Genomic DNA, 225,316 nt, shown 5'->3' with positions numbered 1-225,316 from the left:
AAAACCCTAATTTATACACATAGGTTGGTATATTCTAAAATTTACATTCATAATTTAAATTTCCAGTTTTCCAATTCCTCTCCCAGTTCACTCAGTCCTTCTCCAGATCATCAAGATGCTCCTAGTTCTTCAGCCTCAACTCCCTCCCATTTTATCCAGACCTCCCACCCAACCAACAATTGACAACAGACCCATCTGATATCAATTGCGCAAACTAACTAGCAGGTGAAAAATTGCACAAATAAGTTACCTCATGTATTCACGCAAGTCTCTTATAAAATAGCAATTTATGCATGTAAATTTTGGCCACGCCCTGGAACACCCCTAGACATATACATGTGCGCACAAAAGTGAAAATAAGCCCATTTGTTTGAGGTTTATAAAATAACGAGTACATGAGTACAGGCTATTTGCGTCATACATGCTAATTTTTAAGCAAGAAACTCTTTGGAAATTCAACCATCTTCTGACAAAATATTAATGTGCTTCTGTTTGAGCAGCGATAAAAGGTGCACTCGTAAACATGGCCAGCAGTACGACTCAGTACTGCTGGCCATGTTTACGAGTTCTGCTGCACCATAGTGCCACTTTTCCTCTCCCCTCTAATACGAAGCAGATCGGATTTCAACATATCTAACAATAAATGAGAATGTGTGATGACAAATAGATGGTTATGGATATTAAAACAGAAAGCTGGTAGATTTTCCCACACCTCTAGGTATTAGTAATGGTCATTCTAATCTAAGCACATGAGGAAACGCATCAATGCTTTAATGCCATTTTTGTACAGTACTGTACTTTACATAAAGTTGCTCACTATGCCGGCAACTTTAAAACAAGTGCATGCATCCATATACGCGTCGATGTGGGCGCAAGCACACAAGTGCATTAATTATATATTGTCCGCACAATGGCACGCACATTACATAAAATACCCCTATTGCGTGCAAATGTGTGCTCCTAATTTTAAGCATTTGTATGAGGAAATGTTATTCAGGTATTTTCCTTAGCACTTTTCCTTCATGTGCTGACTTGCATGTGTAAAAGTGACATGACCAGTTTTACCAATTAGTCCACCAGTTTACCCAGTCTATCTTTAAGTCAGCAAGACCCCTCTAGTTATTCAGCCTGCATTTCCCCCAGTTTCCCCTGATCCTTCACCCAGTCAGTATTTGGCTATAAACAGTTTTATTCTGACTTACACCTGATAATTACTAGAAGTAAATATACACAGGTAGCAGTCCGATGCGCACTGCATTCGGTTATAAAATCGCAACATATGTGAGTAAATGTTGGCTCTGCCCATAACCCACCTCATTTTTACCTGAGTAAATGTATTCACACATAAGTACCAGCACGTATATATGTGAGGTTTACGAAATAGCACTTGCGCAAATATGTGCTATTTACACACACATCTGCTATTTTGTGCAAATGCATCTCTTTTAAACTTCACCTTATTATGCACAATAGCAAGTAAATCCAGATTCTAGCCATTGCTCCAATATTTATTATGCTTCAAAACAGCCTTTTGGAGGCAAGTGCATCAAAAAGCAATGTCTGTTACACATTTACAAAATCCTTTACATTTAAAAGGGTCATTTTCAGAGCCCACATAAGGCTAAAGTCTGAGGGTTCTACAGAACGTTATCCCGAGTTTTCAAAGTGTGCTTTGACATATAACTCTGCTTTTGAAAATTCACAAGTTGGCTTTCCCTGTTTACTGACATACATACACAAAAATACACCTGCTCAGCAGCAGGTGCAACTTTGTGCTTGAAGATTTACAAGCGGGTTTTCAACCATCAAAAGTATGCATGGAAATGCTTTTCCATTTCCAGCTCCACATGCAGAACGCCTCTTGAGATTGCACGCAACAGTAGGCGTGAAATTGGGTTTCTCGTGGATTATTCTGTGTGTAGGCCTCCGGTTGATATTCAGGAAGTAGTTTTCAAATCCGTTTATGTGCATGAATGGCTGTTCTAACATTGATCCAAGCTCAGGGCACAAAAGTACATGCAAAAAAAAAAAACAACAAAACAAAAAAAATAGATGTGGTCCTACGTTAAACATTTATTTTCAATCAAATTTAGAAGGCTAAATTTTCAGCTACAAATTTGCAGAGAGAGCGCCTCTGTACAGAGTCAATATGACATACTATATACGTACCACTGTAAGAGGGGACACTGAACTCGGGGTGGGTTACATATACAGTCAGTGGAATTAACTGCAAATTTGATATGACTGATGAATTTCTATCAATTGGTATATTTGATTCAATTCATCAGTCATATCAAATTTGCAGTTAATTCCACTGACTGTATATGTAAAACCACCCCAAGTTGAAAGTGTCCTCTCTTACAGTCGTGCCTGTATAGCATGTCCTACTGACTCTATGCAGAGGCTCTCTCTCTCTCATAAAAACATTTTCCCCACTAATGCGAGTAGAATGCATAGAAAAAAAAGGTGTAGTTAAATCCCAAGTTAGTGTGCGTTACTCTACTGCATTCCCTGCTAGCAGACCCTCATTTCCATGCTAGTTAGGTGCCTAGTGCTGAAAATCAGTGCTAAGCTCCTAACTGTTTTCCCTACCCTCACTCTTACCCTATAGCCACCAACTTTTAGGACCCTAAACTTAGGAGCATAGGGAAGCTAGGCGCCTAAATTTAAGTACTTTGCCTTGGTAAATTTTTAGACGAGGCAATTTAAGAGCCTAACTCCCAAAGCTAGGCCCCTAAACCCTGTGAACCCTCATACACGAGGAGAGGTATTGGGGAAAGGGGTTAGGCAGGATCAGCACTGATATATAGAAGTCACACTCTCTTCAGAGAAGTTGTAACTTTACACAAGTCCACATGCAAGCATAATAGGCCAGGTGCCAGAGTATTTTCCAAACTTCTGCGTGTAAGTTTGCTTTGAAAATACTCAGCAACATCTGCGCAGACTTTACTACTATGCAAGCTGTTTGAAAAGTACCTTTCCTAAAAGCAAAATTCATGCATAAAACAGAGGGGGGGGGGGGGTTTGTGCATAAATCCTTTTGAAAAATCAACCCCTAAAATGCCCAGCCAGAGGTTAGTACCACTATTTCATCACTCTTCTGAGATAAAAAAGATGGGGTTTTTCCCATGACATTAGTACCCCCTGAACTGACTGGGTTTCCCTTTCCCCACAGCGGGCTTTTGATGCTCTACAGGCCCCTCCTCAGGACGACCACTGGAAAAGCGTGGATGCAAAATCATTTCAAGTGTGGTCTCTAACTTATCCATTTTTCCTACATCTCCTGGCACTGCTTTGTTTCGGGGGGTGGGGGGTGGGAAAGGGGGACCAGAGAGGGGTTCGGTCTCCCCCTTCCAGATTTTAATGACTAGTAGTAGGATTGTGTTGTTATTCATCCCAGTTTTATTCTGCTATGCCTCCCTACCTGTCCTCCTCTGAAAATATTCAGGGGGTGACGCTGCTTTATTTACTTGTTTTTCCCTTTGGAAATTTCATAGTAGGTGTTGATGGCCTAAGGCTGTCTGTCCTCATGGAAGTTCAGTAGACCAACAAGGAGGAGAATCCCCAGCTGTGAGGAAACAGAGTAAACCCCAGGTCTGAAGCCACAGTATTCCATAAAAACATGAACAGAAATTAGTTTAAATAAAACCACACAAATTGTAATGATATTGTTACTTCATTGTCCAGTGGCCCTGGAAAAGCTTATAGGTTCTGGCAAGAGTTGAGAGAACCCTTGGCCAGGGAAGTCACTAATAGCACACATTACTAAAATATGTTACTGAAGGAATAACCTTTGTATTATAAATTAGATATGAATTTGAAGCAAAACTGTATTTACAGTTGGCAGTGTTCCTATACTGGTTTACTATTTTTAGTAAAAATATTAGACAAAAACATACAAGAATCTCATATTACAGCAATATAAAGTGGAGCTGAGACAATCTGAAACTAGTGCCCAGAGGATTATGCTTTGCAATCCTTCTTCCACAGGATCTATAATTTGAATGAATGGCACATCCTTCCCCCACCTGCAAAGCGAGAAGATTCTTCTTTCCATGTAGCCAGGGGGATTCCTACATCGCAAGAAATGCAAATCGAACCATGAGTGTGACTCACCCTTTGCATTTCTTGCAATGTCCTGGCTCCAGCTCAAATCTAGAGCACATTAAATTCAATACCTCTTTGGTTGAAGGAGATAGTTGCAACTTCTTTTAATGAATCAATTTCTCTTATTAATTTTACAATAATACTGTTACAGCAGGATAATCTTTCATCGGTCCTCATATGTAAACATATACTATACATATTAATACATATGTTTTTCCATATGCATGTGTCTTTTCATATACATATGTCTTTTCAGGGGGGGGCTGCTAACCCCATCTACCACTGGCAATCATAATCCTTCCAAAACTTGAAGCAATGAGTGAATTCTTGTACTTCCCCCAAGCACCAAAGGGTATCACCATGGTGGTTACATTATCTTGTGATCCATACTGCAGTGCCTAAAATATGAGAGAAATGACATTTCATTACAACAATCAACGTGTAGTCAATTCAGACTTTACATATGTTGTAGTACAATATAAAATGAGTTTCAATAAAAACAAAGGTTTTGCTAAAAATGCTGTACTATAATTGATGATCCACGTAGAAGACCACCTTAAAATTAAATCATTTAATTTTGGATTCTTTCTGAACCCAAAAGGTATAGATGCTGCAGAGGGGGAGGGGATGGAGAGCAGTGTAACTCACACATCTTGTTCCAGTTAGCCAGTAACTGTGCAATATAACTAGTCAGAATGAACTGTTAACTATGCTCGTGGAGTATTTCAGTTAAGTGCCATTAAAGGAAAGATGAAGGTGTGTTGATACCAGAAATTTAATCATCTTTAATGAATGAACACAAATTACCATTAAATAAGGGGGGCTGTTCACTCTGGGCACACAGGGCCTATACCCAGAGCCTATTTTTTAATACCTGCATCTCTGGTGGCGGTAAGGCAGCGAAGAAAAGAAGAGGCCCCGGCAGGGGTCACAACCACAGCCAAAGAAGAGGCAGGGCCACCACAGACCCCATCCTGTGGCAGCCTAAAAAGAGGACCATCGGGGCTGCAGTCAAATCCAAGGCAGCCCGCAGCCAAAGAATAGGCCTGGCAAGGTAGTCATGGCCAAAAAAGAGAGGCAGGGCAGCCATGAACTCCATCCTGTGGTGGCCCAAGAAGAGGTCCTAGGGGCTGCTGCGGACCCCGTCTCTTGGTGGCCCGAGATGAGGCCCAGCAAGGTTTGCCACGGAACCTGTCCTGCAGCGGCCCAAAAAGCAGCAAGTGTGAGAACATGAGTGTATGTGGGTGAAAGAGGGAGTGTGACACCATGTGTGTGTGTGTGTGACTGAGAGAGAGAAATGGAGTGTGAACATGTGTGTAAGAGGGAATGTTAGAGCATTTTTGTATATGTGTATGTAAGAGAGAGTGTCAGCATGTGTGTGTGAGAGAAGAAATGTGAGCTTGTGTATGAAAGGGAGACGTAGTGAGAGTGTGTGTCTGTATGAGAGATGAAATGTGAGTGTGTGTATGTGTGCAAGAGGGATTATGAGAGCATATGTGTACGTGAGAGCTTGTGTGTGTGTGTATGTGAAGGAATGTGAGAGTGTACGTGAGAGCAAATGTGTGTGCGCGCACTGTGTGAGAGATAGAGAAGATATGAATACATGTGTAATGTACTCTGTAAAGGTGATCCCCTAGCGCTATGGCGTGGTTGGTGCAGCCTAGCAGGTGAGCCCACTAAGCCCACACGACTGCTGGCGAATGTTCCCTGCAGCAGGACAGGCTAGAACTTCACCTATACCAGCTGCCTCCCCACAGGTTGAGCTCTTGGTTCTAGCGACTGGCAGGACTAAGGTGAGTCCCTAAGGCAATCCAGAGAACAAGAGCCCAAGGCCAGGCAAAGGTCGAGGCAGGAAGCAGACATGCCAGAGGCATGGCAAGCAGCAGGCAAGGCAAGATCAGGACCAAGGAGGCAACCACAGTGGTCAAGGTCCAAGCAAAGGTCAGAATCCAGAGAAGCAAGCCAAGGAAAGACAACATGAAGATCAGGACAATGACAAGACAACGACTAGGACAAGGCAGAGTGAAGCAAGCAAGGAGGGGGCTCAGGGACAGGAAGATGGGAATACAGGAACTCAGAAACAAAAACACACACTGAAGACCATGGACCTTCAGGAAACCTGTTGCTGAGGCATCTTCTGCCCCTCAGGAGAAGTCAAATAGTGAGAAGGTCATGAAGTCAAAGGGTGCCATGGGAGCTTTCCTTTAACTGTAGGGAGTCAGGGCGTGTGTCTAAGACAGCCATGGGCATGTGCAGCGTTCCCTGCTACTCTCAGCAGTGCTGATCAGCTGGTGGCATGGAGGCCATGAAGGACCTCTGGGTGCATCTGAGTGAGTGCAGCAGCTCACGGGGCCATCCTGCGAGCCACCAACCTTAATAGCATTTCTGTGTGTGTGAGAGAGCTAGAGGTGGTGTTAGAACGTATTTGTGTGTGTATGTGTGTGTAAGAGAAAGGGAGTATGAGAGTTTGCTTGTGTGTGAGAGGGGGAATATGAGAGCATGAGAATGTGAGAGAACAAAAGAAAGGGGGAGTGTCTGTGAAAGTGTATGTGAGACAGATGTGGGGGTGGGGGGAAGTGTATGACAGCATGTGTGTGTATATGACAGAGAATATATTTTGTATGGCCCACCCCCCAACTAATCCACAGTAATCTCAGGGTGACTAGAAATCAAAAGTTCCCAGGTATGGCAAACAAGGGATTTGTTTATCCTTATTAGTTTTAATTATTGGGTGTTACTTGGTGTCTGTTTTGAAATATTTTATTGGTGTTAAATACATTTTTAAAATATTTATGTTTTTAATTATTAAATGTGATTCTATTTGCCAGCTGTTTTGAAATATGTTTTCTTTAATAGTATGGTTTTACTATTGCCTGATGTTTTATATTTCTTGATTTTACTGTTTGATGAGGCATGGTAATGTTTCTGTTTTTCCATTCTTGCATTGCTTACAGAGTCTGACATTGAGATTTCTAGTTCAGTTTTTGGCTGCACATTTGTATTTCTATTTTATAGTCTCTTTATTCTATATTTAGTGAGGGTTTGTCTATGTTCTGCCTATGTGAGTGAGGTGAAGCATTCTGCTAGCATGTAGTTTCTGTGTAGAGCTCTATAATAGCCTCATTTGCTCTGTTTTCCTATTAGGAGATGTATTGATGTTTTAGGGTCTGGTGTAATACTTGCCTTTTAATAGGAAGGGTTGTTACTGTTGGAGTCTGGCAGTAAGTATGTTATGGTATGGCAGGTTTGCTATAGGTTCAGACTACATTTTTTGCTGAATTTTGATTTACTCCATTATTATACAATGAAGGAGTTTGTGTTGCTGTTACTGAGGTAACTCCAGAATTTGAATATTATTTTGCTATGGTGAGTGATAAGGGGAAATATACAAAATTATGCTCTGCACCCTTTATTGGGGGAGTTTCTGTGAAGGAACTTGAGGTACAGGGCTTATACTGGGATTCTGTCCTGTCTTGCATAGACCCCAGACTTCACTCCTATCTAGAATTTGTATTGACACTTTTGAATCATTTTAGTGGTAGTTCACCTGAAAGTTGAAAATGGCCAGAGTTTTCTTGGTTGCTCAGAAGGTACTTCTGTCTAGAGACGCCACTAACATGCATGTCCAGAGCATGATGACAATGGGGCAAAATGTTAGTATCACTGCCTCCTGCTCTGGATAGAAGTTGGTAAGAGGTGAGTGGGGGAGAGAGCCATTGGATCCCTGCCAGGATTGAACTAACAGAGTAGTTTCCCTGAACCAGGTTATATAGGATGACTCAACAATGATAGCTGCATGGGAAGGTAGAACAGTGATAGTGTATGATGTCCCATTATGTGTTTTTATAGGACTGTTCTTGTGCGGATGGGGAAGCTGCTAATCATGACTGAGTTAATTATCAACATCCTGGGGGTGGGGGGAAGGAAGATGAGGGCTTATGGGCCTTTGCCCCAGATCTTCTAGGTACCTAGCAATGTCTCTGCCATTTGATACAATAACCGAAAACAATCAGTGGTGTACCTGGTCAATTAAGAGAGCAGCCGCCTCTGTAGGATCCTGGGCTCGTTTCACATTGTCACATAGTTCTTGATTTTCCATTATCCCACTCACCCCGTCAGTTGTTAAAATAAGGAAACAGTCTTTTGTATGTTGCAGCTAATGAAATCAGGAATGAGACACCGTTAACTGGTTGAGCTTGCTGAAGAAGCATGTTCACAGCCTGAGGACACTACATGCACATGTACCTCAATTCTCCTTATTTCTGGCTGAGCTACTACTCCGAAGGGTTTCACCTGCACGTCACCGATGCTTCGGGTCATAGCCAGCTTGCCATTAACATATGGTTCGTTCGTGCTGTTCCATTCTATGAAACCACCACACTGCTCAATTCTGAAAAACACAAATGCAGAAGTTTCATTAAAGTCCTAAATAAAATTCATTCACCTAAGAAAATTACTTTTCAAAGCCAGCAGATTCATTCAATCCATTCTCCCTCAGAATCTACTTTATGCTTTTCCTAAGTTTAAAGCTGCTTTCTCACAGGACAAGCAGGATGGTAGTCCTCACATATGGGTGACATCACAGGATGGAGCCCAATCACGGAACACTTCTGTCAAAGTTTCCAGAACTTTGATTGGCCCCTACTGGGCATGCCCAGCATGGCACTAACCCTGCAGCCAGCAGGGGTCCCCCTTCAGTCTTCTTTTTTCCGCGCAGCAGTAGGCACGTGGTTAAGGAGCTCTGCAGAGATTCCTGACAGGAATTTTACTCACGGATTTACTAAAAATTAATTTACCCCACAAGGGTCCCTCCTTCAACTTTTTCAAGCCACGGTACTCCAGTAAGTTTTATCCATCGATTACCATCAAGTTTGGCCCTCGCGGCCTACTGCTGTCGACTGTACCGCGACTCAATTTTTTCATGGCCATAGCGTCAGGGTTCCGACGGTGCCCGGACTGTACTCGCACCATGTCCATCACAGACCCTCACAAAGTCTGTGTAAATGTGTCTCGGATGTGAGCACAGTGTCCTAACCTGCACCAAATGTGCCCTAATGACACCAAAAGGTCGCAAGGCTAGACTGGAGAAAGTGGAACTTCGCTTCCGTGCTCAAACCCCGACGCTGTCTATTGCATCGACGTTATCAGAACCGGCACCGTCAACTTCGCGCCAGCATCGACCTTCAGCCGGTGACTGTCTGACATAGACGACTTCTCGGCCTTCAACACCCTCTACTCCCCCTCAAGATCGTGGGGACTGTAGAGATAAGCATCGCCACCAGCATTGAAAGTCTCAGACCATCGAGGGAGCGAAATCATCGACCTCGCCATCGTCCAAGTCACCGTTGAAAAAACCCATCCAGAAAAGGACTGACCTTTTCAGCGACCGGGTCACCGAGGCAACCCTCACCCGACAGGGTATCGGGAGCCGCGACTCCGCCTTTAATGGTGGTCCCTCCGGCTATGCCTCTGCCTCCTTCTTCTGTTCCGGAGCCGGGGCTGCTTGCTCCAGGACTCAGAAGAACTAGACTGGATGGTTCAGGAGGCAGTCGACAAGGCTATGCATCGATTCCAGGTTCCTCCGGCACCGACACCAGTACCGATTGCTGAACCGAGGATGGAAGCGCTCATGGCTGCTTTTCCACCAATGGACCCCGGGTCATCGATGGCTCCAGTGCCCTCCCCACTTGCTTTGTCATCGGGAGGAGAAACACCATTCCGCATCCCTCCATTGGAAGTTCTGCCGATGCCTCAGCCATCAATGCCGATACATCCGTCGGCACCACCGAGCCATCCATCGATGTCTGTGCCTTCATTGGTGCCTCCACTCAGTCCTTCAGAGCCTAGACCAGGACCTTCAGGGATCCCACCACCCCATCCTCTAGCTTCTAGAGGAACAGGTGCTGATCCCTACGATACCTGGACTGATGAGTCTTCAGACAGAGGATTTGCCTTCACCACCTTCACCCTCCTGAAAGCAGAAAGCGTTCTCCTCCAGAGGACCTTTCCTTTATAAATTTGGTGAAGGAGATGTCTGAATTGGTTCCCTTCCAATTGCAGACTGAACAAGATGACAGGCATCAAATGATGGAGCTGTTACAATTCCTGGATGCTCCCAAGGAAATAACCTCCATCCTTATCCACCAGGTTCTTCTGGATCTCCTCAAAAAGAACTGGGAACATCCTGGCTCTGTGGCCCCAGTCCACAGGAAAGCTGAAACCAATGAGTCAGCTCCAGGTTTTCACAAACCTCAATTGGATCACCAATCTGTGGTTGTAGAATCTGCCCAGAAAAGAGCAAGGAGATCAAAACCTCACACTTCCTTCCCCCCAGGCAAGGAACAGAAATTTCTAGATGCCATTGGTCACCATGTCTTCCAGGGAGCAATGCTCATCTCTAGAATTGCCTCTTATCAGCTCTATATGACCCAATATAATAGGGTCATTTTTAAGCAGATACAGGACCTGACAGACTCCCTGCCTCAGCAATTTCAAGATCAGCTCCAAACCCTAGTTAACAAGGGTTTTGAGGCAGGCAAGCATGAGATCAGATCATCTTATGACATCTTTGACACTGCTACCAGGGTATCTGCAACTGCTATCTCTGCAAGACGATGGGTCTGGCTCAAGTCTTCTGACCTTCACCCTGAAGTACAAGACAGACTATCCAACCTGCCTTGTGTAGGAGATAATCTGATTGGCGAGCAGATTTAATGAACAGTGGCGGAACTCAAGGATCATCATGAGACCTTAAGACAGCTCTCTCTGATACCTTCTGAGTACTCGTCAAAACAACCCTTCTGGAAGGACTCTAAGAAGTCATTCTTCCGCCCGAAGAAATCCTACCCGCCACCATCTAGAACCCGTTCTACGAGACAGTTTCAAAAAGCCCAGTCTCGTCAGACACGAAAACAAAAACCGCAAGCAGCTCCTCAGCCGGGCCCTGCTTCCGGTTTTTGACTCCTGCATAGAGAGCAGCAGCCAGATTCCATTGCCCCACATACCAGTGGGAGGTCAATTGTGCCATTTCAACAGGTGGCACTCCATCACCTCAGACCAGTGGGTCCTAGCGATAATTTCTCAGGGTTATCATCTGAACTTTCTCTCCATTCCACCGGACTCTCCAACTCTACTGACGTGGAGAACATCCAATCACTCCATCCTTCTGGAACAGGTGGTCTCCCTCCTCCTCCAGTCCAAGGCAATAGAACAAGTACCCTACTCAGCATGGCCAAGGGTTCTATTCCTGGTACTTTCTAATCCCCAAAAAATTGGGAGGCGTTCGTCTAATTCTGGACCTACGAGCCCTCAACAAGTACCTCCAGCGAGAAAAGTTTAAAATGGTAACCTTAGGCTCTCTTCTTCCTCTTCTACAAAGAGGAGACTGGCTCCGCTCTCTAGAACTCCAGGACGCATACACTCATATCGCGATAATTCCATCTCATCGCAAATACCTGAGGTTTCTAGTAGGCCCCAAGCACTATCAGTACCGAGTGCTTCAATTCAGCCTCGCATCTGCATCACGAGTCTTCACAAAATGCCTCATTGTAGTTGTAGCCTTCCTCAGGACTCAAGGTGTTCACGTCTACCCCTATCTAGACGATTGGTTGATCAGGGCTCCCACTCAAACTGCTCTGTCGTCCCTGCATCTTACCTTACACACTCTAATCTCGCTATGATTTCTCGTCATTACGACAAATCCTACTTCGTCCCATCACAAACATTCTCGCTCATTGGGGCAGACTTGGACACCTTGCAGGTAAAGGCTTTTCTGCCTCAACAGTGAGCTCTCACTCTCATGTCTCTTGCACACCAGCACAGTCTCAGCACTCCACGACTGCACATCACTTTCTCATCCTACTGGGACACATGGCGTCCTCAGTTCAGGTCACCCCAATGGCCTGCTTGGCCATGAGAGTCATGCAGTGGACTCTAAGGTCACAATGGACTCAATCCATTCAGCCCCTGTCGACCATTGTCCACGTAACAGACTCACTTCATCAGTCTCTCGCCTGGTGGAGAAAATCAGGTCAATCTCCTCCAAGGCTTGCCCTTCCAGGCTCCAGATCCTCAAATAACTCTCACCACCGATGCTTCCAACCTCGGCTGGGGAGCCCACGTGGCCGATCTGCAGACATAAGGATCTTGGTCTCCAGAGGAAGCCAAACACCAAATCAATTTCCTGGAGCTTCGAGCAATCAGATATGCTCTCAGGGTATTTCAGGATCACCTTTCCAATCAATTCATCCTGATCCAGACGGACAGCCAGGTGGCCATGTGGTACATCAACAAACAGGAGGGACAGGCTCCTACCTTCTGTGTCAGGAAGCTGCACAGATATGGGCGGAGGCCCTCTCCCACTCGATGTACCTCCGGGCCACCTACTTACCGGGAGTGGACAATGTGTTGGCAGACAAGCTGAGTCGCACCTTTCAACCGCACGAGTGGTCTCTCAACCCCTCAGTAGCGAACTCCATCTTCCAACAATGGGGTTATCCTCAAATAGTCCTCTTTGCATCACCTCAAAATCACAAAGTAGACAACTTCTGCTCTTTCACTCGCAGCCAACACTATCAGCGAAGAGAAGCGTTCGCCGTATCATGGGCAACCGGTCTCCTATATGCATTCCCTCCACTTCCACTTCTCTCGAAGACTCTTGTGAAGTTACGTCGGGATAAGGGAACCATGATCCTGATAGCACCGCACTGGCCACGCCAAGTGTGGTTTCCAATACTTCAGGATCTCTCCATTCACAGGCCCATTCCCTTGAGAAAAGACCCGCTTCTAATCACTCAAAACGACAGGTGCCTACGCCACCCCAATCTTCAAGCCTTGTCCCTGATGGCATGGATGTTGAAAGGTTAATCCTTCAGCCACTTACCTTTCTGAACCAGTTTCCCCGTGTCCTGATTGCTTCATGGAAGCCTTCCACGAGAAAATCTTATTCTTACAAATGGACCAGGTTTACGTCATTGTGCTCTTCTCAGTCCCTTGACCCCTTTACCTGTCCAATCACGAAGTTTCTGGACTATCTCTGGAATTTGTCAGAGTCATGTCTAAAAACTTCCTCCATCAGGATGCATGTCAGTGTGGTAGCTGCCTTCCATAAAGGTATCGGGGATGTTTCCATATCAGTACAACCCCTTGTCACACGTTTATTTAAGGGCTTACTTCACCTCAAGCCCCCTCTGCGTCTTCCGGCCCCTTCTTGGGACCTCAACATAGTTTTGGGTCAGCTCATGAAACCACCATTCGAGCCTCTTCAATCCTGTGACCTTTGATATCTCATCTTTTGGCAATCACTTCCACTCACAGAGTTAGTGAATTACAGGCTCTAGTTACCTATCTGCTTTACACTAAACTTCTGCAAGACCGGGCAGTACTCCGCACTCACCCTAAATTCTTGCCTAATGTAGTTTCAGAGTTTCATCTCAATCAATCCATTATAGTACCTACCTTTTTCCCCAGCCCCATTCCATTCCAGGAGAGCAGGCTCTGCATACCCTTGACTGTAAACGGGCTCCAGTGTTCTACCTAGACCGTACAGCTGCCCACAGGAAGAGCACTCAATTATTTGTCTCTTTCCACCCTATCAAATTGGGGCAGCCTGTGCGTAAACAGACTCTCTCCTCCTGGTTGGCGGACTGCATATCCTTTTGCTATCAGCAAGCGGGCATTCCACTTCAAGACCGTGTTAAAGCACACTCTGTGAGGGCCATGGTGACTTCAGTAGTACACCTACGCTTGGTGCCGCTTCCTGACATTTGCAGGGCTGCAACCTGGAGTTCTCTCCATACCTTTACAGCCTATTATTGCTTAGATAAAGCCGGAAGACCAGATTCCATCTTCGGCCAGCCTGTCTTGCGCAACCTATTTACAACGTGACGTACCAACACCCTTCCGCCTGCCTGGTGGGGTTCAGGATGCCCTCGGCCAAATTTCATCCCAGGCCTAGTGCTTTTGCATGCCTGCGTACATTTGGTGCATACTTGGACATCCTCAGCTCGGTACTCACCCATATATGAGGACTACCATCCTGCTTGTCCTGTGAGAAAGCAAATGTTGTTTACCTGTAACAGCTGTTCTCACAGGACAGCAGGATGTTAGTCCTCACGAAACCTGCCCGCCGCCCCGCAGTGTTGGGTTCGTAACGTTTTCTTATTTTATTTTCGGCACTACCTGTAGCTTTTTAACAAGACTAAAAGGGGACCCCTGCTGGCTGCAGGGTTAGTGCCATGCTGGTCATGCCCAGTAGGGGGCCAGTCAAAGTTCTGGAAACTTTGAAAAAAGTGTTCCGTGTTTGGGCTCCATCCTGCGATGTCACCCATATGTGAGGACTAACATCCTGCTGTCCTGTCAGAACACCTGTTACAGGTAAGCAACATTTGCTTTCTCTAAGCTCAAAATTCCTCCTCGCTATAAAATAAAAGGTGCTGTACTTCCAGTAATTTCACATCTACCTGTGCTGGTGTACACTATCACACTGCTAGATGACAGCAATTACCAGGTTATGCCAAGTGCTTCAGCAAAGATACATTTTAGTAGATATAGGGAGGAAGCCAACGCAAAACCCTCAGATGAAAAACCATCTAACAAAAAAAGATTTTTAATCATTTCCATTTCACCCAGGCAACCTACAGCCATGAATATCAGCAATATGAATGTAGATTAAAGCAAATAAAAAAATTACAAAAAAAAAAAGTGTTACGCTCAGCGGTACGCAGGCTATTCCCGTGGACCGCTGGTTTCACCTCCACCTGGCCCGAAGAAATGCACCGCATCCCAGCGCGACAAGGGCATCCCTGTGCACCGCGTCACCACCCGCAGCAGGAACACTGTCTCCCGACTCAGCCTCAGGGCTCACGGCCGAGACACAACTGACAGGGCTCAAGGCGGCGCGTCCTCCTTGCGCACACGTGCACCCCGGTCTAAATTTAAAGGGACCCCAGCAGGAATAGCCCCGCGGCTCCTTCTGATGAGGTCATGGTTCTGGACCTTAAAAGGCCACTTCTATTGCCGAGGCATGGAGCAACGGGTCACCTTCTCCAAAGACTGCTTTGCCTCAGCATTCCTGTAACCCGGATCGTGCTCCTAACTCACGTTGTGCTCTTCTCAACTTGAGCGCTGGGATCTAGTCTCGGGATTTATGCACGGAAAATATGCTTCATGTGCACAAAATCCCGAGTACAAGTCCCGGCTGCATAACGCCAGTTTCTACCGGTAAACTAGCATTAGCTCTGGAATCTCTACTCCATCTGGGAGCAGGAATTACGTTTCCAGCACTAAGAAAACCTAGAGTTAAGCCTGGGCACTTCTCTGTATTGGCGGTTAATAGCTAATGACTTTATTAGCTTGGGACTTCCGTCCAGGGCATGGACTTAAAATGCACATTGCTGTGCACAAAACTAATTCTGCGCAAAATTAACTGCTGATATAGCAAGGAATGTGTGCACAACTGTGGTAAATCAGCCCCTTAAATTTCTAAAATTTTATTTCACAACATTTTATTTAAAACAGGACTGTCAAATGGTGATATTTAAACATTACATTTCAGACTTTTCTCATTTTTACATAGTGCATTTGAAACTTTTTCTTTCCTTTTAGTGACTTTGGCACACCTGCCTCCTCCACACCTGAGCTTCCAGCACTTTCAGAACCTGCCCCAGTCCTGTTCACCGACTTTTCCAATAGAGACATCTGAGCCTCAGCTGCCACAGGCTGGCAGGATTTGTCTCATTAGGCCCCTCCTCTTCTCGCTGTAAACCAGTCATTGTAGTGACAGTCCTCAATAGCGTCTGCAGACTCTTCAGAGTCCCGCACACATGTCCTCTAAGTCATACCCAACTGTCTCTCAAGGCAGTGTCCCCAAACGAGTTTGCTTTGTGTATTAACTTGACAGGAATGAACCTCCCTCATAAGCCAGAATATGTTTAGTATGATCTCAGTTAGGACTGTTCAGCTTGGAGAAGAGACGGCTGAGGGGGGGATATGATAGAGGTCTTTAAGATCATGAGATTTAAAACAGGTAAATGTGAAGCGGTTATTTACTCTTTCGGATAATAGAAGGACTAGGGGGCACTCCATGAAGTTAGCAAGTAGCACATTTAAAACAAATCGGAGAAAGTTCTTTTTCACTCAACGCACAATTAAACTCTGGAATTTGTTGCCAGGGGATGTGGTTAGTGCAGTTAGTATAGCTGGGTTTAAAAAATGATTGGATACGTTCTTGGAGGAGAAATCCATTACCTGCTATTAATCAAGTTGATTTAGAAAATAGCCACTGCTATTAATTGCATCAGTAGCATGGGATATACTTAGTTTTTGGGTACTTGCCAGGTACTTGTAGCCTGGATTGGCCACTGTTGGCACCAGGATCCTGGGCTTGATGGACCCTTGGTCTGACCCAGTATGGCATGTTATGTTATGTCTCTCCAATTCACTGCTAATGCCCATCTCACTACTTACATTGTGCCAAAGAGAGATTTTTTCTAGAGTTCATGTACAGGGAACATGTCTAGATGCTCCTGGAAGTTTGTTTTAATCAGGCCAGTGGCACCAAATACATTGGGACTATTTCTGCATCTTTCGGTCAAATTTTCTTGATCTCTAATCGTATCCCTAAGTTCTTAAGGATCTTCTTTCTCTCCATATGATCCACAGTAGCTTAGGATTCCCTAACACCAACGGTTATGAGCAAGGCTTCCTCTGCCAGTTCAGGGAATAAAAACACAATCTGGGTACCTAACCCACATGGCAGCACAGAGCACGCCAGGAATTTTGCACCTTCCAAAACACATCATAATCATGCCATTTATAACAAAAACGGATCACCTCTCTCTCTCATCCCAGCGCTTAGGCGTGTGATCATCAATCAGCTGCTCTGCCATTCCTTCTGTACATAGGATTGCTCGACTGTCCCCAACACTGGCGACCAAGAGTTCGGTCTCATTTTTCAGCAATGCAATGGTGGCTGTTGTCCCAGATGAGGGTATTTCTAAAGCAGGAGGCAATAACATCACATGTGACTATACCTGACAGAACAACATTACACAAGAGTGACTGCAGCGCACACACACACTTGCACATAAAATGTGTCTAATGTTTTGTAGAACATGTTGACTAAAGAACTGATCATTTGATGAATGCTGGGATAGGATTAATATAGATGTAGGCCTGGATGCAACCAGACCCCATCCTTATATTTATTTTTAGTTAAAAATGTTATACTTAACCTCTACTACTTGATCCCTACCAGGATTCACTATAGTAAATGGTTCTACAACACAGAGTGCTAATTAATTGCCTCTAAGTAACTATGTTTGGGAGAAATAACGTGTAGAAGTGGTGTGTACCATTGATAAGACAGATAGATCATAGTGAGTTTCTAGTGAGGAAACCATCCAGAAGATTCCAAGGAAGTTTCTTGGAGATTGCTATCCTGGTGTTAAAGTGAACAGGACCTATTTTTAGAGTCTCTTGTAATTTCCCTAAAGGCCTTTCTGATTTACCAGAATAGAAGTGGCCTTTTTGGACATTGCCATGGATATGGGAGTGTTTAAGGACAACTTGTAGGCATTGGGTTTATCTTTCCATTTCTGGACCTTGAAAGGCAGTATGGATACAACTATTTGCTGGAAATCCCTTTTCTTTCTCCGGAACATAACCTCCTCTTGATGAACTATTGTGCCAATGTGAGTACTGATAACATTTTCTTGGAGACGGACTGTCTTTTGCTTGTCAGGATTAGAGAGTTTGACTCTGTTGGTTTTCTCAGCTTAGTGAGCTATTATTTCTGCTCTGGAGCCTGTGAAAAGTTGATTTATTTTACTGCTGATTACCCCTAAAGAGTAAATAAATCCTTGCAAGTCAGAACCACTCAGCCAAGGTGTGAAATTTCTTTTATTGGATCCCAGGGGAGCTCATTGAAACAGAGACCACTAAAGTGAGGTGTGAAGAAAATATCAGTAAATGAGTCAGTTACAGTCAAGGAGGGGAACACATGAGGATTAGCCCCCACCTCCCTTCACTTACTCTCTCTGACCCCAAAAGCATGCCACTGCGCCTTTCTTTCCTTCCTTCTGGGAACACTGTGGGCAGGCCACCAAGAACACAACCACCATGGAATGCAGTGCAAAATTACATTCCTCATAAAACATCAAACAATAAAATCAAGAAATATAAATCATGAATCATAATAGCAAAACCATGCTAATAAAAAGAATAAATATTTCAGAATATCCAGTATAATTTAAAAATGTTATAAATTTCCCAAATACCAATACACTATTCCAAAATAGCACAAACACCACCTGAGAATTAAAACTAAGGATTTAAAAAATCTCTCCATATCTGGGATGTTTTCATTTCCAATCACACTGAGATTGTTGTTGCATTAGGGGAGAGGCAGGTAGAGGCACACAAACCTTAATCTCTCTCTGACACACTTATACATGTTTAATCTCTCATGCATTTCTCATACACACTCACAAGTTTTGCTCACTCCTGTACACATACTCGTGTGTGTGTGTGTATGTGTATGTGTGACACAGGCTCCCACACATACACACGCATTTACATATGTTCATAAGAAATTGCCATGCTGGGACAGACCAAGGGTCCATCAAGCCCAGCATCCTGTTTCCAACAGAGGCCAAAAACCAGGCCACAAGAACCTGGCAATTACCCAAACACTAAGAAGAACCCATGCTACTGATGCAATTAATAGCAGTGGCTATTCCCTAAATATAATTGATTAATAGCCATTAATGGACTTCACCTCCAAGAACTTATCCAAACCTTTTTTTTTTTTCTTTCATTCACACACACACACATACACACACACACGCTCTAAGGGCTTGCACATATTTTCGGGCCACATTGGGATGTGTCTGCTGCAGCCCCACCAGGCCTCTTTTCAGGCTGCAGCAGGATAGGTAATATTGGTGCTGCCCAGAGCGACTGCTCCGCATGTCCTACCCAAAGACCAATACTGCTTACTTCCAGTCAATGTCACCAACCCTCCCCACAGATCAGTCTCTTTCTCTTACCAGTCAATGTCACCCCCTCCCCACAGATCAGTCTCTCTCTCTCTTACCAGTCAATGTCACCCCCTCCCCACAGATCACTCTCACCATTCACTGCCATCCCCCTCCCCTGATCAGCCTCTTACTCTCACCAGTCAGTCACCCCTCTCTCTCCTGATCAGTCTTACTCTCACCAGTCAGTCACCCCCCTCTCCCCAGATCAGTCTTACTCTCACCAGTCACCCCCTCTCTCATGATCAGCCTCTTACTCTCACCAGTCACCCCCCTCTCTCCTGATCAGCCTCTTATTCTCAGTCAGTCACCCCTCTCTCTCTCTCCTGATCAGTCTCTTGCTCTCACCAGTTACCCCATCTCTCCTGATCAGCCTCTTATTCTCACCAGTCACCCTCTCTCTCCTAATCAGTCTCTTACTCTCACCAGTCACCCCCCTCTCTCCTGATCAGCCTCTTATTCTCACCAGTCAGTCACCCCTCTCTCTCTCTCCTAATCAGTCTCCCCTGTCTCCCCTAATCAGTCTCTTACTCTCACCAGTCACCCCTCTCTCCCCTGATCAGTCTCTTACTCTCACCAGTCACCCCTCTCTCCCCTGATCAGCCTCTTACTCTCACCAGTCACCCCCTCTCTCCTGATCAGCCTCTTACTCTCAGTCAGTCACCCCTCTCTCTCTCTCTCTCCTGATCAGCCTCTTATTCTCACCAGTCAGTCACCCCTCTCTCTCTCTCCTGATCAGCCTCTTATTCTCACCAGTCACCCCTTTCTCTCTCTCCTGATCAGTCTCTTGCACTCAGTCACCCCCTCTCTCCTGATCAGCCTCTTATTCTCACCAGTCACCCTCTCTCCTAATCAGTCTCTTACTCTCACCAGTCACCCCCCTCTCTCCTGATCAGCCTCTTATTCTCACCAGTCAGTCACTCCTCACTCTCTCCTGTTCAGTCTCTTACTCTCACCAGTCACCCCCTCTCTCCTGATCAGCCTCTTACTCTGTCACGCCCTCTCCCCAAATCAGTCTTACTCTCACCAGTCAGTCACCCCTCTCTCCCCTGATCAGTCTCTTACTCTCACCAGTCACCCCTCTCTCCCCTGATCAGTCACCCCTCTCTCTCCTGATCAGCCTCTTACTCTGTCACGCCCTCTCCCCAAATCAGTCTTACTCTCACCAGTCAGTCACCCCCTCATAAGAACATAAGAAATTGCCATGCTGGGTCAGAACAAGGGTCCATCAAGCCCAGCATCCTGTTTCCAACAGAGGCCAAACCAGCCCAGAAGAACCTGGCAATTACCCAAACACTAAGAAGATCCCATGCCACTGATGCAATTAATAGCAGTGGCTATTCCCTAAGTACATTTGATTAATAGCCATTAATGGACTTCTCCTCCAAGAACTTATCCAAACCTTTTTTGAACCTAGCTACACTAACTGCACTAATCACATCCTCTGGCAACAAATTCCAGAGCTTTATTGTTCGTTGAGTGAAAAAGAATTTTCTCCGATTAGTCTTAAATGTGCTACTTGCTAACTTCATGGAATTCCCCCTAGTCCTTCTATTATTCGAAAGTGTAAATAACAGATTCACATCTACTCGTTCAAGACCTCTCATGATCTTAAAGACCTCTATCATATCCCCCCTCAGCCATCTCTTCTCCAAGCTGAACAGCCCTAACCTCTTCAGCCTTTCTTCATAGGGGAGCTGTTCCATCCCCTTTATCATTTTGGTTGCCCTTCTCTGTGCCTTCTCCATCGCAACTATATCTTTTTTGAGATGCGATGACCAGAATTGTACACAATATTCCAGGTGCGGTCTCACCTCTCCCCAGATCATTCTCTTACTCTCACCAGTCAGTCAGTCACCCCCCCTCTCCCCAGATCAGTCTCTTGCTCTCCCCAGTCACCCCCTCTTCCCAGATCAGTCCTTGCTCTCACCAGTCACCCCCCTCTCCCCAGATCAGTCTCTTGCTCTCCCCAGTCACCCCCTCTCCCCAGATCAGTCTCTTGCTCTCCCCAGATCAGTCCTTGCTCTCACCAGATCAGTCCTTGCTCTCACCAGTCACTGTCACCCCTTCCCACAGATCAGCCTCTCTCTCGTTCACCAGTCACTGTCACCCTATTCCCCCTACCAGTCTCTCTCTTTCTTCAGTCACTTTTCTCCTGCCCCCATAAGTCTCTTCTCAATTATTGTCACTCCACTCCCTGCCCTATGTCCTTCTCACTCTCTCTATAGCTATCCAGATGTGGGGAGGAGCTGGAGTGCTGTTTGGTCAAATTCAGATGTTATCATGCTCCAGTTGGAATCTATCAGCTCTCCCCACTGCTGCTACTGAACAGCAAGGCCTGCAGATCAAAGCTGTGCTTATACCAGGTCTCCTATGGCTGTTCGCCTTGCTGCTGGCTGAAAGGAATCAGTAAGTTTTTTTCTTGGGACATTGTCTTTTTTTAAAAGTACTGGGGCAAAGTTAACTATTTGGTAATATTATTTAGTGTGTTTGTGCTTTTAATAGTCAGTAAGGCAGCAAATAAACAGAAGTTAGAGTGTTTGTATACAAAAGCAAATGTAGCCAGAAGCTAGAAATAAGCTAGGAGCAGTGTATACCTAAGTAAAAAGATTGAAAAGTTCAGTTCAGTTAGTCACCTTGGAAAAATGTTGAGGTAGTGTGATTTGGTACCAACATTTGTTAATCAAAAGCACAGTGAGTCACTCTGGCTGACTAACTGAAGTTAGACTGTTTGTATCTTTATGGGTAGAAATTCCTTGTGTGTCAGGGAAGACTATAGTGATAGGAATATACTTCCATCCACCTGGTCAAGATGGTGAGACCGATAGTGAAATGCTAAGAGAAATTAGGGAAGCTAACCAAATTGGTAGTGCGGCAATAATGGGAGACTTCAATATTGACTGGGTAAATGTAGCATCAGTAAATGCTAGAGATATAAAGTTCCTGGATGGAATAAATTACATTTTTATTGAGCAATTGGTCCAGGAACTGAAGAGAGGGAGCAATTTTAGATCTAATTCTCAGTGGAGGACAGGATTTGGTGAGAGAGGCAACGGTGGTGGGGCTGCTTGGCAATAGTGATCATAATATGATCAAATTTGATTTAATGACTGGAAGAGGAACAGTGTGCAAATCCAAGGCTCTCGTGTAAACTTTCAAAAGGGAAACTTTGATAAAATGAGAAAAATTGTAAGAAAAAAAACCTGAAAGGAGCAGCTACAAAGGTAAGTGTGCAAGAGGTGTGGTCATTGTTAAAAAATGCCATCCTAGAAGCACAGTCCAGATGTATTCCACACATTAAGAAAGGTGGAAAGAAGGCAAAACGATTACTGGCATGGTTAAAAGGGGAGGTGAAAGAAACTATTTTAGCCAAAAGATCTTCATTCAAAAATTGGAAGAAGGATCCAACAGAAGAAAATAGGATAATGCAAAAGTGCTGGCAAGTTAAATGTAAGACATTGATAAGACAGGCTAAGAGAATTTGAAAAGAAGTTGGCTGTAGAGGCAAAAACTCACATTAAAAACTTTTTAAAATATATCCGAAGCAGAAAGCCTGTGAGGGAGTCAGTTGGACCGTTAGATGATCGAGGGGTTAAAGGGGCACTTAGAGAAGATAAGACCATCGCAGAATGATCAAATGATTTCTTTGCTTCGGTGTTTACTAAAGAGTATGTTGGGGAGGTACCCATTCCGGAGAAGGTTTTCATGGGTAATGATTCAGATGGACTGAACCAAATCACGGTGAACCTAGAAGATGTGGTAGGCCTGATTGATAAACTGAAGAGTATTAAATCACCTGGACCGGATGGTATACACCCCAGGGTTCTGAAGGAACTAAAAAATGAAATTTCAGACCTATTAGTAAAAATTTGTAACCTATCATTAAAATCATCCATTGTACCTGAAGACTGGAGGATAGCTAATGTAACCCCAATATTTAAAAAGTGCCCCAGGGGCAATCTGAGAAACTACAGACCGGTTAGCCTGACTTCGGTGCCAGGAAAAATAGTGGAAAGTATTCTAAGCATCAAAATCACAAAACATATAGAAAGACATGGTTTAATGGAACAACGTCAACATGGCTTTACCCAAGGCAAGTCTTGCCTCACAAATCTGCTTCACTTTTTTGAAGGAGTTAATAAACATGTGGATAAAGGTGAACCAGTAGATGTAGTGTACTTGGATTTTCAGAAGGTGTTTCACAAAGTTCCTCATGAAAGGCTTCTAGGAAAAAGTAAAAAAAGTCATGGGATAGGTGGCGATGTCCTTTCTTGGATTACAAACTGGCTAAAAGACAGGAAACAGAGAGTAGGATTAAATGGACAATTTTCTCAGTGGAAGGGAGTGGGCAGTGGAGTGCCTCAGGGATCTGTATTGGGACCCTTACTTTTCAATATATTTATAAATGATCTGGAAAGAAATACAACGAGTGAGATAATCAAATTTGCAGATACAAAATTGTTCAGAGTAGTTAAATCACAAGCAGATTGTGATAAATTGCAGGAAGACCTTGTGAGACTGGAAAACTGGGCATCGAAATGGCAGATGAAATTTAATGTAGATAAGTGCAAGGTGATGCATATAGGGAAAAATAACCCATGCTATAGTTACACAGTGTTAGGTTCCATATTAGGTGCTACCACCCAAGAAAGAGATCTAGGCGTCAAAGTGGATAACACATTGAAATCGTCAGTTCAGTGTGCTGCGGCAGTCAAAAAAGCAAACAGAATATTGGGAATTATTAGGAAGGGAATGGTGAATAAAGCGGAAAATGTCATAATGCCTCTCTATCGCTCCATGGTGAGACCCCACCTTGAATATTGTGTACAATTCTGGTCGCCACATCTCAAAAAAGATATAATTGCGATGGAGAAGGTACAGAGAAGGGCGACCAAAATGACAAGGGGAATGGAAAGCTCCCTTATGAGGAAAGACTAAAGAGGTTAGGACTTTTCAGCTTGGAGAAGAGATGGTTGAGGGGGGATATGATAGAGGTGTTTAAAATCATGAGAGGTCTAGAACGGGTGGATGTGAATCAGTTAGTTAGTCTTTCAGATAATAGAAAGACTAGGGGGCACTCCATGAAGTTAGCATGTGGCACATTTAAAACTAATCGGAGAAAGTTCTTCTTCACTCAACTCACAATTAAACTCTGGAATTTGTTGCCAGAGGACATGGTTAGTTCAGTTAGTATAGCTGTGTTTAAAAAAGGATTGGATAAGTTCTTGGAGGAGAAGTCCATTACCTGCTATTAATTAAGTTGACTTAGAAAATAGCCACTGCTATTACTAGCAACGGTAACATGGAATAGACTTAGTTTTTGGGTACTTGCCAGGTTCTTGTGGCCTGGATTGGCCACTGTTGGAAACAGGATGATGGGCTTGATGGACCCTTGGTCTGACCCAGTATGGCATTTTCTTATGTTCTGGCCAAAGCCTTGCCCTGCCCCCAACCTCTGGTCCCTTTGTGCTGCCTGCCTGCCTCAGCTCTCCCAGTCCTCCGGTTGTATGACTATAGCCCTGCCTCCCTCCCTGTGCTCTTCCTCAGGCCCCCATCGAGCCATGCAGTGAAAAAAAAAAAAAAGAGGGAACTTCAATGGGGAAACCGCAGTTCAGCTAACCAATGACCTGCCTATGCTGCTCACCAACATTTTAAAAATAATAATAATGTAGCTGTCACCTTAACTAGTTTTTTCACTTACATCCCACAGGGACAGGCACTAGGGCAGAGCAGCATCAGCACACAGTACAGGCTACAAACAGCACGGCATAATTTGAGCAGAGCAAGACAAACTAGCAAGGCAAGGAGACACCAATTGCACCTTCACTTCAGCCCTGGTGCACGCTCAATGAAGCGGTACAGTACAAGGCAGAATAAAGTGGCGAGCTTGCAGGCCGCACCGATGTGGAACACTCAAGCTGCACCTCTGTTTTGAAACCTGTGCCGCTCTAATAACATGAGGCACTGAGGCAGTTGCTGCAGGGGCAGTTTTTTGGGTTGTTGTTTTTTGGAGGGGGTCATTTTTTTTTTTTTTTGCCACCTCAAAATGCTGCTACTTGAAGCGCAGCCTCTCTCTGCCTCATTATAGAACCCCTGGAGGGAATAGGAGCCATGAAGGAGCTGTAGTAGTTACATGTGGCAGCCAAGGTAACTAACTAAACTGACTGCCCATACCAGACCGACTTTTCCCTTACCCTGCTCTGTATATAGAGGGAACTGGTCCACCATGATAGGTTTAGGTGTGTTTCCACTCCCTCTCTCCCTTTGTTTTACATTTTGGAAGAGAGACTGGTGGGGCTTTCAGTGCTTCCCTAACCCTTTTGACTATACGAGTCCTCTTCATGTCGGCACTGCAAAAGATGATGCCACACATTTTTGTTAGTGAGAGACGTGCCTTGGGCTTGAAAAGGTTGGCAAGCACTGGTATAGAGCTATGCTGGAAATAAGTTATCTTACTAATTTTTCTCGTGCTGCTGCCACATGCTCAAATTAAGAGGGTAATTTTCAGCAGTCCGCATAGGGCTAAAGTCTTTATATGCAAAGTGCACTTCAAAGCAAACTTATATAAATAATGTCTGCTTTGAAAATTAGCAAATCCAGCCCCACCATACATGCACACCTGCTCATTAACACGGGTAAATGAGTATGTGTAGATATTACAGGCCCCGGAGTCCAGGAAACCCACCTGGGGAGCAGCACGGAACTGCAAGGCAGGACTCTGAGCAAGACAAGGGCCGGTCTTCCGCCTAGCCAGCCCCCTCCCCCACAGGTTGAGCCCTGGGTTCTGGGGGCCAGTAGGTCTCTGCAGCGGCAGTACATCATAGTGATGAGTCCACACAGGCAAGGCTTGGACAAGGCGGGCTGGAGACAAAGCTTGGACAAGGCAGACAAGGCAAGGCTGGATACTGAGCAGAACCTGGAACTAGACAAGACAAAGGTGAGACAAGGCAAGGACAGACCTCTGGAACAGGCAGGACAAGGCCAACAAGGCAGACTAGGGCAGGACTTAAACAAGGGAAACAAAGAACACAGAAGCCCAAAGGCAGAAAGGTTTGGAACAGACAGAATAGTCCCAAAGGCCCCAAGGAAGGCTACAAGAGAGAATAGGCCAAAGGCCTCAAGTCAGAGAACAAGGCAAGAGACTAAAAGGCTAGAAAGCCTGCAAGCCTCAAAACAAGTACAAGGGTCAGATCCCTGAGCAAGAAGTGACGCCATGAGAAACCAAGGAGCTTTTGGCAAGGCTGGTTTACATAGGGCTGGGGTCCGGGTGTGGCAAGGGCAGCGAGAAGGAGTTTAGCAAGGCTAGAGGTGAAGCATACTGAGGGCCTCTGCTGGTGGGGAGGCATCATTTCAGGAGTCCAGAAGGTAGGATAAGGTTGCATAGCAGACAAAATCCTAACAAAAGTTTAACCAGTTGGGTGTTTGGTGGGGGAACCATACACCAGCTCTAGTACACACCGTCAGATAGGGCAAGGCTAATAGGCACGTTGGCTTCATCATGAAATGCGGATAAACATATCGCTTCAGACTTCAAACAATGAAAAGCAGCATAATGAGACAATGCAAACAGCAGCTTGCTTATTTCTTGGCTCCAGTGTTTTTTTTTCTTTGGGTCACATTCCTTGGCTTCCTTTTGTTTTTGTCCTAATATACTAAATCAAGTATGTTCCTTTGATTCTGACCACACTTTTTGCTTTAAAATTCTCCTTTTTGGGGTCCTGCTATTTCTGCTCTATTGCAAGCTTAGGATGCTGAAGCAGCCCGCATTTGGAGTGACAGGTCTTCCCTTTGTTTCAAAAATAACCATTTTTCTCTGCTCTGTCCATTATTTTTTAAAAAAACGTAATTTGACCCCTTGCATTTCAGCGAGGTTTATGAGATGTCCATTCTTCCCACCACACATCTTCCAGGATGACTCTCAGTTTAACATCTGGAAGCTGATCACTAACTCAGTGACATCTGAAGGCAAGCTGGTACAAGGAGTACAGGCAAACCCAGTAGTATACCGAAGCCTCACCTCCCAGACTGTAAACACTTTGCAGAAAGAGCTCATCAATCTGGAGAAAGGACTTCATCAGCACAGACTCGAGATCAGGCTCGCATGTCAATCTTTGTCTGCAAAGCAAAGAGATCAAAACATATGGAAAAGGATGCTCACTTTTATAATTCCCATTTTAGACTTTTTGCTAAATTGCTGTCACTGGTGGAGCGGGAGCTATTCTGTCTTTGAGAGGCAGGCCGCCTCGGTGTGAACCCTTAGGTTGTCTGAGGTCCAGCCAAGAGGCCCATTTAAATACTCCGCCCCGTGCTTTCTGTACTTGGTAAATGTTGTATTTGTGTACAATTTAAACTTTGTTTAAAAATAATGTGAAGTGTTTTCAAATCAATAAAAAATTGACTTTTTTTCCCCACAGCGAGAGATGTGAATCTTTATGCAAAATTAAGCAAATCTGTCACACAACTGCCTCAGAATCTTGAAAAAACAGCCGCAGGAAACGGAGGGGGGGGGGGCTGTGGCTATAGTATACCATGTAGTCCCACAACTTTATTTATATATTTAAACAATTTATATGCTGCCTCTCTCTAGCCAAGATCCTCAGGATTTTAGTTTGCAGCTCTCTGACAACCCTTGCTGTGTTTACAGAAGAGTCCTATTTACTTCAGCCTGGTTGCTCATATCCATCCACCCTTTATCACTGTCACAAGGGATGAAATAATGAGGAAAAATCATTTTATATACTTCCATGAGTTTAATGCTAGTCTCTGCCTCATTTCCTATATGAAATAAGTTGGTCCTCTCGGTCCTTTTCCAGTGCATAGATGCAGAGATCACTATGAAGCTATCACAAAGGGCTTACATTTGCAGTCTCAGCAGAGGTGCCAACTAAAGGCTGAATAAGAACGGAAACTGAGTAACTCCCTCCTCAGCACTGGTGGGTCCTGAAGGACAGGGCAGGATAGGCTGGGGAAAGACTGTGCTGCCACGGCCCAAGCAATATCAGCACCTTATTCACTAAATCATTTCCAAATAATTAGGGGGTAGGTATTCAAATTGCATTCAGAACTATTTAGCCAATAAGCAGGACTCATGCAGCTAAATAGCAACCACTGAATATGTGCCTACACTCAGCAACCACCACTTAGCCATATAATTCCCTTATACGGCTAAAAGTTACAAGCATAAAAAGTGGGCGTGTTCAGGGCAGATCAGGGACAAATTATTCAGAGTTAGCCGTATCCGGCAAAGTGCACACATATACAACACACATATACACGTATCTTCAGCAGCTTTGCGGTGCTTTACCCTAGATAGGTATTTATATCTCTATGGGAGGCCCACCTAGAACTCGAGGTGAGGTTTAGGTATTAGTGTAGGGGTTAGGGGCCACTTTGACATTCAAAGTGAGACGTACGAACAGGACAGTGGTCTCTTGTGAAGATCTGATGACCCTCGGAGTGAGGAAACTCACCCAAAGATGAGATTTGTGCAATGTTCTCTCAACCTAGCTTGATGTTACCCAGGTAGAGAGTCCATCAAGCTAGGTTGAAAGAACATTGCACAAATCTCATCTTTGGGTGAGCTTCCTCACTCTGAGGCAGGGGCGGATTGACCTATCCGGGGATCGGGCTTCCCCCGGTGGGCCGGTCACTCCTGTCACATGATTTTTTTTTTTTTTTTTTGTATTATAAAGTTTCCAACTAATGTATTAGGGGGCGCCGCGAGCAGTGGTATCCCGAGGGGAGCCAATGCCCCCGGGCGCAAGGAGGCTCATGCGGCTGCTGAGCAGCGAAAGACAGATGGGCAGAGCCGTGGTGAGACTCACGTCACCACTGCCCGAAGAAAAAGAATGCGTTTAAACGCGCTGATGCTCCTCCTCCTTCCTGCCTGTGCGGCCCCGGAAGTAAACGTTGCCGGAGCCGCGTGGGCAGGAAGGAGGAGGAGCATCAGCGCGTGCAGAAGAGGAGCAGCGGCCCGAGAAGAGGAAGAGGCATAGTAGCAGGGCCGCCGCGGCCCGAGAAGTGGAAGAGGCCCGGTAGCAGGGCCGCTGCAGAGCCCATCCTGCGGCGACCCGCGAAGAGGAGGCACAGAGGTGAGAGAGAGGCTGAGGGTCTGTAGAGTGTGGGTGTGTGTATGAGATGAGTTGAGACATTGTGTGTGGGAGTGAGGATCTGAATGTTTGCAGAGACAGCATGTGAGAGCCTCTGTGTGTGTGAGAGAGACAGCATGTGAGAGTGAGAGCCTGTGTGTATGAATGATTGTATGAGAGAGAGCATGTGACAGTGAGCGCCTGTGCTTGAGCAAGACAGCATGTGGGAGTGAGAGAGAGCCTGTGTGTGTGAGAGTCAGACAGCATGTGCCAGTGAGAGACTGTGTGTATGAATGATTGTATGAGAGAGAGCCTGTGTGTATGAATGATTGTATGAGAGAGCATGTGACAGTGAGAGCCTGTGTGTATGAATGATTATATGAGAGAGCATGTGACAGTGAGAGCCTGTGTGTATGAATGATTATATGAGAGAGCATGTGACAGTGAGAGCCTGTGTGTATGAATGATTGTATGAGAGACAGCATGTGACAGTGAGAGGCTGTGTGTGTGTGTGTGTGAGAGAGAGAAAGCATGTGAGAATGAGAACCTGAGTGTGTGTTTGAGGGAAGAAGATGGAGAGAAAAGAAATAGAAAAAAAGACAATATAAAAGGAATTGGCAAAAAAATAAGAAAGGGAAGGTAGAAAATAAAAAGCCTGTGACCAACTGATTAGAAAACTAAGATCAGCCAGCAAAGGTAAAAAAAAAAATAAATTACTTTTTAGTGATTGGCACATGTAATCTTTGGGAATGTGCAAGAATAGCATTTTCTCTATGTGGATCTCACAATGTACGAGATCAGCATGGAGAAAGTGGAAGCCCATGGGGCCTGCACAAAGGAGGCAGCAGAATGGGCTTCAGTGTTAGTAGCAGCAATCGGCACCTCCCCAATAGCCATGTGGCAGCAGTGACAGTGGCAGCAAAGGAATGAGAGGGGTTCCGAGATTGTTGGCAAAAGAAAGAGAGGGGGGTCTGCCTTTAGTGTGTGCATGTGTATGAATGGGACTCTGCCTGGGGGTGTATGTGTGTGAATGCATACCGTGTTTCCCCGAAAATAAGACAGTGTCTTATATTAATTTTTGCTACCAAAGATGCACTAGGCCTTATTTTCAGGGGATGTCCCATTTTTCCATGAAGAAGAATTCACATATATTGTTGAACAAAAAAATGAACATTTATTATATTCTGAATAGTTGTCTGGTTATGCTGGTTTGTGATGACAACTAACTGTGACTCCTGCAGGGTAAAAAAATCACAGCTGCATGCTCTGGTGTTCTGTGCCACGGGCATGCTCCCAAATAAACACTTTGCTAGGTCTTACTTTCGGGGGAGGTCTTATATTTAGCAATTCAGCAAAACCTCTACTAGGTCTTATTTTCGGGGGATGTCTTATTTTCAGGGAAACAGGGTAGGTACCTGCCTGGGGGTCTGTGTGTGAGAATAAATGTGTGCATGCCTGGGGGAAGGGGAGGGAGTGGTGTGAAAATGAATGGGAACCTGCCTGGGGGTCAGTATGTGTGTATGTGAGTGTGAGAGCATGAGTGTGTATGAGAAAATCCAAGGGAGTAAGGGTGTGTGTGTGGAGGGGGAGTGTCTTAGAGCCTGAGAGTGTGTCAGTGTCAGTGAGAGCGAGAAGTTATGGTGGGTATAAGAGCATGAATGTGTATGTATGTGACAGTGTATGTGTGAGAGAGAATGGACATGCGAATATTTGTGAGAGAAAGAGGATAACCTCCTAATCCTCGACAATATCAGGGTGACTGGAAATAAAGAGCTCCCACAGAAGGGGATAGCAGGGGCTTTTTAAAATCCTTATTACGGTAGTTTTAATTATTGAATGTTTTTTGATATATGTGCTGTTTTGAAAAATGTTATTAGTGTTTGGAACATTGTAAAAAATGTATATGATTTTAATTAATAGAAATTCTATTTATCAGTAGTTTTAAAACATTCTTTTATTATGGTTTTACTATTATAACTGATGCTTTATGTTTCTTGATTTTATTTGTTTTATGAGGAATGGTGGTTCTATTTTTCTATTGTTAATACATGGAGTCCGGCTTCTTGGAGTTTCCATTTCAGTTTTTGTCATTTGTGCTACTTCATTTTGTATTCTGTATTTGGTGAGAGTTTGTGTTCTGCATGCAAAGACTGAGATGAAGCATTCTTTTAGCATGTGGTTTCTCTGTAGGGATCTGTAGTAGCTTGGCCTGTTCTGTTTTCCTGATAGGAGGTGTATTGATATTTTAGATTCTGGTGTAATATTTGTGGTATTCTTTTTCAAAGGTGGGGTTGTTATTCTTTGAGTGTTGGCAAATAGTACTGTGTTGATATGGGAGGACCATACCGAAATATAGGGGTGTGTACATATATATGTAAATTATATTGTATATGTAATTGGGTACCCATGGGCCAGTATGAAGAAAGATCCCCCGGGCCACTATTTTCCCACAATCCACCCCTGCTCTGAGGGTTATCAAATCTTCATAAGAGAGCACTGTTCTGTTCGTACATCTCACTTTGAATGTCAAAGTGGCCCCTAACCCCTACACTAATACCTAAACCTCACCTTGAGTTACTAGGTGGGCCTCCCATAGAGATATAAATACCTATCTAGGGTTAGGGCATTATGGCTAGTCTCTCTCTCTGTCTCTTTCTCTCTCTCTCTCTCTCATATAACACAGGCAATAGTTAGTGCATTTTGATAAATCCAGGCCTAAGTTACTTACACAGCCAGCTTTGAATATCTACCCCTAGATTTCTTTAAGAAAAAAAAAAGGTTCATATAATCTATTTAAAATCTAATTCTATATCCTGTGTGTAGTAACATTATCCAAGGAGAGTAGTGCTATTCTGTTCCTCTCCTTCCCACCAGGGAGAGCTCGCTAGGTCTAAGCATCTCACAGACCCACTTACTTAATAATATGACCAAAGTGTCTTGTGCAAAATTCAGCTGCAGCTGCACCACCATGACCATCAAAAATAGCAAAGAAAAAGGTGTCATCGGACAGTTTGGCAAAACTGTATCGATCCTCATTTTGTTTCCTTCTGCCGATCTCACTGGCACAACCAACATCATTAACAGAGAAGATGGAGCTTGCTGCAGTTCGGGGGGGTAGTACAACGGGTTCATCTAACCAAGTGCCAAAATGGTCCCAGCTCAGGGGATAGAAGCTGCTCGCAAGAGCCAATGGCCTCTTGCAGGAGAGAGAAGTGCTAAGTCCCCGGGAAATACAAGAGAGGTTTGGAAAGGCTCTGCCTCTGGATGATTTGATGGCAATGGGGGTGCTTCTGGAGAGAGCGATGGTGATGGCACGAGAAAGGCGACACATTTTTCACTGCTAAGCAAGCACCAAAAACCTGCAAAAGAATACAGTATAAATTGTCTGGGTTGTTGAAGTTCGGCTATCAAACTGCAAGCATAAGCATTTTTACATGCTAATAGAAGGGATGCATGTTAAAAGCAGTAGTTTTACATTCATTAATCTGCATGAGCTTTCTAGACCATACAGGTGCCCTTACCTTTGGGGGTCTCAAAATAGCATGCACTACAACATCTTTTTTAGGTCCCTTAAAAAGGTATCACAACCTAGGAATTCAGTTTTCTACAAGATCAATATTTTTTCTTCTTGGAATAGCCTTAGGTTGCACTACATTCTTCAAAATGTCTTGGATTTCGTCTTTATTTTTTTAAGTATTAGGACCTAATGTATTAAGCATTTTATATTTATTTATTAATGCACAGCTACTGGAGCTAATGCTGCACTCAACACGATTAGTGAAAACACGACAAGTGCAGATAAATTCTTATGGTCACAGTTCACAATATATTTTTTATTTTCAATATGGCAACTCCACTTTATAAAATACAGTTTCAAAGAAGAGTCCCCCGACACGGACCCCGAGTTTCACCAGTCTGGCTGCGTCGAGAGGGATGAAAATTTAGTAACAAGCGATCTATAAAAACAGAAAGGTATATATTGGACCAAAACACAGATACTGGGGAACAAACATAACATAATATACAGTCATGTAGTCAAAAACTAAAAAGACATACCTTTATGTCCAAATGTAAATGTTACCGGGAGCGCACTTGACCAACATTATAGAAGGGATTTAAACACTGACAAGAATAATGGCGCGAAAATCACACACCAATCAGGAGAGCAGATACATCAACCAATCACAGCATGTAGTCAGATGACGTCAACTAGCAGTCAAATGAAATGACTCCATTCAAGTTCCGCATTTAAACCCTTATTTTATTTTTATTTTTTTATTTTAATATGTTTTGTATACCATATATTCGGTTTTGCCATCATAATGGTTTACATTAGGAGAATGATAGAGTTTTAACAAATACAATTTAAAAATAAAGTTGGGTCGCAATGGAGGTAAAAAGGTTTAGAATATATAGGGAAAGGTTTTTAGTTGTCTGTTACAGAGTTCATGGTTTGGTTAGTCTGTCGTAGTTTATAGGATGATGTCTTTGTTTTCTTTGGAGTTGTCTGGTTGGGAGTTTGTTGGTGTTGATAGTTGAGATCTTCCGAAAAAGCTCTGGTAAAAAGCCAGGTTTTTAATTCATTTTTGAAAGTTTTGGTGTCAACTTGGGTTCTTAGATTTAGGGGTAAGGCATTCCTTAGCGATGGGCTGGCGATGGATATAGCTCTCTCTCGGATAGATATTAGGTGCGTGGTTTTAGCATGAGGAATTTTGAGGAGGCCTTTATTCATTGAGCGAAGATTCCTTTTTGGAGCATGTAATTCAATGTGTTCAGTTAGCCAATGGTTTTGTTGTCCTGTGATTAATTTATGGAGGATTGATAAGACTTTGTATTCTATTCTGTATTTAATTGGGAGCCAGTGCAAGGATATGAGAGTAGGTGTAATGTGATCTTGTTTCTTGGTTCCTGATAGAATCCTGGCAACTGCGTTCTGAAGAATTTGTAGTGGACGTATGGTGGTAAAAGGGAGGCCGAGGAGCAAGGCGTTGCAGTAGTCCAGGTTTGCAAAAAGTAGTAGTTGCAGAACTGTTCTAAAGTCATTTTGAGTGAGGAAGGGTTTGAGATGTCTGAGTGTCAATAGTTTGTGATAACCTTCTTTGATTTTATTTGTTATATGGGTTTTGTAGGATAATTCATTGTCAATTGTAATTCCGAGGTTTCTGGCATGGTTAACAGGAGAGATTATTGTTTTTGGGTTTTCTATTTTGCGTGATTGTCTGAGTGAGTCGTTGATTTTTTTTGTCGAGAATGATTAGTTCAGTTTTATCGATGTTGATTATGAGTTTTAGGTTGGAGAAACATTGCTTGATTTTTGAGAGATAAGAGGTTATTTTATTGTAGGTTTCTTCTAGCGTATTTTGGATTAGGAGTAATATTTGGATATTGTCAGCATACAGGAAGTGGGTCAAACCTAGATGTCAGTGTGTGACAGATAGGTAGGAGATAGATGTTAAAAAGTGTTGCTGACAGTGCAGATCCTTGTGGGACTCCTGTATTTAGGTCCACTTTATTTGATAGGTTGTTGTTAAATAATACTTGAAAACTTCTTTGGGATAAATATGAGGTGAACCATTTTAGAATAGTGCCTGATATTCCTATTTCTAAAAGTCTGTCAAGTAAAATGGCATGGTTGACCTTGTCAAAGGCGGCTGACAAATCCAGGAGAATTAAGATAAAACTTTGTCCTTTGTCGAATCCTCGAAGAACTGTGTGATTAAGAGAAAGGAGTAATGTTTCCGTGCTTAAGTTTTTTCTGAAACCAAATTGTGTGTGGTGACATATGTTATTTGTTTCTAAGCAGTCTGATAGTTGGGAGTGAACGATTTTTTCTATGATTTTTGCAATGAAAGGTAGGTTAGATATAGGTCTGTAGTTTTGGATGTTTTCAGAATCTAGGTTGCTCTTTTTTAATAGTGGTTTGATGATTGCAGATTTAAGGCATTCCGGATATATCCTTTCAGTGAGGGAGAGGTTTACTTTGTCTGTTAAAGATTTTATAATTGAGATATCAAGTAGTTTAATTTTTTGTATGGGGATGCTGTCAATGGGGTGGTTTGCTGGCTTCATTTTTCTGATTATTCTTTGGATTTCGAGTGTTGAAGCAAAGTCGAAATCATTCCAGATTGTTGCTATTTCCAGAGGAGGTGTAGTAGGTTGGAATTGTGAAGTGTTGTAGATATTAGAGTTGTTTAATAATTTTCTGATTTTTTTCAGTAAAGTATTCTGCAAAATCGTTGCTATTACATGTTTTTGGAGGTGTTCTTGTTTCATTGGGTGATTTGATGAGGTTTTTTACTATGGTGAAGAGCATTTTAGGGTTCTGTTGGTATTTGATTATTTTGGTTGATCGGTATGCATTGAGTGATGGAGAGGTTTTATTTTTTCGCCAGGATCTTTCTTTTCTTCTGAGTTCTCGTTTGGCTGATTTTATGGTATCATTGTACCATTGATTGTTATATTTAGGATTCTTTAACGTTTTTGTGATGATTGGGTTTGTTCTATCAGCTATGGATTTGTCAATGTTTAACCATGATGACATTGCTGTTTCAGTGTTTGAAAGATTAATATTCTTGAGTTCATCTTGGAGATTTTGTTGCAGTGTTTCGCTATCAAAGGGAGGGTGATATGAAATGGTTTTATTGTAATTTTCTGTTGAGGTGGGTATACAGTTCTTAGTAAGGGTGGTATGGATGAGATAGTGGTCTGACCATGGGATTTCGGTGATTTTTATATGATGAGATTCCAGATGTTGGTGTTGATGAAGATGAAGTCAAGAGTGTGACCTTTGTGTGTTGATCCGTTGAGTATTTGTTCTAGTCCCATTGTTGCAAGAGCATCTGTGATTGTTTTGCAGGTGTTTGATAGGAGGCTTATATCCATGTGTAAGTTAAAGTCGCCAAGGATAATAATTGGTTTATTGAGGGTTAGGTTAGCAATCATGAATTCAATAAACTGGGAGCAATTTTGTTCCAAAGTTGTGGGAGGATAGTATACTAGACAGATTTGTAGTTTTGCAGAGTCAAATAGTGCTATTTCGAAGGGGGCGCATGCCTTGGTTGTGGTAAGTTTCATTTGAAAGCTTTTCTTGATGATTAGCATTAGGCCACCGCCTTTTTTTCTTGGTCTGGGGATTGTGAATAATTTGTATGATGGGTCTTCTATTTGATTAATAAGGACATTGTCAGAGACTTTTATCCAGGTTTCAGTGATTGCTATGAAGTCTGGTTTGTTATCAGAGAGTAAGTCTGAGATGATAGGTGTTTTTTTAACTATTGATTGTACATTAATAAGGATGAATGATAGGAATAAGCATTTGGAGTATGTCTTTAGATTTCAGAATGTTGAATTTGAAAGATTGAAATTACTTGTTTGCTTGTGAATCCAAGTTTTTCTGCTCGAAGTATTTTTAGGAGGGAGCTTGGAGGTTTCCATTTTGTAAGGTGGAAGGTTGAGAAGAGGTGTATTGCTTGTAAGAGTTTCTGTTTTGTGAAGCCCTAAGGTTTGCACTAAGGGGTGCATAAAGGGGAGTGCCGCTTTGTTGCGCTCCTTAGTCACATGACGCCCGGCGCGCTATGCCTAGGTTTCACTCTTCTTTTAAATGGTGAGATTCTGGTGAGAGGCAGTGGTGATGATGTTGTTTGGGGGCGGGGCTTCGGGTCGGTGCTGGCCTGGCGCTCCTACCCCTCTCAAATCCCTTCCTTTCCTTTCCCTTCTTTTCACTTCTTTTTTATGGGAAAGGGTTCGGGTGCCTGCTGCTGACCTTTTCTTGCTGGAGTCACTGTTGGAAGAGCAACTCCTGCTGGTAGATGGAGTTCGCTGGTGGTGATGATGTCGGTGGGGGCGGGGCTTTGGGTCGGGTGCTGGCCTGGCGCTCCTGCCCCTCTCAAATCCCTTCCTTTCCTTTAGGAGTGACAGTATCCAAAACATAAATCCATCTTTGCTCTTTCTTAAGTAACATCTCAGAAAAAAGTTTCCTCCCCTCACGGGAGGCGTCACAACATCCAATACAACAAACTTTAAGTCAGATATCGTATGGGATAATTGGATCCAATGGTCTACTAGCGGTGCGTTTTCCCTGTGATTCTTAATATTGGATCTATGTTCAATTATACGGGTCTTTATCAAGCGTGAGGTTTTGCCCACGAATAATTTCTGGCAAGGGCAACTGATTACATATATCACACCCGATGAGTGACAATCTGATTCCCCAAATAATGAATAAATTCTTTTTGTAGTAGGATGGGTAAAAGCTGTAGTAGTGAATGTGTGAACACAAACAGAACAGTAACCACAAGGTTTATGGACACCGCTATTCACCGGAATAGCCTTAGCTAAACTAGTGGAATGTACTAGCCAATCCCAGACATTTCTTCCCCGACCATAAGTGAATCTCAATGTACTATGAAGATGCTTATCAAGCTCTAAGGCAGCCCAATGTTTTCGTATAATTTGTGAAATAGTACTGCTTCCTGTAGAAAAGGGCAAAATACAGTTTACACAAGCAGATGTAGACCGATCCTGTGGTAGAAAAAGGAGATCCCTATTTATATATAAGGCTCGTTTAAAAGCCTTTTTTAATATTTTATATGGGTATCCTCTCTCGTAAAACCTTGACATCTGCTTAGCTTGGATGACATATTCAGTCTTAGTAGAACACAGACGCTTCAATCTCAAAAACTGGCCTGTAGGAATGTTCTTTTTCAGATGTTGAGGATGAAAGCTATCAAATGCCAGTTTCTGAGATTGCGGCGTCTGTGTTCTACAAAGACTGAATATGTCATCCAAGCTAAGCAGATGCCGCCATCTGAGCTCCTCTTCAGTGGCACGGAGTCGCCGCCGTCTTCCTTCTTCGTGGCAGGAAGTCGCCCCTAGTGTGGCTCCTCTTCATGGCATGGATGCCGGATGATGCCTGCCTCTCCTGTGTCTCGGTGCTGCCTCCGGCCTGTTTCCTCTCTTCCTCCTCGTGGCAGGACACCGCCACAGGCCTCGGCTCCACTCTCCAGCCTCCGGGGTCCCTCTAGGCACAGGCGCACACCTCTCTTCCTGCCTTAAAGGGCCAGAAGCAGGAAGCACCCTTCGGCCCCTCTGGATGACGTCCTCAGGGCACTTCCTGGACCTGCCCTATATAAAGGCCCTGCTTCAGTTCCTCAGGGCCTTCAGATGGAGTTACAGACTGCATGGAGCTACTCCATCTTCCATGGAGTTTCACAGCTTCCATCGTGGTCCATCTAGCTGCTCCTGTCCGGATGACTTCATGTTCCATGTCTTCTCGTTCTCGATGTCTCCGTCTGATGTTCCGGGTCTCGTCCCTCGTCAGATCGTCCTCGTGGTATGATCCAGCCCTCGGCTTCCTTTCCTGTAAGCTTTGGGGTTCCTCTCGTCCAGATCTCCAGATGTCCAGGTGTCCAGACATCCTTCGTCCTGATGTCTGTTCATCCACTTGTCCAAGAGATCCAGTTATCTCTCGTCCAGAAGTACACTCATCTGGTTGTCCATCTATCCAGATGTCCTCTCGTTCAGAGATCCAGATGTCCAGATCTTTGCATCCTGAGGTATTATGCCCTTGGGTACCGATGCCCTTCACTCCTTATCTCGATCCTGAAGAATCCGCTAGCAGCCTTGCCGTTCACCAGACTTCATCTCCAGCTGACCATCTTAGGAGTAAATCCGTCTCATTCGGTGTCCGTCTTCAGGTGACTGGAATACCCTTCCGGCTGGATTTCTCTCAAGCACTGCCCGGACCCTCTTCTCTGTTCTCTGCATGTTCCGCTCTCTGGAAGATTTGTCATCATTTTGTTCAGACTAGAGAGGACATTTATATTTTATTTTGTTGAGGATTGCCTACTTCACAAAAGGCATTGGAAGTCATCACAGATTCCCCAATTATCTTGAAACAGCATTCATCATGTAACTAGACCGCAGAGAAACTCATCTCATCTAGAGTATTCGACAATCACATGAAGCTGAACTGAGAAATCATATGCTAATAATCTGGCCAGACTTTAAATCAGGGATGGGCAATTCCGGAGAGAGATTTGCATGCACTCTGCCTCAGTTGTATGCAAATCTATTTCATGCATATTCATTAGGGATATCCTGCAAACCCAACTGGTTTATGGTTCTTGAGGACAGGAATTGCCCACCCCTGCTTTAGATAGGAAGTTTTGGAACTCATTTTTAATTTGCTTGAAGTAAAACTGAGAGAAATGGTGGGGGCTGTGGTTTTTTTGTTCATAATTTACAAAAAGCTAATTTTGTTTTACTATGCTAATAAATTCTGTTTTATTATTTATTTTTATTTATTTGAGTTTTTTCTATACCGGCATTCACGGAGTTCGTATCATGTCGGTTTACATAAAACAAGGGGTGATCAATAAATTATAAACGTACTTAACTATAACATGAGTATACATTTACAAAATATAACAAATTATAACAAGTGTGCAGAAAAAGCAGTTACAATAAAACAAGGATGGTTCTAACTGGGAGTAGAAGAAGAGGATGATAGAAGTTTAACAAGAAGTTTAACAAGAAGTAGAACGTGCAGTGGTTGGTAAGTCTGTATCAGTTTATTGGGTGATAATCAGTCTTGCTGTATTTGGCGGTCGAGCATCAGTCAGGGTCCGGAAAGGCTTTCATGAACAGCCATGTCTTATAATGTCTTATAACATGTCTTATAACATTATAATGTTATGGGTTTCTATCTTCTATAGAATATAAATGGTATGTAAATGTTCATGCACCGATTTTTGTTATATTTCTTATAATATTAATATATTATGTTTATTTCACTTTTTTCTATTCCAGTCTCTGCTCCCCATTCCTGGGAGACCTTTAGTTGTGCTGGTGTGTTAGACATGCCCATTCTAAATCACACAGCTGAGAAGTTGAATTAATTATGTGGCCCCTCCCACAGGTGAAGGTTTACAGCTATTTTCCTGTGTTCTGCGAGAGTTAGCCTATGTGTGTGTGTGTGTAGCGAGAGGCTGAAATCCTGTCCTTGGCCATAACAGATTATTCAGAAGCTACAATACATAGCATTGGCCACAAGATGTCAGTAGCATTTTTTTCATTCATTCATACTATTAATCCTTCCTATTCACTGACGAGCTCTGATCCCCTGTCATGTTACCTCATCCTCCCCTCTGGTTTCTATATATTTCTCTCTTTACTCTCCTACCGATCCTCAACATTTAGCCCCCTCCTCCACATCATTTCCAGCTGGCAGGAGGAGACAGTGTGTACCTCATTTGCCTACTGGTTTCTATGCCTTATAGTCGTATAGAACCTGCTGGCAATGTGCAGTTCAAACTGCAAGACTGAAGTTGACCAGCAGAAGAGGCAGACACCGATATCATATACCGCTCTCTTCCTGCTGGTAGAGGAAAGGCAGACATAGAGAACCTGGGGAAGTAGGGAAGATAAGGACTCACAATTCCATATTCCGGATTAGGGAGAAATAATACATGGCTCCCCGTCACTAAGGCCGATTGTTTTAAACAATATGGGTGCTATTCATAGGTTTGTATAAATAGCAGCTGTATGAACATTTTCAAACATATCCTTCCCCAAGTCCACTCATCTGTTCATGCACGGTCATACATATATCATCAGTGTTCTATCTGCTGAAGGTCCTAACAAGGATCAGAACAGTGCCCTAGTTTATTCAGATGCACATCGTGGGAAAATGTTGAATATAACACTAATATGGCACAGGGAATACAATAAAACTCAAAAGGAAAAAGAAAGTGTATTTATTTATTTTGTTTTATTTAGGCGTTTTATATACCGTCCTTCCAGGGCAAGATCACAACGATTTACAAAATCATCATTCATGTTCTTGTTTAGCAATCACATTCTGAGCTAGCATTCATAATCTAGATTTTAAAAAAAACGGCAGATAAATATTCTTATTCATAATCTAGTTCAGGATTAAGGCAGTAGAGTTCTTTATTTTTCACAGCAAAGTGAATTATTGAAAAAAAATACTTGGCAGTCATGCTGCTTTAATCATTTCACGTTTTGGATTTGCTGAATCAGTTTCTAACTAGCTATAACATTTCTATAGCTTCTTTAAAAAAAAATTCATGTATGTACCCTTTTCTGACATTCCTTATCAAAATGCGTATAAAAAAATATTATAAAAATCATCAACTCTCTTTTAAGAGCAGCATTTTGGGTTTCGGTACTGTTTTGCAGAAGACTGATGGAATATGTTGCAGTTTTATTATGCTCTTTAGTACTATTCCTTGAACAATTCCTAAAGAGAACAATCAAACATTAATAAGAAAATACAGTTAATTAGTCCTTGGCTTTCTATTTTTTTTATTTTTTTTTTTATAAATCAGCAGATTTCTTTATGGCACGTATATTAAGTCTTTTCTCAAGGACAGTTAGCGAACTTCTAAATATTATTAAATATAATCCCTGTTACACTATACTCATTATCTATCTTTAGAAAGTCAGGGGAAGCGATTCACTGCCAATTGAGGAGTGTTTGCCACACAATCAACCAATGAGCAGACTCCGTAAGATCACACCCCCAGCAATGCCACCACAGTCCTCGATAGAAGTGGGAGGAGCTTAACTGTCTCTACTAGAATTGCATAGACCTCTATTCATAATTTCCTTTATCCAAATACCAAAGAAAAATCTCAAGATGAAACTCTGTCTTTTTAAAGTAGATTTCTATTAGCTGAGAAAAAAATGGGAAAAAATGAAAGCTTTTACCTCAGACTGACAGTAGATAATGCAGCAACTATTTTATTATGGCAGTCACAAGAAGACAGCGTGTCGCCCTCCGATCGCTCTCTGAGGGGCGTGTGAGAGAGCTTGAAGGGTAATAAACCCAGGGGCGGAGGGATACATCACCCTACTGAGCAGAGTAAGACGAGGGTTCTGTTGGCGGGGGTTCAGGCCATCCATATCGGAATCGCTTCACCAGACTGTGACGATTCCGCTTTAGAATTTCTTTTCTGTAGAAATTGAAATGTTTTTGTCTTGGTTTAGGGTTGTTCTTTTGCTGATGTCATCTAAAACTAGGAAAATCGTGAACTGTAAAGAAGAGATTTTAAAACGTTTTGTAAAAGTGGCAGGATCGGCGTCGGTGCCGAGTTAGACTTGGGACCGGCGGAGAGCAGTAGATGTTACAAGCAAACCAGCCGTCACAGTAGCCGAGTAAAGCTGATACTTTTAGGGAGTGGGGATGTTATGTTTTCGGGCATACTAAAGTGCATTCCTCAGATAAATGCCACATTCTTCTAACGTTTTCTTTTCTGTTTTATGAGCTCTTGCTCGTTCTTGCATCATTTTTTTGGATTTTATGAGAGATGTTTTTTGTATTTTTATATTTCTCTTTCTCGGCTTATTCTTTACAATTTTTTTAAAATGTGCATGAAACTGGGTTTGATAAAGTTGTACCAAAACAATAGGAAAAATTGAAAGCCAATCAGAAGGAACGCAACCCATGTGTAAACAAGTCGGAAATAACCTGTATCCAATCAAGTGCCTCGGAAGATGAGGAAGTAATCCGTGCCCAATCGGGAGCCGAGGTAGATGAGCGGCCCTGAGTGCGGGGACTTGTGTCGGATCGCTGCAATGGCGGAAGTGGGGACTCGGTTGGACTGCCCGGAGCTGGACAAAGAGATGCGAGCTAGAGGTAAGCGCTGAGCACTGCGGACGCTCCTGTTCGGTGTGTGCAGTGGGCCCATTCCGAATCGGTTGCTGTTTGGAGGGAGAGGTTGATATTATGTGGGCAAAACGCACTCTAATTCCTCCTTTAACCTAATGTAACCTCTCGCTCATCACCTATCTGCTTTTTCTCCCTTTTTCTCCTCTGTCCGCTTTTCATGTCTAGTGTACCTTTTCTCTTCCCCCTCTTGCTTTCGCTTATCTCTCTGTTTTTCTTTTCCTCACTTGTCACTATTCATCTTCATTTTGTCTCTCTATCTTTTCTTGCTAGGGACATTTTCTTGCTAGGGACATTTTGTCTCTCTGTCCTTTCTTGCTAGGGACATTCCTCCTCGTCAGGAAGACCTGACTTACAGGCTGGTCTCTCCTTCAATATTTCATTTCTTGTGATGAAATAGTTTGATCGGTGAGGGATCAGAATGGGGCAGGTGATGGAAATGAGTGCTCTCGCCATCTACACGCGCTGCCCTATTCCGTTGCCCACCCTCAGTGGACAATCCATCGGGCCGATACAGTACAGTGCGCTCCGGTGGAGCGCATGTTAACCCGTGTTTGAACGCAAATGCATGTTGATGGCCCTATTAGTTATTCCTGCGCGATTCAGTAAGTAAAATGTGCAGCCAAGCCGCACATTTTACTTTCAGAAATTAGGGCCTACCCAAAGGTAGGCGTTAATTTCTCCGGGCACCTGGAAAGTGTACAGAATAGCAGTAAAAACTGCTTTTCTGTACACCATCCGAATTAATATCATGGTGATATTAAGTCGGAGGTACCAAAAGTAAAAAATTTAAAAACGGCTCGCGGGTTGAAAACCGGATGCTCAATTTTGCCAGCATCCGGTTTCCGAACCCGTGGCTGTCGGCAGGTTTGAGAACTGACGCTGGCAAAATTGAGCGTCGGCTTTCAAACTCACTGACAGCCGCTGCTCCTGTCAAAAAAAGAGGCACTAGGGACGTGCTAGTGTCCCTAGTGCCTCTTTTTACCGTGGGCCCTCATTTGAATACTAAATCGCCCGCTCTCCCGTGACTTTTACTGTATCGGCCTGCATGTCATTTGAGAGGCAGAACAGATATTCCTTGAGTTTCCTGAAAACTTGTAGAATGCCTGTTGTGGTTAGAGCTTGGAACTGTGAATCAGAAGTCAAACTGGGGTGCGAGTTTGTCTCCTTTTTTTATGCCCTTCATGTCAGTTTCCTCTGCTGTATTGTGACTCTTCTCGCCTTCATCCCTTTGGAAGTTTTCATGTTCTGTCTATGCTAGAAATATGCTGTTAGACATTATGATTTGTTTAGCAAGGAACTAGACAAGGAAAGAGGTAGCAGGTCACTCATAAAAATTGGCTATTTTTCCTTTTCTTGTATTACATTTTATTTTACTACTACAGAATATATACAAGTTGAGTATTTAGCCTGGTGAACTTATTGATGCTGTCAAGTAGGAAAAAATGTCAAGATCTGAGGATAGACAAAAGCAGTGGGTAGAAGAGTGTAAAAATAGCTGTTAATATATAGATTCAATATCTCCTAAGGCGTTTATTTTTATTTATTTAACATTTTTTATATACCGAGGTTCTGGTAACAATGTTATCAATCACTTCGGTTTACATTTAACTTTGGGATGACATAACACGAATGTCTTACATAGAACAAGGCAGTGAGAACTGGGAGAAGATTAAATAAATTAAATTAAATTGCATAGCACATTATGAAAAACAACAATTTAAATTACTGAAAGATTAATTAAATTGCATAGAACATTATGAGAAGGTTTGTTTTACTTGTTATCAAATTAGATGAAACAGCAGTGGAAACTGCAGAAGAAGCAACTGAGCCTGCAGAAGCTGATGTTGGTGAACTTTGCAAGGATATGTTCAACAAAATGGCAATTTATTTAACTGGAGAACTGACTGGTAAGTCCTGCAAGAACTAAAATAATTACCATTTTGACAGGGTTGAATTTTTTTTTTCACTAGCATAAAGATGTCTTAGTTTTTAAAGCTAATGCAAACCACCATTGTTTTATCTTTTTACATAAGCTGCAAAACTTTAATTCAGTATAGAAAGAAAGCATAATATGACAATTTTGGATGTAAACAATTTTTCCATATCACATTGAAAAAGATGAGGCAAAGATTGGGGTTTTTTTTGTGATGCACTCTTATTACATCAATAGTGATGTAAACATCCCCCTTGCTGATGGTCTTTGTTGTGTAAAAATCCTGCTCTCTTCCACATAATTAAGGGTGTTGGTAGAAGAACTACTACTCTTGGGTTTAGGAGCATGGGTAGTAGCTGTCAGACCTCAGGAGTTGGGAAGGTGGAGGGGGAAAGAAAAGGCTATGAAAAAGAGGAGCCTGAGTAGGAGAGCTTTCCTCTCTCCAACTTCACCCTTGTTTTTAACTTTCTGTGTTGTAGACCATGTCACCTTCTACTTTATTGAAGTCTACTAAATATTTGAATGTTACTGTCCTATCTTCCACAACCCCTCCCCCCATACACATACACTTTTTCTTACTTGGCTTTAGGTAAGTGTATTTTGAGTTATTTAAATCTTGCTGTAGGGTTCAGGTCTTATACTATCTTGGTGGTAGTTCTTTTCTGAACTGCTTCATCCTATCAATGTTTTTATAGTGGTTTTGCCTCCAAAAAACACCGAGCTTGAGGTGGGGGTCACACTGACCTATACAAAGGTGCTGTTACTATTTTTATTCTGCTGGTAATACCCCTCCTTATAATAGAAATAGGCCATATGGGCTTTTTCTGCTCCATATCTAGTCTGCCCATTCATGCAACTGCTTAACTCTACAATCCCTAACACTCCTTCAAAGATCACCTGTTCTATGGCAGTCTGAAAAGCAAACAATGTTAGGAAAGGAATGGGAGAATAAAATGGTGGATGTTATAATGCCTCTGTATTGCTCCATGGTGAGACCGCACCTTGAATACTGTGTGCAGTTCTGGTCGCCGCATCTCAAAAAAGATATAATTGCACTGGAGAAAGTACAGAGAAGGGCAACCAAAATGATAAAGAGCATGGAACAGCTCCCCTATCAAGAAAGGCTAAAGAGGTTAGGGCTGTTCAGCTTGGAGAAGAGAGGGCTCAGGGGTGATATGATAGAGATCTACAAAATCATGACAGGTTAAATCGGTTATTTACTCTCTGACAATAAAAGGATTAGGGGGCACTCCATGAAGTTAGAAAGTAGATCTTTTTAAAACAAATAGAAGAAAATTCTTTTTCACTCAACACATAATTAATTGCCAGAAGATGTGGGTATAGCAGTTAGTGTAACTGGATTTAAAAAAGGTTTGGATAAGTTCCTAGAGCAGAAGTCCATAAACTGCTATTAATCAATAAGGAATACCATCTTGGGATCTATATAATGTTTGGTTACTTGCCAGGTACTTGTGACTTGGATTGGCCACAGAGACAGGATATTGGGCTTGATGAACCCTTAGTCTACCCCTTTCAGAGTCTCCTTTCCATTAACAGAGACTCACCTTCTGTGTATTGATACCTCTGAAACATATTTAAATGTTTCTATTATATCTCCCACATCTCATCTTTCCTTTAGGGTATATGTTTAGATCTTTGTTTCTCCCCTTATGTTTTAGAGTGAAGATCACTGCTCATTTTAGTAGCCACCCTCTGGACTTATTCCATCCAGTTTATAACCTTTTGAAGGTGCAGACTCCAGAACCATACACAGTATTCCAAGTAAAGTCTCACCAGGGACTTATACAGGGGCAATATCCTCTCCCTTTTTCTGCTGACCATTCCAAGTAGCTTTCTGGCTTTTGCCATCACCTTATCCACCTTGAGATCATCAGATACAATCGCCCTCAGATCCCGCTCTTGCTTCATGTATAGAATAATTTCATCTCTGTACTGTACTTGCAGCCCACATGCATGACAACATTTTTTTGGCATTAAGTCTTAGCTGCCAGGGCTGGCCAACTCCAGTCATTGAGAGCCACAGATAGATTTGCATGCGCTCCCTCTATTGTATGCAAATCTCTCATGCATATTCACTGTAGATATCCTGAATACCAGGACTGTTTGGCTCTCCGGGACCCGAGTTGGCCACCCCTGCTCTAGATCATTCGTCAAGCTTCACTAGCTTCATCCTCCTGCTTCCCACACCTTTGAGTGTCTATCCCGTTGCAGATTTTTCCCATTTGTTCTTCTGGAGTATTGCTTAAAGTCCTTGCAGCTTACTGCTACCGTGTTTCCCCGAAAATAAGACATCCCCCAAATATAAGACCTAGTAGAGATTTTGCCGAATTCTTAAATATAAGACATCCCCCGAAAGTAAGCCATCCCTTGTAAACAGGGGCGGATTGACCTATCGGGGGATCGGGCTTCCCCCGGTGGGCCGGTCAATCCTGTGATGTCATTTTTTTTTTTTTTTTAAATAAAGTTTCCAAAGTATTAGGGGTAGACGCAAGCAGTGGTATCCCGAGGGGAGCCAATGCCCCCGGGCGCAAGGAGGCTCATGCGGCCGCTGAGCCTCCTTGCACGAAGAAAAAGATCGCGTTCAAACGTGCTGATGCTCTTTCTCCTTCCTGCCTGTGCGGCCCCGGAAGTAAACGTTGCCGGAGCCGCGTGGGCAGGAAGGAGAGAGAGCATCAGCGCGTGCAGAAGAGGAGCCGCCGCAGGCTGCTGCGAATCCCAAGTCGCAGCGGCCCAAGAAGAGGAAGAGGCCCGGTAGCAGGGCCGAGGAAGAGGCCCGAGAAGTTCAGGGCCGCTGCAGAGCCCATCCTGCGGCGACCTGCGAAGAGAAGGCCTGCAGTGGTATTCTGAGGGGAGCCTCCTTGCCCGGAGAAAAAGATCACGTTCAAACGCGCTGATGCTCTTTCTCCTTCCTGCCTGTGCGGCCCGGAAGTAAACGTTGCCGGAGCCGCGTGGGCAGGAAGGAGAGAGAGCATCAGCACGTGCTGAAGAGGAACCGCCGCGGGCTGCTGCGAATCCCAAGTCGAAGAGGCCCGGTAGCAGGGCCGAGGAAGAGGCCCGAGAAGTTCAGGGCCGCTGCAGAGCCCATCCTGCGGCGACCCGCGAAGAGGAGGCCCAGAGGTGAGAGAGAGGCTGAGGGTCTGTAGAGGGTGTGTGTGTATGCGTGTATGAGATGAGTTGAGAGATTGTGTGTGGGAGTGAGGATCTGAATGTTTGCAGAGGCAGCATGTGAGAGCCACTGTGTGTGTGGGTGAGAGCCTATGCTTGAGCAAGACAGCATGTGGGAGTGAGAGACTGTGTGTATGAATGATTGTATGAGAGACAGCATGTGACAGTGAGAGCCTGTGTGTGTGTGTGAGAGAGAGAAATGCATGTGAGAATGAGAACCTGACTGTGTTTGAGGGAAGAAGACAGAGAGAAAAGAAATACGGAAGAAAAAAGGACAATATAAAAGGAATTGGCAAAAAAATAAGAAAGGGTAAGTGGAAAAAAAAAAGCCTGTGACCAACCGATTAGAAAACTATGGTAACATCAGCCAGCAAAGGTAAAAAAAAAAAAAAAATTACTTTAGTGATTGGCACATGTAATCTTTGGGAATGTGCAAGAATAGCACTTTCTCTATGCAGATCTCACAATGTACGAGATCAGCATGGAGAAAGTGGAAGCCTACGGGGCCTGCACAGAGGAGGCAGCAGAATGGGCTTCAGTGTCAGTAGCAGCAGCAATCGGCGCCTCCCCAATAGCCACGCGGCAGCAGTGACAGTGGCAGCAAGATTACTGACATCTGGGGATGGTGGCAGTACCAGTCGGGGGACCCCTTCCAAGCAGTGTGCAGAGGTTCAAAAGCAGCAGAGTCAGCCCAAGCTGACTACCATGAATGCTGCACACTCTTACCTCTCTCTGACAGCACACTGGTGAGGCATGGCTGACGCAGGGGCAGCCAGCAGCTCTACGGTATTAGACATCCCCTGAAAACAAGGCCTAGTGCATCTTTGGTAGCAAAAATTAATATAAGACACTGTCTTATTTTCGGGGAAACAGGGTAATAGTGCAGTTTTTCTCACAGTGGACCCTTTTTTTTTTTCTTCTTTTTTTTCTTCTTTCTTTTTTTTTTTTAACCGCATTTAAGTTATTCACTTTAGGGCCCACAGCAAGTGCATTCAGTTTATTTATAAGTTGCCTATGTGAAGTTGTGTCAGAGGCCATATTTAAATCCAAGTACATCACGTCTAACATGCTGCCTGATCACCGCATCAAAGAAATTGATCAAATTTGTCTGATCAGACCTACCTCTGGTAAAACCATGCTGCCTTGGATCTTGTAATCCATTGGATTCCAGATTCTGCACAATCCTCCACAGCACTCCCTACTGCTTGATTACTCTGGCAACCTTCAGGTTACCTGCAATAATTTATCTTAGGTCTCTTTCTTGTTTTGGCTTGTTTCCTATGTATTTCATTCTTACTGAGAAGTGGCTAATGGACCTCTGTGACCTGAATGCATAGTTTTAATTGCTTTTGCATTGAAACTTCTACGACTGTTCGTTCAGTATTTTAAGTTTGTTTTTCTTCTCCCACACGGCCCCATGTGTCTTCCCAAGACAGAATTATGTCATCAGCAAACAGGCATGGTTTTCCCTCAAGTCCCTCTGCAACATTGCTAATATATATTAAAAAGAACCAACCCTAGCCCAGAGCTCTGAGGTACCCCCAGGTCACGTTACCTTCATCAGAATGGACTCCATTTACCATCACTCTTCAGTTCTGTTGCTTAACCAGTTCTGCCCTAGTTCATTTACCAATCTTCTGTGTGGGATGGTGTCAGAAGCCTTACTGAAATCCAGATAGGCCAAATCCAACCACTCTTTCCTAAGAAAAAGTGTTGTGATTGGAATTTTAGAGCATGTCCAGGGAAGGATGACAATAGTAACTAGTTTTTCTAAAGAGAGTAAATGTTTCCTTACAGCCACCAGTGAAGACTATAAGCTTTTGGAAAATATGAATAAACTAACTAGTTTGAAATACATGGAAATGAAGGATATTGCTGTGAACATTAGTCGAAACCTAAAGGACTTGAATCAAAAATGTAAGTGAAAATATGTTTTAGTCTTGGGGACTTTTATAAACTCCTCTGCTCACCTGGAAAAAATCAGGACCCTTCATTTGTGTGTGCAGATGATTACCATTGAATGCTTACATTTTTAATTACTAACACTTTCTTGTACTTCTCTCCTCTAGTTTAGGATGGAGTTAAAGGCAGTGTTAATGTTTTTATTCACATACATAGCTGCAATGTTTGCTTATTATTAAGCTGAATGCTGTTCATTTTAGATGTGACCCACTACCACCAATGATACTGAGCATAGAGTATTACAGAAATCTGAGTCTTTTTTTTTATCAGTACAGGGTAGTGTATAAGAGATTTAACAAAAGTGCAGTGTTAAACACTGTGGATCCATAAAGGCTAGAGGATGGGAATGAAGAGAAGAGCCATGGGGGTGGCTTGCTGGAATGGAGGCTACTACCTGGTGATTACTACCCTTACTCAATAAGTCTTCACACGGTTAATGCAACTCCAAAATTGTTCTCTGCTTCAACAGCAAGGGAAATTTGGAAAAGAGGATTTGCATTCAGACAACAACCAACTAGGACTTAACTACACAGTCTGGGTAAACAAATAAGCATGGGGGTAGCTTGCTTATTGCGGCAGTTACTATCCTAAACCAATTAAGCCTGATAAACCACTTTGAATGCACATACAGCATTGCTTTCTGCTTCAATGGCAGGGGGAAATGTGGAAAAGAGGATTTACATTGACAACATCCAACAAGGCATTGATCTGTGCAGTCTGGGAAAACAAGCATCGAGGTAACTTGCTTGATGCGGCGGTTACTACCCTTAACCATTAAGCCTTATGCTCACCTTTGATGCACCTCCAGCATTACTCTCTGCATCAATGGCAGGGGGTGACAGGAAATCTGAATCAAACAGTTACCACCAAGGGCCCTGAACCTGGTGGTCAGTGAAACAGATACGTGTGGGAAAATAAGTGTGGGAGCTTGCTGGGCAGACTGGATGGGCCGATTGGTCTTTTTCTGCCATCATTTCTATGTTTCTGTGTAAGTAGTGATCAGCTGAAGCTCACAAACTGAATGATAGACAAGAAGAAGATTTAGGGTTTCTTGACACAGCTGTGCATTCTGATCACCATCCTCAGCATCAATCCCAACTACATCCTGCTTGAAGAGTTAACCCTCAAGTTATTGACAAGCTCAATTCCCATCTCCTTGCTTCCATTCAAGCTGCTACCGCCATCACCAGGATCATCCCTTCTTCCCTGTCACAGCCTTCGTACTTTCCTTGATCCTTTGCAAATGTATAGGCACTGTCGAGGAAATTCTGAAGAACGTAGTAATGACAGCAGAAAAAGGCCAAATGGTCCATCCAGTCTGCCCAGCAAGTTTCTTCTGGTAGCAACTGCCGCTCCATGCAGGCTACCCCATGTCTCTGCTGAGGGTAGCCTGCATGGAGTAGCTCTGTACAGGTTATCCTCAACCCTTATGTTAAGGGTAGCAATATTTACAATCCAAACCAAGCCACTGTCAAACCTGTTACAAAATTATTGCTAGCAATATTTTTACAGGGTGAGCAGCCTTCATAAGTCAGACAATGTTCATGGAACATGCTTTGCATTTGGACTTGGCCATAAAAGCAGTCCTTGCTTTGTCCCTAATATCTGCATATCCGTACCCCAGACTTTAAAAGTCAGGGCTCAGCACTGGTTATCGTCTAAATTAAATTCCCCTTTTTCCACCCTGCCATCAAAGCAGAGAGCAATTGGGCCCAGCACCACCAGATGTAAAATCAAGAACTAATACATAATCATAATACTAAAAACATACAAATAATATTTCAAAAAAAGCTGATGAATAAAAGATCAACTCTCTCTCTCTCTCTCTCTCTCTCTCTCTCTCTCTCATATATATATATATATATATATAAGTTTTTTAAAATTTCCCAAACACCAATAAAATATTTCAAAACAGCAGACACAAACACCTGAAAAATAAAATCAAAGGATTTTTAAAATTCACACTATCCATATCTGGGAACTTTGATTTCCAGTCACTCTGAGATTGTCATAGATTAGTGGGATGCACAAACTTTCTATATTATTTGGAATTGGCAGTAAAGTAGAAACACAAACATGTTGCCCTGTGTGAACAATTACGGTGCTGTACCCCCTCCCCCCATTCATTCATTCTCTGTCCTGGGCTCTCAAAAAAAAAAAAAAGCCCAACTCCCTTCCCTGATACAAACTTTAAAAACTGACACCACCACTCTCCTCCCCTCCCCCGAACCCATGGTATTTGGTGCAAGGGCAAACCTTATAGCCTTGCACAACACCCCTGCCCCATTCTACATACACAGTTAAGAGTTATGCATTTATATTTTACATGAAAAATATCAAAGCACAGGATTCTGAACTCAAAATATCACCTACATTATATTTACATGCACTGCTGTGATGCCAACCAGAAATCCCTGCAAAAAAGACACTGGGAACCCATATGGTATTAGGCCTGTTGTGATGTGTGTTGGGTGTGGGCTTGACTCTCTGAAAGCCCAAATACACTTCCTATTAGGAGAATGCCTCACCTCAATCACGCATGCAGAACATAAACAGACCCTCACCAAATACAGAATAGAGCAACCATAAAGTAGAAATACAAACACGCAGATAAAACTGGGCCCAATAGCTCTCTGCTTTGATGGCAGGGTGGAAAAAGGGGAATTTGATTCAGATGAGGGGGGATATGATAGAGATGTTTAAAATCATGAGAGGTCTAGAACGGGTGGATGTGATTTACTCTTTCGGATAATAGAAAGACTAGGGGGCACTCCATGAACTTAGCATGGGGCACATTTTAAAACTAATCGGAGAAAGTTCTTTTTCAGTCAACGCACTATTAAACTCTGGAATTTGTTGCCAGAGGATGTGGTTAGTGCAGTTAGTATAGCTGTGTTTAAAAAAGGATTGGATAAGTTCTTGGAGGAGAAGTCCATTACCTGCTATTAAGTTCACTTAGAGAATAGCCACTGCCATTAGCAATGGTTACATGGAATAGACTTAGTTTTTGGGTTCTTGCCAGGTTCTTATGGCCTGGATTGGCCACTGTTGGAAACAGGATGCTGGGCTTGATGGACCCTTGGTCTGACCCAGTATGGCATTTTCTTGTGTTCTTAACCAGTGCTGAGCCCTGATTTTTTTAAAGTCTGGGATACTGATATGCAGATATTAGGGACAAAGCAAGGACTGCTTTTATGGCCAATTCCAAATAATATAGAAAGTTTGTGCATCCCACTAATCCATGACAATCTCAGGGTGACTGGAAATCAAAGTTTCCAGATATGGAGAGCGTGAATTTTTAAAATCCTTTGATTTTATTTTTCAGGTGTTATTCTTGTGTCTGCTGTTTTGAAATATTGTATTGGTATTTGGGACATTTTAAAAAACTTGTATATGAGTTGATTTTTTTTTTTTTTTGAAATATTATTTGTATGTTTTTAGTATTATGATTATGTATTAGTTCTTGATGTTATTGTTTGAGGAACAGTGTTTGTTCTGTTTTTACATTGTTGCACTACAAAGAATGTCTGGCTTCTTGTTGTTTCCAGTTCAGTTTTTGTCTGCATGTTTGTGTTTCTACTTTATGGTTGCTCTATTCTGTATTTGGTAAGAGTGATTATGTTCTGCATGTGTCACTGAGGTGAGGCATTCTCCTAATAGGAAGTGTATTCTGGCTTTCAGAGGGTCAAGCCCACACCCAACACACATCACAACAGGCCTAATACCATATGGGTTCCCAGTGTCTTTTTTGCAGGGATTTCTGGTTGTCTTCACAGCAGTGCATGTAAATATAATGTAGGTGATAGTTTGAGCTCAGAATCCTGTACTTTGATATTTTTCATGTAAAATATAAATGCATGAATGAGTGGTGGGGGGCAGCACAGTAATTGTTTGCACAGGGAAGCAAACAAGCTAGCACCAGACAGCAGTGTTGCAGTTGCATCACAAGTATCAAGGCTAATTGGTTAAGAATTATTATACTGTGCATAACCTGTGAGCCGGTGTATGCGATGTCCTGCCCTCTCCAAACGTTTTCCTTTGCAGGTGGCAGGACCACTACAGAGCCTGTGAGCACATTCTGGCTCACAGTTCTGCACAGTGTCTCCTCGGCACCCCCTCTTCTTGCAATTTCAGGAATACCACTTGGAATTTGCATGCTTGTCAGTGGTATCTGGGGGGATTGTTGAATGTAGAATTTGACATTTCAAAAGATTTGTGCAGCCTCCAAAAGGTGAAGAAAATTGCACATGAAATAATCTTTTGGCAACTGTCTGCTTATGAAGAATTCTGTCAAAGTAACTACAGCGAATATTGATAGATTGTGGGCTAGATTTTAAAAGACCTGCGCGCGCGCCGGCGCACCTATTTTGCATAGGCCGCAGGTGAGTGTAAGTCCCGGGGCTTCGTAAAAGGGGCGGGAGGGGGTGTGTCAGGTGACAGTTCGGGGGTGGGCCGGGAGGGCGTTCCGAGTCCCCCGGCACTGCGGCCTGTGACAGGGGATGCCGAGGCGGCGCGCGCAAGTTACGCCTGCTTCAAGCAGGCGTAACTTGCACAACAAAGGTAGGGAGGGGATTTAGGTGGGGGTGGGGTAGATAGGGGAAGGTGGGGGGACACGGAAGGAAAGTTCCCTCCAAGGCCGCTCCGATTTCGGAGCGGCCTCGGAGGGAACGGAGGCAGGCTGCGCGGCTCGGCGCACACAGGCTGCCGATTTTGCGCAGCCTTGCGCGCGCCGACCCCGGATTTTATAAGATACGCGTGGCTACGCACGTATCTTATAAAATCCGGCATACTTTTGTTCGCGCCGGGCGCGCGTACTTATTTAATATCTACCTAAGTGTTTGCAGCTTTTCTCTCTGTTTATAATATAAGGGTGGATTGCAAAGTCTCCTGTGACATATCCCGCAGACCTCTAGTCTCTTCTCAGCCGTACCTAAGAACTTGTCCCTACCCTCCCAAGCCCGATGCAACACACTTCTGTTTCCCTCCCATTACCTCCATCTTAGCTATTTGCTACCCCCACAACAGTGCTTTGACCTGACTGATCTTGGTATTTTTTCCCCTCCTCCTCATCTGTCTGCTTCTCTCCGGTTCTGTAGTCATCTCTTCCAGCCTGCCGTCGCTATACCTCTGCCTGGTTTCATTGAGCTCTGGTTTCCTGTGGGCCTGCTCACAGACCCCCATCTCCAGTACAAGTGTAGGCTCCTAAGCAGTAAGGGCAGTGTGCATCCTTGACTTACCAGTCCCTGTGTGCACTGCTCTCACAGCAGAGCATATGGTCATATAAAAGTATCTGCCAAATACCAGGTATCTTGGATTGGCCACTGTTGTAAACAGGATGATGGGCTTGAAGGATCCTCATTCTGACCCAGTATGGTAATTTGTTCTTATACACTCTGATCTATGCAACCAGCTCGGCGAATTATGCTTGTACACTCTGTGGCTGTTAGGGTGCCTGCTGGCACACACTCCACCCATCCTCCAACAGACACCAGTTTAGGATAAACACACTATATATATATTAATGTCTTTCATGACTTGGTTGTGCTGTGCTTTGTAGCCATCTAACAGCAGCATTTACAGCAGAAGCATTAAATGATCCGTGGAACAGTCCATGCTGTTGCAGTTTATGGTCTTTGAGCCTTGTTTGCTCATGCATTTCCAATGCAATTGCAATAGGACTTCTCATTCTTAAGGGTCTCCCCCCTTGCTAGCTGACTTCTCAGGAAGGTACTCTGCATTCAGCTGCATAGGAATAAGAGAAAACAATAAGATGACAGATACTCCATCCTGCAGTCTAGCATTATATTAATTGAAATGTTGTACTACCTCGTTAAGCTTGCATAGTTCCCAGGTATCTCTGAATGAATTTAGCACTCTCTTTTTATTGAGATATGTAAGGAAACATTGCTAAAGACTTAACAAGCTGAAAGTCTAGTTGTGTCTCTTCGCCTTTTGTTATCTTAATGACTCCTTTAGCCTAGTAATCCTTCGGTTTTCAGAAAGGTGAGGGTTATACTTTATACACAGAACAGGCAAGAAAACTGTCCTTCTACAAAAGGAGGAATTTCTTAAGATAATGGAATACAACTGATTTTTTTCCTGAATTGTTAGGTTTAATAACTTGCTCAAGTCACTAACCAGCCGCTGTAATTCTTTCCTTAAAGATGCCAGTCTCCAGCCTTATCTGGAACAAATTAATCAGATTGAAGAACAAGTAGCCTCGCTTGAACATGCAGCATACAAGTTGGATGCGTATTCCAAAAAACTTGGTAATTTTAATATTTTTCCTATCAAGTGGTTTACAGTGATGATGTGCTCCTTGTGACCTTGGGCAGGTCACTTTACCTTCCCTGGCCTCAGGCACAAACTTAGAACCTGATTCAGGATTCCCATAGTCACAAAGGGGAGAGAGGCCTTAATGATTGTGAGCCTTCTGGGGATAGGGAAATACCTACAGTACCTGATTGTAATCTCCTTTGAGTGCCAACGAGGAGAATATAAATCAAATTGGAGATTTAATAGAAAACTGCAATACACTTAACAATTTTCTTATTAACCAAATTAAAATAATTATCAAACTTGCAACCTTTTGATATTTATTATGGAGTATTTTGAGAAACAAATGAGATTAATTTTGTTAGTGGAGTAGGGAGTGGTTTTTTTTTTTTCTTACATAGTTAAAATAAATCCTACCAAATGTGGAGCATGCCAGGGCATAATTCAGACTGTCTCCTATTAGATATCCATGTAGGAGGTCTTGAGGCAGCCAAAAGCAACACTTGTTCTCCCACATTTTGATTTTACTGCCATGCAGAATAAATACATGAGAACATATTTAGCTATTGAAGTAGACTTGGGCAAGGCAATTGTGAAACCCGTGTAGTGATCTTGTAAAAGTCCCCATAGAACTGCAAGCTCATTTAGAAGAAAAAAACTCCTTGCAGAGTTTGCCTTTGAAAATGAGGCCAGTTCACATAGGGGTAGATTTTAAAACCCCTGCGCACGTAAATCCTCCTGGATTTACGCGCGCAGGGCACTCGCACGCCGGCGCGCCTATTTTGCATAGGCCGCCGGCGCGCGCATAAGTCCCGGGGCTTCCTGGAAGGGGCGTGTCCAGGGGGCGGGGCAGGTCCGGGGGCATGGTGACAGTTCAGGGGCGGGCCGGGAGGGCAGGCCCGAGTCCCCCAGCACTGCGGCCTGTGCCAGGGGATGCCGGGGCGGCGCACACAAGTTACGCCTGCTTCAAGCAGGCGTAACTTGCCCAACAAAGGTAGGGAGGGGGATTTAGGTAGGGCTGGGGGGGTGGGGTAGATAAGGGAAGGGAGGGGAACGCGGAAGGAAAGTTCCCTCGGAGGGAACGGAGGCAGGCTGCGCGGCTCGGCGCGCATAGGCTGCCGATTTTGTGCAACCTTGCGCGCGCCGACCCCGGATTTTATAAGATACGCGCAGCTATGCGCGTATCTTATAAAATCTGGTGTACTTTTGTTCGCGCGCACGTATTTTTTGAAGATCTACCTCATAGTGCAGGTATGTCCAGAAGCGGGCACAACTCATGCTCCCTAGACCTTACTCTGCCCTGTGTTTTTATGTAGCTAAATGTACAGTGCACCTTGGTGAGCAGACCTGTAATCAAACCACATTTTAACATGGGCAGCATGTACCTGCATAAAAACATTTTGAATTATTATTCCCAGTCTGTTAAAGCCCTGAATTGATAGCTGTTTGGCCTGTTCAGCTGTTTGCTGTATGGGAGATAAAATGACCATGATTGATTGAGGAAGGGGCCCCAACTTAAACAAGAACACATGAACAGGTGCAACTTTTAATATTTCTTTATTGCCTGACAGTATATAAGCATTTTGAAAAGGATTAGAATACATTGGTAAATACTTGGCCGTGCCAATCTCTTGTAATGTTTCATATTCCTAAACAGGTCTTGTCAATTTTCATAAACATAGAAATATCTGTAAAATGTCTAAGGTATGCCCAGTACTGTAATATTTCTTGAATATTCATTCATTGGCTGCTAGTTTTAGTGGAACTCCACAGACTTGGTTTTCTTAATGTATTTTTGTTAATTAGGTTTTTTTTTCTCTCTCCTACAGAAGCAAAATTCAAAAAACTAGAGAAGAGGTGAAAGGTGACTTGGTTTTTTTTTTTGCCATGGAGGAGTTTGTGCGTTTTTAGAAGACAGACGAGAACCTGGTCTTGAGTCTAATTTTTAAACGTCTCACTTTTTGCCCTGCTGCATAAAATAAGCACATGCTGCTTCAGAAAGGGGTCTTTTGTCCTCTGAGGTTTGGTATGGGGATCGGACTCCAACAGCAGACCACCCACAAGATCTTTCTTGAGGCCAGAGACTGTCAATTTCCCAAGAGACTCCCCTGCGAAAGGTGGCTGCCTTATACTAAACACCAGCTGCACTGACTGCTGCATTCAGTTGCTGTATATAAAGCTGAGGTGTCGTCATTTCTTTCTGTTTTGTATGTTTAAGGTGTGGTTCATTTCAAGATACTTCTCGTAGATGTGGAAATGGTTTGAAAAATTTGCCATTTAAAGTACTCCCTTTTCACAAAATGTTTTCCATCTTGCAGAAACCCAGCTTCTGACTCTGTGTACATTACTTTATCACTTTTTATCACTATGCCCTTCTGCTTTAAATTTTTATAAATTTGCCCGGACTGTTTGTTTATCAGCAGCAGGGCTGAGTAGATCTTCAGTCTTTAAAAATTGAAGATCAGCTGGCAGCATTAAAATAAAACCTGAAGGATGGGTGAAATCACTTCTGGTTAATGCTTTAAGGAAGTGAATCACATTACTTGGTAGCACTGTTGTGTGTGTGAATATCACATGTGCTGGCTTAAATAATACATAGCATTGCGGCAATGTTAAAACTATAATTACTCAACTACTATCCTTACTCTACTGAGGCAGAACACACCAGCTGGCTGTCTGGGGGGGGGGGGGGGGGGGGGGGAAGTCCAGCTCAAAGCACAACAGTTAGGCGTGAACCTAAGTGATTATATCCTGTTGTCTTCATTAAAAATGTCCTAATGAGAGAACCACCAGGCTGGACAATACCTCTTTTGTTATTGATTTAGTATAAGTTTGTTAAACGTGAGGTGTGGCTTTCTTCTGCTGGATAAGAGTGGGGGTAGCATTTAAACAATAGTTATCTCGCCCCTTTTTTGTAAAGATGTATTTTCTAATATTACTGTTTGAACTAGCTTTGTCGCAGCTTCATACCTTGAATTTTTTTCTATGTAAAATTTCATTTTCTCAGCTATTTGAATGTTTCTATCATAATCCCCCCTTCTTTCCTTTAGCCAAGTACATTGTGAGAAACCTTAGCTCTCATTGTAGGGTTTATTTTGCAGGCCTTGGATCCTGTGGCCCTCAGTACTGCACAGAGTACACAAGGTAGGGTCTCATTAAGCGTGGTAGTACTGCCTCCTTTATCTGGCTAATGCTACGTGCAGTTTTAGAATAGCAATGGTGCCAGGCTCCATCAGACCAGTGCTGCCTTGACCCCAGCAGCCTATCTTTATTTCCCATGTGATACTTCCCACTGCTTGGCCTTCTCATTGATATGTGGCTGATAGATTTATTTATTTATTTATTTATTTTTTTGCATCTTCTGTCCATGATTTTACATTTAGTAAAAGTGAAATTCCATTTTCCAAGCCACTTAATCATTGTTCCTGTTTTCTCAGGTCCCTTTTCATTTATTTCACCTTTTCTACTCTTACATAAGGAAGAGGAATCCCAGATTTGCCCCTTAGTACGAGAGTTGCCACTGGAATGTGTAGCGTCTCTGGTCAAAATAGGCCCTGCTCCTGTGCAGGTGTGAAGAGGAGCAGTGACAGAGGTTTGCCTTTCACCAGGGGGGCGGTGTCTTGGTTTTAACAAAACTGCTGTGCGTGCATGAGGCCTGAGAATTCGGCCTGCGGCTTGAAAGCAGAGGCCCTCAATTTTTCACCGAATGCTGCTGGTGTGGGGTCTTTCCTCTCCACAGAGAGAGGCCCCAACTACTCCTGCTCCTAAGGTCGGGGTTCCCAGCTCTTCCGGGAAGAAAGAAGTGTTGCAGGTCAAGCATGAATTCCTAACGGGTTACCAAAGCTGAGAATTAGAAGTCAGAATTCCTCCTCTGGCCCGAGAGGAGTGGTGTTGGTGGGAGTTCAGAGAGGAAAGTCCTGCAGTGATGCTGACTGACCAAAGGAATCAGCTAGAGCCTCACCTAAAGTTGAAGAGGAGTGTTTTTTGTTTCTGGGAGTCAGAGGGAAGACTGCCTAACAGGGGATGGTACTGCAGCTTGCTGATTGACAAAAGGAAGCGGCCAGAGCCTGTGTGTGAGATTTAGAAGAAAGAAAGGAGAACTGTACCTGGGGAGATCCCAGAGGAGAGGTCCTTCTCCAGACAGCTTACTTGCTAAGCGTGTGCAGTATTCAGAGGTAGGAAGAGATTGAGATTTTTTTGTCTTGTGCTTTGGCCTTTATGTACTGATCAGTTTTGGTGTACTGGGCAAGAGTGAGCTGTTTTGAATTGGTTTTGCCTGCCAGTGGAAACCACTAAAAAACTTTCATTTTGGATGGGTTTTGGTATTTTGGTGGGCTGTGATGGGATCTTTGTACAAAAAAAACTCTTGAAAAGGATTCTCTCTTTCACTGTTCACCCACCCCTGCAGGAAGGACCTAGGAAGCATGAGTGTTGCTTCCCAGTGAATCTGGGTCCAGGGCAGGGGCTATACCGATTTTCGTATTACTATAATGGGCATATTTTTCTCTCACGTTACTTAGTAATGGTGTTGTCTTATGGCCTTGTCACAAGTTAAGGATGAGGTATGAAGCATAATTCAAACTGATAGGAATCTGACCAAGAACCACCATGAGAATGCTTATGCTATGGCCCTTAGAACTGGATTGAGACTACCTGCTTCTGTAACAAATTACCTTAGCCAGGATTAAACTGAGGCCATAGAGCTGAAAGGCTCTCAGCTAGTGTGTTGATAATCCATTTATTGAAAAGAACTTGAGCTGTTACTGAGTCTAGCTGGTACCTCACTGTTTATTTCCATAATTTCTATGCCGCTGATCAGCAATCTCAGCCGATTACAGTTGCCATGCAAAGTTAAAGCATAGCAAAACCTTCTGCATCACAAACAAAGCTGCCAAAACAACTCAAAAGCAGCAGTGCTGATAACTTTGCCTTCACCAGCATGGACTACATTTAACTCCACTGTGGTGAAATGGGTTTTGTATGCTTTGTGGTTTATTCTTCTCCCTGTGACACTTTTCGCCAGAGAGCTCTGTATCGGGGCGGCAGGTAGTGTTTGACCTCTGCACTGCAGTTCACGCAGAAGCTTTGGATGCTACCTTGATTCAGAAGGAACTCTGCAGTGCATTCACATCCCAACGGCCCTGAGGAAATGTAAGACAAAGATCCTGCAGTGCCAAAAGCAGAAAACTCTTACTCTGGCAAACAGTTTTCTCACTATTGACTTTCAATCAAGGCACAAAATACTCTGCAGCCCACGACCTAGCCCTGAAGGTGCTGGAACTGGGAGTTGAGAGGGAGCAGATCTCTGTACTAAGACCCTGTTCAGCTAAGGGAGACAGCTGTTTTCCTGATCTCTCCAGGTATTAATAGTGAAAAGTTTTACATTTTTGTTATTTAATCCTTGTTCTTTTTTCTGTTCCTGTTTGCAAACTGACAGGCTAATTTTAAGTATGAACCCATACACATGCATATTGGCACAAGAATGGGAATTTTTAAATTATGCACACACACATGCTCCTAACTTTAAGAGGTTACTCAAGAAAGCCTACTTCATGTATCTCCTAGAGGACTTTGCAGGCTTTAATGTGTGTATGTAAACTGATTTTAAAACCTGCACGAGGGACTCTTCCAATTAGTCCACCAGTTTGCCCAATCAATCAGTCAACTTCAAGGTCTTCCAGCCCCTTCTGGTTCTTCATCCTACATGCCTCTCAATTGACCGGGACACCTCGCCCTGTCCTGTAAGCCCTAAAACATGAGAGCTGCAGCCTGGCTGCTCAGCTGAAACAGCAGTAACGTTTTAGGCGGATAACAAGCTCCCGCCCCCTGAGGGCTCCGGTTTTAAAATATGGAGTGATGTGCCCAACAGTTGATCCTGCCCTGGAATGCCTAGGCCCTGCCCCTTTTCTGTCCCCTTATTTTTGGCATATGTATGAGGCCATTTTGCACAAGTAACACTTTTTTTTTTTTAATCAGCCTTAATGTTCCTCCATTTACTGTTCCCACTTTTTGTTAATAAACTTATTAGTTTGTTAGCTCGGCCTGTCTTGGACTGACTAAAAAGCCCAGTATTGTGTCTGTCTGTGGATGTTTTTCTAGCAACCTTATGACCTTTGGGTTGTATGGGATCGCAGTCTCCCTAGCAACCTCCAGGGGATTGCTTGCAGGGCTGTAACTTGTCCAGAGGCAAGTGGGATCCAGGGGGCAGGTGGGCCTGGGCAGTACTTGGCAGGACCCCTCCACGTGGTCACAGAGTTGGCCTGCGTGTTAGGGGTAGCGTTGAGCCCTTCAGTGCCAACCATCCTCTTAGTTCCTCACCCAGTCTGCAGCTTTCTCTGACTACCTCCTCTATTGTTCAGCTTGCTTATCAGTCTTATATGAGCAGTGTCCAAAGTCTTACTAAAGCTCAGATGTGGACCATGCCTCTGTATTCCACATTTGTCAACTTATTAAAGAAAATCAAGTTTGTGTGACTGAATCTTCCCTTTATGAAGCTGTGTTGTCATGGCTTGCACTGTAACTATATCTTTTATTTTCTTTAGCAGTGTGTCCATAACTTTGCCCCTTACTGATGTTAGAGACTAACAGGGCTTGGCAGCGCCCCATGGTCCTGCTTACTATTCTTATTAAAAATATGTAAGCTTGTATTTTTATTTATATTGAAGAAAAATGAAATACAAGTATTCTGATGCTGTGGAAATTGATATAATACTTGGAATTCTCATGCAGTTTAAGGGGACGTCTCTCCTTCACAATAAGCCCGACCCCTTCCACTGGTGAAATTTGATTTATTCTTGGATAATTAGTTTGAGCATTGGGTTAAAGTGCTAATTGATGTGGTCACTAGTTGTTAGTCTGCTACATTTATGGCTTGCAACTTTTATAACTATGGTAGAAGAAAAGCACGTGATCTGTCTTGGAAAGCTAGGGTTGCCACAGCCATTTTACAAATTGGCCCTAGTTTAAGATCATTAAAAGAATAGAGATTGTGGGGGAGTTTTTCCACCTCTGCTGAGCTTGTGGAAAAATTGCAGAATCCACGTCAAAACTTTTTAATTCAGCTAAGTTGTAACTGGAAACAAGGAGGAATAGGTATAACCAGAACATTTAGCTCCTCTGTATTTGATGCTATCTTTTAACTAAGCTATGTCTCTTCTAGTCCAGGGCTATTAGGCAGGAGCTGATTTCTAAAAGGTGCCTTTCGTAGGGCCATGTTATTGGCCCTACGAAAGTGTCACTGAGTAGTCAACTTTCTTTTCATTAATTTATAATTTATAATCCTAACCAAACTTATTTATGTGCCTATATGTAAACCGTTGTGATGGTATACTACTAAACGACGGTATAGAAAAGTTTTTAAATAAATAAAAATATCAACCTACCACAGTAAAAACAATGCTTTTTCCTCCCCATCTGCTATTAAAAAAAAAAAGAAAATGTAAATTGTAGTAAAAAAAAAAAAGTAGCAAGAATGGTGTTTGTATTTTTAGTCCAGCTTCAAAAAAAAAAAAAATAGGAGCAAAGCTGGGCTAGGGCCTACCAGGTGCTATTACTCCTATAGCTCAATTTCTGGCACCCTTCAAAGAGTAAACCCTATTCTTTCTACTCTTCACGCAACTGCATACAAACTTAGATACAAACATGGTACAGATGCACCTCTGTGGCAAAGCATGAACTATAAAGGACAGAGCAAGGTTGCTTTATTCATAAATGAAATCAGGCAAATGAGCGTGACAAAACTTGATGGCAGGGGAGACAGTTCTGCCATAGGTGCCTTGGTCAAGTGCAGACCCCTCCTCATGCGTCTTTCACCTAACACAGAGGTTCTTGTTTCCATTCTTCCCCCTCCCCTTGCCAAGTCCCAGCAGAATGGAGATGACTATGGCCCTGTGCCCAGATCACGTACTCTTCTTCCTAACACACAGTGCTTGATAGTCCATATGCTGCTATGGAGTACCACATGCTTCGAACAGCTGCAAGCAGAATGAATAACATCATGGCAACAGCCGAGACGCATGTGGCACCAAAAACCAGTTGCTGCTAAATAAAGCTAGCAGGGCCAGCTGTAAGAAAGGTCAAAACCTTAGTGCAGGGCCTGACTATAAACAAAGCCTTTAATAGCATCCCATACTCTTGCATAATAAATTACCTTGCAATGTACAGGGTAAATGCTGGATTCATAAGAGTATGTCACATTTACCATGAAAAGGTGGTAGACTACATGCATCTGAAATATAAAGTTGGATAATATGTCATTCCTAACATCAAGATCCAGTAAGGAATATTTCGGAGGGATTCCTGTCACCACTTTTGTTCTGGCTAGTGTCTGATCCACTGAATAATCTTATTAACTCCATGGGCTATGCATTTACCCTTAATCTTAGAGGCATCCATGATCAACAGCTAACACCGCACCTACTGTTTGTGGACAGTTATAGGTCCTGTGATCATTATTTAGCAGAACAACTCCATGGAGTGAGGAGCTTCTCAGATGACATCAGCAGGGCTGTAGCCAGGCCCTTTGGCACCTATGGCCAAGTGAGTGTGCCCTCATCACAAGCTGGGAAACCCTGTTAAATGTAAGGACGCTGGGCTTCCAGCTCATGTGGAACTGGTACAGAGATCCTGGCACCATGAGCCTTCATTTACAACTACCAGGGATTTTATTTTTCCTTTTATTATATATCCCCCACATACACACACTTCATATACTCCAGTCCATCGAGTGGCAGTCCTGGGCTGGGGGCCATGCACCTTTCAGAACCCTGCAAGTATGGACCTTCAATCCAACTACCAGGTGTCAGCCGCCTTGCGGTCTCACCTTCCCCACACAATTCAAAATTATGCATTTATAATAGCAGATTTTACATGAGCAAGGACATTCTAAGATACAAATATTACAACAACCTGTATATTTACAAGCATTGCCATGATGCCAACCAGAAAAACCTGCAAAAAAAGTAAAAACACAAAAAAGGCACTTACATTCATAGTATTAGGCCTATGACAACACATGTTCTGGCTTGGCCCTCAGAAAGCGATGAGTAAACTGAATGACAATTACAATATAATTAACCTCCCATACCAAAAGCACATTAACTGTCAGTACTCAAAAACAGTAACAACCCATGAAATGGCAACACTGCAAATATTACATCAGGCCCTAAAACACCAATATACCTCCTAGTAGGAAAATAGAATAAGCCAGTCCGTTAAAATTCCCTACACAGAAACTATACGCTAGCAGAATACCTCACTTTCATCACAAATGCAGAACACAGACAGACCTTCACCAGATACTGAATAAAAAGAGCATAAAAGTATAAATAGAAACAGACAAAAACTGAACTAGAAACTCCACCAGAAAACAGAAACATCACTGTTCCTCATAAAACAAAATCAAGAAATATAAATCATAATAAAACTTAATACAAATTGGGCCGGATTTTAAAGGGGTTACGTGCATAAGTTATGCGCGTAACCCTTTTAAAACCCCCCTGCGCGCGCCAAGCCTATTTTGCATAGGCTCGGCGGCGCGAACAAGCCCCAGGAGGCGCGTAAGTCCCGGGGCTTCGCTAGGGGGGCGTGTCAGGGCCGACGCGACATTCGCGGCGTTCCGGGGGGGTGTGGGGCCGGGGGCATGGCCAAAGCCAGCAGCCCACTAGCACGCGCAAGCTACGCCTACTTCTGGCAGGCATAACTTTTAAAACACAGGTGGCGGGGGTTTAGATAGGGCCGGGGAGGTGGGTTAGGTAGAGGAAGGGGAGGGCAAGGTGCGGGGGGGTGGAAGGAAAGTTCCCTCTCAGGCATGCACACACACATATGCTGGCTCCCTCTCTCTCAGTCACACACACACACACACACACATGGCTCCCTCTCTCAGGCACGCATACACATGCTGGCTCCCACTATCTCAAGTGCACACACACACACACCCTCAACACAGGCTTCCTCTCTTTCTCTCGCACACACAACCACATACCATCACACAAGCTCCATTTCTCTCTTGCAAATACACACTTGCACAGGCTGGGCGTGATGTGCTGATGTCAGATCTGATACAGAAAGACATAATAAAGGTGGCACAGCTTATCTGTTGGAAACTAGATAAACACTACTTAACTGTAAAAGCCCTAGGCTCACAACCCTGAAAAAAAGTGTAGAGAATGAAGAAGTTATGATCACCTGTGACATTCCTATTCCAATTAATAAAAAAACTTGATGAAAGAAAATTGGACCTTGCAATAAAGGAGAAAAACACAAGGGCGGTGTTGCTAAGAGAAGTGTCAGTACCAAATGACTATGTATAAAAAAAAAAAGAGAGAAGATGCAAGCAGAAACCAAGAACATGTGGTAGAAAGATAGATAGATAGATAGATAGATAGATAGATAGATTTATTTATTTATTTATTTATTTATTTATTTATTTATTTATTTAACAATTTTTCTATACCATCGTTTGGTGGGAACCGTCACAACGGTTTACATCAAGGCACATAAAATGAGGCTAACATACCTTATGTTACATAGGTGCCAATTTAGGGTCGGTAACATAGTTTGTAAATGATATAAATTGGTAAGTGTACTGAGTCATTTCCGATTCACATTCTTATAGTTTAGGTTACAAGATTACCTTTATCATTGTACTTTCATCCTTTTGCTGAGCTTTAAAAGAATGAAACTTAGTCCAATTAAAATTACACACATTGATACAGATATAGTCCAAATCATATTGGGTGCCACCAGCTTGAACGTCCAGGCACACCTTGATTTGCTGTCTCTATATATATATATATTACATCTTACGAACTCTAGAAGGAAGCTCATTTTGGTACAATGGATGTACTAAGGCAAGCAGTAGCTGCAAATGTGAGAGCTTGAGATCAGATGCAAAATGCCCTAGTTTATCTTTCCTCCACTGCCACCGATGGACCAAAACCCATTTAGAGACACCACACTACGCCCTGGGAGTGAACCGCACCAGCAGCTTAGAGGAGTTCCAGGCGGCTGCTTGCTCCGTACCCCTGCCTGTGGAGCTGGGACTTGGGGTGAAGATAAGAGGGGACTCTACAATAAAGGGCAGGTGATATGGCCTGGAGGAACGGTGTGGGTATGTAGGTGGCGAAGTGGGACTCGGATGGAGGGGCAGAAGAGGTTAAACTCTATTTGTGAGAAGCCTTTCTATATCTCCTTTTCTACAGAGCTGTTTCCCAGATTCAGTGTTCAGCTCTAAATCAGAGTCGTGCATGCATTAGAGCTCAGTAACCCAAGGGGTTTCCGCATTACTTCTATGAAGGTCAGTCCCATACTACTGAGCCTTTGTAAAGTCTCTCAGGGTCCTTCTGATCTCGCAACAGTGACAAATAAAGGGGCTGAAAAAATTAACTATACTGACCCTAACATGGATTTTACTTCCTGTTTTAGTGCAGGAGTTTCACTGCTAACCTAATCCCGGTATGTAATAGAGGTTTCAGCACCAGAAAAACCAGTGCTAAAGCCGGAGGTAAAAACCCACTCATGCTAATTGCAGGGTAATAAGTCTTGTTAGCTATTACCCTGCAAAGTAAGGAGGCACACTGGTGGGAAGGCTGCCTTTCTTCCCTCCTTTTACTGTGGGAAATTTAACTCCTGGGCAGAAGCAGAGTTAAACTTCCTGTGGTAGAGAGAAGGGCACCAAATCCCACTCAGGCAGGCCAGGTCAGTTGGCATAAGAAATTGCTATGCTGGGTCAGACCAAGGGTCCATCAAGCCCAGCATCCTGTTTCCAACAGAGGCCAAACCAGGCCACAAGAACCTGGCAATTACCCAAACACTAAGAAGATCCCATGCTAATGATGCAATTAATAGCAGTGGCTATTCCCTAAGGGGCGGATTTTCAGAGCCCTGCTCGCGTAAATCCGCCCAAAACCGGGCGGATTTACGCGAGCAGGGCCCTGCGCGCCGGGAAGCCTATTTTACATAGGCCTCCCGGCGCGCGCAGAGCCCCGGGACTCGCGTAAGTCCCGGGGTTCTCGGAGGGGGGCGTGTCGGGGGGCGGGCCCGGTCGTCGTGGCGTTCCGGGGGCGTGTCGGCAGCGTTTTGGGGGCGGGTACGGGGGCGTGGCTACGGCCCGGGGGCGTGGCCGCGCCCTCCGTACCCGCCCCCAGGTCGCGGCCCGGCGCGCAGCAGGCCCGCTGGCGCGCGGGGATTTACGTCTCCCTCCGGGAGGCGTAAATCCCCCGACAAAGGTAAGGGGGGGGTGTAGACAGGGCCGGGTGGGTGGGTTAGGTAGGGGAAGGGAGGGTAAGGTGAGGGGAGGGCAAAGGAAAGTTCCCTCCAAGGCCGCTCCGATTTCGGAGCGGCCTTGGAGGGAACGGGGGGAGGCAGCGCGGCTCGGCGCGCGCAGGCTATACAAAATCGATAGCCTTGCGCGCGCCGATCCAGGATTTTAGTGGATACACGCGGCTCCGCGCGTATCTACTAAAATCCAGCGTACTTTTGCTTGAGTCTGATGCGCAAGCAAAAGTAGGCTGATCGCGCTTCTTTTAAAATCTACCCCTAAGTCAACTTGATTAATAGCAGTTAATGGATTTCTCCTCCAAGAACTTATCCAAACCTTTTTTTAAACCCAGCTACACTAACTGCACTAACCACATCCTCTGGCAACAAATTCCAGAGCTTAATTATGCATGGAGTGAAAAAGAATTTTCTCCATTTAGTCTTAAATGTGCTACTTGCTAACTTCATGGAGTGCCCTCTAGTCCTTCTATTATCCGAAAGTGTAAATAACCATTTCACATCTACTCATTCAAGAACTCTCATGATTTTAAAGACTTCGATCATCGAATTCCTACATCCTTTTTGATGTCCATCGCTCATTTAGTTCTGCAACATAATTATTTTTTGTTTGAACAAGAATTTTATTTACAGGTTCACGGGATTGCCATGGGGTCCTCAGTGGCTCCTTCAGTAGCTAATCTTGTTATGAACAAATTAGAAGCCACACATATCTACACAACGTCATTTTTTAACAACATATCTTTTTGGGCTTGTTACATTGACGAGTTGGTGTTTTTCTGGGAGTCTAATGAAAATCAATTAAAAAAATGTTTTTCATGGATAAATTCAGTTAACAAGGATTTGAAATTCACATTTGAATATGATTTTTCTCAGATTTCTTTTTTGGACATTTCTATCAAAGAAGGTAGAACAATTAAAATGTCTTTACATCGGAAAGTGACAGACAGGAACAACCTGCTTAGATATCATAGTTTTCATCCAAAGGCCTTCAAGAATGGCTTACCTGTGTGTCAATATTTTCATTTAAGATGTATCTGCTCCTCTGTTCAGGACTTTAAACAACAGTCATATATTATTGGCTAAAAGATTTTGGAGAGGGGGAACCCCCTGTTTGCTATCCGTGCAGCCTACAAAAGAGCACTTTATTCTCCTAGACAAATATTATTGGAATATCAATCCAGAAAATCTGTATCCCGCAATGTATTTGTTTTACAACATTCTGATCAATCGGCGGCCATTATTAAAAGTGTACACCAGCATTGGCATGTTCTTCAATTACATTCTATTTTTTCTGAACCTCCCCTAATATCATTTCAAACGGGTTCTAATATTAAGAACTATATTGTCTGTGCAACATCCACCGTTCCGAGAAGATTACCACAGGTTCCCTGACATAAAGCGTGTGGCCATTGTGATATGTGCAGCACTACGATTGAAGGTAATTCATGGCAACATCCTGGAACAGGAGAAACATTTTTCAAAAACTTTTCTTCGGACTTTAACACAGATAATGTGGTCTACATTATACAATGCGATTGTCCTTCACTGTATGTTGGACGTACATCTAGCTCTATTAAAATTCAGCTGCGAGAACATCGCAGCCGTTTAAATACCAAAAATGTTGAGGCTCCAATCGTACAGCACTGTCTATCTGCACAGCATGAATTTTCAAATTTACGTTGGACAATATTAGATCATATTCCAGCATCCTCTCGGGGTGGTGATAAACATTCTGAATTAAATAAAGAACAATGTTGGATTTTTAAATTAGCAACTGAGGATCCAGCAGGAATGAATGACAATATTGAATGGATGTCCTTGATTTAAAAGGCTGTTCTATAGAGCAGTGGTCCCCAACCCTGTCCTGGGGGCCCACCAGCCAGTCGGGTTTTCAGGATATCCACAATGAATATGCATGAGAGAAAATTTGCATGCACTGCCTCCATAACATGCAAATTTTCTCTCATGCATATTCATTGTGGATATCCTGAAAACTCGACTGGCTGGTGGGCCCCCAGGACAGGGTTGGGGACCACTGCCCTAGAGTATCTATTGGTTGTAAGTGTTCAGTTTTGGGCTCCCATTGGTCAGTTTATGAGTCATTCATCAGTTTAAATACTCCCCCTTTTTTCTCTATGGCAGCTCCATTTTTTAAAACGCCGAGCTTGAACAAGAAGCTGAAAGGCGTTCCATTCACAGAGAGACACGTATGTTACTTAGAAATGGACTTTATGGAATGTATTATTATCATGGTTTAATCACGATTTTTTATTTTATAGTGACATTGAAGCCCGAGCCCCTGACGAAGTTTTCCTACGAAACACGCGCAGTGTCCGACGTTTCAGCGAGAGCATTTAAAGTCAATGCTGCCTCATACAATCGGGCGTTCCCGGCAGGGCATTTAAGCTTGGTGCCGCTGCAGAACATAACGATGTGTCCCCTTTTTTTCTGTGGTTGTAAGGCGTTGAAATTGACTCAAAAACATATAAATAATTTTTTAAAAAGAGTGTTAAAAAAGAAAAAACAGAAACAATAATCAAGGTTGAATCTCCTTCACAAAAAAATCCATGTTGACAAACCCACGGGCCGATACAGTAAGGAGCGGTAGGGAGAGCTGCGTTAGTGCCGGGCGCACCCGCGGTTGCTGCACGCACAGTTCAGCTCACCTACCGCTCAATACTGTATGTAAATAGCTTGCAAATGCAAGCTGCATCTAAGAAGCGTCCGGCCCGCGCAACCCATTTTAATGTATAGAGCACTATACAGTATCTTGGGTGCGCTGGCCTAACGCTTCACGGACACGCTGGTATCTGTCATTTCAAATGTCATTTCAAATGACATTTGAAATGACAGGTACCAGGAAGTGGACGGTTCTCCTACGCTCGGGATTGCCAGTCCTCTCTCCTTTCCTCCCGAAGCAAGCAACGAAAGTGGAAAAAACGAAAAAAAAGCGAAAAAAAAAAAGTAGCAAGGGAGAGAGGATGGGCAATCCTACGCTCGGGATTGCCAGTCCTCTCTCCCCTCCTCCTGAAGCAAGGTGCGAAAAGCAGCCTTGCTTTTCGGGAGGAGGGGAGAGAGGACTGGCAGTGACGTCACATCTTGAGCGGCCCAATTGCACGCACAGGGGCCGCTTTCGCCCGTGCGATGTGTCTATCTTCGCGGGCAGCTGGAGGCAGGGGAGGGGAGCCGCGGTCCCTCGTCGCCGGTCCGTCTCCGGAGGGGGGCTGCCAAAAAAGTAAGTCGCTTAGTTGCTTTTCACTGCCAGTCCTCTCTCCCCTCCTCCCGAAAAGCAATGCTGCTTTTTGCGCCTTTCTTCGGGAGGAGGGGAGAGAGGACTGGCAATCCCGAGCGTAGGATTGCCCGTCCTCTCTCCCCTCTCTCTCTTGCAACTTGCTTTTTCGCTTTTTTTTTTTTTTTCGCTTTTTTTCCGCTTTCGTTGCTTCGGGAGGAGGGGAGAGGACTGGGGCTGCCCCGGAGACCAGTACCCATGGACGCGGCCAGGGCAGGTGAGTGGGGGCTGGGAGAAAGTTTGCCGTCTACCCTTACCCCTGCCTCTAACGCAGGGGTAAGGGTAGGCGGTAAGTTAGCAGGTTAAACGCACGGCAAAACGGCAGGGTAAAAAAGCGATAGTCGGGGCGTGCGTTACTGGATGGTAGAGAATAGCTAATTCAAATCGTTTACATGTAATATACATGCTGTGTGCGGAAGGGGTTACCCGGGGATTTAAGGACGTGGTAAGAGTAGGTTAAAGGGGATTGTGTATCGCAGGAAGGGCTAACGCAGCCGAAAAGTGGGTAGAAAGCGGGTTAGGAGCAGGGTAACCGCGGCCGCACTTTACTGTATTGACCTGCCAATGATTACAACAAATTTGTGGTGAGCAGTTCACTTTATAGATTGAGATTCCATATTCTTATAAGTGAATACTGTCAAACACAGCACAGTGTGTGTATATTTGCTCTTGAATGAGGGTTTTGTCAAAGGCTCAATAACATTGGCATTTAATATCAGGTGGTTGATCATAGGGAGAGGAGGCGGGGCACAGCAGAGCCCGCTGCAATCACCCTCTTTGTCCCGCCCACCTCTCCCAGCACGCTGGGCCAGTACCCAGAGAGGGGCTGAAGTGAGCCAGCCGAGACAGATAACAGGCACAGAGCAGAATGTGGTGAAATAGACAAACAGATGGAGGTGCAGGGTGAGGAGAGGGCAGAGGGAACAGAGACAAAAGGGGAGTGTGGTAGGGTTGAGAAACAGAGGGAGAGAAGGGGTCACAGCGTCCTTGCTCAGGCCAGCCGACAGCTGCAGCTGCCTGGGAAATTGTGCTACAGGCTGTACCTTCCTCCGTTGGGTCTCACTCTGGATCCATGCCTTTGTCCCTTAGCATCTTGGAATGTATCTGATGTTAAACAAAAACATATAGCGTATTGCAGTGACACCCCCCCCCCCCCTCTCTGCTGATGCTGGTACCCCTTTCCTGCCCTGAACCAAGTCTTCCTGCCCCACCCCCTACCTATTATCTCACTACTCCCCTCAGACCTATTGTTGGGCTGCCCAATGCCCCAGGCAATGTAGGTAATATGGCGGGGGGGGGGGGGGGGCAGGTGGACAGGCAGTGCCTCCTTGACTAACCTGACAGCTGTGGCAGCAGCCACTTAGGGGCTAAGAAACACTTGTTCCACCTCAATGGTGGCATGCAGCATTGGTGGCCAGCCCCCCCCCCCCCGATGAGGGGCATTAGTGCCTCCTGGGCAATTGCTTGTCTCTTGTGACAGTCCTGGTTCTCCCCTCTTTGCCCCCTTCCCTGCCCAGCATGCTTTTGACCATCTGAGATCATTTGTGAGAGGGGGAGCATGCGTGAGTGTGGTTATAGTGACAAAATGAATGTATAATGCGTATGAGAGAGGGATACAGGAAAACGTTTGTGCCACTCACCATCACCCCATAATAATCCAGGAGCTAAGAAATGGGGAGCAGTTGAGTGACAAGGGGCCCACTTCATTGCCCTGAAAGGCTGGAGAAGAAATTGTTTTCGGTGTGGAGCCTGTCAATTCATTATTGCCCTTTAATGCATACACAGGTTCACTGGCAGGAGCTAAAATGTATGCAAATGAAGGACACATCTCTTCTTCCCTCCCCCCTTCTATCCCTGGTCCTCAAGTGTCCAGGCCTAGGCTGTGGAAATGTTGGCAAGCATAGTTGCTGCCGGCCCCTGGCAGAGGAGGAAGGGATGGTAGAAAGCTGAGAGGGGCAAGGGACAAGAACCAAAAAGGAGGACTGGGAGAAAGCAAGCACGAGAGAGAGATTTAGGAACCAGCGACAGGAGCGTGATGGAGAGGTAGGAGAGAGGAAAAGGCTCAGGGGGTAGGGGGTGAAGGGAAGATGCAAGAAACAGGCACTTAGAAACTGGGGCTGGAGTTGGGGAGCCCACTTCTACTCTAAACTCGTGTCAAAACGCTGCAAGTGTCGGGAAGTGAGGTGCCTTAACTTTTCTGTGGGCAGCTCACACAGGTTTCACTTTACACAAACCACACACTCAGCAGCTTCCATTGAAATCTTTAGTGGCAGACGGTTTGGGTAGGTGAATGTATATTACCCCAAAGGCAGGAATAACCTCTTTTTATAGGAGGACAGCACTCCACTGGCAGAAGATAAAGAAATCTGGATAGCCTCCAACTCCCTCTTCCTTCTACACGCAGGCAGGGGCTTGGACAAGACCTACAGACTCGGCTCCTCTCCTTTTCCATCTTCATCGTAGGGGCCAGCGGGGCAAGAGCTTCCCCCTCCCCAAGCTTTCATCATTATTTCATTACATTTCCCCAACCCTTGAACCCAAAAGGACTATCTTCAGACCACAATTATAAAACAGATTAAGATATTTTAATAGAAGAAAGATTTAAGGAACTGAATGCCATGCTGTACATTTTCATAATGTTTAGTCATTTGCAGGGTGACCATCCCCACCAGTCACAGGGGGCATTGCTTTCCCCCATCCCTAATCTGTTCTAGGGAAACTGTCACTGAGCTCCTAATTTTTTTTCTCTCTGCATAATCTCACACTATCAGCCCCTATCACTCAAACCATTCTTCAGTAAGAGTGTTTTCCTTCTGCTGGAACTGGCCGACTTTCCTATCCATACCATTCTTGTTGATAGTTGTTGTTGCTGTGTATCAAAAGTGTAACAAACAAAAAAAAAAACCCAATAATACATGATAGGACCAACAATACATTTCTTGCCTAGCTGTCGAGAGCTATCACCTTAATTTTTTTTTTTATTCATTAACCTTTATTTCTGTTTATCTAGGTGGACTAACAGCAACCAAAATAATTCCTTTTTTTATACTAATTTTATAAAACAATGATAGGTGCTAGTGTGGGAATAACTGTTCATTTTCACCACCCAGTGTTCTCTATCATCATCCTTGTAGAGTGTCACTAACTGATTAAAAAAACAAACAAACAAAAAACCCTATATCATGGTGATCCTAAGAACTTTTTTTTAAAAAAAAAAACTATTTTAACAAGAGCAACAGAGCAGCACTCAAGTGACAAAAGCTATACAAAGCAGATAATACAGCATCTCTGAACATATATATATTCGCTCAGCATGGCAATGAACATAAAGAAAATAGAGAAAATAAAAATATAATTATGACAACAGCAAAAGCAAAGCCCAGTAAATACATCAAAAGTAATTATGTACCATATTTGTCCTAGTAAGCCCCAAAACTATTCCAGATCTTGTCATATATGGACAAATGTTTCAATAAAATTGTCAGCTTTTCAATTAGAGCAATATCGGAAATGTGTTTATGCCACAGATGCTAGTCTCCAAGTTTGGGGAGGCTCCTTACCCATCAATTAATTTATGTGGGAAGGTTCACCATCATGTTACTGTGGAAATCTTCCCCTTCACTCAGATTGTGTGCATAGGTAACAGTGTGCATATAACGCTCAGATAGACACCACTATCACTGGATGCCCAACCAGGCGCCCAAACTGGATGCACAGTGGGACGCACTTGCACAAACTGATGAAACTGCAGGAGGGCAGCCTAATGCACAGGAAAAGCGCTCAAAACCCCGCTATGGCCTACCACGCAGCAAACAAGTAAAACCTGAGAATGGGGCCTAGCCAAAAACGGCTATTCAACCCACCAGGTTGCCCTCGGCTCCCAAGATCCTCTGGAGGCGAGAATGAACATTGGATCAGTGCACAGAGCCCGAAGGGAAGAGGAATCCCAAAAAGAAACCCCCTTTTTAAAAATTCTTTACCTGAGCTCAGCCCGTCCTGGCTGAGTACAGAGTCGGTCTCCACCTGCGGGGGGAGAGGGCATATACCTTCAATGCCAAGCTCAGCTTCCTGTACCTGCTTGCTTTCAGCTGTTTTTTGGATTTGTTTTGGGGTTTTTTACAGCTGAAAACCAGCTACCGGACCAAGGCACTCACCTGAGGGAGGAATCCAATATATCTCATCTCAAGAATTCTCAATGGAGGGAGGAACCATATGGAATCACCACAGGAGAGCAGGGCAAATTATTTTCCTTCAAAAGACTTTAAGCAATCCCCAGTAGGAAGATGCACATCCACCATCTGCTGGAGACAGAGAATACTGGGCTGATGTCAGAACAGGGGTGTGTATATATACTGTGATGTCAGCTTTGCTCAGTCTCCATCTGTTCTGGCAGAGGTGCATAACCCACTTTTTTTTTATCCACCTGTCTAAACGCTAAGAAATAGATTATTAAACAATTGAGGGGTATTAACAGTCAAGAGTCATATCTTGACAAATCCAGTTTGATCAGGATGGGGCAAGTATTCCATCACCTTTTCCAATTTAAGTTGAAGCACTTTGGCCAGAATCTTTATGTCGGCATTCAGCAGAGATCAAATGATACAGACTAGGATCCAGTTTATCCCATTTTTTTTTGTTTTTAATGTATGAGCATTATAGTGTCCTTTAGTTGTGCTGTCTCAAGAGACTGTTGTGAATAAATACCTCGAATAAAATAGGAGCCAGCTCCTGAGAAAAATTGATTATAGAAGTCTTAAAGAGAATCCTTGGGATCCAGTTCAGGAGTTCTGACATAGCCTTCAGGATCTCAGAAACCTTTATGGGAGCAGCTAAGTGGGCCACCTGAACCTCAGATAATCTAGGAACAGTCTCCTTCCCAGATTGTCATTTATCTCCCCTAGACTATATTCCTCGTGAGCTGAGTATAACTCCACTTAAAACTCCCTAAATATGCTATTAAACTCAAAGAGTAGGTGGGTGGCCATACCCTGCTTTCCTCGGATGTCACCTATTAGCATTTGGGAGATCCATTTCCTCAGTGCCCTAGCTAGGAGGGCACCAGTCTTATTACTGGGCTCATACATCCTTTGCTGGAGAAATATAAAGGATGTTTCTATCCCAGCAATCTGAAGGCATTGGAGTTCTTCTCTATATTTGTGTAGCGACATATAGATCTTAAGGGAGCAAGTCACTTTATGTCTGGCCTCCAACTACCAAATTTTACATTCCTGAGAGCATTCTCTCTGCCTCCTCTGGTTGTTCAAGTAACTAGCAAAGCTGATGATTTTTCCCCTAACCGCCACAGACCCTCACCCTAACCGCCACACACCCTTGTGTAGTACCTGGAACTCCATAGCCTGTTTACATTTTGTTTTTCCATCTCTCGTTTTTGATTGAGTACTGTAACCCATCTAGAGTGGTTGACAGACAGGAAATCACTCTTTTAAGTAAATATTTTTAAATAAAGACAGACTAGGTAATACTAGAGTACAAACTTTGTTCATGTAACATTTCTAAAAACATGGTAAGGTAAAAAAAAAACCTTCACTACTACAACCATAATATTTGTTCCCGACCCACTGGAGTTCTTTCTTGCACATTAATTTTGATCTGGAAAACGCTGCAGCTAGGAAATGTCTTTTTGCGTCACTAAAATGCTTCACTGTTAAATCAATCAATCAATCAGTCAATCAAACACTAAATCCCACACTAGCTTTGTCTTTACTTCATTTTATAACTTCTTGAGTTTTTTCATTAAAAAGTGAACACTTACTCATACCCATCCTACCATCACCACCAAATTAAACACTAGAGACTGTTTTAAGCCCCCTTTCACAGGCCCAAATTCTTTTCATGTCTTACCCTGGAGACAGAAGTGTCTCTTTATACTGCTGCTGGATTCCATCATTCAGGCCTGACAGCCAGCATTCCTGGGTCTGGTCTCACTGTCTCTCTGCTTCTGAAATAGGCATTTTCTCCTGTGTTGTGGTCCATTTATTTAAAGATTTTTACATTTCATCCTATGCCAGACAAGTAGTTCAAGGCAGATTACAACTTAAAACAGCAGGAGGACATCCTGTTATGAATCTAGTGGTTCTAGTTGATGACGAGATCTTCCAGGGGTTAGATATCCCTGAAGAATCTATGATTTTATGAAGTTTTTCTCATTCTATACCGAAAGCAAAAAACTTTTATTAAACAAGGCCCAATGGAATTCCTCACCAGGCCAGGGGTAGCCCTACCAGGCATTTCTTCCCGTTGCATGCTAGCCATATAAAGGGTTTGAATCATTCCAATTCTTTTTTTTTTTAAAGGAGCATTGTATGTTGGCAAATTAATCTATGAATCATGATTTTGGTTAAGTTGCCTCTAGTGTGCAGAATGTTTTTAGGGTTTAGAATAAGGAGGTCAGCATTCAAAGCACCTTCAGCGCTAGCTGGCTGGATAAGTCTAACTGATCCGGTTAAGTAACAGCCACTGACGATGTGCCTACGTTGAACAGCTGCCATTTAGCCAAACAAGTCACTGATATGGCTAAAACAATTAGCCACATAAGTTGTGGGCGGATCAGGGTGGAGCAAGTTAGCTGTACAGGTTATGTGGCTAACTGCCAGTATTTAACAGTAGCTGCATAAATTAAGCGGATAAGTTAGATGGGCCATAGAGCAGGTCAAACTTGGCCAATTATAACTTATACGGCTAAGCACAGATATATATACAGGTAGATCCAGTGGCTTAGCCATGACACTGAATATAACTTGTAACTTAGCTGGATAAGTTATACGCAACCAAGTTGCTTAAATGGCCAGCTTTGAACATTGACCTCTAGATGACCATGAACTCCCATTTCATTGATCCATGAGGACTAAACTCAAACTCATGAACTGCCTTACTTCACACAGATCATTTGTTTTTATTTTTTAAATTTCCTTTCAGCTCTGTTAGAATGATTATTTTTTAGCCCAAGATAATTTTTTTTTTTTTTTGTTAAAAAGTTAGGATAACTTCATCTTCTCTGTTCCAATAAGGTGGACAGGAATTGTATTAGAGAAAATTCAAATTGGTGCATTCATGTAAATGGTGAGACTGGATGGGCCAGTTTGTCTTTAGTGGCCATCATCTGTGTTATACACACAGCAGCAGCAGGCCATTCTCATTTCCAAGCTCTTAAAACTTGTGTTAGTTTAGTTCTATATATATAGGTACTGAGTTTGTATCCCATTTTCTATATTTTCTTCTGTCCTCCAAAGTGTACCAAATAATAGGGATCATTCTGTTGAAGTACCAATCTAAAAGGTTCACTGATTTACCAATACGTAGAAAGGTTTTTACCCATCTGCACTCAGCTGCCCTCTAATAAGTTATAATTTCAGCTAAAAATCCACTTCTACGGAAGAGCCAGATGTACTAAGATTTTTTCCCCATAGAAACAAAAATGGGGGAAAAAACCTTTAGCTTTCTTAAGGCCAATTGTACTAATGAGCTACAGCTATGATCTCCATGTTCCCAGCCCACTGAGAATGGTAGCCAAGTGCTACAAATCCTCTGGCTGCCACACATTTGCTTTGGTAATAAAGTTCAGCTGAAATCATAGATTACTACCAGGCAGCTAGGCGCTACACAGTATTAACTACAATATTTCTCAAAATGGCACTTTACTTTCATTTTTTGTTTTTACACTAGATAATATTGTTTTATAGCATATGCCAGACTGTTATAAACCTGAAATAGCTTGTCCAATTGAGTCCCCTTAGTAAATTATATTACGGTCCCAAATGTGGTGGCACAGATTCAGGAGAATCACATACATAATTCAAACTGGAGCTATGACACACATGTGGCCAAGTTTCTTTCCCCCAAGTTACTTTGAAATCAATTTTGTGCAGGTTACTGGAAAAGAAAATCAGTTTTACTTTTGCAGGTATTAATCGACTATACAGTACTACAACTAGGGAAAGCTGAAAATTTATCAGCAGATTACCATCTTGAGAATGGCCAGCAGAAGGGGCAAAAGGGGACCTCTACTAGCCAGCCACATCAAAGGACTGTCTGGGGTAGCGTTTGGCCTAGCAACAGGCCTGATCTTGAGACACATTAGGCAAATGATACACAAAAGTCTCCAAATTGGCACCGACTTTGGCTTTATTGAGGGAATATTTACACATACGTACAAACGGGACACGCATTCACACATACAAACGTATAGCATACTTTCATACATATGCCCTGTGTGTGGATGTCTATCACACAAGTTCTATCATAAATGGATCCTGCTGCCATCATGCACATGAGCAATAACATCCTGCTTCCTCCAAAATTACCAGCACGTCTATATTCTCTTATTCATTTTCATATTCTCACCAGCTCTCCCATCAGGGGAAGGTGGAAAGCGTCTTTATATAAATTAAATGTGATGATTTTGGGAGGTGCCAGTGAAATAAAACAAAATGTTGAACCTTTCAGTAGAATATTGCAAAGAACAGGCCTAACCATGTACTCTATTCGGTAAACATGACAGGGTGTGGAAGGTAAGTATAAACGATCACAGAACCAGAACTGCAGACTGCTCTCTCATATACACCTTAGGACATGGATGTAACACTAGATATTGAAAAAGCAATATGATTAACTAAGGGTGATTAGATGGCATGTGAAATACACACACATAAAAACACATTTTATTTTTTGTGTATTGTAATGGGAAGTAGTAGTTTTATTTGTTTATGCTTGTGCTGCAAGCCTCAGGTGGCTTGATTGCCTTTGATCTCACCGTTCACCTGAGCTGTGCAATGCTATGCAGAAATGCTTACTACATAAGCAAATGATGCATTTAGAACACAGCTTGCAGACAGACAGTCTACACATAAATATCAAATGAAAGCAACCAAAAGTACTATTTTACTGTGGGCTCCAAGCAAAAGAAATCTGGGGCTACAATGAAAATGCTGGACTTGCAACTAAAACTCTTAAATCTTATCAACTGTGTCAAAATCCACATTCATCAGGCACCATCAACAACAAAATATCTAGCACCACATGGCATGAGGCACTGTCCACAGCAATTTCTAAGTCTTAATAATCTGGCCGAACCCCTCAAAGACTTAAAAGTCATTCTTCCTTTACTTGGTCAAATATTTTCACGCCGTCACTTTTTCAGATATACGATAAAGGGGACAGACAGAGAATTGCTGGTGTGTAGCACGAGAGGTTGCATTTTCCATTCTTAGTCATTATTAAAAGATACAGATATATCATTCATAGTCCCTTTATGTCCCTTTATTTGAAATCTGATCACATATTTTGAACTGAAAGTGACTAATTTAATTTAGAAAATAAGATAAATTACAAATCTGCCATCATATTTAAATAGTGCTACAACTTTAGCTGGGGTTGTTTATCATATAAAAAAAAAAAAAAGAGTTACATACACTGAAAAAATGCAAGTACAATAATCATGACAAAATCCTGTGGAAATGAAAGAAAAGCACCAATAGTCAGAGACACTGATTTACAGGGAATTAAGTCATCAAAATCCTTTGCCTGTGATTTGAAGTGTCTGGATTGCAAATACTAATTCATTGCCCAATTGTGAGATTTCACCAGGATTCTATTTTATTATGTACAGAAATGGGATGGAGTATGTATAAAATATATAGACAGATCTATATAGATATACATGAAAGAAAGTAAAACAAACTGCAAAGAGCACAGGAGATAGTTTACAGTAGAAGATACATCTGGATACCTTACTCCAGTACGAAGTTTCAGATTCCATGAATTTACTGGTTTGCAGCTAGTCATTTTCCAGTGAAGACTGTAAACCAGTGTCCCTGCCAATTAATTGTTGGATATTTTCAAATGTATGTTTCACATTCGTTACAGCACCCTAGGTTAGGTTATATTATAATACTATCAAGTATGCATTGAGAAAGCTCTCAGTGAAGATTAATCAGACAACATTAGAAGGCCATACACACTTTTTGTGTATCTTTCAGAAGATTAAAATGAACACAATGTGCAAAACAGTCTATTTAGTAACAGAGGGCTCCATTCAGCAACAAAGTATAGTCCCTTATGCACCTGGTAAATACACACTAGGCTGAAAGTGCAGCCCTTTATGTCACTTGTATCTCTGTATACTCACTGGGCCTCATCTTTGGAATACAATATGCATGATGAAGTGCTTGTTGCAGCGCAGTGAAGAGACTGTGTGTGCAAAGTTATTTAAGAGGGAAGGCCTTCAAGCAGTAGTGCTTCCTACTCACTGCAAAAAAAAACAATCTGCAGCAAAGAGGAAGATGAGGAGATGACCATGAATGATGATACATACAGTCTGATTTTTTTTTGGGAGGGAGAGAGGACAGAGATGTTAAACCGGGAAAGAGAAAAACTAAAGGTTGAAATGCCAAAATTAAATGGGCTCTGAGACAAAACAAAGCAGTATATCGTGAAGATCTCCCATCTCCTCTATGACTAGTTAGTTAAAGACAAATTTCCAACTGGTAGGTTAGCCTCTGACAAGACATTGAGGATTTCTTCAGAGGGAGTAAGATTTGGCTCTTATATTTAATTAATTGCTTGTCTTTCCAATGAGCTCAAGGCAAGTTACAAATTAATTGTGATAGGTAGGTCCCTGCCCTATAGGACTTACAATCTAATTTTGTACCCGAGGCAATGAAGGGTGAAGTTCCTTGCCCAAGGTCACAAGGAAGAGAAATCATGGCAGGTCAAATGGAATTGTTTCAGAGCCCATTATTTCCTTCTGTCACTGGTTTTCACTTTCCTGGTCTGTTCTGTAAAAATGAGGAGATGCCACCATTCATTCTCTCCTTATCCTCCTCCTGCAGCACATGGGAGGCAGGACAGCTTCAAGAGAATAGCTCGACTTCCTCTGTGCCTTTATCGTTTGATTGTACCTAGTCAAAGAGCTCACATGCTGTTACTGAAAAGAAAAAGGGAGCTAAAAAGCTATAGCTAATTTTGAGGGAAAATTCAAGTACAACTTCCATTTACATGTTTTTCTTCATCTTTGGATTAGCCTCTAGAATTTTTAGCCTGTCTAGAATGATTAGTTGTGACTGGAAAAGTGATTTAGAATCAAGGATAGGAGGTCAGGGCCTGCAGGCTCCAGAATCACAAGGAAAAATATATTTTGGGGTCTATGTACAAACATTTTCTCTCCTTCATGTTTATGTGAAAAACGTTTCGTACAAAGGGTGTTCGTGCAACATTTCAGAAGTATGCATGACAAGCAATGAATACCCATCCACTGTCAACTGAAAATGTTTTTGCACATCTTACTGTTCAACATTCTTTACACTATACAGCTGCATTGCCCAAGGATTTTCAAGATTAGCAAGATTAACGAACTGCCTCACACACTCAATCTAATTCATTCAAAAATAATTAGGATTTCACAGATGGCATCAAACACGTCATTTTGTAATTCTCATCCTAAAGGCAACTTTTCAAAAGGAAAAACAAGTATTTGCCATCACGTCAAAAACGTGTCCAATGAACTTGGAACAACGGAAGAGAGCAAGCTTAACTGGATGGCTATCGAAAATGAAACAATGAACCCTATTCTATTTAGTCATGGTCCAACAGAAGAATAGTTTTAAATAATTACAACCCAGTTATTGAAATCTCTTGGATAATCTGGAACAGAAGACTGGAGATTTTAAGCATTTTTTCAGGGAGGTCGATAGAGGCCCTGATCTGGAAGATGGCTAGGGACCCCTTTATTTAGAAGATGTGGGCTAAACTTTGTATTAAACAATTACTACAGAGGGGTGTGCTTAAATAATTCTTAGATCTACAAAATAAGGGCGTCCTTTACTAAGCCCTTCGCCTATAGACAGAGAATGGGAGAAAAGCCTTGGTAAATCAGGCCCTAAGTTTGGACATTTTGGAGATATTTAAAATTCAAAAGCTATCTATGAAAAAGAAATACTGGAGGAATGTACACTTGGACTAGCTCAGATTTGGATATATTCTTAATACCTGGACCTTATTACTAAAGTCAGCCTTGTGAGGACATGCCCTTCTACTCTAGAAGATGGAAGTCTAACTTCCACAGGCTAAAGGAAGGATGGAATATTCAGTTCTTTTTTCCAATGGATAAAGACAACCAATGAAGGATTTTGATATTCTGATATGACTGTGTCAGAAACCTTGACTCTACATTAATTTCATACTACTGGGTTAATTTGATGTCCAATAAGCTTAGTAGGTTTAACTGTTCTAGTTACTGCCTTTACTGAAGAGGTTGCGGTGGAAAGGGGATCCATCTGCACACGTTCTAGCAATACCCTTCAATTAAATTCATTCTATCACAGGGTGTTCTGACTATATGGCCAACATAAAACAGGTTCAATCAACTTGAACTCCTGCATTTGCATTGTTTCTTCCCTGTGGATATAAGGGAAGCAGAAATATATGCAGAAATGGTGTTATATTGTTAATATATCCCATAGAGGTAGAATAATAAGATGCTGGAAGATAACAGGTGTGGGCCTCTTTAAAGAGAGGTATAGCTTAATTTAGTTTACCAGCTCACATGAGCAATTAGTTGCTAAAAAGAATGTTAGTCTTGTATCATTTCATAAGACTTGGTCTAGATCTGGGATGGGTAATTCTAGTCCTGGAGTGCAACAAACGTCCATTTTTCAGGACATTTACAATAAACATACATGAGGTATTTTTGTATGCACTGCCTCCACTGTATGCAAATATATAGAACAGATTACAATTAAACCAGAATTTGCAATTAATGGAGTATTGGGATCCAGCATAGGAAAACCCATTTGTGAATAGTTTCAAGATCCAGTTATGTTTAACAGTCCTGGTCTTAAGTGAAGGCCTGGCTGAAAAGCTATGCCTTACTTTTTTTCCTGAACTTAGGGAAGCAGGGCTCCAGGCACTGGGTTAGTAGTACTTTGCTCTAAAGATTTGGTGCCTAACAGCTGAAAGCGCAGAGTTTCATGCAGCGGTCAGCAGAGGAGAGGAAAGAAGAACCGTACATGCTCTCAAGAGTTCTCTTGAGGATGTGTTAAGGGGAAATTTGAGAGAGGCTCAAAACTTGGTAATAAGGAAGAAGGTTTTGGATATATTGAGGGTTGGGCTGTGTATGGAACAGTAAAAGGCTATACTGTAAAGCTGACCTACATCTGTCCATGGCTGGAGAAATGAACCTAAGTGAGAAATTCAGATCCATTTAAACTAAAGGACGGGGATGTGGAAGAAATAAGTTGGAATGTCATCCCTGACAAATACAGTAAATCGCGTGGAGAAGTTAACAAAAATCATCTCATGCATATTTACTATGGATGTCCTGAAAACCAGAGTTTTTGGCACTCCAGGGCCACAGTTGCTAACCCTGGTCTAGATTTTTTTTTTTTTTATAGGAACTGAATTAATAGGACAGGACTCTGCAGAAGTGGAACATAAATGGAGATACGGGCTAAACTGGAATCAAGGCTGGGAATGCTCTAATTGAATGGTTGTGGGGTAAGGGTTGGGGGATTAAATTGTATTTACAAGGATTCTTTTTTCAACATTTTATAAACCTATCATGTATGTACTTATCTAAATGGTACCTCTGGGTATAAATTGTGGTTAGATGTGAGTTGTCGGTCTTATGTTTGCTCTATTCAAAATCTGTAATGTTGAATTTTCTCAATAAAAAATGTTGAAATAAAAATGCATCTATGATGCAGTTGCCATTCATCAACCATATCCATCATCGTGATCTCTGCATACTGTAAAACTACATTATAAGGATACCTTAATTCGTCAGAGGTTGAAACACGTAAGGCATATATGAGCGATCAGAAAAAGGCTGACCTATCAACTGTAAAATTAAATTCATTAAACAGACTAAACATAACTTGTCTTCGTCTAGCATATAGATCGACCCAGAAATTTCAGCTAATTTAATTACTTTTTTTGAACACCCAGTCCTAAGCAAATATTCCATCTAAACCATAACCGTGTTCAGTGCTAAAAGTGAAAAACCAATGCTACAGCGGACACACTATTGTCATCTTAATTCCAATAAAAAGGGAGGTTAGCACCATCCTATCTTTTCCAGTCTTGCACCAATGCATTCCGGAAGACGACAAGTTACCAAATAGTGCTGTGATAGGAACGGACTTGACATCACATGAAGGCTGGTTGGCTGCATGACAGATGGCTTTCCACAGTAATAGTGTAGTGCAGGTGGGGGTATTCCTACTGCCAACATCAGGCTGTCCTACCAGCAGCACTTACTGAGGCTGGGGAGCATACAGCTTGGGCACGGTTCTGTATTTTAGCTGTGTACAAGCTAGCATATCCAAACCTGAACAGATATTTTGTTGCAAAATTGAGCCCAAAATGTTCTCTAGCACTCCCCCCTCCCCCCTCCAACGCCTAGAAAACATAGCAGTATAGTCATTTGGTAATATCAATTCCATAACAACTGAAATACAGAAGGTACATTTACATAGCTTGCATTGATACAAAGTAATTTCATAGTAAAAGTACAGTATAAATCAGTTCCTTGCCTTATACTTTACAACAAAATAATGGACAACACTACGTGGACTGAGAAAAACATTACTGCTGGCTGGTGAAAAATTTCCAAATGGGTAAATCCCTCCAAGCTGTACAGCTCAGCTAATATTGCTGCTAATTCATATTCCAAAGGGGATTTGTATGCTCTCCTGACACTAAATTCAGGTGTCACTTTTAAGAACAGCACAATAAGGCAACTTGAGGGGCATTTTATCCTATGACAGGTTACATCTGACGGATTCCAAGCACCAGGACAGATCACATTAATTGTGATGCTTCACTTTAGTAAGAAGACTTTTACCCTTGTTTGCCTTGTTGCCCAAATGAATCACAATCAGTTCAAATCTTAAAAAAAAAAAACAAAAAAAAAAACATTCATTACATAATTTCTATCATCAACACTAGAACTGATGATATTTCTTATTCCCAATATTGTACATAGTTAATTTCTATTAGTATACAAAATGCAGATGTAAATATGGAAATTCCACAACAAAAAAAAAAATCTTATTCTTGTTTTATAGACAAACAGTAACCAACAAAATTACACTATGCTATTTTAAGTTAAATTAAAAAATAGAAAGTGCTTTTAAAATATATTTTTACAGTTTAAAAACAGCTTCTAACCACCACTATGGACATATTTACAAGTTTTAAAAAGGTAATCTTTGAGGACAACAGATCCATTAGGTCTATTTTCAGAAATAAACTGGTACTATCTGGCTTTTAGAGCAAAAGTTGGAAGTTACTGTAACAGAGTTACCAGGAAGTTATATTTTAGCTTATTCTTTGTCCCATGTGGTTGAGCACCAGAAGCTGTATACAACTAAAACTGTATAGCTTAATATTATAATCATAAAAATGTGAACCAGTTAAAACACTTAAAAGTGATTTTTCTTTACAGTAAAATTGCAGTAAACAGACTTCATTTAAAGCACCAGAATATAAAATTCCTCAAGTAAGCAGAAGGACTATCAAGGCTCATAATGTACATGCAGTTTTCTCATGTAATGCATTTCAACTACAAAATTCCTTTTTTTTTTTTTTTTCTTCTGTTTTTTGCTTGAATGTGCTTGAGCACCACCATATGTGAAAATAGAAAAGTCACAGTTTTAGTCACCTTTTGTTTAAAACCTCAGCCATGAAAATAGTTGAAGTGGATTTACCGTAAACGTTATGCAAAGTCTCTTTTTGACAGCACCTTTAAGAAGACACAGTGCAGTAGAAAAAAAAAACTAACTGTACTGCACAAGGCAGCATATCCCCTAGGAAAAAAACCTATATCCAATGGTTATAGGGCCCTGTCACCTGGGTAAGAGCATAAGAAGACACCGTGATGACATTATCTTGAGTAACTGTTAATGCCCTGCGGGATGGAATTTGGTTCAGCTCATGTTCCTCACAAAACAGGTTTTTGCTTTCCTGGGTTGTTGGCTTTGTAGTCCTGCTGCAGGGTTTCGCAGCTATGCTTTCACCCCTTAATGTCGCTGCAGCTTCCCTCTCTTTTGCCCTCTCGGCCATTTTGGCTTCCCAAATGGCTAGCCCGTGTTTTGGCTCATTCAAGTTTTTGTGTTGGTAAAAGACCAGGGAGATGCGGGTGGGATGGTTGCGGTTGGGCTTTTTGATTGGTGTGGTGGCATGGAGCTCCCGCCGGGCACATTCAATCAGGATGCAACCATGAGAAGGCGCCACAGCCACGCCACCAATGTCCTCGTCCATGAAATTGTGTTCACTGTCCGACCACATTTCCTCTTCCTTTTCTCCAAATGCCGGTGGCGGCGCTAGCCGGTCACTTTGCTCCTCCACTGCGTCCTCAGAGTCACAGACCACCTCTTGAAATGACCCACCGGGTTCCACCTGACATTTATTAAAACCACTGGTTTTATTCCTGCTTACAAGCTTTGCTTTAGTGTTCAGCGGAGACAACGTATTACAGGAGCTAACCGACTGAGGACAAGGAGAATTTGTGCGCGGAGGTCGACACTTCTGCAGGTCAAATGCGCTGTCCAAGGAGCCTTGGACTTCATGGTTGGGCAGCCTAGCCTTTGACGTTCCTGGCACACCATTCATGCCATCTTCCTCTGAGCTTCCAGTATCATTTCCAGCGGACAAATCACTGTTGCATTTTGTGAACTGGGCTGCATTGTGCGGGTCATTACTATATTCCAAACTCCCATTGGAAAGAGAATCGTTTTGTTGAACGTTTCCCCCCACCCCTATGCCACACTTGGGCATCGGTGAGGGGTCCTGATGTAAACTGCCCCCATTGCACGGCGTGGAAGTGGTGCAGTGGCTACTTTTACCAGGGGAGTTTTCAGCATGCTTCATGGAACTGAGATGGTCTTGGGGTTTCGTTTTAATTCCAGAGAAGGCTCGCAAAGGATCCGTTTTGTTCCCTTAAAAATAAGTAAAGTCAATAAGTTAAACCAAAAAACACCACTAAGTGCAAGTTCTTTTCCTATTAATTAGTCTCCTATAATCAACAGGAACTTCAAGCAAATAAAAATTTCAAATCATTCACATGCTTTGTGTTTTTAATGAGACAAATGTTCTACAAGGATCTTATTCATGAAATGCGTAAGGAACATCTGCTGACATCCGTAAAACTAAATAAGCTCCACTTACCTACATTTTGAAGAGCTTTACCAGCCTTATCTGGTGAGCCATTCTTCAACCTTCTTGCTGCCAACTGCTTGTGGGTGGCACTACCCTGTTTGTCAGCCGCAGCCTTCTTGCTCTCTACTTTTTTCTTCTTTGCCGATCTCAGTGGTTCAGCCAACATCCGTACTTCTCTGGGAAAAGCTGTCAACACCTGTATTGCCCCTGTTTTTATCTTAATCTCTTGTCCCTCCTTTGTGCCAAATTCATCTGTTTGGGAGATCTTGTAAAGCGGAAGCACGTGTAACTGCTCATCATTTGGTATCGTCCCCACTAAGCGGTTATCTTCTTTTGTTAAAGTACAAACCTGCAATTAAGCCACAATAAACTAAAACATGAACAAGCCACAGATAATTAATAAAAACATAAGCAGCAGGAGTTTTTTTCCTGTACTGGTCTATGTTAGGAGCAAGATTTATCATTAACATAGCCCATTCAGTCTTTAATTGTGTGTGAAACAAGTTATAAACGCCTTCTCTGGGAGAGATACATTACTACCTCTCTGCACAGTGCACCTCAACTGCATCATATAAAGAAATGCATTTCCAACTCACAAGAGGGAATGTTAAATGAGGCTACTGCTTTCAATTTAGAACATTTTATAATGTATTTCAACATGGCTAACCAAGCCTATAATATAGGTATAGGCTCTAACCCAATCAATGGAACTGACGAAAAGCAAATTTTCTTTTGCAAAAGTAACTTCTGGGTCTACCCATTGGTTCCATACATACAGATGTTTCTCTGACCTCAAATGGAACCCCTTAGAGGGCTGTTCAGGAAGCATGGGTTGTTTGACAAACCTAGCACATGGCTGGAGCACTACCACAGACTAGAATACCAATTGCCCATTTTACTGAAGTCAGCGAAACAACGTGACAAGGCGATAGCAAAAGCCAGAAGAATGCTGGGCTGCATAGAGAGAGGAATATCGAGTAAGAAAAGGGAAGTGATTATCCCCTTGTACAGGTCCTTGGTGAAGCCTCACCTGGAGTACTGTGTTCAGTTCTGGAGACCATATCTACAAAGGGACAGAGACAAGATGGAGGCGGTACAGAGAAGGGCGACCAGAAAGGTGGAGGGTCTTCATTTAATGACTTATGAGGAGAGATTGAAGAATCTAAATATGTACACCCTGGAAGAAAGGAGGAGCAGGGGTGATATGATTCAAACTTTCAGATACTTGAAAGGTTTTAACGATCCAAAGACAACGACAAACCTTTTCCGTCAGAAAAAAATCAGCAGAAACAGGGGTCACGAGCTGAAGCGCCAGGGAGGAAGACTCAGAACCAATGTCAGGAAGTATTTCTTCACGGAGAGGGTGGTGGATGCCTGGAATGCCCTTCGGGAGGAAGTGGTGAAGACCAGAACTGTGAAGGACTTCAAAGGGGCGTGGGATAAACACTGTGGATCCATCAAATCTAGAGGACGTGAATGAAGAGGGGGTGGCTCGCGGGAATGAAGGCTACCACCTGGAGATAATACCCTTATTCAATATACATACACACGGTTAATGCGACTCCAACATTGCTCTAAGCTTCAACGGTAAGAGGAAATATGGAAAAAAAAAAGGATTTGCATTCACAAAAAAGCGGGGTGTAGCTGGCTTGTTACGGCAGTTACTACCCCCAAACCAAATAAGCCTGATACTTTACTTTCAATGCATATCTAGCATAGCTCTCTGCTTCAACGGCAGGGGAGAAAGTCTGATACTTCACTTTCAAAGCATAGCTCCCTGCTTCAATGGCAGGGGCAATGTAGAAAAGAGGATCTATATATAGACAACAACCAACAAGGACTGAATTACATAGTCGAGTAAACAAAAGCATGGGTGTAGCTTGCTTATTGAGGCGGTTACTACCCCTAACTAAGCTACATATTCAATTAGATGCAGTTCCAACACTGCTCTCTACATTAATGGTGGGGTGGAAGGGAAATAGAACTAAAAGGTACTAAGAGCCAAGCGTAACGAGGGAAAAAAAAAAAAAAGAATGCATAGCTTGCTGGGCAGACTGGATGGGCCATTTGGTCTTCTTCTGCCGTCATTTCTAGGTTTCTATATATGTTTCTATGTTACTGAGCAAAAGGTGAAATTTAAGCTTACTTGCTAATTTCCTTTCCTTTGTATCCTGCCAAACCAATCCAGACTTCTCTAGCAGCAGGTGGCGACAGAACAAACTTTTATGCTGACAATAATTCTCCTCTATATAGTCCGATGCAGCATAGGAATTAAGTCAGACTCTTGTAAAGCTACCAGAAATAACTTTCAAACTATAAAACACACCTTTAAGGAAAAAACCTCTCTAAATATGATCAACCTGATATAACTGCTATTCGTTCCCTACAAAACGATAAGTTCATAGTTAGGAAAGAACCACATGTGCAGACCTGAAATCCTTCCATTTTTCTTCACCATCTCCTCAACTAATCAGCTTTGGAAAAAGGACCCCCCCTCCCCCACCCTTTTTGATTGGGTAGGTTCTGAATTGATTTAGCAGGATTCAAGGAAAGGAAATTAAGCTTTAATTTAGCCTCATCATCCTGCCAGACCAGTCAAGATACATGGGACATACCCAAGCTGGGACATATCAGGTAGAAACCAAAGCCACCTTGAGAACCCCAGCTCTTAAAGCTGTCTCTCCCTTGGCTTGTACATTCACTCTGTAATATTTAACAAATGAGCACAAAGAGGACTAGGTTAACACTTTGCAAATCTCTTCTAGATGAACCAGTCTACACTCTGCCCACAAAGAAGCTTGAGTTTTAGTAGAGCGAGCCTTCAACCCTCTGGGACCTGAAGCCCTTTCCCTATTTAGGCTGACATGATAGCTTCCTTAATCCACCTGGGAGTTGAAACTTTGGAAGTTTCCTCTTCTGAAAACTACTAAACAGGAAAAACAATTGGGACTTAGGAAAGGTATTCGTGAACTTCAGGTAGCGCAAGAGAATGCTACAAATATCCAAGAAGTGCAGATCCTTCTTCAAACCAATATACTCCAAAGATTCAAACAGAATAAATTAATTTAGATGGAAAGCCAAAGCCACCTTGGGCAAGTATGGAACTGGACAAATCATAACCTTCTCTTTTGAAAAAACAAATAGGGATCCTGGTACAACAGGGCCCAAAGCTCCAGGATTGTTCTCACAGAAGAGATGGCCACCAGAACCCCATCTTCAGAGATAGATCTTTCAATGAAGCCCTTCTCAGAGCTCAAAGCGTGCCCTAGACATGGCTCTAAGAACCAACTTATGGTCCTGTTGAGGAACCACAGGATGCAATGGAGGCTGAACATGCTTCATGTCTCTGAAAATTCAAACCACATCCAGCTGTGCAGCTAAATATCTCCCCTGAATCCTTCCTCTATAATAGGACAATGCTGCCACTTGTACTCCTAGGAAATTCAAGGCCAACTCCTTATCCAAACCCTCCTGAAAGGCCAAGATAGTTGAAAGCATAACTTCCAAAAAACAGAGAGATACACATATTTGTCCTAGTATCAAGCATCAAAGATCCTCCAAATCCTAACATAAGCCAGAGACGTAGAACTCTTTCCAGCTTTTAACAATAATGTGAAGCTGCATATACATGCGTTACATGAAGCCATTTCACTATTGTATCCCACCTTGGGTGAATTTCTTATTCAAAAAGGCAGGCAACAAAACCAATCATCATCAAAATCACCACCCCAGAGTAGCCTCACTTACAAAATCTTACCTTCTCAAAAGGCCAAGCTGTAAGACAAAATGGACCTCCACAGAAGTAAAGGAGACTGCCCTCCAGCAAAGTAACCCCTTGACAAGAGAGAATCTGAAGGGCTCCCTCATTCTGAGTCCAATGAGATCCACGTAACATGGCCTGGCCCAACCCAGAGCTACAAGAATGACCAGATGCTAGATGATCTGAGACCACAGAGGAAAATAAAAAAACCCACAGACACACCAGACTGCCCTGATGCCATGGCTGTGAAAAGTCATTCAAACTTCTGGACCCTTTTCCCTTTCAGTCTTGGAATTATGCTGTGCACTATTTGGGCAAATGCCAATTCAGCCAGTTCCTATTCCCCTGGGTCTAGCGTATATGGCTTAGAAAATCCACCTGAACATTGTCGACATCTGCGATATACACCACAAACATCTTTGAGATGTTTTTCTGCCCAAACCAGCAACCTTGCCTCTCTTGACACTTGCAGATTCCAGATACTCCCTTGTCTCTTTCACATATTTATATTCTGCTTATAGCTAGAGCATGTTAAGCAGATAACATCCAAAAGGTAAAAAGTAAAAAAAAAACAAAAACAAAAAAAAAAAACACAGAACAAAATCAAAATACACAAAATAAACAAAATAAACAAACCAATATCATTAACAGAACTCTGACATCAGTCCCCTCTAGTACTGGGAGAAACTGGCCTATAGCTAGTCCGATGGCCCTGGTCTCCAGCCAGTTTATCAGCCAAGATAATTCCAAGGAAAATAAAAAAAAGTCCTCAAATCACCAACCTGCTCCCTACAACAGACACCCACTGACATAGCAACCCATTTCAGGGGTTCCAACTTCTTGACGCTTTTCAAAAGATTGACCTTGGAAAGCCATCACTTTAAATTCTTCCTGAACTCCACCAGCACAGAGAAAGGACTAGCTTGTAGTCCTGTCCCTGAAAAAACCCCCAGGATAATAAGGTTCTCTGGAACGCATGCAAGTGGGCTCTCGCCCAAGGCACTAAACTTATGGTGGCTGCCATCCAGCCTGGCACCTGCAAATAAGCCCAAACTCAGGGAATACCAACAGCTCCTTCACCTGAGCTTGATACCTGTGGACCCTCTCAGATGTCATGAAACCTTGCCTCGCTTTCATATTGGAACAAGCCCACAGGTAAATTAGGGACTGAAAGGAATGAAGCTGACTCTTTGATAGATTCACTACCCAGCCCAAAGACTTCAGAACCTGCAAAATCCTGCAGGCAGACTCTAGACCAGGGGTCGGGAACCCATGGCTCGCGAGCCAGATATGGCTCTTTTGAGGGCTGCATCTGGCTCACAGACAAGTGTCGCCACACTTTCCAGTCCGCCGCTGACCCAGCTGCTCCCCGGTCCTCCTCCGCCCAGGCTTAAAATGCTGTCAGCCCGGGCGGAACGCGGCAGAATAGCTGGAGTTGGCGGCACCGGCATGCTCTCTTCTTCCCGTCTTGTCGTCAGAGAGCTTTGGAACTTTCATGCCTTCAAATCCTTCAACTTCTCTAGCTCTTCTTCAAACATAAGCTGTCTCTTAAAGGGTAACTTACTGAGATGGGTTTTGGATGCTGAATCCACTTGACCAGTTCTGTAGCCGAAACAACTTTCTGGCTATAACCACCATTGCCACATGTTTAGAGGAAGTTCATATGAGATCATACAAGTATCCACCAGGAAGAACATAAGAACATAAATTGCCATGCTGGGTCAGCCCAAGGGTCCATCAAGCCCAGCATCCTGTTTCCAACAGAGGCCAAACCAGGCCACAAGAACCTGGCAATTACCCAAACACTAAGAAGATCCCATGCTACTGATGCAATTAATAGCAGTGGCTATTCCCTAACTAAACTTGATTAATAGCCGTTAATGTACTTCTCCTCCAAGAACTTATCCAAACCTTTTTTGAACCCAGCTACACTAACTACATCCTCTGGCAACAAATTCCAGAGCTTAACTGTGCGTTGAGTGAAAAATAATTTTCTCCGATTAGTCTTAATGTGCTACTTGCTAACTTCATGGAATGCTCCAGACTCAGAATGGGCGACTACCCTGAAGAAAAGCTCTGGTGACCTATCAGATTCTGTCTGCCACTGCTGAATCCATTTTATCAGCATTCTGGACATGTAATCCCCACATACCACAGCCTGTACAGAAAGGTTAGCAATCTCAAAATTATTCTCAAAAGAGATCCATTGTGACTGTGGTGACTCAGAAGCCTAACAATAGGAAGATTGAGCCTATTTTGGGCATACTGAACAACTGATCTTTCTCTACTACTAGCAGATAAAGCTTATCCATAGCTTTCCCAATCTTCAGAGATGAATCAAGGATTTCTCATTCTGCCATAATTATATCTTGAATGGATAAATGGCATGGAAAAACGTTATGGACAAAGTTCATTAGGAGCCTACCACAGGGATCAGTATTGAGACCTGTACTGTTTTAACAATCAAACGATCTGGAGCAGGGAATGACGAGTGAGGTGATCAAATTTGCAGATAAAACAAAAATATTAAAACAGCAATGGATTGCAAGTACTGCAGTGGGACCTTGTGAGACTAGGAAACTGAGCAGCTGAAAGGCAGATGAAATTTACTGTAATATGGAAAAAAGAGGAAAGTAATGCACATAAGGAAAAATAATTCCAAGTTGGTGTTGTACTAACTTGCCTTAGAAGCACAAGATATATTGCAGGGGAAAAGCTCAGTAACCCCCAGCCACTGGAAGCATTGAGAGAAGATCATCATTTTGCTGGTGGCTGAAGAGTATCAGTAAGTATTGCTTTGGGAAATTTTAAAACTTAAAACATTTTGGGGAGTGGTAAACTACTGGAATATATTCTTTAGTGTGTGTGTTTGTTACAAAACGTAAGCCAAAAGGTAGGAAATAGAGTTTGTGTGTTTGTCATTCCCTCCCTCCCTCCCCTAGCTCATCCTTTGATTTAAAGGCAAGAGACAATTTCACATTAAAAATCAATTGGCATTTTACCTAAAACACGATTTCCCAAGCCCTTATCAAGAGTTTAATTATTCCATTGCAGGTCACTACCAGATTAATAGTGAATATACCAATACATTTAAAAGGACTCTTATTTACACATTCCTACTCCCTTAGCAATCTAAACTTAACTAAGAACTCAACAAAATTAAGATGAAGGCAGTAAATCCAGCAGCAAGAGGGGGGCCTTCCAGTCTTCTGTTTTTGAGTTTCACATGTATGATTTTTTACCCACCGGTGAGAGGTTGTAAGTGTGCACCTGGTGCAATAAGCTCATAGTTCTCAGAGAACAAGTCTGATCTCTGGTAGCTGAGTGGCAGACTGGAGGAGCTGAGGCAGACAGAGGTATATAGATGAGACCTTCAGGAACATAGTAGCCAAGTCCCAACTCCAGTTTGGCAGCCTTGGTGCTGACTTGGAGAAAGAAGGACTCCTGGTCAGACAGCATCATCCTGGTACAGCAGGAAGTGATCCTGTAGCAAGGACCTGCTCTCCAGGTGATGCATTGTCCTCTCGCAAAGAGGATGTGCCTTCTAGGACTACTGCCCAGGAGGGAAGAGTTAGGTCGGCCATCATGGTTGGTGATTCAGTTATTAGGATTGTAGATAGCTGGGTGGCTAGTGGACGTGAGGATCAACTGGTAACATGCCTGCCTGGTGTAAAGATGGCGAAACTCAAACATCTCCTAGGTAGGATTTTAGACGGTGCTGGGGAGGAGACTTATGTCATGGTGTATGTGGGCACTGACATGAGAAAATATGGGAGAGAGAGGTTCTGGAAGACAGATTTAGGCTTTTAGGTAGAAAGCTGAAATTTAGAACCTCCGGAGTAGCATTCTCTGAAATGCTCCCTGTTCCACGCACATGTCCCCAAAGGCAGACAGAGCTCCAGAGTCTCAAAGTGTGGATGAGATGATGGTGCAAAGAAGAGGGATTCAGTTTTGTAAGGAACTGGGCACCTTAACCAGGGTGGAACCAGACTGCTGGCACTAACCTTTAAAAAGGAGATATAGCAGCTTTTAAACTAGAACAAAGGGGAAAACAGACAGTTGCTCAGCATGGTTTGCAGGGAGGTTATCTTCGAAGGATACTAATGAAGCAAAAGAGTTAGAGCATCCCAGCAGAGCAATAAAAACACAAGTAATCTATGTGCCTATAAGTAAAGAATAACCTGAGCTAAAAGATTACAAAATATCCCAGTCAACTGAAAAGCAGGTTGTTAATACAAACAAAAAACACACTTTGAAATGTCTGTATGCCAATGCCAGAAGTTTAAAAGTAAGATGGGAGAATTAGAATATATAGCAGTGAATGACGACATAGACTTAATTGGCATCTCAGAAACATGGTGGAAGGAGGATAACCAATGGGATGGTGCTATACCAGGGTACAAATTATATCACATTGATAGGAGGAGCATTTGGAGGCTGGCGGGGGGGGGGGGGGGGGGGCGCTTTATGTCAGAGTCCAACAGGATAAAAGATCCTGCAAGACACTAAATGCACAATAGAATCTTTAGGGGTAGAAATCCCATCTGTGTCAGGGAAGAGTATATTGATAGGAGTATACTACCATCCACCTGGCCAAAATGATAAGACAGACGATGAAATGCTGAAAGAAATTAGGGAAGCTAACCAAATTGGTAGTGCAGTAGTAATGGGAGATTTCAATTACCCAAATATGCAACGAAGCAACACCTTGCACATGAGCAAGTACTAGAGAACAATTTTGTACCTGCACTATTGTTCTCTAGATTTCAATTACCCCAATATTGACTGAGTGAATGTAACATCAGGACATGCTAGAGAGATAAAGTTCCTGAATGGAATAAATGACAGCTTTATGGAGCAATTGATTCAGGAACAGACAAGAGAAGAAACTATTTTAGATCTAATTCTTAATGGAGCACAGGATTTTGTGAAGGAGATAATAGTGGTGGGGCCGCTTGGCAATAGTGATCATAACATGATCAAATTTGAATTAATGACTTAAAGGGGGGAAATAAGTAAATCCATGGCCCTAGCACTAAACTTTCAAAAAGGAAATTTTGATAAAATGAGAAAAATAGTTAGAAAAAAAGAAAGAAAGAAAGGTGCAACCAGCTACAAAGGTTAAGAGTGTAGAACAGGTGTGGACATTGTTAAAAAATACCATCTTAGACGTGTAGTCCAGATGTATTCCACACATTAAGAAGAGTGGAAGGAAGGCCAAACAATTGCTGGCATAGTTAAAAGGTGAGGTGAAAGAGGCTATTTTAGCTAAAAGAGCCTCCCTTCAAAAATTGGAAGTAAGATCAGTCTGAAGAAAATAGAGAAAAGCATAAGCATTGTAGAGATTACTTACCTGATAATCTCCTTTTCCTTAGTGTATGCAGATGGACTCAAAACAAGTGGGTATAGTGTGCTCGTGCTAGCAGTTGGAGATGGATCTGACGTCAGCACGGGTACATATACCCCCACAGGAAGTGTAGCAATTCAGTAATCTTCCTTGCAAAAGCTTTATGGATATGTGTGTGACTGACCGATCGATTAAATGAACAGGAGTACCCTGACCAATTGATGGTAGCTGGAGACCGCCAGTGTTCTCAACCGGAAGGCGTTGACACCTGGCAGGGTGGATGCTCTATATAAGAAAGCATGGCTTACCGTGAGTCGGCGGATCCCTATGTATACCGGCAGCTGGGCGGGATGCTGAGTCCATCTGCATACACTAAGGAAAAGGAGATTATCAGGTAAGTAATCTCTACATTTCCTAGTGTGTAGCAGATAGACTCAAAACAAGTGGGATGTACAAAAGCTACTCCCGGACTGGGCGGGAGGCTGCCCGAGGACCGTGTAGGATTGCCCTCGCAAATGCTGTGTCCTCCCTGGCCTGGACGTCCAGACGGTAGAATCTGGAGAAGGTATGGAGGGAGGACCACGTCGCCGCTTTACATATCTCTGCAGGCGACAGCATCCTAGTTTCTGCCCAAGAGGCCGCTTGCGCTCTGGTAGAATGAGCCTTGACCTGTAGAGGCGGTGGTTTTCCCGCCTCTACGTAGGCCGCCTTGATAATTTCTTTGATCCAGCGGGCGATGGTTGGCCATGAGGCCGCTTCCCCTTGCTTCTTCCCGCTGTGAAGGACGAACAGGTGGTCCGTCTTTCGTACTGCTTCTGACATTTCCAGGTATCTGGACAGCAGTCTGCCGATGTCGAGATGGCGTAGCATTCGACCTTCTTCTGACTTCTTCAAACCTTCCGTGGTTGGCAAGGATATGGTTTGGTTGAGGTGAAAGTGTGAGACTACTTTGGGTAAGAAGGAAGGAACCGTGCGAAGATGGATAGCCTCTGGAGTGATTCTGAGAAACGGATCACGGCAAGACAGTGCTTGTAGCTCTGAGATGCGGCGTGCTGAACACACAGCCAGCAAGAACACCATCTTCAAGGTTAACAACCGGAGAGACAAACCTCGAAGGGGCCTGAAGGCGGATCCCGCTAGAAATTCCAACACTAGGTTGAGGTTCCACAGGGGCACTGGCCACTTCAGTGGCGGGCGAATGTGTTTGACTCCTTTCAGGAAACGTGAGACGTCTGGGTGTTTGGCAATGGTGTTGCCGTCACTCCTGGGACCGTAGCAAGACAGTGCTGCCACTTGAACCTTGATGGAATTGAGGGACAGACCCTTCTGAAGTCCATCTTGCAGGAAATCCAAAATGATAGGGATCTTAGCAGCATGTGGATTGGTGCTGTGAGAGTCACACCAGGCTTCAAAAACTCTCCAGATCCTGATATATGTCAGTGATGTGGAGAACTTGCGTGCTCGGAGGAGTGTATCTATTACCGGCTCAGAGTATCCTCTTTTCTTCAGTCTAGCCCTCTCAATGGCCAGACCGCAAGAGAGAATTGAGCTGGATCCTCGTGGAGGATGGGACCTTGCCGCAGCAGGTCCCTGTACGGGGGCAGAGGTAGAGGATTCCCTGCCAGTAGTCTTCTCATGTCTGCGTACCAGGGTCTTCTTGGCCAGTCCGGGGCCACCAGAAGAACTAGGCCTCTGTGTCGCTGAATCTTGTGTATAATGGCGCCCAGCAGGAGCCATGGAGGAAAGGCATAAAGCAGGATCCCCTGAGGCCATGGCTGTACCAGGGCATCGATCCCCTGGGATCGAGGATCCCGCCTGCGGCTGAAATATCTATTTCCACCCAACCTGAGTATGCGCCTTGAAATATGTGTCGCCTAATAATATGCGCTTATCAAGGTGCGCTCAACAGCATGCGCCTAGAAACGGGCATCTTAGGAACGTGCGCCTATGAACGGGCGCCTATGAACGTGTACCTATGAACGGGTGTCTTATGAATGGGCGCCTATAGGCCTACGCCTATCCTAGTAGCGTGCACTTAGCAACATGCGCCTATCGCGTGCGCTGAACAACGTGCGCCTATTGGGTGCACTTAGCAACGTGCGCCTATCTCAGCGTGCGTCCAGCAACGTGCGCCTATCTCAGCGTGCGTCCAGCAACGTGCGTCTAGGTGGTGAAGGCGAGTAGGCAGGCAAAATGGCGACCTCCTTGGAGGGCTGCCACGTAGGCAAGCCCAGCTAGTCCACACTTCCTCGGAGACCACAGTAAAGATGTACGCCTTACCTTGCCTTCGGCGCTTCCCAGCTGCAACCCGGGCGGTCTCCGGCTGCGGGGGGAGAGGGTGAGTACCTTCACCGCCACGCTCGAGGAAGTGCACCCGCTGACTCTAGGCCGCGCCCGAACTCGTCTCGGCCGGGGGCCAAGTCCACGCCGGGACAGAGGCTGCCTCTATGCCGCGCCCGAGCCCTTCTCACTCGGGGGCTAGGTCCCTGCTGCGAGTTGGCCACCGGACCGAGGCTCCTACCTCCAAGGGACCACGGAAGTCAGCTCAGGAAACTCAACTGGGGGAGGGACCGAATGGTATCACCGCAAGAGTGCGGGGCTCGTCTTCAGATAGGTTCTTTTTCTGAATTTAGTCGTTAGAATTTGGAAACATGCTCAGCGAGCGTGAGGTAGCTCCAAACTGCTTTGGAGATGGAAATTACTGAATTGCTACACTTCCTGTGGGGGTATATGTACCCGTGCTGACGTCAGATCCGTCTCCAACTGCTAGCACGAGCACACTATACCCACTTGTTTTGAGTCCATCTGCTACACGCTAGGAAAGGGCAAGTTAAATGTACAACATTGATAAGATAGACTAAGAGAATTTGAAAAGAAGTTGGCCAGAGGTAAAAATTCATAATAAAAAAAACCTTTGACTATATCCGAAGCAGGGAGCCTGCGAGGGAGTCGGTTGGACCCTTAGATGACTGAGGGGTTAAAGGGCCATTGAGAGAATATAAGGCCATCGCAGAAAGACTTTATGTACATTAGTGATGTAGAGAACTTGCGTGCTCGTAGGAGGGTGTCGATTACCGCCCCCGAATATCCGTTCTCTCTCAGGCGAGCCCTCTCAATGGCCAGACCGTAAGAGAGAATTGAGCTGGGTCCTCGTGTAGGATCGGACCTTGTTGTAGCAGGTCCCTGTGTGGGGGCAGGGGTAGGGGGTTCCCTGCCAGCAGTCTTCTCATGTCTGCATACCAGGGTCTTCTTGGCCAGTCCGGAGCCACCAGAACTAGTCCCTTGTGTAGGTGTATCTTGTGAATGATTGCGCCCAGTAGGGGCCATGGTGGGAAGGCATATAGTAGGGTCCCCGGGGGCCAGGGCATAGATCCCTTGGGACTGTGGTTCCTGCCTGCGGCTGAAGTATCTGGATACTTGGGCGTTGGATCTGTTTGCCAGAAGGTCCATGTCCGGTGTCCCCCACCGATCCACTATTATCTTGAAGGCTGTGGGTGACAGCCTCCATTCTCCTGGGTCTAGACTTTCCCTGCTGAGGAAGTCTGCCGTGATGTTGTCTTTCCCGGCGATGTGGACAGCGGAGATCTCCTGGAGGTTTGCTTCCGCCCACGCCATCAGGGGGTCTATTTCTAGGAACACCTTTTGGCTTCTGGTTCCCCCCTGCCGGTTGATGTAGGCCACTATCGTGGCGTTATCCGACATTACTCTGACCGCTTTGTTTCGAGTCTGTGGATGAACCGCATGCAGGCTAGTCTGACTGCTCGCGCTTCTAGGCGGTTGATGTTCCATCCCACCTCTTCTGCGTTTCACTGCCCTTGGGCGGTTAGCTCCTCGCAGTGTGCTCCCCATCTTCGTAAACTGGCATCTGTGGTGAGTAGAGTCCAGGTTGGGGAGGAGAGACTTGATCCCCGGCTCATGTGGCTGGTCTGCAGCTACCACTGTAGCTGGGCCCGAACTCTTCCTGGGAGTGATAGATGTACGGCGTAGTTCTGGGACCGTGGGCTCCACCGTGATAGGAGTGAGCGCTGTAGGGGTCTCATGTGGGCTCGCGCCCATGACACAACTTCCAGTGTGGATGCCATCAGCCCGAGGACTTGCAGGTAATCCCATGCTGTGGGACGAGGGTCATCCAGCAAGGTTTGTAGCCGGTTCCACAATTTTGATCTCCTTGTGGGGGTCAGGCTGACCTTGTCCTCCTTGGTATCAAATCGGACTCCTAGGTACTCCAGCGACTGTGAGGGCTGTAGGGAGCTTTTGTTTGTGTTGACTACCCATCCTAGGCTTTCCAGTAGAGTTCTGACTCTGCTGGTTGCTTGGCGGCTTTCCTCTGGTGACTTTGCTCTGATCAGCCAATCGTCCAGGTAGGGGTGAACAAGGATTCCTTCCTTCCTCAGTGTTGCCGCCACCACCACTATTACCTTGGTGAACGTCCGGGCTGCTGTGGCTAACCCGAAGGGTAATGCCTGGAACTGGTAGTGACGGTTCAGGACTTTGAAGCGTAGGTAGCGCTGATGTTCCTGATGAATGGGGATGTGCAGACAGGCCTCCGAAAGATCCAGGGATGTGAGAAACTCTCCTGATTGTATCGCCCTTATAACGGATCGTAGGGTTTCCATGCGGAAGCGAGGGATCCTGAGGTGGCGGTTGACAGACTTGAGATCCAGGATGGGCCTGAATGTTCCCTCTTTCTTGGGAACGATAAAATAAATGGAATAATGGCCAGTATTTATTTCCTGTGTAGGTACTGGGGTTATGGCCTCGAGTGCCAGTAGTCTGGACAGTGTAGCTTCCACCGCCGCCCTCTTGGAGGGGTTGTGGCAGGGGGACTCCATGTACTTGTCCGGAGGGGTTCGTAGGAAATCCAGGTAGTACCCCTCCCGAATGATGGCTAGGACCCACTTGTCCGAGGTTATCTCGACCTATCTGTGGTAGAATAGGGCTAATCTGCCCCCTATGGCTTCTTCCCTTGGATGGGTCGGCTGAATCTCATTGTGGAGTGCGGCTGGGGCCTGTACCCGAGCTGGCTCCCCTTTTGTTGTGCTTGGTCAGAAAGGACTGGTTCCTGCCTGTAGGGCGGGGCGCTTGATAGTTGTTCCTGTAAGGATTGAAGCGCTGCGAACTTCTGCCCCTGGAGGACCTGGGGAAGGAACGCTGATTTCTCTTTGTCTTATCTTCCGGTAGTCGCAGCAATGGGGACTCGCGTCATTTGTCGGCCAGTTTCTCTAGTTCGCTGCCGAACAGGAGGGATCCTTTGAAGGGCATCCTTGTGAGGCGTGTTTTGGAAGATGCGTCGGCTGACCAGCTTCGGAGCCAGAGTTGTCTCCTGGCAGCCACTGCAGAGGACATTCCTTTGGCTATTGTGCGCACTAGGTCGGAGGCAGCATCCGCTAGGAATGATATCGCTGGTTCCATGTCTTCTCCCGGGGTGTTGTTCCTGGTTTGTGATAGGCAGGCACGTGTCACCACGGTACAGCAGGCCGCAATTTGTAGAGACATTGCGGCGACGTCAAATGATTGTTTGAGGATGGACTCCAGACGTCAGTCATGAGCATCTTTGAGGGCAGCTCCTCCCTCCACTGGGATAGTGGTGCGCCTAGAGACCACGCAGACCATAGCATCCACTTTTGGGCATGCAAGAAGATCTTTGGTTGCTGGGTCCAGGGGGTACAGGGCCGCCAAGGCTCGTCCCCCTTTGAATGCGGATTCCGGAGCATTACATTCCAGGTCAATCAGCTGCTGCGCTGCTTGTAACAGGGGGAAATGGCGAGAAGTCTGTCGAAGACCCTCCAGCAGGGGGTTTGGTTTTGGTTCCCCCGAAGTACCTGGGCCCGGGATAGCGAGCTCCATCAGACATTGATTGACCAGGTCCGGGAGCTTGTCCTTTGTGAAGAAGCGTCTCATGGTTCGGTGCGGCTCTGTCCCCAGGGGGGAGCTCCCCTTCTTCTAGGGATTTGGCTTCTTCCTCAGAGGTGTCCAAGTCCCCGTAGGTGGGGCTTCTGGGTAATGGGAGCCTGTGCCTAGGTCTTGAGGGGCCTGGAGCATGTGGGTCCTCCGGTGGAGCATGTGGTTGGCCAGCCAGAGGTTCAGTTTGCATCTGAACAAAGGCGTGAATCCCCTTGAAAAACTCCACCCATGATATGGACGCCGGGTCAAAGCCGAGAGGCGTTGGTTCCTTGGGGGTCCCCGTCTGTGGGGGGGTCCTCCTGGCTAGGTCCGGGGTGCCCCTGAGGAGCTGGAACTCGGCCCTGGGTGGGACTGGCCCTGTGCTGGATCTCCCAGGGCCTCCTCGCACTGCATGCACAGGGCATCGGCCTCCTCGCTTTGTGCGGCTCTGATGTGGCATGCTGGGCAGAGGCCTTGCGCTTTAATTTCTGTTCCTGGGGTGCCATGGTTGTCGGCACATAAATCTTATCGCTCCGGTGCGCTTAGGTTGAGTGTGTAAGCTGTGCGCGCGGCTGTGCCGTAGATATGCGCTCGGCTATGTGCGCGCAAGGATTTATGCGCGCGTAAGTCTATGCACACAAGTGCTTTGTGCGCCTGGCTCAGGGATGTGTGCTCGGAGGGGAACGGCGCGGCAAGTAGGCCAAGATGGCGACGGCAAGCACAAGGGCAATATGGCAACCCCCTCGGAGAGTCTCCACGTGGACAGACTCTTGGAATATCCGGGGCCTGGCCCTGCTAGGGCGAATCAACCCGGTGGCACTGGTCCCGGTCGGTGACCTGTGCTCGTCCTCGACCCTTGGAGACCGGATTTGAGTAGAAGATTTTTACCTTACCTTGTCTTCGGTGCTTCCTGGTTTCGTCCCGGGCAGTCTCTGGCTACGGGGGGGGAGAGGGCAAATACCTTCACTGCCGCGCTTGAGGGTGCACCCGCTGCCGCGCTTGAGGGTGCACCCGCTGTCTCTCAGCCACGCCCGAAGGATCGGGGGCTAGGTCCTCGCTGCGATTCGGCCACCTGACCGAGGCTCACCTCCAAGGGACCACGGAAATCACCTCGGGAATCTCAACTGGGGGAGGGACCAGAGGGTATCACCGCAGGAGAGCGGGGCTCGTCTTCAGGTAGGTTTTCTTCTTTCAATTTTGGGTTTTCTTCTTTAAATTTGATCTAACGCTTGAGAGCGTGCAGAAAGTCCCTAACTGCTATGGAGACGGAAAATACTGAAGAGCTGCACTTCCTGCAGGGGTATATGTACTAGGGGCTGACGTCAGACTGAAATCTGATCAGTCTCCAACTGCTAACAGGAGTACACTATACCCATTAGTCCTGAGTCCATCTGCTACACGCTAGGAAAAGTACAGATTGACAAACTGAAGAGTGCCAAATCACCTGGACTAGATGATATACATCCCAGGGCTCTGAAAGAACTAAAAAAATGAAACTTCAGACCTATTACAATTAATTTATAAACTATCATTAAAATCATCCATTGTACCCAAGACTGGAAGGTGGCCAATGTACCCCTGATATTTAAAAAGGGATCCAGATGTGATCCAGGGAACTATGGACTGGTAAGCCTGACTTCAGTGCCAGGGAAAATTGTGGAAACTATTATAAAGAATAAAATCACAAAACATATACATAGACATGGTTTAATGGGACACAGCCTCACAAATCTGCTACATTTTTTTTTTGAAGGGGTGAATAAACATGTGGATAAAGGTGGATCAGTAGATGTGATATATTTGGATTTTCAGAAGGCGTTTGACAAAGTCCCTCATGAGAGAGGCTTCTAAGAAAATTAAAAATTCATGGGATAGGAGGTGATGTCCTTTTGTGGATTGCAAACTGGTTAAAAGACAGGAAACAGGAGGATTAAATGGTCTGTTTCACAGTGGAAAAAGGTAAACAGTGGAGAGCCTCAGGGATTCAGTACTTGGATTGATGCTTAATATATTTATAAATAGTCTAGAAAGGAGTACAATGAGCGAGGTGATCAAATTTGCAGATGACAATTATTCAGAGGAGTTAAATCACAAGCAGATTATGATAAATTGCAGGAGGACCTTGTAAGACTGGAAGACTGGGCATTCATATGGCAGATGAAATATAATGTGGACAAGTGCAAGGTGATGCATATAGGGAAAAATAACCCTTGCTGTAGTTACACGATGTTAGGTTTTATATTAGGAGCTACCACCGAGGATAAAGATATGGGCATAATAGTTGATACTACATTGACATCATCAGTTCACTGTGCTATGGCAGTCAAAAAAAGCAAAACAGAACGTTAGGAATTATTAGGACAAAAATGGCAAATTAAACAGAGGATGTCATAATGCACTCCATAGAGAGACCGCACTTTGAATACTGTGTGCAACTCTGGTCGCTGCATCTCAAAAAAAGATATAATTGCGATGGAGAAAGTACAGAGAAGGGCAACCAAAATGAAGGGCATGGAACAGTTCCCCTACAAGGAAAGGCTAAAGAGATTAGGGTTGCTCAAGCTTGAAGAAGAGATGGCTGAGGGGGGATATGATAGAGGTCTACAAAATCATGAGAGGACTTGAACAGGTAAATGTGAATCAGTTATTTAACTCTTTCAGATAATACAAAGACTAGGGGGCATTCCATGAAATTAGCAAGTGGCACATTTAAAACAAATCTGAGAAAATGTTTTCACTCAATACACAATTAAGCTCTGGAATTCATTGCCAGAGAATGTGGTTAAGACAGTTAGTGTAGCTGGATTTAAAAAAGATTGGAGTTCCTGAAGAAGTCCATAAACTGCTATTAATCAATAGGGAACAGCCACTGCTTGTTGCCAGAATTATTTATTTATTTGCTTTTTTTATACCGACATTCAATTAAAAATATAACATCGGTTTACCTTGAAACAAATTGTCATCAAATACTATTGAGGACATAATACAGTAAAACTGTTCAAAAAACATAACGTATGGAACTAAGAAACACCAGATATATTAAAAAAAATGCCTATAGATTAAAAATAGATCTATATAAAGCAATAACCTATCATTGTCACACAAATTTCAGTATCTCATGAAAATAAAAGGAAAAAACCATAGATAAGGGGATGTAATCTATTGTATTTGTTGGGGGAAAGCTTTGATAAAAAGCCATGTTTTGAGGTTTTTTTCTAAAGGTAGGTGTGGAAGGGTCGGGCCTTAGTGGCGATGGTAGGGAGTTCCATAGAGTAGGACCAATTATAGAAGAGGCCCGGTTCATAGTAGCTGTTTTGAGAATTTTTTTGCTGGTGGGAATAGTGAGTAACCCAGTGTCTGTTGAACGAAGATTTCTAGTAGAAATACATTGATAGAGTGGTTTTAGTAACCAAGATGAGTAATCATTGTATAACGCTTTATGAATAAGCATAATTTATCTTATACTGTGATCTAAAAGTGATAGGAAGCCAATGTAATTGGTGCAAGATTGGAGTGTTATGTTCACATTTTCTACAATTTGATAAGGATCTAGTGGCAGCATTTTGAAGCAGTTGAGGTTTAATTGTGGAAGCAGGCAAACCTATTAAGATGGAGCTGCAATAGTCTAATTTTGCAAAAATTAAGGCTTGTAGTACTGTTCTAAAGTCTGGGGGGTGCATTAAAGGCTTCAGTTTTCTCAGAATTTGAAGTTTATAAAAACCTTCTTTAATTAGATTTTTGATGTGAATTTTGAAATTAAGTTCTTTATCTAAGGTAATTCCAAGGTCCCTAACTGCCGTGGATATTTTATAATTAGGGAATATTGATGGATCTATAGGTGGTGGTGATAACCTTTTGGAGACAAAAAGAAACTCTGTTTTGTTATGATTGAGTGATAGTGCCATTTGAGATAAGATGTTGTTAATATCAAATAGCTATAGTTCCCATTGTGACAATGTACTGTTGATGTTATCTTTAATAGGTAATAAAATCTGAACATCATCCGCATAAAGGAAGTATAAGAGGCCTAATTTATTCAGATAGTGACATAATGGAAGCATGTAAATGTTGAAAAGGGTAGGAGAAAGGGATGAACCTTGAGGGACACCTAGTGGGAGAGGTGAGAGATCCGAAGTATTGTTATTGTATGATACCTTGAAGGAACGATTAGAAAGAAAAGACTGAAACCATTTCAGAACATTACCATTTATACCAGTGATGGCCAACCTTTTGAGCTCAGTGTGTCAAAATTCATTAAAAAAACCGAGCATAACTCGGGTGGTGTGTCACTTCTAGAAAAATCCATAATTTTGTGATATTTGTAGCTCTAATTAATAACAAAAAGTTATAATTTTAATATTTGTACTGTATTTATTAATAAAGCAAAAACAAATAATTCTTTACTTTACCTGCTTAGTGACTTTTTTGTTGCTGAATTTCATTGGCTAAATCTTCAATTAAAACACTCTCTCCCCCTCCCCACATAGACACAAACTCTTACTCCCCTGGATTTTCTCATACTCACTCATGCTCTCACACTCACTGGCTCCCTCACATACACACAAACACACACACCCAGGCAAGTTCCCAATCATTTTCACACCACTCCCGCTCCATCCTCCAGGCAGGCACCAATTAATTCTCGCACACACAGACCCCCAGGCATTCACACACACACACCCCCCCCCAGGCAGAGTCCCATTCATACACATGCACACACTAAAGGCAGACCCCCCCTCTCTTTTGCCAGCAACCTTGGCTCTCTCATTCCTCTGCTGCCACTGTCACTGCTGCCACATGGCTATTGGGGAGGTGCCGATTGCTGCTACTGACACTGAAACCCATTCTGCTGCCTCCTCTGTGCAGGCCCCGTGGGCTTCCACTTTCTCCATGCTGATCTCGTACATTGTGAGATCTGCATAGAGAAAGTGCTACTCTGGCACATTCCCAAAGATTACATGTGCCAATCACTAAAAAGTAATTTATTTATTTTTTTGTACCTTTAATCGGTTGGTCACAGGCTTTTTTTTTCCACCTTCCCTTTCTTATTTTTTTTGCCAATTCCTTTTATATTGTCTTTTTTTCTGTTTCTTTTCTCTCCATCTTCTTCCCTCAAACACACAGTCAGGTTCTCATTCTCAAATGCATTTATCTCTCTCTCACACACACACACAGGCTCTCACTGTCACATGCTCTCTCATACAATCATTCATACACAGTCTCTCACTGGCACACGCTGTCTCTCTCACACACACAGAAGCTCTCACATGCTGTCTCTGCAAACATTCAGATCCTCACTCTCACACACAATCTCTCAACTCATCGCATACACGCACACAACCTCTACAGACCCTCAGCCTCTCTCTCACCTCTGGGCCTCCTCTTTGCGGGTCGCCACAGGATGGGCTCTGCAGCAGCCCTGCTACCGGGCCGCTGCGACTTGGGATTCGTGGCGGCCCGTAAGCGCAAGCGCTGCTCCTCTTCTGCACGCGCTGATGCTTCTCCTTCTTTCTGCCCATGTGGCTCCGGCAATGTTTACTTCCGGGGCCACACAGGCAGGAAGGAGGAGGAGCATCAGCGCGTTTAAACGATCTTTTTCTTCGGGCTGTGGTGACGTGAGCCTCACCACAGCCCTGCCTATCTGCTTGTCGCTGCGCCGCATGAGCCTTCCTGCGCCTGGGGGATACTAAAAACCTAATTTTAAAGGTCAGCGCAGCCAATAAAGAAAGGCTCGGCACAGCTGATTAAAAAAAAAATAATTTCCCGATAGTCCATGAAACTTTGTGTGTGTCAGTAAAAACGTCTCGGCGTGTCACCTCTGACACGCGTGTCATAGGTTAGCCATCACTGATTTATACCAATCTCTTCTAATCTATGGAGTAGTAACTAATTAGTAGCATAGGATCTATTTAATGCTGGGTACTTGTGAAATGGATTGGCCACTGTTTGAAATAGGATACTGGGCTTGATGGACCCTTGGTCTAACTCAGTGTGGCATATCTTATGTTCACTACAGGTACACAATGCTGGTTTCTGTATTGTGGATATTGAAATCATTAGCTCAGCGTGTGGAAATAGCATTTTAGAAATAATCTAAAAAGAAATGGAGAATGAAAGTAATATTACCTCTGTATCAAGCCATGGTGCAACCACACCAACTATTGAGTGTAGTTCTGGTCACCCCATCTTAAAAAATATATAGCAGAACCAGAAAAGGTGCAGAAGACAATGAGAAAAATGATAAAAGGGGATGGAACGGCTTTTCTATGATGAGGCTCTACAGGCTAGGGTTCTTCAGCTTTTAAAAGAGGTGGCTGAGGGGGAAATGGTAGAAGTTTATAAAATCATAAGTGGGGTGCCTTGTGTCTAGCAATCCTCCTGACTGTAGATAGTTCACTATCCTTTCCTTCAGCAGTCTCCCCATTAATTTTCCCACCACAGAGGTGAGGCTAACTGGCCTGTAGTTTCCGGCCTCCTCTCTGCTCCTACTTCTGTGAAGCAGGGCCACTACCGCTCTTCTCCAATCACTCGGCACCACTCCCGCTTCCAGGGATCTATTGAACACGTTGTGCAGCAGACCCGCCAGCACATTTCTGAGCTCCCTCAGTATCCTGGGATGACCATCATAAGGCCCCATGACTTTGTCCACTTTCAGTTTTCCTAGCTCTTCCCATACATTCTCTTCTGTGAACTGAGTTTAGTCTACTCCATTCCCATCCACTGTCTTGTTAATTAGCAATGGTCCTTCTCCAGGGTCTTCTTTAGTGATCACCGAACTGAAGTGTTTGTTTAATATTTCTGCCATCTCTTCATCTCTCTCTCACATTTCAATTTCACTATACCACTTCAGACCTTTCTTCTCTCTCTGATGTATCTGAAAAATGTTTTGTCACCTTGCTTTACCTCTTTGGCAATCCCTTCTTCCGCCTAACTTTTTGTTTTCTTGATTACTTTCTTTGTCTCCCTCAGTAATCACCACATATTCTTTCTTGTGTTCCTCTTTTTGGGATCCTTTATAGTTCCTGAATTCTATTCTTTTTGCTTTTATTTTTTCAGTCACCTCCTTTGAGAACCAGACAGAAAAGTAAACAAAAGCAAGAGAAATAAGAAACCTAACATTTAGATGTGTTGCCTTTGTAATTGCTCCTTTTAGTTTGGCCCATTGTTGTTCCATCTCTCTCATTTTCTCCCAGTCTTCTAGTTCTACCTTCAGGTACTTCGCCATTTCAACAAAGTCTGTATTTTTGAAATTTAAACTTTGAGTCTTCGTGTGACTTCTCCATATCATTTTTACAATCTCAGACTATACAGACTGATGATCACTGGTGCTGAGGTGGGCACCCACCCAGACATTAGAGACATTATTCCCCATTAGTGAGCACTAGGTCAAGTAAAACTCCCTCCCTCATAGGTTCCATTACCATTTGTTTGAACAGAGCCCCTTACAGGACATTCACTATATCTCTAATTCTGACAGATTCTGCACAAGGGATTCTCCAGTCTACGTCCGGTAAATTAAAATTTCCAACAACAATCAACACTTCTCCCTTCTTTCCCACCTTTTGGATGTCTTCAACCAGATCTCTGTTTAGTTCTTCTGTTTTGAGTCGGAGGCCTGTAAACCACTCCAGTAAAAATGGATGCACCATCATCTTGATCTTTTAGGACGGCCTATAATGCTTCTTCTCTACCCCACATTCCTTGCAGTTCAGTTGCTTGGATATTATTGACGTAAAGAGTTACTCCTCCCCCTTCTCTATTCTCTCTGTTCTTCCTTAAGTTATAGCTCGGTATGGCCATATCCCAATCATGAGAAACTGTGAACCAATCAACCATGTCCAAGTCCACCTCCACCATTAGGGCTTGCAGATCTGGGATTTTATTGCCCAGACTACAAGCATTTGTGCTCATAGCTTTCCAGCTTCTCTCCTTCAAGTTACTGCTCTTCAACTTCTTTTGTGCCTTATTCATCTGATGTTTGTTATCCCCTTCACCCATTTCCTTGAGATTTGGGGGGGTAACATTCCAATGTCCTTCTGCCATCCCTGTCGTCAGTTTAAATGCCTTATGGCTTAGGATTTGAATTTATCTCTTAGGATTCTTTTTCTTGCCATCTTTGAAATACAGCTTTTTTTTTTTTTTTACACTGTTCCATACATGGCCCCAGCCTCCAACATATCCAAAACATTGTTCTTTGCACCAAGTTTTAAGCCATGCATTGAAGTTATCTTTATGGTTTAGCCTCTCTTTCCCCTTTCCATGAACAAGTAACACTTCTGAAAAGGCAATAGTCTGCGCCATGTGACTAATCTACTTCGCCAAAGACTGGAAATCTCTTTGTACCATGTGGATGTTTCTAGCAAGGTCGTTGGTTCCTAGGTAGATGATAAATCAACTTCAGAATCCTTACTTTCTTCTTGGCTTGCACTGACTGACTATCTGAATAGCATTTCTACCAGCCGATGATTCTGGAAGGCTTTTAACTATAGTGTTTCCCTCAAAAAGAGTTCCCATATTAGTGCCTTTGATGACAGTCACCCAGCACAATGAGCTTTTTCTTATGCTTATTGGTTGCATAATTTAAATTTCTGCATTGCATTGGGTTTCTTTTTTCCTTTCAGATACCACTTCAATCTCCATTGCTAGAGTTTCTTCATTAAGTAAGACAGAGAAGGCATTTAGTACTTGTGTCACTGCCTCACAGGTCTTATTCTACCAGTGTCCACTGAAATCCATTTGTTCTTGGGTTCCTGTGTGGGGTGTGTGTGTGGGGGGGGGGGGGGAACGACATGTGGCCTGCACAATTGTGAAGAATGGATGTCTTTGGGTCACAGGTCTTATTTTACAGTCTTATTCTACCAGCGTCCACTGAAATCCATTTGTTCTTGGGTTCCTGTGCGGGGTGTGTGTGTGTGGGGGGGGGGGGGACGACATGTGGCCTGCACAATTGTGAAGAATGGATGTCTTTGGGTCACAGGTCTTATTCTACCTGAGCCCACTGAAAATCACTTTTTTCCTGGGCTTTTGATATATATATATATATATATATATATATATAAATAAAATCTTCACCCACTCTACAAAATTCAGGAATCATTTCCCCATTATCACAGATAATTCAAAAGCCCAGAAAAAAAGTGATATCTTTGAAGAAAAAAAAATAAAATAAATATATATATATATATATATCTCACTTCAAGTGAACAGAGGATACTACAAAACCCCTATAGCTCCATGTAAGCTAAAGTTATAGTAGCTAATACCTGTTTAATTCTCTTCCACCCTACCCCAGGGTTTGTTCTACTAATATAGTCTGACTGGAATACATAATTGGTAATAAGAGTTTGCAAGTTTAGTAATTTTTTAGGTGTTTTCTAACAAATCAAATGAGCAAAATGAGGACTATCCAATGTAACAATTGTGGAGCCTTTACCTTGAGGAAAATCATCTGGAAACTTAAGGCTTGTCCCATTTGTTCAGAGCTCTCTGCCCTGAAAAAGGAGTTGGCTCACCTTAAAACCAAATTAGCTATAATAAAGTATCAGCAGCCTCTCTTTTAGCACTGCTAAGACTCACTATCCAAACTCTACACTACATGCCCTTCAGTGCAGCAGCCAAAGCAATCCTCTAAGATACCCCAACAATGCACACACACAGAACTTTTGGCTATATTTCAAAGATATCAAGCAGTAATATCATATACTTAGCTTTGGAGCTTGGAGCACTTATGGACAGGAACTAGCCAGTAAGCAGACTGGCACTTGACCCTGCAATTCACAAGACTATCTGCCTGCTATTGACTAGGAACAGCCCCTCCCCCAAGACACGCTGCCTGCTGTTAGGTAAGCAGAATTATTTAATTATTTCTTTCCCTCTTTTTCCACTGCTAAGATTCACTATCTCTCCCCCCCCCCCGAAATGGTATTGATCCTCGATCTCTTCACTGTCTAACCTCCATCTGTTAGTGTTTGAGGTAGTAGTGGGTGGATCCTTGGGCTGGTAGCAGATGACCACACCCTCGGGGGAAGATCCAGAGGCGGACCAGCAGTCAGGCTCAGAGTGGGGAGACAGACACACACTAGTTCTTTTATTAAACAGTATATTGAACCACCAGAGGTGGCAGTAGTGAGCTGGAAGTGCCCAGCGGGGCTGTAGTCCCTCAGATACTGGAACAGCGATCCTGGATAACTGAGCTGTAGAGAAACTGAATATAGTGAGTAGGCAGGGTATGCAGAGTTCAGGAACAGAACCTTGTTGGTACACTCACACAATAGTCTTCTAGAAGTAGTCTAGGAGCAGGAATGAATAGGCCCTCGAAGAGCGAGTACCTGGTTCCAGGGAAAGCTCTGAGAGAGAGATGGTAACTCACTGGGCAGTAGGCAGCGATGACTTCCAGGCAGAAGTGGTATTCAGGAGCAAGTCAGGGAAAGTAGGCCCTCGAGGAGCGAGTACCGGTTCCAGACTGCGATCTGAAAAGCAAAAGAGAAAGCAAGGCCCCCGAGAAGCGGGTACCCCTGGTAAGTCCAAGGAGGCAGAGAAGCTTAGGTAGAGTATCCCTTTACTAACTAGATTCGTTAGCGATTTCTGAGACCTTAAATATCCGGAGCGGATGACGTCACCTCAGGGGGACGCCCCTGAGGTTCGCGCCACTGCTGGTACATCAGTTGGGGCTGCGCCGCGCGTGCCCACCCTTAGGCTCTTGTGAATCATGGCGGATTGCGTCAAGCCGCTCCGGGGACACCGGAGGGAGTCGGCAGAATGTCGCCGCGGCAGCCAACCTTCCACTTGAGCAAGAGGGAGTCGCCGAGGAGGTAAGGAGGGCGGAGTGGAGACGTCGAGCAGCGACAGTCGCAACACCATCATTGCCAATCGATCGGTAACTCCTGCCCAGGTAGAACTCAGGCGAGTCCCAAGCTCAGTGGCCTACACGAATCACCCATGGACCGCACTCAAAGTCAATCCTGCCAGCACCAGACAAAAAGGTACAAAAACAGACTGAGCAAAGAGGACACAAACTAAACTTTTTTTTAAAGGAAGAAATAGACTGCCGGACTGCATAGGGACTAAGGCCTGCCATGCAGCTGGCAGACAGAGGAAAAAGAGAAAGAAAAAAAAAATACTGTAAGGAAAGGAAAGAAACACAGCTACAGCTCTAGGACAAATCATTTACAAAAAAACTGTAGAGAAAGAGAGCAAAGCTGAATACCGTGACCACATGGCTCCGTGGAAAAAAAAGACTAAGGGACTCTGCCTAGGGGGCAGGTTGATGACTACTGCTTCACATGCTCAGTAGGGCATGTTTGAAAGCTCTAGATCCGTGCCGGGCTCCATCCGATGATATCACCCATGTGTGAGGATTACCATCCTGCTTGTCCTAGGAGAACATGGTAACATAGCAAATGAAGGTAAATAAATATGCAAATAGTCCATCAAGCTGCCCAGCAAAATGTTTAGTGTTGTAACAGCCGCTCCATGGAGGTTACCCCTGTACAGAAATGTTACACCTAGAGTTATCACAGATTACCCCATTTCTTCTTTTCCATCCTCTAGCCACTAGCGATCCTCTGTGTTTATCTCATGACCTTTTTGCCTTTACCACCTCTTCTGGGACGGCATGTCATGCGTCCATCACAGTTTGCGTGAAGAAATATTTCCTGACGCAGTGGAATTTCATATCATGATCCCTAGTTCTATAGCTTCTTTTTCGTCAGAAGAGATTAGATTCCTGTGCATTATTAATACCTTTCAGGTATTTAAAAGTCTGTGTCATATATCCCTGTCTCTCCTCTCATGTAGGGTATACATATTTAAGTCCTCCAGTCTCATCTCATAAGTCTTTTGGTTCACCATTCTGATTGCCTCTCTCTGGACCACTTCTATCGTGTCTCTATCCTTTTTGAAATCCGGTCTCCGTACTAAACACAGTATGCCAAGTGAAGCCTCAAACGACAGGTGCTCCCCCCTTTTTCTGCTGGTTATGCCTCTCTATGCAGCCCAGCTTCCCTCTGGCCTTGGTCAATGCCTTATCACATTGCTTCGCTAAGTTCAGATCCTTCCAGCCCTTTAACTTGCTGGGGACGGAAATACTGACTAATTCCCATGCTGCACTAGATTAGAGAGAGGAGAATATTTTCAGAATGAAAGCTTCTCCTGTCTCTTACCTGCTGGCAGATGAGCATAACCCACACGTCTGAACCGTGGCATTTAGTTCTCTTTTTTAAATTATTATTATTTCGCTAAAAAGATACATCTTCTCCTCATCTTTTTGGACCTGACTAGTAAGTGCTACAAACCCACAAGCCTGCCCTGTGACACATGAAGATCCAAGACAAGGGCGGAATTCTCTTTCCTATCTCCTCCTCTGCCTTAGTTTCTTCTGGCCCCGAGTTCTGTTCAAGAAACCCTAGATCCCGTGACCTTCTGCCCCCTCCCAACCCATGTCTCCAATGGCAAATTTAGAAAGCTGCTTCCGAAATCCTGAATTCAAGTTGCTTCAGTGGCAGCAAGTGGATATTATCACAGAACAGTACCTTGCACCTCACTCCACAAAGGTCTGGCAGTGTAACTAAGAAATAAGTTTGGCCCTCAAACTCAAGCCTCCAGCTCAGCCAAACGAGGTTCAAGTGGCTACATTCATCCACTGGCTGTAAGTTTTATTTTCAATTGCTTAAGGCACAGGGCTATATTATAGCACTACACATCCAAGGAAATGCACATCAACAAGGCAGGCTTTTGGAACTGGCTATTTATCAAAGTATCAATCCCAAGCTTACTTCAATTAAGAATGTGCATATTTAGTAATCAAACAAAAATAAAACTGTCTGCATAAAAGTAGAATAATGATGCAGAAAGAAACAGACATGATGACAGAAAAAGGACCAAATGATCCACCCAGTCTGCCCAACAAGCTTATGCCAGTATCTGCTGCACTGTGCAGGTTACCCTCATGCATGTCAGTTTCCCAGACCACAAACGTCAGGGCCCTCGGATGGTGTTTGAATCCAATTTCCCTTAAATGTAAACCTGGGTATAGGAATTTTTTTTTTTATTCTTACTGAAATCTGTTACATTCTTACTGAAAGAGTTATTCCTGGGGGAATTCTGCATACAAATATTTAAAATTCTGCAAACTTTATATTGGTTAAAATAACACAATATACATGACAGACTAAGTAATTAATTTAAAATTAATACAGAAAAAATGTATAAAAGATGCAGAGTGTTGAATATTTTGAGCAGAATTTCCTAGAAGTACACTCTAAGTGTCTCTTCCACCCTCTGTCCCTACTCCTCTGGCCAGTCTCATTTCACTATGCACTCTCAGGCCCAAATCCTTTCCCCTCCCCCTCTAGGCTCAACTCCTTCTACTCTTCTCTCTACTCCCAGAGTTTGACCCTTATTCTCAGTTCTGCGCCTCACACAGGATCCCTCTATCCCTCTCTCTCTCACACACAGGCACCCTCTCAATCATGCATATACAACCCCCCTCATACAGGATCCCTCTCTCTCTCTCTCTCTCACAGGGACAGACTGCCTCAATACAGGCTGCCTCTCTCGCTCACTTGCACACACAAACACACACATCCTCTCACGGGCTACCTCTCTCTCTCTCAACCCCCCCCCCCACCGGCTCCTTTTTCCCTCATACACACAGGCTCCCCTCTCACCAACAAGCATCTTCACTCCCTCAATTACACACAACCCCTTTTTCATACACACCAGCTCCCAATCTCTCACACATATAGACACTCCTTCACAATCTCTTCACATAGGCTCCCTCTCTCTGGCACACACATCCAGGCCACACAGCCTCGCAGTATGTGACACACACACACACCCCTCTAGACACAAACTCATTTTCACTGAGACCTGCACCATCTTTGCCATAAGCAGAATGGGTTCTGCTTGTGCCTGCTGAGACGTCCACCATCTTCGCTGCAAGCGAGATGGGTTCCGCTCATGGCCACCGGGATCCTGCACCATCTTCGCCGCGAGCGGGATGGAAATTCTGTGGAGAGGAATTCTGCACACCGCAGTAGCGCAGAATCCCCCCCAGGAGTAAAGTTTATTTCATGACATGAGCAGCCTTTAAATAAACAAGCTTGAATGTCTCTAAGTTTTGTTATTTAAATGTGGTGGACCATGCTTATGAGTCCCATCATCAGTCACAACACAAGCTAACTGCAGAGTGGCAGAGGTACTGAAGAAAGCCATGTCTAAGCTGACAAACAGGTGGCATTAGACCTTCACATATAGCTAGTATAAGAAGAATTTTACAAATACCTCAGAACTGCTTTATCCTCTCTGCAAAGCCATTAACTTTTTTTTTTTTAATAATTATTTATTGCACATTTATAAACATACCAACAAGCAAATACTTATTAGCTAGGAGCTTTACAATGGCCATTTACATAGCTTATTTGTTAGGAAATAATAAATCCAAATATCAATATTAAATTTCATGGTCATTGCAACAAGTCCTCAAAATAACTTTTTTCTCATGGAGCCAAAGCTTTTGGTAAATGAAAGCCCATGCAACTATACCATACTGCTCAATTTTAGGTAGCCTAAATTTGAAGGAACGAGGCAACAGTAAATACTTCGTACATACCACAGTGCTTCCGTTGTTCATGTTGTGTGTGTCCTTATGGGCATGAGCGCAGAAGTCAATGCAAGCTGTCACACCAGAGAAAGGTCTACCATTCTTGAAACCTAACCGACAATCTGGTGCAGTATGCTCCTGTTCCACCTGAAAAGAAATTCAGCACACGATAAATATACTACTCATCAAGGGAACCATCTTAAAATGAAGGGCACAGTTCCTTTTCAGCATGATTTTCAAACTGCCAGCCAGTGCCACTGTCAGCAAAAAAAAGAGGCAAGACATTTCAGTATTCATTTTTTAAAGTAATGCTTTCTAAAGCTATTTCTGTACTTTTTATTGGCTGGAAATGGTTTCACGTCACCGTGCTGGACTGTATAGCGTTAGCTAGTACTGAACTGATTTGAGTTACTAAGGCTTCCGTATCATAAATGCTTTGTGCGTGTACTTACTTGCTTTTTGTTTCTGTGCCATTGAGTTGCTATCTGTTCACAACCCTGTTTTACTGCTCTTACCAAGAGGCACTCTCCCCAGCTCATTTTTCTCTGAAAGGAACTCTTATCTAATCAAATTCCCTTGTACCATAAAGCTCTAACAAAATAAATGGGTTATGGGACTAGGCACTGCAAAAGATGATAAAGAGAAAGCCAGAACAGATAAAAGATATCCCAAAGCTAGAACAGTATGAGAACTCCCAACAAAAAAAACCCCTACAAACAGTAAGAAAACCCAGGTAAGCCAGCTGCAGAAACACATCCACATAAAGGAGTTGGTTTTTTTGTGAATTGTGGAGATAATTTACTAAATATTAGCCTGCATATTAAAGATTTTCTGTTAAACTGAAAGTAACTAAAAAATGTCTAAAAATATTGCATTCCAGCAGTTATCCAATCTGGAGATTTAAGAAGATTCTTCTAAAAACTAAAAGGGACATTGGACAGCAGAGAATCTGATCTGCCTGATAGAACAGCTACATAGGATGTAAAAAAATGCCTGGAAGAAAAATGATCAGGATGCCAGACATTAAGCACTTCATATACAAGTTATATTATTAATATTATTAACCAGACTATGGCAAGTGTCACCTGACTTATTTAAGAACTTTTCTATACCGGTGGATACATCATATTGGTTTACAGATAACTTAACGTATTACAGAGAACAAGGGAACGATAGAGGAACCAAAGAACAAGGAGGGTGAGGAGGGGTAAACTGGAATAATAGGAGAAACTAATATGAACAAGGAAGCTAGAGGAAGGTAACAAGGGAAAAAGGGTACTAACATACACAGGGAAGAGGATTCAGACAAAAAGTGGCGTAACTAATAAATAACAGCTAGATGGTACAGGGGTAACAAGGCATAGGAAATACTGAAAACCGGGGCAAAAATATACTGAGATACAAGGCGTAAGAAATACTGAAATACAAGACATAAAATATACTGAAATTCAAGGCATAATAATATACATAAACAGAGGTCTAATATATAATTTACATATATTCCCACAACAATGGTTCAAATAACTATTACAATCACGTTTATTATATTTACTACATTTATTATTCAACAGAATACAAAATCAGTATAAACTTTGAGGTGCACCCCAAATAATAAAATACTGTATATTACATATCATCACATTTCACAGATGCAAAGGATTATTTGTGGTATTCCACTAGGTCAGGATGTATTAAAAGGAAAATTGGTTCTTACCTGCTAATTTTTGTTCCTGTAATATCACAGATCAGTCCAGACCAGTGGGTTATGAACTCCCACCAGCAGATGGAGTCAGAGAGCAAAGCTTTGAGGCACTGGTATCCCAAGTGTGCCACCTGCAGCTCATCAGTATTTATCGATACCCAAGCAAAGTATAATTGACAAAAAACCATCTAATTCCCGAAACAAGGGCGAACAAGAAAAACCTCCCTCAAGGGTCCGAAACAAATGACCCCAATACCTGAAAATCAGGTTTGAACCACGGTTCATAACAAAAAACAAATATTATGGAATCATTCTGATAGATTCCCTATGTACAGCAGCTAACCGTTAGGTAAATCAGTCTTTCGGCAGTAGCACCTGGGCGGGATTCTGGGCTGATCTGTGGTATTAGAGGAACGAAACTTAGCAGGTAAGAACCAATTTTGCTTTCCTGTACATACCCAGATCAGTCCAGACTAGTGGGATGTACCAAAGCCACATTACACAAGGCGGGAACCCGAAAGACCCGCTCGCAAGACGCTCTCCCCAAAAAGTGCTTGGTCCAGATCCCTGACATCCAGATGATAATGCCTTGTGAAGGTATGCAGGGAAGACCAGACTGCAGCTCTACAAATCTCCTCAGGAGACAACAACTGACACTCTGCCCAAGAAGCCTCTTGCACTCTCATTGAGTGAGCTTTCAAACCAGTCGGGACGGGGCGACCCTTCCCAATGTAAGCCAAGAAAATTGTTTCCTTCAGCCAGTGAGCCAAGGATGCCTTAGATGCTTTTTCACCCTTCTTCGGACCTCCAAAGAGCACAAAAAGGTGATCAGATTTTCGAAAAAAGAGTTAGTGACCTTTAAATATCGAAGGAGAACCCGGCGGACATCTAACAGATGAAGATCTCTTCCCATAGCAGGGTCACAAGCCCAATCAGGGAATCTGGGTAATTCCACGGACTGATTAACATGAAAGGCAGACACCACTTTCGGCAAAAAGGAAGGGACCGTTCGCAGGGACACCCTATCAGCCGAGATGCGAAGGCAGGGATCCTTACAGGAAAGAGCCTGCAATTCTGAAATACGCCTCATAGAACATATGGCCATCAAGAACACAATCTTCAAGGTGAGGTCCTTTAAGGAAGCGTGTCCCAGAGGCTCAAAAGGGGGATCACGAAGCGCCCTCAACACCAGATTGAGATTCCACTCAGAGCATAATTTACGAAGAGGATGACAAAGGAGCTTTACCTCTTTCAGGAAACGGACAATGTTAGAGTGGCTGGTTAGAGGCCTGCCACCTACCCGTCCTAGGAGACATCCCAGGGCCGAAACCTGAACACGCAGGGAACTGTAAGCCAAACCTTTAGATAATCCCTGCTGCAAAAACCCCAAGACCTGAGGAATGGTCACCAACAACGGCACTACACCCTGCTGGTCACACCAGACTTCAAAACTCCTTCCGCACTCTAGCGTATGCCATAGATGTCGAAGGCCTCCTGGACTGAAGCAGGGTGGAAATCACCTATTCCGAATAACCTTTCATTCGTAACCACTGCCTCTCAAACACGAGGCTGCGAGAGAGAGGTGATCCTTCCGATCCGAAAAAATGGGCCCTTGTCGCAGGAGGTTCGGCAGATGAGCTAGGCGTAGTAGGCCGTCTGTCGCCAACCATCCCAAGTCCACAAACCACGGCCGCCGCAGCCACTCTGGTGCCACCAGAATTACCGAACCGGGAAAGGGTACAGGAGGTTTTCCTCCGGCCAGGTCTGGATGAGAGCGTCGATTCCCTGAGATTGTGGTTCTCGTCTGCGGCTGAAGAATCTGGGGAACCCGGGCATTGCGACAAGTTACTAGTAGGTCTATGGCTGGGAGACTCCCATCGATTTACTATTAGCTGGAAGGCTGCGTCCACCAGCGACCATTCCCCCGGGTCTAGGCTTTCTCTGCTGAGGTAGTCCGCAGAGATGTTGTCTTTTCCTGCGATGTGGGAGGCCGAGATCCCTTGTAGATTTATTTCCGCCCACTCCATGAGGGGGTCTATTTCCAGAGACACCTGCTGGCTCTTGGTCCCGCCCCGGCGGTTGATGTAGGCAACAGTCGTTGCGTTGTCCAACATGACTCTGAATGACTCACCTTTGCGTCTGTGGCTGAATCGTAGGCAGGCTAGTCTGACCGCCCGAGCTTCCAGGCTGTTTATGTTCCATCTTGCCTCTTCCTTGTCCCATTGTCCCTGGGCCGACAGTTCCTAACAGTGGGCTCCCCACCCTCGCAGGCTTGCGTCCGTGGTGAGCAAGATCCACTTCGGTGCAAATAGGTTTACGCCTCTGCTTACGTGTTCTTCCTGTAGCCACCATTGAAGCTGCTCCCGAACCTCTGTCGGTAGCTGGAGGCGAATTGAGTAGTTCTGGGACACTGGGTTCCATCGGGACAGTAGGGACCTTGCCCATGGAACAACTTCCCGAGTTGCTGTCATGAGGCAGAGAACTTGAAGGTAGTCCCATACCTTGGGGCAGACAGAGGTCAACAGTTTTTGTAATTGACCCATCAGCTTCCTTCTCAATGGAGGGGGAAGGAAGACCTTGTTCTGTTTGGTATCAAACCGGATTCCCAGTTATTCTAGTGACCGAGGGCTACAGACAGCTCTTGGCTGTGTTCACGACCCACCCAAGTTCTTGTAGTAGATTCTTGATTCTGATGGTCGCGTGGAGACTCTCCTACAGAGACTTTGCTCGATTAGCCAATCATCCAAATAAGGATGTACCAGCACTCCTCCTTTCCTCAGTGCTGCCGCCACTATCACCATGATTTTGGTGAAGGTTCTGGGGGCGGTGGCTAGTCCAAAGGGTAAGGCCCTGAATTGATAATGATGGCCCAGTATCGCAAATCGCAGAAAGAACTGGTGATGTTGATGGACCGGGATGTGAAGGTAGGCTTCGGATAGGTCCAGGGAGGAAAACATTCTCCCGGTTGTACCACCATTATAACGGAGCGTAGGATTTCCATGCGAAAGTGTGGTACCTTCAGGTAATGGTTGACGGTCTTAAGGCCCAAGATGGGCCGGAATGTTCCTTCTTTCTTGGGAACGATAAAATAGATGGAATAGTGGCCAGTATTTTGTTGAAGCATGGGCACCGGAGCTATTGCCTTCAGGCTGAGTAGTCTTGCTAGTGTGGTTTCCACTGCCAGTCTCTTGGAGTGGGAGTGGGAGTGACATGGCGATCTCATAAATTTGTCTGGGGGGATGCTTTGGAATTCCAGAGAGTACCCTTCTTGAATGATAGTTAGGACCCACTTGTCTGAAGTTATCTCGACCCATCTTTGGTAGAATAGGGTAAGTCTGCCCCCTATGTCTTCTTCCTGTGGATGGGTCTGTGTCTTCTCATTGTGGGGTACAGCCGGGGCCTGCCCGAGCTTGCTCCTCTCTTAATGTGCCTATTCCGAAAGGACTGAGACCTTCCTGAAGGACGCGGTGCTTGGGACTGTGTATTCTTGTAAGGTTTAAAGCGCTGTGATCCTCTGCCCTTGGTTCTTCTGGGGGAGGAGCGCCGATATGTTCTTTTGTTCCTGTCTTCAGGTAATTGGGGTACTGGAGATTCACCCCATTTGCTGGCTAATTTCTCCAGTTTGCTCCTGAACAGGAGGGATCCTTTAAAAGGCATTTTTGTGAGGTACGCTTTAGAAGTCACGTCAGCCGACCAATTCCGGAGCCATAATTGTCTTCTTGTTGCCACTGCGGCGGCGACACCCATGGATGAGGTGCTCACGAGGTCTGCGGTAGCATCAGTGAGGAAGGAGACCGCAGGCTCCATCGCTTCTCCGGGCGTGGCTGAGTCTCTGGGGAGGATCAAACAGGAACGTGCCACTAATGCGCAGCAGAAAGCAATTTGTAGCATCATTGCTGATACATCAAAGGACTGCTTAAGGATGGCTTCCAGCCTTCTGTCCTGGGCGTCCTTCAGTGCCGCTCCTCCCTCCACTGGGATTGTAGTGTGTTTTGAGACTGCACAGATCATAGCATCCACTTTGGGGAAATGTAGAGGTTCCTTAGCCGTGGGTTCCAATGGATATGCGGCTTATAGAGCCCATCCCCCTTTGAAAGTGGCCTCTGGAGCATTCTAGTCCAGGTCAATCAGTTCCTTAATGGGCTCCAGCATAGGAAAATAACATGAGGCCTTACGAAGGTACACCAACATTGGATTCTTCTTTGGTTCTGCTATGGGCTCCGTGCCTGGAAAGCCCAGTGTCTTCATAGTCTGGGACACTAGAGTTGGTAATTAGTCTTTGTGGAAGAATTGGAGCATGGTCCGGTATGGCTCCATCCCTGGGGGAATTTCTCCTTCTTCCAAGGAGTCTGTTTCGTCCTCTGAGGTATCTGGATCCCCATCAGAGAGGCTCTTGGTTTGGAGAGGCATGTCTCGAGAAGCCAGGGAGGTGCTGGGAAGGGCTTGTGCTTCTGGCCGGGTTTGAGCCAGTGGGCAGCAGGGGCTGGTTGTGCCTGGACAAAGGTTTGCAGCCCTTTGAAAAATTCCACCCAAGAGAAGGTTCCTGGGTCCATGTTGATCCTAGGAGGGGTTGTAGTGATAGCCCTGGAGGAATTTTCCTGTGGGGGCGCCGAGTTGGAAATACTTAGGTCCGGGATGCCAGCATCAGTGGTTCTGGATCCCTCTCCTGGCTGTAGAGGGTCTTTATTCAGTTCACCCTGGTTCTGTTTGCACTGTTGGCACAGGAGGGATTCCAATTCAGGCTGCGTGGCTCTTAAGTGGCAGGCTGGGCAAAGGAAGGGGCCCTTGGCTTTCTTGGATGGTGATGCCTTGGTTTGTGCGTTTTAGGGCTTTAAAAAAAAAAAATAAATAAAAATCACCCGTGCGTGAGTTAAGTGCACGGATGCGCTTGGTCGTACAAAGTGCGCACGGGCCATGGAGTTTGTGCGCGCGGCACAGTTATGCACATCGCTGTGCACACAACCCAGATGTGTGCGCCGCTGTGCGCTCACCCCATAGATGAGTGTTTAAGTTAGGCGCTTCGGGCCTCCAGCCTGCCCTGCGCATACCGCTGGTTGAGGGGTGAAAATGGTGCCGACGACCCCGAAGGCAAGATGGCGACCCCCCTGGAGGGTCTCTATATGTGTGGACCTAGTACCGAATCAGGGCCTGCCCAAGGAGGACTGCTCAACCCAATTTTAAAGCCTCAGTGGAGGAAGGATGGTACGGCTATTCGAGCCTTGGAGACCGGAGACTTAGAAGTAAAGGTTTCTACCTTACCTGGTCTTGACACTTACCGGTCGCATGCCGGGCGGTCTCCAGCTGCGAGGAGAGAAGGAAGTACCTTCACCGCCGCGCTCGAATCTGCACCCGCTGCCTTTCAGCCAAGGCTCACCTCTGAGGGATATCGAGAATCAACCTCAGGAAAGTCTCGACTGGAGGAGGGATCATTAGGTTTCACCGCAGGAGAAGCGGGGCTCTCTTAAGGTAAATTTTCTTTTTCTTCTTTCTTGCTGTAAATGTAAGACTATTCTTGTTTGGGATTGGGTCCGCATCTGCTATGGAGACTGAGAAATACTGAAGAGCTAAGTACGCTGCACAGGTATACATAGGCTGACGTCCGCTTTGAAATCTGACTCAGTCTCCCATCTGCTATCAGGAGAGCACAATACCCATTGGTCCTGAGTCCATCTGGCTACACGCTAGGAAATGTAGGTCTCTTCAACTTTGTTGCAGGAATCTACTTGCTGGAAAAGTACATCCACATGTATCAAAAAAAATGCAGAGTGAACTTTCTACTCCCAAAACTCTCCCTCTCTAATCTCAGGATCAGCAAAATCTAAAAGTTCCCAGGTATGCCCATTTTCCCTTCCTTATACACTTTCTGCAAATAAGTCCTCACTCAAACTTGGTATACAGTATACTGACCATTTAGGGGTCTGGGAAATACATTTTATTTATTTATTTGAAGAGTTTTATATACCGTTATTTGGGAAGCCATCATAATGGTTTACAAAGGAATAAATTTTAACAAAGAGGATATTAGATATCAACAAACATGTTGTAGTAACAATAATGATAAACATAACCAAGTAAGTCTCTGCAGATATGAGGATGAATGTGGAGTGAGGTTAGAGATGTTGAGAATTAAGGTTATGAGTTTATTTGAGAGTTGGTCTGTGTAGATGATTGTGGATCCAAGAAGAATCTACGAAACAGTAAAGTTTTTAAGTCTTTTTTGAAGGTTTTTATATTGTGTTGAGATCTTAGGTCTTCAGGTAGATTGTTCCAAAGATTAGGGGAGGCGATGGAGAAGGCTCTCTCTCTTGTTGTTGTTAGGTGAGCATCTTTGACAGTAGGGACTGATAAGAGGTTTGAATTGCTGGAACGTAGGTTTCTTGAGGGGTTCTGTAGCGATATGTTAAGGGATTTAAGTCCTTGATGATCATTGTTAAGGACTTTATGGATGATAGACATGGATTTGTAGATGATTCGTGCAGTGATAGGGAGCCAGTGTAGAGACGATAAGATGGGCGTAATATGGTCATTTCTTTTTGTTCCAGTTAGGACTCTAGCGGCAGAGTTTTGAAGTATTTGCAGTGGTTTGAGGGATGAGAAGGGTATACCTATTAGAAGGGAGTTACAATAGTCGAAGGTGGAGAAGATAAGTATTTGAAGTACTGTTCTGAAATCATCAGTGTTGAGAAATGGTTTTAAATGTCTTAGGGTTAGGAGTCTGTGGTAACCTTCTTTGGTTTTGTTTGATATGTGGTTCTTAAAAGACAAGTCTTTGTCTATGATGACTCCGAGGTTCCTGGAGTGGGATGTAGGGATTATAGTTGTCATGTGTTTGTCAGGAATTATTAGGGGTGGTGGAGCTAGGTTCTGTTTTTTGTCCATCAATATAATTTCAGTTTTGTCAAAGTTGATAATGAGTTTTAGGGAGTTTAGGAGTTGCTTGATAGAGATTAGAAGATCTGATGTTTCTCTATAGGTGTCTTCAATTGATTTGTTTATGGGGATCAAAAGTTGTATGTCATCAGCATATAGGAAATGTGTAATTTTGTTTTTTTGGAGAAGTTGGCATAGGGGAAGAAGGTATATGTTGAAAAGGGTGGCCGATAGTGCAGATCCTTGGGGGACGCCAGTGTTGAGGTTGATCATTTTTGATGGGTTGTTGTTGATTATTACCTGGTAGGTTCGGTTAGATAGATAAGAGGAGAACCATTGTAATGTGGTGCCTGTTAATCCAATTTGAGAAAGTCGTTCTAACAGTATCTTGTGGTTTACTGTGTCGAAGGCGGCTGAGAGGTCAAGTAGTATGAGGAGGAATTTTTTTCCTTTGTCAAAGCCTCTTAAGATGATGTCATTTAGTGAAATGAGGAAAGATTCGGTGTTAAGATTTTTTCTAAATCCATATTGTGAAGGGGGTAGGATTTTGTTTGATTCGAGATAGTCATCCAGTTGAGTATGTACGATTTTTTCAATGGTTTTGGCAATGAATGAAAGGTTTGATATTGGGCGGTAGTTGGTAAGGATATCAGGATCAAGGTTGTTCTTTTTTAGAATAGGTTTGATGATGGCAGATTTGAGGCATTTGGGGTAGTTACCTTCAGTTAGGGATAGGTTGACAATTTTTGTAATGGTTTTTGAAATGGTGGGTTCAATATTTTTGAGTGTTGTAATTGGGATGCTGTCTAAAGGGTGGCTTGCGGGGTTCATTCTGTTTATAATCGATTGAATTTCAAGTGTAGAAGTATCTCGAAGTTTGACCATAAAGATGTTAGATTGATGTTAAATTTGGTGATTTGGTTGTCTTCAGTAGTATTGTTTTGAATTAGATGTGAGATTTTTTGATTGAAGAAATCAGCAAAGTCATCACTTTTGTGGTTGGTGCAGGTAGGTTTTTGGTTTGTTTTGCATAATAGTATTTTGCATAATAATATTTTATTATGTTAAATAATTATTATATTAAATAATTTATTATATTAAATAAACTATTTAAAAAAGCCTATCATCAATGATCTGTATCCTCAACTACTCTTCCTAACCGCCACAATCTCTCATATATTGCTTATATTCTTTTAATACACAGTTATATACTGTATTGTATTTGTTCAGTTACCATGTTAAATTGTAAAGCGCAATGCTGAATTACTGTTTGAATGTAAACTGAGGTGATGTTATTTACGTACCCCGGTATAGAAAAATCTATAAATAAATAATAAATAAATATTATTTAATATTTTATTATTTAATATTGCATAATAGTAATCAATTAGCAGTCTCACACAAATAAGTGCAAAAGTAACCTTGGATAAAATTAAAAGAAATAGCTGGTCTATTAAATATCACGAAAAAAAAAATCAGATTGGGAAGAATTACTTCTCATTGTTGCGGAAAATACTGCTTTGTACCAGGAAGGGAAGAGTAAGTGATTTAATTCAATGTTTTTGCAAACAGAACAGAAAACTGAAGTACATTTCAGAGGGTGTTTGATTGATAGCATCTTATTAGATCTTATGGTAATCATTCCTAGTTAATCTGGTTTATCCTAAGCAGTAAAATTCTACAAAAAGGGAGCCACACTAAATTACACATCTCAGATACATAAATACATATTGTAATCTGAAAGGATAAGATAAACTACTTTATACTTCAAAGTAAACAAGCTAGCAAATAGGACCGAGTGTGGAGGTGGACTTTACGTTTCACAGGCTAGTTAGTTTTACTTGCAGGACAGCTGAGGAAAAAATAAGGGGCTCTCTCTTTTCTTTCAAAAGTCCCCAGCTGAAGAATTGCCAGGAAATATTGTATCGCCAAAGCTGTTGCCACTGTTACTTTTGATGCTGTCCAGATCACACTGAATTGAGGAAGGTTTTCTACACGTCAACTCCTTCAGAAATGAAAGAGGTAGTGGCAAGGCTGAAAAGCATTCAGGAGACTTCATCGATTTAAAGCTTATTGAGACATCAAAGATGGAAAACCTAAGCAGAGGGAGAAAGTGAAACTAAACTACAAGATGACAGCTGGACTCAGAATACTACATCCCTCAAGCTAAAGAACCAGTATGCTACCCCTTCAAGTGGAAGAGGAGAAACCATCCTAGGATAAAAGAGAAATTGGAATTTGTATACTTCAAAGATGCAGGCTCTACACGGCAGCTAGGAAAAAAAAGGGTAGTTGTGATTGGCAACTCGCTTCTGATGGGCACAGAGGCATCCATCCATCTCAGACACATTATCTTGGGAAGTGGGCAGTCTGCCCAAGCTCCAAGTGTTTACAGAGAGATTACCAAGAAAGCAAGTTTGCTTTCCTGTAAACAGGGTTCTCCTTAGACAGCAGGATGAATTGGCTGCAATGCATGGGTGATGTCATCCGAAAGCACTGACACGGACTTTGCTCTCAGAGCTCAGTAAAGTCTTACTGTGCATGTTCATGAGTTCTCACATACACGGACTTGTGAGCTTCACAGTCACCTCCAGAATTTAAATGTTAGCGAGGTAGTAAACTCCCCAGGGAGTTTAGCAAGTATTTATCCTGCTATCTATGGAAAACTCTGTTTACTCAGCGGTGAGTAAATTAATGGAATCCCTGCTGAAGGATACTGCAGTTTCTGGAACCCAATGGATTAACAGGGCTTCTCAACCCTGTCCTTGGGGCACACATAGCCAGTCAGATTTTCAGGATATCCACACTGAATATGCATAAGATAGATTTTCTATCAGTGTAGGCAGGGCATGCAAATCTAGCTCATGCATATTCATTGTGGACATTCTGAAAACCTGAATGGCTAGGTGTGCCTCAAGGACTGGGCTGAGAACCATGGCATACTTTCTTTCACAGTCAACAAGCAGGCATAAATTAGCCATAATATGTGGGAAGTCCCAAGTTAAGGGTTACATTTCAAAGCAACTATTGAAACAGGCAACCCGGACCCCATCAGTGGAAAGTGGACAATTGCGTGAATAGGCTGCACAAAACTGCCAGTCCAAAGTTACTGTCCCTTCAGAACATGTTGTCAAGACCGTAGTGGGATGTAAAAGTGCAAATTGATGACCAAGTAGCAGCTTTGCATATGTCTTCAATGGAAGTGGCCATGAGATGAGCCAGTGCAGTCACTATGGTTCTCACTTGATGAGCTTTGACAGAGTCTGTAATCTGCAAGCCAGCCAGCATGTAACAGTCCCTCACACTTGAGCGACATCATCGGGTGGAGCCAGGCATGGAACTTTGATCTCAAAGATTCTAAAACTTTCAGCATGCCTTACTGAGCATGTGCTGCTGTAGTGATAACCCTACCTCCTAGGCAGTCCCCTCAGTCCATGATGTAGCTAATTCATGGAGAAACCAACTCCCAGGGGAGGCGGGAGGGTTTCACGAGGACTAACATCCTGCTGTCCTAGGAGAACACCTGTTACAGGTAAGCAACTCTGCTTTCTCCTAGGACAAGCAGGATGGTAGTCCTTACACATGGGTGAATACATAGCTCCAGGATGTCTGAGCAGGACAAGGTGGTAAACCACACAGTGCTGGAGCACTACCTCCCACCTTTGTCTGCAAGGCAGCCGATCCATCAGGAGTGCAAGCTGGAGAAGATTTGTGTTCTACCAAGAAGGCCAAGAAAAAGACAGACACAAACCCTCATGCATAGCAGGGGAGTGATGCGAGTGCAAGCAAAAGCAACTGTGCATCACGGAAACAGTACAAGCTGAGTTTCTGACAAAAACAATGGATCTAGAACCTCCTGAATACAGGAAGGACCCATGCATGTAAATAAGAGAGACTTTAGGATGAAAACTGCACAGTTTCCATCGGTGTGAAAAAGCAACCGAAAAAAAAAAAAAACGGGTCCGAGTGCCCTCCAGAAAGAGACTGCCAACTGCTGACAGCCAAAGGTCTGGAGAAGAATGCCCAGGTATGGCTGGTAGACCGAATGGGCAAAAGAAACCCATGCACACTTGGAAGAACAAGCAGCACACCATGGCAGGGTCTGGGAGAGACACTGTGTGCTAAAGCATCAGACTTAGCTGACCATGCAGGACAGTGTCGAGGGTTTCAGGGAATAAGAACAATCCCCGAAACAGACCTGTAGCCCAAAGCTCCTGGAAGGGAGATAAAATAGGCCTGAAGCTCACTCAAGAACACCTGCCAGAGCCAGTTCAGCTATCCTGTCTCAGGATAGCAGGGGAGCAGGCAGGCCCTTTGGGCAATCCAGAGAATGAGAGAAACTAAGGCAGCAGCTCTCCCTGCAGGTATACGGAGAGATACCACAGGCACCTTAGCTTCCTCCCCACTCACCCCGATAAACCAATCGGATGTCAGGAGGAGCAAAGAACACAAGGAGGCAAACCGGCAAACTGCTGGGGCAAGCACAATTCACCCTGTTGGATATAAACTCCAAGGAAATAACTCACAGCCAAAGACAGCAGGGAGTATTCCACTGAGATGGAGCCCTCAGTCTTCTTGAAACAACGGAAACAGAGTAAAGTGTATTTGAGAAAATTTAATAAAAAGAAGAAAAAAAAGAAAAGAAAAGAAAATGGGGCTTCCTAAGGCCTCCCATCCCCACTACCCATCTGAAAAAATGCCAAGACCAGAATCCTCCCTGGCCCTCATTTACCCAGTCTAGGGGGGATCCACAGACGAAGCCTAAGCCCAGGTCGAAGCCTCGGCCTTGCATACACCTAGGCAGTGGTAGGTTGCTGCGACCTGGGACTAGGCCTATGCAAGACTCAGGCTTAGTCCCAACACTGGGGCCTAGACTTAGGGTGGGGACCTGTCTGGAGGCCGGGCCCCAACACAGAGGCCTGGTACCAATGACTGGGCTTCAGTCTAGGCCAAAGCCCGGTCCAGAGACTGGGTGCCAACGCCTGGGCCTCGGCCCGGACCCAGGTCTGATGCTGTGGTCTGGAGACTGTCTTGATGCCTGGGCCAAGGCCTAAGGTCAGGCACAGGCCTCAGAGGTCTTCAGCCATCTTCTTTCTTCTTAGTTGAAATGACAGCATCCGCTAGGGATGCATCAGAGTTAATTAATGCTCTTGCCTCCCTCTTCAGCGGAGGACACCAAGGAATCTGGCACCTCCTCTGTGTCGTCCAGGTCCCTGCCAGGGATATCCTTGCGAAAGGAGAGGCATGCCACGAGGTCTGTCAATAGCGGTGGGAGAGGGTCTTTTTTTTTTGTCCGAGCAGGGGCCAGCGAGGTAGCAGGTTGCGCCTGAACGATGGTTTCATGGCCCTGGAAAATTAATTCCATCCTAGAGAAGACGACAGGACCCTTGCCTAGTCCCGGAGTAGGTCCCGCTGAATTTCCCTCTCCCATGGATGGCCCAGATGTGGGTGCTTCCAGCTGAAGCTGTGGCTAGCCTCATCTGAATGGGAGGAGCCGGGCTTATCAGAGACCAAGGAAGCCAACTCTCCTTGGACTTCCCCATAGGGCTGATACAGACTAAAATTTAGGTCAGGATGAGAAGCCTTAATACGACAAGCAGAACGAAGAGAAGGCACTTAGGTTCTTTGGGTGCCGGCGCCATTGGTGGTGGTAACTGTGCATTCCAAACGGCTCGCGCTTAAAAGGTTATCTGCACACAAATTTAGAGCACCTAGTTGGGGTGCAGTGAGGCGCATGCTCGGGTCGAGCGCTCGGCTTTTTTCTGGTATGCATTATGTTGTTGAGTGCTTAAGTACGTGCTGACCATAATGCATCCAGCGCCTTTGTAGTTGCGAGCGTAAGAATGCGCTGACATAACGAATGCAGCACTTTTCAGAGTTGTGTGTGCAGTGCTCATGAAACACGCACAGTGCTTTCAGTTGGGCGTGTAAGAATGCGCTAATGCCACGCTCCCAATGCAAGTATTTCGGATTTGTGTACGGAGGAATTGACAAAACACACAGAGCACTATCAGTTGTGCGCTTAAGGACACACTGTTGTCACGCTCAGCGCAAGCGCTCTCAGAATTGTGTGCATAAGTACGCTTTGATGTTATGCGCATAGCCGACATACTGCACATACCGGCAGTCTACGTAAGGCCATATGAACATACAGAAATGCGCGTAAGATGGCGCCAATGAGGTCAACCACGTGGTGTGCTTAATGTGGGGCCTAGCCCACCTGAGGGCTGCTCAACCCACTGGAGACACAATTCCCCTTATCCTCCATGGGAGCGGGAATGACGCTGGTACGGATAAGGTCATGCCGACTGTCTGACTGGGAGGGGAGAAGTTCTGGTCTAGCCCTCCCCTGGGCTTCCTCACAGTGCTGACACAAAATTTTAGGTCAGACTGTGCAGCTTTAATATGGCGGACAGCCCAAAGAGAGTGTCGCTTCTTTGCTGCCGAAGTCATAGTTGTCTTGTGCATTCAGCCGGCTAGCGCTTGGATTTGAGCGCGCACAGATCCACCACAATACGCGTACGCATGAGTGCCCTCGAACGTATGCGTCCGATTATGCACAAGCATATGCGTGCACTTATGCGCTCAGGTATGCGCACACAGGTACGCATACAAGGGGCTGGCCCGCACAGTGTACTGACAGACAAGGAGGGGGGAATGGCGCCACACCAAATTGCGCGCAAGATGGTGCTCCCACGGCCTGCCACGTGGAGTGCTCACCGAGCCTGAAGCAGGGCCTAGCCCATCAGGGGGCCGGCTAAACCCACTCGGAAACCCCCTTCCCTTGCCCTAACGGGATCGGCAATGTCGTTGGTATGGCACGCCGAGCAAGGACTTACCGAAGCCCTTCCATATCTCTGAATCAGAGGAGTTCTTTTCTACGTACCTGGGCTCAGCACTTACTGGCTGAGTACAGAGACTGTCTCTGGCTGCGGGGGGAGAGGGCTAAGGCAGTCACCACTGAACTTGGCTTCCTGCACCCGCCACCTTTCAGCTGCTTCTGCAGCAAAGTCCACACCGGAGACCGGCTACCAGACCAAGGCACACCTCTGAGGGATCTCGGAAATCGCCTCAGGAATTCTCAACTGGGGGAGGGACCATTAGGTATCACTGCAGGAGAGCAGGGCTCAATCTTTCTCCAATGTAGATTTTCCTTATTCTAACAAGTACTACAATCCCGCTAAATACCAGCGCTGGTGTCGGAATAGCACGTCCACAGGTGCTAGGAGACGCAGAGATACTGAATGGCTGAGGTGGCTGCAGGGGTATATCTAAGGTGACGTCAGCTTTGAAATCTGACTCAGACTCCATCTACTAGCAGGGGAGCACATAACCTATTGGTCCTGAATCCATCTGGCTACACGCTAAGAAAGTAAAATTGCTTAAATATTTTTGTTCAGTGTACACAAGGAGAAAGGGCTTGGAATAGGACCACAGCTAACTGCCACAAAACAGAAATGGAAGAGAGGTAGACCTCAATCAATTTTCAGAAGACTGTTTTCACAAGGAGCAAGCTAAATTAAAAGCAGATAAGGCAATGAGGCCATACAGGATATTTTGAGGGTATTAAGGAAACTTGAAAAAGTTCTTGCAACAAAGTCAGCTAACCTTTCTAACACTTCATAAGGACTAGCGATAGGCAGATGTTGTTCCTATTCACAAAAGTAGACGCGAGGAGGAATCTGCAAACAGCAGGCTTTTGATCTGATCTCAGTGGGGAGTAAATTAATGGAATCCCTGCTAAAACAAAGGATACTGCAGTTTCTGTAATCCAATGGATTACAGCAGGGCTTCTCAACCCTGTCCTTGGGGCACACCTAGCCAGTCAGATTTTCAGGATATCCACACTGAATATGCATAAGATAGATATGCAGTCACTGGAGACAGGGCATGTAAATCTAGCTCATGCATCTTTATTGTGGGTATCCTGAAAACCTGACTGGGCTAAAAACCACTGGATTAAGAGATTCAAGGCAGCATGATTTCACCAGAGGTAGGTCTTGTCAGACAAACTAATTGTTTTGGGTGACAAGAGAATTAAATCAGGGAAGAATACTAGATGTGGTGTACTTAGATTTCAGCAAGGCCTTTGACATGATTCTGTATAGACAACTTAAACAAACTGAACGCCCCAGATATGGGCCTAAAGTGATTGACTAGATTAGAAACTGACCGAGTAGGAGGCAAAAAGGGTAGTAGTAAGAGTTCAATCCACGGAAAAGGGGGGTTACATTTTTGTAAGAAATATTGTGGAAGGGCTGTCAGGAAAAGTTTGCCCTTTGGCATAAGAACATAAAATAATGCCATACTGGGTCAGACCAAGGGTCCATCAAGCCCAGTATCCTGTTTCCAGCAGTGGCCAATCCATGTAACAAGTATCTGGCAAGTACCCAAACATTAGATCACAAGCTACTGCTGCTTATTAATTACCGTAATAGACGTTTATGGATTTATCCTCTAGGAACTTATCCAAACCTTTTTTAAACCCAGTTACACTAACTGCAGTAACCACATCCTCTGGCAATGAATTCCAGAGCTTAACTATGCGCAGAGTGAAAAAGAATTTTGATTTGTTTTAAATGGGCTACTTGCTAACATCATGGAATGCCCTCTGGTCCTATTATCTGAGAGAGTAAATAACCGATTCACATTAACGTTCAAGTCCTTTCATGATTTTGTAGTCCTCTATCATATCCCCCCCCCCCCCTCAATTGTCTCTTCTCCAAACTGAACAGCCCTAACTTCTTTAGCCTTTCCTCATAGGGCAGTTGCTCCATACCCCTTATTTTGGTCGCCCTTCTCTGCACGTTCTTCAGTGCAGCTACATCTTTTTTGAGACGTGGTGACCAGAACTGCACACAGTATTCAAGGTGCAGTCTCACCATGCAGTAATACAGAAGCAATATGACATTCTCCTTTTTATTTTCCATTCCCTAACATTGTTTGTTTTTTTGATCACTACAGCACACTGGGCTGACAATTTCAATGTATTATCCACTATGACATCTAGATCTCTTTCCTGGGTGGTAACTCCTAACACAGAACCTAACATTGTGTAATTACAGCAAGGGTTATTTTTCCCTATAAGCATCACTTTGCACTTGTCCATGTTAAATTTCATCTGCCATTTGGATGCCCAATCTTCCAGTCTCGCAAGGTCCTCCTGCAATTCATCACAATAAGCTTGAGATTTAACTACTCTGCATAATTAAGTGTCATCTGCAAATTTGATCACCTCATTTGTCATACCCCTTTTCCAGATCATTTATAAATATATTAAAAAGCACCAGTCCAAGTACAGATCCCTGAGACACTGCACAGTTTACTTTTTTCCACTGTAAAAACTGACCATTTAATCCTACTCTCTGTTTCATGTCTTTTAACCAACTTGCAATTCACAAAAGGCCATTGCCGCCTATCCCATGACTTTTAGTTTTCTTAGAAGCCTCTCATGAGGGACTTTGTCAAATGCCTTCTGAAAATCCAAATACACCACATCTACCAGTTCACCTTTATCCACATGTTTATTAACCCTTTCAAAAAAAAAAAAAGTAGATTTGTGAGGCAAGACTTCCCTTGGGTAAATCCATTCTGGCTGTGTCCCATTAAACCATGTCTAACAATGTTTTGTGATTTTATTCTTTATAACAGGATGATGATAAAATCTACAACAGGGTAGATAGCCAGGAAGATGTGGAAAACATGAGGAAGGATCAGGCAAAGCTTGAAGCAGGCCAGATTTTCAGGATACTCACAACAAATATGCATGAGATAGATTTTACTTAACTTGTGAACATTCAAATTAAAAAGGCTCATTGTACCCCACCAAGAATGTCTTACTGGTGTATGAAGAGGGAAATAAGTCTAAACTAAACAGTTAACTAATCCTGGAGGGAGGGTGGTTGTGTGAGATATGTTTGACTGTTGTATTTGCAGCATCTAGGTTTACTCAATGATCAGATTATACCTAGTACCAACATGACATAAAATAGTTGTGCTTTGGGTATAAGGTAATGTTCTTGCAGTTCTGTTCTGACTACATAATGTTATATTGCTGCACAAAGCAAAACCACAAAAGAGAAAATTTAATTTTAGTGTGTGCACAGAAATTTGTTTAATCTTTAAAACCAAAACAAGCAGGAGTATGACTAGCACAATAGATCTCTCTTCTCCATATTAACAGCTCACATGTGCTCATCTGACCACGCTAAATCTGTAAACATTAAATTAGAAGGGAAATGGAAGTCTGATCATTTAAACAAACATATCTTGGACCTTCTGAATCTGTCTGAAATCTAAACTGAAATCAAATGAGTATCTTCAGAGTCAAGTTATTCAGTAGCTAGACAATGGAAGAGTTTATTTGCCGTAGGAAAAGCAAGGATCTCTTGTGATGAGTCTGATACTTCTCATTCTGAATAAAGGAGTGCCTAAGCACAAGAACGCCGCATCAGTATCATACAGAAGAACATCTCTGTGAGAAGGCTGCAATAAGGGCTTGTTCTATTCAACTATGTGAATCCAGAAAGGCATCAAATCATAAGCTATATGCATGCGGTCCATATACTAATGCAAATGTGTCAAAAACAAAATTACAAAAATATCTGATCCCGTGAGAAATATCAAGCAATGTTAATCATCTTGGGAATGCAATAGCCCCATATCAGACAGACAAGACAATCTCATTGGCCAATGTCATCGTTTCAGTCACCGATTTCCACCAACACCATCTCTAGGCACTCAGGTGGTAGTGCCGCACCGCTTTCTGCTCCTCCCTCTGCTCCATCAGTGCAATCCCCATACTGCCGTAAGGGCTGAGACGAAGCCTGCACTCACAGGCTTCGCCCCCTCAGGGCTTCTGTGCAAGGGCGGGGCCTATGAGCGCAAGCTTCATCTCTGCGCTCGCTGTCATCTCTTTCATCATGTCACTGGAGCAAAGGTCAGTGGAGAGACTGTTTCCAAGGGCTGGGGCAGGACTGGCAGTTCATAAGGCTGCGGACAACAAGGACTGTGCCGCCCTAGGTGCAGGCCTAATAGGCCTGTAAATCCAGGCCTGGAAAGCTCTCATATCAGACTCAAAATGTAAGACATTTTTGATGTCTCATCTTCTTACAAAAAACATACCTGGTTTTGAAAAGCCTCGGGGGCAAGCCTCTTATAAACTGGAGCCATATCAGAAGCTAGAGTCTGCAAATTATTTTCAAGCTTTTCTTCCTGGAGAAAGTAAAGAAAAAAAGAAATCACAATTTCAATATCTGCTTTGTTCTAATGATATACTGACAAGGAAAGATGCTGAAAAAAGATTTCCGTTTGTATACTTTCATCATGTGAATCTGAGTTTTCAGATATAAAATCTCTCACAAGTAACATAATACGAAGGTAGAGAAATAAATGAAATAAAATGAATACCTTGCAAAACATTCCAGATATTTGTCTGCAGCTGCCTGTTTTTTGCTTTCATTTCTGCTGGAAATCTTTATCTATGTAAATATTACAGGTGAAATGTCATGAAATTTTACATTTCTGGTTGAAGATGCCTTGGGAGGGATAGAGAGGCAGGAAGTGAACAATTTACTTTAAAACAAGCTCATTTTTTGTTTTGAAATGACGAGTGTGGAAATTATCATTAGAATGATTGTGTTTCTCTCTCATTACGTTTGTATCACTGCTAGTTTGAATGAGGTCCCTCAGAAAGCAACGCAACTGACACGCACAAGAAAATGTGCTTTTTCATTCTTTGGTCCAGCACTGTGAAACTCTGCCAAGTAGGCTCCCGTCTCCCAGCCACGCTGACTTTATTAACTAGATGTATATGCACTAGTGAGAACTGGATCGCTCAACAAGCTAGCCTTCAAGTACACTTAGGGCATTACTTATCAGTGTACGATAGAAGTAAGGGATCTATTTAAGATCTTGCCAAATACTTGTGACCTGAATTGGCCACTACTGAAAACAGGCTATTGGGCTCAGGTCTGACCCAGTATGGCAATTCTTATTTTCTTAAGGTTCCGCTTTCAACATAACTGACTGGATTCAGACAGAGAATTTTACATTAGTTTAATACGTGTTGTGCCCTTGTGCCAATAAATGTTTTATGTTCCTCGTACATCTTGATGGTTTTACGTAGTAGCTGCTGTAATCTACCACAAACAGCGTTTCTGTATTTGGCAAAATAAAAAAACTTAAATAAATAGAATAAATAAACGTGCCTTTGGAGATATGATTAAACAATTTATAATTTTGTAAGAAGGTGAAGACCTAGCTGATTCACAGATTTTTGGATAGCCTGCGAAGGGGAGGGGGGCCCTAGGATCACAGTATTGGGATCTAACATAGTGAATGACGTCAGATGACAAGCAAAATGGTCCACCCAGTCTGCCCAGCAATTTAAAAAAAAAAAAAGCTGTGTGACACAATGGACAGTGAAGTGACTTGTCCCAGGAGCATCAGTGAGATTCAAACCCTCCCTGCCCTGCTTCTCAGCTGGCTCTAACCACTAAGCCCCCCCTCCACAGTACTTATAACCAGGAGGTAGCCATCTATCTGGTTTTCATTTCTTTTTTAGAATCAGAGGTGGTGGAAGGGGGAGATGTCCTTGGCTGAGTTCACTTGTCTGAATTGTTCTATGTTAAAGAGGTATCCTCATGTACTTTTTACCAGGGATGCATTTCTGTTTTTGTACAAGATGTAGAACTTGGTAGGTTTTTTTTTTTGTTTTTTTTAATTATAACTAGCTTTGCAGTTTAATGTAAAAGTGGAGAGTCAAATGTAAACTAGAAAGAAAGAAAGACGACTGCTATCGTTTGTTAGCTTTCTAGTTACAGTTAAACTGGCTTGGGGGGGGGAGGGGAGAAAGGACTGCACCAGAGTGGGGTATATGGAAGAGCAAGAGGGGGCATGCATTCTCAGGTGAGACAGGTCTCTCCGTGTACTGCCAGATTATTGGGGGGAGGGGGAAGAACACGTGGTGAATGCATTTTGCACAGGTAAATTGGGGAGAAAACCCTGCTGGTGACCACTATCTCAACGACAGCAATCTCCTGGAATCAGGCCGTACGGTCTTTTTCTGCCATATCTAGTTTGCTCATGCGCCCTACTAATTTAGCTTTACAATTCCCATCACGTCCTCAGAGATCCCCTATTATTACTCCATGTTGTCTTGAATTCAGATATTATTTTTGTCTACATCCTCCACAGAGAGGCTGTTCCATGCATCCATTACCATCTCTGTAAAGAAATATTTCCTAAGATTACTCCTGAGTCTACCCCCTTTCACTCTCATCCCTGAACCCTCGTTCTAGAGCCTCCTTTCTGTTGAAAGCTGCTCGCCTCCTGTGCATGTGGAGATATTCAAATGTTTCTATCATATCTCCCTTATCTCGCCTTTTCTATAGGGTGTACATGTCTAAACCTTTAAGACTGTCCCATATGCATCAGAACAAAGACCACTGACCATTTTAGTAACCACTCCCTGGACAGACTCCATCCAGTTTATATCTTTTTGAAGGTGTGGTCTCCAGAACTGTACAATTATTCCAAATGAGGTCTCACCAGGCACCTACAACAGGGGCAGTATCACCTCCCTTTTTCTGCTAACCGTTTTTCTCCCTATGCAGCCAAGCATTTTTCTGGTTTTTGCTGTCGCTTTATCCACCTGTTTGGCTACCTTAAGATCATCAGATACAATCATCTCAGATCCCACTCATGTTTAGTAGAATTTCAAAATACTATACGTTTCCGTGGTCAAGCGATGCACCTCTAGCTGGTAGCAGCGTGTGAACAGAGTTCCCATAGACCTTTGTCTTAATTTGCCTCCCAACTGGTGTTTGACTGCCGAGATGCTTAAATCTATGGGTAAGGACTGGAGGGGAGGGGAATGGCTCTCTGCCAGCACTATGGTCAGAACAAGTGACCAAACAAAAAAGAAAAAAAAAAAAATCGAACAGCATGAAAAAAAAAAAAAAATCATGGGGCCTGGATGAAGCCATGGTGCCTATGAAAGTTGATCTTTCCCATGTGGTGCTGCTGGCGGAGATGGTTCCCACTATGAAAGAAGCATTGCAACAACTTTCTCAGCAAATACACACAAGCTTGGATGCCTAATTAGCCACAGTTATAGATAAAAGTGGCTCAACTAGTGTCAATAGTAAATGAGACGAATACCCAGCTGGATGATATGATGAGAGAAGGGATGAGATGTGGAACTCTCTAACTGTCATGGCGCAGAAGGTTTAAAAGCCAGAGAGGACTTCAAGTCCTTGCTAGAAAAAAACAGGAGTCATCCAAACAACATACGAGTCAGTCATTGGTCCTTTGGAGGGAACTGAGGGGTTCTAACCAGATCGAGTTATTTTTTGACTTTCTGTGGTGCAAGATTAGATTAGCCATCTGGAGATGGCATCTTCCCTTGGAGATCTCTGATGTTTTGGGCAGTTTTTATAAGGTCCTGTACACCCCAGTCATCTTTTTGATAGGGAGGAGTTTGAGACTCGTTTTTATTTAGCCTTGTTACAGCTTCCGGTGTGGACGACAGAACATAGCAACGGTTGGAAGCAGTCAGGAATTGTATCATACTATCATGTCTCTCTCTTCAGGCAAGTATCATGGGCCAGAGGGGTAGCCCCATGTTTTGCCAGTACTTTCTTTACTCTCTAATTTGTTTAATCATCTTATGGGCCATGTGGACATGGGGCACCCACTAGATGCAAACAGTACTCTCACAAAGATAAATTATTCAACTGAATGTGGATGTATAGACCCATCGCCTTGCTTAATGCAGATATTGCAATTTTGGCAAAGGTTTTGCTAGCGAGGTTGAATGTTCTTCCTTTTTTTGGTACATCAAAATTAATCTGGTTTTGTCAAAAGGTAGGAATTCTACTGCAAAAACTATGTTGAATAACCTCCTAGTGAACTGAGCAATCTTTAAGGTTCCTGGCAGGATCGTGGCCATGGATGCAGAAAAGACCTTTAACAGAGTCTTGTTGGAGAGCACAGTTGCTTACCTGTAATGGGTGTTCTCCTAGGACAGCAGGATGTTAGTCCTCATCAGACAGAGCCCAACATGGAAAACCTTTGTCAAAGTTTCTAAAAGCTTTGACTGGCACAGTGAGCATGCCCAGCATGCCACTGTGCCAGTCTCGTAACATAGCAAAATACAAGAGAAAATGAAAATAAGAAAAACGCAAGGGAACCCAACTCCACGGGGTGGTGGGCGGATTTCCTGAGGACTAACATCCTGCTGTTCTAGGAGAACACATGTTATAGGTAAGCAACTGCGCTTTCTCCTAGGACAAGCAGAATGGTAGTCCTCACAGATTGGTGAATACCAAGCTCCAGGCTGTTCCCGGCAACAACAAAAGATCAATACATACCGAACAAGCTTCCAACAGGCACAAGAACAACTGAGGTACTGTTGGAAGGTTTGGAGACAGCCTGGTCTCAAGTAGAGGGCCCTAGGTAGGAAGAGTTGGGTTTAAGTCTGGAAGAGATTGCACAGGACAGATTGGCCGAATTTCCCATCTTGTCAACCATCCTTGTCCAAGCAGTAATGTGCAGCGAACGTATACAGGGAGCTCCTCGTCGCAGCCCTGCAGGTCTCAGCAATGGGGACCGCCGTAAGTGGGCCATCAATGCCACTATAGCCCTCACAGAGTGAGCTTTAACTCGAGCTGAAGGCTCGTCACGTGTAGCAGAATGAGATGCAATCTGCAAGCCAGTTGGATAAGATCTGTTTACCCACCATGACCCCGAGTCTGTTCTTATCGAAAGAAATGAACAGATGGGTAGACTGTCTATGGCCTGCTGAGTAGAAGGCTAAAGCTTTCTTGCAATCTAGCATATGTAAAGCCCGTTCCCCCTGATGGAAATGGGGTCTCAGAAAAAAGGTGGGCAACACAATAGACTGATTAAGGTGAAAATCAGTCACCACCTTAAGCAGGAACTTAGAATGCATACAGAGGACCACACGATCATGAAAAAATTTTGTGTAGGGTGGGAATGTCACCAAGGCCCGAAGCTCGCTTATTCTGCAAGCCGAAGTAACAGCCACCAGGAAGAGGACCTTCCAGGTGAGGAATTTCAGCTCACAGGTACGCATAGGCTCAAAAGGGGAATGCATGAGTCGTGTCAGCACCAATTTGAGATCCCAGGAAACCACGGGGGGCTGCAGAGGCGGCTTTAGTTGCAGCAGGCCCCGCATGAAGCAACTTACGATAGGCTGAACTGAGATTGGTGTACCAAAAGCACCCCGATGGTAAGCACTAATTGTGCTCAGATGGACTCTGACCGAGGTGGTTTTATGTCCGGCCTCAGAAAGGTGCCACAAGAGGTCCAAGAACCTGGAAAGTGCACAACTAAATGGATCTAATCCATCCCCAGCAAACCACACTGGAGCCTCTTCCACTTCAACTTGTAATACTTCCTGGTGGAAGGCTTCCTCTAAGCTACTAGTAACTGGGCAACACTGTCTGGGAGAGCCAGGGGCTGAAGGTCTAGGCGCTCAACAGCCAAGCCATCAAGGCTAATGCCCAGAGGTTCGGATGGCGCAGGGTGCCTTGATTCTGTGTTATCAGATCAGGTGCAGTCCCCAGGCGGCCACCCTAGCAGCAGTCTCAAAGACATCATAGGTGGATCTCACCTCATGTTTTCCCGCTTCGAAACTTTGTTGTGTGATAGTGGACAAAGACTCCTGCTGCTGCTGCAGGAAATGTTCTGCAATTTCTTGGACCTGCTTCCATAGGTTCCAATTGTACTGAGTCATGTACAATAGGTAAGAGGCTAGCTGAGTGATGAGCATGGTACCTTGAAAAACCTTCCTGCCCAAGGCATCAAGCTCCCTATGCACTCGCCCCAAAGGGGCAGAGACATGGGTGAGGGAGTGTTTGGTCCGTTTGAGAGCGGACTCCACTATCACAGACTGGTGGGGGAGGTGACGTCTCTCGAAGCCCAAGGCCTGTTGCATCAAATAGGTGGCATCTGCCTTCCTACTTACTGAGGCGATGGATATAGCAAATGTTGCTTACCTGTAACAGGTGTTCTCACAGGACAGCAAGATGTTAGTCCTCACATATGGATGACATCACAGGATGGAGCCCAATCACGGAAAACGTCTGTCAAAGTTTCCAGAACTTTGACTGGCCCCTACTGGGCATGCCCAGCATGGCACTAACCCTGCAGCCAGCAAGGGTCCCCCTTCAGTCTTGTTTAAAAGCTACAGGCAGTGCCGAAAAATAAAATAAGAAAACGTAACAAACCCAACACCGCAGGACGGCGGGTGGGTTTCGTGAGGACTAACATCCTGCTGTCCTGTGAGAACACCTGTTACAGGTAAGCAACATTTGCTTTCTCACAGGACAAGCAGGATGGTAGTCCTCACATATGGGTGAGTACCGAGCTGAGGATGTCCGAACCTGCACCAAATGTACCCAAGATGTGCAATAGGCACAAGGACTGGGGTGGAATTTGGCAGAGGGCATCCTGAACCCTAACGGGCAGGCGGAAGGGTGTTGGTACTTCACGTTGTAAACAGGTTACGAAGGGCAGACTGGCCGAAGATGGAATCTTGTCTTCCGGCTTTGTCCAAGCAATAGTGGGCTGCAAAGGTGTGGAGAAAACTCCAGGTGGCAGCTCTGCAAATGTCAGGAAGCGGCACCGATCATAGGTGTGTTAGTGAAGTCGCCATGGCCCTCACAGAGAGTGCTTTAACACGGTCTTGAAATGGAATGCCCACTTGTTGATAGCAAAAGGATATGCAGTCCGCTAACCAGGAGGAGAGAGAGTCTGCTTACCCCCAGGCTGCCCTAATTTGTTAGGATGGAAAGTGACGAACAATTGAGTGCTTTTCCTGTGGGCAGCTGTACGGTCTAAGTAGAACGCTAGAGCCCGTTTACAGTCAAGGGTATGCAGAGCCTGCTCTCCTGGGTTGGAATGGGGCCTGGGAAAAAAAGGTAGTTAGTATGATGGATTTATTTAGATGAAAATCCGAAACTACCTTGGGTAAGAATTTAGGGTGAGTGCGGAGTATTGCCTGGTCCTGCAGAAGTTTAGTGTAAGGCGGATAGGTAACTAGGGCCTGTAATTCACTAACTCTGCGAGCTGAAGTGATTGCCAAAAGAAAAAATCACTTTCCATGTGAGATATTGAAGTTCACTGGAGTGAAGAGGCTCGAATAGTGGTTTCATGAGTCAACCCAAAACCAGGTTAAGGTCCCAAGAAGGGGCCGGAGGACGCAGTGGAGGCTTGAGGTGAAGCAAGCCTTTTAGAAAACGTGTTACAAGGGGTTGTACTGATATAGGAACATCCCCGATACCTTTATGGAAGGCGGCTACCACACTGACATGCATTCTGATGGAAGAAGTTTTTAGACCTGACTCTGATACATGCCAGAGAAAGTCCAAAAACTTTGTGATTGGACAGGTAAAGGGGTCAAGGGACTGAGAAGAGCACCATGACGTGAACCTGTTCCATTTGTAAGAGTAAGCTTTTCTCGTGGAAGGCTTCCGTGAAGCAATCAAGACATGGGAAACTAGTTCAGAAAGGTTAAGTGGCTGAAGGATTAACCTTTCAACATCCATGCCGTCAGGGACAAGGTGTGAAGATTGAGATGGCGGAGGCACCAGTCGTTTTGAGTAATCAGAAGCGGGTCCTTTCCCAAGGGAATGTGCCTGCGAATGGAAAGATCCTGCAGAATTGGAAACCACACTCGGCGTGGCCAGTGAGGTGCTACCAGGATCATGGTTCCCTTTGTCCTGACTTAACTTCACGAGAGTCTTAGAGAGAAGAGGAAGTGGAGGGAATGCGTAGAGTAGACCGGTTGCCCACGAGAGGGAGAATGCGTCTCTGGGCTGAGAGTGTTTGCTGCAAATGAGAGAGCAGAAGTTCTCTACTTTACAATTTTGAGGAGACGCAAATAGGTCTATCTGAGGATATCCCCATTGTTGGAAGATGGAGTTTGCTACAGAGGAGTTGAGAGACCATTTGTGCAGTTGAAAGATGCGACTCAGCTTGTCTGCCAACAGACTGTCCACTCCCGGCAAGTAGGTGGCCCTGAGGTACATCGAATGGGAGAGCGCTTCTGCCCATATCTGTGCAGCTTCCTGACACAGAAGGAAGGAGCCCGTGCCTCCCTGTTTGTTGATGTACCACATGGCCACCTGGTTGTCCGTCTGGATCAGGATAACTTCATTTGAGAGGCAATCCTGAAATACCCTGAGAGCATATCTGATTGCTCGAAGCTCCAGGAAATTTATTTGGTGTTTGGGTTCCTCTGGAGATCAAGAGCCTTGTGTCTGCAGATTGGCCACATGGGCTCCCCATCCAAGGTTGGAAACATTGGTGGTGAGAATTAATTGAGGGTCTGGAGCCTGAAAGGGCAAGCCGTGGAGGAGATTGATCTGATTTTTCCACCAGGCTAGAGACTGACGGAGTGAGTCAGTTACATGGACAATAGGGGCTGAATGCTTTGAGACCATTGAGACCGTAGAGTCTATTGCATGACTCTCATGGCCAAACAGGCCATTGGTGTGACCTGAACTGAGGACGCCATGTGTCCCAGGAGGATGAGAAAGTGGCGTGCAGTCGCGGAGTGCTGAAACTGCAGCTGGTGTGCAAGAGACGCGAGAGTGAGGGCTCGCTGTCAAGGCAGGAAAGCCTTTGCCTGTAAGGTGTCCAAGTCTGCCCCAATGAACGACAAGGTTTGAGATGGGACTAAGTAGAATTTGTCATAGTTGACGAGAAATCCTAATGAAATTAGAGTGTGTAAGGTTAGATTGAGGGACGACAGAGCAGCTTGCTGAGTGGGAGCCCTGATTAACCAGTCATCTAGATAGGGGTAGACGTGAACACCTTGGGTCCTGAAGAAGGCTACAACTACTACGAGGCATTTTGTGAAGACTCGTGGCGCAGATGCTAGGCTGAATGGAAGCACTCTGTATTGATAGTGCTTGGGGCCTACTAGAAACCTCAGGTATTTGCGATGAGATGGAGTTATCGCAATACGAGTGTATGCGTCCTGGAGGTCCAGAGAGCAGAACCAGTCTCCTCTTTGTAGAAGAGGAAGAAGCGAGCCTAAAGTTACCATCTTGAACTTCTCTTGTGCCTGTAGGTCCAGAATAGGACAAACACCTCCCGATTTTTGGGGGATTAGAAAGTACCGGGAATAGAATCCTAGGCCATGCTGAGAGTAGGGTACGGGTTCTATTGCCTTGGACTGGATGGAGTGATTGGATGTTCTCCATGTCGGTAGAGGTGGGGAGTCCGATGGCACAGAGAAAAAGTTCAGATGGTAACCTTAGCAATTAATTATCGCCAGTACCCATTGGTCTGAGGTGATTGAGTGCCATATGTTGTGGAAGTGGCACAATCGACCTCCCACTTGTATATGAGGCAATGGAAGCTGGCTGCTGCTCTCTAGGTGGAAGTCAAAAACCTGAAGCAGGCCCTGGCTGAGGAGCTGCTTGCGGTTTTTGTTTACGTGTTTGATGAGACTGTGCTTTTTCAAAAGGTCTCGAGGCACGGGATCTGGTTGGTGATGGGGAGGAATTCTTCGGGCAGAAGAATGGCTTCTTAGAGTCCTTTCTGAAGGGCTGTTTAGAAGAATAGTCAGAAGGCATCAGAGAGAGCTGTCTTAGGGTCTCATGATGGTCCTTAAGTTCCACCACCGTCCGTTGAATCTGTTCAGATTATCTACTACACAGGGCAGGTGAGAAGACTTAAGCCAGGCCCACCTTCTCGCCGAAATAGCAGCTGCAGATACCCTTGTAGCAGTATCAAAGATATCATAAGATGATCTGATCTCATGCTTGCCTGCCTCAAAACCCTTGTTTACTAGGGTTTGGAGCTGATCTTGAAATTGCTGAGGCAGGGAGTCTGTCAGGTCTTGTATCTGCTTAAAATGACCCTGTTATATTGGTTCATATAGAGCTGATAAGCGGCAATTCGGGAGATAAGCATTGATCCTTGGAAGACTCGGTGGCCAATGGCATCTAGAAACTTTGGTTCCTTGCCAGGGGGAAAAGAAGTGTGAGGCTTTGACCTCTTTGCTCTCTTCTGCGCCAATTCTACCACTACAGATTGGTGATCCAATTGTGGTTTCTGAAAGCCCGGAGCTGACTGCACCAAATAGGTAGTGTCAGCTTTTCTGTGGACTAGAGCAATAGAGCCAGGATGTTCCCAGTTCTTCTTTAGGAGATCCAGAAGAACCTGGTGGATAGGGATGGAGGTTATTACTTTGGGTGCAACCAGGAATTGGAGCAACTCCATCATCTGATGCCTATCATCCTGCTCAGTCTGTAATTGGAAGGGAACCAATTCAGACATTTCCTTCACAAAATTTATAAAAGGAAAGGTCCTCTGGAGGAGAACGCTTTCTACTTTCCGTGGGTGAAGGTGGTGAAGGCAAATCATCGGTATCTGGTGAGGAGTCATCAGTCCAGGTATCATAGGGATCAGCCCCTGCCCCTCTAGGATGTAGAGGGGGACGGGATGGTGGGATACCTGAAGGTCCTGGCCTAGGCTCCAAAGGAAACGAAGGAATAATTGGAGGCATCGATGAAGGCATCGAAGGCACCGATGGATAGCTCGGTGGCGCCGGACGTATCGGCATAGATCGCTGAGGCAGAACTCCCGAAGGAGGAATGCGAAACGATGTTTCTCCTCCCGATGACAGAGTGAGTGGGGAGGGCACCGGCGCCATCGGTGACCCAGGGTCCATCGGTGGAAAAGCGGCAATGAGCGCTTCCATCCTGGAGAGCAGCGGTGCCAGCGCTGCTGGAATCGGGTCAGTGATCGGTTCTGCAATCGGTACCAGTGTCTGTGCCGGAGGAACCAGAAGTCATTGCATCGCCTTGTCAATGGCCTCCTGAACCATCCCGGTCCAGTTCTTCTTGGAGACCTGGAGCAAGCAGCCCCGGCTCCGGAATAGAAGGAGGCGACAGAGGAATAGCTGGAGGGACCACCGTTAAAGGTGGAGTCGCTGCTCCCGATGCCCTTTCGGGGGAGGGTTGTCTCTGTGACCCGGTCGCCAAAAAGGTCGGTGCCTTTTCTGGACAGGGTTTCTTCAACGGTGGCGAGGTCGATGATTTCGTTCCCTCGGTGGTCCAAGACTTCCTATGCCTGTGGCGATGTTTATCTCTATGATCCCCTCGGTCCTGAGGGGGAGTAGAGGGTGTCGAAGGCAGAGATGTCGTCGATGCTGGACGGTCACCGGCCGGTGGTCTGTGCTGGCGCGAAGTTGACGGTGCCGGTTCCGACGATGCCGATGCAATGGACGGCCTCGGGGTTTGAGCACGGAAGAGAAGTTCCATCTTCTCCATTCTGGCCTTGCGACCTTTAGGTGTCATAAGGGTACATTTGGTGCAGGTCAAGACATCGTGCTCTCGTCCAAGACACATTACACAGACTTTATGGGGGTCTGTGATGGACATGGTGCGATTACAGTCCAGGCATCGACGGAACCCCGACGCCATGGCAAAAAATTGAGCCGCGGTACGGTCGACAGCCAGTAGACCGCGAGGGCCAAACTAGACGGTAATCGACGAAAACACGGGTAAAAACTTACTGGAGTACCGCTGCTTGAAAAAGTTAGAGGAGGGATCCCTGTGGGACAAATTAACTTTTAGCAATTCCGTGAGGAAAATTCCTGTCAGGAATCTCTGCAGAGCTCCTTAACCGCGAGGCTACTGCTGCATGGTAAAAAGAAGACTGAAGGGGGACCCTTGCTAGCTGCAGGGTTAATGCCATGCTGGGCATGCCCAGTAGAAGCCAGTCAAAGTTCTGGAACCTTTGACAGAAGTTTTCTGTGACTGGGCTCCATCCTGTGATGTCACCCATATGTGAGGACTACCATCCTGCTTGTCCTGTGAGAACAGGTGTTCCCACATTTGAAGGAGGAGGTCCTTAAAAATGTCATGGATGGGAAAAGCCACTATCTCCTTTGATGCATCGAAAACTGGAGGACCTCTAACATCTTATGCCGCGTATCCTCCTCCATGAGAAGCTGGAAGGGTTGGTCTCGGCCATGGTCCGTACAAAGTCCGCGAAGGACAGATCCTCCGGGGGAAGACAGATGCCTTTCCTCCGGGGGTGAAGGGTCCAAGAGAGGATAGTCTGATATCTAGGAGGAAGACTCCGAAGAGTCGTCTCCTCACGGATAAGGCCCCTCTTCCTCGCTGAGGTCCCCATGGGGCCTTCGCGGGTGAGGTCTGCACAAATCCCCAGACCTGGGCACAGAGAGCCTCTAGGGAACCGAAGGCACAGAGGGGGCCGACGGCACAGGCTCAGGAAACAAAGGCCTTGGGACCACTGCAACGGAAGGCACCAGCAGTTGTTGTGCATCTTCCTCCTCAGAGGACCCAATGATGGGAATCGCACCCGAGAGGTATCGGTGGCCGCTGGGGAACAGAGGGTCCCTCTGGCACCAGTTGCGCCGGGAGTGCTCCAAACAGGGCATCCGGACGCTCGAGCAGGGGCACCAGAATGAATGGCCTAGACTCCGGCACCAGTATGGGGGCCGGTGGTGGGGGCAGCTCAGTGTTCCATAGGGCTCAGAATACAGCACACTGCACCCTGCGGCCCAAGTCCTCCTGGAAGTCTTGTGAGGACAGGATTAATGGATGGGGACGAGGCATCACCAGCATTTCCTAGAAGCTCCGAGGAGGCACAGTGCCCGGCACCAGTATCCACGAGGAACACCTGGGCCTCCCGGGCCTGTCGAAGGATGGGGCCTCCTTGCCATGGGGTTGCTTCAGTGGCGGCATGGCCGCCGCAGATGCCGCACCAGGACCGTGCCATGTGTCGATGTGTTTCTGGGATCTCCCACGATGCTTGGCCTGGTCTTTCCCCAGCACCTAAGATGCTGAGGATCCTGATGCCCTTGAAAGTGGAGAGACCATGGAAGAGCAGGCACCGTCTCCACGGTCCTTAGACAATACAGCCGGGGATGTGGAGAGGGAAAGCATATCAAGCAGTTCCCCTCGATCCCAGGGTGTCTATTCTAATGCAGGCATGGATGGAGTGACTTCTTGGAGCCAAAAAGTTTCTCCATTTTATCAAGAGGCACACGACGGCCCTTGGGGGTCATCTGGTTGCACAGTTGACATCTTTGGACATCGTGTGATGCCCCCAGGCAGAGGATACAAACCTCATGCGGGTCCTTAATGGACATGGTCTGTGGGGACTGGGGGGCGCCAGCGAAAACCGGACAACGCCATGAAGAAAAAAAACCGGCATGCGGTTGATGGCCAGAAGCCACCAAGGAGCGGTGTACCAGGAATCGACCGCAGAGGAGGTATATAATTTTAACCTACCACGCCGAGAAGGGGCCACAGTCTGGAGAAGGGGGACCCGGCCTCTGAATGGAAAAGCTTTAATGATGATCCAAAAGGACATTCATGGCATCGCCCATCTTAAACTAAGCTCTCAACTCCGTCCTCATACATCAGACAGACCAATCAGAAATGCATACAAAGGATCATTATATGCCCCACCGGTCAAATCCACACTAAGAAAGCGTGCAATTTCGACAGCAGGGCTCACCCTTTGGAACTCTCTGCCACCGGAGCTTAGTCAAGAACCTTGCCAAACATTTAAGAAACACCTCAGCAAGGTGATCCTCTCCTCTCAGTGTTTTATTTAATAATAACTGAGTGCATTGTATTGAAAAACAAAAAAAAAACCCACAAAAAAAAAAAACACAAAAACCCACAAAAAAGTAGCCAGAAGCTAGAAATAAGCTAGGAGCAGTATATACCAAAGTAAAAAAGTTGAATAGTTCAGCTCAGTTACTCACCTTGGAAAGGTGTTGAGGTAGTGTGATTAGGTTTGAATAGGGAACAACATTTGTTAATCAAGGGAGCTGTGAGTCACTCAGGCTGACTAACTAAAGTTAGACTGTTTGTAATTCCCAACCCACCCACCCCAAGCTCATCCCTTAATTTATAGGCAGGTGCCACTTGCACAAAAAAAAAAACCAAACCCATCAACAAAAACTTTATTGAGAATTCGATCAGACCCCAGTAGGCCACTACCAGACATATAGTGAATTCACTAATACATTTAAAGGAACTTAGACACATTCCTACTCCCATAGCAACCTAAAACTTAACTAGGAACTGATCAAAATTGAGATGAAGGCAGCAGTCCAGCAGCAAGAGGGGGGCTTCCCAGTCTTTTGCATCGAGTGTCACATGTATGATTTTTTACCCACCGGTGAGAAGTTGTACATGTGCATGCGATGCAAAGAGCTCCTGGCTCTCAGAGAACGAGTCCGATCTCTGGAGGCTAGAGTGGCAGACCTGGAAGAGCTGAGGGAGACAGAGAGGTATATAGATGAGACCTTCAGGGACATAGTAGTCCAGTCCCAACTTCAGACTGGCAGCCCTGGTGCTGCCTTGGAGGAAGAAGGTCTCATAATGGGAGAGCACCAACCAGGTGTAGCAGGAAAGGATCCTGTAGCAAGGACCTGCTCTCTAGGTGATGCATTGTCCTTTCGCACTGAGGATATCTCCCCAAGGCCTACTGCCCAGGAGGGAAGGGTTAGGTCGGCCGTCATAGTTGGTGATTCGATTATTAGGAATGTAGATAGCTGGGTGGCGGGTGGGCGTGAGGATCGCCTGGTAACATGCCTACCTGGTGCGAAGGTGGCGGACCTCACGCGTCACCTAGATAGGATTTTAGACAGTGCTGGGGAGGAGCCGGCTGTCGTGGTACACGTGGGCACCAACGACATAGGAAAATGTGGGAGGGAGGTTCTGGAAGCCAAATTTAGGCTCTTAGGTAGAAAGATTAAATCCAGAACCTCCAGGGTAGCATTCTCTGAAATGCTCCCTGTTCCACGCGCAGGTCACCAGAGGCAGGCAGAGCTCCGGAGTCTCAATGCGTGGATGAGACGATGGTGCAAGGAAGAGGGATTCAGTTTTGTTAGGAACTGGGGAACCTATTGGGGAAGGGGGAGTCTCTTCCGAAGGGATGGGCTCCACCTTAACCAGGGTGGAACCAGACTGCTGGCACTAACCATTAAAAAGGAGATAGAGCAGCTTTTAAACTAGAACAAAGGGGAAAGCCGACAGTCGCTCAGCAGCGCATGGTTCGGAGAGATGTATCTTTAAAGGATACTAATGATGCATTAGAATTAGGGCATCCCGACAGTGAGGTTCCAATAATTAGAAAAGTAGTCCAAGTGCCTGTAACTAAAAACTCACCTGAGCTAAAAAATTCTAACTTATCCCTATCAATTAAAAAGCAGAATAAAAATACAAACAAAAAACAAACTTTGAAATGTTTGTATGCTAATGCCAGAAGTCTAAGAAGTAAGATGGGAGAATTAGAATGTATAGCAGTAAATGATGACATAGACTTAATTGGCATCTCAGAGACATGGTGGAAAGAGGATAACCAATGGGACAGTGCTATACCGGGGTACAAATTATATCGCAATGACAGAGAGGAGCAGTCGGGAGGAGGTGTGGCGCTTTATGTCCGGGATGGCATAGAGTCCAACAGGATAAACATCCTGCATGAGACTAAATACAAAATTGAATCTTTATGGGTAGAAATCCCTTGTGTATCAGGGAAGACTACAGTGATAGGGGTATACTACCGTCCACCTGGTCAAGATGGTGAGATGGACAGTGAAATGCTAAGAGAAATTAGGGAAGCTAACCAAATTGGTAGTGCAGTAATAATGGGAGACTTCAATTACCCCAATATAGACTGGGTAAATGTATCATCGGATCACGCTAGAGAGATAACGTTCCTGGATGGAATAAATGATAGCTTTATGGAGCAATTGGTTCAGGAACCGACGAGAGAGGGAGCAATTTTAGATCTAATTCTCAGTGGAGCACAGGACTTGGTGAGAGAGGTAACGGTGGTGGGGCCGCTTGGCAATAGTGATCATAATATGATCAAATTTGATTTAATGACTGGAAAAGGAACAGTGTGCAAATCCAAGGCTCTCGTGCTAAACTTTCAAAAGGGAAACTTTGATAAAATGAGAAAAATTGTTAGAAAAAAAACTGAAAGGAGCAGCTACAAAAGTAAAAAATGTCCAAGAGGCGTGGTCATTGTTAAAAAATATAATTCTAGAAGCACAGTCCAGATGTATTCCACACATTAAGAAAGGTGGAAAAAAGGCAAAACGATTACCGGCATGGTTAAAAGGGGAAGTGAATGAAGATCTTTTGGCTAAAAGATCTTCATTCAAAAATTGGAAGAAGGATCCAACAGAAGAAAATAGGATAAAGCATAAACATTGGCAAGTTAAATGTAAGACATTGATAAGACAGGCTAAGAGAGAATTTGAAAAGAAGTTGGCTGTAGAGGCAAAAACTCACAGTAAAAGCTTTTTTAAATATATCCGAAGCAGAAAGCCTGTGAGGGAGTCAGTTGGACCGTTAGATGATCGAGGGGTTAAAGGGGCACTTAGAGAAGATAAGGCCATCGCGGAAAGATTAAATGATTTCTTTGCTTCGGTGTTTACTGAAGAGGATGTTGGTGAGGTACCCGTAATGGAGAAGGTTTTCATGGGTAATGATTCAGATGGACTGAATCAAATCACGGTGAACCTAGAAGATGTGGTAGGCCTGATTGACAAACTGAAGAGTAGTAAATCACCTGGACCGGATGGTATACACCCCAGAGTTCTGAAGGAACTAAAAATGAAATTTCAGACCTATTAGTAAAAATTTGTAACTTATCATTAAAATCATCCATTGTACCTGAAGACTGGAGGATAGCAAATGTAACCCAATATTTAAAAAGGGCTCCAGGGGCGATCCGGGAAACTACAGACCGGTTAGCCTGACTTCAGTGCCAGGAAAAATAGTGGAAAGTGTTCTAAACATCAAAATCACAGAAAATATAGAAAGACATGGTTTAATGGAACAAAGTCAGCATGGCTTTACCCAGGGCAAGTCTTGCCTCACAAATCTGCTTCACTTTTTTGAAGGAGTTAATAAACATGTGGATAAAGGTGAACCGGTAGATATAGTATACTTGGATTTTCAGAAGGCGTTTGACAAAGTTCCTCATGAGAGGCTTCTAGGAAAAGTAAAAAGTCATGGGATAGGTGGCGATGTCCTTTCGTGGATTGCAAACTGGCTAAAAGACAGGAAACAGAGAGTAGGATTAAATGGGCAATTTTCTCAGTGGAAGGGAGTGGACAGTGGAGTGCCTCAGGGATCTGTATTGGGACCCTTACTGTTCAATATATTTATAAATGATCTGGAAAGAAATACGGCGAGTGAGATAATCAAATTTGCAGATGACACAAAATTGTTCAGAGTAGTTAAATCACAAGCAGATTGTGATAAATTGCAGGAAGACCTTGTGAGACTGGAAAATTGGGCATCCAAATGGCAGATGAAGTTTAATGTGGATAAGTGCAAGGTGATGCATATAGGGAAAAATAACCCATGCTATAATTACACGATGTTGGGTTCCATATTAGGTGCTACAACCCAAGAAAGAGATCTAGGTGTCATAGTGGATAACACATTGAAATCGTCGGTTCAGTGTGCTGCGGCAGTCAAAAAAGCAAACAGAATGTTGGGAATTATTAGAAAAGGAATGATGAATAAAACGGAAAATGTCATAATGCCTCTGTATCGCTCCATGGTGAGACCGCACCTTGAATACTGTGTACAATTCTGGTCGCCGCATCTCAAAAAAGATATAATTGCGATGGAGAAGGTACAGAGAAGGGCTACCAAAATGATAAGGGGAATGGAACAACTCCCCTATGAGGAAAGACTAAAGAGGTTAGGACTTTTCAGCTTGGAGAAGAGACGACTGAGGGGGGATATGATAGAGGTGTTTAAAATCATGAGAGGTCTAGAACGGGTAGATGTGAATCGGTTATTTACTCTTTCGGATAGTAGAAAGACTAGGGGGACACTCCATGAAGTTAGCATGGGGCACATTTAAAACTAATCGGAGAAAGTTCTTTTTTACTCAACGCACAATTAAACTCTGGAATTTGTTGCCAGAGAATGTGGTTCGTGCAGTTAGTATAGCTGTGTTTAAAAAAGGATTGGATAAGTTCTTGGAGGAGAAGTCCATTACCTGCTATTAAGTTCACTTAGAGAATAGCCACTGCCATTAGCAATGGTAACATGGAATAGACTTAGTTTTTGGGTACTTGCCAGGTTCTTATGGCCTAGATTGGACACTGTTGGAAACAGGATGCTGGGCTTGATGGACCCTTGGTCTGACCCAGTATGGCATTTTCTTATGTTCTTACCTCAAAACATGGCTTTTCAGACAAGCCTTCCCGGAATCCCAAGACCATTCTGACACCGGTCAAAGGACATAACAGGACATAATTGGGATCTAGGATCTCTCCTGCCTCAATTACCTTATCCTGTTCTTCTCCAACAGCCCTTTTCTCTCTTCCCCCCTCCTCTCTTATCTCTACCCTTTCCCTTGTCCCTCTCACACCCTGTGTCATCTTTTATGCCAAGGTAACCCGAACTATTATACTTAGGTGTTAAAGTTAAGGTTTTCGGATCATGCTAATGTTTACTATTAATGCTTTAAAGTTTTAATGTGCTAATGTTCTTTAGGGTCCCCTTTACGTTCTATTCGAATTGTTCATATGTTTTCATATTTATATTCTATTAGACGCTATGTTTTAATTTAACGCCTTAGCCGCGATTGTTCTGTTGTATTGTAAACCGATATGATTTGTAAATTATACAAGAATGTCGGTATATAAGAATTCAAAATAAATAAAAGAGCTCCAAAACCGCAAGGTTACTGCACCACGGAAGAGAGACTGAAGGGGGACCTCGTGTGGAAACGCGGATAGTGGCATGCTAGGCATGCTCAGTGTGCCAGTCAAAGCTTCTAGAAACTTTGGGAAAAAAAAAAGTTTTCCTTGCCAGTCTCCATCTGTTGATGTCACCCATATGTGAGGACTACCATCCTGCTTGACCTAGGAGAAAAGTATCAGTTTCCCTCTACCTTTATACCATGGATAGGTGCCCTTTATTCTGAACCAAAAGGTGAGAGTTATAGTTAATGGTCATCCATTTTCTATGCTCCCTATTTTGTGGGGTACCTGACAGAGCTGCCCCTTATCACCTTTATTTCTTTTAACTAGTGACTGAAAAATTGGCCCAGACTATTCATCCGGGCCTCTGAGAGGTGATGCAATGCTGCCAGCTGTATGAGGATAGGCTGCAATTTATCCTCATGGGAGCAGTTTATCAGGGAAGAAAAGAAGCCTTTAACTACCTCCATGATCTGTTCTAAGACCGCTGGAATGTTTGGGTCAGTGTTAGAAAGGACTTATCCTCCTCTGGCACCAGAATTGTTTCATCTTCCTGCAATATCCCTAGTGCATTACAGGAAGGCACTGTTAAGAACATAAGAAAATGCCATACTGGGTCAGACCAAGGGTCCATCAAGCCCAGCATCCTGTTTCCAACAGTGGCCAATCCAGGCCACAAGAACCTGGCAAGTACCCAAAAACTAAGTCTATTCCATGTAACCATTGCTAATGGCAGTGGCTATTCTCTAAGGGAACTTAATAGCAGGTAATGGACTTCTCCTCCAAGAACTTATCCAATCCTTTTTTAAACACAGCTATACTAACTGCACGAACCACATTCTCTGGCAACAAATTCCAGAGTTTAATTGTGCGTTGAGTAAAAAAGAACTTTCGCCGATTAGTTTTAAATGTGCCCCATGCTAACTTCATGGAGTGCCCCCTAGTCTTTCTCCTATCCGAAAGAGTAAATAACCGATTCACATCTACCCGTTCTAGACCTCTCATGATTTTAAACACCTCTATCATATCCCCCCTCAGTCGTCTCTTCTCCAAGCTGAAAAGTCCTAACCTCTTTAGTCTTTCCTCATAGGGGAGTTGTTCCATTCCCCTTATCATTTTGGTAGCCCTTCTCTGTACCTTCTCCATCGCAATTATATCTTTTTTGAGATGCGGCGACCAAAATTGTACACAGTATTCAAGGTGCGGTCTCACCATGGAGCGATACAGAGGCATTATGACATTTTCCGTTTTATTCATCATTCCTTTTCTAATAATTCCCAACATTCTGTTTGCTTTTTTGACTGCCGCAGCACACTGAACCGACGATTTCAATGTGTTATCCACTATGACACCTAGATCTCTTTCTTGGGTTGTAGCACCTAATATGGAACCCAACATTGTGTAATTATAGCATGGGTTATTTTTCCCTATATGCATCACCTTGCACTTATCCACATTAAATTTCATCTGCCATTTGGATGCCCAATTTTCCAGTCTCACAAGGTCTTCCTGCAATTTATCACAATCTGCTTGTGATTTAACTACTCTGAACAATTTTGTGTCATCTGCAAATTTGATTATCTCACTCGTCGTATTTCTTTCCAGATCATTTATAAATATATTGAACAGTAAGGGTCCCAATACAGATCCCTGAGGTACTCCACTGTCCACCCCCTTCCACTGAGAAAATTGCCCATTTAATCCTACTCTCTGTTTCCTGTCTTTTAGCCAGTTTGCAATCCACGAAAGGACATCGCCACCTATCCCATGATTTTTTACTTTTCCTAGAAGTCTCTCATGAGGAACTTTGTCAAACGCCTTCTGAAAATCCAAGTATACTATATCTACCGGTTCACCTTTATCCACATGTTCCTGAAGATTGCAAGGACAGGAGCGAGCAAATCAGATCTGGAGTAAACAGCCTGGCACCCGGGAGTCAATAAAAAAAGGTCCTCAGATCTGGATAGAACAAGTTAAGAGACATCGGCAACTTTTTAGCCAGGAATGAGGAAGGAATCCACATGGTTCCCAAATCGCTAGAACCTTCTGGGGTGGATAAAGGCGGGCCCAAAGGAGTGGAAGGCCTGTGCTTCAATGATGTTAACAGTTCCGCAATGTTGTCTACACCACAGATGATGAGTGATTCGATGGCACTGCCCATGCGGAATGCTTCAATGGCAGAACAAACCAGGCTTTATAAATCCCCCTACACAGAAACTAGATGCTAGCAGAATGCGCCACACGTCACAGATGCTGAATACAGACCCCTCATCAAATACAGAATAAAAAGAGACCATAAAGAATAAATAGAAATGGACAGACAGAAACTGAACTGGAAACTGCAACAAACCAGACCATTTATGCAGTGCAGCAATGGTAAAACAAACATTCCTCATAAATCAAACAAAATTAAGAAATATAGCTTATGCATAATAAACCATACTAATAAAAATAATATTAGCAAAGAGCTGATGAATAGAACAACATCCAATAATTAAGAACACAAAAAATTTAGAATTTTTCTAAACAGCAATAAAATATTTCAAAATAGCAGAGACATCAAATACCCAATAATTAAAACTAATAAGAATGGAAAAATCCCCTATACTTGAAAAAATTTGATATCCTGTCACCTTGAGCTTCTCGTGAATTAGTGAGGATGGCGCAAACCTCTCTTCACACACACACACCCCTCATGTAGGCTCCCATTCACATAAATACACACACAATCCAGGAAAGCTCCCATTCACACAAACACACAATCCGGGAAGGCTCCCATTCCTCTTTATACAGGGCTCCCCGCCTCGCTCAGAAGTTGTGCAGCTGCTCCTGCTTTCCCCCCCCCCCCCCCCCCCCCTTCCAACCAGTTCCTCTGCAGGATAAGCTCCCCTACAGGCTTAAATAGGCCTGAAAGCAATTCTGCCTACCCTGCTGATATAGCCCCTTCTGTTCTTGGCAGCCAGCACCAGTGGCACAGAGCAGGAACCAGTTAGATCAAAACAAGCTGCTCATGGGTGTTCCACGACACCGCTCCACATGCCTCTGCTGGATTCAGCAGCCATGGCTTTAGGGAGGTTCAAGGAAATTGAATCTTAAAAAAAAATAAAAAAAAAATGCTGGCTTCAGTGGCAGGCGGAAGGAGGGAGAGGGATATGCTCTCCAAGGCAATTTTCTATCATGACTCTGTGCTTCTAACTTTATTACGTTCCGCTCTTCAGTACACTGGCCAAGTGGGACTCGGGAGGCTGAGGATCAGACTGCCATGAATTTACCTGCTTTCACTGCTGCCGCCCTCCCATGAATGCTGTCCCTTGCAAATGCACGGTATACACACCCGGTTGCACCAGCCCTGGTCGTGATGCACAGAGTGCCAATGGTGCCAGAAAAGTACCACATGCACAGATGGTGCTGAGTGCACTCTGTGTTTGCAGGAAGCTTTTAAAGAGGAGCAGAACTTTTTGTGGGGGAACCTCAGAAGCTTCTGTGGAGGATAGGGTCCAGAAATATGGCACAGAGATGGAGCACTCCGGTGCCCCAAGCTTTCTTGACTTGCTCATCCCCATTACAGGACCCCAAAGGTGATGAGGTAGGAGGACACTGCAGGGATGATGCCATGCTGGAGCCAGATGAATGGGAGAGAGAGCGATGTCTATGCTGCAGAGACTGTCAGATCTTGGACATTTTGAAGGCCTGGTTTGTGTGTCCTTGAGAACATCCTGCCACAATGGTGGCAGCTGGTTGAGTCTTGGTCAGAATCAAGACAGCAGTAACAGACATGATCCTAATTTGCAGGCTCAGAAGCCACTCTGTGCAGTGCCCTTCTCCCTGCAACCTGGTACTCTCTTCAAGATGTTAATATAAAATAGATATCTTCCTTTTGTTTTGTTTTTTTGATTGGTGGCACTGAAAAGTGCTATTGTGGGAGCTGTGAAGGCAGCAAGACAGTTAGAGATCAAGAGATCCCAGAAAAATTCAAAAAAGAGGCAAGAAGAAATAAAACACTTTTGGGCCGAAACAGTAAACCGCATGGGAGAGCCGGCAAGCATTTGCCGCTGTGCTTGGGATCGCGTGCCAGCATGCGCAAAAGGTGGGGGAGGGGGGGGGAGGTCAGATTAGGGGGAAGGGAACGGGGGAAGGCAGTGCGGCTCGGGGCGTGCAAGGTGCACTTTTTCAACTCATTGCTACAGACGGAACAGAAAAGGTTGTTGGATTTGGAATACTCAACACATTGGTAAGCCACTTGGGGAAACCAATGGCCTCCGCATCTACATCATGTTTCACAGATCGATGACTATGGTGGTTGTGCTGAAGGGATGAATGAAGTATCAATGGTTCAGATAGGGTTGAATGATTGTTACAAGCTCAGCTGGGTTGGGTGTTTTATTGCTCTGAAAAATAAGGCTTCTGCCGAGGATGGATTCTATACTACCGAAGATATTGCGATTGCATTTTCTATGTTTGGGTCTATCACATATCTTATGAATCTTTACATGCTTGTTTTGTTTTGCTTTCTCTCAATAAAAATGATTTACCAAAAAAAAAATGAATAGCAGAAGGGTTTCTCTGCTGCTGCTTCACAGCAGGTGGTCCTCTCCCTTGGCTTTGAGTGCTGCTGCCTATTAACCATCACTGGATATCCACAGCAACTGCTTTGTTAAGAATATATAGAACTGGACATTTGCCAACACCACATTTGTGGTTCATCTCACAACATTTGCACATTCAGTGACTAATTAATTCTTCTTTATAGATATTTCTGCATATTTTTATTTTCCTAATTAAGTTTTGTGTTTTCATTGTTCAAACCGTTTCGCCCCCAATGCAGGTAGCGTGTCAAAACGTGATCAAGCTGGAATATTTTTTATTTGGATTACGTGCACTTTATCATCTGTTTGTGATTTCTTGATGCTTTGTAAAACGATTTTTACACCGATTTTGATTACATTGTTTTATATCATGATTATATTAAATAAATTAACCCATTTTCTCAGATCAGATTATTTCATTTGCTTATGTTAGCTGCTTGGATGTATCCTGTTCTCTTCACATTCTGGTCTACACCCTTGTGATGTCTCCATGCCTCTCCTCTTTCTGCATTACAAATACTCACATACACATACGCCTATGTATACAATACATTCACAGACTGCTAAATCTGAATACATTAACCATCCAAACAAACCTAAAATGTTAGTCTCATGTTTAAGACACTAAACAGCCATAATCTGAGTGCTGGATTCAAAGTCACATGTGCTATCCCAGTTTCCTTCCAGTTATTCTCACCCACACCTTGATCCCCTCCTGTACAACATAATAGCATTTGTTTCTGACTTAGCAGTGTGTCTACTTTTACTGGCTCACTACACATATACACACTTGCACAGAATATTTAGTGGATATAATCTTCCCTTCCAGGGTAAAAGTCGTTCTTCTGGAACCAGTTTCAGCAACTACTGAATAAAAGGCAAAAAAACAAACACACACTACAAATCAAAGAGCTATCAATAGTAGTTCGTTTTTAAATGTATCAGATAGAGTGTGGTTCTACCATCCGATGTTAAACAGTCTATGATCCTAGGCTACAAAACTAAAAATGAGCAGCAGAATCTCAGAAAAGTCACTTACTTGCGTCAAGTCATCGGTGAGAAGTCTAAATTTCCTGGGGGTCTTGCTTCTGGCAAATTTACATCCATTAAAATACATACTCCAGGAACAGCCAAAGGAGAAGGAGGCGCCACAGGTTTCAGGGTCTAGGCCTTGACATGCACATGTGCGACTGGAAGACAGGAGAGAGTGCCAGATGACATGATTCTGACATACACCAGGTCTATTGCTCCAGACAAATCTGAAAGGGGGAAGGATGCTTCCCAGCATTTTTACATGCCTTTTCCCTGGAAGTAGCAGTCACTTCTTTTCCACTTGGCCCCAAACAGGTTCCTAAGTCCAGGGTGGAAATATATTTAGAAAACCCAGGTAACCAGTCAAACATTTTAGGAGACAGGGAGAAAAATGGGCTTTACCATTTTTCTCATTTTTAAAGTTTTAAAATCTTTTTTTAGTTTAAGTTTTAATATTTTTGGAGGTTTTTTTTTAATATATTGTTTTTCTGAATTTTTGGCACATGGTTAGGGACCTTCATTTTCAGCTTTTATTTTATTTTTCCTGAGAATTTGTCAGTATTTTATTACAACATGGAGCAAAAATGACACTGGAAAAAATGAGTGATTTATTTCCATTGATCTCTCCCATTTTTATTTTTGCTGTAACAGAACGCTGATCAATTCCCAGATGAAATAAAATAAAAAGTGAAAAACGAATGTCCCTGTGAGAAACAGTAAGGACAATGGCCACCGGTCCCTCAGCTAGGGGTCAGAAGCAGAGCAGTGTCCCAGCTCACAAGACTGCCCCAGTTATCAGTCTCCTTCCAATTAGGGTGCGAACCAAAACATACTTTGGTTATTTTGGTTCCTCCGCAACGGGCTTATTTCTCACCACCTGTGATGCATCTCATTGCTGCGATATAAAATTTAACAATTTTAAACAAAAAAAAAATTAATTTCTGAACAGGCAAATCTTCCCAGCTGCTTAAATTAACATGCTGAATGTTAATTTATGTTAAAAGAAAATAAACCACCACTCAATAACCCAAGTATGCAGAGCTAAGAGAAAGAAAAAAGGAGAAATAGTCAAAGCAGGAAACAGGAAAAAAAAAAAAAAACCACACTTGGAAAGATTTACAAAACCTAGACATGGCTGAGAGGTATTAAATACATCACTTGTGGAATACCATATCCCTTTCACCAGTGATTTAAGATATATTAGAGATGCCAACTGCTCTTCTATGAATTGCTGAAGTCATAAGGGATCAGAGAAGATAAAGCAAACCCAAGCCCTTTATACATAATGGTGCATTTAGCTGAGAACGTCAGGCAGAAATCAGCCCCCAACCGTAATCAAGCGCTGATGGTAACTCAAAAGGATTGCCATTTGTCTTGGGTCACAGACGAGAAGCTTTACTACAAAAAAAAGAGGACTGAAAGGCCCAGTCCCTTTGCACAGACAGGGCCTTTATATAAACTTCTGTGACAGCTAACAAAAATGCAGCGATTATAGGCAGAAAAGGTACAAGAACAGTTGCACAAAAGCAATGCCCGCAGCTTGCTAAAAGCAAAGTTTCTGAAAAGTCTTCCACAGGTACTTCCGTTCCCCAGTCCTATTCCCCCTAAATGCACTCTCCAGCCCCAGCAAACACACTCTTGAGAAGAGCGAGTCCTGTTTGATGCTCAGCAGATACACTATCAAAGGCTTTTATCGCTTAAAGCAGTTAACCTAAGCTGGAGCTGCCTTAAGAATGCAAAAACGTTTACACATCTGCAATTTGCTGAAGTTGGTGGATACTCACGTCTCGTTCCGTGCACATCGCCGAGTCGTTGGACTCCCGTATTGCCTCAAGCTCTCAGTCAGGTCCTGGTATAACTTGTCTGCCAAACTCTGTGGAATCCCCTCCCAGGCCAGGATGAGAATGACAATAACCGCCGTCTGGCAGTGGTGGCCAGCCCGCGGACGCACCAAGCACAGCAGCTTCTCCTCCTCGCTGCTCCTCCTTATCACCTGCAAGAAAAGCACCTTTCACTGGTTCTACTTCTTCACCCACATCCCCAACTGCTGGCCCAATCAAATAGGAATTCTTAGAAAGACTAGGCAGTGAAGTTTGCAATTATTCACAGGCTTTTGAAAATAAAACATCCATTTCTTTAAAAAAAAAAAAACAAAAAAAAACCCCCCAACATTTAGTAGTCATTTATTGTCACAGATTTTTGAAGCACAAGCATCCCGAGCAGCTACAAAGCACCTTAAGAAAGTTTTGACTTGAATGTGGAGCTGTAAAATTATATAGTTCTTGATTCTAGGCTTTCTTTCCTCACTGTGATGAGGTACACCCCTCGTTCCAGCATCTGGCTGATACCAGAAACAAGAGATCAAAGCATTTGAATAGCAGAAAGGCTTAATAAAGCCATATACCCGCAGGGCAAGCAGAGCTAGAAGCAGGACTGCAGTTCCCAGAAAGAAAGGGAGACCGGAAGGTCCAATGGGGAGCTCGGGTGGGGTCTCAGAATAGGGTGGGTGGAAACTCAAACCTTACAAGACAGCCAGATGAGGTCCAACTGAGGGCTTGATGTAATAAATGCTCGGCAGTGTGCACAATATCTTTCTGCCCAAAAACTTTTGTGTGCACATTTTTGGTGTGCAGGCTTGAAATTTAACTCGGCTCAGAGGTGGTGCAAATTTCCTGGACCCAGTGTTTCTCTACGGGGCTGAACCGTGCTGCGGGTGTCCTGAACGCACAACTTATGCGCAGAAAACATGACGTGTGCACAAATCATGGATCTATGTGCACACAAAAATTAATTTTCTTTGCAGAAATCAAGGTTTCATGTGCACCCAGCACATTTTTTGCACCCATTTTTGGACTGGCATGCCTTTTTTTTTTTTTTTTTTTTTAAACTCCCAATATACTAGCATATCATTAGCTTATTGCATCGCAAGTTAACTTTTCTTAGCCTGTGAGTAAAGAAAAGGTGTGCGTTCTGTTTACCCGTCCCACCCCACGCATGATTTAAACAAACCTCTATCTCATATCTCCTTGCAGCTGTAAAACCATACAATGCATGGCCCCTGACCAAGGACTGTTATGATGACTGGGCCAGGTGAAATAAGGGAAAATAAAACACACATTTAAGTTGCAAAATGGAAGCCTCTGGTGCAGGGTCCCCCTCCCTAGGGTCCAATTCAGGAAGAAGAAACCACCAGGTAAAAATAAAATCCCCCCCCCCCCCCAAACAAGCATGAAAAAGGAAAAAAAAAAATTTGATCTTCAGTTCTCACAAAATACATTTTCACCACATTTGTGGGAAAAGTTAAGAGCATGGTGAGAGACATCAATTTTTTTGCCTAGGTAATCTCATCACGCTATGTCCAGATGCCACGGAAAAAAGTCACAGTTCACCTGCCATGACCGTCAAGTAGTAACCGATGTTATTCACCTTTACTACCACAGACGGTTCACACCGGCTCCTAACACCTCCTCCACTGTGTCCCTCAGAGCGCTGCCCTCTTCCTGCTGTACTCAGTAAAACATAAAGACGACGGCAGAAAAGGACCAAAATGGGCCATCCAGTCTGTCCAGCGAGCTAGTAGTTACAGCAGACCATTAACTATTAATAACCACAACTCAATTTTAAAAAAATACATTTTACAATAACATCCATAATTCATACCAAGAGGTAAAATGCAGCACTATAGATGGATTTTTACCGGTTGCTCGCCAGATGTCTACACTGAAAGTGCTCACAGAATACTTGTGGAATTGGGAAGGGGTTTAATTCTGCAGCAGACCATTGGAATTGTGAAAACAGTAGTTTGTGTTTCCATAGCCCCAAGCGTTTCATATTCTTTTTATAATGGGCGCATGTGACTTGAGCTCCCTTCTGACACACTCACATGACATTCTTGAAGATGATCTGAAGACTGCACAGCATGCACACGCTCCCATGTAATTAGTAAATATCCATACAAAACAGAGAATTAAATACCCCATTTGTGCTCAAAGAGTTAAGGGAGGTAGCTTAACTGGTGAGCCTGACCTTTGTCCCTCAGGCCAGCTGGCAATGGGGGATGCCCCTGGAGAGAGGAAGGGGAAGGAAATGGCTGCCATTGCTCACCGGCGACACGCATAGCAGACTCTAGGACCAAGGACAGCCGCTGGGCTCCAGGGGGCGAAGGGGAGTTATAAAACAAGACAGAGCGATTGCAAATGAAGGGTCATGGTCAGGTGTGGTTGAGTTGGAGGAGCAGAAAGACGATACCCAGCCCCCACCCCCAAAAAAAAAGGATCAAGAGACCATTTACGGCAACTGTCTCATAAAATGCATAGGCCATTAAACAATGTGACAAAGTCTCTAATTAACGTGCCTTTTTAAGGTGTGCAAAGTTTCAGTAGCCAAACTGGCCCTAGAGAAAAAGATACATTCGTTTTGCAGGTTGTGATCATTTTTACGCTAGCTAGGTGAAAAAGGGTACATAAAACTTTTAATGGACGCAAAAGTGTCAGCAACTTCTCAATGCTTCCTGAGAATGGATAGCACTACAACCCAGCACTGTCCAGCTTCAAATGAAGAAAATATCTAATAAGATTTTCCTCTGCTCTGCTGGTCTTGGCACATACAGCAGAACAATTTTTATAAAGCCCTTGCAAAGTCTTAAAAAAAAAAAAAAAAGAAAAGATCACTTGCACCCATAACTGCTCCCTGGAAAGAAATTAATGGGCCTGTCATGTGTCTAGGACCAAGGCGCAAACATGGCATCTTAGAGAAAAGTACATTTAACTTACAAAGGATTTGCTCTATTTGAGATAATACAGTAATGCATCCTAGGGGAGCATTTCATCTTCACTATCTTACATTCTTTTACCCCCCTCCACCTCTGAACCTTCCTCCCTAGACAGGATGCCCAGCAGGCTCTGGCAGACCTTCATCCACCCCAGGATACCCCCCTGAGCCATCACTCCTTGGCTGGCAGGGGCAGGCACAGGATGCAAGGGTGCGGAAGACAGGAGAACCCGTGGACAAAAATTCTGGATCATTGTAACGAGGCCTTCCTTTAAAAAGAATGAGACATGCTAGCTAAGGCCCTAGTGTACAATTTGGAACCAAGACCACGGTGGACATCATCAAGTCAACAAAGCAGATCTATAAATACACAAGCACTTACCCACTTGGCAATAGGACACCCCTGAGAACTTTTTCCTTCTTTGCCTGTGTAAAGCACTACTTCTATTCTTACAGCTCTTCCATTGGCACCATATCTTAAAAAAAAAAAGTATCATCTAAAACTGTTCAAACAGCAATAAAAAAAACCAAAAAAAAAAAAACAACACACAACCCAAACAGCTGAGGCCACATGGTTTGAGTAGCCATTTTATTTTATGCATCTTGAGACCAATCCAAAATGGTTTAGGTAACAGCAGATTTTAGTACAATCGTGCAAACTTTAGTCTCGACAGGGCCATCCTTCAGGGCGAGGGGTCAAAAAGAGGCCAAGCACTGTTATGGCTGCCCCATCCCACTACCATATTTTTAGCGGTCCAGGCCCCGCTGTGGTTGATTTACACTGCCCTCTTAAGGTCGGTCCTGCCTCTTGCCCACATTAGAGTACCATAATCCACTATGCATAAGGCTCCCCAAGAGACCACTGCAGTGCCTTCAAGTTATTCAAAACTGTGCTGTGCCACTAATTATGGGAGTAAAAGAGTGCACATATGACTCCAAAACCTTTAATGACTTTGCGTTGGCTTCCTATTTCAGCTTGAGCCCATTTTGAACTTGTTGGCTTTAGTTCTTATTTGGCCTTGCTCCAGGTTACTTGGAAGCGTGATTAATTCCATGCGAATCCTCAAGGGCCACTCGCTCTTTACAAAGAGCTCAGCTCGAAATACCATCAGTAAAACTGACTCAGCTACAGAGCACACGTAGTCGAGGGTTCCCTCCCCTCCCCTCCCCCCCTCTGCGGGCCCTGAACTGTTGAATGATCTGCTTAAGGAGGAAAAAGGAATGACCAAGCTGCTGGCTTTCTGCAGGATTGCCAAATCAATTCTGTTTTGAGGTGATGTTTAGAATATAAAGAGCAGAAGGTGATATAGAAAAGATAAGGGGGTTGGAGGACTTGCCTGGCCGAGTTTATTGAGGAGACAGTGTGAGGCGGGCTGGATGTGGATGGTGAGGATAATTAAGTCCTAAATTTATACGTTGGCCGAATTAATTGGTGATCTAGGAAGAGGTAGACTGGAAGGGAGTATAGCTTTGAATCTGTTAATTGTTCTGCTTCGGGGAGGTGTTACTGATTGTTGTAATTTACATGAATGAAGCAGTATATTTTATTTATTAAAATGTATAAATAAAGCACATTACAATACGGAATATCTCTGCTAGACACACCATCTGCTTTTCATTTGACAACAAATTCAATATTTGCATACTAACAGATCTTTTCACCCATTTTCCTATTGACAAACTTTTTTTTTTTGCCAAATACTTGTCCTGGTAAAATAAAAAAAAGACCACAAGAACACTAATGTGCTCTTTTTTTTTTTTCAGATTTAAGAACTGGGTAACATTTGTCCCGGAGACTGAAGCTCTGCTGATGAAATCCAGTCTGCTAATGGAAAGAAAAGAAGAGAGACAGCCTGCTTAGCATTGCTGGTTTAATTTCTAAGTAGTTGGGTTAGCTAATAATTAAATTAAAAACAAGAACCCACAGGTCAGCACATTTCTGCAGTTTTATGACTCTTGCAAAGCCACTGCCAGCGCTGCACATGCACAACTAAGCAGAGTATGGCGTTGGTTTCCTATCTCCGTTTCCTGGACTTCTCTCTCGCTCACCTGTTTTCCATGATCTCCCTGACAGCAGCAACACTCGGCCCAGCCCCAAGATGTGTATAATACGGGCCTTCATCTTTCTCGATAATTTGCTCTGCAGGTAAATGAGAGTGTTAGGCACGGCACATGAAAATGATCTATAAACAGAGGAAAAGAAGAAAAGCAAACTCAAGAGAGGAGGAGGAGGAATAAACACTATTACCCCATTACAATGGGACAGAAAGGTTCAGAGACAGAGACAGAGAGAGAACGAAGGAAAGTGCGTTGAGCAAGGTCACACACAACTACCAATTTGGAAAAAAAATAAAAATGTCACAGGTACAGGGCATTACATAGGGAATAAGGTGAAAAGTGGTTGATAAGAGTTTAACTTCTGAATTCCCTAAAAACCCTCTCTCCCTGATCATGCATGGGAAGGGGAAAAACGTCCTTCTGCAACCCAGTGAAAATAAATTCCTTCCCAATCAGATAAAGCCCCTGGAACACATCACCCAACCCCCCGCCAGAGTCCAAGTGCAGCAGCGTAGCCACCTCTGCTCCTCCCAAACCTGGCCCCTTTCCTGTAGAGGTTCTTATCGCAGCCATGTTCATCTTCACTGGTAAAACTATTCCACGATTTCACCACTCTCCTCTCTCCCCCCCCGGGTAGCTGGCTCTCATCTAGTGACGAGACCGCTGCTTTCACTAATGCAGACACGAACGTGTTCCTTTCCATACAAAAGGATGGATCAGGAGGCTTTGGACTCGCGCTCAGCTCGGTAGAAACCCAGTTACAAGTTTGATACTGCCTTGGTTTACTAAACTTATCTGCTGACTAAAGGTCCAAGGGGATAAGGCTACATTACAAGCATGCAGCCCCATTCCTGCACTGACGCAATAAGACTGCACTGAACATCCACACACGCCTTCTGTACTCACACGCTGAAAAGCCAAACTCCCAATGCATCAGGAGTTTAAAAAGCACATTAACCCAATACGTGCGCACTAAACAGTTGTGCACAGAAAACATGAATTCTGCACACAAAGCATTTCTCCATGCATGTGTGTGCAGAAAGCATTTTTGTGAGTAAAAACAAAAATTCACATTTTACATGCATAAACCCAAAGAAGAGGATCCTGCACCACAAACTTCAGGTTCAGCCCTATAGACTAAAACTGGTCCCAGAAACTTGGCTCCGCCTCTGACCAGGAGTTACATTTCCAGCATGAACTGAAAGACAAGAGTCAAGCCTATGCTACTCTCTGCATCGGGGAGCAATAGCTAACGTCTTAACATGGCATTTGCATGGAGGCGTGTTGGGCTAGACTCCTTATTACAATCGGGAGGTGAAGTCGCACGCACAGCCGAGAGAACCTCATTACACTGGGGCCTCAATCTGTAATGTGCAGCCTGGCTCCTCTCTACCACCAGCTTTCTACAGGGAAATCAGCTCCCCATACGGACATCAATTACAACTTGGAACAGCAGAGGAAGAAAGAGAAACTACCTGCAGATTCAAGGTAGCTGATGTCAGTCCAGGGGACTCCACTTCAAACCAAAGCTCCCTCCGATGTAACACCCCAAGGCTTTCAGCTTGACTTCTGCCCGCTTCTCCTAACTTCGTTCACATATGCACTTACAGTTACCCCGCGCCCTAAAAATCTCCTACTACCTGCCACAATGCAAGGAATGGCTTAGGACAGCCGTTTCAAAAAAACTCAGTCCTTGAAACCCTATTAGGGTTACTTGCCAGAGTAACCAAACATGAAAATTAACCAGGTTCTTGCTCCACACAGGTAAATATAACCCATGGATATTTATTTTGAATCTCCTTAAAAAAACAAACAAACAAAAAAAAAACCCACAGACTTGGTTGAAGATCTTGAGGACCAGATTTGGGAAGCACTGTCTTGTCACCTCTCAGCACCACCTGCACAGCTGGAAAAAACCCAAGCCCCTAGAGGAGCTGGGCCAGCGCAGCCATGACAGGAAGAAAGGGCCAGGACAGGCTCGAAACGACAGTCAGCCGGGATGGGGAGAAACAGCAATGGCTCCAGGGCCAGAAAGAAAAGCAGGGGTAGGGACTCCAGGCTAGGGCCAAGCTGGCAGCAAACAGTCACTGAGTTGCAGAAGGGAGGCAGTAGGGAAGCAAGAAAAAATAAAGCTATAAAGCATTTTGCACCCCAGGCTCCTAAGTTTTCTAAGAATTCCAGCCCTGGCCATCTGTGCATTTGAATTTCACAAAATACATTCAGAATTATCGGTCACCTATTGCTCAGCAATTTGCATTCTCACCGTCTACAGGCAACAAAACAAAGAAAACCCCATTGCATACGAGGCAGTTTCTGTAATGCCCAGGGCAAACGTGTGAAACATACACACCTCATGGCAGATTTAATGAGCAGAAGATTTAGGTTTACCTGCAGGCACAGGAGGGGAGCGATTTCACTCCATCTCTGCCTGCTCAAAGCCTCCACATCGTCATTCCTCCGCCACATTGTGCGTCAGAGAGCTGTCCTCTCTGTTCTGATCCGAAGCAACTTTCGAAAATAAACACACACACTACCGGGACAATTAAATGAAGCCCCTAAAACAGCGACACACAATGAAACCAAAAAAGCAGTACATGGGGAAAAGAAATACTAATGATCATCCCATTTCATGGGGATTTTTATTGGTGTTTTGAGGGAGTTCATTTTTTTTGGCGTGAAGGCTTTATTTTTTTTTCTTCCAGCTCCTGCACGAGACTAAATGCACAATTGAATCTTTATGGGTAGAAATCCCTTGAGTGTCGGGGAAGGATATAGTGATAGGGATATACTACCGCCCACCTGGTCAAGATGGTGAGACAGACAGTGAAATGCTAAGAGAAATTAGGGAAGCTAACCAAATTGGTAGTGCGGTAATAATGGGAGACTTCAATTACCATGATATAACCATAAATTGGTGACGTGGTGTCATACACTTTTAGTTTATCATAGCATAGATATCTTTACGTTGAGTAAAAAATGACAAATGTTGAATTGTTTTGAAAGCACTTACCGGACCCGGCACCATTTCTCTGTCTCGGCATTTAGCAGAGGAACGGCTGAGACCGAGTCTGATTTTAGATTGAGTGCTCTGAATTCACCTGACATCCAGTCTACCCCTGATTTCGGCGGGAAATCACATAAAATGGAACCATTCTCTCTCTTTCTTCAGTCCACCAGGAGCGACTGATTGTAACTGAAAAATCCATTTTTGCTCACATTGTCTTAGTTTCTTCACTCTATTTCCCCCTCGCCAGTGCTTACTGTCCCCTCTTCCAGTCATTAATTCAAATTTGATCATATTATGATCACTATTGCCAAGCGGCCCCACCACCGTTACCTCTCTCACCAAATCCTGTGCTCCACTGAGAATTAGATCCAAAATTGCTCCCTCACCAGTTGCTGGCGAGGGGGAAATCGAGTGAAGAAACTAAGACAATGTGAGCAAAAATGGATTTTTCAATTACAATCAGTCGCTCCTGGTGGACTGAACAAAGAGATAGAATGGTTCCATTTTATGTGATTTCACGCCGAAATCAGGGGTAGACTGGATGTCAGGGGAATTCAGAGCACTCAATCTAAAATCAGATTCCGTCTCAGCCGAGACAGAGAAATGGCGCCGAGTCCGGTAAGTGCTTTCAAAACAATGTTGTCCTAACTGTGGAAAATGCATCGTTAAAAAATGCTAGAAATGTTAAAAAAATGCCATAAAGATGATCTAACACAAAGTGTCTCAATTCTGTAGAAATCGTGAGGGACCTTTAATCTATTTAGTCGCCTTTAGCGACGTGAAGAGCACCGGATTAAAAAAGTCGATTACAGTCCTGTTCCTGAGTCATGCGGGGAGCGCCGGACTAGGAGAGTCAGCTGAATTACATCTCTGAAGCAGCGGACCATGAAACGCGTGCGGACCACTGACTCAGACATCAACTCAAGGGAAGTTATATCTTCTATATTTTAAGTAAAAAATTTAAAAAAAAAACAAACAAAAAAGTATAAATAATGGACTTTCTGGACCGATGATTAATGAAGACCCATCAAAGTGCATAAATACAAGTATTAACTTGAAAGCACAGTGGGTGGTATGATGATCCCTAATTCAACAGATATCTTTACATTGAGTAAAAAATTATCATAGCATTGTAAACTAAAAGAAGTGTATGACACCACGTCACCAATTTATGTTTATACAAATCGTGGACTCACATACAAAGATATTTTATATATTTAGACTTCAATTACCCCAATACTGACTGGGTAAATGTATCATCGGGACACGCTAGAGAGATACTGTTCCTGGATGGAATAAATGATAGCTTTATGGATCAATTTGTTCAGGAACAGACGAGAGAAGGAGCAATTTTGGATCTAATTCTCAGTGGAGCACAGGATTTGGTGAGAGGGGTAACGGTGGTGGGGCCGCTTGGCAATAGTAATCATAATATGATCAAATTTGAATTAATGACTGGAAGGGGGACAGTAAGCAAATCCACGGCTCTCGTGCTAAAACTTTCAAAAGGGAAACTTTGATAAAATGAGAAAAATAGAAAAAAACTGAAAGGAGCAGCTACAAAAGTAAAAAGTGTGCAAGAGGTGTGGTCATTGTTAAAAAACACCATCCTAGAAGCACAATCCAGATGTATTCCACACATTAAGAAAGGTGGAAAGAAGGCAAAACGATTACCGGCATGGTTAAAAGGGGGGGTGAAAGAAGCTATTTTAGCCAAAAGATCTTCATTCAAAAATTGGAAGAAGGATCTGATTCTAACAGAAGAAAATAGGATAATGCATAAACGTTGGCAAGTTAAATGTAAGACATTGATAAGATAGGCTAAGAGAGAATTTGAAAAGAAGTTGGCCGTAGAGGCAAAAACTCACAGTAAAAACTTTTTTAAATATATCCGAAGCAGAAAGCCTGTGCGGGAGTCAGTTGGACCGTTAGATGATCGAGGGGTTAAAGGGGCACTTAGAGAAGATAAGGCCATCGCGGAAAGATTAAATTATTTTTTTGCTTCGGTGTTTACTGAAGAGGATGTTAGGGAGGTACCTGTACTGGAGAAGGTTTTCATGGGTAATGATTCAGATGGAGTGAACCAAATCACGGTAAACCTAGAAGATGTGGTAGACCTGATTGACAAACTGAAGAGTAGTAAATCACCTGGACCGGATGGTATACACCCCAGAGTTCTGAAGGAACTAAAAAATGAACTTTCAGACCTATTAGTAAAAATTTGTAACCTATCATTGAAATCATCCATTGTACCTGAAGACTGGAGGATAGCTAATGTAACCCCAATATTTAAAAAGGGCTCCAGGGGCGATCCGGGAAACTACAGACCGGTTAGCCTGACTTCAGTGCCAGGAAAAAAATAGTGGAAAGTGTTCTAAACATCAAAATCACAGAACATATAGAAATACATGGTTAATGGAACAAATTCAGTATGGCTTTACTCAAGGCAAGTCTTGCCTCACAAATCTGCTTCACTTTTTTGAAGGAGTTAATAAACATGTGGATAAAGGTGAACCGGTAGATGTAGTGTACTTGGATTTTCAGAAGGCGTTTGACAAAGTTCCTCATGAAAGGCTTCTAGGAAAAAGTAAAAAGTCATGGGATAGGTGGTGATGTCCTTTCGTGCATTACAAACTGGCTAAAAGACAGGAAACAGAGTAGGATTAAATGGACAATTTTCTCAGTGGAAGGGAGTGGGCAGTGGAGTGCCTCAGGGATCTGTATTGGGACCCTTACTTTTCAATATATTTATAAATGATCTGGAAAGAAATATGACGAGTGAGGTAATCAAATTTGCAGATGAAACAAAATTGTTCAGAGTAGTTAAATCACAAGCAGATTGTGATAAATTGCAGTAAGACCTTGTGAGACTGGAAAATTGGGCATCAAAATGGCAGATGAAATTTAATGTGGATAAGTGCAAGGTGATGCATATAGGGAAAAATAGCCCATGCCATAGATACACAATGTTAGGTTCCATATTAGGTGCTACTACCCAAGAAAGAGATCTAGGCATCATAGTGGATAACACATTGAAATCATTGGTTCAGTGTGCTGCGGCAGTCAAAAAAGCAAACAGAATGTTGGGAATTATTAGAAAGGGAATGGTGAATAAAACAGAAAATGTCATAATGCCTCTGTATCGCTCCATGGTGAGACCACACTTTGAATATTGTGTCCAATTCTGGTCACCGCATCTCAAAAAGATATAACTGCAACGGAGAAGGTACAGAGAAGGGTGACCAAAATGATAAGGGGAATGAACAGCTCCCCTATGAGGAAAGACTAAAGAGGTTAGGACTTTTCAGCTTGGAGACGAGACTGTTGAGGGGGGATATGATAGAGGTGTTTAAAATCATGAGAGGTCTAGAACGGGTAGATGTGAATCGGTTATTTACGCTTTCGGATAATAGAATGACTAGGGGGCACTCCAGGAAGTTAGCACGTGGCACATTTAAAACTAATCTGAGAAAGTTCTTTTTTACTCAACGCACAATTAAACTCTGGAATTTGTTGCCAGAAGATGTGGTTAGTGTAGTATAGCCGTGTTTAAAAAAGGATTGGATAAGTTCTTGGAGGAGAAGTCCATTACCTGCTATTAATTAAGTTGACTTAGAAATTAGCCACTGCTATTACTAGCAACGGTAACATGGAATAGACAGTTTTTGGTGACTTACCAGGTTCTTATGGCCTGGATTGGCCACTGTTGGAAACAGGATGCTGGGCTTGATGGATCCTTGGTCTGACCCCGTATGGCATGTTCTTATGTCTCAAGAATCAGTCTGACTGATAGATTGCAGCAGATTATGAATGCCTCCCTGAGTGAAGGTATTTACTGTCTGCTTAAGAGCAGGAAAGATAGGCCAGTTTTGAAAATAAATTCTCTCGGGATCCATTAGTGAAAGAGCATTATAAATCTGTATCTAATCTTTCTTTTTAAAATAATTAAGGAAGCAGAAATTGCTAGAGCTTGTGGAAGATTACAGTATTTTGGATGAATATCAGTCTGCTTTTAGATCTACATGTAGTAGAGACCCTTTTAGTTCATTAATAGATTTGTATTTTTTTTTTTTTTAAGATCATGAACAAAGGAGCTGCAATTGTCTTCCTGGATCTATCTGCTGCCTTTAATATGGCCAACAATCAGTTGTTGGTTGGCCAGCGCCCAGAAGCAGAGATCCAGGGGACAGTCCTGAAAATGGATTTCTTCATTTTTAAAATGGGTAGATCACAAAAAGTGTTCTCTAAGCAATGCTGCTCTGATCCCTGCATGCTGCAGGGTACAGTCCGCTTTCCTCACCTTTTTAATATCTATTTGGCACCGGAGACAGGTCTAAGCTTTCAGTGTTATGCTGACAATTTTTAAAGTTTAATTTTCCTATAAGAAAGAATGGTTTGGATGAAATGCCCAAGATAAATTTGGGGACTACAATCAATCAACAGCACAGTGACTGCTGCAGAACAGACTGAAATCAAATGGAAAAAAAAATATTGGAAGCTCTTTGGCTAGATAATTCAGAACCACATGAAGACTTTTGCACTGTGACCGAGGAAATTCCAATTCAATCTGAAAGTCAATTCATAACTTAGGCGTTGAGATTGGATCAAGAATGAATACATGAGAACCAAACATTTGCTATACTGGGCTAGATCAAAAAGTTCCATCAAGGCCAGTATCCTGTTTCCAACAGTGGCCAAGCCAGGTCATAAGTACCTGGCAGGATCCCAGGGGTAGATGGATTCCATGCTGCTTATCCCAGGAATAATGAGTGGGTATCTGCAACTCCACCTTAATAATGGTTAATGGTCATTTTCTCCAGGAACTTGTCCAAACCTTTTTCACACACACTTAAACTAACAGCTTTCACCACATCATCTGGCAACGAATTCCAGAGCTTAATTATGCACAGAGTAAAAAAAAATATTTTCTCTTATTAGTTTTAAATGTACAACTTAGTAACTTCATTGTGCGTCCCCTAGTCTTTTGTAATTTCTGAAACAGTAAATAACCAAGTCATGTGTACTCATTTCAGACCATCTATTATTTATAGATGTTATATTCCCCTCAGCTGTCTTCTCCAAAATGGAGTCCTAATCTCTTTAGCCTTTCCTCACAAGGGAATCACTACATTCCCTTTATCATTTTGGTTGCCCTTCTATGAATCTTTTCTAATTCTGCTATATCTTTTTTGAGATATGTTGACCAGAACTGCTCAAAATACTCAAGATGAGGTTGCACCATAGAGCAATACAGAGGCATTATGAGATTCTCTGTTTTATTGTCCATTCTTTTCCTAATAATTCCTAGCATTTGATTTGCTTTCTTGGCTGCTACTGCACACTGAGCAGAAAATTTAAACATATCAACGATGACAGCTAGATCCTTTTCCTGAACAGTAACTGCTAATTTGGAACCTTGCATTATGTAGCTATAAATTAGTGTTACTCTTCCTTAAGTGCATCACTTTGCACTTGTCCACATTAAAATTTAATTTGCAGTTTGCATGAATAATTTTGTGAGATTAGTAAAATTTGATCACCTCATTAGTTGTTCCTATTTCCAGATCATTTACGAATATTTTCAAAAGCAGCGGTCCCAGAATAGATCCCTGGAGCATGCCTCTATTCACTTTTTTCCCACTGGGAAAATTTACCATTTAGCCCTACTCTCTGTTTTCTATCTTTTAACCAGTTCCCAATCCATAATAGGACACTGTCCCCTATCCCATGACTTTTACATTTCCTAAGAAGTCTCTCATGAAGGACTTTGCCAAATGCTTTCTGGAAATCCAGATACACTATAATCAATTGCCTCACCTTTATCCACACATTTATTTATGCCCTCAAAAAAATATAGCAGATTGGTGAAGCAAGACTTCCTTTGGCTAAATCCATGGTGGCTCTGTCCCATTAAACTATGCCTATGTGTTCAGTAATTTTGTTCTTTTTGAGAGTTTCTATCATTTTGCCTGGCAAAAACATCAGACTCACCGGTCTGTAGTTTCTTGGATCCCTTTTAAAAAATTGATGTTACATTGGCAACCCTCCAGTCTTCAATTACCATAAACAATTTTAATGATAGTTTACAACCCACCAATAGCAGGTCTGTAATTACATTTTTCAGTTCTTTCAGCACTCTGGGTTATATACCATCCAGTCCAGGTTATTTGCTACCTTTTAGTTTATCTGTTTGCCCTATTATATCTTCCAGGTACACAGATTTTTTTCAGTTCCTCTGAATGAATAACATTTTGACAGTGGTTCAATCATCTGTTGCATTGTGTATGATTTGTCAGATGTGTACATATTTTGTCTACTGCCAATTTGACCTATGCACTGTGCTAGTAATATCAATTAGATTACGGTAATGCAATCTATTCTGATCTCCCGCATTATCTTTAAAAAGATTACAGAACACCTCAGCAAGAATTTTGGAAGGTTTTAAATTCAGAAATCATCTCTCTCCTGTTTTGAAAAGGTTACATTTGTTATCAGTTGAAGCACTGTGCAAATTCAAGATTTTGATTATGGCACATAAGTTGACTCAGGGTCTAGAGTCTAGATATCTTAAAAGATAAAAATCTCTTTATGTACCTTCAAGAAACCAGTGTTGATCTCAAGACAGGATATTGGTGCGCTCCACTAGACAATTTTCCAGACTACAATGTACAAGGTGATAAATCTTTTCAGTCCTGGTTCTTACGCTGTGGAATACCTTGCCAGCAGCAATTTATTAGTTAGATAGTTATTCTGTTTTTTGCAAAGTTATGAAGACATGGCTATTCCAATAGGCATGGACTGAGATCAGGAGTGTGATATTTTTAAATTTCTGTGGAGGATTTAGTGGAATTAGATGAGTTTTCAATTGTATGGGGAGAGGGGTTGTTGAAGTTATTTGGGGTAGGACATATATTCAGGGGTTTTGTATTTTGAATAATGTAGAGAACTGTGTGTTGTATAAATTGTTATGCGCTTGCTTTGGATATAGCAATACAGAAGTGAAAATTATAATATCAATAAATGAATGACTTTAGCTTCAAGTGAAATCAATCCAGCAACTTTCAAAAAGCACTAAATTTACTAAGACAAAAATCCCTGGCTACTTCCACAAACTTATTCAGGATATTATGAGGGCTACTAAACCATCTCCAAAAGGTTAGTTTAGAAACTTAACACTTTGAGAAAGGAAAGACATGAAGAGAAAATGCTATATCTGGAAAATTGTAAAAAGTGATTTCTCACAGTCGAGCACTACCACACATTAAAGAGCAACTGCTGATATACTGCAGCTTTTGGAGGCACCTACCAACACAGTCACAAGCTGGAAACTCTGATTGTCCTTTTTTTGTAGGGGTGTCAATGAGGTTCTTTGTGGGGGTGTCCAGAAACTTGAAAGGAGATTCGAGAAAGCTGTTGAGTGTCTTCTTTGCTGGAGAAGACCCAGATACCTCTCTGTGCACACTTTTGGATCCCAGATTTATTGAAGATAACACAGTAATGCCACCCGAACGTTCTACCTTTATTTTCCTGAGTGTGTTTACTGTATCTGAAGCACCAGCCTCACAGCAACACACAGGCAGATTCTTCAGATCTCCTATATGTTGCTCTTTAGCATCTTGCTGACCTGGCATGCCATTTTCTTCACATGCTGCATGGACTGTTGGACTAGAACATTTAAGAATCTGGGGCAGAGAAGCCTTTCGAATCCCATTGATTACTTGTGGTACCTGAGAATAAAATGGATCTCTTTTTGTAAACACTCGTACATTTTTGCCTGGTATCTTTGAAAGGCTTTCCATCTGTACTGTTGAAAGCATCATCTGATTATTGGATAGGGCATTACTGTGCAAGGAAACAGAAAAAGGTTTATTGCTTTCTGAAGGATCAAAATCTTTGTTTTCACACCGTAGAGAGCTCACAGTCTTGGAGTGCTCAACCATCCCATCATGAACAGCTGTTTCTTCTTTCGCTTTTTCCTGAGTTAGATTTCTGTAAATCTGTATTTGAGTTTGTGGAAGAAATAAGCGTGGTTTCTCTTGCGATGCTGAATTACATGTCTTTTTCACTTTGGTTCTGGAAGGCTTTCTTGCGGGTTTCGATTTTTTTGTATTTTGTGGAACAAACGGATCCAGAATGCGTACGTCCGATTCTAACCAGCTATGGAACTGCTCATTTAATTGATGTGTCAGCTGTCCATCAGGCTTCTGATCACTCTGATGATTCACTTGAGCCTTCTTTTTTAGCTTTTGCTTCCAAGGCAAAGTAGTTACTATTTTTTTTGCTGGCTGTTTTTGCTTTACTGCTACTGAACTGTGGTTGTGTTGTAGGCCTGCACTTGACTTCTGCTGCTGACGTTTCTGCCGTACCTTCTGTGACTTTCGACCGATCAGAGATATATTTGCATCACCCTTCTTCTGATTAAACTCAATGATTGCAGCAAGTTGAGCTAGCTGTGCTGCTACATCTTCTTCATCTTGGCTGTGAATGCCTTTTCTAATGACCGAACCAATATCCGATTCCAGATTGTTACAACTTTGATCCAACTTGTTAACTTTTAATTTCTTATTCTTGAACTGCAAAGACAGGGAACTGCTCGAATGCTTACCATTTGTTATTTTATGATGAAGAGGACTTGTGCAACAGATAGGATCTGAAGATGAATTCATTCCACGTTTTGATTTTGTACCTCTTAGAGATAAACGCGACCTACGCGATACACCAACATTTTCAATTGGGTTATCATGTAGTTGAGAAATAGCACCTTGGCCATTGAATAACACTGGCTTGTGAAGAAGCTGTTTTTGCAAATGAGCAAAGAGCTGTCCATCATGCTGAGAGTCAGCATCTTGGACATCTTTACGTGTAGAAGAACCCACCTTACATGGAATGTCTTCTTTATCATTGTGACGTACACCAGAAGAACTAATACCATCCAGATTTCCACTTCTTTCTGTGCTAGGCAGCGAAGAACATTCCAGAGGTATTTCGGATAGCTGAGTGAGAGCTTCAATAGCTACAACTTGTTCTATGGTCAGATTTCTATTCCGAATCAAGGACAGAAGACTTTGTTGACATGAAGAGTTGCTACGTGCAGTCTCTTTCTTTTGTACACCCAAAGGACCTTTCTCAGAGCCGTCTTTTCCGCTAGCTGGAGATCCACATGTCTCCTGTGGATTTATGCTACATTCATTTTGCGGCAATGAACTCTCAGAATACTGGCAGGGCTCAGGAGTAGAGAGAGACTTCTGTGTCACTATAATGCGGTCTTTTTTTTCTGAGGATGTACAGTCAACAGCAGGTCTCAAAGGGCTTCTGCCATCCTTACAATTAGTTGTATTTGTTAAATATATATTGCAGACTTCCCTACAATTGTCTGGCAAATCGGCATTTTCCTCTTTCTTAACTTTTTTCAGTGGCACTTCTGATTGTGTGTCAGGAAGGTCTAGACTTCTAATGCCATTCCTACACGCCTGACCAAACAGTTTCTTGGGTTCAATTAAGTCACTGAGGAGCACGGATTTTTTATCTTTGTCAGCAATTTTCAAGTTTTCCTTTTCTGCTGCTGTTCCATTAACATCACCATTGACATGAATGTTGAATGCTGCTGCTTTCTCGTTTTGGGTCCAGCTTCCCGTTTCTAACCCAGTCATGCCTCTTTCTTCAGCACGTAGTCCATTTTCAGGGGGTGGAGAGCAGTTTAGTTTTAGCCAGTATTTTTCACCAAAGCTACATACAGTGTTGTCCATGTGTTCCAATATGGGGCCATTTACAGATTTGTTATGTAAATCTATCTGCAAAACACAAGAGGAAAACAAATTTGTTTTTAAAAATTAAAAATAAAAACAAAACATGGCTGCTATCTATATTAAGGGAAGCAAAATTCTTGAGTGTTCATTAGCAACACATCAGTCTAGACAAGGACACAAGAGAATTTGATTGTTATCAGTACAAATGACAACAGCTTACAAATCTTTAAAAATATCTTGTGATTTAAGCACTGTAAAAAAAAAAAAACAAAAAAAACCACCAAAACAAAAACCAGCAGCTATAAAAAGTGAAGTCGGCAAAGACTATCTCTGAAAGGATTGAGTCAAGGTCTGGGATTTGTGAGCTATTTTCTCTTGTGCAAAATACCACCAATCAAGTCTAATATTTCTGCTAATACCTCTTTCATGGTCAATAGAAGTAATATTTGTACTCCTGCAGGAACATCTACTAATATTAATTCAATACCAAAGTCACAGATAAACTAATAGAAGCAGCCCACAAATCACATATCAAACACTACAGCATATGATTTAAACCTGTATAAAGATGCTTAAAGGACAGATATGAAAATTTCAAACTGTGAGGCCAATTTACTAAAATGTGTTAAACATGCATGTAAACTAATTACAATAATGCACTAGTCACTACAGGGCACAAAGCCTTTAGTGAACAGCGTGTTCATTTGACATGCGTTAAAAATCTATGTCACTGGCACATTTAACAAAAACTACACTGCTAAAGGTGTAAAGTCTTGCATTAGAGCGACTGCATTAATGCAGCTTGCAGTACATTTAAATGAGCTGTTTTGCATATTCATAGCTCATTTAAGGCCGAAACCTTTGTGTTATTAACCTAGATGAGGTAGCATGTGAACGCAGACATTTACCAACCAGTACTCAAAAAAAAACACTGAATAGTAAATAGGCCCTTGTATTTCAAATTCATACACATGGATCAATCACTGTGTAACCTTCCAGGTGCAGTTGGAAGTTAAATCAGGAACTCTAAATATAGGATTTAGGTTAGTTAGGTTCTTCTATCTGGGATTCTATAACAAAATTTCAATGTATGCAGTTAAAGAGTGAAGAGAGAAGTCAAAATCTTTTTTCCAATAGAGTATGAACATTATCAAAAGTGACACAGGGTAGAAGACCATGGTAATTATAGCCTAGGATGGTTACATGGTATCTAGACCAAAACATAGAACATGACAGCAGTTAAAGACCAAACAGCTCCCATCCAGCCTACCCATCCACATCTCCCACTTAGCTTTATCATCCCTTTCTCTCCCTCAGAGAACCCCTGTGCTTGTCCCAAGCTTTCCTGAACTCCGATCAGACCAAAAGGTCCATCAAGCTCAGCATCTCACCTCCAACAGCAACCAAGTCAGGTCACAAATATCCAGCAAGATCCCAAAGAATAGATCCAATCTTTCCGGCTCATAATCAGAAATAAGCCTACACGGCTAATAAAGGTTTAAGGAATTTTCCTCCAGAAAAATGTCTAAACTCTTTTTAAACCCAGCTACGCTGTTTTCACCACATCCTCTGGCAACAAATTCCAGTTTAAATTTTATGCCAAGTGAAAAAAAAAATAATATTTTTTTCCAGTTTTAAATGCTACATATTAGCTTCATGGACATGCTAAGGAGGTGAAGTTTCTAGATGAAATAAATTACTTCATGCTTCACGGAGCAGCTGATACGAGAAACAAGAGAGTGAAAACCTATTTTAGACCAAATCCTTAGAGGAACACACTATTTACTGCGAGAGGTAACGGTACTAGGGCCACTTGGCAATAGTGATCATAATATGTTCAAATTTGACTTGATAACTGGAAGGAGGATATTAAGGAAATCTACTGAGACAGCATTTAACTGCAAAAAGGAGACTATAATAAAATGAGGAAAAATGATTAGGAAATAAAAGTGAAAGAAGCAACTGCAAAGGTTAAGGGTTTACATCAGGCATGGATGATGTTTTAAAATTCCATCTTGGAGATCACATGATGCAACGCGCTGCTCAGATGCAGGTCAGGAGTAGCTCTGGTACCACCCCAATCTGGAAAAAACATTTGGGTCAAATTCACAAACAGTAGTTCTTGAGAGGCTGCTATGACCACCAGATTCTCAAAAGATAAAAGTCAAAAGCTCAGATCCTAAGATAGCTGATGACAACATGGAGATGACTTTTCCTAAAAACAGTAGAGATAATCCAAGAAGTCTCTGCAGTGGTAATTACAGTCATGGATTGTAAATTAGACCGGATTAATTCTCATACTGAAGCAATGGATGTTAAAGATCACAGAATCTGAGAGCCGTTTTACTGACCTGGAATTGGGGGTGGCAGAGACGTCACAGCGCGTGCAGGGCTCTTCAAGTGCAAGTTGGAGAACTGGGACAGGTGGTGCAGGAAAAAAAGGTTAGGAGACCTTGAAAATCGCAGCCGCCAAAAATAATATCAAAAGGTCTAGGAATGGGGGAAGCCATGTCGGAGCATAAATTACTGGAATTATTCCAAACATGGTGGGTATCGGAGTTGGCCTGGAGATGCTGCGACTGTGTCCACTGCATAGGCACAAAAGGCACGAGGGATGCTAAGGCTTGCCCAATAATGGCACTTATGCTTCATTTTCATGATGATAAAAGAAAAAAAAGAAGAAGGAGCTTACATATGAGGGTCAGAAAATTCTAATTTTTTGTTGATTATTCTGCAAAGCGGCACCAGCATGCACCTTTCTTGTGCAATAGAAGATAACATTCACATTGCTGTTCCTGGCGATTTATTATGGATGGACAGCCTTTTAAATGTGAGTCAGCATCTAAGGCCAGGAAGTTTTGGAAACTTGAGATCTGCATGTGGTGGTGAAGTGACAGACATAACTGGGAGACTTAGTGGCTCATTGCTGAAATTTATAAAAGTTTCCTGTTGGTTCTTATGTTGTTGATGGCTGGAAACAAATTGGTTTTCTCTTTCATATCTTTGCCTTTCGACTCATGAAAAAGACTTCTGCCTGATGGCTGTCTTATTTTTATGGTTATTTTTATTGATCAGGGTGGTGGCTGAAATATTTTTCTTGTTGGCATCTGGTTTGTTTGGGTTTTTTTTAGTTCTATGACACAGTTGGAAGTTTTACATGAGAAGTACATCACTTGAATGACACTGACTGAATATAGCATATTGTGAATGTAGAAGCATGACAGACTCTTAACTGGATGATAATTTGAGACTTGATTGGCGGTGGCGTCCAAATGCACTTTTTGTTGTTGTTGGTGAGAATGGTCCTGCCTGTAATGTGGTTGAGTGATCATCGCTCTGGTTGCAGAGGTTGGAAGGATACATGTGAGACTGTGGGTGAAGGATGGGGAGGGAGGAATAGAAGGTCATGTTTATTCAGGGCTCTGGTAGAGGGTTTCAATTTCAATGCTATCATGTGCAAAGAAGTATGAATAAGGGCTGGTGTTTAGGCTGGAAGACGCTGACCCCGATGGAGAAGGTTGAGGTTTCATTGATATATTTTACTGGTTGCCTATGGCTAATATAATCTTAGAATTTAGCAGGCTTAGGACCCCCCAAAAAAAAGAAAATCTTGACAGCCCTGAAAAGATAAGGAGCAATTATTGTGTTAGTACAAGAGAGCCTTTGAATGCAGAGCATGTAAAGTGAAAGAGGGAATGGGTCGGGGACTGTGTAGCAGCTTCTCCAACTCAGAGGAAAGCAGGAGTGGCGATATTGTTTCACAAAAAGGAAATGGCTGTCAGCGGGTTCGAGAACAGACGCCGGTAAAATCGAGCATCTGCTGTCAAACCCGCTGACATCCGCCGCTCCTGTCAAAAAGGAGGCGCTAGGGACGCACTAGTGTCCCTAGTGCCTCCTTTGCATATTGGATCGCACGCCCAGGAGAGTGGCCTGGGAGAGCAGGCACTCGCCTTGGAGTGCCGGTTCTCCCGCGAATTTTTCTGTATCTGCCCGTATGATTGCATCATTTGCACAAGATGCAGAGCAGCACAGGACAAGGCAGAAGGTAGGACCTTGCTTCAGTGAACTGACTCAATGCAAGGTCCCGCCTTCTACCTCATGCGAAAAGCAAAAGTATGCAAGTGAATCGGTGATTGTGGCCCTGCCCTGTGCAGATCGGAGTGCTGGAAGACTGGATGGAGGGAGGATAAGGAGAATTGGGAGGAGGATACAAGTGACTGGACTCAGCTGACTAGATTCCAATATGAAATTGCGCTGTTTGCAGGAGATGCAAGTCAGCACAGCAAAAAATAAGCACAGCCAGGGACAGGTTAAAGAAAATGGTATCAGCAGCAGTGTCTGAGTGCCAAGGTCAGTGAGAGTTTGAGAGAGCACGGGAGGCCTCCCATACATTTTCAGTCTTTGACTTAACCTTAACACAGAGGGAGGAGGGAGCAAGACTGCTGGATATGGATGAAAAAAGGGAGAAGGGGCTGGGAGGTCTGAGAGAAGGCTAGGGAACAAACTGCTGGTGACTGGGAGGGTGGTTAAGCTGTATGTGACTGCCTGTGTACGTGTACATGAGTGGGTGAGATCCTGTGTGATTGGGGGGGAGGGGCACATGGGCGAGAGCCTGTATGTATGGGTTACTGCTTTTTGTGAAAATAAATATATACATATACACATACACACGCGTACACACACCCCACACCCTCTCATATACACGTGTATATGAGAGGGTGTGGGTTGTGTGTGTCACATGTATATATTTATTTATTTATTTATGGTTTTTATATACCGGCAATCATGAGGACATATCTTGAGAGGGTGTACGGTGTATGTACACGTATGTATATACGAGAGGGTGGGGGTGTGCATACATATATACGAGAGGGTGGGGGTGTGCATCATGTGTGTATGGAAGAGGAAGAGAAGTGTATGTGTGTATGTGGAAAAGAGAGGGGGGAAGCGCCATCTCATCCCTCACCTCAGGCAGCAGATTGCCTTGAGCCACCTCTTGGGGACATTTGAAAAGTCTGTACATATAGGGCGTTTGCATCCATTTCTTACGGTGATTTATATTACAGTTTTGCCCAAAAAAGGCAGGGGATTTAGAAACACCAGCAGCTCATCGACTTATCTCCCTATTAAATATAGATGTAAAGATATGGTGAATAATGAAAAGATATGATATTTCCTCAGTTAATCTCAAAGAAACAAGTGGGTTTTGTTCAGGGATGGACAGCAGTCTAATATTTGCAAGGTTTTAGCTGTAGTGAATAGAGCAAGACAATTTGAAGACCAACCAGTTTAATTCAGTTTCGATATTTAGAAAGCCTTTGACCATCTGGCATGGGAATTTTTATTTATTTTTTGTCCTAGAGAAACTGTGTTTTATATAAAAACATAATATGCCATATTGGATCAGACAAAGGTTCCGTCAAGCCCAGTATCCTGTTTCCAACAGTGGCCAATCCAAATCACAAGTACCCAAAATTAAATAGATCCCATGCTATTAATGCCGCCAACAAGCAGTGGCTATACCCTATTGATTAACAGCAATTTATGGACTTTTCCTCCAGGAACTTATCAAAACTTTCCTTAAATACAACCTCTGGCAATGAATTCCAGAGATTAAATGTGTATTGAGTGAAAGAATTTTCTCTGATTTGTTTTAAACGTACTACTTGCTAAGTTCATGGCATGCCCCCTAGTTCTTGTGTTACCAGAAAGAGTAAATAATAGATTCACATTTACCCTTCAAGTCCTTTCATGATTTTATAGACCTCTATCATATCCCCCCTTAGCCATCTCTTCTCCAAGCTTAACAGCCCCAACTACTTTAGCCTTTCCTCATAAGGGAACTGTTCCATGCCCCTTATCATTTTGGTCGCCCTTCTCTGTACTTCTTCCAGTGCAACTATATCTCTTTTGAGATGCGGTAAGCAGAATTGTACACAGTATTCAAGGTGTGGTTTCACCGTAGAGCAATACAGAGGCATTACGACATTCTCCATTTTATTTGGCATTCTTTTCCTAATAATTGCTAACTTCTGTTTGCTTTTTTGACTGCCACAGCACACTAAGCTGACGATTTAATATCAACTAGGACACCCAGATTTTTTTCCTGGGTGATAACTCCTAATATGGAACCTGACATCGTGTAACTACAGCATGGGTTATTTTTCCCTATATGCATCACCTTGCATTTGTCCACAATAAATTTCATCTGCCATTTGTATGCCCAATCTTCCAGTCATGTTTTGTCCCCTGGCATTTTATCACAATCTGCTTGTGATTTAACTATACTTGAATAATTTTGTGTCATCTGAAAATTTGATCACCTCACTTGTCAAACCCCTTTCCGGATCATTTATAAATATATTAAAAAGCACCAGTCCAAGTACAAATCCCTGGGGCACTTCACCATTTACCTTTTTCCATTGTGAAAAAAAATACCATTTAATCCTACTCTCTGGTTAAAAGACAGGAAACTAATTTGTAATCCATGAAAAGACATCGCCTCCTATCCCATGACTTTTTAGTTTTCTTAGAAGCCTCTCATGAGGGACTTTGTTAAACGCCTTCTGAAAATCCAATTACACCACATCTACCGGTTCCCCTTTATCCATGTTTATTCACCCTTTCAAAAAATAAAAAGTAGCAGATTTGTAAGACAAGCTTTCCCTTGGGTAAATCCATGCTGGCTGTGTCCCATTAAACCATATCTAACTAGGTTCTGCGATTTTGTTCTTTATAATAGTTTCCACGATTTTTCCCGGCACTGAATTCAGGCTCACTAGGCTATAGTTTCCTGGATCACTTCTGGAGCCCTTTTTATATATCAAGGTTACATTGGCCACCTTCCAGTCTTTAGGTACAATGAATGATAGGTCTGAAATTTCATTTTTTAGTTCTTTCAGAATTTTGGGATGTATGCCATTAGTCCAGGTGATTTGCCACCCTTGAGTTTGTGAATCTGGCCTATTACATCTTCCAGGTTCAGTGATTTGGTTCAGTTCATATGAATCATGCTTTAAAAAACTCTCTGGAACAGGTATCCCTTCAACATCCTCATCAGTAAACACTGAAGCAAAGAACTCATTTAGTCTTTCCACAATGGCCTTACCTTCAAATGCCCCTTTAACTCCTCAGTCATCTAATGGTCCAACCAACTCCCCTACAGGCTTCCTGCTTCGGATATAAGAACATAAGAAAATGCCATACTGGGTCAGACCAAGAGTCCATCAAGCCCAGCATCCTGTTTCCAACAGTGGCCAATCCAGGCCATAAGAACCTGGCAAGTACCCAAAAACTAAGTCTATTCCATGTTACCATTGCTAATGGCAGTGGCTATTCTCTAAGTGAACTTAATAGTAGGTAATGGACTTCTCCTCCAAGAACTTATCCAATCCTAACTGCACTAACCACATCCTCTGGCAACAAATTCCAGAGTTTAATTGTGCGTTGAGTAAAAAAGAACTTTCTCCGATTAGTTTTAAACGTGCCCCATGCTAACTTCATGGAGTGCCCCCTAGTCTTTCTATTACCTGAAAGATTCACATCTACCCGTTCTAGACCTCTCATGATTTTAAACATCTCTATCATATCCCCCCTCAGCCGTCTCTTCTCCAAACTGAAAAGTCCTAACCTCTTTAGTCTTTCCTCATAGGGGAGCTGTTCCATTCCCCTTATTTTGGTAGCCCTTCTCTGTACCTTCTCCATCGCAATTATATCTTTTTTGAGATGCTGCGACCAGAATTGTACACAGTATTCAAGGTGCGATCTCACCATGGAGCGATACAGAGGCATTATGATATTTTCCGTTTTATTCACCATTCCCTTTCTAATAATTCTCAACATTCGGTTTGCTTTTCTGATTGCCGCAGCACACTGAACTAACGATTTCAATGTGTTATCCACTATGATGCCTAGATCTCTTTCTTGGGTTATAGCACCTAATATGGAACCCAACATTGTGTAATTATAGCATGGGCTATTTTTCCCTATATGCCTCACCTTGCACTTATCCACATTAAATTTCATATATTTTTAAAGGTTTTTATTATAAGGTTTTGCTTCTATGGCCAACTTCTTTTCAAATTTTCTCTGTCTTATTAGAGTTTTACATTTAACTTGCCAATGCTTAAGCTTTTTCTTATTTTCTTCAGATGAATCCTTCTTCCAATTTTTGAAGTATGAGTCCTGCTGTCACTCCTTGTGACCTTGGGGCAAGTCACTTTACCCTCCATTGCCTCAGGTACAAATTCAGGGGGTTATTTTCTAAAGCTAGCGCACGCAATAAGGGACTTTTCGCACGCGATACCTAAATGGGGAGAAGTCGGGGTAGCACCGGGGCGGACACCGCAAAGACAGCGCGGACAGCGAAAAGGTAAGGAGCCTTTTCGCTTCAGATTTCACGCCCAATAGCACCACCTTTTATGATGGCGCTATTGGGTGCGAAAGCAGGGAGTGATCGCACCGCGGAAGTGCGATCGCTGCCGGCTATTGCAGGCCGGCCCCCCCCCCCGCGCGATTCATAGAGCTGTGCGTCGTTAGAAAATCACGGCCTTAGATCGTAAGCCCTCTGGGGATAGGGAAATACCTACAGTACCTGAATGTAATCCACTTTGAAGCACTGAAAAAAGTGCAAAAAGTGGAAGTCTAAATAAATAACCTTTCACCTCACCTTTTAACCATGCCTGCAATTGTTTTGCATTCCTTCAACCTTTCTGAATTTTTGTGGAATGTCTGTGGATTCTGTATACAAACCCCAAGGCAGCAGCTGTGTGCAATGGAAAGATTTCAGTGCAATTTTTTCTTTCAAGGGTTACTAGACAAAGATGCCCCTTATCAACACTTTTATTCATTTTGAGTTTATAGATAGCCAGAAAGTGTGTGGGATAAGGCTACTGCACGTGTAAATTTAGGAGCAGAGATGAAGATAGCGATGTTTGTTGATTACCTTAGTTTGTATGTCACAACCTAAGTGAAACTTGGAGAGATTAATAATCGTTTAGCAGGATTTTGCTTTTTTCAGGGCTTCATATTAATATGGCTAAATCTTATGTGCTAGATTTTATTGGTTCCTTAAAAGATTCTTGAGAAATATCCTTCCCCGAGGAGATCTAAGATGGCGTCCTAAGGAAAGGTCGCAGTGAAGTTGGCTCCGCATTCTTTGAAAAATTTACAGCGTCTACTATGCCTCATACTAAGAGGAAGGGGTGAATTAGACAGGAACCCTCTGTACCTGATGTAATGACCCCCTCTCAGCCTAAGATAGTGGGCTTCTTCACTCCGAATGTAATGTCAACTCTGGGAGAGAGGTCCGCAGGGGTGTTGGGTGAGGGACGCACTGACTCATCCCAGGACCCACAAACATCTTTGAGCCCCGGAGCGCCCGAGAAGCCTTCGCCTCCGGCCCACAGTCATAATCCAGACCCGGGTCGGACTATCTCTCAACGGGAAGAGGAGAGAGAATCGGCCACAGAGGCGGAGAAGGGTATATTGGCTGCGAGTGCAATGGTGGACAGCAGTAGTGAGGTGGTAAGAAGACGTCAAGATCAGAGGGCCAAAATGGAGTTGCGGCCCGATTTGGGATCGAGTGCTACCCGAATAGATCTAACGGAGGAAAAGGACTCTACAAACGAAACTGCCAGGGTTTCGGAAGTTTGCCGAGGGGATAAGGTAGGCACAATCCCCGTTCAAAATTGATTAAACCAAATGAGATAACTTTGGAGATGGTGTGGAGTGCCTTAATAACATTGCAATTGATTTTTCTAAAGTTAACACAGGCACTAGTTAACAACCAAGAGGCTATTAAAAAGATCGAACCTTGTGTAGCTCAGCATGAAGCCAAAATAAAAGAAATGGATACTAAAATGTCTGTTTTTCAAGAAACACAAATAAATCTGGTGAAATCTGATTTGATAATGACTAGGAAGATAGAAAACATGGAAAACTCTCAAAGATATTTAAACCTAAGGGTTTTGAATTTTCCTCAAGTGAGATTGATCTCCTTGAGGGATCAATTTAAAAAGTATCTTATAGAGACTTTGCTTGTACCTGTTGATGCTATTCCTCCAGTAGCAAATATATTCTACGTTGCAAATACGAATCTGACTAACCCACCCTTGAATGATGGTGATAACCTAACAGCATTTCTTGAAATATCTTCGAAGGAACAAGTTGAGTCTCGTGGAACCGTCTCTGTTTCATTTGTTTTTTCAACAGATAGAGATATGGTGTTAAAACTATTTTTGAGAAACAGGGAGAAAGAGTTCTATGGACAAAAGATTGGATCTTCCCAGACATTACCAAGGCGACGCAAATTAGAAGGAAAAAATTGTTGGAGATGCGCCAGGAAGCAAGGTTGATGGGGGCTAGAGTCACAATTAAAATACATTTACAAGGATATCTATTTTGGAATAATGCTCGCTATGTCTTTTTTGAACCAGACCAAATGTGTGTATTTTTGGACAGTCATAAGAACGGAGGGAGTGCTACCTAAAAACGTCTCGAGCTAGAGTAGAAACATAAATGCCTCCTTAATTTCCTATATGTTTGCTTGTAAGATGATGTCCCGTAAACTCTTAGATCTCCCCGCTTTCCGCTTAATATTTAAATATGATAGAGGGAGAAGGAAAGGAATATTTGTTTTACAAAGTTGTTTCTCTAAATGTTTTTCTTTTTTCCTTTCTTAATGACTGTTCTAAACAGATGATAATCCATATTATTTTGTTTCTGTATATCATATAAAAAATTAATAAATAAAGAATAAAAAAAAAAGAAATATCCTTCCCCTTGACATGGGCATGCGATTGTATAAATTTAGGGCTGCTTATTCCTAGAGATATAGCTCAAGTTTATCAATTAAATGTGGACCCTTTGCTCAAGGATAACAGGTCACCTATTTGATAGTTGGAGGAAATCTCCCAGTCTCATTTTATGGTAGAAATCATTTCATAAAAATGATTGTCCTACCAAAATGATTATATATGTTGTAAAATCTGCCTCTCTTTTTAGCCAAGACAAAGATTCTAAAATTATAGAGGATCATGTCATCTTTCATATGGAAAGGTAAAAGGCCAAGGATACCAATCCAAAAGCTACAGATGCGGATGGTGGATGGATATTAGGGCATAATGTGGCTTGTTTACTAGGTTGGCCAACAACTGGACTGCTCATACCTCTGGAGTTGAAGTTGGCTTGGTATCTCCACTTCAGCTGGTTTATGTTTTACAAGCCAAAGCTGTAGCCCTACCCTCGATAAGAGATTTGATATTATTTGGCCCTTTGCATATAGGGCGAGATGGCCCTGAAAAAAAAATAGGAAATCTGAGGCGAAAGATCATATTTACTTGCCGCTTAGAGGCAACAGAATGTTTACACATGGATTGGAGTGATCCGGATAACCATAGACCAGTGAGCCTGACTTCAGTGCCGGGAAAAATTGTGGAAACTATTCTCAAGATCAAAATCGTAGAGCATATAGAAAGACATGATTTAATGGAACAAAGTCAACATGGATTTACCCAAGGGAAGTCTTGCCTAACAAATCTGCTTCATTTATTTTGAAGGGGTTAATAAACATGTGGATAAATGTGACCCGGTAGATGTAGTGTATTTGGATTTTCAGAAGGCGTTTGACAAAGTCCCTCATGAGAGGCTTCTACGAAAACTAAAAAGTCATGGGATAGGAGGCGATGTCCTTTCGTGGATTACAAACTGGTTAAAAGACAGGAAACAGAGAGTAGGATTAAATGGTCAATTTTCTCAGTGGAAAAGGGTAAACAGTGGAGAGCCTCGGGGATCTGTTCTTGGACCGGTGCTTTTCAATATATATATATAAATGATCTGGAAAGGAATACAATGAGTGACGTTATCAAATTTGCGGATGATACAAAATTATTCAGAGTAGTTAAATCACAAGCGGACTGTGATACATTACAGGAGGACCTTGCAAGACTGGGCATTCAAATGGCAGATGAAATTTTATGTGGACAAGTGCAAGGTGTTGCATATAGGGAAAAATAACCTTTGCTGTAGTTACACGATGTTAGGTTCCATATTAGGAGCTACCACCCAGGAAAAAGATCTAGGCATCATAGTGGATAATACTTTAAAATCGTCAGCTCAGTGTGCTGCAGCAGTCAAAAAAGCAAACAATGTTAGGAATTATTAGGAAGGGAATGGTTAATAAGATGGAAAATGTCATAATGCCTCTATATCGCTCCATGGTGAGACCACACCTTGAATACTGTGTACAATTCTGGTCGCTGCATCTCAGAAAAGATATAGTTGCGATGGAGAAGGTACAGAGAAGGGTAACCAAAATGATAAAGGGGATGGAACAGCTCCCCTATGAGGAAAGGCTGAAGAGGTTAGGGCTGTTCAGCTTGGAGAAGAGACGGCTGAGGGGGGATATGATAGAGGTCTTTAAGATCATGAGAGATCTTGAATGAGTAGATGTGACTCTGTTATTTACACTTTCGAATAATAGAAGGACCAGGGGCATTCCATGAATTTAGCAAGTAGCACATTTAAGACTAATCGGAGAAAATTATTTTTCACTCAACACACAATAAAGCTCTGGAATTTGTTGCCAGAGGATGTGGTTAGTGCAGTTAGTGTAGCTGGCTTCAAAAAAGGTTTGGATAAGTTCTTGGAGGAGAAGTGCATTAACAGCTATTAATCAAGTTTACTTAGGGAATAGCCACTGCTATTAATTGCATCAGTAGCATGGGATCTTCTTAGTGTTGGGTACTTGCCAGGTTCTTATGGTCTGGATTGGCCACTGTTGGAAACAGGATGCTGGGCTTGATGGACCCTTGGTCTGACCCAGCATGGCAATTTCTTATGTTCTTATGGAAAGCTAAAGGTTTTCAATCCATAGGGCAAATCTTAATGGAAGATAAATGATGTGTCCAACCTTTTGAGTTCTTACAAGAGTAATATGAGTTTTATGTATAATGACAGTCCCAGCATTATGTTGTTGCTTTATTGCAAAAGGATGTCAGTATATTTGAGGCAGGCCATTTTGAACAAGATGTACTGGCTCCTAAATTAGAGAAGGGATGGATGTCTAAATTCTATAGAAATATGATAGGGGAAGTTTCAGATGGGTTATTGAACCTTATAATTAAGAGATGGACTAAGGATTTGGGTAAGGAAGTGCAGGACGATGACCTACCAAGTAGTCTGAGGCAAATAAATAAGTTGGTTGAATGTGCTGCTTTGAGGGAGATTCATTTCAAAATTCATAGATTATACTTTTCTCCCAAAGCACTTAATCAGGCAAAGGTGATTCTATCTGGTGCATGTTCTAAATGTGGGGAAGAGGGTTCCTTTATACCTCGTGTGTGGAACTACTGCTATAATACAATAATTTTGGATGCTGCTGACTTCTGCCTTTTAGATATCGTTAATGACTTAGGTTTTGATAATTTAAATGTGCTCATTCTGATTAGGACATTGTGTCTTATTTAAAAGTGTGTATTACACTGGATTGAGAAAGATCTGCCCAGCTTGACTACATGGAGGATTCAAATGCACTACCTGTTGCTTATGGAACTACTGTCTGTACGTAAACTAGCTTGACAGCAAAAATGTCTGTGTGCCTGATGTGTTTAAATTCTCTTACTACTAGATTGCATAGTTTTGTTGTCAGTTCATTAGTTTATCTGATAATGACAAGAGCCTGAATATGGTTAGTTTAAAAATGGATGGGGTGGGGTTCAGTACAAAAATGGCAAACTTGTTCTGTGATTGTAATGTTTGCAGAGGTTTGTTATTGTGTACTTTGTTTTATCTGCTGGTAATTCTAAACAGATTTTTTTTTTTTTTAAATAAAAAAATACCATCTTGGAAGCCCAGCCTATATGTATTCCATGCATTAAAAAGGCATAAAAGGAAGACCAAATAACTCCTGGCATGAATAAAAAAGGTGAGATAGGCTATTAAAAAAAAAAAAAAAAAAAAGAAGAAGGGATTGGAATAAAGAAACCAGGAAACATAAGCACTGACAAGTTAGATGCAAAGCACTGATAAGCAAGGCAAAGACAGAATTTGAAAAGAAGTTTGCTGTGGAAAAAAAAACAAACCTCATAATAAAGGGGCACTAAGGTAGGATAAGGCTGGCTAGAGTAGAGAGACTAAATGAATTCTTTGCTTTGGTCTTTACTGAGGTCTAAGATGTAAGGAAGATACACATGCCAAGAGAGATATTTAAAAGATAATGATTCAGAGGAACTCAGTGAACCTGGAAGATATAATAGGCAAACTAACGAGTAGCAAATTACCTGGACTAGATGGTAAAAATCCTAGAGTGCTCTAAGAACTGAAAAATGAAATTACAAAATTATTAATAGTAGCGCTGCAAACACTCATTAAAATCAGCTATGATACCTGAAGACTGGAAGGTGGACACCCTCATGGGAGGAGGGTGAAAGGGGGACAGACTTGGGAGTAATCTAGAGAAAATATTTCTTTACAAAGATTACTCCCAAGTCTGCCCCCTTTCCATTGAAAGAGACCCACTTTCCTCTGCATTTATATGAAGGTCAAAAGAAAGAAAAACACAAGCACCCAACAGCATGGCTAAGTGGTGCTCTAAAAGAGGTCAAAGACAAAAAAGCTGCCTTTAAAAAAATGAAAAGCAGGGCCTAATGAGGAAAATCGAAACTACATAAGCACTACCAAATTAGATGTAACACACTAAAAGCAGGCCAAGAGGGAAAAAAAGGTAAAAAAGTAATAAAACCTTTTCAAGGTCATTAAAAACAAAACACCCGGCAAGGGAGTCAGCTGGGCCATTAGATAACCGGGATGGCAGGGGAACTAAGAGATGATATGATCATAGCAAAAAATTAATTTAATTCTTCACTTCAGACTTTACAGAGGAAGATAAGGAGATATCCACACCTGAACCATTTTTTTTTCTAGACGAAGACTCAGAGGAAGTGAATCAAATCAGTGCGACTCTAGAAGAAGTATTAGAGCAAAACAACATAACATATGGCCATATTGGATCAGACCAATACTCCGTCAAGCCCATCATCCTGTTTCCAACAGTGGCCAATCCAGGCTACAAGTACCTGGCAAGTACCCAAACACTAAGTAGATCCCATGCTACTGATGCCAGTAATAGCAGTGGCTTATTCCCTATGGGCCAGATATTTGTACCTGTGCGCGGTTGTAGATTTGTGCGTGCAACCCGGCGCGCACAAATCTATGCCCGACTTTAACATGTGCGTGCAGTCGCGCGCATGTTATAAAATGTGTGGTCGGCGCGCACAATGGGGTGCACCTGGTTAAAAGACAGGAAACAAAAAATAGGACTAAATAGCCAGTTTTCTCAGGGGAGAAAGGTGAAAAGCAGCATGCCCCAAAGATCAGTCCTAAGACCAGTGCTGTTCATCTTATTCAATAGATATCTAGGGAGGCAAGGAGTGAAGTATGAAATTTGCAGATGACCAACAACATTCAGAGTAGTTAAAACACAGAAGGATTTTGTGAGACTGCAGAACTAGGCACCTAAATGGCAGATGAAATTTAATGTGGACAAGAGCAAAGTGATATACATAGAGAAAGATAACCCTTATTTTAAATACATGATAAATGTGTTCCGCATTAGGAGTAACCACCCAGGGAAAGGATCTAGGAGTCACTGTTGGCAGTATGTTGAAATCCTCCGCAGTGGTGACGGCCAAAAAAAAAAAAAGCAAACAATGCTAGGAATTCTTCAGAAAGGAAAGGAGAATAAGAGGTCATAATGTCTCCGTATAGATCAATAGTGCGGCTGCACCTCGAGTAGTGTGTGCAATTCTGGTCCCCGCATTTCAAAACATAGAAACATAGAAATGACAGCAGAAGAAGACCAAACGGCCCATCCAGTCTGCCCAGCAAGCCTCACACATTTTTTCTCTCATACTTATCTGTTTCTCTTAGCTCTTGGTTCTATTTCCCTTCCACCCCCACCATTAATGTAGAGAGCAGTGATGGAGCTGCATCCAAGTGAAATGTCTAGCTTGATTAGTTAGGGGTAGTAGGGGTAGTAACCGCCGCAATAAGCACCCATGCTTATTTGTTTTACCCAGACTATGTTATACAGCCCTTATTGGTTGTTTTTCTTTTCCCCTGCCGTTGAAGCAGAGAGCCATGCTGGATATGCATCGAAAGTGAAGTATCAGGCACATTTGGTTTGGGGTAGTAACCGCCGTAACAAGCCAGCTACTCCTCGCTTTGTGATTGCGAATCCTTTTTTTCTTCACCCCTGTCATTGAAGCTATGCAGGATATGCGTGAAGCATCAGGTTTTTTTTTTCCCTGCTGTTGAAGCAGAGAGCTATGCTGGAAATGCGTGATGTATCAGTCTTTCTCCCATGCCATTGAAGCAGAGAGCCATGCTGGATATGCATCGAAAGTGAAGTATCAGGCACATTTGGTTTGGGGTAGTAACCGCCGTAACAAGCCAGCTACTCCCCCGCTTTGTGAGTGCGAACCCTTTTTCTTCTCTCCCCTGCCGTTGAAGCAGAGAGCTCTGCTGGATGTGTGAAGTATCATTTTTTCTTCAGCCCTGCCGTTGAAGCAGAGAACTATGCTGGATATGCATTGAAAGTGAAGTATCAGGCTTATTTGGTTTGGGGTAGTAACCGCCGTAACAAGCCAGCTACTCCCCTCTTTGTGAGTGCAAATCCTTTTTTTCCATATTTCCTCTTGCTGTTGAAGCTTAGAGTGATGTTGGAGTCACAGAAACCATGTATATGTTTATTGAATAAGGGTATTGTTTCCAGGCAGTAGCCATCATTCTGGCGAGTCCCCCCACTCTTCATTGGCGGCCTCTTGAATTTATGGATCCACAGTGTTTATCCCACGCCCCTTTTGAAGTCCTTCAGAGTTCTGGTCTTCACCACTTCCTCTGGAAGGGCATTCCAGGCATCCACCACCCTCTCCGTGAAGAAATACTTCCTGACGTTGTTTCTGAATCTTCCTCCCTGGAGCTTCAAATCAGTTCTGGATACAGCGGACTTAGAAAAAGTATAGAGAAGTGCAACCAAAATGATTAAAGGGTTGCAACAGCTCCCTTATGATACCATTCCATCTGTATCATGTTTTGTAAGTAACTTTTTATTTTTGTATTTTAGTCCATCTTTATTATGTACGTTAGCGTGTAACCCATTCAGAGGGGGCAGGATATAAATGCTTTACATGAAGTCTAAACATGTTAGGGCACTTCAGTATGGAGAATAAACTATTGAGGGGGGCTGGGGATATGATTGAAATCTACAAAATCATGACTGGAATAAAATTGGTAAATAGGGAATGGTTATTTACCCTTTTAAACAACACAAGGACACTCCTTACAGCACAATCAAGCCAGAGGATGTGGTCAAGACAACTAGCACAGCTGAGTTTAAAAAGGTTTGGACAAGTTTATGGAAGAAAAAAGTCCATAAATAATTATTAACCAAATGACTTGAGGAGACCCACCACTTTTCTTGCTGCTCGCTCCCTATGACATTTAAATTACTTTTAGGGACTGGTCACTGTCTAAGACAGGATGCTGGGCTTGTTGGCCCTTTGGTTTGACCCAGCATGGCACTTCCTATGAACTCGTTTTTCTACCATATTTCCCATTTCCCTCCTTGTCTGGATCTTGGTGTCTGTCCCCACATGCTTTTTGATGAAGACCCCTAACCATTTTAATAGCTGCCTTCTGTAACAACTATTCAGTTAATATGCTTTTGAAGGAGTGGTCTCCAGAATTGTATGCAGAACTCACATTAGATCTCACAAGGGACTTATACAGAGGCATTATCACCATTTTCCTGCTGGCTTCTTGTCAAAAACAAGAGCCTGGGTCTGCAGATAATATCCTCCCTTCTTATTGTGAAAAAGCTAACCTGCTGCAAAGGAAAAAAAAAAAAAAAGGAAGTGCAGCACCAACAGCAAGAACGGGAGTGGCTGAGCAGTGACAAGGGCAGGAGGACATGGGAGCTAGTGTTAAGTCACTCCTAATCACCACCGGTTGCTGTTTATGCGGAAAATGGTTGCTAGGATGCTTACTAAGAAAGGCCCCAGAGAGGAGTTTGCACTGCCACCCTCTATCCAGTGCAGTCAACCAATGAGTGCAAATCGGCAGTTTGTACTCCAAGTTCACAACTGCTTCACACGGGACATCTTCTTATATAAAAAGAACATGTGCAAATCACAGGAATTACTAGGGCTAAAAAAAAATAAATAAAAAAGGAAGCTAGCAATACGAACAAAAGAGAAAAGTGAGAAGGCGAGAAACAAAACAGGCAAATTGATATTTTCAGCAGTCAAGCCTGGATTAGAAAATGCAAGCTCTTTAAGAGGGAAATGAGGTCTGTAATTGTTGTACTGAAATACACCGAGTCAGAAAGGCATTAGGCAAGAGGCCATGAAGAAAATCCACTAAACACATCCGACAAAACAGAACATCGCAGCCTTCAGACAGACTCCTGTGCACCAGCACGGCAAGCTGCGTCTGCGTCCTTTCATCCGATACTGCCAAGGAGAATCAGATTTACAACCGCTTCCAGTGGTGGCTAACAGCACCAAACTGAGGGAGCATTCGGGTTCAACCCCTTTTTTTGTGTGTGGGGGGGGGGGGGGGGGGGGGGGGGCTCCCACAGGATTATAAAACACACACCACACAAAATTATCCTCTACAGATCAGCCGTTGCAGGACACGGTTTCCCTTGGACGGAGACCCTTTTTCCCCATAAGCTTTGTGCCTTGCTTCACCGAGGGCATTTCATGCTTTATGACAATGCATTCCTGTAGCTGCAGAAATCAAAAGGCTAAAAGGAAAAATGCGCCCTGCTTCTTTATCAAATTTAATCCAAATCAACCGCTGTTATTTCTGTACATTTAATGACTCGATTCCCAAAAGAATAGAACACTGAAAGGAAAGCCAACAGGTTTCTTCCAGTTTCCATTTCTTACATAATCTGGAAGTTATTATTATTTTTTTTTTTTAAATCTATTTTATTCAAATCAGAGAGAAGCAGTGGTACAATCTTACCTTATCCAATACAACAATATCAGTTGAGAACAAGTCAAACACATGACTGAACAAAAAAAAATTATTTGAAATTCTAAATTTGCTTTACCTCCTGGCAGGGAGGTTTCAGCAGAATCCCACCCCCACACACAGCTGATTCTTTACAAACTCTTTAAAACTGTTTAGTAATTTTCTCCCATAGGGTAAAATACCCTCGCATCAAAAAAAGTTGCTTAGGATGCTTTACAAGCTATCGCCTCCGCAATTCCATCTGCGCCATCTGTAACCTCAAATCCTTCCATGCTCCTACAGTGGGTGGAATCTCTGATTTCCAATATAACAAAAATTGCTTTTTTGCTCAAACAATAGCCACACAAAATTCCCCCCCCCCCTCTTTGAGGCTATCATAAGCCTCTTGTCTGTTAAATATAAAGAGAAGTGATCCTGACCAAGTAATTTCGCATCCCAAGTTCGCTCCAATAACCCACATATCTGCCTCCAGTAACTACATAGTTTTACACATCCAGTAAACACCTGACAGAGGGCTCACATGCATATTAAATTTAGTACAAAAGGTCCGACTCCCATAGATGCATTTTGGCTCCTAAAGCTCTGGTTATATCTATCCTATGTAGACGTTTAAGTTTAATTTCTCACAAGGAAGCTGAAAACAGGTATTTGTATATCCAAGAAAATGCCAATTTCAAATCCCCAGATCCTCACTCCATTTTCCAGCTAAATGGCCCAACTGAGGGTCCACCAACCTTGTTTTCAAATGGACTAACCCAAATTGCGATTTTATTGAATTTCGGAGTGGTGTCCAAAAAAACCATCCTCATCATCTGACAAAAATAGCAAGCTCTAGTGCCCCTTGCACAATTGAAGGCAATAATGCCACCCCTGCAAATATAATGTTTACTTGGGATCTCCCAGTCCTCCTGCAGTTGTTAAAATAAATGAATAGACAAGGGCTCATCATCTACCCACTGAGATAAATTTACGAAAACCTTTATTAGCCCATTCCCTGAAAAATTCCACAGTCCCGTCGTCCCAGCAGAAAATCTCAATTGCCCACTAATGTCAAAAAAGGAGAAATGGAGCTGCTTCTCTTGAGCAATGACCTCCATCACATTCAGGCCTTACGTATTGCCTGAAACCAAAAAGATAACCATAAAATTGGGGTCAATTTAGTTCTAGGCATATGCAACAAGTTAAGAGGATGGTATGAAGAGACCAATCCTGCATCAAGCTCTCTACATCATATTTATGGTGATTAGACATCCAGTCTTGAATATAAAACACAGTAAACATGCAACATTATAAATCTGCAAATCTGGTAAAGCCACACCCCCTTGCAGCTTACCCAATCTCAATGTAGCAAACTTGATATGGGCCCATTTCCCTCTCCAAATAAACATTCCTATAGCTGCTTTAAAAGCCCATATGTCTTTATCCTTAACCCAGATAGGCAGCATTCGTAGGCAATAAAGAAATTTAGGGAGGATCACCATCTTTACCAAAGCAACACAGCCTCATGAGTGATAGAGGGTGGTCTTTCCACCTCTGAAGCGTCACCTTATCAAGAATGGAAGACAGATTAATATCATACATCTTGGCTAACTAGGTTAAATTCCTAAATAATGGAGACTCTTCTTGGCCCAGATCAGTGGAAATTCCCCAACCCACCTTATCTGGAAGAGAACTATCAAGGGGAAGAACTTCAGATTCATCATAGTTAATGCACAATCCAGCAAAAACCCCAAAAGATTCTATACCTTATAACATATCCCTCAAAGAGGTCCGTGGATTACCAATGAACATCATGTCGTCCGCAAACAATTCCACTTTCACATTATTATTATTTTTTTTATTCTTGAGCCCTTAACAGACTCCAGATTACGCACTTTGATGGCCAAAGGTTCCAGGGAAAAGGACAAAAAACAGAGACCACAAAGGGGCAGCCCTGCCTAGTACCCCTCCCCAGAGTGAAAACTTCAGCTAATCCATTCACTAAAATGTGAACAGGATGTTGATGGTATAACAACTTCATCCACCTAACAAATCGTTCCCCTAGTCCAAATTTTTCCAGCACCCCCAATAAGTATGGCCAACGCCACCCAATTAAAGGCTTTAGCAGCATCAAGGCTAACAAGCATCCCATCTTGATTATGGATGACTGAGGACGAGTGCCAGTATCACTTTTAGTAAGCTGTTATTAGATAATCTACCTTTGATAAAGCCGCTTGGTCCCTGCTAACCACATCTTGTATGACCTTATTCAAATGTGTGGCCAGTACTGAAGCCAAGATTTTAAATTCCTGGTTTAAAAAGCGAAATAGGCCTATAGATCTCTCATATCCTTGCCTGGTCTGGGCAACAATACTACCATTGCTAAGCTGTGACCACTATCAAAATACCCCCCCATCACAAATGGCTTGAAACATACAGTTTAGCAGATCAATTGATGAGCCTCTCAAGAGTCTGTAAAATTCTGGGCAATACCCACCTGGACCTGGTATTTTAGCTAATTTCAGTTGTTTAATAACCGTAATTTCTGCATCCTGAATAGGGACTTCTAGCCTAGCCCTAGCATGGTTAGACAATTTTGAAACCGTCAAATCTTTTAAAAATTCTGTCTCTGAGACACTACCAGCTACAGAGATATTCTGATAGTATTGGACAAAAACAGATAATATAATCAGGAGTTAGTGTCTAGTGTTGAGAAGCATGGGTAATTCAAGTTATTAGTCCCTTGGGCCCTCTGTCATTTCTAACCAATTTGGCTAGTAGTTTGCCTGGTTCGTTGCCCCACTGATGTTTATATTTATAGAAATTTTAAATTGTAAATACAGTCAGCTAAGTGGTTCATTTGTAAATAAACAGTCAAATATAGTATAAAATGTAAATAAAAAAGACTTTTATATTATATTTGACTGTTTACAAACATGTACCACTTAGGTGACTATTTACAATTAAAATTTCTCTGCTGTTAGATATTGATCAGTGTATATGGTTTGCCACACATTTCTTTCTTTGCATCCTCTCTATATATGTGAGCTGTTTACTCCGCCCTCTGTGTGTTTATATTGATAGCACATAATATTCTGCTGCACTTTGACTGTTAATGTGTCATTTAGCTCTCTTCTGGTTGCTAATAGCTCTTGCTTAGTGGCTGGTGCAAAATCTCTCACATGCAACCTTTTTAAATTGCTGTTTCTTAGTAAGGGTGATGATTTATTTATCCCTAGCCCTTTTTATTTTTATTGGCCTGATAAGTCAAAATATGTCCCCTTAATATAGCCTCGGCTGCATTCCAAGTGTGATGGCATCAATATCCAGCCTTGTTAAAATTCCACATACTCCTCCCATTTCTTAAGGAAAACTACAAACTGTTTGTCCTCGTACAGCCAAGGGGACATCTTCCATCATCTTGGATTTCCCTTCAACAAGCTGCCCCAATGAGGAGATAACCATATCGTGATCAGAAAAGGGAATATTTTCAATACTACTGTATCCCAACCTGGCAAATAGAGTTTCTATAATTAAAATATAATTCAATCTGATACAAATATTATGTACATGGGAATAAAATCCCCCCCTCTTCTGATTCTTGGCCTACTGCCCATATAATCATTTGTAATTCCCTGCATAAAAACCCTATACCAATAGCAGCTTGATTTTTCCTTGGGGCTTTAGAAGGATTACAATCTATCCTAGGATTATCAATAATGTTAAAGGTACCACCCATAATCACAGCATAATCCTCCCATTCAATAATTCTAGAGACCAACAGAGAGAAAAAAAACAACAGACATGAGAATATTTATTAGGCGCATAAACACTCACAAGTAACATTTTAAGGCCTTGTAGTACTCCCCATACAATGAGAGACTGCCCCTCAGGATCAGAAACCATTCCTTCCTTAGTAAAAGAAAGCTGCTTACTTATCAGCACCACCTCACCCCTTTGCCTGGTTGTAAAAGGAGGAATAGAAAGCATGTCCTACCCGCTCCCACATAAGAGGGCCACATTCACTTTTCTCCTTTTAAACTCTAGTAACTTTTTTTTCTCTTTAATCGGCAAATTCAACCGCCCGACACATTGAGGGACTCCACAATAATACTAGACATTCATAGGCTTATGATGATCCATTTTTGCAGTATTAACCATATTTGGAGCAGAGAGATCCCCCAGCTTAGATCCCACCCCCCTTCTGCTTGCCACACCATCACATAGGTTAGCAACACAACCCCAAAAATATAAGAAGTCACCTCAGAATCAGCCACACACGCACACAAATTTCCCCTTCAACGTAACCATTTCCCCACTGTAACTCAAGTTCAGGCCCAATCTAGGCCCCAAGCACGTTTCTTCAACGGATGGATCCTATTTGTGCCATGTAGCCTCATGTCAGACCAAGAAACTTGGGGCTCTGGAGAAGTAACATGAGATTAACCACCTGCACTGCTTAGTAATCAGGTCTGAAAAACATTCATATAGGGAAAAAAAAAAGAAAAAAGGAAAAACAGCTGCCACAGACGTGAGGCCCATGAACGGGCTAGAAGCTGTAGGCTTCTTCCTTACATCTCCAAACAGGTCGCGCTCCACTCAGACAGCAGTACCTGAAAAACGATTCTTCTTCCCGAATAGAAAAAAGTCCAGCTGGTGAAGCAAGTTATTGAAAATTGGAAAGGTCCATCAATAATCCAGCAGCTGAAATGGTATCCTGCTCTGAAGGGTCATCAATTTCTGAAGCATCATCTAGGCACCAGTAGTCACAACCCCTCGACAAACCACTTTGCTTCCTCTTTGGGATGAAACAAGCGTATGTCTCCTTGATGAAAAACCCGCAAGCGTGCAAGGTATTGGAGTGCGAATTTGATACCCTTATTAAATAATTGGGTACATTAGGGTGAGAGAGAGAGACCAAGTAAACTGCAGGATTTTGTTCCCCTCGTAAACCAGCTTTCTTTTTCCTGTACACCACAAGAATTTTCGCTTTATTCACATAATTGAAATACTTCACAACTGCTTGTCTAGGTCTACGATTAGATGTAGCATTCGACCCCAGACAGTATGCCCACTCCACAATAATCAGCCTACCAGCGCCTGCTATCTCCAGAGCCTCCAGCAACCAACTTTTGACCCAGTGGAACAATGCCTTACTCTGCAAAGATTCTGGTAAGCCCAATACTCATGTTATTTCGTCAGCTATGGTTTTCCAGCTGCTGGTTCTTTTTTTTTTTTTTTTTTTTTTGCAGTGCAGACATTGTGGCCTCGGCATCCTCCAGCCTTTTTTCCTGGCGGCTCACTCATGCAATCGCAGTTAGCTCACTTTTCACGCAGCTCGTCCAGGAAGAATGCAATTTTTGGAGTTGGTCCTTGAGGGCTGCGGAAACCGCCTTGGTTAGCTCCTTCATAAGGACTTCAGATACACCCTCTGCCGAACAGCAGGTAGCTATGTATAGGATTGCAGATCTCCAAGAAGCCCAGGACACTGATACCCGCTCAGCACAGCGCATTACGGAAGTCATTCTTGTACAGTACCTTCTTACTCCTCATTACATACAGGACTGAGGACAGCTGGGTCTGAGTAAATACGAAATTGATTTGTTAAAAATATATATTGCTAATCTAGGCTGTGAACTATTCAAAGTGGTGTATTAAGAGATTTCTTATATATTAAACCAACATTTTTTCAATCTTCCTCCTGTGCTATAAAATCTCATATATTCTTTTCCGATATTCCTCTGGAAATGAGGATCACCCCGTTTCCTGCAGTGCAACTGACCCTGGTCGTATTATGCATGGTCTTCCATGACAAAACATTCTTTCAGATACATCACAAAACACTAGGTGACAACTTGCTTTTCTTCAGGATCACCACTCATCTAGTTTTTCCATTAATACTGGTTAGCTTCTATTCTTGTGTGTCTATTAAAAATATATTTGCATATCTTCACTCATAAAAGCACTGCATTTTAAATATGACTAAAAAGGAACATTTTCTGGCTGACTACACAGGGTATTTTTAGCCATAATTCTATTCTAACAATAGCTCTACTTCAGAAAAAAAAACATTTTACAGTCAGCAAAGTTTCTTTTATAGATAACTGTGTCATCTTTTGAACTGGAATAAACTACTTCTGATTCTTTTTCTCCAGAACTATAAATACTGCAACAAACTTAAGAAGAGAGAGTTGGCCTCTCTTATCGTCCTACTCAACTTGAACTTACTTTTCAAGTCTAGTGAGTGCCAGAGGCAGAAAGTCCCAGCATTCCCTCCCTATCTCACGGGCTACCAAGTCCTAACAAAAACCAAACCAATAAAAGATCCAATCAATACAGTTTAATTACAAGGAGACAGCTAGGACATGACCACACTAGCACCTGAAGGCAGCATACTGCAGGTTGCACTACTTTCCACAAATTGAGTTTGGTGGCCAGAATATTGTATTTTGTGGGTGGAACCTATATAGAGCAAGCCTCACAAAATTTGTTCATATGCTGTGTCCTGTCTCTCTGCAGGGTTGACAGGATTTAATTACAGCACGTTTTCCAACATGAGAAATGGTACAGGCACATTTGGGACTTACTTTATCCAGTACAAGTTTAGTTTATTTGGACTTTTAAATATACTTGTCACTAGAACTGCCTTTGCAGCACAGAATAAGCAGAACTATTACACAAACACTTCAATTCGGTGTACATTAAAAGATAACTTTGGAGGAGGCCCATTGCTAGCTGGTAAGAGTGCAGGTGACTGTGGGATAGATACTATCTCCATTTACAAAAAAATAAAGTGTGTGTGGAACTCGCAAAACTGAAAATAGGCAAGGCCACAGGGCTGAGTTTACAGGGTCAGGTGAGATACATCCCAAAATACTAAGGGAGCTCAGAGAGGCGCTCGCAGCTCTGCTGAAGGACCTGTTCAACAGGTCCTTTGAGACAGGAGTGGTGCTACAAGAATGGAGAAGGGCGGCTGTGGGCTCTTTTGCGGTAGCAGAGAGGAGATTGAAAACTACAGGCCAATTAGCCTTACCTTGCTGATGGGAAAATTAATAGACACTCTGCTGAAGGAAAAGGATAGTGAAAAACCTACAATCCAGTGGGCTGCAGGATCTGAGGCAAAATGGTTTTACTACAAGAAGACGTGCAAACAAATCCAAATGAGTTTCTGGACTGAGCGACTAGAGAATCAGATCAAGGGAGGGCAGTCAATGTGGTTTATTTGGACTTTGGCAAAAGCTTTTGATCCTGTTCTGCATTGGAGGCTCATGGATACGCTAGGCAACCTAGGCATTGGTTCCAAGGTGGTGGCATGAATTAGAAACTGGCTGACCAAGATGACAGTGGATAGTGGTAAATGGAACTCCCCGAGGAGAGAAGGGCGATTAGTGGAGTCACTAGGATCAGGAATCAGTACTGTGGCAAATTCTGTTCAATATCTTTTAAGCGAGATTGCAGAGATTTAAGAAGTAAACCTTTTTGCAGAGGACACTAAAATCTGCAATAGAGTGGATAACCCTGAAAGAGTAGAGAGAATGAGAAATGGCTGGGATTCAATGCCAAGAAGTGCAGGGTCATCAGAAATTGGTTATGTACAGACCAGGGGAAACACCTCAAAGAGGTAGGATCTGACAATCTGAACGTAGCGAACCAATGTGACGAGACTGTGACCAAGGCCAGAGGGATACTGGGCTGCATAGTGACAGGCATAACCAGCACAAAAAAGGGAGACAACGTGACCTTGTACAGGTCGCTGATGAAGTCTCACCTGGAGTAGTGCGTTTAGTTCTGGATCTGAAAAAGATCCGAGATAGGTCCAGAGGAAGGCAACCAAAATGGTTCAGGGTCTGCTCCAAGAGACATAGGAGATGCAGCGTCAGAACAAGGATGGATTTAAGATTGTGACGGCCAGAGGCAGAGGCCTGGGGATTGTGCCCCCAGAAATCCTTAAAGCAGCAGAGGAGTCCCAGTTTATGAGTACCTTCAGACTTTGGCACCCTAGGCACTTGCCTATGCCGAAATTCGGCCCTGCCTGAGAATCTAACTATGTATACCATGGAGGAGAGGAAAGACATGCAGATATAATACAGACTTTTTTTAATACCTGAAAGGTATTAATAATGCACAAGAATCAAATCTTCTCCAATGTAAAAGGAAGCTGTAGAAGGGGGCAAATTCAGGAAATACATTTTCATAGAAATGATGGTGGATGCCTGTAATGCCCTCCAGGAAGAGGTGGTCAGGACAAGAGAATAGAATTCAAAGGTAAGGACCTTCATTTTTATTTTATTTTTTTTTAATTTTCAGGGAATATATTAGGCTTTATTTTGAGAACAAAAACAGGAGAAAAATCCATGGAAAAGTGCAACTTATTGTTCTGGGCAAATATAGGAGTGTATTTGGTGGACAGAAGCCAGAATATTAATCAGATTCTCCCATTCAGCAGCATCCCTATCTCTACTCCCATTCCCTGCCTTTCTTTCCCCTCACCAAGAATCTCCCTCTTTCCCTGCCACTGCAGCAGCATTCATCCATACTAGTGGTGGCTCCAGCTATCTCCTCTCTCCAAGGAGCCTGCCGGGAAGGCCCACTTCAAATGCTGCAAGGCCTTGAGATGCTTCCTCTGCAGCTCCGGAACTGCTCTTTAATCAGCATAAAATTAGGGTAAAAATCAGTTTAAACTGAAAAGTAAGGACCCTAGGCATGGGATAAACTGAGAGAATCCCTAGTGGCTAAAAGAAAAAAATGAAGAACAGAAGAAACCAGTGGTAATTTTGGTGCAATATTTCCGCCTGGGGTAACCTGCACAGAGTGGCAGCTACAACCCTGAACACCCTGCTAGGCAGCCAATGTGGGCCATTTTAGTCTCTCTCTGCCGTTAGTTACTATGGAGCCGATGTAACAGGCGCTAGTTATGAACGCGGGTTTTGATAACCAAGCGGGGCTGAAGATGCTGCTTCCACAGGATATAAAAAACAAATTATGCAAGTGATTTGCGCGCAGAAATCCACGCACATACGGACAAATGCGCGCACCTAAGTGCGGTAAGGGCCTATGTAATAAGCGACCACATCCGCGCTCAAAAACCACACCGATAATCAGCGCATAAAAGCGAGCGAGTGAACAGGTCTCCCTATTGAAGTATGAAGTATTTTTAATATTTCAATTAACTGTGCTGCAGAAAACATGGCAAATATTTTCATGGATACTAATCCACACTAGCATAGCATCGAGATAGGTGCTCAGTTAGGCACCTATCTCGATGCTCGGGTGCAGACATACACACTTAGCTGGGAGCGAATCTGGATGCTCAGGTGCCCAGAAAGGCACCTAGCTAATTACCAATCTTGCCGCTCGGACACTGAGCTAGGGGGCTCTTCCAGCCGTGTATCTGGCCGCTTGGGGGCTGAGCTGGTTGCAAATCTGGCCACTTGCACGTCAAGAAAAGCACCTACCTAAGCTGGCCGCTCGGATGCCGAGAAGAGCACCTAGCAATGCTGGCCGCTCGGTCACCCAGAAAAGAGTCTCGCTAAGCTGGCCACTCGGACCCAGAGATAGGCACTCAGCTAAGTATGCCGACATCCCCCCCCCCCCAAGTCGGCGCTGACACTTAACTCGTTCCCTGACCATGATGCTAAAAAACCCACACTAGCATTAATGTGGCTCCCTGCATTGCCTATGATTAGCTAATCACCTCCTTTGCATGCTATTAGCATGCATTCCTGCAGGAAACAACCGCAGGTCTGCAAGCGTGTTCATATGCACAAAACCCTTATTACATCCCCATATAGTGCATTGCGCAGGAAAACGCATGTACAAACCCTCGACTGCTTCAGCGCACCTTATTATAAATCGGCCCCTATGTAACTGCAATCTATGACAGAGTTTTGCTTTCAGCAATTAACTTTCCTCTTTTCACAAGTAGCAGTGCTAATTGAAGGGCAACTCTCAGGTGAAAAATGGAGAAAAAGTTTTATTTGTCTGGTCAGTTATAAGAAACCCCAAAGTAGTTGGGTAGAGAGGATGCATTCACAAGGCAGACACACTGCTCGCGAGGCAAGCTCTTCAGAAGGGACCCAAGTAATCCCAACAGTTTCCATCTTTAAACATCAGCCCTACGAATGCTTACATCTCTACCCAGCTATTTTGTTGGCTTTCCCTTTAATTAAGTTTTATTTGTGTGGGCTAACAGCTCCCTTTTGCAAGCTGCTTGGACAATAAGCTTTAGACCCAGGCGGTTCTAGAGCAATTTTACTTTGAACGAAGGCTTTTGCAGTTGCTGGGATTACATCCCATTTTCGCTTGCAGCTGCAAAGCAGACAATAATATCAAGCTCATCCCTCATTTCTCACCTGAGGGGGAGAAGAGCTGACATGCAAAGTGAATGCCTCCCCTCACCCCCAAACAGCAGCACGAGGGTCATTCTAAGCAGACAAGCACTTGGGTCAAAACCCCATTGTCCAGCCTGAGGTGGCACTTTCACTGGCTAGCAGACAATAAAGCTTCCCTTTATTTTGTCGGGACAGCGGCCCTTTTAATAGATTCTGCTTGCTCCATCTTTTTCCTGTCTACAGTAAGTCCCACCTCACTCTCTCCAGGTCACTTGGGCTTGAGAGCTGCTGCTTTCCACAAACCTCTTTGCTAACTTCTTTGGGCTCTCTTGTTAAAAACTGCCTAGTTGGGAATTTACAGAGTTTTAGAAGAACTGTTTACTCTTATAGTTATTTTGTATCAAACTGATCCTCATTTTTTGGGGGGGGGGGGATGAGGACAGGGGGAAAGAAAAAAAAAAAAAAAAAGTACTTTCTTTGAAATAACTACTCTTCAAAATGCTGTTTATTCTTCTAAAAGCCCAAACAAAAGCCAATTAAAAACAGTTGCTATGGTATACAGAGATGTGGCAACCAAGCATAGGCCAGGCCACAGCACTGCTCCGGATTAGCAACAATAGCCAGCAGCAACAAGAAGCGCTGGGCTGTTAGCAGTCAGCACTGGCCCGCCCGGGGCTCAGCTTGATTTGTGGGCTAGAAGTGCTTGGGGCGAGCACCTCTGGATTATTTCACCTCTGCTCTCCGGGTGCCTGCTCTGTTTGCTTCCAAACAGAAGTGACTGAGGCGAGGAGAGCTGGGGTGGAGGAAGAAGAGGCAACCCTCACAGAATACAGCATGCAACGCCGCTATTTTTTATCCCCTTGAACTATATTCACCTCGTACGTGACGAGGAAAATTCTCCCTCCCGCTTCCGTTTTAACTTTTTGTTCCCCTCCATTTATAATTGACTGTGGCCTTTGAAATCACAGGGTCGGAACCAGAAAATCTTGCTTCCAGTACCCCTGTACAATTTTTATTATTGGTAGTTTGTATCACTTGCTGTTGTGATTTTTCTGCATCAAAATCATAAAAAGGACATTTAGAAAGTGTGTAAATCATCTGCTGCTTTCTAGCAACTAAAAAAAAAAACAAAAAAAAAAAAAAAACAAGAGCCTTTCTATTAAAGGTGAAGGAAGAGACATGTTACTGAAAGGAGGAAGGCAATTGTTTCTAAGTTTTCTTAGCTTGTGTCAAGGCCCAGTGCAGCAGCAGGACACACTGAAATCCTTGAAGAAAAACCCCTTGCGAGACTCAGAAATGCTAACCGATACGCCATGCAGGATTACACAAAAAAAACAAAAAACCCTACCCTCCAGTTTTCTTTTCCATAACATAGAAACACAACAGCAGAAAAGGACCAAACGGACCATCTAGTCTGCCCAGCAAGCTTATGGTAGCATTAGACGTGCCATACAGGTCTCCCCCATAATGGCAGCATCTGCCACACCATACAAGTCACTCCCATACTTAAGTTTCCCAAACCGTCAGAGGCAGAGCCCAATTCCCCATTACCTCTTGCCCTTGAAGCAGAGAGCAATGTTGGAGTTGCATCATCTCCATGCTTATGTTTTTCCAGACTGTAAAATTCATGTCTTTGTTGGTTGCTGTCTGAAAAACTAATTCCCCTTTTCCCCTCTGCAGTTAAAGCAGAGAGCAATAATGGAGTTGCATCAACAGTATGAAGGCTTATGGTTAAGGTTAGCAAATCGCCACACCAGCAAGTTACCCCCATGCACTCTTTTCCTCATTTCCCTTATTAAAAGTAAAAACTGACAAGAACGATGCATTTGTAAGAATACCAATTTTGGGGAGGATAAAAAACAGAGCTTAAATTAATAGAGTGTAATGAAAAGACTTGGCTAAGGCTAACATAATGCTGTGAACTTTGAAAACAGCAACAGAAGAGATCACCTATAGAGACCCTTACCGGTAAAAGTTTTGGATTGTTTGGGGGTCTTATAGCTGACCGTAATGCTAGTAATTTGGATACAGACTTAATGTCAATTTATTTAGGTTTGTTTTTTCTAAACCTTGGTTTACTTAAGCTTTCCTATTAAGTTCTCCTTTGTCCAACAACTTGCCCCAATGGAACAGTATGTGCCTTTTTTCACCACAAATGTCCACTATAAAACAGAAAATTACAAAAACATTTTATCCGCAGTTGGATGGATGAGTAGCTGAACTTCTGCTTTTTGTCCGACTCTGGAGTGGTAGGATGTTTTGGTCTGGAATTTCCTCTCATGTCATTACAGTGAGATGACTAAGGGATACACCACTTGACTCTTAGGGACACACATGCTAAACTCAAGGCAGAGAAGAAAGTGTACAGAAACTCACTGGAATATGCCACATTACTACAACTAATGAAACGGCCTACTTGTGATTTTGATGCAGGAAAACCACAACAGAAAGTGATAAAAAAAAAAACTGCCAATAATAAAATGCTACAGGAGTACTGAAAGCAAAATGCCATTGCAAGCGAAAATTCATCAGAGATCAAAAATCCAAGAGAAAATTTTGGCCTCAAGGACTGCCCAAACTCTTGACCACTGTATCGGTTTAAATATTTCCTGGGGCATTTTGAATGGTATCCTGGTGTTTTTCTCTTTCTGGTCTGCTATTCCATCCATTCTACCTCCTTCACGCTACTTTTCTCCCCACTCCACCCTCAATACCATGGCAAGAGAGTTCAGTATCATGTAAAAGCAGCACCTGGAAGCATCCATCTGTAAATCATGAGAGCCAACTAAAGATCCCCTCCTCTCATCGCCCCTCTGCTGCCCTGCTCTAATGCTATAGGCTCAGCAACCACTGTTTTTGATCTCTAGGGGCCTTCTTTCCTCACAGCTGGATGCCTCCAGGTGCTCTTCTATCACTGTGGCCCAACAATGAACTTTCCAGTCACAGGCTTCCTGTCTTCTTTTTCTGGAATGAGTCCCTGGGATCCTGGCCAAAACAGAACCCTCACAATTAGCATCTTACGGGCCGATACAGTAAAAACGCAGGAGAGCGAGCAAACGCCCGCTCTCCCAGCACGCGCATAGGCCACTCTCCCGTGCACGCGATTCAGTATCTTAATTTATTTAAATTAGGCCCGGCGGTAAAAAAGAGGCGCTAGGGACACTAGCGCGTCCCTAGCGCCTCTTTTTTTGACGGAAGTGGCAGCTATCAGCAGGTTTGACAGGCGACGCTCAATTTTGCTGGCGTCGGCAGCTACGGGCTCGGAAACCGGACACCAGCAAAATTGAGCGGCCAGTTTTCGACCCGACAGCCGCAGGCCCATTTTAAATTTTTTTTTTTAATTAATTTTTTAAACTTTCGGGACCTCCGACTTAATATCTCCATGATATTAAGTCGGAGGGTGCACAGAAAAGCAGTTTTTACTGCTTTTCTGTGCACTTTCCCGGTGCCGGCAGAAACTAGCGCCTACCCAAAGGTAGGCGCTAGTTTCTGAAAGCAAAACGTGCGGCTTGGCTGCACATTTTGCTTACTAAATCGCGCGGGAATACCTAATAGGGCCATCAACATGCATTTGCATGTTGCAGGTGCTATTAGGTTCGGGGGGGGGGTTTGGATGCGCGTTTTGGACGCGCTATTACTCCTTACTGAATAAGGGGTAAAGCCAGCGCGTCCAAAACACGCATCCAAATGCCAGCTAACAGTGCGCTCAGTCGGCGCGCACTGTACTGTATCGGCCTGTAAGATAGATAACTCTTTAAGCTGCCCTAATCCTCTCAGTGCCTACCTTCTAGTAGCCATCAGCAATCTTATTTATCTAGATTCCACCTATAGTAGCAAAGTTATGCTAAGCGGATTACAATCAACAAAATACAACATAAAATGACAAATATTACAGATAAGAACATAAAAACCAATACAATAAGATCATGAGCAATGTAAACTTTGTTAATACCAAATGAAAAAGCTTCTTGACATAAGTGATCCCCACTCAAGGTAAGGCCAAAAATAAACCCACTTTTATTTTTTGTTAAAATGGATGCGGGTGTTTCTTACTAGCTCTTTGATAATGATTTATCCAAAGTTAGAACATTCACAGCTATTACTGTCTAAACTGGCAAATACTACAAAGTGAAACAAGAACCAAAAATATAATACATCCACAATTAAAAAAAAAAAAAAAAAAGAGCTACTTTTCCTTCTTCCTTTGGTGCCTCTATACCATCTACTGAAAGAAGAGATGCTACTACTATTATTCTTACCAAGTCTACCAGGGTGAGGAAGCTACCATGGGGACACATTTGTTTTGTCACCTCCTGTCTTGCAGCATCTCAAGAGTTCCCCATTCCTCTTCAGGTGCTGAAAGTAGTTAAAAAGATCTCAAAATGTGTAGCAGTACCAGAAGCTTCCGTGCCATGCAAGATGAATTAATTTTTCAACTGCAATATATTCTGAAGGTAAAAAAAATCAGTGAGTGACTAGATACCCACAGCTAAGACAGGCTGGTCCCTGTAGAATCATATCTACTACAGAAAGGAAAGGATAAGAGAAAGACCAAAACACAGACAATTTTTCTTTTTTTTTATTTCTTATTGACAACAGTTACTGCCAACTGGTACTCACTCATTAAAGTGAAAACCAGCGAGAACCATGCATTTGTACGAATACCAATTTTGAGGGGTAAAAAACAGCGCTTAAATCAATAAGAGTGTAATGAAAAGACTAGGCCAATTCTAAACATAATGCTGTGAACTTTGAAAACAGCCCCAGAAAAACTTTTACACTTTTCCTATGTTTGCATCTGTAGACCCACATTATATATCAGTTTGTGCAGCAAGCACATAAATTACTCCAGAGGGTTTTGAAAGAAGATGTACAATATGACCTTGTGATCACCTTGGCTAATAGACCAATTAGATCAAAAGTAGCCCAAGACATCTAATCGGTGGTGCTGGGAGGAGGGGAGATCAGAGATTGAGATAAGATGGCAGGAGTAGTTTGTACACATAAGCAAGCCCTCTCATTGTGGTGTTTTTTTTTGTTTCTTTTTTGGGGGGAGGGGGGGTTTAGCTTAAATATAGGCCAAAAAGTCAGGAGAGGTCTAAACAAACTGTGTTCACAGGTCTTCCCCTTCCCTCCATCATCACTGGACAGCCCTAAATTTATGTCGGACTTCTATAAATGCCCCAGAGTAAAAATATAGCGGACACTGCTTTAAAATCTTAGTTTAATTTGGACTTGAAGATATTGAATAAAAGACAAGGAAATCAAATACCATCAATGGCATTTGCTTGTGGAATTTTAAATTCTGAACTTCCCTCCTAACTGCTGTGATTTCAGTGTCCATCAGATGCAACCTTGGTATTGATATATGGAAGTCAACAACTGGTGTTTGGTGTCTCTACTTGTCTGGTATGACAATTCCGCACTGTCCCTCTCCATTTAAAACTTTCACTAGCTGTGTAACTGTTTAGGGGGGGTGGAAGTTTCCTGTTCATAACTGTGAAATGTATAAAATCAGGTTTTTCCCCAACAGCAGTAAACATTTTCACCTTAGAAAAGTAGACTGCTGGATGGCACTTAAAACTCACAAAAGCAGAAGACACACAAACCATGTCACTTCCTGTTTTAAGCAGTTCGATAGATTACTGCCTCCACATTCAGAACAAAAAAAAAAAAAAAAAAACACACTTTATTTACAGTAGAAAATCATGTCTTATCTCCATGATAGTAATGATTACAAACAGCTGTTCTACTCTCAGATTTCTCAGCTTTACCTCAGGCTATTAACTCCTCCCTCCAGGTCATTATCTGCCAGCAAATGCCTTTCCAAAGCTGCTCATTGGCTGGCTCCCCTGGAGTAACAATGGCTCGAGAGAAGCCCACCAGAATAAACAGGCAGTAAGCCACACACTTCATGGACACAGAATCTTTAAAACCCACTAAACCATATACTGGTTTTGAACTCTGATCATTTCCCCCGCCCCCCAACATAGAATTAGCATTATGGCCGGACAGGAGCTGAATACCCTTCCTACAAAACTTGTCTTGCAGGCGCGCCCCTTCCCCCCTGCCCTGGCCTCCACCTCACAGATCTAGTTAGGACCATCAGGCATTCATCTGGCCACGAAGCCCAAGTGCAGGGGGACTGTAGTCAAGCGAATTAGACTCACAAGAGATCCCACACAATATCTGAAATACTGAGACTCTCCAAAGGCCATCTGTCAATAAAGGACACCTGTCCAACACAACTGCTCCTAGGGTGTGCCAAGTAAGGTTTGGTATTGCAAGAAAATAAATGTAAGATTGTCTTGCATCTGTTAATGGTCATCAAAGCAACACTAGGAATTCCAATTAAAAAAAAAAAGCCCAAAATGTGCTGATATATCTAAACCACAGTGTATGTGAACCAGAGTGCACACAAAAAGCAAAATGTACAGTATTTACTGTCATCATGATTTCACCCTAATGCAAGACTGCATCTGATATTTAGCTTTAAACATGGATTATAAAGAATAGCAAAATTAACTATCATTAAAATAAAATGAGTCACCGATCGGATTTTGAACCATTCACATTTCAAGCGAGAAAAAAAAAATGGTTAGCAACATATACTCAATTTTATAAAGATATGTCCAGCCTGATTTACATCCATTAGCACCTTGAAAATCTGGAAAGAATTATATCCGAGAGAAAGGAAGCCAAGGATCACATAAAAAACGAATACATAAGTATTTCTATTAAAAATCAATTACCTTGGAAACTCGTTCATTCTTTTTCCTGTCATTTTTTTCCTCACAGCCTAAAATACAGCGTAGTAAATTTAAAGAAAAATAAAATTAAAAAAAAAACACTTTACAAAACATAGGGGATTTTTTTAGGATAAAACCGATCCATAGCACCGAATCTTTTACCCGTTTTAAGCACCATTCTTAAGAGATGGAATACACATTTAGTATATATATATTTTTTTATATATATTAAAAAAAAACTTCACGAAATCACAGGCCCAAAAAAAGGATATTCACAAAAAAAAAAAAAGGCTGAATGACGGAAGCACCTCCTGTGTATTTTCGTAAAGTCTCCATTAATTAGCCCCTGCATTCTTTCCTGCAAAAGCCACACGAGGTAGCCATCTTGCCTCCTTCTGCAAAAGCACTCTCTCCGGTGCAATCCTCCTTCCCACTGCCTTTTAATGCGCTTCTCATGCTGCTTAAAAGCAGCTCTCCCTTGCTCACACTAATCTGGACGTACTGGGCATGCCTCTCGCGGAAAAAAAAAAACCCCATCCAGCGAGGGGGAAAGGAAAAAAAACTTCAGCCAATAGCAAGGCAAGTTAGCAAATCAAAAAATGATATTCCGTGCAATAGATCTTCCCAAACAAAGGATCCCCCTTCCGAAGGCTGTTGCCGGGCCCGGTGCAAGGTGTGGCATGGAGCCCGCGGAGGATCAGGCTCCCCGGGGCTGCAGCGCTTCCCCTCTCCCACCTCCTCTTTGCGATCGTGCAGGCCAGTTCTTAAGGGGAAAGCGGGGGGGAGGGGGGTTGCGCTTTGGCGCTACAAGGATACCGGGCGGGTCTAGAAAAGGAGTGGCAGAAAAGTCCCTGGCTACCCGGGTCACTTTGGTTAAAAAAAAAAAAAAAAGGGCAACGAGCAGAAACAGAATGTATGGTGAGAGGAGGGGGAGGTTAAGTGAGGACAAAAGTCGAACCTCAGCTGCTCGCCATGTCTCGCTGAGCTGAAGCCCCTCCCCCGCAAGCTCGGGCCCGGGAGGTGGCGGCAGTGGGACTGCACCGGCTGGGCTGCCCGGGATGGGGGAAGGGCACTGCCTCAGGCGGCTCTGTGGCCTCTCCCTCTGGGGCTTAAGATGCAGTTCAATTGTCTCCCAAACGTATGGCTGATAGAGCTGAAACTGGTCATCCTCTTGCTTCTTCCTCTCCTTCGCTTTTTAGCGGTTTCATTATATTTCTATTTATCTTTGGGGGGCGGGAGCTTGACATTTGAAGATGTTATCCGGATAGCCTTTAGTTTTCTTGCATTTCTTTTAAAGCAGCACTACAAACTAAATTGGTGTAGTTGAAACAGTACCCTGCCCTACCTATCTTCTTCTCCACTAGTCCACTTGGATATAAAGAAATAATGGTCAACAAACCAGTTCTATATGATATTTTATTGATATGGTTCTCGAAAGCTAGTTACAAATGGATTAAGTTAGACCTTTATTTTTATGCATTTGAAAGAAAAAATGGTTGAGACTGGCCCACTTTGGTTTGTTCAGGACTTTTTTTCATTCCTGGGAAGAGATTAGTGTTCAAAGAATATTGCATTCTGTTTGTTGCAAACATTCATTTTATACAGTAGGAGGTTGATTGAGGCATGAGATATTAAGTTTACCTGGCTGTTTTCAAATGTAATATATTTTCAGTCTTTCAGTGGATGCAAAATTTTTTTTTTATAGTGAGTAACGGGCAGGGCTGGTTTAAAGCATTAGGTAGCTAATCATCTACTTAGCCCTGCCCACAATTAAAAATCTAGGTAGATCCTCCTCAGAACCCCATGCAAGCATTCCATTGCCCAGGATTCTCCTGTTTCCTCTCTCCTAGTCTTCACTTCCCTGCTAAGTTCTGGTTCTGACCCTTAAGCATACGTGCCTTGGTTTCCCCTCCCCCCATCTTTTCACTCTCTTCTCCCCTTCTGCTGTTCCTTGTTCACTATGCTTACAGTCACAGGAGCCAACTTTTCAAAATGATTGAGGTTTCTAAACTGAATACAAATTACCCCTCCTTGGATGCTGTAAAGCAGTTTGCTCAACCTTGGGGGTGTTCAAGCACCTACAGAGTTAGCACCTATCCATCTCTCCTCACCCTCCCAAACACCTAGGAGGCTACATCTAGTTTCCACACCTTTACTCCCTGACTGGGGGGAGGGACATTGTAATAAGTTGATTTCAGCAAAGCACAGAGTTTAACCCACAGTTGTGCATACATTTCTTGTGCACAAACCTTGCTGCCAATGCATTAAGGAGTTTTGCATTAAAAAAAATTGTGCATACAGATTAGTGTCCTCTAATGGCATTAGCAATTACCCCCAGAGGTACTGCCTTACCTTGTTTTCTCAGCTCTAGAAACTTAACTCCTAGTCAGAGGTGGAGTAAAGTTTTCAGGGCTAGTGCTAGTCGATAGGCGGAAACTTGAGTTCTGATGCTGGGACCTATACTTCGGATTTATGTGCAGAAAATATGATTTATGCATACAAAAATTGCTTTATGCATAATAAATTGCTTCTGACATCTAAAAATAACCCTTTCTGATTGTCTTCTGGCCCAGCCTCAAAATACACTTAACATTTAAAATTTGGGGGAATTTTTTTTTTTTTTATGCTCTTGACATTCTGGGCCCATGTTCTCTTTAACAATGTACTGTTAATATATTCCACCCTGTTGTATTCTTCCTCCTTTGCGCGGTGCCTTGTATAGGGCATGAATAAATAATAATGAGGGTGGTCTTAAAAAGGTGTTAGCGGATAAATGTGAATCGGTTATTTACTCTTTCGGAGAATGACTAGGGGGCACTCCATGATGTTAGCAAGTAGCACATTTAAAACTAATCGTAGAAAATTCTTTTCCACTTAACACACAATTAAGCTCTGGAATTTGTTGCCAGAAGATGTGGTTAGTGCAGTTAGTGTAGCTGGGTTTAAAAAAGGTTTGGATAAGTTCTTGGAGGAGAAGTCCATTAACTGCTATTAATCAAGTTGTCTTAGAAAATAGCCACTGTTATTACTAGCATCAGTAGCATGGGATCTACTTAGTGTTTTGATACTTGCCAGGTTCTTATAGCTTGGGTTGGCCACTGTTGGAAACAGGATGCTGGGCTTGATGGACCCTTGGTCTGACCCAGTTTGGCAATTTCTTATGTTCTTATAGATCCCCTGGAGAGTAATTTCACCCTGCAGAATTTTAATAAGCATTAGAGTTTGCTATTTTGAAAGGAAGCATTCCTAGGGGAAGGGGAGGGGTGGAGAGGAGTAAACTACAGGGCTATAATTGAATTTTCAAGTACACATGCCTAGTTTCCCCCTCCTATCTCACCCATAGGAATAGCAGGGGCAAAGTATGCAGATACGTTTTGTACTTAACATGAAGTGTAATCCACCTCTCAAAGAGAAACCACCTAGGTAGTCGTCTCTTTGAAAATTCACAAACAGTTAAACGGTACAAAAGTTCCTACATACTTTACCACTAGGCAGCTCAGTGAGAAGTATCCCCAACACCATTGCATCATCGCGCTCTGCTTCGGCAGGGGGGAGGAGAATTGGATTTGGATGACAACCATCGCTGGGCTGTGATTTTTACGCTCCGGGGTACTGATAATGTCAACATTAGGGAAAAGGCACAGAACTGCTTCTACGGCCAAGTCCAAAAGCAAAGCACATTCAAGCAGCCGTGGTCTGTCTGTATTATCAGGAAGGCTGCTCACCCTGCAAAAATGTGGCTAGCAGTAATTTTGTTATGGGTTTGACAGTTACTTGGTTTTGATTGTAAAGATTACTACCTTAACTTAAGGCTTGGAGGTAAACCTGCACGGTGCAGGTAATATCTTAAAAAAAAAAAAAACTTGCTGGGCAGCCTGGATGAACCATTTGGTATTTTTCTGCCGTCATTTTTTTTTTTTTAAAGGGAGTACGGATATGATAAATGTAAAACTGAAATATATTAACAAAGAAAAAAAAAAAAGGAAAGACTTTGGAATAAAACCTAAGGAGGGACCGAAAGAACCAAGCAAGATAAGTGGGATCCTTGAGCAATTCATCTGTTCCTGCTGCTCCTATTCCTTTAGCACTATCATTTAGCCCTTCTAAACAAAAGATTTCTTGCCGTCATCTGCTTGGTGGGTTATATTCTGACTGACGGGGTATTGTTCCTGGTTAGACTGTGAAGGGAAGAGGGTTTACTTTGCAAACCCTGAGTAGCATTGTGGCAGCGTCTGAAGCCTTCAGCGTGAGTAGTTGCTGGGAAATTGCATGAGAAAAGCAAGCTGCTGTGGAGCTGAGCGTTACTTGGGGTCTTTTGGTATGGAAAGACATCTCGGCAGGTGTCCCTTTTGTAATGTTGAGACAGTTCCACTTAGAACTAAAGGTCTTACTCTGGTGTGAGCAGAAGGATTTGCAGCTCCAAGGGACTCCTCATTATAGCAGGGGTTTGAAAGGAAGGGGGTGATTAAGGCTAGCCCCGCTCCTGATAAAATGGGCCATGCGGCATAACTATCCATTGCCACCCCCAGGAAAGCTTGGGGGAGGGGGGGGAGCCAGTTGCAGAAATATGCAGGCACTCGGTGGCGTCTGAAATGGACGTGTAAAGATATTAATTCATTTTGGCATTGGTTGGGAGGAAAAAAAAAGAACAGGCAGAGTTGGATTTACCTCTTGAGCGCCCCTAGACAAGGGAAGGAAAGGTCACCCTCTGAAGATGTGGGAGGAGGGGAAAAGGGGTATGGGTCCCCCCTGCAAAGATGCACCTCAGTCAAATGGTGCCTCCTTCTCCTTCCTCTGAAGTACTCCCTCACTCTTCAGACCTGCAGGGCCGCCCTCCAGACATGAAATGTCCCTAGGCAGAGTGCCTGATGGGAAATCCATCCTGAATACAGGAGCCTCTTCTCCTGCTTCTGTAACCTTATGCTCACACATCTGTTTCTGTTTGTCCCTTAGCTATCATCTGTTTAATATTAATACAGTCTGATCCTGCTTGACTTTTGACACTTGTTCTCTCCTTGTACTAGCTATCTTCCCCCCCGATTCAACTATTGTAATGGTCCCCTTGCTGGTCTCCCTGCACCCTCTACAGTATGGAACAGGGGTCCCGAAACCTTTCAAGAGAAGGGCCACATAGGATATTTCAAATCATTGTGAGGACAGGAGGTAGGGAGATCCTCCTCAGATTTTGCAGAGCTGGGGATAGTTGGGGGGGGGGAGGGGAGGAAGGAGACAGCCCCTCGGAGTTGTTTGCTGAGAGAGAGTTTGAGAAGGGTGGGCATGTCTGGCCCTTTCAGTGATTTGAAATGCTGGGGAAGGCAGGATTTCAAGAGATATGGGGTGTGGAGACCGTCAGTAATAATATTTCTATGTTTCTCCAAAGTTGGCAACCCTGCCACATTCCCAGCACCTTTAACCCCCCCCCCCCCCCTTCCCCCTCAAATAGGTGCCTGCCTAGGAAATTAGGGAACAGAAAGGATGGATGGATGGCAGGATAAGGGGGTGTGTGATGCACTCTCACTCACATCTCACCATGCACTCTTGTTTCCTCTCTAATAGGTGATGTAATATCAGCGCGTAAAAAAACCGCAAGCACATCCACTTGTCCTGGGCACTTGATGCAGTAGGCAAATTAGTTGCCATGCTAAAAGGGATGCACAATGTTTAATTTGTGCGTCCCTAGCGCTCTGTAACAGGTGCCCAGGCAGGCTGTGCGTCAGGAACAGCCTGGCCAGAGCACAATCCCCACCACTGGCAGGGCTGTTCCTGATTGGTCCTTTTCACTGACACTTGTCAGTGGAAAGGACCAATTCCTTTCAGGACAGCCTTCTGAAAGGGGATTGATTCTTTCACTGACATGTCAGTGAATGGACCAATCGGCAGGAAGTGAATAAATGAATATCAAGTGCCTGACACTTAATATTAATGTGTTCACTCCTTCACTCACTGCCTGCAGGGATTCTGATTGGGCCAGACCTTGGGGATGCTGCTTTCTGTGGTGCTCCCTATGAGGAACCGCAGAAAGCAGGATTTTTTTTTGTTTGTTAAGCCCTTGAGCGGGACATAATTCTGCTTTCTGTGGTTCCTCCTATTTAGTATCGCTAGGATACTAGTAGGAAGAATCACAGAAAACATCATCAGTCCTTGAGCGCCGCATGTTTTAACACCTGCTCCCGGGCAGGCGTTCAACTTATTATTTATTTTTATTTAAGGTTTTTCTATACCGGCATTCATGAAAGCGTTCACATCATGCCGGTTTACATGAAACAGGGGTGTGAAGAACAAACCAAGAACATAACTAAACGTGATGAAGAGATGCAGTTACAATTAACAGGGGCTGTAAGCTGGGAGGAGGAAAAATAGAGAGAGAAAGAGGAGGTTAATTATATACAATAGTACAGTATATATACATAATCCGAAATATATAGTTGCTGAGTGGAGTCTTTAATGGTTGGCGTGTTAAGTGGAGTTCGGGAAGGCTTGCCTAAACAGCCATGTCTTAAGTCTTTTCCTAAAAGTTAGGAGGCATGGCTCATTTCTGAGATCTGGTGGGATAGTGTTCCATAATTGTGGGTCTGCTGTGGAGACTTGCAGCGTTAAAATGGGCGCTGTGGCCGCGCAGCAATTTTTTGCATCGGGGTAATAGCTAATAGCCTCATCAACATGAATTTACATGTGATGAGCGCTATTAGCTACGCGCTGGTTTGGAAGCGTGTTTTGGATGTACTAATCCCCTTATTGCATGAGAGGTTTTGGACACATGTAAAGCCATACGCCTGGCCAAGCACACTATATTGCATCAGCCTGTACATCTTTCCCATTCCTTTATCCGTTTCCCCCACCCTTTCTCCCTTTTCCTCTCCTCCCCTTCTCCCTCTTACCACGTGCCAGATTCATGGTATGAGCATGGAGACCCTAATCCAGGGACAGGCACTCTGACTTTGTATTTGGATTATAATAATTAGGATTTCTGTGCTCTCCACCTCCAAAGCCTGCATCCTTAGAAAATGACGTCCATGCCCCTCCCCCACAGCTCCAAAGAGATGGCAGCACAGATGGGAGCTCAGGG

At 43.4% G+C, this 225,316-nt stretch overlaps 3 protein-coding genes across 4 annotated transcripts; 1 reads left to right on the top strand and 2 right to left on the bottom strand.

Annotated features, from left to right (window-relative positions):
• Nucleotides 1-4,186: 4,186 nt before the first annotated feature.
• On the bottom strand, nt 4,187-42,054 carry LOC115095662 (protein phosphatase 1K, mitochondrial-like). Of its 2 annotated transcripts, XM_029609679.1 has the most exons (8): nt 41,963-42,039; nt 33,130-33,186; nt 32,146-32,589; nt 27,160-27,257; nt 16,939-17,101; nt 8,353-8,497; nt 8,129-8,263; nt 4,187-4,505 (listed from the first exon to the last, which is right to left on the bottom strand). In XM_029609679.1, the coding sequence occupies exons 3-8, from the start codon at nt 32,559-32,561 to the stop codon at nt 4,374-4,376; spliced, it is 1,089 nt and encodes a 362-aa protein (XP_029465539.1). In that variant the 5' UTR covers nt 32,562-32,589; nt 33,130-33,186; nt 41,963-42,039; the 3' UTR covers nt 4,187-4,373. The 2 variants fall into 2 exon arrangements, with proteins under 2 accessions (XP_029465539.1, XP_029465538.1); XM_029609678.1 differs by lacking the exon at nt 33,130-33,186 and having other exon boundaries at nt 41,963-42,054.
• Nucleotides 41,902-61,673, top strand: BLOC1S2 (biogenesis of lysosomal organelles complex 1 subunit 2). The gene is made up of 5 exons (XM_029609680.1): nt 41,902-42,890; nt 44,714-44,830; nt 49,840-49,959; nt 56,169-56,273; nt 58,110-61,673. The coding sequence occupies exons 1-5, from the start codon at nt 42,788-42,790 to the stop codon at nt 58,139-58,141; spliced, it is 477 nt and encodes a 158-aa protein (XP_029465540.1). The 5' UTR covers nt 41,902-42,787; the 3' UTR covers nt 58,142-61,673.
• A 23,531-nt stretch (nt 61,674-85,204) lies between these two features.
• On the bottom strand, nt 85,205-219,005 carry TET1 (tet methylcytosine dioxygenase 1). Its single transcript, XM_029609677.1, has 10 exons — nt 218,254-219,005; nt 179,714-182,198; nt 169,392-169,482; nt 167,725-167,818; nt 164,357-164,565; nt 162,580-162,730; nt 138,309-138,398; nt 118,622-118,759; nt 89,030-89,369; nt 85,205-88,800 (listed from the first exon to the last, which is right to left on the bottom strand). The coding sequence occupies exons 2-10, from the start codon at nt 182,151-182,153 to the stop codon at nt 87,683-87,685; spliced, it is 4,671 nt and encodes a 1,556-aa protein (XP_029465537.1). The 5' UTR covers nt 182,154-182,198; nt 218,254-219,005; the 3' UTR covers nt 85,205-87,682.
• Nucleotides 219,006-225,316: the final 6,311 nt, after the last annotated feature.

Source organism: Rhinatrema bivittatum, chromosome 7 (assembly GCF_901001135.1).
Source record: "Rhinatrema bivittatum chromosome 7, aRhiBiv1.1, whole genome shotgun sequence".
In the NCBI taxonomy this organism is placed as follows: domain Eukaryota; kingdom Metazoa; phylum Chordata; class Amphibia; order Gymnophiona; family Rhinatrematidae; genus Rhinatrema; species Rhinatrema bivittatum.
The sequence above is the reverse complement of the archived record's forward strand: the minus strand, read 5'-3'. Positions and strand labels throughout refer to the sequence as shown.

Coding starts and splice junctions, on each gene's coding strand:
- LOC115095662 (XM_029609678.1), bottom strand. CDS start 32,561: ATGTGTCGCCTTTCTCGTGCCATCACCATCGCTCTCTCCAGAAGCACC. Junction 8,264..8,352: donor CAGAAATAAGGAGAATTGAG/GTACATGTGCAT, acceptor TGATTTCATTAG/CTGCAACATACAAAAGACTG. Junction 4,506..8,128: donor CTGCTCTCTTAATTGACCAG/GTACACCACTGA, acceptor CTCATATTTTAG/GCACTGCAGTATGGATCACA.
- TET1 (XM_029609677.1), bottom strand. CDS start 182,153: ATGGACAACACTGTATGTAGCTTTGGTGAAAAATACTGGCTAAAACTA. Junction 169,483..179,713: donor TCCAGCTTGTGACTGTGTTG/GTAGGTGCCTCC, acceptor ATTTACCTGCAG/AGCAAATTATCGAGAAAGAT. Junction 164,566..167,724: donor GGTGTCCTATTGCCAAGTGG/GTAAGTGCTTGT, acceptor CTTTTCTTGCAG/GTGATAAGGAGGAGCAGCGA.
- BLOC1S2 (XM_029609680.1), top strand. CDS start 42,788: ATGAGCGGCCCTGAGTGCGGGGACTTGTGTCGGATCGCTGCAATGGCG. Junction 42,891..44,713: donor CAAAGAGATGCGAGCTAGAG/GTAAGCGCTGAG, acceptor TTATCAAATTAG/ATGAAACAGCAGTGGAAACT. Junction 44,831..49,839: donor TTTAACTGGAGAACTGACTG/GTAAGTCCTGCA, acceptor GTTTCCTTACAG/CCACCAGTGAAGACTATAAG.